Genomic DNA, 288358 nt, shown 5'->3' on the forward strand with positions numbered 1-288358 from the left:
TATACCATATCTAGATAGAGTATTATTCCAAGTAAGAGCATTTCTGTTTATATTTTTAATATCTCCTGACATGAAAAATACTTTGCATATGAATCATAATCATTCAATGTGATATTGCATTTGATTTGGAATAAAATTCTGAAAATTTGGTAAGGAAAACTTGGTATATGACCTTAGATATTGCAAACTTTTACCCCAATACATAGGAACAAAACATGCAGAAGACTATTCATCTTTGAAAAGTACAAAAGTCAGCAAAACTTGCTTATAGATATCTCAAGAAGCTGTTTATTTAACACTGAGATACTATTATAGCCAAACTAGTATTCTGAATTTGACATCAAAGAAGTTAGCACCTGGTCAGCTTCAAAACTCCACACAGGTATACAGAGAAAGAGAAGCACTAAAACAGGTAAAAGTGGTTACAGTGATGGGGCAACTGTAAGGGTCAACCCCATGATGCAAAGTTCATCAGATGATAGACAAAGGAGCTTTCCTCGTTCCCCCAACTCTACATGATGCATATCTAACAGGAATGCTTATTTTTATTTTCCAAATATTCATGTTTTAGCCACTTTCTGTGCTATTCAGTGTATTAAAATACACATTTCCATATTTCTAGATACTTATGCATGTGCCATAAATCTTCAAATTGTATGCTCCCTTTAATACTTGTTAAGGTGGGTAGTTATTCTAAATGTCATACAGCATAACTTCTGCCAATCTTTGTTTCACTCAAGGTTCCCTTTAATTGACTTGGAAATGTGAATTTTGTTTTCTTGCAAAAGAGGAAGTTAAAAAATATATTGAGAACATTTCATTAGGTCTTTATTCCTGCCTTCTTAATTCCATTTATTCTATTCTACTTCATAGTGAATAAGTTCAGTATATTTTCAGTTGCAGCATTTTCTTATTGAGGCATATTCTGCCAAAATCCCATTTTTCTGAATGCATGTGTTTTAATTGGGCTTCTATGTGGTGATAGATGTAGGACTTCCTGCTAGTCCCTTTTTAGCTTCTATAATTCTCAGCACAGATGGTTTTTTACTACACTACTTCTTCCTCCCACCCTTTGCCACCCTGACAATAAATACTGATACAGTCCCCTGAGGTATTCATTCATCTCTCAGGCCTCCAAACAGACCAGACAGCATCTCATGATTAGGAAGAGTGACAGTGCGAGGACAGGGTCATTACAAGACACTCGAGCAGACTGAGTCACCACCCTTGGGAATTTGAAACAGGCAATGCAAGACAAAAATGGACCAGTTCTCACTACAGTCAGATTTCTAACCTAGTGCTCCTTAAGGGTTATTTCAGTGGTTTTTTAATTCCCCAGAGTAAAAAGTGAAATGGAATAAGAATATATAAATTAACTTTGAAAGAATCTCAGGAATTATGTACTTCAGAAGGGTTGATGGAGAATATGGAATAAACCATGGACTGTTAGGGGAATCCGTGCACTTATCTAATGCACCTTGGGAAAAATTGTGAAGCCTGATTTTAGATGCTTTTCGTACCCCTGCTGTGTCTGTCTTTACTTCCATCAAAATGTACCATTTCATTAGGGCCGCACTAGTTAATTGGCTGGCAGATGTAATGATTTTATGAGACATATTGATGTCTGTTTTGTTCATTCAACAGTTATTGAATTATCGCTCATTCTTTGTCAAGTGCTGAGGATATAGGAATACAAAGTGGGCAAAAGCAGTCATCATACTTGTGAACTTTCCATAGCAATTCATCACAATGTATAAATTCATAATTGCAAATCAAGATAAATAGTATGAAAGAAGGGGGCACGTTTCTATGAGAGCATGTGGTTGAGTACTCTAACCTAGAGTGGGAAGGAGTGATTACGTAAGGCTTTCTTTCCTGAAATCTGAAGGGTGAGTGTAATTAAATAGGTGTGTTTGTTTGGAGGTGGGGGATTGGGAAAACATTTTAGAAGGAGGAATCTTTAGAGACAAGGGCTCATGTAAGAGGCAGATAAGGGCACGATGGCTGGCCCAGTGTCAAGGCTGATAGTTTGAGAACCTGAAGATTAAGCAAGGTGAAAGTACTGCTTATGTGTATTTATGCTCCAGGTCAAAATATGATAGATGTGAGATACAAAAGTATGGGGCTGCAAGGGGGGCAACTCTAGTAGCTAAGGGTCCCCTAAAATACACTGTGAAGCATCAAGGAAGGGGGTTGCCCACTTCAACTGATTTCAGTGTGAAAGAAATTGGTCTGTTTGGGGGAAAATATGGGATAATATGTATATCATGAAGACAAGAAGATTTATCTCCATTTTAAAGGTCCCGAAAGTTTGACTTCAACTTTTAACTGATAAGAATGAACCCAGGAATTTAAAAATAAGTTCCTAGTTTTGCAAGGCCTACTATGTGTTCTTTGCGTACATAATCTTTTAAAGGCTAATTTTTAGTAATATTAATTATTTTTTAATGCTGTGTTCCATGCCCTTAGTACTGAGTATGAAAACTATTAACATCAGAATAAGCTGCCTTTAAAACCATCTTTATGCTAGATCACATCCCTGGGTACTTGTCTTTTTTGAATTATCATTTCAATGTCTTTGTTGTTTACAGGGTCTCTAAATCTCCTCTGTTTTTCAACTCATAGGCCATTTAATGTTTTCAGAAGCACTGTTTGAAACCAACCTTGAGAAAGACAGTTAAGATAGTAGGTAAAAGCCAATAGACTGACAATTGAGACAGTGTGGAAAGAACTATTATATCTTCAAAGCCAAAAATATGTGGATGCTTCCTAACATGGGGTTATAAATACAAATATAAGGAAAAATATAAAATATAGGGAATATTTATATCCTCAGCTTGTAAATGAGTTTCATTTACTGAAAAAAAGTAAATTTTGGATTTCTAGTGCAGCCTGTAAGGGCTTAGAAGTTTTCATTCTGTCCTAACAACAAGTAAACATCTGAGGAAACTGAAAAATCAACAACTCTGTTTAGATCTACCAGAAAAATAAGGTCACAAGGCAAACCACTACCTCTGAAACTGGAGAGATGGACAGGCTGGGTACAGAGACTCACACTAAAGTGGAAGCCCATGAGAGGGAAAACTCTGTGGGAACCAATACTGGGGTAGGAAAACCCTAGTAACTGTAATTGATGAATTACTGGGGGCTCAGTGAAGAAAAGTATGAGAGTTAAAGACTCTAGGAGGACCCAGTTAGAGTGGGACCCTCAAACTTTTATGTGTTTTACCTCCAGGGGCTCTACCCGATTCTCATAGGGAAGACTGAGAAGCATGGTGAAGTTCACAGCCCAAGGGCACAAGCTCACTGAAACACTGAGACCTAACCACAGTACTATAAAATGCTTCCCTTCCCTCTACACTTTACGACCACATTATATAAGGCCTATTTATTGCAGTTCATTTTACTTTGTACATCATGTCTGACTATCAAGAAAAAAAAAAAAAAGGAAAGAAAAAGAAAAAAACCGATAAGCCATACTGAAAAGCAAAAACCACATTTTGAAGAAACTGAGCAAGCATCAGAACCAGAGTCAGATATGACAAGAATGTTGGAATTATCAGACCAGGAATTTTTAAAATCTATGATTAATATGCTAAGGGCTTTTTTTCTTTTTTTTTGCCATACTGCAGAGCATATGGGATCTTAGTTCCCTGACCAGGGATCAAACCTGTGCCCCCTGCAGTGGAAGCACAGAGTCTTAACCACTGGATCGCCAGGGAAGTCCCATTAAGGGCTTTAATGGACGGTGTAGACAACATGCAAGAATAGATGGGTAATGTAAACAGAGAGAAGAAAAGTGAAGATAAAATTAAAAACTTTTATTTTTCTTCTTAATTGACCTAACAGGTGACAGATTTTTTTTCAAAATAAATGTAACAAAAATGTATTTGATGACTATAGTTTGTGTATAAGTGAACTGAATGACATAAATGATACAGGGGAGGCATTAGCAATATTTTGTTATTATTAGGTACTTATACTACCTATGAAGTATCATATTTTTTACTTGAAAGTAGACTAGGTCATTTATTAATGTATATTTTAAATTCTAGGGCAACCACTGGGGATAAAACAAAAAGAAGTATAAATGATGTACTAAGAAAGGAAAGAAAATCGAATCATATAAAATGGTCAATACACTTCAATCAGAAATGGACAGATCCATCAGGCAGAAAGTAGTAAGGGCATAATTGAACTCAAAAGCGTCATCATTCAACTAGATATAATTGACATCTATAGACTGCTTCATTCAACAACAGTAGAAAACACGTTTTTCTCAAGCTCATATAGAATACCACCAAGAAAGGTCACATTCTGGGTCATAAAACATAGCTTAACAAATTTAAAAGAATAGGAATCATACAGTGCATCCTCTCAGACCATAGTGGAATTAAATTAGAAATGAATAACAGAAAGACACCTGGGAAATCCCAATATTCATGGAACATAAACAACATACTTCTAGATATTATATGGATCAAAAAGAAATCTCAAGAGAAATTTAAAGATATTTTGAACTAAGTGAAAATGATAATAGAACTTATCAAAATGCAGCAAAAAACAGTGCACTTAGGGAAATTTATAACATTGAATGCATATGTTACAAAAGAAGAAAGATTTAAAATCAATGATCTAAGCTTCCACTTTGGGAAACTAGAAAAAAAAAGAACAAATTAAATCTGAAGTAAGCAAAAGAAAATAAATAATAAAAATTAGAGCATAAATCAATGAAATAGAAAACTAGAAATCAACAGAGAAAATCAACAAATCCAAAAGCCAGTTCTTTGAAAAGGTCAATAAAATTGATAGGCTTTAACTAGGCTAACAACAACAACAACAACAATACAACTTAACAAAACAAAAACAAAAAAACAAAAAAGAGAGAGGATACAAATTACTAATATCAGAAATGAAAGAGGAGACATCATTACAGATCCTATGGATGTTTAAAGGAATTCTTTGAACAACTCTGTGCCCACAGATTTGATAACTTAGATGAAATGGACCTATTACGTAGAAGACTCAATCTGCCAAAAGTCATACAAGAATAAATAAGCAATCTGGATAACCTTGTATCTATTAAGGAAATAAATCAATAGTTAATAACCTTCCAAAAGAAAGGGAAAGGCCCAGATGAGATGGTAAGTTTGGTAAATTCTACCAAGTATTTAAGAAAGGAATTATACCAATTTTCTGTAATCTCATCCAGAAGATAGAGGCAGAAGGAATATTAACCAACTCATTCTATGAATTCAACATCACCCTAATACCAAAACTAGATTAAAGGTTTACAAGGAAAGAAACTTATAGAACAATATCTCTCATAAGCATAGATACAGAATGCTTAACAAAAACACAGTAAATTGAATACAACAATATATAAGAAGGATTATGCCAAATTAGGCAAAAGACCTGTACTCTGAAAACTGTAAGACACTGATGAAAGAAACTGCAGATGACACAAACAGATGGACAGATATAGTGTGTTCTTGGATTGGAAGAATCAATATTGTCAAAATGACTATACTGCCCAAGGCAATTTACATATTCAGTGCAATCCCTATCAAAGTGCCAATGTCATTTTTCACAGAACTAGAACAAAAGTTTTTTAAATTTGTATGGAAACACAAAAGACTTTGAATAGCCAAAGCAATCTTGAGGAAGAAAAATGGAGCTGGAGGAATCAGGCTCCCTCCCTGACTTTAGACTATACTACAAAGCTGCAGTCATCAAAATACTGTGGTACTGGCACAAAAACAGAAATACAGATCAATGGAACAGGATAGAGAGCCCAGAAATAAACCCACACGCCTATGGTCAATTAATCTACAACAGACGAGGCAAGAATATACAATGGAGAAAAGACAGTCTCTTCAATAAGTGGTGCTGGGAAAATTGGACAACTACATGTAAAAGAATAAAATTAGAACATTTTCTAACACCATACACAACAGTAAACTCAAAATGTCTTAAAGACCTAAATGTAAGACTAGATACTATAGAACTCCTAGAGGAAAACATAGGCAGGACACTCTTTGACATAAATCACAGGAATATCTTTTTTGATCCGTCTCCTAGAGTAATGGAAATAAGAACAAAAATAAACAAATGGGATCAAATTAAACTTAAAAGCTTCTTCACAACAAAGGAAACCATAAACAAAACAAAAAGACAAACTACAGAATGGGAGAATATATTTGCAAATGACGTGACCGACAAGGGATTAATCTCCAAAATATACAAACAGCTCATGCAGCTCAATATAAAAAAACAAACAAACAGTCCAATCAAAAAATGGGCAGAAGATTTAAATAGACACTTATCCAAAGAAGATATACAGATGGCCAAAAGCTACATGAAAAGATGCTCAACACTGCTAATTATTAGAGAAATGCAAATCAAAACTACAATGAGGTGTCACATCACACTAGTCATGATGACCATCATCAAAAAAATTCTACAAATTATAAATGGTGGAGAGGGTGTAGAGAAAAAGGAACCCTCCTACACTGTTGGTGGTAATGTAAATTGGTATAGCCACTATGGAGAACAGTATGGAGGTTCCTCAAAAAAACTAACAATAGAGCTATCATATGATTCTGCAATCCCACTCCTGGGCATATATTCAGAGAAAATCATAATTTGAAAAGATACACTCACCCCAATATTCATTGCAGCACTATTTACAATAGCCAAGACATGGGAGCAACCTAAATGTCCATCAAGAGATGAATGGATAAAGAAGATGTGATATATAGATATACACATACACACAATGGAATACTACTCAGCCATAAAAAGGATGAAATAATGCCATTTGCAGCAACATAGATACACGTAGAGATCATCATACTAAGTCAAGTAAACCAAAGACAAATATCATATGATATTACTTATACATGGAATCTAAAAAAATGATACAAATGAACTTATTTACAAAACAGAAGGAGACTCACAGACATAGAAAAAAAATTATGGTTACCAAAGGGGAAGGGAGGGTGGGGGGAGGGATAAATTAGGAGGTTGGGATTAACATATACACGCTACTAAAAAAAAATAGATAACCAACAAGGACCTACTGTATAGCACAGGTAACTATACTCAGGTAACTATATAGGTTATTTTGTAATAACCTATAAGAGAAAAGAATCTTAAAAAATAATATATATATATATATAGATAGATTTGGATTACTGTGCTATACACGTGAAACTAACACAGTGTTGTGAATCACCTATACTTCAATAAAAAAAAAGAAGAAAAAGAAAGAATTATATACTATGACCAAGTGGGATTTATTCCAGGCAACCAAGGATGGTTCAACATTCAAAAATCAACTACCATAATTCATTGTATCAACAGGTTGAAGGAGAAAAATCATATTTTCATATCAATTAATTCAGAAAAATACATTAGACAAAATCCAGCATCCATTTATGATTAAAAACTCTCAGCAAACTGGTAATAGAGGGGAACTTTTCAGCTTGATATACAACATATACATAAAACCTAAAACTATTGTCCTACTGAATGGTGAGAAACTTTAAGCTTTCCCATTAAGATCAGAAAAAAGACAGATTTACTCTCTTATCACTCCTTTTCAACATCATACTTGAAGTCCTGGTTAATGCAATAATACATGAAAAGAAAATAAAAGGTAACCAGGCTGGGAAGGAAAAAATAAAAATGTCTTTGTTTACAGATACTATTATATAAAAATAACTTTCCTGTATACCAGCAAAGAATAAGTGGAATTTGAAATTAAATACTTATTGCCACTTACACTAGCAAAAAATGAAATACTTAGGGACATATTTAACAAAATATGTACAGGATACATATGAGGAAAACTACAAAACTGATGAATGAAATAAAATAACTGAGTAAATGGAGAGATATTCCATGTTCATAGGCAGAAAGACTCAATACTGTCAGTCCTTTCCAGCTTGATTTGTAGATTCAACACAATCCCAATCAAAATCCCAACAAGTTATTTTTGTGCATATTGACAAACTGTTTCTAAGGTTTATATGGAGAGGTATAAGACCCAGAATAGCCAAACATAATATTAAAAGAGAAGAACAAAGTTGGAGGACTGACACTACCTTACTTTAAGACTTACTGTTAAACTACAGTAATTAAGACAGTGTGATACTAGTGAAAGAATATGTAAATAGATTGGTGGAACAGAATAGAGAACCTAGAAATAGACCCATATAAATATAGTCAATTTACCTTTGATGAAGGCTCAAAGACATGCAATGGAGAAAAGATAGTCTGTTCAATAAATGGTGTTAGAGCAACTGAACAGCCACATGCCAATAAATAAATAAATAAATAAATAAAAGGATCTAGACACAGATTTTATATTTTTCACAAAGATGAACTCAAAATGGATCAAAGACCTAAATGTAAAATGTAAAACTATAAAACTCCTGGAAGATAACATAGGAGAAAATCTAGATGCCCATCAGAGGCATGAGCCATGAAAGTAAGAAATGATAAGGCAGACTTCACTAGAATTAAAAACTTCTGCCTGCAAAAATACTGTCAAGAGAGTGAGAAGACTTTGGAAGATAGTTTACTTTCTTACAAAACAAAAACATACTCTTACCCTGCGATCAAGCAGTTGTGGTCCTTGGTATTTACTTAAATGAGTTGAAAACGTATGTCCATAGAAACCTGCACACAGATGTTTATAGCAGCTTTATTGATAATTACCAAAACTTAGAAGCAACCAAGATGTTTCGGTAGGTGAATGGGTAAACAAACTGAGGTACCTCAAGACAATGGAATATTATTCAGCGTTAAAAATAAATGAGGTATCAAGCCATGAAAAGACATGGAGAAACCTTTAATACATTTTAATAAGTGAAAGAAGCTGATCTGAAAAGACTACATACACACTGTGTGGTTAAAACTATATGACATTCTGAAACAGACCAAACTATGGAGACAGTATAAAGCCCAGTGGTTGTCAGGTGTAAAGGGGAGGAGGGATGAATAGGTAGAGCACAGAAGATTTAGGGCTGTGAAACTATACTGTACGATACCAGAGTGGTAAATCCATATCGTTATACATTTGTCAAAACCCATAGTATGTACAACATCAAGAAAAACTTAGTTTGGACATAGAATGATATGTCTATGTAGATTCAATGATTGTAACAATTGTTCCACTATAGTGCAGGGCCTTGATAATGAAGGAGAATGTGTATGGGGTGGGTGAAGAAGTGTATGGGAACTCTGTATTTTCTGCTCAATTTTGTTGTGAATCTAAAATTTCTCTAAAAAATTAAGTGCGTTAAAAAAAAAAAAAGCTATAGTGCCTTGTGGAGTTGGCCAAAGAACTTGATGTAGAGTGTCTCAATATTTTACTAAGTACTCAGACCTAAAACTTAACAAAGCACAACTTCTAAGGACTTGAAATCACAGAGGTTTGGAAAAGATGTTACTGAATTAAGAACAGACTGAATAACATTGAACACTGAACGCTACGTTAGTATTTGGGATCTCCCGTTCCAATGAAAAGGTATGATAACTTTTTGAATAATAGACTCCTAATTAAGAAATATATGGAGGACGTGTGCTAGTGGCTTATTATTATATGTGTGGCTCACTACCAATGTATTTATAATGAAAATAAAATAGCCACAATGCAAATATCATGGGGCAAATTTTAATGCATGTAGGAAAAATATGAAAAGCCAGGACTCATGTCATTGACATCCTAGATTTCCATAAAGTTTAACTCTCACAAATGTGTATACATTGGTCGTTTATGTATTATCTTTTTGGCAGTGTAGGTCGTTAGTTTATGAGGTGCCTTTCTGAGTCTGAGTTGTTCATAAATAGGGCCACTTTTATATGCAATTTTCAGTAGTGATTCAATCAATAAAGCTTTAACTGATGTTTACACAATTTTTTGCCCAAGTTTCTTGTGTGTTTTTTAAGCTTAAGCTGTTAAAGCCAAGCTATGAAATGGTCTAGACAAAAAGTTGTATGCTTCTATATAAGAAAGAATATTGTATTTTACCTAAAGGCAGGGAGATCTTATAAAGTTTTAAAGCAATAATAAGTACCCTGGGCTTTTTTTGAACTGATTATTTTTTCCAGTTCACTTGATGATGCAGATTCCACTTAGCAAAAAGCACGTCAGGAGTTGCAATGAGGATGAAACGTGACTCCTTATCACATATTAGATGTGCTGCCTTGGTTTTCCTTAATGGCATTTCTACTTCAGTTAAATGTGGGTAAATGTGTTTCACAGCAGTTTATTCCAAGATAGTAACTTTGATTTTTTTTCTTTTGTAAACAAAGACTTGTACTTTTGGCAATAAAATGAGCTATGGTTTGGAAACAAGTATTACCAATTTTTAATAACTTAAAACTCTAGAATTCTTCATATTTTGGAAAAAAATTATTCTAAGCAGTTAGGTAAATGATCTTTTTTCAAAATAGGTCTTACTGTGTAAAGTTAAATTCCATTTTCAGAAGTCATACTCAGTACCCTACCTGTGAAAAAATACCTAACCCATTTGAAGAAGATATGCTGACCAGAAATGCTGAGGTATGGTGACAGAGTCCAAAGGAGGCAGGTCTAGATAGAACACCAGGAAGAAGAAATGAGGGAAGAACTGGGGATCATTATATATATTTTTAAAATTTATTTATTATATATTTATTTATTTTTGGCTGCATTGAGTCTTTGTTGCTGCACGCGGGCTTTCTCCAGTTGCGGTGAGAGGGGGCTGCTCTTTGTTGCTGTGCGCGGGCTTCTCATTGCGGTGGCTTCTCTTGTTGCGGAGCATGGGCTCTAGGCGCATGGGCTTCAGTAGCTGTGGCTCAGGCTCTAGAGTGCAGGCTCAGTAGTTGTGGCACACGGGCTTAGTTACTACACGGAATGTGGGATCTTCCCGGACCAGGGCTCAGACCCGTGTCCCCTGCACTGACAGGTGGATTCTTAACCACTGCACCACCAGGGAAGCCCCTAGAACTGGGGATCATTATCTTATATCAAGGTCTCTGGTTTTAAATTGAATTTCCACTCTAGTCGCCTTGTGAGTTCACAAGGAGTTCTAATCAGTCCAGGAATAAAAGGTGACTTGAATAGAAAGAAACAATATATTTTTTATAAAATTTTGAAAGAACATGAACCCCACTTCTGAATCGCAGAAGATTAAGTTTGGAGATTATGTGGATCACTTTTTATATTCCCTTGAGAATAAAGTAAAAATAATAATAATAAACTCTGGGTTATTCCAGCTGAGAGAATAAAAGAAGCAAACTCACCATGACAAGGGATAAAAATTTATATCATGTCACTTTTATAATGCAAAGCTTATACTGTTTCTGACAAGACAAAATCCAGCCTCCTTAGCTCATCTCGGTTTCTTTTCAATGAAGCTAGACGTTTAATTAATTAAACAGCTTTTTGGCTTGGCTTTAATGATGTCTAGCTTCTAGCATATATGAATCCCACTTGCATGCAATAATCATTCCCTAGTATGAACTTCCAGTAATACCTCATCTCTGCCCATATATGGACTCTTAATCCTCCTATCCTAGTATTATAAGCCTTTATTAATTTGACTTATTTTCTATTAAAGTGTGAACTCACTGAACACAGGCTGTATTCATTGCATTATTACCCATTATTTCCTGATTCCTATTAGAAGCTCAGAAAGGAATTCTTATATTCATTGATGAGTAAACAAAACAGTAAATCCATTTGAGGCTGTTTTGGAGACTTTTAATTTGAGAAATTAACATCAGGTTTGGAATGCCTGTAAAAGGCCGTTCCACATTTAGTAAACATGCTTTTCCTTTTGCAAATCTTATTCATGTGTGACTTTAGATAAGCCCATTTTGGCATAATGGAAATACAGCTTGATTACCTGTTGTTGCCATGCTGCCATTTTCTGCAAGCCATGTAAAGAAGGCTTTCTCTAAACTGTGGACTCAAACCTGGAGAATGAGTAATGGAGAATCTTGGTTTGTGTATTTGTTACAAAGGATTTGGTGGCTAAGTACTGTTTTTATAGCCAATTGAGAGCAGAGTAGATAAGGATTCTGGTAGCTTAGAATCGCCTTGAAAAGAACTAACAACTGAAGATAAAGAAGCTGTTATCTGAAGGAAGAGGGTGGCTTCTGTTATGCAAAGAAAAAAGATTGATAGGATTACAATTAAGGAAGAAAAATAAAATTTTCTCCCTATTATGTTTTTTATCAAGTAGTTTTTAGGAAATCACAACATGCATAACATAAAGAAAAAAATAATGGAAAGAAAATAGATCCCAGTATTGCTTCAATAATACTTTTTTTAACAGAAATTATTTTATGCTCCACATATTATTCTGTAATTTGCTGTGTTTGTCCAACATTACTGAAGACTTTCTAATTTTTTGTTGTATGGAAGTATTGTACTATAATCTATTTAACTGCCCACTTATTGACAGACATGTAGGCTATTTCCCCAAAATCACTACTATAAACCATTGAAAAATATTTATAGCTGTCATTTGATTGTTTGTCTGCTATTGGAATGAATGTAATAATTATTTTTGGGAACTCAGTGACATCTATTTTAATAGGATTTGTCCTAAGTTAAGCTGCCAATTGTAAATAGCTCTGTCTGTTCACTATCAATGCAATCATGATAACTTTGAAATGTCTTCTTGTTCTATACTTTTATAAGAATGCTTGATTTTCTGCATCAGGATTTGGAGGGCATAAAGTGTGCTGACAGTTCAGTGGGTACAGTTCACACAGTAAATTTCATAAGCTGCATAAAGAAGAACAGGCAGGATAAAATCATGAAAACACATTTAAAGGGACAATGTTGTCTCATTTAATAGGAAATTGTGGTTTTAAAAGTGTCTACAAAAGTGACTCATTTACTTAGTTTCTGGCAGATGAGAATCCAACTCATACATGACTCAGGTGAGGCCTTGGCTACACTAACCCTTCTATCCCTCATCTCTAGAGCCCCCAAAACCATCAGTATAGTGAAAAGATGGTCAAAACATGGTCTCTAGAGCTAAACTGCCCACATCTGAATTTTAGTTCTGTCTGCCCTCATCAACTGTGTCATTGTGGGCAAGTTATTTGATGTCTTGTGCCTTGGATTCCTAACTTGAAGAAAAACAAAAACGGGATAATAATACCCACCTAAGGTTGCTGTGAGGATTATAGGAGTTGGTACATATGTAAAGAGTTGAGGTAGTGTAAATAAGCATCATATGATTGTTACAGGCATTATTTTATATGTTTATTTATTTAAAAAAATTTTTAATCATTGTGTTCTGAATTCACAGCATTTTTTTAAAATTTATGTTTTATTTTATTTATTTTTGGCTGCATTGGGTCTTCGTTGCTGCATGTGGGCTTTCTCTAGATGCAGCAAGTGGGAGCTACACTTCGTGGCGGTGCTCAGGCTTCTCATTGCGGTGGCTTCTCTTGTTGCTGAGCATGGGCTCTAGGCGCGCGGGCTTCAGTAGTTGTGGCACGCGGGCTCGATAGCTGCGGCTCGTGGGCTCTAGAGCACAAGCTCAATTGTTGTGGCGCACAGGCTTAGTTGCTTCGCAGCATGGGCATGCGGGATCTTCCCAGACCAGGGCTCGGAGCCATGTCCCCTGCATTGGCAAGCGAATTCTTAACCCCTGCACAACCAGGGAAGTCCCACAGGCATTATTTTAATCAAGAAGTCATTTGGAAGATAGGAAAGGCCGCTTGAGGTACAGCAATTAATTTATTTACTGAAAATATATAGATACGGAAATGAAATATGAGATGCTAAAAGAATAAGTCATATTCACAAATTTGCTCATAGGAATTAAAAAGGGTATTCTTCCTTATCCTTCTTCCTCCTGAATTGTATCGGACGCAAGAGACAGAATGCAGACTTTTACTGTTAATACTCGTCTACTATATTGGTGTTAATAGATTAGGTTAGAAGACTGGCCTGGGAATATAATCCCTACTTGCAATCTTTAATGAAAAAAAAAAAGGGTTCCATATACAAACAACTGATTTGCAAAAGATCTTTTGGAAAATCACATACTCAATTAAATATTACCTTGTGTAAGAGTTTTTAACTAGGTCACAGAAGTTATAGCTAGAAATCATAATAATCTAAGGTTTTTTACTAATTATCATCTAGTAATATACTCAAAATATTCATAGGCACATGGATACTTATGTGGTTAGTGTATAATACTTTTTGGTAAAATTAAATTGGGTGGGCTTCCCTGGTAGCGCAGTGGTTGAGAGTCCGCCTGCCAATGCAGGGGGCACGGGTTCGTGCCCCAGTCCGGGAAGATCCCACATGCCGTGGAGCGGCTGGGCCCGTGAGCCATGGCCACTGAGCCTGTGTGTCCGGAGCCTGTGCTCCGCAATGGGAGAGGCCACAACAGTGACAGGCCTGCATACCGAAAAAAAAAAAAAAAAAAAAAAAATTAAATTGGGTAAGTACCTCTTTGTAATATGATATATACATATATACACACAATATTTTCCCAGGTGGAAGTGCCATCACCAATATAATAGGAAAGAAGCTTATCAAAACATTGATTCAGAGAAATAAAAAGCATGTTAAAATTTTTAAGAAATAAACTTGTAAAGAAGAAGTACATAAATACATTCTACCCACAATCCAACTAGCCTTTTCAAGCCACAGTATTTATTTTTCCAAGTTTTAAAAAGGCTATTTTTTTAGACTGACCTGACATTTTGGAGCCATGCTTTAAATAAGAGATTACTTAACTCCTAGATAGAATTCATAGTAAGCTTGATTAGAAGAATCTCATCAGAATCTGAGGTTAACCCTGGAATGAGACTAGATCTTACCAGGCTGACTTAAGGATGACTTCCTTTGTGCTTCCATTTAGCCTGTAGATGTCTCTAGTAGAATAATTATTATATTTTCCCATCCTATTGCTAAATTTGGGTCACTACCGTGATGTTCTTTTAAAATCCCTCTGTCTCAAGTACAGTAAGTCCCCTACATACGAACAAGTTCAGTTCCAAGGGCACGTTCATAAGTCCAATTTGTTCTTAAGTGAAACAAAGTTGGCCTAGGTACCCAAACTAACACAATCGGCTATATAGTACTGTACTGTAATAGGTTTATAATACTTTTCTCACACATAATACATAAAAAACAAACACAAAAAATAAAGAAAACATTTTAATCTCACAGGACAGTACCTTGAAAAGTACAGTAGTGTACAGCACAACAGCTGGCATCCAGGGGCTGGCATCGAGTGAACAGGTAAGAAGAGTTACCGACTGGAGGAGGGAGAGGAGGTGGGAGATGGTAGAGATGAAGGATCATCAGCAATAGGAGATGGAGGGCAAACTGCAGTTTCACTCACGCCTGACATTGACGGCACAGGTTCTAGTTCCTTGCTGGATTCAATTCTGTCTACCCTCTTGCTTCTGGACATCCTGGGCTTGAAATAAAGATACTGTACTGCTGTACTCTATACATTACTGTAAGTAAAGTACAGAAAAGCACTTGTAGACGATGCACGCATGTGACAGTGTACACAAGACATGCGAACTAACTTACGTGATTGGACATGCGAACGCACGTTCACATCTTTGAAAGTTCGCAACTTGAAGGTTGGTATGTAGGGGACTTACTATTCCCAGTGAAGTGCTTAATCGATGGTAGGAATGCAATAAATACTTAATGAATAAATTATTAAATGAATGAACTGTCAGTTACAGAGGTAAAAGTGAGAATTGGTCCCAAATTTTGCATGTCCAAACATATTGGCTTTAAACATTTTATGTCCTTGAGATATAGTTAAGGTTGGGATGATCTTAGCTGTAAGAGAGAGCTATATAATAATTTAGAAATGTTTTCCTGCTAACATTAATAGTATTATTAAGACTATTGATGCTGGTACATAGGAACTGATATGAGGGTCATAGTGCAAATATCAATTACTATAATCATCGTTCATTTAACATTTTTATACCTTACTCCATTCCATCCCAGAATTAAGCCGGTGACACAGAAGACAGGCTTGGAAGATAATGAGAGCTGAAATCAGACTCTATCTTTAGGACTTACTAGATACCTCTGCTTTGAAGTTTCTTCACACATTTTAGACTCCGTTTTTTAATTTGTTAGAAGGGGTTAATAACAACTTATATGTTTTCTTGATAAATTGCATTATCTATAATTTTTAGCTATGCTCTGGCATACAGTTAGAATTCAATAAATTCGAGCTGTTGGTGATACTAGTGTCATTATTTAACAACAATCTTACAGTGGTGGTAGCCAGTTGCATCCATATTATTATGCAAGCTTTTAAAATCCTTTTTGCTAAAACTCCAACTGGTGATGACATAATTTGCACACTCATTATATAAATATCAGATACAATTTAGCCAAGATTCCCAGGATTACTAAGATATAAGATGGATATTCTTTTAAATTTTTTAGTATATAGATGTGCTACTTCTTTTTAAAAAACATTTTTTTTCCTTCAGTTCCTTGAGGGTATAGTAAAGAGGTTAAGGAATACATTCTATCAGTGATTAAGACATAAGGTTTTGCTTGCACATGGAGGAAAGAGGCCATAGGGCGGAAAAAAAGTCGGTTTTTGATCCCATGCAGTAAAGGTCAGTGATGGCCTCAAGTGCATTTCTTGTGATGTGGGAAAGAATGAAAAAAACCTACATTCCATGAATACCTTTGTTTCCATAAATCAACATTACTGAAGGGTCGGCTATCATGAAAATATTTAAAGTTGGTGAAATTAGTATAGTAACATTGTATGTGATTTGAGAATGTAAAGAATTTGTGGGTGAACTGGCATCTTGTGACTTAAATTTTGGCAAAGTGACTTGATTCCATCAAGAATGTCCACCAGCCTCTCTTTTTAAAATTTAATTAATCAATTAATTAATTTATTTATTTATGGCTGCATTGGGTCTTCGTTGCTGTGCACGGGCTTTCTCTAGTTGTAGCCAGTGGGGGCTACTCTTTGTTGCAGTTCGCGGGCTTCTCATTGCGGTGGCATCTCTTGTTGTGGGGCATGGACTCTAGGCACGTGGGCTTCAATAATTGTGGTACATGGCTCAGTAGTTGTGGCTCACAGGCTCTAGAGTGCAGGGTCAGTAGTTGTGGCGCATGGACTTAGTTGCTCGGTGGCATGTGGGATCTTCCCGGACCAGGGCTCGAACCCATGTCCCCTGCATTGGCAGGCGGATTCTTAACTACAGCGCCACCAGGGAAGCCCCCACCAGTCTCTCTTAACAATCACTGAAATATACCTTTATCAGAGAATAGTTCTTTTGGTTTAAAGAAGTCATTTACAAACTGTCTCACTTAGAACTGTATGGTTCCTCTGCTGCTGGGCTGACATTGCGTGTGTTAAGTGGTAAAGTAGATGTTGAGCCAGCGTTGCACTGGGTTTTCTACAAACCCCACCTACATGTTCCTCCACAACACCATCTATATTCAACCCTGCTTTTATCCGTTCAGTACATTTATAATACATTTCTTTGTTCACCTTTATTTACAGTAGTGGTTCCACTAGAAAGATATGTTTGAAAAACATCATGTGGTGGCAGTTGTCAATATGAGTCTCTATTAAAATGAAAAGAGAATTAAGCTGTTATGGTCTTTTCACCCTAGGTAGTGAGGTGGCAAGATAGAATGCAAAGGATTGTGAGCTATCTAGAGGTTCATTCAGGAGGAAAGAAGGAGGAAGGATGCATCAGATGACTGAGGAATTTGCCAGAGTAAGCGGCCACAGGATGGGGTGATATGGGGAGAGCAAGTGGAAGAGATGGAAATTCCAAAGACCAAGTATATCTATCTTCCTTTTTTTTTATGGTTTTGATAAAATCTCCCCTAGAAACAACTTTGAAAAATATTTGCAAAATTCTTCATGAAGGAAAAATAAAATGCTGTAGAAACAGGCTCCCACAAATTTTCCTGGTGGGAAATGATGAAGGCCTGCCCCGGGGCAATGGCAGTGGCAGTAGATAGAGATGAAAGGATAAAAATGAACAAGTGGCATGTCAGAGAATTGGGTTTGATGACTAATTGACTGAAGGAGGAGGGCTGGAAAAACAAAGTCCTGCTTGAGCAATGAGTAGATGGCACTAGCCATGAGTGATACTATCTTATCTTGATATACATTGTATTAGTTTTCTGTTGCTACATAACAAAGTACCACAAATTTAGCAGTTTAAAATGATACAACACATTTTCAATCTCACAGTTTCTGAGTCAGGAGTCTAGGCTCAGTTTAGGTGGGTCCTCTGCTCAGGGTCACCTAAGGCTGCAGCAAAAGTGTTGGCTGGCTTGAGTTTTTATCTGGCAGCTGAACTGGGGTGGATTTATGTCCAGACTCACTCTGTTGGTTAACAGATTCATCATCTTCTAGTTGTAGGACTGATGGCCCTGGCTTTTTGCTGGCTCTAACTAGAGACCATCCTAAGCCCCTGTTGACTGCCTTCAGCTCCTAAAGTCTGTTCATATTTCCTAAACACTACCCACGGTTCCTTGCCATGTGGCTTTCCTAATAGGACTGCTTACTTGTCAAGGCAGCAAGGACTAGAACAGATTAGAGGAAGTCTGCTACAAGACCCAGTCTTATATAATCATGCAAGAGACATGACATATTCTGTCAATTTGACTCAAATCACAAGTCTTATCCACAACCGAGAGAACGGGATTTTGCAAGGGCGTGAACACTAGCCGATGAGTATCATGGGAGGGCAGCCTGAAGTCTGTCCTCATACACGTGGAGAAATCAGCATGAGCTAATAGGCTAAAGAAAGGCAGATAAAGCATTATGGGAATGTATGGGCACAGATTTTTGTATAACAATATTAATGAAGCTACAAAACAGAACCTAAAATACTGCTTTAGTGAGTACCTTCACAATACCTTGAAGGTGAATCACAGTACCGTTTCCCTTTTATTCTGCTTGCTTGGTAGTTTACACATATATGCCTGCCTGTACTTAGTTGTGTTGACAATAAATTAATGTGATAATTAGTTCTCATTGTTTAAATGAGTTTATTATTAAATGAGGAACATACCTTTTGGGCTTCTGAGTGGCAGATACACCTGCCTCCTTCCTCGTGCCATTTCCCTTAGTGAAACCATGTCACCTGAAGCAGTGACACTTCTCCATTTAAGGGCGTGTGGTTACAGATAATGTTGACAGCCTGAGATTTTAGGTCTAGAAAAAGCCTAAGGCGACTAGATTATGTTCAGGCACTGAAAAAGCACAGGCGCATTATTCATTTTGTGCCCAAGGAAACTAATTTATGACAAACTTGTGAAGCTTTGTTTTGATAACTTCTGGGCTTGTTCTTGGCTCAGCGCATGTTTGACTGAGAAGTCTTCCCTTCTATGTGCTCCTTTTTGTCACGACAAATGCTATTTAGGGGACTAATGAGCTGAGATTATAAAGTGAATTCTTAAGGGAGTTTAAAAGGGTCATTGTGATACATTCTTCCAGAGGTAATGTATTTCTCGGTGTTTACTGTAGCCTGCAGCAATTGTGTATGTGAAGGTTCAGTTTTTACCATATGCGTCATTGTAGGAATGAGCATTCAACTGTTTTAAGAGACGAGGGTTTAGTTCAGAATTTTGGGAGCATGTTCAAACTTAACTGAATTTTTTGCAAGGTTTTAAACCCTTTAACTTTTTTCCATGCTTTATGCCGCTGATACTTCTTTCACCTTTTTCCCATTCACTGAGTCCATGCTGATAACTGTCAGTTGGCAGCTTTTCAGTTTGTGATTTTTGGCGCCATCATTATATCATATTACAATAAAACTATGTTATTGTATAACGCTGTTTCGGGGAATAAGAAAATAGAATTGGCATCAAAATATTGAATAACAGCCAGACATTGTGCATTTCCACTAAAACAAGCAAACCAAAGCAAGAAAACAAACAAGCATAATTGTTAGATCATTTGCATACAGGGTAGTTTCGTTTGAGCCTGCATTGATTTAGTGAGTGCCCATGGGGAAAGAGCACATAGCGATACATGTGATAGAGTAGATAGAGTAGGCGCAAGCACATCATGGAATAAGACAGAGCTAGAGAGAGAAAGGAAGAGAGACGATGAACGACCTATATATGTTCACTCCAATGAGTAGTGAGGAGGGCTGACTCCCATGAACAATTCTCTTTCTCTCTCTCTCTCTCTTTTTTTTTTTTTCCAGAAGATATACTATAGAAGAGCCTCTGGCATAATATTCACGGTAGCCTCTGTTTCTTATAATTTCTGCCCTTGGCATTTTAAAAATGACCAAGGAATTCCACTTGACATGGCTGTTTAAGTATGTTTTTTGATAATTCAAACATAATACTGAAAATTAACTTGAGGTCAGTCTTAGTTATAGTGAAAATGAAACCCTATTCTTATAAAAGGAAGTGGTATATTCAGGGATATAAAAAAATGCTTCCCTCTCTAGTACAATATCATTCATATTTCTCCCCTATGCTGTGCTCAGCCTCAAATACGAGTTGACATATTGTGTAGGGTATGAATAAATCAGTGTTTCCTCACCTATGTAATTTACCCACTTTTCACAGTTTGTGGGTTATAATGTTTCCTTTTAATCAAATTTTATTTTTCATCGTGGCATAGGTGTATTTTTGTCATCTCCCCTACTTTTTCTTTCCTGAATGTGGTCAATAATGTAAATACCTTGAAAAGAAGTGTAATGACTTATCTCTATTAAGTTGAATATTTATTATAGGTGTGGTAAAGAATTTGATATGGTAGCGTTTTAGAGATATTCTTATATTCAACATGAATTGCACTGTTTTTAAATTGGATCATCAAAAGACTATGGATGTTTAGACATTTGTATCACTGGAGATGATTATTAAAAGCTCTTCTGGTATAATCTGAGCTGAGTAAAACAAAAAGGCTGAAATGAATATTCTAGCAAGCTTATCAGACAAAAATGTTCAAGGGGTTCAGAACTGAACTTAGAGGTTTGTTCCTTCTCTAGAGAATAGTAAAGTATAGGATTAGGTCTAGAAGTTGACTATACATAATAGATAAAACATAGTCCAAGATTAATGGGCAGGTGTTGTGCTTTCTGCTTATACATCTGTGTAGTTTGAAAACAGTCCCAAGATTGTACTCTATGAAATAAAAGCTTACATGAGGATCTTTGAATATTGATACAAATTTTCTACGTGGTGCTTTAACCAAATATTTGTACTACCGGTGTTCAGGCCATTTTGAGGTATTAAAAGCCAAAAAAAAAATTTAGTGAGCTCTTTTGCACTATAGTAATTTTAAAATGTCAGTTTAATCAATAATATGTACAGTACCAGAGCCTTTGGGCATTTAAAATGTCAGTTGTTTAATTTTGAAAACTGGATATTGGCCTTATAAAATCATCTGGTCAAGCATTTGCATTATATTATGCTTAGCACAGAGACTTACATTGTACTTAGAATGTCTTCATCAATTACTTCAAGATGATGTAAGGCTTGGGGATCGTTACGTGTGATATCCGATTACCAGATCTTAGGGCCTGATTAATTTTCCCCATTTCTTTTCTACACAGTGCAACAAAATGGCAGAAGGAAAGAAAATTAAGCTGCTATAAAACTGTCCAATTTATACTGTTAGAACTTTTGGTTATTGATTCTCTCTCTTTCCCCACAGACACATCACATACATGTACGTACAGATAAAACCCTATGCAGCTACACAACGCCCAAGTGGATGTATTCTAGAACGCAGGCATGACTTTTAGTACTGACTCTACAGGTAATGGTGCAAGTGAGTGGTCATAAAAACATATGAGAAATGGTAAAGAGATCAGTATGTGTAGACACACACACACACACACACACACACACACACACACACACACACCATACAAATAAATAGCTGGATTGATCGTTCCCAAATCTGTAAGGCATCTTTGGAATCTCTGACTTAGAATATAAGCAAAGGTAAAAGTACAAAATTCACTTTAAAGAGTTCTAGGGAGAACCTCAAAGACAAGAGGGTCATTCTCCAAAATGGCTAAAATTTAGAAATAAGGAAAGGTCTATGTAAAGATCAATTATGAGAGAGATACAGTATAATACGATTCCAAAAAAACAGGGAAATCTAGTAGATTTGAAATAAAAGCCTTAAGTGGAAAGTCAAAATCAGAGATTTTTCTCATGAGTAAATCTCTGTTGTATAATTCTTATAAAAGCAGAAATTTAGTTAATGACAACTAAATGTTCTCCTGGGAAGGACATCAATTTTTTATATTATTGTAATGGTAATTAATAATAAAGCTGTCATTTGAGCACTTGCTATTTACTAACCACTCTGCTTTGACTTCGCATAAATTAACTCCTGTTTTATAGCATAATTCCTCATTTGAAGATGAAGACTTCATGACTCACTGAGGTTAGGTACATTGCCAAAATTACACAGCCTGTAAATGGTAGATATTCAAACTCAGGTCTGTCTGATTCTAACAATTATTCTCTAAACCACTCTAAAGACTGTCCCTATTACCTCTCCAGACTTGAGAACTTGAGGGAAACGGAGTGGAAACTATAATATTTGAAAAGGATAGCCAGATTTAAAAATAATAATGCAAGAATGTAAAAGATAAACTTTAAAACCTGGTGTAGATTGAAACTAACTATTTACAATTTTTTCTATGCATAAAAGAGGAATACAATAACTTGAGGAGTAGGTACAAAATTGGTTTAAAATTGTAATGGCCAAAAACTTAAGAGAAGCAAAAATGTAATAAATCCTTATGAGAAAGAGTGCACACTGAGTAAGAATACACAATGACAAATGTGCTGTTTGACCTTATGTGAGAAATGGCTGCACAGAGGGAAAAGGAAATCCATTAATATTTAATGAGCATCTACTATGTGCTAAGCACTGAGATTCTCCCATGCTGTCTCTACCGAAAGCAGAGGGGAGTTAGACATGCTTGCCACAAAGCAAATGCTGAATGAGTGAATGATAAAACTTCCCTCATAAAGCTTGATTGCAGTGTGCATCAGACTTTCATTATGGTTGTATAAATACATTATAAATAGGATTATTTCATTAGCAAACAATTACGGAGAGCTGGTTATATGGTAGACACAGGGACAGGAGCATAGTAAGTTATAGCTTGTGATTAGCAGTTCAATAGTATATAAACAATTACAGTGTGACGGGATAAGTGTAACGATAGAGGCATGCACCAAATTGCTGGGGGACATGGAGGAAATGGTCAATATTATTCTTGCTTGAAGTAGGGGGGCTTAGGACCTTGACTTTAAGGATGATACTTATAGCAGTTTGTAAAACAAAACAAAACAAAAAAAAAAGGTAATGACCTTTCCATGAAGAAAGAGTGGAAGGGCATTTTTAATAGAAGGAGCACAGTGCAAAACCAAACACCTGTCACACATGTGCCCATCTAGGTTTCAGTATGTAGTTCACAGGGACATGGCTGGCACAAAATCTGGCTAAAATTTAGGCTCGTTTGTCTTGCTTATGGTGATTGCCTGGAACCTGGAGAGGGATTATAAAACCAGAAATTCCTTTCAGCCCTGAGATTAAATTAATAATTTAATTTAAGAGATTAAATTAATTTTGAGATTAATTTTTAATCAGTGCTAGTGCACGGATTTAAAATGAAATATTGGTAAGACAGTGAACAAAGTTTTGTGTATAACATTAGGAAATATATAAATAATTGCTAGAAATACAGGGGCAAACTAAAGAGACTTTACAGAAGACCTGTTTTAAAACTAAAGCAGGTATTTGGAACCTTTGAATTCAATCCTGCCTATATCTTTTCATTTGAATAACAACTATACTAAGGTCATTTCCAATTTCATGATTTGAAAAAACTAAAATCTACTCATAATTTACAAAAGAAAAATGCCGGAAATAGATTATAGTATGTTTAGCTATCGTGATGGGTTCTTTCTGTTATTATCTCAGGCCAGAGGAGATTACTCAAAATCATTTGCTACTCAAAATCATTCTTTTTAGCTATTCTCCAGTTTTTATTACTTGAACAACTAATTGCATAATTTACATCAGAGAATATGTGTTTTGCTACTGTTAACTCAAAGACATCTCACTGTAGCTTTGGTTAAAATTTGAATATTTTTTCATTTCCTATGTTTTTAAAATACTAAACACTGATCTGCTATATAAATAGAACCAGGTTTCTATAATTAATGTAAAACTCTTCCTATTATTTAACTTTGATGATTCTTATTTTTAAATATATTCAAGATATAAAAACTTATCAATATTTACATTGAATATAGCTCCATAAATCCTTAAAATTATTCAAAATAAATGGCAATGTATCAAATGATCAAAATTTCCCTTATATCTTCTTAACTTCAAATCATATTCCTGGGAACACAAAATATAGACTCATGACTGTAGAATTATGTCTGTAACAGTGAAACTGTCTTATAAAGGTATCTGGCAAAATGAATAATGCTGTAAAGAAGAGTTTCAGGAAAGTAAATTACAACCTCCTCAAGATCCCTAAGCAATATCCTCTATTAATAAGAACTATGTAAAAGCCTAAAAGACGACCTATAAAAATTGAATCTAGATTTTGGTTATGACTCCTTCATTAGTAGATTATTTGCAAGAAGTGAAAATTTATAGCAAAGATTTGACAAGGCCACAGATGTGCAAAGAAGACACAATCCAGAGAATGTGGAACGGGTTCATGAAAGGCCAGTGTCGTTGGCTTTCATGAATCCCTTTCCACCTATCTTCATGTCGTTTCCAGGGCTGTAATTATGTCCTAGTGTTTTGGTAATACAGCAGCATCACTCAGAGAGGCTATCAGGAGTTCCCAGGTCCATTTCTTATAAAAGGTTGTACCTCTCCTTTCCCGGGCAGCACATAGCCTCAGGGATCAGCCATTCCAGGAAAGGGCAGAAAAACCTAACCACCATGCCCAAGCATTGGCAACAGTGTCCTCGGAGGGTGCAATAAGTCAGAGAACACGCACTATAGGATCTGGAAGCCTAGGATCTGCTCTCAGCTCTGCTTGCTGTCAGCAAGTCTTTCAGTCCCTCTGGATCTCTACTTCTTGATTGGTTCAAATATGACTTGAGGTCAGATTATATTATGGGTCCTTCTAGATTTTTCTTTCAAAATTCTTCAGATAGTACTTAAGCTAAACAAATGTAACTTAAAGGAACACATTTTGGAAAGGTACTTTGAATGTGATAATGGTGCTTCTGCAGAGATATGAGTGGTTCAGGAGTTGATTCATCCAGTGTAGGTTTGACCCTCTCAGTGTGGATTGTCAGCTCTGTCAGCCAGATGTGCCTTTCTCTGTGCAAAAGCATTCCACCCATCTCCATATCCCTCTCTCCTTCCTGCTTTCTTTCTTTTTTTTCCTTTTCCCACTTCCCTTTCTTCTCTGTCTGTCTCCTGTAAGAGGGCTGAAGTGGTGGTGGTAAGATACAGAGACTTTGCACAGCTGGTTGAAATGCCTGTCACCACTGGATGGGGTTGAATTCTGCTATGTTGCCCCTTTCCCAGAAGAAGGAACTGTCCCTTACAACCATATGGTTACCAGCCTTTCATCACCTTTGTCAGAAAAGGCAGTGATTGTAGAGAAAGGGAGACTGAATACAAGCTTGGTTTTGGACCAGAAAGCACAAGGTTCAAACCCTGGCTTTGTTACTTATTATCTAAATAAAGTAGGGAGATTTACTGTTGAATTCTGAGCCCAGGTGTCTCCTTTCTGGTAACCTGAGAATCATGACACCTACCTTATAGGTTCATTAATAGACAAGGTGTAAGGTATCTGGTATACAGCTACACATCGGAACAGCTACACATATAGGAGAATAGAAATTCTCCTATATGCAACTTAAGTATGTCAAGCAAGATAAAGAAGACTTTCTAGTGTATCTGAAACAGCAGAGTTGGGGATCTATGAATTTTTCCAATGCAGCAACTTGCCGCATTTTTTCCTTTAGTCTCAGTCCCTTCGCAAGGCATCTGTTCAATAACTGTATAGTGAATAAGTGAATTGTTGAACAATATTGTTCAATATTTTTTCAATATCTTATAAAAGGAACATTTGTATCAGAAGAAACTAAGATTGGTCCATGATTCACATTTTCTCCAAGGGCCCAGTTCTTAAGTAACACACATTAGAGAAGGAAACTGAAGGTTAAACACAAACATTGTCAAAAGAGTGTTTGCCAAGATAAGTCGTTAGACATTAACAGACCAAATGAATATGTCTTAAGAAAACAAAAAAAAGCAACTCAGCAGGACTTGGTATGCATACTTTCCTTTTATACTTTTATCTGCAAATTTATATTTAAATGGAGGTTATAAGGGTTGTGAGCAGTGGGTATCTAATGTCATTTTTGTTTTAAGTCATATTTTCTTTTTCAAGGAAGAGGGTAGCAATAGTTTTCTGAAAAACATCTGTATCCTCATGGATTATTCATTAGAAGGTTTAAAGAAATTCAAGGGGATCAGAACCAAAGTTAGAAGATGACTTATGTGGGAAACTGGGCTTTGAGATTTTCTTGGTGTAAATGCTAGTCCTAAAGAACTGTATTGCAGCTTTGATAATGGTAAAGAGTTTTGGGGTTTTTTTAACTCAAATATTGTATCAGAACTTTTTCCTGAGAGTCATCTAAATTTTTGTATCCACCAATAAGCAACCATGACAGAAATGAAAGGTGATGAAACAACCTCCCAATAATTTTTTTCAGGTATTTTAATCATTCTTCAAATACCTTTGAATTGAAAAAGAGTTGAATGGATATAATACTAAGGTTTCTTTAGATCTAGTCAGCTTTCCAAACAAGTGAAACAGACTGTCACGTATTATCCCCAAGTCTACATTGTATAATTTTATGGACAGCAAAGTCCCACCTGCCCAAAGATGTTTGATCCATATTCTTTTCTCTTTCAAAATTCTTTCTTTTATGCATTTATAGATTCGTGCATTTATTCAACAGATTCATTCAATACGTATCTATTGAGCTTTTTTTAAAGTTAAGCACTGTTAGAGGCACCAAGTTTATGGTGTTAAGAATATAACCATGGTTCCTGATCTCCTCGAGTTTGCATGTTTATGAGAACAGATAAATACAATTTCACTGAACAATAGTAGCTTACATTTATTGGGTACTTAATGTGCCAGGCACTGTTCTGAGTGTTTACATGTATTAACTCAGTCCTCAAAACTATCCCTTTAAGTAGATAATATTTTATCTCATTTTATAAATAAGGAAACCAGAACATAGGAAAAATAAACAGCTTCTCCAATGTCATGCAGACTAGCAAGTGTGCATTCAGGATTCAAAGTCAGTAAGTCTGGGTGTATATCTTGTACTCAAACCCACTACGTTATTCCGAGAAATGACAGGGAAGAAGGCTTGAGGAAGCCATAATAGAATACGAAAGGGTTCTCCCATTTGACATAAGGTATACATTTGGAAGTGACATTTAAGCTGACACCTAAGAAGCAAATGGCTAGGCAGAGTGGGGAGACGACTTCTCTAACAGAGGAATAGGCCATGTGAAGGCTTTGAAATGGGCTGAGCTTTTGGCACAGATGAAGCCTGGTGAATGATGAGGTTAGACTGGAGAGGTCAACAGTGGCCAGAAAGATAAAAAGAAAGAGGGTGGGTGAGGGCAGGGGTGGAGAGACAGAGAGACTGGAAGAAAAAGAAAAATATAAAATCTCCATAGTACAAAGGGAAGTCATTTATGGAGAGACATGATGCAATTGATATTTTAAGATAATTCTGGCTGGAATGTAGAGATTAGATTGGAAGGGCAAGAGGATAAGTAGAAAAACTAATTAGGAGGCCATGAGAGTAATCCAGGAGATGGGCAATAAAGGTGACAGCATGTAGATGAATTCAGGATGCACCTGAGGAGGCAAGAGAGGAGGAAGCCAGGCAACAGCTTCTGGGTTTGCATTTCTGACCTGCATTTCTGATTCTGGTATTATTGCCTGATGTTCTCAACATTAGGATACTATCCCAAATTATAACATTTTCTTTCAATAGCCTCAGTTAAAGTGTACCAGTAGTAACTGGAATCACATTGGATTTTTTCATTAGTTTATTAAATGAATACAACATAGAACGAGAATTTAATAAAAAACTGTTTCTGCCACCTTTTATGTACTTCTGTGGTTTGATATTTTTGATTAAGTGTGGTTAAGATGGTTAAGAAACTTTTTTTGTGCATGCTATTATCAGAATGCCATTACTAATATCTTTTAATCAGAGGTATTATTGCATTATTGTTAATAGCTCAAGCTCTGGAGTCATCTGCCTTGGTTTAAATTCCAGCTCTGTTAGTTGCTTGGTTATTTAATCTCTCCGTGCCTCAATTTTCCATCTTTCAATTGAGATAAAAATAGTATTATTTGTAATACTATTAAAAATTAAGTGAGAATTAAGTGAACAAATAGATGTAAAGTGCCTACCTAGTGTCTGGCATATGGTAAGCCTTAAGTGTATATTAATTATTATTATTATATTAATATATACAAGGCACAAAAATTGTCTTATATGTATGTGTGTGTATTTTAAAGAAATGGATTTTATAAAAATATGTTTTGAGCCAATGAAATATATGGTTCACTTGCAAAAATTTGTAGCTGTAGTAGAATTTCAACTTTTTACAAGTTTAAGCACAATGAAAACTTTTAACTTGATTGACCTAATAAAAAGATAATTTTTCTAGCACACAAGAAATGAGGACTGTATTGCTTTCACTCTTGGGTTTTGAAAGATTAAAGCAAATAAAAATGCCGGTATCTCTACCATGTACACCTCTAAGAAAGTCAAGAACAAAAGGAAATGTAAGCCACCAAAGCAATCCAGAGTGAAGTCCTTGTCATTCTGTTGGAACTCACCAAAGCAGATTTAAACCAGGCAAACTTAAAATAGAAAAGAATCAAAATTCCTTTTTTTATTATTATTTTTCTATATAAAGAACAGGTAATGTGCATTTCATGCTAAAATAGGATTTAGTGTACTCTAAGAGCAGGATTCTCTTTGAATATGGTCTAGGGCAGTGTGTTATAAGTGGGATCTCTATGGAGGGATTCAGTCAAGTAATACTGTCATTATATTTTTTTAATTTGAAAAAAGTGTTACTTTTAGTATTAAAAAGTTCTAGTGAATGCCAGAGTCAAAATTACTCAGTGAATGCATTTCTCCTTTTCCCTTCTCTATACCCTCTGGTGTTCTAGTAAATAGTATAACATATTTACTATGTTAGAATTATGAAATCTATAGCCTATTTCTTAGTTTTAGCATAGCTATTTTGTGATATAAAAAATAAGACTTGGGACTTCTCTGGTGGCGCAGTGGTTAAGAATCCGCCTGCCAATGCAGGGGACATGGCTTGAGCCCTGGTCCAGGAAGATCCCACATGCCGTGGAGCAGCTAAGCCTGTGTGCCACAACTACTAAGTCCGCATGCCTAGAGCCTGTGTTCTGTCTGCAATAAGAGAAGCCACCGCAATGAGAAGCCCACTCACCACAGCGAAGAGTAGACCCTGCTCACGGCAACTAGAGAAAGCACGCTCGCGAGCAGCAACGAAGTCCCAACGCGGCCAAAAATTTAGAAAATAAATAAATAAAATAAATTTTAAAAAAATAGTTAAGACTTACACAGCTACTTTGTTATATTAGAATTAAGACTGAATGAATGGTATATTATCTTTTTTCTATGCTAATGGAAATTAATGTTGAATAAATTTATGTTCCCAGGAAATGTCATTTATATTATCTAATTTGTTAGGAATATCATGTTATTACTTAGGCAAGTTAGCTTTTTATGCAAAAACACCTGTTTAAAGTGTTGCATATTGTACTCTTATAAATCTTAATACAAATTTCAAGTAAGTCCAAAATTTAATATTAATTATAAAACAGACTTATTACATTTTAATAACCATCTTTTGAAACAACAGCCAAAACAATAAACAAAAGAAAGGGAAAGCTTTTATTCAGAGCTTCATTTTTATTTAACAATCCTGAAATGTTGATGATAAAACACTTAACTCAGGCAGTTCTGGTCAACTGCCCTCATTACAGGTTTCAGGTTTTATTAAGCACCATTGCATTCAATTTAACATTTGTTCTAACAAGTCCCATGACCAAAGGTATCCATAGCTGATGCTTTGGAGGGAGTGTTACATAATGGAAAGGTCTGTGATCTTGAAAAAATGATTGTGTCACTTTCTAAGCCTCAATTCTGTAATTCTGTATTTTTAAAGAGACAGTAGTACCTATCTCACATAATTTATTTTATGATGAATAAATTAAATCATGTCTTTAAAGCATCATATCTAGGCACATAGTAGACAGGTTATTTTACTTTTTCCTTCTATGACTAGATAGAAAAAATTAATATGAAAGGGATGGAGATGCCACATAGCAATTCAAAACATTTGGTCTTCTCAGTGTATGAGAGAGTCTGTCTCCCCAATGTATGGCAGAACGGTTCTCTAAGCCAGTTTCTAAGCTCTCCAAAATGTTGGTGGAATTTCATATCAGAGGCTCTAGACTACTTGGATGCTTCTGAGGTGGTGCTGTGTGATTGCCTTAAGGGATCATTCAAGAAATTCAGTGTTCAGAACTTTTCATCATGAGAAGCTCTACAACATCATTTTCTCTGGGTTAATGCCTTAGGAATGGTCTTAGGTGAAAGTTACAGCAGTAACAAATAGGTCATTTTGGTATATATTTAAATGAAGTTTCTTAAATACATCAATTGAGAATTAGGTGCACAGAGTACACAGACTATTGTATACTAAGTATGAATCATAGTGGATAAAAAATTCTGTGAGAGAATTACTTTCCTTTTAGGAGAAGATGCCATATATCTATACATGCTATGTATTTCCTCAGAAAAAAGTCTTCTCCGTTTTTCCCTCACCTTGAAATAAAGTATGAGAATCACTAAAAAATGTTGTGGAAAAAGAGAAGAATGGTAAAATTGTCTACCTTTTCATTTAAAACAGATTTTCAGACTTCCTCTTAAACACTTTTAAGGGTAGAGGTGTAAATTCCTAACTAGATGGTATTTATACCTAGAAATATACACAGTAGAGGAATATATTTTCCCTCTAAAATAGCATTGAAAGTCCAGGAAGACTGTTATTTTTTTCCCCTTGTTTTCAAATACTACTTAAACCTAAAGCATATTCTTACTTCACTTTGAATTTAAACTATTGCTTATCTTTGGTGATCATTATACTCATTGTCTAAAGAAGGAAATAAAACAATGATTCTTTTATCAATTATATTTGCATATCTCTCACCTTGAAGTTCAAGTCATTTTTGTTTGAATAGGGATTAAATCAGTACTGGTTGTATTTTTAAAATATTAATCCATATAAAATTAGTGTTATAGCATGTTCATTGACCTCTTTAACATTTTTCTCTCTTCACCACTATATCCTCCTCTTACTAATATTTTCTCTCATTTTTTAGATAATAACAATAACAGCTATCATTTAGTCACTCACTAAGTGCTGGAGATTGTGCTAAATTCACTGTACTTTAATCCCCACATCAATCAAACGCTGTACTTAGAGTCATTGTCTGCTTTAGTATTGCATACGCACTTGGGATTCACCTATAATATATACTCATCTCATTATAGAAAGAGACTATAATTAAGGCAAACAGTATCACATAGTGAAAAGGGAACTGACATTTCACACTGCTCATGTGATCTTGGAGAAAAAACACATAAGTTTTGTGCACCTAAGGTAAAAATTTCTGTGCATGTTTTCCCAGGTTGACGCTCAGGATTTTGTTAGGTACATTGCCTGTTATAGGTATGATTTGATTGAACATCCTGAGCATGTGGGCAGATTCTTTTTTTATTTTTATACGTGGCTTGGGCTACCTTCTGTCTACTAAATATTTGCAAATACACATTCATCAAGTCCCCATTTCTTGTGTGCTAGACATTATCGCTTATCTCAAATTGTAGTCCTCACTCAAAGCGCTAAAGGCATATTTACCCAGATTCTTTGTTCTGAGCGCTGTTCCAGCTCAGCTTGAGCCACATCCACCAATTCTTATGAAACTGACTTCTCATACTTTTCCTCTCCTTCCTGTGAACAATATTTACTCTATTACTAATATCTTTCTGCTACTTTCCCAAATCATTTTGGTGTAAAGGATTTCCTCAAGTTAAGATGAATGAGCCACATGATTTAGGACCACATATGGACCCGGCTGCTTATCTTATTCATTACCATTTGATCCAGAATGTGACCTGTATCAAAGATCAGATTATTGGCCCCGTTATTATAACCATTGATTTAACTTTTAGGAATTATAGCTTTTTTTCTTTTCCTTCAGTGTTCCATGAAGAACCCAGCAAACTCTGAAGGAATTTCTCTTCAGGCAGTTACGCTCCTTCAACTCCCACCAAAAGAAACACACACAGACACATATACTTTTATGGGTTTTATCAACACTTTTCCCCCACCTTCTTTCTCCACTGCCTTATCTGTCCCAAACTCTGTTTTCTTTTTTTCACTTAGCAAAATAATCTCTCTCTAATCCTTTATAGCTGGTTGCTTCTTTTGCATTTATACCATTTACTTTGCCATTATAGTTTATTTTTCATCTTTCTTAAACAATATTTAGTCTTAATTAAAATTGTCTTCTTCCAGCAACATTAGGAAATTCTGATGTGTGGGTTAGAGATACAATACACATTCCTATTTCATATTTAATCTTTAATGTGATCATAAAAAATGACTTGTGATGTTTCAGGAACATCCCCCTACCCCATGGAAATATTAAAATGTAACTTCAAGTAACTAGATAATAGATTTTATGTGATAATTTTCACATTCCATATATATTTGTAATTATTCAACAAACACTTTAGACATTAAAAAGCATTTTCAGTGAATTAATGACATAAAACTTAAAATTCATAATTAGTTGGAAATAGCACTTTATTTTATGGAACATGCAACTTCCAATTTAGGGTTTTTATGCTGTAACATATAATATATGACAATGGCAACTGTCTGCAAAGTGTGACATTGTATATATCTTATTGATTAAATGAGATAGCCATATGAAAACACCTATTATAGCACTTATCACAGTGAGCCTTCAATAAAAGTTCAGGGTTGTTTATTGTAGAATTATGGATAACAAAATGAGATCAAGGCAAACAATTATGAATACAGAGTTAGAATATGATGAGGTATTGGATTAGCTGATGTATTTTCAGGAAAGCAGGATAGTTCTGCAATACATCCAGAAATTCATAAAATGCTATCCAGCCATTCTTGGCATTTCAGTATTTTTTGCCTAGTGTCCCATTATTGTGAACTTTAGAGTATTCTTTTTCTTGCCAAAAGTGGTTAACATTTTCTTTCAAAGTTTGTTTCTCCATAATGTAAATGTAGCTTCTGATGTCTTTCTGGAATCTAATGGGACACGTTATTCACTGTACAGAATTTATTTGGCTGCAAAGCATCTTTTCTTCAAAGTGAGTTCTAACACTCAAGAATAGAAAAAAGAAACAAAGAAGCACAAAGTGATGGAACTAGTAAAAAAATATTATATATATGTATATATATACTATGTATTATATATAAATACATATATATTTATATAAACATGTAAGTATTTAGTATATATATATATTTAGTATCTTTATATACTAAATAGATACAGTTAGTTCCTGATAGCAGTTTTTAGAAACACTGAGTTGGTAAAGTAATTCAGATGAATCTGGCCTTTAAAACATGAACTTATATGATCCCTCTTGCAATAGGTTAATAAGATGCTCATTTATTTCTGTTCTAATGTGCCACACTTGCCTTGACAAAGTTATACTTCTCAGGAGCACAATTTCCTCACTATCTCTGTTCCTAACCTCATCTTCTTAGCCACTTACTGGATTAAAGATTTTCAGACAGAGGTGGGACATGAGGCACAGATGTCCATGGTGCTGCTTCATTGAGATTTGTGCCTGAATTTTAACAGTATATGCATGAGGCTTGGATTGAGGGAGATGTAGGAGAGGGATGGAATACAGTCCCATTCTATATAAATAGTATTATTAATTTTTTTTACTGTGTATAGTATATATTGTCTAGAAGTAGAAGCCACCTAAATACCTACATATTGCATATCAACTTATCAAATTGATGACTATTATTTTCCACATTTTATGAATCTTCTCCAGGAAAATTATGGGAAATAAAGTAAGAATACTTGCTTAAATCTAGTAAAGAAGTCAATAGTAAAAGAAACAAGGAGCCAACACCCCCTATTACTTATAACTCAGTGTTAAGACGAGAAAAATATTTTTGTTGGTAATGTGTATATAATAAGAAAACATTTCAATTACAAATGTTTTAGTTTTCATAGTACAACTGCCTTTCCTGGTAAAATAACATGGGATTGAATAGTTTGCTTTTTTTGTAGTATTTCATAATCTGGAGCCCATTTGGTGCCTTGTAAGTCCCAGAAATTTTCATTTCTATTTTGTGCATTTGACAAAATCTATAATAACAGCAACATATAGGGAGTTAATTTTTAAATGGCAATGAGGAGTGATAATAAACATTTCATAGCTAATCAGCATCACTCTACAGAGACATAGATTGGTCTAAATGTCCTCTTTCACCTTCCTTTTATTTATAGGAATTGAAGACTGCCACTGGAAAGCTGCATCATGAGCTGCTTGGGCTTCTAAAGTGTCCAGTGGATTTTTAATTACATAAGGTAAATACTGACTTTATTTTCATTGTATTTTCAGGATGTAATGAAATACCATTTTTTGTCTTAAGACATTTTCTTTATATCAAGAAGGAAGTTAATTTTCTTTTATTTGGTCATATATTTAATTAAGTAGTTCCTCTGGTTTGTTAGCTCCAAAGTGACTGGGGGAAGTTATTGGCATATTGACAGCCCACTGCTGGGCTTATGCATTTCCCTCTGTAAAAGTATCTCATATATTATATTGTTTCAGACATATATTAATATGTTTCAGACAGTCTGTACACTGTTCTTGTTTGCTTAAAGTCATTTTGTCCCTTTAAACACCATGTTGGCATGCTCAAATATTACACATAAAGTTTAATGGCTAAAGATATTTTCTTTATTAATACTTACGACTTAGGTAGTTGTGTTGGAGGTAGATTATTATTAATTTGAAGTGGAAGCTGAGTTACATCTGGGCTTTTTTTTTTTTTTTTCATTAGTTCTGGAGGGTAACACATTTGCTCACTCTGTAATTTAAAAAATTACAGCTACAAGAATAGAAATTACTTCAGTGGCTTGAGTATGTATGGTGTGGATGACTTTCTTTTCCTTGGAAGGTATTATTAGTTTTCCTACTTTCTCTTTCTCTACTAGTGGTCCTTTACCAAGCATCACAACAAGGTTTTTATTTTTTATTATTTTTTAAATTTTTTTGTTTTCAGTTGTTAGAGAGTAAATTAAAGCATTTGCAATTACTGTTTTCCTTTTACCACCTAAAATTACAGAGAAAGGAATTAGGATTCCAGGGATGCCTAGGAAGACAAGGCTTGGCTAGTAACTGTTAAGAAATCCTCATCTAATGCAACTAAAGGCAGACATATGGGGCTACTCACTTGTGTCCTCATGAAGACCAAGAAATGAAGCAAAGAACATTTTCTTCTGAAAAATGTGTTTCCTAGAAAGGGATTATGCCAGCTTCCAGCACTGTTTCACATGCCTATCAGACAAACAATAACAGCAAAGAAGGAATGACTTGTATGTAAATAGTCTACCTAGGTACAAGTGGTGGATACACGCACACACCAACACACACACGCACTCATCAGTCTAGGATGGTGTTTTGGGATCCAAAGGAATTCACACTCTCTATGCATAGAAATATAGATTTTAAATGAAAAAAAGAAATATATTTCAAGGCATAATAGGAGAGAAATTAAATATACACAAAATATACTAAATTGGTCAAATTTTAAAAATAAAGGCATCATTGATAAAATTTAAATCATGAACTGCATGATGAAACATATGGCTCACATTTTTCAAGGGTCTCCATTATGTTAACTTGGATGAGATAATAGGGAAATGAGCAGTCATGTGAAGAGAATTAGGGGAAACTGCTCATTTGCACAGCACAAAACTGTCTATCATTCACAGGGCTCTTCCAATCAAAGAGAATATTTAATGGCACTTAAAATATGATAAATTTGACGTGATTTGAAGACACTGTGAAATATAATTGTTTCTTTGAATATTTCATAGTATAGTCTTTCATAGTTCCTTTAGCCAGTTTAAGAAATCCTGGTAAATTAACCTCTTTTTCCTGATTGAATTTATGTGAAATTCTATAGTCTATCCCTGCTTGTGAACTCAAAGAACACTGGCTGTCTTCAGATTTTTTGATAATAGATGGGAGGTGGTTTTATTTTTATCAGCAAAAAATGAAATATACACTATTAATTTATTAAATGACTAGAGGTTATTTTGAAAATTAATTTCATTTAATTTTGATGGGGTTTTTAAAAAATAACAAAACCATATGGAAATTTGTCTGCACTGAGAACTTTCATTTTAACAAAAGTTTAAGGCATATAACATAAGCAGAGCCCCTATCTTCTATTTAGATTCTTGTTCTAACAATTAAGCTTATTTTCACTTCCATTTTCAGCCCCTTCCTCCCAAACACTGGCTCTTTCTCCTTTGCCCACACAGTCAAGTCTTTATCTAAAGTGACAAAGGGAGATTTTAACGGTGTCCCCCTCACTCCCACTGTATGCCTATTTTTTATTGCTAATGTTTATTTCCTCAAAACCTTAGGTGAGGTTTTAAAATTTATGTTCTCCATTCTACATATCAGAATGTGTGTGTGTGTGTGTGTGTGTGTATACATTTAAATCATTATTAGTTGAGTGAGCTAAATTGTGAATATAGCAGGGACATGCTGTACAAAGAAACATATTCAAGTTTAGAAAGTATATGTCTCCAGTGTGTTGGACAGCGTGCAGTTAGAATGTGGATGACATTAACAGGCATATTGAACTGAGAAGGGGCTATAACATAGGCTAGCACTCGGAGTAGAAGACTCCCAAAACTGAGAATTGAATCCACAAGGTGAAGAAGGACAGTGATAAACTCAAAGATAATTACCCAGAACAAACATGATAATGAAGTAATCTGAAGATTTGAAAGAATTATGTATGCCTTGTTTTAAGAAGATAAGACTTACAAGTGCTAGAGATGATAATTCACTAAGTATTTGAATTGATGGCAGATGGAAGGGAGGGTAACAGCTGTATAGCTGTGACTCAGAGAGGTTCTGGGACATTTGTGTGTAAAGTGATCAGATGGGGAAAAGATTTTTAAAATAATACTATCTGGGTTTAGTTTAAGTAAACAAAAAACAAATAAAATATGTAAAAATTAGAATTTCTCCCCAGTCATAATGGGCTGCTGCATAAAGGGCTGAGAGTCCTGACTCTAGAGATGTCACCTGGTGTGGTTGGCTTGCCAGCCGCTTCTCACCAGGAATACATGATTCAGTCAGCATTGCAAGAGATGACACTTTGCATCTTCTACATTACTCTGTCATTCTTTGATGGCCTTTTATGTGGAGAAGTATCCTTTACCTATGTTATTAGACCATGTATTTAATACTAAGTGTAGCTGATTTAAAATACTGTATTAGTTTTAGGTGTACAGCATAGTGATTCAGTATTTTTGCAGATTATATTCCATTATAGCTTACTACAAGACAATGGGTATAATTCCCTGTGCTATACAGTATATAGTTGTTTGTATCTATTAATCCCATATCCCTAATTTGTTCCTCTCTCCTTTCCTCTCCCTTTTGGTAACCACAAGTTGGTTTTCTGTCAGTGAGTCTGTTTCTGTTTTGTATATACATTCACTTGTGTTATTTTTTAGACTCCACATGTAAGTGATGTTGTATAGTATTTGCCTTTCTCTAACTTATTTCACTAAGCATAATATTCTCTGGGTCCACCCATGTTGCTGCAAATGGCAGTATTTCATTCTTTTTATGGCTGAGTAATATTCCATTATATATATATGGTATATGTGTATATGTGTATACACACACACACATATATATATATATATATATATATATATACATATATATGCCATTTCTTCTTAATTCAATCACACTTGGGATGCTTCCATGTCTTTGCTATTATAAATAGTGCTGCTATGAATGTTGGGGTACATGTATCTTTTTGAATTAGTGTTTTCATTTCTTCCTGGTATATACTCAGGAGTGGAATTGCTGGGTCATATGGTAGTTCTATCTTTTAGTTTTTTAAGGAACTCCATACTGTTTTCCTTAGGGCTGCGCCAATTTACATTCCCACCAGCAGTGTATGAATGTTCCCTTTTCTCCACATCCTCTCCAAAATTTATTTGTAGACTTTTAGATAATGGCCATTCTGACAGGTGTGAAATGATACTTCATTGTGGTTTTGATTTGCATCTATCTAATAATTAGCATAGTTGAGCATCTTTTTCATGTGCCTGTTATCCATCTGTGTCTTCTTTGGGAAAATGTGTGTTCAAGTCTGCCCATTTTTTGATTGGATGGTTTGTTTTTTTGATATTGAGTAGTGTGAGCCGTTTGTATATTTTGGATATTAATTCCTTGTCAGTCACATCATTTGCAAATATTTTCTTCCCATCTATATGTTGGCTTTTGATTCTGTTGATGGTTTTCTTTGCTGTGCAAAGCTTTTAAGTTTAATTAGGTCCCATTTGTTTATTTTTGCTATTATTACTTTTGCCTTGGGAGACTGATCCAAGAAAATATTGCTATGATTTATGTCAGAGTGGGTTTTGTTTTTGCCTATGTTCTCTTCTAGGAGTTTTATGGTATTGTGTTTTACATTTACACATTAAACCATTTTAATGGTTTACATTTAAACCATTTTAATTATGTTTTTGTATATGGTGTGAGGGAATGTTCTAATTTCATTGTTTCACATGTGGCTGTCCAGCTTTCCCATCATCACTTGTTGACTGTGTTTTCTTTACTGCATATTCTTGCCTCGTTTGTTATAGATTAATTGACCATAGGTGTGTGGGTTTACTTCTAGACTCTCTATTCTGTTCCATTGATCTATATGTCTGTTTTGGTTTGTTTTTTCTGTTTGTTTGTTTTTGCCAATACCACACTATTTTGATTACTGTAGCTTTGTAGTATAGTCTTACATCTGAGAGGGTTATACCTCCAGCTTTGTTCTCTTTTCTTAGGATTGCTTTGGCAATTCTGGGTCTTTTGTGGTTCCCTGTAAATTTTGGAATTATTTCTCCTATTTCTGTTAAAAATGACCTGGGTATTTTGATAGGGATTGCATTAAATCTGTAGATTGCTTTGGGTAGTATGACCATATTAATAATATTGATTATTCCAATACAAGAGCATAGTATATCTTTTCATTTTTTAAAATCATCTTGTTTCCTTCATTAGTGTTTTATAATTTTCAGCATATAGACCTTTCACTTCCTTCATGAAGTTTAATCCTAGACTTTTTTTGTAGCGATTTTAAACAGGATTTTTTTTTTAGTTTCTCACTCTGATATATCTTTATTAGTGTGTAGAAACACAACAGATTTGTGTTTATTAATCTTGTATCCTGCAACCTTGCTTAATTCATTTATTAGTTCTACTAGTTTTGGGGTGGAGACTGTAGGGTTCTCTATATAGAGTATCATGTCATATAAAAATAGTTATAGTTTTATACCTTCCCCTCCAATTTGGATACCTTTTATTTCTTTTTCTTATTTGATTACTGTGTCTAGGACTTCCAGTACTATGTTAAATAGAAGTGGTAAGAGTAGGCATCTTTTTCTCTTCTTGAATTTATTGGGAAAGCTTTCATCTTTTCCCCACTGAGTATTATGTTGGCTGTGGGCTTGTCATAAATGGCCCTTTTTATGTTGAAATATGCTCCCTCTATACACACTTTGATGAGAGTTTTTATCATGAATGGATGTTGAATTTTGTCAAATGCTTTTTCTGCATCTATTGAGATGATCATGTGGTTTTTATCTTTCCTTTTGTTGATATGGTGTATCACGTTTATTGATTTTTGTGTGTTGAACCATCCTTGTATCCCTGGAATAAATCCAACTTGGTCATGTTTTATGATCCATGTTATATATTGTTGGATTAGGTTGCTAATGTTTTCTTAATTTAGGATTATTTTTATATAAATAAATTTTGTTTGGAAAAAATGTAGACTTTCCTCAGGGATTTTTGCTTGAGGCTTGTCTCCCAATTGTAGTAGCACAGCTTGGAGGGTATAGTCTTGATCTGGAAGTACTTTAATGACTACTTTTTCCCATGAGGAGGGTGGAAGGTTTGGCTGTATCACCTTGAAGAAAGTGAAGTGAACAGACTGTCTTGGATGTAGTCAGAGCTGAATTCGAGAGAGAAATTCAGGGGTATACGGGTTGAAATGCTTAAGCCCTCATTTCCTTTCTGAGCATGTTGGGGTTTAATCTTTCTGGAATGATTCTATTTTAATTCCATCCCTAACTGGGATATTGACTTGAAGTCAACTTTTTACTCTGTTTTTAGTTCATCTGTATAAGAAGGCTAAGCAAATGACCCCCAAGATTCTTTATAGCTACAAAAATCTATGAATTTCATCTATGTGACATGTTTCCAGTAGTGAAGCAGAATGTTTTAGTGGTTACAGTCTCAGGCCCAGTGCAGCATTCCTGGGTTCCCACTTACTGCATCTGTCACCTTGGTAATTTAGGGCAGGTCTCTGGGGCTTTGTTTACTAGTCTGTGAAAAGAGGATGGTGAAACTACTGCTCATGGTATGATATTGTTATTGAGGTTCATGTATTAATGATGGGAAGAAAGAATGACTTAATGTCAACCATTGCTAACTACGTGCTTTGCCATTTCACGGGCCTTGAATTACAGCCCAACAATTATTCAGTTACCTAGGAGTACATTTTATAGTATAGATTAAAGTTAAGTATTTTGTGGGTGCTTTACTTATTATTTTTTAATAATTTAGGATTATGACTAAGATAAGATGTTGGCCTTTCAATAAGAAAGGACGTATTGGATAAGACCAGTTTTTCCTAAGGAAAGTCCAGATGTTGGCTATAGAGATTCCCTTTTGTATTTCTCTGCATGGGTGCAATGGTAGCCTGTTCAAGTAAGTGTTCTGGTTTAGGTATTGAGAAGATGCCAAAATTATGCATGCTTTAAAACCTATGGATATGTCTTAATTTGTAACACCTAATGATTATGGTCTGTTACTCATCATACAGATATATGCATCACAGTTTCTGCCAGCCAGTATTAATCAGCAAAGTAGTGGCAAGAAATAATATTGAGGGAGGACTGCCTGAATGATATGAATATTTTTCATTCATGAATATAGCTTAAATTTTATCAGTGAATTAAATAAGACTATTAAAATCTTTGTGTTTACTCTATAGAAGTACTTTCACTGAACCACGGCTTGAATCAATACAATCGACTTACACTGATATGTGTTACAGATGTTAGAACCCCATGCTTACATTTATTGTAGTAATGTTATTTATGGTACGGTTTTTCTTCATCCTTTATAAAGTTTCTCCATTAAGGGACAAGGGAAGACAATACTTCCCTCCAGTCTCAGCACTCCAAAGGGTAGGGTTTCTCCCGGCAACTTGTTTATTTTTAACATCATTCCAGTAGATCATGTAATAGATTTATTGACAGGTACTTGTAGGGTGCTTGGAAGCTCAGAACCAAATCTGTTGCACGTGTCAGCAAGTAAATAGGATTGAATGATATATATATGGTAATGAAGCATAACTGCTTTGGGAGCAGTCTAGGCATGGATCCCATCTCTTTTATTTGGACCTAGGGTAGATTTGGTCAGGATGCCACCTTCTTTTTTTTTTCAGTGTTTATATTATGGTGCTGTGGTGAAAATTAAGTAAGATAATCACTTAATATATTAATACACATTCTTGCTAAGTGTTAGCTATTGTCAATAGTAAAATAAGAAGTTCCCAAGAAGCATCTCTTTTTCTGCCACCTTTTGTGGCTTACCAACACACACACACACACATTTATGCATGTATTCATTCAGTAAACTTTTACTGAGTGTCTATTATGTTCACTTATTACTCCTATGTCTGAGTAAACAATACAGATAAGATCCTTGTCATAGAGCTTATGTTCTAAATGGGTGTTGTAGGGTATGGAGTTCATTAACAATAAAAATAGGTGAAAGAAAATATTTGGTAATAATAAGTTCTAAGTTGGAAGTAAAACAAGTTAAGAGTCTGAGGAGCTACTTCAAATTGTGTGTCAGAAAAGGCCTCACTGTAGAGGTGACGTTTTCAGCAGGAGCATAAATGATAAGAATGAGCCACCTGTGCAAAATCTGCAGGAAGAGCTTTCAGAAAGAAAGAAGATCTAAGTCCCAAGAAGAGATAGTAGTCTAACTGGAGAGATTCCAAGGTGCTGTGGGATAGCCATCAGTGAACATTTATGCATGTAGGCATGCGACTGCCTTATCTTCCTTTCACTCTGAAAGGCCGAGGTCTTCGTACATGGAGAAGCCCAGTCATCTTTCTTACTAACACACTCTCCTCCTTTCTATCTTACCTCCACATGGTAAACTGACCGAGGGTTTACTCCCTAGGCAGCTAGCTCCCTCTTATCTGTATTTTCCTTTAAGACATCTGATCTGATCAGTGTCAGATATACAATTTGGGCTTGAATTTGGAGTGGAGTAGCAGAAATCTCTCAGGCTTCTAACCAAAGTCCTGGTTCCAACCCAGTTTATCACAGTTCTCCATCTTAGCATTTAGGTCCCAAACACTGTAATAAGAAAGTGGAACTTTGCCCAGTTGCCAGTGTTCCTTGTAGACAGCTCCCTTAGGAATGACACAAAGAGTAGCCCCGTGGTCTGAGAAAGGAGTCCCATAGTCCTGGATTCCCCTAGCCATTAGCTACTTGTTTTCAAGTAGGTCGTAACTTTATTCCTAGCATTATTGAACCAGTTCCGTTTAAAAAATTGTCCTCACTTATTTTTACCTTACACCAAAGACAACTTAACCATCTCAAATCCTTTTAGGAATAAGCAGAACACAACACACTCTCTCAATGTAACTTCTTACTTCTGTTTACTAAATACCTCATATTACCTATCAGTGGCATTTTTGTTCCTTATGAATGTCACAGTCTCATCAATCTTAATAAGGCACTTAAATACCTCAGTCCTCTTTGTGATTATCAGTTCAGATACAATATCAGGTTGATTCTTCCAGGAATATTGGTCCACTTTTTGTGCTTATCTCAACCCTATACTGGTCCTCATGCATCCCGTGGGCCCAATAGTTTGATCCCTTCATGACTCAACAGTTATCTTCAGTGCATAGCATACAGGGGAAGAGAAAGGAACTAAAATTAAAAATGACCTTTTAGGGCTTCCCTGGTGGCGCAGTGGTTGAGAGTCCGCCTGCCGATGCAGGGGACACGGGTTCGTGCCCCGGTCTGGGAAAATCCCACGTGCCGCCGAGCGGCTGGGCCCGTGAGCCATGGCCGCTGAGCCTGCGCGTCCGGAGCCTGTGCTCGGCAACGGGAGAGGCCACAGCAGTGAGAGGCCTGCGTACCGCAAAAAAAAAAAAAAAAAAAAGACCTTTTTACATTTTCTTTCTATACCCATATGTTGTCAATGATCAGTGTTTTATTGGAAGAAGTGAAAGTATTAATAGCTATTTTGGAGACTTGAAGAGGAGGACCTTATTTCAGTGTTTGATTTGCAGCTTCTTCAAGGCCCTTCCCAGTACTTTGCTCAAAGTAAGAGTTGAGGTGCATGGAATCGGCTTTGCATTTGCTGCATGCCTTTCCCACAGGGCATGGGGGATAGCTAATCAAAATACAGCTGCAAGTCACCATGCTTACAGCATCATCATTTTATCACCAGAAAAGAGGCTTGAAATGAATTTAAGTACCTGGATTTTTTTGTCTGACAGATATAATTTCTGCCCTATATTTTCTCCTTATCCTCCCAGTTATGGAAGATAACAGGAAAAATAGTAAGTGTCCTGTGAACCCTTACACTACTACCCTCAATATGTAAAGCTCTATTAGTAATTTTGTATTCCAACTCTGTGAAAACTGTTTTCCGAGGAAAAATGGATTTTCCTTCAGAATGTTGGAAATCAGAATCTTTGTCCACTAAGTGAGCTAAAGTTTAAATGATAATGGATCTCAGTAGAAACAGGAGAATATCATTTTTGTATCAATATTTATACAATTTCTCTAACATTGCCGTGTGCCAAGCATTATTTTAAGCACTTTAAATTTACTTTATTAATCCGTGTAATAGCCTTATGAAAGGAAAATTATCATTATCCCCATTCTGCAGATGAACGAACTGAGGGCTGAAGAAATTAAATAACTTGCCCAAGATTATGCAACTGATAAATACAATATGTGACCTAACAAGATGCACTTACCAACAAAGGCGTACAACAAAAGACTATTTCTTGAGAGACTATAGGCCACAGTGACAATAACGTAGTCATGAAAAATGCTTCTCTTGTGCTCTCTCCTCAAAATTTCCTGTCAATTGATAAGTTACGTGAGGAGGAACGACTTTAGAGATTGATAAAAAAGTTTATAATATGAAGTTAAGTCTGTATCAAGAAAACTTTAGAGAAAGTAGTAGAAAGAAAGGCCTCAATTCCTCATGCTTGCAGACTAAGTAATTTTGCCACCCAAGTCTAAATTTTCCCCTCAGAAAGAAAGTTAAGATTAATCTCAGCAAGTCTCTGGTAAACCTATTTACATTGGGCCTCCCTCTGGATTTTGATTACATTTTGCCCTACTGTTGTGTGACACCTAGCATCCTTGGAATCTTTTTATGACTCTGAGTGCTTGCTCCACATGTAATTTACAATAGTATTTAAAAAATTGCAACACCTGGGCTTCCCTGGTGGCGCAGCGGTTGAGAGTCCACCTGCCAATGCAGGGGACACGGGTTCGTGCCCCGGTCCAGGAAGATCCCACATGCCGCAGAGCGACTGGACCCGTGAGCCATGGCCGCTGAGCCTGCGCGTCCGGAGCCTGTGCTCTGCAATGGGAGAGGCCACAACAGTGAGAGGCCCGCGTACCGCAAAAAAAAAAAAAAATTGCAACACCTAATTAATTCACCAATCAGCTCTCAGAGCCTGTGATCTTTTCCTAGTTCACTGTCGAGTTCCCTGTGGGAGAATCAGTATTCTGAGAGTGCCATTTCCATTATGCTGTGTGGTATTAGAGCAGAGTGCTAAGTTATGCAGCTCATTCATGGAGAATGTGCCATCCTCATGAGTGCCTTGATGACTTTGTTAAAAATACCTTCTGCCACCCTTGTTCTCATGAATACTCTGGCTCTGCAGTACAATGGGTTTTCACAGCGCCTTGAATTAAGAGAAGGGAGATCAGCGTATCTCAACTTCAAACCTGTGCATTTTCCCTTGAGTTTTTCCATTTTATCCTTAAGAAACTTGATCCTGTTTGATTTTTTTTACAGTAATTTATAATCCATCTTCTCAGGTTTGATCATTTTTAAAGACTTTCTTGTCTCAAATATTCCAAAATGGGGAATTTTATACACAGTAGAAATAATCATGGCTCCCATCTCATGGGTTTACAAAATTATAACCGGGTAAATGCATATTATGAGTACTTTCAGAAAAAAAGAAACATAGGAAGGAAATAAATAATGCTTGTAGAATTGTAGAATCAGTCTATTTATGATTAATATCTGCTTTCATGATTGCATAATTGAGAGTTTTGCTGAGTAACAAACTACCCCCAAACTCACTTGCTTAACCCAGTGATCATTTAATTATTTCTCATAGGTCTGTGAGTCAGTGGGCAGTTGGGGGATCCTGGGCTTGACTGATTTCAGTTGAACTTGCTCAGACCCAGGAGGTCAGCTTTGTGTAGGCCAGGGCTGGCTAGTCTAGGATGGCTTCACTCACTTATTTGTACAGTTTTCTGACTGATACAATAGGGTAACTGGGCCACTTGTCTCTCATCACATAGTTGATTAGCTTGGACAAATTCACAGCAGATGACAGGGTTTCAAGACAAAGAATAGAAGCATTCAAGACTTCTCCAGGCCGTATGCTTTTGCTGTTGGCCAAAACAACTCACAAGTCTAGCCCAGATACAAGGGGTGGACAAATGGACTCCACCTCTTGATGACAGTAGCTGAAAAGTAACAATACAAAGGGCGTGGATACAAGCAGGAGTGAAAAACTGAGGCATTTTTGCAGTCTGCCATATTTAACTATCTAGCAGAGCTTAATGGTCATCTAGACGTGACCCAGGTTTATTTTTTTTTAACATCCTTATTGGAGTATAATTGCTTTACAATGTTATGTTAGTTTCTGCTTTATAACAAAGTGAATCAGCTATACATATACATATATCCCCATATCTCCTCCCTCTTGTGTCTCCCTCCCACCCTCCCTATCCCACCCCTCTAGGTGGTCACAGAGCACGGAGCTGATCTCCCTGTGCTATGCAGCTGCTTCCCACTAGCTATCTGTTTTACATTTGGTAGTGTATATATGTCTATGCCACTCTCTCACTTCGTCCCAGCTTACCCTTTCCCCTCCCAGTGTCCTCAAGTCCATTCTCTACGTCTGTGTCTTTATTCCTGTCCTGCCCCTAGGTTCTTCAGAACCATTTTTTTTCTTTTAGATTCCATATATATGTGTTAGCATACGGTATTTGTTTTTCTCTTTCTGACTTACTTCACTCTGTACGACAGACTCTAAGTCCATCCACCTCACTACAAATAAGTCAATTTCGTTTCTTTTTATGGCTGAGTAATATTCCATTGTATATATGTGCCACATCTTCTTCATCCATTCATCTGTCGATGGACACTTAGGTTGCTTCCATGTCCTGGCTATTGTAAATAGAGCCGCAATGAACATTGTAGTACATGACTCTCTTTGAATTATGGTTTTCTCAGGATATATGCCCGGTAGTGGGATTGCTGGCTCGTATGGTAGTTCTATTTTTAGTTTTTTAAGGAACCTCCATACTGTTCTCCACAATGGCTGGATCAATTTACTTTTTGCACTGTTTCTAATCAGGCTGGTTCCCCAATCAAAGATAGCTCTTGTCAACCTGACAGCACAGCCTAGCATCAGAACAGTAATACAAAACATTCTATATCCATCCAGAATCTCTTATTTGTGATGTTGCCTCTTTGTTTATTGGTTTTATTGGATATTTAGAGATATGAAAAACATTAAAAATATGTATGAGGTGTAAACAAAACTATAAAATGCGCAATGTTCTGCTCAGCGTCCTGTGTAAGAAAACGTTAACAGTATCCTGAAGTAAGGCCTATATCTTCCCCAACCGTCTCTTTCCTTGTCCCCTCAGAGATCACTGCTCTTCTGAATTTGTTTTTGTCAGTCTTTTGCTTTTTATTATGGCTTTGGGATAAATTTTTACCAGTGTATATTTGTTGTGGGACACATACCTTAAACATTTTTGATTTTACACAAATGAAATCATACTGCCTACTTGCCAGAGTTAGCCACTGTTTTTTGAATTTTAGCTAAGGTATTAAGACTATTTACACTAATTACAAATGCTAATATATTTTCTTTATATCTTCAACATCATTTTGAGTTTTTTCCCTACTCACCCTTATGTTTCTTTGTCTATTTCTTAATTATTTTGAACTGATTAGCTATTCTCATTTATCTTTCCCTCTATTAATTCAATACTTACATTCTCTTTTCTAGTCTTTAGTAATTACCTTAGAAATGTTATCGGGCATAAAGAAACTCACTAAAGTGTGAAGTTCAATCTTTACTCTGTTTCTCAACAATATAACAGCTTGGAATAACAACTACAATCAGTCTCCTTTCCTTTTATATTCAATTTTCATGGATTTTAGTTCTATTTCAATTTTTAATCCAAATGACAGTTTTATTTTTGTTTCATATAGAGAAGAACATTGCTCACTGTCTTTGCTTACCATTCCTTCTTATATCTGAGATCTTCTATCTGAGATCACTTTCTTCTGTCTGAAGAGCTGCATTTAGAATACCATTTAGCAATTATCTATTGGTAACAAATACTCAGGTTCTGTCTCTAAATGTCAGTATTTCTTCCTCATCATTGAAAGACATCTTGTTGAATATATGATTCTAAGTTGATAGTTATTTTGCTTTAGCACATTCTGACTATTACTCTTCTGGTTTCTGGTATACACTGTTTCTGTTTAGAAGTCGGTTGTCAAGCTAATTGCTTTTGTGAAGATGATCAATCTTTCCTCTCCACTACATTTAACATATTTTTCTGTGTTTTTAGTGCCTTGCAGTTTTACTATGATATGTCCAGGTATTAACTTCTTTGTATTTTTTTTGGAATATTAGGTTACTTAATCTTTATATTGGTGCCTTTCGTTAATTCTGGAAAATTATCAATTATTATCTATCTGTATACTCCCTCTCCTCATTTTCTCTCTTCTTTCATTCAGGAAACCCAGAAAAGTAAAATTTAGCTTTAGTGCTTTATTCACATTTTGGGCTCTAATATATTTTTAATTTCTGGTCTCTGAATTTTGTTTTTAATTTTGTTTAAGTTGTGACATAATGTCAGGCATACAGCAAAGTGGCAGGAATAGTAACAGGGAATTTCATGTACTGTCATCTAAATTCTCCAACTGTTAACATGTTACCGAATTTGCACTGTCATCTCTCTCTCTATTTCTGACACATTTAAGGATAACTTGAGGTAAACGGCCTGTGAATCATGAAGTCCTTCCATATATTTTTCCTAAAAACAAGGACATCTTTTTCCTAACCACAGTATAATTATAAAAATCAGGAAATTAACATAGATATGATACTACTAATTAATCTACAGATACTGTAGTTGTCTGTTGCTGTGATTACTCCAAAATAGTGCTTAAAACAACAAACACATGTGGAGTAAACTCTCCAATCACAAGATATGCATTGGCAAATTGGATTTAAAAAAAGAAAAAACCAAAACAGGATCCAACTATGTTTTCTACAAAAGACTCACTTTAGATCTAAGGATATACATAGCTTGAAAGTGAAATATTCTGTGCAAATAGTAACCAAAAGGGAGGAAGGATGGCTATGCTAATATCAGACAAAATAGACTTTAAGTAAAAATAGTTGAAAGAGAAAAAAGAGGACATTATATAATGATAAAAAGGTCATTTATCAAGAAGATATGTAATAATAATTATAAAGATATATGCATGAAACATCAGAGCACCTCAGTATATGAAGCAAACATGGACAGAATTGAAGGGAGAAAGAGAGAGCTCTGCAAGAATAGCAGGAGACTTCAATACTCCATTTTCAATAATGGAAGAAAACTAAACATAAAATTGCTAACAAAACAGAGGACTTGAACAACACTATAATCCAATTGCAATTAACAGAATTGTACAGAACACTCTATTCAGCAGTGACCGAATACACAATTTCCACATAGCTCATTCTCCAGGATAGACCATATGTTAGGTCACAAAACAAACCTTAATACCTTTTAAAAGATTAAAAATCATATGAAATATCTTTTTCAACCACAGTGGAATGAAACTAGATATGAACAGCAAAGGGAAAACTGGAAAACCCACAAGCATGTGGAAATTAAACAAAAACACTTTTAAATAACCAATGGGTCAAAGAAAAATCACAAGGAAAATTAGAAAATAATCTTGAGACAAATGAAAATAAAAACACAGCAGACCAAAAATGGAATGCAATGAAAGCAGTGCTAAGAGGGAACTTTATAGCTGTAAATAATGGTGTTAAGAAAAAAGAAATATCTCAAATCAATAACCTAACTGTACACCTTAAAGAACTAGAAAAAGAAGAAAAACTAAACCCAAAGCTAGCATAAGGAAGGAAATAAAAATTAGAGCAAAGATAAATGAAACAGAGAATAGAAAAATAGTAGAGAAAATCAAGAAAACCAAAGTTGGTTCTTTGAAAAGACTGAGAAAATTGACAAACTTTTAGCTAGACTAAGAAAAAAAGAGAGAAGAATTAAATAACTAAAACCAGAAATGAATGATGGGACATTAGTACTGATTTTACAGAAATTAAAGGATTATAAAGAGTTCTGTGAACAATTGTATGAGAGCAAATTGGGTAACCTTGATAAAATGGACAAACTCTAAGAAACATATAACTTATAAAGACTGAATCATGAAGAATAGAGAATCTGAATAGATCTAAAGAGACTGAATCAGTAATTAAAAACCTCTCAGCAAAGAAAAGCCCAAGACTAGATGGCTTCCCTGGTGAATTCTTCCAAGCATTTAAAGAAGAATTAACATCAATTCTTCTCAAATTCTTCCAACAAATTAAAGAGGAGGAAACACTTTCAAATTTATTTGGTAAATCCATCTAATATCAAAGTCAGACAAAAACACTACAAAAAAAAGAAAACTATAGATCCATATCCCTAATGGATATTGAAGCAAAAATCCTCAAGAAAATACCAGTAAACTGAATTCAACAACAAGACATCAGGATTATATACCATGACCAAGTGGAATTTACTCCTGGAATGCAAGGATGGTTCAACATAAGAAAATCAAGCACTACATTACATTAACAAAATGAAGAAAAATAAAAGCACCTGATCATCTCAATTGATGCAGAAAAATCATTTGACAAAATTTCACACTCTTTTATGATAAAAGCATCCAGCAAACTATACATAGAAAGAAACTATCTCAACATAATAAAGGCCATATATGAAAATCCCATAGCATCATACTCAGTGGTGAAAGACTGAAAGCTTTTCCTCAAAATCAGGGACAAGACAAGGATGACCACTTTTACCACTTCTATTCAACATAATACTGGAAGTCTTAGCTAGAGCAGTGAGGCAAGATGAATAAATAAAAAGCATGCAAATTGAAAAGGAAGGAGTAAAATTATCTGTTCACAAATAAATAAAAAAATGTAAAGATTATATACATGCACACACACACACACAACTGGTAGAGCTAATAAATGAATTAAGCAAAGTTACAGAATACAATCAACATACAAAAGCCAGCTGCATTTGTATACACCGATAATGAAAATCAGAAAAGGAAATTAGGAAACACTTTCATTTATAATATTATCAAAAAGACCAAAATACTTAGGAGTAAATCTAGTCAAGAGGCAAGGAACTTTTCCATTGAAAGCTATAAGAAGTTGCTGAAAGAAATTAAAGAACACAAAAATAAATGGAAAGACATTCTGTGTTCACGGATTAGAAGACTTATTATTATTCAGATGTAAGTACTATCCACTGAAGGCTACATTTTGTATGCAATCCTTATCAAAATCTCAACAATACTTTTTGAAGAAATAGAAAAATCTATCCTAAAATGCATGTGGTATCTCAAGGGACCCTAAATAGTCAAAATAATCTTGAAAAAGGAGAACAAAGGTGGAAGCCTTATTCTTCCTGACTTCAAAACTTATTGCAAAGCTACAGCAATCAAAACACTGGTACTGGCTTAAAAACAGACATATGGACCAATAGACTAGAATAGAAAGCCCAAAAACAAACCTTCAAATATATGGTGAAATACTTTTTTACAAGAGTACCAAGAACATTCAATGGGGAAAAGACACTCTTTTCAATTAATGGTCTTGGGAAAACTGGAAAATCACATGCAAAAGAATGTAGTGGGAATCTTATTACATAACCATATGCAAAAGTTAATTCAAATGGGCCGAAGACCTAAATGTAAGAGCTGAAACTATATAACTCTTAGACAAACATATAGGACAGGAGTTTCACGACATTGGATTTGACGATAATTTCTTCGCTATGACATCAAAAACATAGTTAAAAAAAAATAGACCAACTGATCACATAAAAATTACAATCTTTTGTGCATGAGAGGACCCTGTTAACAGAATTGAAAGCAGGGACTCAAGCTGATATTTGTACACCCATGTTTATAGCAACATTGTTCATATTTGCAGGAGTCTAAGCAACCTAAATGTTTCGATGGATGAATGTATAAATAAAATGTAGTACGGAATACAATGGAATATTACTCAGTCTTAAAAAGGAAGGAACTTCTTTTTTTTTTCTTTGTGGTACGCGGGCCTCTCACTGTTGTGGCCTCTCCCATTGCGGAGCACAGGCTCCGGACGTGCAGGCTCAGCGGCCATGGCTCACGGGGCCAGCCACTCCGCAGCGTGGGATCTTCCTGGACTGGGGCACAAACCCGTGTCCCCTGCATCGGCAGGTGGACTCTCAACCACTGCGCCACCAGGGAAGCCCAGGAAGGAACTTCTGACATGTTCAACATAGGTAAACCTTAAAGACTTTATGTTAAGTGAAATAAGCCAGACAGAAAAGGACAAATACTGCATGATTCTACTCATAGGAGGTCCCTAGAATAGTCAAAGTCATAGATAACAGAAAGTAGCATGGCTTGGGGGCGGGGTAAATGAGGAATTATTATTTAATGCGTATAGAGTTTCTGTTTTGCAAGATGAAAAGAGTTCTATGGATGGTGGTTATGTCAGCACAAGAATGTGAATGTACCACTGAATGGTATAGTTAAAAATGGCTTAAATGGTAAATTTTATTTTATATCTATATAACTATAATTAAGTAAATTAAAAGCAAACCAACAAAACGAAAATCCTCAATACTTATTATCTCACAGTTTCTGTGGGCCAGGAATCAGGAGTGACTGAGCTGGATGGTTTTGGATCAGAGTGTCATGTGGTTGTTGACAAGCAGCAGTCATATAAAGGATTACCTAGCCTTAATGATCCATTTCCATTAAGACTCACTCACATAGCTGTTGGCTGGAGGACTCAATTCCTCACTATATGGACCTATCCATAGTTTTGCTTGGTGTCTTCATAACATACTGGCTAATATCATTCCTCATAGTGAGTGATCTAAAAGAGAGTACAAGGAGGAAGCCGTGATTCCTTTTAAAATCTTAGAAGTGATATCCTTTTATTTCTACCACATTCTGTTTGTTAGAAGTGAGTCACTAAGTATAGTCAACACTCAAGGAGAGAGGAATTAGGCTAGGAGGAGCATCAAAGATTCGTGAATGTATCTTAAAACCATCGTAGACATTTTTCAAGTTTTGCTCATTGTCCTTTATAACAATAGAAAGTATAGGATCACCCGTCTTTTTTTGTGTTCTTTAATCTCAGTCTTTGTCTTTAAAGGCATTGGCACTTCAGAAGAATGTGGCCAGTTGTTCTATAGATTGTCTCTTAGTTTGAATATCTGATGTTCCCTCGTGATTAGATTCAGCTATGCATTTTGGTAGGAGTATTTCAAAGGTAGTATTCTCATTGCACCATACAAGGAGGCCCATGATGTCAACTTTTCTCATTACTGGTGGCATTAATTTTAATCATCTGGTTGATGGTTAGTGGTGACTGCTGGTTTCTCTATCACATAATTAGTATCTTTTTTTGTGTGATTAATAAGATGCCTTTGAAATCCTGTTTTTTTCCCTTTGTAATCACTAAGGTCCTTTGAGCCTATGTGAATATTGTTATCCAATTAGTCATTGAATTTTAACCCACTTGCTTTAGAATTAATATTTAAATTTTTTTTGTTAGATCATTAAGGCATTTAAAAACATGTTTAATTTTGTGTTTTAATATTTTATCTAACATTTTAGGTTGTCTTCAGCATGAGGGTCAGTCAGGATGTCTTTTTCACCAATTGCTAGAAACCAAAACAGTGTTTCCTATTTTAATACCTATCTGTACAGCCAGTATTAAATTATTTTATTGCTTCTCAAAGCTCTGGCTGTTGTCACAGGGCATTGTGGTTACTACTTACTTGTTAAAATTTGGAGGTACTTCTCTCTAATTATTCATATCAAATTGTTGCCCAAATTATCTTTCTATAAGCACCTTATGGAAAGGGTTTATAGCCTATTCCAAACTTCCTCCTAAGAGTAACTCAGTAAGTTGGAACACCATTAAATAATAACATTTTTACATAGCGATATGTGTCTAATGATAATAATAGCTAATAATCTTTGAGTGCTTGCTATATTTCAACATTCTAGATGCATTTGCAAGAATTAACTCATTTAATCCTTTCAACATTTTATGAATTGGATGTCATTATTATTCCTGTTTTACTTACTGAGAGTAAATAATGGTATAGCTGTGAGTCAAATTCAGGCAGTCTGCCTCCAGAGGTTGTACCTTTAATTGTGCATTACTGCCAGGAAGAGGATTGCCTCCTGAAAAGCTATGAGTTATTTGTAACCCTCAATATGAATGTAAAATTTCCAAGGCATGGGAAGCTGAAATTAGAAGGGAACATAAAAAGCATTCCTTTTTTTCCCAGCTGGAGTAACTGAAGCTTAAAAAAGGTTAGCTTATTTACTATTTAGGGATAAAGTTGTGGCAAAATTTAGGTCTCCTGATGCCCAATTAATCCTGTTCACTTTCCATCATATCATACTGTAAGTGTCTGGTAAAATGAAAATAAATACCCTACACTCAATTATTTCACCAGGGGCAATGATATAACTCGACAATATCAGTTTCAAAGTTGAATTCTAAAATAAATATGCTACATATGCCATACATTAATTAAACATGAACTGCTTTTGCTTGCTTTCTTAGAACATAAAAGGGCTTTGGGGGAATGATTTGGATGACCCATGTATTTTTGCTCAGATAATCTGGTTAGTTCAAACAGTACTTTTTGTCCTAAGGAAATGTATTTGACATAATTTCTCTGCTCATTTGTTTTAAAGTAATCTTTGTAAATACAATTTTTGAACATACTATGGAAAAAGTCTTTTCTGGTTATCAAGTAGATAAAATATGCAACTATAAAGAACCATTGTGTACATAACCCATTTAGCAAAACATCCAAGTTATTTATACTATTTAGTATTGGCATAAGAAACTGATCAACTTATAGAGTATAGTTGGCAGTATTCATTGATTCTTGATTTCCAGGGGTCGAATTGCCATTATTTTTGTCACAGTATTGTTTTATAATGCATTGATAGTTTTAAAATGGTGTTCAAGGCACCTCCATATTTGGTGGCTTCCCTATGATATTTAGCAAAGAATGATGTTCAGAATGGGGTGTGTCATGTGCTCTGATGAATCAGAAGGGGAACCAACCATTCAGAGCACAGATCAGCCAAAAATAATGCCAGGTTGTGTATATTGGATGAATTTGAGCTCTAATGTACATAGTGAAGGTATGGTGATAAAGATGCTCTTGTATCTTACCCTCTTATTTGTATTGTGTTGATATTCTTATATTGATTTTTCTCCTCATTATTACATCTCCTCCTAGTAGCACAAGCTTACTTGAAAGGGAAATGCAGCATACAAACACTGAGTGTAGAAGCAGAATGGTGGTGGTTGTTTATGAGCTGATTGAATTTTTGTATCCTGTGATAGAGATGTCTAGTGCTCTCACTTCGTTTCCCTCTCCTTCTAGGCACACTAAAGGAATATACTTCTCCATCCCCTTACTGTTGGGTTGGGCCATGTGGCTCTTTTGATCAATGGGATCTGAGGAGAAGTGGTTGAATGGGTCATACCAGAGTTTAAGAATTTAATTGCAAGGATTTCTTTCCTTGCCAAGGTGACTGAGGAGGTCTCTTGCTCCCAGATTATGGAGCCTCCATCAATTTGGAAACCTGAGTGATAACTGAAGCCGTCCCATGTAGGACTTTCAATTAGTATAGGTAGCATTAGTGAGAAATAAACTTCTGTTTAGGTGGGCCACTGAGTTTTGGGGTTTGTTTATAACAATACTCTGACTAATGCATGTCCAGCAGAATGCTTAATAAATATTTATGAGTTAAAGAATTAAACTCTCTCTTAAATTATCTAAATAATTTGAGGTTGATTATAAATTATAGATAATACAATATTCTGTCTAGATTTTATCTTGAGTTTCACTATGTCTTTATTATCAATTCAATTAACAGATTTCCCCCCTAAATTTAATATGTATCCTAACCCTGATGCTCCAAACTTCAGATTTGGTGTTCTCCCTTTAATGCTTTTGCCTCTAATCCTAACATGCTATGGCTATTGTCTCTCAAGGATTTTGTAAGTAAAGGATCAAATATTCCCTCCATCTCACTCTCTCCTTTCTTTCTTTCCCCATAAATGGGTGCCTTTAATCTTCCTGAGGAACAGCATCTTTCCTTTTTTTCTGGGATTTTGGGAACATGCCTTACTAGATAAAAAGGAAACGGACAACTCACTGCCTAAAGAACCAGACACACTTTGTGTTCCGTAATTCTATTAGGTCTGTAAAGAGAGACAAGGCACAGTTTTGGAGGGATTCTCCTTTCATCATTTGAGAATAATGTCCATTGTCAAATAGAGAGCATTGGCCTGTATACATTAGAAATTCAGGAATCTGTTTCTCTTCCTGTAGTAGCCCATTCCTTTATGAGTCCCAGGAGCACTGTAAACTTTTAGCTAGACTTGTAGAAGTTGTCAGAAAGAAACAAAACAACTTAGGTAATGTGAGTTTCAGCAGTGTCAAGCTTTATTTTGGTAAGATTTTTGAACTTTTAGAAAATGCCAACTCCATAATTGGTGTTTTATAAATGAAAAAAGAGTCATAAATAGTTGCCTTTGAAAGACGTTGACTTAACACAACTCAGTAAATCATTGTTTAATGTCTGTGTCCTAAATAATATGAGACTATTCTGGGAGGAGGACAGTAGGAGGAAAATGACATAATATGCAAAGATAAAGCATGTCACTGTGTTTATACATTAGTAGAGAAAAAGGACATATGCAGAAATTATTGTCATGTAAGAGAGGATATGATATCTTTGGAATGAAGTTCTATGATAATAAAGTATAAAGAGAGTTAAATTAAAATTTAAAAAAACTGAGGGCTAGGTAACTGTGCACGGTTAAGGTAGCCTTGGAAGATTAGATTTTAATACAAATAAATAAAGGAGTTAAAGGCTATAGACCAGAAGACACTGATGTGGTATGGGGATGGTGAATTGTTACAGGTTGCAGAGGCTGGAGAACTGAATGGATGTGTCTGTGTGGAAATGGATAAATCCAGAGATGGAAGCTTATCAGAAGCAAGTAATACAGGAGTCTGCCTTGAAGGCAGTGGGAGAGGGGCCCATTGTACATTTTAGAATAGAGAAATGAAATGATGTAAAAAGACTGTTAGTTTTTGGAAGATTAAGTTTTACTAAAATATAATATTTAATATGGTCTCACCACCCTCAAATCTGTCTACAAGTTCAATTTTGCATCAGGGAGTGCTGAGTAGGCTCAAGCCTTCAGAGAGCTCTGGTGAACAAGGTAGTGGGTGGTAGATTTACCAGCATCTTCTCTTCTTCATTTTATTGATGGTAAGCATGGTGGAGCAAAGTCGAATTAGTAGAGGTTCTTAGAGAAATTGCATTGTGACTCAGAAGCAGACAGTCTAGAGGCCAGTCTTGTCCTTCTGTTTACTAATCACATGAACCTTGGTGGAGTCAATCTCTAAACCTATTAAACTCCCTGCCCTGCCCTGCTCAAAAAGCACGATAACAATGTACCTTGTGTGAGCAAGTTATGTCCACAGGTGACTCATCAAGACATCATGGTAAAGCTGTTAAAGAATAAGACAGAGTGGTCCTCTTTGGTACTAATCCATGAGCCTTTAAGATGAACTGGTAAGCCAAAAAAAAAAAAAAAAAAAAAGCCATTCTTTGCTTTCCCCATAAGATTAGTATTAAAATAAAAATATAGTAACAGTGACTACCATGGGTAGGGGAAATGTAACTCCTGTCTCCTACTTATAAAATGTATGTTTGTGCCAGTTGGTGTGTTTGTTTGTTTGTTGAGATTATACAGAAGGGACTCATTGAGTAGACAAAAGCAGAGAGAAGGAAACAACCAGGGGAGCAGAAATGTCAATGAAGTAGAAATTTCACCAGAAAGCAGGACCTCAGAGTCACAACAGAAGTGCAAATTTGCAAAATTATTAGAGAACGCATTGAACTTCCTTCAGGGCTTTGGCTAGTGGGGTGGAGACAAGTTTCTTTAAATCTCAAAGGACAGCGTGACCTCATCTAAAGTAGAATTTCAATCAGCCTTGGGAAATAGTCACAGTTAACTAGAGGATGAAAGAGGGAAAAGTCAAGCCCCAGTGCCATGCAACCAGCACTACATTTGAGAATTTGGAGGATTAAATCTTGGCTTTAATCCGCAAATATTGTAACTGAGCTCCCTGAATAATAAGCTAACAAGCAACCCAGTTTAGCCCTTCAGATTAGGAAAGAAAATAGCCTCATCCTACACGTAGCCCACTTGTCTCATTTCTCTAAAAAATGCTCAATTCATTTTCGTAAGGTAGATATTCATTTAAGGAGCATTTATTAAGCACCATATATGGTCCAGAAAACCAATGAGCTTAATAAAAACCTGAAACATACTATTATTTATACATTAAGCTCAATAATGATTAGTTAACTATCCCATCAACGAGGCAAATAAATTCTTCTGACTGGTAGTTTATAACTATACTCTAAAGTGATATGTTGTTTGACTTTAATTTTCATATGCAATCATGCTTTAACAGATTAAAAGAAAACAACTGCCCTCCTTCTTACAGTACAGTAGAGTGATCACATCTCCCAGATCTTCGGTGTCATTAGTCCAATACTATCTACTCCTTAAATCATTCCTCAATTGAAACATATAAAACAAAAACAAAAATACAAGGATATATTTATGCGTGTGTGTGTATACACGCTAGTTATATGCAGAGAATTTACCAAATTCTTTTTTTAGAGAAATGAGACAAGTGGACAATGTGAAGGGTGAGGTTTTAAATTTTATTTCAAAATAATTCTTATGGAAAGAGACTATGCACTGTCATAAAAGATCTGGAGCAATTATTAAGAGGCAGAATTATAAGGTAAATGGATTATATAGTGTGTTTTTTAAAAAGCATCTTCTGGACTGAATTTATGGGATGTTTCTTTGATTTCTCATGGAAACCAGTTTTCTCATCTTTATGTTTGAGAATAACAAATTACTGTCATCCTACAGTGAACTTCCACACATATTGTTTTGTGCTTTACACATAAACTAGGATACTGTTCACTCCAGCTTGTCTTGTGCTCAGGCATTTTACATCTGCAGTCCCACTATTGTGAAGTCTTCTGTTTATAGTACATGTTTCTACATCTTGGTCTCATTTTATTTAAATACTCTGCTGTGGTTGATGAACCACAAGCTATATCAGCAGTAAAAAGACAGAAAAAGAAATAACTTCATACAGAATTATTGTCAGTAGAAGGTGACATAGGCTGAAGTAATAATAAAAGTTAAATGGAGAATATATCAAGTTAATGTATGGCATAAACCCAAACTCCATGGAAGGTTTGGTTTATTGTGATGTTAGGGGAAGCAAGCATAGCTTTAAAAAGCTAGGTATTTTTGAATTCCTGAAGGGCAAAGTAACATTTATATAAATGCAACCTACTGAGAAATTTTAGTAGGTCTGTGTAATTTTCTTGTTAATGATGTTATAACATTCCACATCTTTATAATAAACAGGTACAAGTGTAGATTCAGGAATAAAATGTCGTCTTCTGCTATAGGAAGCTAGTACGAAATAAAGTATGTTATCAAGCATTATTTATAAAGCATGCCCAGAGACAGGAAACAATTCTGTATTATTGACACTGATTATGTCAGTCACTTGCAAAGAAAAAAAAATCACCAAATATTAGAACTGGCAGTGCACCTGTTACAGCTAAAAAGTTAGTTACAGGTAAATTTAAAAATATATTATCTTACTCAGTGGGGAATAAACATAAGAAAACTATCATCCTAATAGAGCAGCCACAACAACTTATTATGGAAAGTGGTAGGTGTTCGGACCCACCCTCTAATATTCTGAGTGTGATAGATGGCAGGGCAACCGAGCGTTTCCATACTATGTCACTATGTATCATTTTTGAGTGGGATTAAAAGTCTGAATGTGCATGGTGTTTGCATACTCTAGGCATCGATAGTGCCGGTAGCAAGTAGCAGGCATCACCAGCATAGGTGGGCTCAGAGACAGACGTACACCTGTGGTGTCTTTTCTGTTTTGGATGTTATAGTGAAGGGATGCTGGAGAGAATCCAGTCAGGACCTTTCTCAGCTGAGTCACCACAGTTTAGAATTATATCCCTTAACTTCCCAGAACCAGAAACTGTGTGTTGTCAGTGAATTCAATGATGAACTCATATTTATTAAACTTGCAAAGGTGTGGTACATAAATTAGAAATACGAATTTATGAATACAAATTCTTTCCAGTGATTAAAAGGCTTAAAACCCTGTCAAGAGCAAACTATTCTCTCCCAGTAACCAGCTATATAGGAAACTAAATCACCAAATAGAAAGCTACTTTGATGGTATTAAAAAATGCATAAGAATGGTTTAAAGGTAATATTTTGTGAGAAATTATTTCTAGTTTACAATAGAGAACTGAACTCATCAAGCCCTCTAAATCCCATTATCTTCTCCCTTGAACAGTACTAAATGCTTGACAAAACAGGGCTTCTCTGGATTTCTTGGATCAACTTCTATCTGATCCTTTCTCTTGGCATATATCACTTTTAGATTGATTTTCATCAAAGTTTGTTAGAGACTGCTCTTGCTTTGCTGGTTTAAGATTCACTGTTTTCTTATACTTTCTGAATTAGCCCAGCTCTCTGAGTTCTCGAAGTGTTTATTGTGCAAATTTCAACTCGCATAGTATTGAAGACTCCAGACTCACCAACCTCACTCCCCTCAATCACAGTGATATACGTGTGTGCTGTAGAATGACTATCCCAACATCTTTGCTTCATTTCTCTAATCTCAAAAGTGGTTCCAGCCAATAAATACTAGGAAAATAGAGTCCTGGATGATATAGATGGAGGAACAGACCTTTCCATGACCTCTCGCTTTGAGGAAAATATGTAAGCATGGGGTTCTAGAGTGCTTCCCTGGGAGCCCATGGAGATTTTTCCTGGCAAAAAGTAAAAATGCTAGTAGCTACTGTTTATGAAGGACCTACTCTGAGCCATTCAATATTACTAAGCAATTTACCTAGATCTTGACAACAGTTGAATGTGATCGATATTATTAAATTCGTTTTAAAATGAATAAACTGAAGCTCAGATAAATTAAGATAAATAGTTAAAGTTACTAAACTTAGTGAGAGATCCAGTATTAAACTCAGGTCTGTCTAGCTCTCAAGCTTGACACTCTAAACAGTCTGCCCACCCCTTCCAAGGTAGTTACTAATGAGGTTAGGAGCATGGATTCATTCTGGACTCTTGTAATTACCCTGAGTCTGCCTCAAGTTTTATCCACCTCATGCTGCACTTTTACATGAGAACTTGATTATGGTCTGATATTAGGCACTATTTTCGCTAGATGAGGCTACCTAAATCTTATAAAATACTTAATATGTCTTCCTACACATCAATTATCATTTCTTATTTTGTCCTTGGAGCCATTCTCCTCACGTAATATGTCTAGAGGGTTGCTGTCTAATGACGTCTTTGGTCTCTAACAATGGACTGTTTACCATACTCTTACGGACCTTGAACTATTTGATAACAGTGCTGCCAGTCACAGTGAAATAACCGGGGCCCTTCCCTCCTATCAAGTTGCTACCATTGGTAGGTCCAGATATTGTACTGGCAGGAAGAAACAGTTGCACAATTGAACTTTGTTTTGGTTTGGAGCTTAATTATTTTTACATGCTGTAGGCTTGACTGTGGGCTAAAGGCACCTCACGTCCTTTCTTTATTCTAATTAAAGTGATGAATTATGTTTACATGAGTGACCTTTATTGTCGATTACCTTGGGCTCACATAGATAAGAAAGGTATTGGGCTATATCCATTTCTCACTGTAGTGACTGTAACTCAGTCCCTTTTTCTCCCATCAACTAACTAACCATAGCTGAAAAATACTAAATTAAAGTGTAGGGTATAAACGTAAATGCTAGATTTTGGAACTACCTAATAAGGGACTATAGGTGTGTTAATTGTTGGCAAGATTAGTATTCGGGTTTTTATTAACACAACAGATACCCACTAAACTTAATTTAACATGTGTTATAAATGCATGCTACCTTCAAGGTGGCCTCTAATTTAAAATCTTAGATGTAAACAAATGCCCATTCTTTTGTAGCATACAGCAATGATTCTTCTTTTTTAAAAAAATCAGGAAACATTTTGAGATGCTGAATACTGCCTCTAAAGATCAGTGATCTTTCAGCAGTTAATTCTTTGTATACATATGTATTAGTAGGTGTAACTTTCAGCAACTTTGGGGCTTCCCTGGTGGCGCAGTGGTTGGGAGTCTGCCTGCCGATTCAGGGGACGCGGGTTCGTGACCCGGTCCGGGAATTTCCCGCATGCCGCGGAGTGGCTGGGCCCGTGAGCTATGGCCGCTGAGCCTGCATGTCCGGAGCCTGTGCTCCGCAACGGGAGAGGCCACAGTGGTGAGAGGCCCGCGTACCGCAAAAAAAACCAAAAAAACAAAAAAAACTTTCAGCAACTTTTGTTTGGGAAAGTACATCAGGACACAAAAGCTGCCATGAATTCAACAAATGGTTTTATATTCTGCTGGTCACACCAGCTATTTTATAAATAGATGAAAGATAATAGACCATATGTATACCAGGTATAATTTTTTATACCACTATAATAAATATATGGAATCACAGACCTCTTGTCATGTTTCGTTGCCCCACCTCTATCTTCTTTAATCATGTCACTTATGCAGTGGGTTTTGTGATCACAGAATTATGATAGTCTTGACTATGTTGTGAGAATAAAGGAGAAATCACTCAAGACCAGTAACAATGCATACCTACATTAAAAGTTACCTGCTTTATTCACTGTGAGCAAAGGAACTTAAAAGTAATCGGAACGCTTATTTCAAATTTAATTTTGTTTGTTTTTGTTGTTCTTATCATTTGACAGTATTGCTATCCTTGATCCTAGAAACATGTGATCAAATCTACCGTGATTGAATTTAGATGACATTAAAGGCCATGGTGAATAGGGCAATAGTTGGGATAAAACATGCCCAACACAATTCTAAAAATCTAGTTCTTCCCAGAAATTCAGCAAAATATATCTGGCAGAATATTTGTTACTGAGATTTGGGGTTTCTTAAGGATGCATTTTTCACTTGTCCTGAAAGGAAGATGTTTTTCTCATTTTTCGTAATGAACTTTATATCATACTGAAGACATTTAATATGTGTTCACATGTCTAAGTAAACGTGTTTATATATTAAAACTTGTTTAAATGTAAGGAAAAAAGATCCACTCCAACTAGCTCAAGAAAACAGGAGTTACTATAAAAGCACAAGTGGGAGAAAGCATTTCATGGGAACTATCAAGGCCTAAACCTGCCAGTAATAGAGACTACATAGTTATTCTGGGATTGAGAGCAGCTCTCAAGATCTCCACAGCCCAGGCAGAAGACATTGATCTTTACTCTTGTGTTTCACTATTAATATAATCCTGTTAAACATCACATTTGCTTTCTTTGTCTCCACTACCAAGTTCGAATCCTTACGTGTAGTTTGCTTTCCCACATGACTTGACCTAACTCATAACTGTGATTTTGACTCTCCATGAAATTTCTTGCCCCAACTCAATCAGATGACATCTTTTATTTTCACCCCCTACTAATGACTGAGAAAGCTCCATTATGTTGCCCACTTTAAATACTTGTGAAACCAGATCAGATTTTCTTTTAGGCAAGGAGCAAAGGTCAACCACTCACTCATGTATTGGGTCACCTTCAGTTAGAGGACCTCTCTTTGTACAATCAGCTACAGCAATGGGAAATTGGGGCATGTGAGGATTTCCTTCCATGATGACTTTCTTGGGGCCAGTTTTCTTTAGACGGTGATGTGAGTGATACACACTCTGTTATACCTCTAATTTAATATATTTTAAGTGCGGAGAAGATGTCAGAAGATACTTCATAGAGCCTCTGAAATCTCTTTGAAAAATAATCATCTGAATAGGATTGCATTAAAGACAATATTTTGGGGAGTTCCCTGGTGCTCTAGTGGTTAGGATTCGGTGCTTTCACTGCCGTGTCCCTGGTTGGGGAACTGAGATCCCACAAGCCATGTGGCATGGCCAAAAGAAAAAGACAATATTTTGGTGGACTTTCTTTGTGGTTCTGTTACTTTTATCCCAATAGAATAGATTTTTGTTGTTGTTGCTGTCAGAATATTTTGTACTTTAACTTATATCATTTTGAAACCAAACTAAGCTTCATTTAGCCAAGGTTTGTGCATTTCATAATATGAGTTCCAGATCTTAAGGGATTCTTTCTTGCTTCAGTTTCCATATTTCTATTCCTCATCTTGCTCTTCCTTTCAAAATACCATATTTAAGATGTTATTTTCCCTCTACATCTACTTATACTCTGCAATTTTCCACTCTAGTTTCTTTAATTTCACTGTGTCTTCTAAGTCAGGTTAACTTCCTCTACCCCCATCATGATACTACCCATCATCAAAAAATATCAAATGCCAATTTTTTGCCAGGACAGCTTCCCAAACTCACAATGAGAGTAGAATTCTACTTTTTTCGTGCTTCTTTACCAATTCACCCTTCCAAATGTAACCACTGCATTTTGAATTTTATTACAGTTGCTTTAACAGAAAAAAATCTTTTTGGTTACAAATGGTAGACAATCCAACAGGTGTAGAATAACAACAACAAAATTCATACATTGGTTATACAACTGAAAAATTCATGGTGGATTAATCTACGTTTTCCAAAGTGGCTCAAGAAGCTGTTTCTTAACATCTATCTTGTTTTGGTTTTCTAGTGCTAGCTTCCTGCTGGGACACACTCTTCCCCCGGGGTGTCCCCTCAGCACCTCCAGGCTTATATCCTCACATTTTAACTTCTCTTCTCTAATAGTTTCAACTAGAGTCACAGAATTAATACTCTCCTTAGCTGGCCTTGCATCTCATATCAAAATCCTATTACTGGGGCAACAGGATGGAAGACAGTGATTTACTATACATAGGTTTCAAGTTTGTCCTTTAAATAAAGAAGAAAGGATTAATTGCACCAATACTACTATGACTGAGAGTGGATAAGGGGGTGGTTTCAAAGGGAAAATCAAGATTATGTTATTAGAAAAAGAGAGTGAGGAGGAAAAAAGTATATTTGTCAATAATAAATGTAGCAGGGACGATGCTATACGTTTGAAGCCCTCCACAGCATCTATCATGCAACCTTGAATAAATTTGAATGCTCATTACATAGATATAGAATATATAGTCAGTTAAACAAAAGTAATTTCTTAGGGGTAGAGTTAGATTTTGATGTTGTTTGTTTTTATTAAGTGAAGGAGCCCTGCAGTCACCACTGCCCCGCTTGTTTAACTGTGTCTCCCTCTTGTTCTTGTCCAGAGTCCCTGGTCCCTCCTTATCAAACCAGTCTCTTAGAAAGGGTAGGAAACTTAATCACGGTAAGTGTGATAGAACCATAGCAGCTTAAAGTACTTCCTCTGTTTGGAGGGTGTGCCTTTTACAAAAACATAAATCAAAATTTTGAGGTAAAAAATTTCAACCATTTATTTGTTCCAGAAATATTTATTGAGCACCATTGTGTTCCTGGCTCTCATCATACACAAAAGTAAACTTAAAATGGCTTAAAGACTTAAGCATAAGACATGACACCATAAAACTCCTAGAAGAGAACATAGGCAAAACATTCTCTGACATAAACCTACTAATGTTTTCTTAGGTCAGTCTCCCAAGGCAATAAAAATAAAAATAAACCAATGGAAGCTAATCAAACTTACAAGCTTTTGCATAGCAAAGGAAACCATAAATAAAACAAAAAGACAGCCTACAGAATAGGAGAAAATACTTGCAAGTGATGTGAGGACCATGGGCTTAATTTCCAAAATATACAAACAGCTCATATGACTCAACAACAAAAAAACTAACAAGTCAATCGAAAAATGGGCAGAAGACCTAGAGAGATATTTCTCCAAAGAAGAAATACAGATGGCCAATAGGCACATGAAAAGATGCTGAACATCGCTAATTATTAGAGAAAAGCAAATCAAAACTACATATGAGGTACCACCTCACACCAGTCAGAATGGCCATCATTAAAAAGTCTACAGATGACAAATGCTAGAAAGGGTGTGAAGAAAAGGGAATCCTCTTACACTGTTGGTGGGAATGTAAGTTGGTTCAGCCACTGTGGAAAACAGTATGGAGGTTCCTCAGAAAACTGAAAATAGAATTACCATATGACCCAGCAATCCCACTCCTGGGCATATATACAGACAAAACTGTAATTCAAAAAGATACATGCACCCCTATGTTCATTGCAGCACTATTCACAATAGTCAAGACATGGAAACAACCTAAATGTCCATCGACAGATGAATGGATAAAGATGTGGTACATGTTTACAATGGAATACTACTCAGGCATAAAAAAAGAATGAAATAATGCCATTTGCAGCAACATGGATGCAACTGGAGATTATCATACTAAGTGAAGTAGTCAGAAAGAGAAGACAAATACCATATGATATCACTTATATGTGGAATCTAAAATATGACACAAATGAACCTATCTATGAAACAGAAACAGAATCATGGACATAGAGAACAGAATGGTGTTTGCCAAGAAGGAGGGGTTTGGGGGAGGGATGGAGTGTGAGTATGGGGTTAGCAGATGTAAGCTTTTCTACATAGACTGGATAAACAACAAGGTCCTCCTGTATAGCACAGAGAGCTATATTCAATATCCTATGATAAACCATAATGGAAAAGAATATATATAAAATATATACATATATATCTGAATCACTTTGCTGTACAGCAGTAATTAATAAAACATTGTAAATCAAAAATACTTCAATAAAAAAAATTTGTGGCAAAAAATTCAACCATTTATTTATTCCAGAAATATTCATTGAGCACCAGTGTGTTCCTGGCTTTGAGGTATCTGTTTTCCTGCAACTACACTCAAGAGAAATTACATTCCACAATGATACATTAGGCTAAGCCAACATGGGAAAAGTATATTTTTAGTTTATTGTTGGAAGGAGTCTTCTGGCCTTGAGTTCCTGGTCTCAGTGCAATTTGTGCAGAAGAGGGATTGAGGCAGGGCTGTTACTCACATCCCCATCTTTTCAAAAGGATAGTTTTCTTTTTAGAAATACACATTTTACAGGAGAGACATATAAGTTTTTTAAGTGCAGTTTGAAAGTTGCTGCCTCAAAATCACCTCATATCTCAAATCATTAATGTCTTTTTTATGCAAAATTTTTTCCTAGAATGTGGGAATTTATCAATTTGATTTGTTTTTTGTGGAGCTTCATGCAGCAAACCACATATATTTGGGCTCCACTACACTTGCATCTCCATTTCACCTTTCATGCCTGGAAACTGTGTTCTTTTGAATAAAGGCAGCTTCTATTGCCCTTTTTGAAGCCCCTCTTTTTTTTCTTCTCATTCTGTGAGCATTTTCTTACTCATCCTGAAGTCTGGATAGAGTACGATTGAGCAGGCAGAACCCAGGAACACTCTCTCAGACACCACCAGCCAATAGTTGTAGTTTCCCTGTGCACAGAATGTGTGTGTCTGTGCGACGATTGAGTCAGGACCTTTCCTTTCCACCCTTATATTTCACTGCTCTCTCCCACTTAGCTTATTCTGTTCTTTCCCCATTGTAAATTCTTAACACTTCCTTGAACTTGCTACGTGATTAAATAAGTCAATGCATTGTATGTGTTTTGCTCCTGTGTCTTCTTGTCTGCTTGATTAGTTCTCATTCATCCTCTAAGGCGCCACTCACAGGTCACTCTTTCCGTGACACCTTTTTCCTATCTCCAAATACAGCCATTTCCTTTACTCTCTCCTGCAACACTGCACGTCAACCAATATTTGCCACTCTGTGCTCTGATTGCCCTACATGTCTGTTTCATAAACTTGTGATCTCTAGGAGTTCGTGAACTCTGTCTTATTATCTCATCATCTTCAACAATAAGAAATATTCCTGACACATAGTTGTTCAACACATTTGTTGAATGGATTAATTCCTGAGACCAAAGTTTCCATTTCATGAGGCGCCCTCAGTTTATATTAGTAGCTGCCTAGAGAAATGTCTCAAGAAAAATCATGGAACTGAGTCTGAATGAAGCCCCAAATTCTGTTGTCATCCAGAAGCGAGGTCTGCTGTGAGTACAGGTGGATTTGGGGAGATGGCAACATATGTGCTTCTGTTTAGCATCCTTACCTGAAGTCTACTCAAAAAATAAATATATCCGTTTCCTCCCTTCCTATTATAGTTTCAAGCATTTCTTCCAATAATATAGTCATTATTTTTTAAGCATAAGGTAAATTTCCTTCCCATGTGTTTACTCATTTCATATTTCCCATAAATATAGCAATCATCAGTGTCCTGTGATTCTCTCTCAGAACATATATACATATACATAAAATTATATATATATGCATATATCCGTATATATCCATATTTTCTTTTAGCTGTGATGTTTTGCTGTTCCAAAAGGCTGTATTTTGTACATCGATGTTTCTCAATATCCTAGAAAATTTCCAGGCATATTGTAGTAAGTGTAAGTTACTCAATAAATGTTTATTGGGTTTAGAATTGGCTTAAATTAAGGGCAAGAAAGAAATAATAGCCTCATATGGAAAGAGGCGTCCTAGATAGCTCGTATGTTTACATGTGTCAGGGGGACAGTAGATGCAGAGTGAATAAGTAAGAATAATTGCATAGAGTATACAAAAATTCTTTCTGTAGTTTTATTTGAACCTCAGTTTTCTTGCTAATAAAATGAGGATGTTGGTTTTATAATTTCTGAGATAATTCCTGGTGTCTCTGGTGCTACTCTGATCCCTCAAAATATAACCCGTATCTCAGTAGTTCTATATTTTCAGTTTCATTGTTTAACCCGTCAAAATAAATGTGTGCACTTCATAGCAAAAGAAAAAGAAAGGCACATAATAGGTGCTGAATAAATTATAATTGTTTGTGTATTCACCTCCCATTTATCGTTCAATAGCATTACTCTAATAGCCTGCTTCAATTGGTAATGGATTGAAATAGCCAGAAAATGAGAATGCTGGAAGGATTTCTTTCTAAGCCCTTTCTTAAGGGTCCTGTTTCTCATATAATGGAGCATCCTTTACAGCAGATTGAAATAAAGTTTCAAACTGACTTCATTATAGCCATAATGTAAAATGTAAGTACATCTATTCTGAATGTAGTAAAATGACTGCATTTTTTTGACTGGAGAGCCTAAATGTTTTCTATAATTTAAAATGTTGTGATTAATATTAGTTAATTAAATATTATTAATTAATTAACATAAAATTAATTAAACTATTATAAAATACTATAATTTTATATGAACATTATAAAGTAAAATTTTTTTATGTAGATACATATACACATACATATATGCACATTATATATATATATATATGCACATTTCTATATAATCAACTGAGGTTGAATAAGTTTTTTTGAAGTTTGAGAAACACTGCCAAGACAGTAACTAAGAAATACACCTAGTGTTGGTGGGACATATTGAAGGTGATCACCAGCAAGAGCGCAGGGAATAAAATAGTTATGTGATGATAAGATAACAAACACTCTTGCATGTGTACACACACGCGCGCGCATGATTGAAGAACAGAAATGTGGTAGTAACATTAGTTTCAAGGAGTGTCAGTATCCCTGTCTTGGTCTTTACCAGATAATTAAAAATTTTCTTAATTGTATTAGTAGAAATCATGATTTAATGGCCTCCAGTGCTTAAAAACTATGTCATTAAGAGCTTATGAGGCCTTTGGTGTACCATTTGCAACTTGGGGCTGTGAATTCCAGTTAACCGTGCATCTTTCTTTCTACCTTCTTATCTGGTTTTTCCAGTCACTAGGGGTGAATTGTGCCCAGTCTGTTAATCAGAAAGTGTACAAAGATTGTGGAATGGTGGATATTAATATGTTCTATTGTACAAGCATGCATAATTCATTTATCCATGCATCTATTTATTAAGTGCAACTGTGGTCTGAGCTAATGGCAGACACCAAGAAGAAATTAGAGGGCAGAAGGAAAGAAGAAGCTAGAGTATTTGCCCCTCAACCTCTCCTCACCTGAGGTGGCATCTCCAGAAATGACTGTATGTCTTGGTCACAAAGAAGTTGAAGTAAAGGAATGGGTAGATACTGTGCCATTTGTGAAAACACAATTTGACTGGTATAATTTAATATTATTTTTCACTTACCAAAGCATCATATTAAATGGCTATACACTTTTTTAGAATGGTGACATGCATTGATAACTAGCTCCTAACTACCTGAAGCTTGATGTAACTCCCAGAAATACTCAAGAGAAAGAAGTAGGAAAAGCCAGCTTGAAAGACCGTTGCTACAAAACTGCCCAACTTGATAGGGCTCCAAAGTGTCTGCCAATTCCATTGTCTCCATAATTCCTGGCTACAGAAGCGAATCAAGAGCTAAGGCCCAGAATGCAATACGTGCATAATCGCATCTTTGAGATCTGAGTGAGATATAAATCAGTACACTCCAGGAGGTACACTGGCAACTTCACTGAACATGATAAACCCTGGAATTTTGAAGCTGAAAATGAAGAGCGCTAAGGTCATGGAAGTGACCTACCCATTTTTAGGAAGTTACATTGTTTTTCCATTCCAGCTCTGCAGTCCGGCCATAAGCCTAGCCTTTGCCAATCACTTTGTCCTTGACGTTGAGGTTAAGCCCTTCAAAGAATAGACAGAGTGCTCTCGTGACGGAGAAAAGTAAGCAGTGTTCTTAAGATGCTGCCAGAGGAATAAAGCTAACAAGAAATAACTCTCCCCTGGGCTGTTCAGTAAGCAGTTCAAATAATATACTTAACCACAGAAAATGAAAAGAGTCAGTATTCTGTCCCCTATCACAAGCGGATCCTGCTTTCAGAACCTACTATTTCTTATAGACAAAAAGGTGAGGGAAGAAGCACATTGTAGGTTTTATTTCTTTCTTTAAGCACAGTTTCTTTCCTTCAGTTAAATTTAGCATTGATCCTTGGAGGATTGGTAATGCATATTTTTAACTTTTAGTTTGAAATAATTATAGCTTTACAAATTGTTGCAAAATAATACAGAGAGGTCCCTTGTACACTTCATCCTGTTTTCCCCAATGGTAATATCTTTTCTAAGTGTAATATATTATCAAAACCAGCAATGCTCTCTAAAGTGGCGGGTATTTTACATGTTTATATATTTTATATACCTTACATATCTATCTATCTATCTATCTTTTCCCTTTATGTGCTCCAAAATCTTAGGAGTAGAGGCTGTTTTGGTTCTGAAAATTACTAAAAATAATCTGTACACTCTCGGTCTTTGTAGATCTAAACATGATATTTTAAAGTGCATTTTTGGTGATTACAGCCATTTGATTAACATCTTTCAAATATCTTTGCAAGCTTCATTGGCATAACTAGCCATTGTTTAGTGCTTCAGGGTTAGTTTTGAGTGCATTAGAAGCCTCACCATGTATGAGAATAGAACAAAAAAACGTGGGTTGATGGTTTGATAGATATTGATTGTGTTTAGTTGGATTTTCCTGTTCAGGGGCTTTTGTTGTATCATGTCTGTCATTTCCATAAATATAGCAAATCTAGGGCCTTGCATACAGAATACTCTGAACAAAAATTCGACAATGACAAAGAGTTGAAATTATTCTCAATCTGGTCAAGTTGTTGAGTGTATCTGCCAAGTTAAGACTAAGTATTAGGACTAATAAGAAGGATTAATAATAGAAAACAAGATGAACCAATCAGAATAAAGTTAAAACATACTAATATAAATCTAAAAAGCTTCTGACTGCTGATGTGTTCATTTGAATACTGAACTCTTAGAAAGCTTTCTAAGTTAGTGACTGTTTTCCAATGCCCTGTTTCTCTGTATTGGTTCATACCATTCTCTCCATCTGACACTCTCCTCTATGTGCTCCATTGGTTAACTTACTATGTTCACTGTGAGATTCATTCAGACGCAATTCTGAAGAGCTTCCAAATTCACCAACAGGAAGGTTCTTATATTTTTATTTCTCTTTTTTGAGCCCATAGATATAGTTTTCTCACATTAAAAACATAGTTTTATATTGTACCCTACTGTCTTCATCTGCCAAACTGGATGCTTCCTGAAGACGAAACCTGCATTGTATTTACTTTTATGGTCTAAACCAACAAAGTGCATTTTTTAGATTTGGGCTCCTTGCTGGATGCATGTCATTGGATTTAACTTCTTATTTTTTAATTAGCTATTTGGCTCTCAGTGGACATAATATAAAATGGGTCAAATGCACACTCTAACATGGAGCAACCCATGTGTACTGCCAAGAGAACTCACCTTCTTTCTCCTAAAGGTAGAAGAATATCTAACTATGCAAAGATTAAGCTTTTGGTGCCAAGAAGAGGGAAGAGGAAAGGAATTTGTTTGTTTTTCTACTCCAGTGACATAAGTAAACTTACCAGAGAATATTGTCAAGTACCTCAGCACCATATTTCATTCATTCTCCTTAGCTGAGAAACTGTCAGGCAGCTCCATTGATTTTCAAGATGGCTGCAAAATTGATTGGGGTTTAAGCCAATGCTGAAACCACTGCCCTGTTCCCATGTTAGCTTGATTATAAGTCCCGTGATACCATCAGGCTACTCACACTCCCACCCCAAATGAGCACACACTAGCCTCTCATAATCTCATACTACTTTAGTTTTGTGAGTTTAGCTTAAAAGGTTTTTGTGACAGTAAGATAGAGTGTACCTTAAACATTTGTATAATGCCTGCCACCTAGTAAATTTCAATAAATGCTACTCATTGTATAAAATAATGTAATAGATCTATGCTTCTATGAGTGGTAAATGTTTTGGGGCTCTGGAATCTGCAGAGATGGATCCACTAACCTGATGAGCTAGTTCAGGGTCTACACACAGTAGCACCTTTTCAAGAGGCATTAGCTGATACTACACTTTCAGCTATTAGTCCAAAATCCCCACATTACTGCTGGCTCATCACTGCTGAGAAAGCTAATTGCAGGCACTAATTTTATTGAAGCAAATTTCATTGTGCAGAAATAAAATACTGAGCTAGGTTTATGAAGGTAGAAATCAGAAGACGTTGCGCCAGGGGGATAAGGTACATAACATTAAGCCCTGGTGCATTCATTTGTCATCAGTCTTTCATTAAATGCCAATCACGCTTCAAATGAATATGTGTTTTACACCCCCTATCCCCCCCAAAAAAATAACCTCACCCTTGGTGGATCAGCTGCACTGCAGGACAGGAAACATGAGTTCACAAAGTGTAAGGTACTGAGAAACCATCTTTTAAAATCAGCACGCTGTAGTGCACTGCACTGAAATACACAGTGCCAATGTTTTTTCTCTACAAGCAGCATTTTTTTTTTACCATTGTGTGAATTTATTGCCTGCTAACTATGCCACAGCCTCAGAAAGTGAACTCTTATATTTATCCATAGAAGAACATGGTGATAATCTCAACCCTGTCTTCAGAGATATATTATATGCAGCTTTCTACAAAAGGAGAGAATATATTACTTTTTCTATGCTGGTTAAGCTTGGATCTTCCTGGTCTATAAAATGTCAGTAGCTATGAATTGTATTGAAACCTGCTGCATGGTTTTGAGACGATTCCTCTACACTGGGGATTTGGCTTCGAACACAACTTTCTTTTTCTGCTTGGGTGCCCAGCCTGCATTTTTCATAAATCCGCAAATGAAAACTAGTATTACAGCCATGAAGAATGGAATTATTGAGATAGGAACAGGAAGCAGACAATAATGATTTTAACCACACTAGTAAGCATGTCTAAAAAACTCTTTTTTCTTGCATGTCATACTTGTGTAAAATTTAAAAACATATCTCTCCAAGGTCCAAATTTCTAATGGCTAACAATAGGAGAGAGAAATGTATGACATTTTACCTCAAAATCAGCTTTTAGTATCATCTTCACTTTGGCTTAACATGTAGAATGACCAATAGTTCGTTGTGTATATTTTTTTAATTATAAAATTATTTCATGTACCTAGCAGACAATTTTGAAAAATGACACATATATAACAATATAATTAGGGACTCCCAATTCTGGTCATGTTAGTGTAAATGAAACTAGAGTTGCCTTCCCTACCTTAAAGGTAGAAAACTGGGCAAAATATGTGAAACATTTGATTGCAGACATTAGACAATAGGCAACAATAGACTAGTTCAGAAGAGAAAGGAAACAAACAAGATGAGAACTAAAATCACCGTGGATTTCTGCCTAGAGGTGTTTTCCAGATTACAGTGCAGGAAGGGATAACATAAGGGAAGAACTGATCATTTAAAAAGACAAAGATTAAAATATATATAGAGAAGGCAGGTGGTATTTTCAGAGCAAGAAGTAAATAAAGTTCCATAAATCTATATAGGGGTCCCATTGAGCCTGTTGTTCAAAACTAAACTATGTGTATGTATGATGAAATTCTGCAAGACTAAGCAAATATATGTTGGAGAGCTTTTGGGTAAATGATACTTGAGTTTGCTCTGGACTGGAAAATATTGGAGTTCTGTCCAACCAGATTAGAGAGACCATCATAGACACCTGGGGGATTCCGTAGACTATAGAAAAGTCTCACCTTAGTAGAAGTGCTAAACTATAACTAAAGTAAAGGCTACTTTACACCAGCCCTGAAAGGATAAAATTAATCCAAAAATTACTTAATTGCTTGTTGAAACAAAGCTCATTCTTTAAAGAAAGACAGGAAAACCCAGAATTCAAAAGCACCCAGCCAAAATTTACAAGAAATGAAAAGCAGGAAAATGTGACCTATAATCAGGAGAACAATTATCATTTAATAGAAACAGATTCATAGATGACAGGTATGATGGGATTAGCAGACAAAGACTTTAAAACAACTACCGTAGGACTTCCCTGGTGGTGCACTGGTTAAGAATCCACCTGCCAATGCAGGAGACACTGGTTCAAACCCTGGTCCAGGAAGATCCCACATGCTGCGGAGCAACTAAGCCCACCCCGCTTGCTGCAACTAGAGAAAGCCCGCATGCAGCAACGAAGACCCAACACAGCCAAAAAAAATATTAAAAAAAACAAAACAAAAAAACAACTGTAGAGGAGCTTCAAGATGGTGGAAGAGTAAGATGCGGAGATCACCTTCCTCCCCACAAATACATCAGAAGTACATCTACATGTGGAACAGCTCCTACAGAACACCTACTGAACGCTGGCAGAAGACCTCAGACCTCCCAAAAGGTAAGAAACTCTCCACGAACCTGGGTAGGGTAAAAGAAAAAAGAAAATAAAGAGACAAAGAATAGGGACAGGACCTACACCAGTGGGACGGAGCTGTGAAGGAGGAAAGGTTTCCACACACTAGAAGCCCCTTCGCGGGCGGAGACTGCGGGTGGAGGCGGAAGCTTCGGAGCCACGGAGGAGAGCGCAGCAACAGGGGTGCGGAGGGCAAAGCAGAGAGATTCCTGCACAGAGGATCGGTGCCGAGCGGCACTCACCAGCCGGAGAGGCTTGCCTACTCACCCACCGGGGCGGGCGGGGCTGGGAGCTGAGGCTCAGGCTTCGGTCGGAGAGCAGGGAGAGGACTGGTGTTGGCGGCGTGAACACAGCGCGAAAGGAGCTAGTGCACCACAGCTAGCCCGGAGGGAGTCCGGGAAAAGGTCTGGACCTGCCAAAGAGGCAACAGACTTTTTCTTGCCTCTTTGTTTCCTGGTGTGCGAGGAGAGGGGATTAAGAGCGCCGTTTAAAGGCGCTCCAGAGACGGGCGTGAGCCGCAGCTCTCAGCGCAGACCCCAGAGACGGGCGTGAGACGCTAAGGCTGCTGCTGCTGCCACCAAGAAGCCTGTGCAAGCACAGGTCACTATCCACACCCACCTTCCGGGGAGCCTGTGCAGCCCACCACTGCCAGGGTCCCGAGATCCAGGGACAACTTCCTGGGAGAACGCATGGCGCGCCACAGGCCGCTGCAATGTCACGGTGGCCTCTGCTGCCGCAGGCTCACCCCGTACCCCTCCCTCCCCCCAGCCTGAGGGAGCCAGAGCCCCCGAAGCAGCTGCTCCTTTAACCCCGTCCTGACTGAGTGATGAACAGACATGCTCGGGCGACCTAGACGCAGAGGCGGGGCCAAATCCAAAGCTGAACCCCGGGAGCTGTGCGAACAAAGAAGAGAAAGGGAAATCTCTCCCAGCAGCCTCAGGAGCAGCGGATTAAATCTCCACAATCAACTTGATGTACTCTGCATCTGTGGAATACATGAATAGACAACGAATCATCCCAAATTGAGGAGGTGGACTTTGGGAGCAATGATATATATATATGGTTTTTTTTTCCCTTTTGCTCTTTTTGTGAGTGTGTATGTGTATGCGTCTGTGTGTGATTTTGTCTGTATAGCTTTGCTTTTACCATTTGTCCTAGGGTTCTGTCTGTGGGGTTTTTTTTTAATTAAAATTTTTTTCTTAATAATTATTTTAATTACTTTATTTTATTTTACTTAATTTTATTTTATTTTATCTTCTTCTTTCTTTCTTTTTTTTCTCCCTTTTATTCTGAGCCGTGGGGAGGACAGGCTCTTGCTTCTCCAGCCAGGCATCAGGGCTGTGCCTCTGAGGTGGGAGGGCCAAGTTCAGGACACTGGTCCACAAGAGACCACCCAGCTCCACGTAATATCAAACAGTGAAAATCTCCCAGAGATCTCCATCTCAACGCCAAGACCCAACTCCACTCAAAGACCAGCAAGCTACAGTGCTGGACACCCTATGCCAAACAACTAGGAAGACAGGAACACAGCCCCATCCATTAGCACAGAGGCTGCCTAAAATCATAATAAGGCCACAGACACCCCAAAACACACCACCAGACGTGGACCTGCCCAACAGAAACACAAGATCCAGCCTCATCCACCAGAACACAGGCACTAGTCCCCTCCCCCAGGAAGCCTACAAAACCCACTGAACCAACCTTAGCCACTGGGGATAGACACCAAAAACAATGGAAACTACGAACCTGCAGCCTGTGAAAAGGAGGCCCCAAACACAGTAAGTTAAGTAAAATGAGAAGACAGAGAAACACACAGCAGATGAAGGAGCAAGGTAAAAACCCACGAGACCTAACAAATGAAGAGGAAATAGGCAGTCTACCTGGAAAAGAATTCAGAATAATGATAGTAAAGATGATCCAAACTCTTGGCAATAGAATGGAGAAAATACAAGAAACGTTTAACAAGGACTTAGAAGAACTAAAGAGCAAACAAACAGAGATGAACAACACAATAAATGAAATTAAAAATTCTCTAGAAGGAATCAATACCAGAAAAACTGAGGCAGAAGAAGGGATAAGTGACCTGGAAGATAAAATAGTGGAAATAACTACTGCAGAGCAGAATAAAGAAAATAGAATGAAAAGAATTGAGGACAGTCTCAGAGAAATCTGGGCCAACATTAAACGCACCATCATTCAAATTTTAGGGGTCCCAGAAGAAGAAGAGAAAAAGAAAGGGCCTGAGAGAATATTTGAAGAGATTATAGTTGAAAACTTCCCTAATATGGGAAAGGAAATAGTTTTTCAAGTCGAGGAAACACAGAGAGTCCCATACAGGATAATTCCAAGGAGAAACACGCCAAGACACAGATTAATCAAACTACCAAAAATTAAATACAAAGAAAAAATATTAAAAGCAGCAAGGGAAAACCAACAAATAACACAGAAGGGAATCCTAATAAGGTTAACAGCTGATCTTTCAGCAGAAACTCTGCAAGCCACAAGGAAGTGGCAGGACATATTTAAAGGGATGAAGGGAGCAAACCTACAACCAAGATTACTCTACCCAACAAGTATCTCATTCAGATTTGACGGAGAAATTAAAAGCTTTACAGACAAGCAAAAACTAACAGAATTCAGCACCACCAAACCAGATTTACAACAAATGCTACAGGAACTTTTATAGGTAGGAAACACAAGAGAAGGAAAAGACCTACAATAATAAACCCAAAACAATTAAGAAAATGGTGATAAGAACATACATATTGATAATTACCTTAAATGTAAATGGATTAAATGCTCTAACCAAAAGACATAGACTGGCTGAATGGATACAAAAACAAGACTGGTATATATGCTGTCTACAAGAGACCCACTTCAGACCGAGGGATACATACAGACTGAAAGTGAGGGAATGGAAAAAGAAATTCTGTGTCAATGGAAATCAAAAGAAAGCTGGAGTAGCAATTCTCATATCAGACAAAATAGACTTTAAAACAAAGACTATTACAAGAGACAATGAAGGACACTACATAATGATCAAAGAATCAATCCAAAAAGAAGATATAACAATTGTAAATATTTATGCACCCAACATAGGAGCACCTCAATACATAAGACAAATACTAACAGCCATAAAAGGGGAAATGGACAGTAACACAGTCATAGAAGGGGACTTTAACACCCCACTTGCACCAATGGACAGATCATCCAAAATTAAAATAAATAAGGAAACACAAGCTTTAAATGATACATTAAACAAGATGGACTTAATTGATATTTATAGAAAATTCCACCCAAAAATGACATGATACACATTCTTCTCAAGTGCTCATGGAACATTCTCCAGGATAGATCTTATCTTGGGTCACAAATCAAGCCTTGGAAAATTTAAGAAAATTTAAATCATATCAAGTATCTTTTCTGACCAGAGCACTATGAGACTAGATATCAATTACAGGAAAATATCTGTAAGAAATACAAACACATGGAGGCTAAACAACACACTACTTAATAACCAAGACATCACTGAAGAAATCAAATAGGAAATCAAAAAATATCTAGAAACAAGTGACAATGAAAGCACAATGACCCAAAACCTATGTGATGCAGCAAAAGCAGTATTAAGAGGGAAGTTTATAGCTATACAAGCCTACCTTAAGAAAGAAGAAACATCTCAAGTAAACAACCTAACCTTCCACCTAAAGCAATTAGAGAAAGAAGTGCAAAAAGACCCCAGTTCGCAGAAGGAAAGAAGTCATAATAATCAGATTAGAAATTTTAAAAAATGAAGGCAACGATAGCAAAGATCAATAAAACTAAAAGTTGATTCTTTGAGAAGATAAACAAAATCGATAAACCATTAGCCAGACTTATCATGAAAAAAAGGGTGAAGACTCAAATCAATAGAATTTGAAATGAAAGAGAAGTAACAACTGACACTGCAGAAATACAAAGGATCTTGAGAGATTACTACAAGCAACTGTATGCCAATAAAATGGACAACCTGGAAGAAATGCACAAATTTTTAGAAATGCACAACATTCTGAGACTGAACCAGGAAGAAATAGAAAACATGAACAGAACAATTACAAGCACTGAAATTGAAACGTTGATTAAAAATCTTCCAACAAACAAAAGCCCAGGACCAGATGGCTTCACAGGACAATTCTATCAAACATTTAGAGAGGAGCTAACACCTATCCTTCTCAAACTCTTCCAAAATATAGGAATGGGAGGAACACTCTGAAACTCATTCTATGAGTCCACCATCACCCTGATACCAAAACCAGACAAAGATATCACAAAGAAAAAAGTTCAGGGCAATATCACTGATGAACATAGATGCAAAATTCCTCAACAAAATACTAGCAAACAGAATCCAACAGCACATTAAAAAGATCATACACTACGATCAAGTGGGGTTTATCCCAGGACTGTAAGGATTCTTCAATATACGCAAAACAGTCAATGTGATACACCACATTAACAAATTGAAGGAGAAAAACCATATGATCATCTCAATAGATGCAGCGAATGCTTTTGAGAAAATTCAAAACCATTTATGATAAAAACCCTCCAGAAAGTAAGCATAGAGGGAACTTACCTCAACATAATAAAGACCATATATGACAAGCCCACAGCCAACACCGTCCTCAGTGGTGAAAATCTGAAACCATTTCCACTAAGATCAGGAACAAGACAAGGTTGCCCACTCTCACCACTATTATTCAACATAGTTTTGGAAATTTTAGCCACAGCCATCAGAGAAGAAAAAGAAATAAATGAAATCCAAATTGGAAAAGGACGTAAAGCTGTCACTGTTTGCAGATGACATGATACTATACATAGAGAATCCTAAAGATGCTACCAGAAAACTACTAGAGCTAATCAATGAATCTGGTAAAGTAGCAGGATACAAAATTAATGCACAGAAATCTCTTGCATTCCTATACACTAATGATGAAAAATCTGAACGTGAAATTAAGAAAACACTCCCATTTACCATTGCAACAAAAAGAATAAAATATCGAGGAGTAAACCTACCTAGGGAGACAAAAGACCTGTATGCAGAAAATTATGAGACACTGATGAAAGAAATTAAAGTAGGTACAAACAGATGGAGAGATATACCATGTTCTTGGATTGGAAGAATCAACATTGTGAAAAAGACTCTACTACCCAAAGCAATCTACAGAGTCAATGCAATTCCTATGAAACTACCACTGGAATTTTTCACAGAACTAGAACAAAAAATTTCACAATTTGTATGGAAACACAAAAGACCCCGAATAGCCAAAGCAGTCTTGACAAAGAAAAACGGAGCTGGAGGAGTCAGGCTCCCTGACTTCAGACTATACTACAAAGCTACAGTAATCAAGACAGTATGGTACTGGCACAAAAACAGAAATATAGATCAATGGAACAGGATTGAAAGCCCAGAGATAAACCCACACACATATGGTTACCTTATCTCTGATAAAGGAGGCAAGAATATACAGTGGAGAAAGGACAGCCTCTTCCATAAGTGGTGCTGGGAGAACTGGACTACATGTAAAAGAATGAAATTAGAACACTTCCAAACACCATACACAAAAATAAACTCAAAATGGATTAAAGACCTAAATGTAAGGCCAGACACCATCAAACTCGTAGAGGAAAACATAGGCAGAACACTCTATGACATAAATCACAGCAAGATCCTTTTAGACCCACCTCCTAGAGAAATGGAAATAAAAATAAACAAATGGGACCTAATGAAACTTAAAAGCTTTTGCACAGCAAGGGAAACCATAAAGAAGGCAAAAAGACAATCCTCAGAATGGGAGAAAATATTTTCAAATGAAGCAACTGACAAAGGATTAATCTCCAAAACATACAAGCAATGCATGCAGCTCTATATCAAAAAAACAAACAACCCAATCCAAAAATGGGCCCAAAACCTAAATAGACATTTCTCCAAAGAAGATATGCAGATTGCCAAGAAACACATAAAAGAATGCTCAAGATCATTAATCATTAGAGAAATGCAAATGAAAACTACAGTGAGATATCATCTCACACCATTCAGAATGGCCATCAGAAAGAAATCTACAAACAGTAAATGCTGGAGAGGGTGTGGAGAAAAGGGAACCTTCTTACACTGTTGGTGGGAATGTGAATTGATACAGCCACTATGGAGAACAGTATGGAGGTTCCTTAAAAAACTAAAAATAGAGCTACTATATGACCCAGCAATCCTCCTACTGGGCATATACCCTGAGAAAACCATAATGCAAAAAGAGTCATGTACGAAAATGTTCATTGCAGCACTATTTACAATAGCCAGGACATGAAAGCAACCTAAGTGTCCATCGACAGATGAATGGATAAAGAAGATGTGACACATACATACAATGGAATATTACTCAGCCATAAAACGGAACGAAATTGAGTTATTTGTCGTGAGGTGGATGGACCTAGAGTCTGTCATACAGAGTGAAGTAAGTCAGAAAGAAAAAAACAAATACTGTATGCTAACACATATATATGGAATCTAAGAAGAAGAAGAAAAAAAAGGGTCATGAAATACTTAAGGTTAAGATGGGAATAAAGACACAGACCTACGAGAGAATGGACTTGAGGCTACAGGGAGGGGGAAGGGTAAGCTGGAACAAAGTGAGAGAGTGGCATGGACATATATACACTACCAAATGTAAAATAGATAGCTATTGGGAAATAGCTGCATAGCACAGGGAGATGAGCTCGGTGCTTTGTGACCACCTAGAGAGGTGGGATAGGGAGGGTGGGAGGGAGGGAGATGCAAGAGGGAAGAGATATGGGGACATATGTATATGTATAACTGATTCACTTTGTTATAAAGCAGAAACTGACACACCATTGGAAAGCAATTATACTAAAAAGAAAAAAAAAACTACTGTAAATATGCTCAAGAATCAAAAAACAAAAACGTGAAAATAAGAGGAGACAGAGGAAATATATAAAAGAAGAGCCAAATAGAACTTCTAGAGCTGAAAAATACAACACATCAAGTTAAAAATAATAAACTGTGTGGGATTAAAACCGGAGAGGATATTACAAACAAACAAACAAAAACCATGTTCTTTGAGTACATACAGTTAGAAACTATGTTGGATCACCGAGAGAGAAAAAAATACTGAAAAGACAGTGTGATAGTGACATGAGACCAATACATAAATGATCATTGATTATTGACAAAAGTGCCAAAATAATTCAATAGAATAGGAGGAAAATTTTTCAACAAATGAAACTGAAAGTAGATATCCATATAAAAGAATGAAGCTTAAACTTAGCTTATACTATTTACAGAAACTAAAGTGTATTATAAGAGAATATTATCATGACCTTGAGGAGGTAGGCAGACTTTTTTTTTAGATTGGACAACCTAAAAAACCATAAATCATAAAGGAAACAAATCAGTGTATTGGACTTCATCCAAATGGAAAACTTCTACTCTTCAAAATACCTCATTAAGCAAATGAAAATGCAAGCCACAAATTGAAAAAAATTACAATACTTATATCTTGCATCCAGAATATATAAAGGGCAGTTAACGACTTAACAATAAGACAAATAGCCCAATTTATAAGAAAATATGCAAAATATTTGAACAGATACTTCATACAAAAATGATAATAATGGCTAATAAGCATATGGAAAGGTTCTCAATATCACTAGTCATCAGGGAAATGAGAAATGAAAGCCCAATGAGATACCACTTCACAACAACTAAAATGGTTAATATTAAAAGCTGTGGCAATACCAAATGTTGGCATTTGTAGAACACGTGGGATTCTCAAATGTTGCTACCACTATGAAGATAGTTGGCATTTGTTTTTATAAAGTCAAATGTCCACATATAAAATTTTCCTCCTTGGTATTTACACAAGAAAAATGAAAACATGTTCCGCACAAAGATTTGTACATAAATGTTCCTAATCAGCCTTCTTTATAATTAAAATAACCCAGAAACAACCCAAATGTTCATCAACAGATGAATAGATAAATTGTAGTATAACCACACAATAGAATATTACTCAGCCATAAAAAGGAACAGACTACTAATATATGAAAAACTTTGATAAATCTCAGAGATTAGTTAAATGAAAAGAAGCCATGCAGAAAAGAAAACTAGTAATATTGATGCATCCCAGAAATATGCTGGGTGAAAGAATCCATATATGAAAGTGTTTATACTATTTATATAAAATTCTATATAGTAATTATTTTAATAATAATCATATACACATAATAATTGTATATTTATACATAATTCTATAATAACAGTATTATATACTTGAAAGTTGGTGAAGTAGATCTTAAGCATTCTCACCACAGAAACAAAAAAATGTGAGGTGATGGATGTGTTAGTTATCTTGATCTTGGTAATCATCCCACAACGTATATGTATATTAAATTATCATGTTGTACACTTAAAAATATATACAATTATATTTGTCAATTATTCCTCAATAAACTTGGGGGGAAAAAGGAAAAAAAGAAAAAGAAAACTCTGGCCCCTTACTTAAAAAGTTGATTGATGCTATGTTACAAACTGCAGCTGCTTCCTTAGGTCCTCTCCAGGGACAGTGTTGTTATGCATATCATTTTCAATATAAATTCCTGTGTCTTATGTGTTAGATCTGAGTGATGATACGCTGAAGAAGATCTGAAGCATAAAAGTGCTTCGAAATGAAAGGAGGAAAGGAGATAATGGAACCAGATGCTGAACAGGAGTAGCTGGGAAAACTGAGTGCTTTTTCAAATTATTGTTTGGACTATTAAATCTGCTTCTGATGAATACATTTTGACTAAGACTTAGAGAAATGACACAGTTTACTTTCCTGTATTATCCAGCATTTGAGTCCTAGTCATCTGCTTTGCAACTTGAATCAACTGTGAAGCAAACAATGCAGAGAGAGCATTTACCTTTCTTAGGAGAATGCTGCACTAAGAGCTGTTGAAAACCATACAGACTTTCTCAGTGGAAAGACCACTGCTGCAGCTGAGTCAAGCAATTTGTTCTTTGGGCATTATAATAGTGTGGTTATATGCCTGTACATGGACAACCCTCTGAAGCAGAAACATATTAAAGTTTTTAGAGTGAGTTTAATGGACCATAGAATAATTCAAGTTTGTTCTATAGGCAGTGTTCTATTTTCTGGTTTCCTTTGCAAGTGTATGGAAATAAGTGCATTTTTGATCCAAGAAGCTAAAATACCAACGAGACCGTTTTTCTTTTCATTCATGATTGGCTTGCCCCTTTCAACCATCATTATTTATTTTATTATTCATTTTGGCTTTGTGTTTCAAATTAAATGCTGCCAGTTACCAAGACTGTGTATTTGCAAGCATCATCAATAATGTGGATCTATGAGAAAAAGCCTAGTAGATAGCCACATTGGGTGGGACAGGGACAGGGCAAAGAAATAAAAGAAAGCATAAACAACAGTAAAATTAGCCTAAGCACATATATTAACTCAGAAATGGAAGTCCAAATGCTGTTTGCAGAGCTATTTCTCAGTGACATATATGGAGAGAAAGTATTATTAATTGGACATCCGCCACATACCAAACCATTGCGCTAGGTGAATTGTATTTAGTACCTTGTTTATCCTTCCCAATCAGTCTTCGAAGAAGTGGCATGAGGAAGTTGGGGCTCGGTCCATACAAGTAATTGTCAAAGACTCATCAGTAACCAAGTATGAATCTTGATCTATTTGAGTTCCAATTTGCTTATACATACAAATCCTCCTAATTTACAGTTAGGATAGGTAGTATCGCTTGGCTGCAAGTCCTCTCCAAGTCCCCATTGTAATCCCTATTTTAACAAAAACGCTACCAATAGCTATCATTTATGAAGTCTTATTTTGCTCCAAGCTTTGTGCTGAACACGGAATATATCTTGTCCCATTTAATTTCTGTTTCAACCCTGACAGGTGGGTAGAATTATCTGTGCTTTACAAAGTCGCTTTTCTTAAGTTCTTTCATTTATTCAACAGATATTTAAGGAACACGTTTTATGTGTCAAGTAGAGAAGTATAGAAGTAGAAAAAAAACAGAAAAAAATAATATAGGGTGATATGGTTTTCAGTAACTCAGTGTCCCCTTGGAGTGGTCAAAGGAAAGGTTACATTTATGCTGAGATCTGAGCGACAAAAAGGAAGAAGAGCATTATAGACAGAACTAAAGAGGCTGGATCATAATAGGCAAGGAGGAGACTGTTGTAGGTAGAAATTGAAGATATAAGTAGGATGAGATCAGGTAGAGCTTTGTAAGCCTAGTTAAGGGATTTGGATATTCGACTTGTGATAGGGAATCATTAGATGGTTATGAGCAAGGGAGTAAAATGGCTTGATTTAATTTTTAAAAAGAACACTGGATGCTGTGTGAAGAATGAATTGTATGGAGAAAATTAGGAGGTATTTGAAATGATCCAAACAATATATGATGGTAGTTTGAGTGTGGATAATAATGGTAGAAGGGTTATTTACAAGGACACAGTATGTTTAATAAATTACAGTTCATTAGGCAATCCTAGATTTAGTTGATTAAAATGTATTATGTATCTTGATTTACTATTTGGAGTGCATTCTGATAATGGTAAACCCTTAATTAAAAAATATTCACATATAAAAAATGGTAAAAAGGGGAGAGAGGAAGACATATTTGAGGATGTTAGTGATTGTGTGAGGAGGGATAGAAAAAAATCAAGGGTAACCCTTAGATTTTTGGCTTGATTACTGGGGGTGGCTGTGCCCCCCAGAACACACACCTGATTGACATGGGGAAGACTAGAGAAGGACCAGATTGGGAATGAGGGAAGAAGAGTTCTGTTTTAGCCCTGTCAACTTGGGAATGACTGACTTGTTCAAAGTCACTCATATGACTTCTCTAGGATTTAAAGCCTTTTTTATCTGACACCAAAATCTGAGTTCCTATACTATTAGATCGCCACTAACATCCATCTCCTGAAGGTTCCCAGTTCTGGAAGCTTTATTAACTCAATGATCATCCCATTTTACTTGGGAAAGACTTCAACTTCAATGATATCTTTATTTCATTATTAGAGAAATCTTCATAAATGAATATGTTATACCATATTTTTTTTCACTTGTGAAGACCACAATCCAAGAAACAATTATAAGAGTATAAGTGGAAAAAAGGGCAAATAGATTTTTCATCTTATCCAACCTTAGTTAATATGAAATACAATTGTCCCATTAAATTACAATCCTTGTTCTAATCAAAGTTTTATGTAAGGCTGTAATTATGGAAATGAAAAAAAATATAAAGATGAAAACAGAAATGAGTTTCTCCTTTCAGGGTCAAAATAGAGGAAGGAACTTTATTGGTGAGAACATATATGCATAGCTTATGGATTATAAATAACTTCAGGAATAATTACTTAGAAATATGCTTTAGAATAAACTAGTGGGAAAAGTAGAAAGGCAGATTGGTAAACAGGGCTTTTGGATGCTGTTATCATTTTGTAGTTTTGTATATTTGTATGCTGTTATTTGAAACTAACCACTTTATTTCTGTCTTTAACAGAATTGTAAAAGGACATTTAATATGTTATTAGTGAAATTCTGTATTTCTGTCTTTCATAATTACAGGGACTTACTTTTCACTTAATATTCATGCCATGACCAATTTACTACTAACACAGAAAATAGGAGGCTCATAGATATCAAGTTCCCATACTGTAATTAATGGAAAGTGTCCCTTAAGTGGAAAATTGTCACAATTGTAGAAAAAAATCAATATATGGCAAGACAGGCCTGGTTTGTGTTCCTAGTTAAGTGGTGAAAGTGGCTTTTGGATCTGATTCTGAAAAAGAAAACTAAGAATATAAGAAGTTCAAGATGTGTACAGTTAATAAAACTCCAGAAATTCCACTAAGTGGGAAAAAATAATGTAAGCAGAAGTGATTTGATCCTTAGTTTTATTCTTTATTTCTGGACTAGATGACAGACTGTTGGACTGTCCAGTCTAGATGATTGACAACGTCCACACAGCTAGAAGCAATGCATGTGTTTCCAGTTCTGTTTGTTTTCATTTAGGGCCAATAATCAGGGCAGAGAGGTACATTTCTATACGTGCAAAGGGTGTTTATGACCAGAGGGACTTCATTACTATGCACTCTCATACACATGGCTCTGACTTGCAGGGATACCTTGCAATTTCAGTAATGCGTTGTGGCTGTTCTGGTGGCTGATGACTCAAGGGTCTCTGTAAAGTGATGATCTCAACCATCTTCTGTCACCTTGAGACACGTCACTTCAATCTGTCTTCATAATAGCCGATGTGGGTCAGATATAGCTCAAGGCCAAAGGTACTGACATTGAGTGGGGATCTACTGCGAATATGTTGCATGTGCGTGTGTTTATACACACATGCACAAGTACACAACCTCTGCTTATTATCCACTTTTTAGAAACCATATACTATTTCAGTGATTACAAGACTATAATTTTATGTGCACTGTTTGTTTTAACCAGTTGGGGAGAAATCTTTATAAGCATTTTTTTTTGAAGAGAAAGTTTTTTGAGGTGTAACATACACATAGAAAAGTAAAAGATCATGAGTATACAGCTTTGACAAATTGGCCACACCATATAAGCACAACCTAATCAAGAAATAAAACATTATTAGCACCCCAGTAGCCCTTCTCATACCCCTTCTCAATTATTAATCCCCTCTCCCCAAATGGAACTTCTAGCCTGACTCCTAACACCATACATTAGTTTTACCTGTTTTTGAACTTTATATGAATGGAGTCATACAATATGTGTTCTTTTCTGTTTGCCTTTTTTGTTGTTGTTCAACATGTTTCCAAGTCCATCCTTGTCGGTTAGTGAAATGGTCATTTTTTTTTCATTTTCATTTACATTTTGGTGTCGTGGTAAAAATGCCCTCCAGAAAAGTTTTAGCGATTTATTCTTCCAAAAATTACACAATGAATGTGTTTTCTTATCTCGTCACCAATACTGGGCAATTGTCAGTATTTTAAGGATACCAATCCTGTAGGCAAAGCACGTTGGCATTAATTGATTTGTTTTTGTTAGCCATTTTTGTGTCTTTTGTAAATCAGTTGCTAGTATACTTTGGTTTTTTTTATATGGGATTTTGTTAATAATTGACAATAGTTTTTGTATACTATAGATTCAATGATTTATCATTTATTCAGAAAACGTTGAGTACCTACTTCATGTCAGGCAATGGGCAGACCACTCGGGGGAAAATAATTATGAAGGAAAATAGGGTTGCTGCCCTCATGGAACTTACATTTCAGCCTTTTTATGCTATGATATAATGATCAGGTACTTTGAATTATGAACCTGAGATCTGTTTATTGCACTTGCATAGAGATAAGGGGTCTTGGTTTAGTTCTTTAGGTCCTGGTTTCTCATGATGCTGAGATGCAGCATTTAAATCATCTCTAACATACCAAGTGAATACACACAGTGTACATAGCATTAAATATCCATGGCAATTCTAAAAAATAGCCAAATCAAATTACTGAGATGTTCTCAGATGAGCACCCCTAAATTCCTCTCACACTTCCATCTTTCCTCTTTTCTGCCTTCTATCAGCTGGCAAATTGGTTCCCCCAAGCAGGGTACATAAAAAATTAAAATTTGCTTCCTTAATTTCTCCCTTCCTGCACAAAGAAGATGAAAGGCAAACTCCTGATTGATAGCACTTAGAGTCATGTTTATTCAGTATTGAATGAACTGTGTGAGGAGCCTATAGGGTTGGAGGTTGCTAGAAGCCTCTGTAACCTTGAACACAGGAAGCAAGTTAGCCCAGTCCTTTTGTGTCTACAATTTTTGCAGGTGAAGGTAGGGTTGACCCCAACTGAGTTAAATCCCTGGCTTCACTCTTAAAATCTGTGCCCAGCAAATTAACTAGGTTAGCATCATAATTTGAGAAGTAAATCACTCCCAATGGCCAAGTCTTTACTATGCCCTGTGTATCTCTATCATATCCTGATTTCCACCAGCCTAACAGACTTGAGGTACAAATTAATTTACATTAACAGTGATAGCCCGAATTCCCTGGTACATGCCTCTGCCTGCATACCAAATGGGATCTAGCTGCATCTTTAAAGCTTACACGTTTAATTCTGGAAGTAACCTTTCATGGGCACATCTGAATTCATGGATATTCATTAGATTTTCATTCACTCGTGACCTCCTCTTTGGCAAATACTGGAGGAGGGGGTGTTATTGGAATAAGGTGAAAAGTTCTTACCTACTTCTCTTGTTCAGAAGCACCATAGGCAGATTTTGTGTTCATTTATGCTTTTCCATAATGAGGAAATTTTCTTTAAAAGGACATTATAGTTTCAATAAATGTATGACTTTTGACCTTTGATGTTAACCGTAATTTTCACTAAAGAAAGCCTTCCTGATTTAGACATACATAATCAGTCCATATTTATTTTGCCAAGAAAACATGGATATTGGCTTTAATTTCTATAATCTGTGATAAAAAATGATTTCGTTATTGACATTCTTGTACTTGTTTCCATCCAAAAGGTAAATAACTTCTGATACAATGTTTTGAAGAATATAATAATTATCAGGACATTCAGGCTTTCAAGACATCATGTAGTCTCTTTGACCATACCTTAGAAATCTGAAATAATGGCTAAGAAAAGCACTTCTATTCACTGTAAGTAATCTAGCCCAGCATGAGCGAACTACAGCCTATAGACCAAAACTGACCCACTGCCCTTTTTGAATAGCCCATGAGCTAAGAATGAATTTTATATTTATAAATCATGAAAAAATCAAAAGGATAATAATATTTTGGCATGTAGACATGATGTGGAATTCAAATTTGAGTGTCCCTGAGTGTCCACTGTGTCCATTGGAACTCCACCATGACCTTTCATCTACTTATTGTCTATGGCTGCATGCAGGTTTAACTGACAGTGCTAAGCAGCTGGGACAGAGACTATCTGGCCCAGAAGCCTAAAATATTTACTATCTGGTCCTTTACAGAACAAGTGTACAGATCCTGATCTCGATAAATAATTTACTTCATTGAAGTAGTCTTCTTTATGCCATGTGGACTAACAAACAGTACCTGTCCTCGGCAGTACTGTGGATTTTATAAAGTTGACTTTCTATACCCCTCCCAGCCTTACCCCTTTATATGGGTCAATTACTCTCTATCTTCCCATCAATCATCAACTCAATAACCCCTCATCCCACTAGAGATGGGCTAAGGCTTGACATACCTTTCCTGGTTGCAGTCAGAGGAAAATGTGAGGCTTGAAGAAGAGGCATAGGAATTATGATATGGTTGGCTTTGAAGGAAGAAGAAAGGGGCCACAAGCCAAGGAATGTTGGTGGCCTCTAGGAGCTCAAAAGGCATGGAAACAGATTATCCTCTAGAGCTACCAGAAAGGAATACAGCACTGTTGCCACTTTAAGTTTATCCCAGTGAGACCTGTGTCAGACTTCTGACCTACAGAACTGTATAGTAAATTTGCATTGTTTAAGCCACTAAATTTGTGGCAATTTATTATAGCAATAGAAAACTAATTAGGTAGTGTGATAGATATATAATATTATAAAATATACATGTATATAATATATATTATATAATATTTATCTAGATAGGCATAGCTATAAATATAGATAGATGTCAATATGGATATTGATATCTCAATAGATTGCATTTTAATGGAAATTTAATATCGCCTCTACCATAAGTATTTGTGTATAGTCTCTTAGCTCTAATTTAAAGTAAATAGCCTAGTTCCTTTTAAAGATACTTTGACTTTCATCTGGTAATTTATTTGAGAGCGAAAGGAATAGAATTTTCCCTCAAAGAACCCTTGATCACACCTAATAGTGTTAGAATTTATTCCTGTTATGTCAGGCAGCTCTGTAGTTGGCATCATAGCAGATACCTAAGATAGTTTTGCTAGCCCATTTTTTCTCAAATATTTACTCTGTATCTGGCTTTTGATGTGTAATTGGGCCATGTATGTTTATCTTAATATTATTTTATGATACTAGAACATGGTTGAGAAAGGATGTTAGAGATCTACCATCTATAAAAAAGATTAAAAGTTATTCAAGATTTGGGGAAACGATTAATAGACCAACCCATTTAAGAGTTCATACATATAGCTTTATCACTCTCTACTATCTTCTACAATTTTATTTGTGCCTATGATAATTAGAGAAAGGGAAATAAGTTTCTGTCAGTGTTTCAAGACAAAGGGAACTAGTTCTGCATTGAGATACTCACCTGAGAAAGCAGTATTCCTTCCTTCATTTATGACTTCAATTCTTGACTATTCATATTTTAAAAGCACGTGTGATTATAATTAGCAATGAATTACACCATTATTTTATAAAAACTTTGCAAATACTCTTCTATTTCAAAAGTAAAACATGTTTATTGTTTAAAATTCAAGCTATTGGAGAATCATGTAACATAAATGAAAGTTTCTTCTCGACCTCAGCCTCTCCCTCCCCAGGTGTAGCCATTATTGTTACTTCTGTGCATATCCTTTCAGGCCTTTAGAAAAAAAATCTAAAAATAGTTATAGGAGTGGTGGTTGTTTTATTTGGCTAATTTCAAGAACACTATTTTATAATATATTGTTCTACATTTTGCTGTTTTCATGTAACGATACATCAAAATACATCTTTCTATGTTGAGTTAGACAATATTAATCATTCATAGCTGCTATATGTTCTCCAGTGTGGACATACCATACTTATCTAAAGTCATTCTAGATAAAGTATGGTATGGCTTATAAATAACTTTAAAATTACTTATAGCATTTTCCCAGGTTTTTGTGGGGTTTTTTGGTTTGCTAATTTTAAACTGTGTCATGAGAAACACATGTATGCAAGTATTTTTTAAGATAAATCTCTGCAAGGAAAAAATAATTGGTTGAAAACATGTACATCTGATATTCTGACAGATCGTGTTGCTCCTCAAAGGCTGTCCCAATATAAACTTACACAATCAGTGTATGAGATTGTTCATTATCTTATGCCCTCTCCAGCACTATGTACCATCTGTCTTATCATTTCAATCTAGTGTGAAAATGGTATGTCATTGCTTTTGTTAAAATTTTTCTGACTTAAAAGGTGATGCAATAACTTTTCAGATGTTTATTGGCTATTTGTATTTCTGCTTTGATGAATTGCCTACCTATATACTTTTTTTCAACTGAGGAGTCTTAAGGATGTTTACTTTTTTATTATTGATTCATATGAACTCTTTATATATTATTTGACACATTTGCTGAACTGAAAAACTTCTCCAGTTGTCACACATCTTGGAACATCGTTTAAGGTGTATTTTTCCTCAATCATATTATCAAATGTTTCAGACCTTTATAATTCTGTGTTTTGCATCTCCCTAGAAAGGACATTCCCAACATAAGCTCCTAAAATAAGCATTATCTTTTATTTTCACCTAATATTTTTTATAATTTTGTAAAAAATAGCTCTTTAATCAGTCTGGATTTTCAAATTTGTCTTTGGCTGGCTATTTTACATGTTTTACATTTCATAAAAGTGAAAAATAATATTTTGGGTTTAAAGACATATGTGATTGTCTTGAATTTTGAAATAGCATCAAAGCTAATTATAGCTATTTTAATAATATATTCCTGGCCAAATGCTTTAGTAAAATCCACCCCCCCCAAAAAAAGAAAATATGGTACAAAAAAATATTACATTTCCCACTTTTTTAAAGAAAGGAATGTGCATGTGAATTAAATTAAATGGCATACTTTATAAACTGAATATGCCTAATACCTAAGTTTTTATAGCTTCTTCCATTTTTAAAAGCAAGCAATGATTCAAATAAATATTGATTTCACCCATGGTTTGGAAGAAAAGCTGTCTACAAAATGTGCTTCTCACCAGTTAAAATGATACAATTTTTTTAATTTTAGCTTAGAGAATCCTAACCAAAGTTGAAAGTTGTTTCATTTTTAGAAAGGCCTGTCCCACAATAATACTAGATCTTTTTGTTCCAGTTTTATTGGGATATAGTTGACATTAATCATTGCATAAGCTTAAGGTGTACAGCACAATTGTTTGACTTACATATATTGTGAAATGATTACCATTATAAGTTTAGTTATTAGCATTCATAATCTCAAACAATAAAAATAAAGCAAAAAAACTACCCACACAACAGCAACAACAAAAAATAAATAAATAAAGCAAAAAAAAAAGAAAGAAAAAAATTTTTCCTTGAGGTAAGAACTGATAGGATATACTCTCTTAATGCTTTTCATGTATAGGAAGCAGCTTAACAAAGTATTAGATATTCACATGGACCAAAAGGAGCTATTAAATTTCAAAAATCCTGGTTCTCAATTCAGATATTTTAAAAAGTGGGATCTTCTGCTGTTTACTCACATAATACCTGTGTAAATGCATGCAGTGTAGACTCTCCAGGGGATTTTAGAAAGATAGAACGTGATTTATATTTACTGGTTTAAAATTTTAACCTGGGGAGTTATTTCCTTACTCTACATTAGAAGAATGATCTTAGGAATGCAACTAGTCTGAAACACTAAATCTTTAAAGCATCACCAGGATTATGGGAGAAAGAAGAGAGGAAAAGTATAGAATCCTGGAGTGTTAATAATTGGAAGGGACTACAGAAATTTTCTAAAATATATTTTAAATTCCAACTCTTCATTTTTTTCCAGAAAACAATATCCATTCCAGAAAGAAAAAAAATTTAATGAAAGATTCATAATTAGAAAGAAACATATAGAAAATCCATGTCAGTATATTCTAAATAAATCATCTTAAAAAATAATTTCGTGAAAACAGTTCCTGTGTTGGAATATCCCCAATCAATCCATAGAACTCATGAGAATATCTGAAAGATAGTGCTACATTTTTCTTTCTTTCTATAGAATGCCATTAAAAAGTGTAATTAATGAAAACAATATCACTTCAGTAGTTTGCGCATGTAAATCCCCATTACCAAATTCCTAATTTTGTGTGTGTACAGCTTAGATTATTGACTGAATAAATATATGCAAAACTTTTTCATTTGGATTTTTTTCTCTTTTTACATCATGATTTTTGACATACATGCTGAAATGCTACTGGGGTGTTTTATTTTCATATATTCTGAGATTCGTGGGCAGCACCATTTATTTTAACCAAATTAAAGTCAGTAAGTGTCTTCCATTAGATTTGACACATGGAAGGTGGGAACTTGTTGATCTCTTTCTCTTTAAAATTGGTAGCTATAAGGTACACGGTTGGTTGGCCAGTGGGCATCTTTCTGATTGTGTGAAGAAAGTTTGTCTATAGCACAAGAGAATAAGGGTGATTTAAAGAGACTAATACTGACATGCAGAGCATGAAAATGTAGAGACAGAGATTGAGAGTCTTATGGCATACATTGGAGTCAAGCCAGTATCATCCTTAAATTTCCCAGTTACTGAGCAAATGAAGTTTGCCATTTTACTCAGGGTAGTTTGAGTTTTATTTTTATCATTTGCAATTGAGAAATACGCTGTGGCCTCTGGAAACACTCAGACTAAGAAAACAAATTTATGAATTGCATATAAACTCCTATTGCAATATGATAAGGCAAATGTATGAATGAGGGCACCACTGGTAACATCTCTACATTGTACAAGTCTCACTTTTTCTTCGTGATAACCTCTTCTGGTAAGTGACCTGTAGGAATGAAGCAAAGTGTCCGTATCAATTAATGCGTCAATATTAGTAAAGCTTAATAATGTTCTTGCTTTTAAATAAAAGTTTAATATTTTTCTTTTTACACAAATTGGTCATTTTGTGCTTAGCTAAATTTGAGAACCATTGTTTAAATAATATAGTTCCTTAGATTCTCAGAATAAAAAAATATATTTTTTATTTACCAAGACAGGTATTTCACTAGACATTTCCTTCAACTATTTCAGTGCCTTCATTGGATTTTAAAATTGATATCCCCTAAGTGGGTTCTAGTTCTCCTTTGGAGCAAATAAGCAGCCTCTAATAATGGAGTGCAAATATGTTTGTAGAAAATACCTCAATTCATATTTTGTTCATTTGTAAAAATGCTTCTCAGAAAAAAATAGTTCACTGCACAGTTTTATAAAAATCTTTGAAAGTTTCTATAATCCTCCTATCCTGTTTCCTTGTTTTATGGCTCACTTTTACATAAGTGTATGCATAGTACTTGTCACAGTGGTGTTCACTCAAAAGATGATATTTGAAACATTGATGATAGCTAGTTGTGGAAGCATCAGTAAGGAGTAAATGTTTCTTTATCCTTTCTCGCTAGCCTTGGTGCAAAGTATGCCTTGTTTAAGAATAGCTTTAATTTTACCTGGTCTGCCACATCTAGGAAAATTGAGGTCAATTGATTATATCAACACAAACAAATGTGCTTAAATAAAATGAGAATTTCCCTCATTAACTATGACCTTCAAATGACCCAGTTGGTGCAAAATAAAATAAAAAATGCAAAAAGCCTTGTATTGACAGGTCACATTAGTAATGATATTATATCTCTGTTGATTTCCTTACCCTTTATTCTATAACAAAGTGGCTTTAAAGAGCTCACTGTCCAGAACATAAGCATACTTCATTTTCTCCAGAGTGAATTCTCTATTCTTGGAAGTATTATAGCAGCTATTTTGGACATGCCCATTTTAAGTCTTGAAATCCTGAACTTTCTAGGCCTCAGCTGGTGTCAGGATAGAGGACATAACAAAATTTCTTCTCAGCCCCAATATCTTAACGGAGAGATAATCACAAAGTCTTGTAAGGATTCCAGGGTTCTTATTCTAGAAGTGCTTATTAAAATGTAAGCATCCTTGAAACACAATGTGAAACAAATTGGAGTTTCAAATAGCTTTAAAAGGGTTTGTTATTTCATCAGATTGTAATGTAATTCTAGTGGGTTTGTTCCCTAAGATGTAAATTGCCGAAGGAAGGGATCAGCTCTAAATGGTGGCATCAGCTACTTCAGGACTGGCAAGTGTTTTCTATAAAGGTCCAGGTAGTGAATATTTTAGGATTTGAGGGTCAAAGGTCTCTGGAAGAACTACTCAACAGTACCTAAATAAATATGTGTGACTGTTTAGATAAAAAATAATTTGCAAAAAGAGATGGTGGGTTGGATTTGGCCACAAGCTGTAGTTTGTCCACCCCGGAGCAATCCTGATGAGGGCATTCCTGGTTCCATTCTAAGTGATGTGAGAACAGCCTATGGGGAGGGGAGGCTGACAGGGCTATCAAGCCTAAAAGATTGTTATTCACATTAAAGCTCCTTTCCCTTTTCCTTCGTATTGTAGGATGAAAACTCAGAGCCTGACTTCTAGGACCTTTGATTTATATTATACAATATAAATAACTACATTAAAGTGAAGAAATAAATTCTGCCATGATAGAGATGCAAACATGAGTAAGAGGTAAAGGCCCACTAAGCAGGATGTTAACAGTTCTGAGTCTTTCCCTAATTTGTCAAAGAAAAATGGAGCCTATATATTGTAGTTTAGTGCAACGTGATCCAGTAGAAATATAGTGAAGCCACAAATGAGAATTCCATATGTAATTTATTTATTTTTTAATTAATTAATTTTTTTACAGTAGGTTCTTGTTGGTTATCTATTTTAAACATAGCACTGTGTACATGTCAATCAATTTATAATGGCTAGTAACCCCACTGAAAAGAAAAAAGAAGCAGGTGAAAGTAATTTAAATAATATATTTTCTTTAAACCAGTATAGACAAAATATCATTTCAACATCTAATCTGTAAAAAAAAATGTATTATATATTTCTTATTCTCATACTAATGCTTGAAATCCAGTGTGCATTTTATACTCACAGCTCATGTCAATACATACTAGTCACATTTCAATTCCTCAACAGCCTTGTGTGATGGGTAGCTATCATATTGTACAGTGCAAGTTTAGTGACTTAAAAATATGTTTTTGGATTCAGGCATCCCTCAATTTGAATCCCTAATTCCACCACATAGCATATCCACATCTCAGTTCCCTCATATATAAAATGGGGATAAAAGCTGTGATTACCTACGTGTGTGTAAAAATACTTAGCACAGTATCTGGCACATATAAAGTGTTCAAGTGATAGCTAACATTACTTATACCTGACAAATAATAAATTTCTCTCATTCTTGCATATTATGTCTCTTTGTATATACATACACCAGTTGGTTCATTAGAATTGTGAATGACAGACATGTATATAAATACAGTATTATCAAACTAGATGTATTTGAGGATTTCAGAGATGCTTGTTTCAAAGAAATAATTCTCCATGAATGCTCACTGCAGATTAATGTTTTAGCAAAAATTACAACAGTGATACTAGATTTCAGATAAAATTCTTTGTCTCTAAGTGCTACCATTGTTAAATAAAAATGCTTCCTACCCTTTTTAGTCTTCTGAAAATAAGCTAAATGTTAAAACCATGGTGTCCTTTATAATTATCTATTGAAAAACACATGATTAGGAGTATAAAATGTCATTGTTTCTAATCTTAATTTAAAATAAAATGTCATTTGGACCTTCCTCAGGAGATTTATCTCCCTGAAAGATAATCCAAGTTGAACTGGAGCTCCTATGAAGAACAAAGGTTAGGTTTCCTTAACTCATAAGAAACACAGTTGTTGGGGCACAGTTAATTTAGAAGGTGCTTTTGAATTTCAGGATTACGGGGGTACTGTGTCTTTCAGTGCCTCCTTTATGTATTTGGTCCCCCCCCCTCCACCTAACATTGTAGTGCCTAAGCATTCATTTGGAACAGTTGAGCTTTGCAGTGACCAGAATGAATATGTGTCACTTTGTTAAGCAGTCTGTCCTGCCACTTGGAATTTAGTTAGTTACATATAGAAAGTCATATTGGAAAAGACATACAGAACTTGCATGGTTTAATATTCAGAAATGGAAATCTTCAGGATGAAAACTCCAAGGATGAAATTCAAGAAAAAAAAAAAGATTAAATAGAGTAAAAGGAAGAGGTGGAGAAAAATAGAAAGAAGAAAGAATTCAAACCCAGAGCCTTAGTAGGTGCAGGTGATTGTAACCAACCGGTCTCTATTATATTCAACATCTCAATAAAAATACAGACAGCAGGACTTTTCAGCTTTGCTGTTGGGGACATTGCTGGGATACATCAAAATTACCAGGAGGGCTTCCCTGGTGGCGCAGTGGTTGGGGGTCCGCCTGCCGATGCGAGAGCCGCGGGTTCATGCCCCGGTCTGGGAGGATCCCACGTGCCACGGAGCAGCTGGGACCGTGAGCCATGGCCGCTGGGCCTGCGCGTCTGGAGCCTGTGCTCCGCAAAGGGAGAGGCCACAGCGGTGAGAGGCCCGCGTACCGCAGAAAAACCCAAAAAACAAAAAACCAGGAGCTGTGCCAAAGAACAAATTCAAATAACAGTATCCTGTGTGGTCTGAGCCTGATCCAAAGTCGCTGCCATATCTGCAGCAAGTAAGAAAATATCTGGGTTAGTGAAGTCAATCTTACGACATCAGAATTCCATCCTTGGTGTATTTTGCTTTTTCAGAGGAGACAGTTGTGGAAGGGAATGCAAGATTTATAATCAGGCATATATGACAATATACTATATGAATTGTATCTTTAAAAAATAATTGCCATGCTAAAATAGATTTCCTCCTTGGTCCAGTGGAATATTTATATTAATGTGGTTGCAACTTCTAGTATTCTGTAGACGTTAGGCCAGAAGTTGCTATGATTCCTAGAATTATTTTCTTGACAATCATTTCATGTTTGTGAATTTCTTTACCCATTCAAACGACATTCATCCATTCAACTAAAAACCTTGAATGAATGCTAATTGTGGGCCAGGGACTAGGGCTAGATACTATAGAGACAAGGACAAAGACAGTATTACTTTCTGGAAAATATATACAAGCAGGCAAATATCTTTACATCATCAGTATTATTATTGAATGGTTACTTAAAATACTAGTCATCATTTTTTTTCTAATTTCATGTAGACTTTCATTATTAATTTGATGTAGAGGATAACGGTGTTTAAAGTATTTTTCCAGGTTATGTAAAACATGACATCCTGTGTTTTCATTTTGAGCACATATTTATAAAATCGGAAACTTTGGCTTAATGGTGTGTGCCTGAAAACTTGAATTTTCAAAGAAATTATTGCTACTGGACGTTTTCTTCAACCAAAATTGTATGGACCTAAATTGTGTAAGAACAACTTTTTTCTCTGGTCTGTGTGCCAGTCTTTATTTGCATTTGTGAAGGAGAAAACTAGATCATACTTTGCTGTATTTGGCTCTCAGCTGTAGAGCTCTGATCAGCAAACCTTTTAATCATGCCAGATTATGTGATTGTTTCGTGACACAGATGTACAGTCACTAGGGATTAGGGTTTGTTGTTTTAAAATTGTCATTTCAGCTGTCTGTATGCAGATACAGGATTGCCTTCAAAAATCTAAATATGGATCTTTCTAAAAATGCTGACAAATACATTAGAAAAGGAAGGTTTTTTTCTACACAACTCCCTAGAACCCACCCCCCAATTTTTAAATGAAAAAAGAAACCCTAAAACTAAAACATTTATAAAGTATACCTTAACTGGATTTATTTACTCTTCTCTGGAAAATTATAAACTCTAAGTACTGACACATTTTAAGTATACAGACAATCGAAATAACAATCACTCATGTTAATTGTATACATAGTTAAACTATTAGAAAAAAATGACTACATTATAAGCTCGCAACTTGATATGTTTATGGATAATCTCAGAAATTTAAGAAAACATATAATATTGTGTCTGAAAATACATTAGGCTCTTGATAAATGGCCCTTTACCACATCAGGGTCTTTGTCATTAACAGCCAAATGTAATATTGGCTGAATCTATTTATGTTTTTGTTTTTAGTTGATATTTATTTAGTATTTTCTGTTTGTCAGCAGGACTTTTCAACTGCTCTCTCACTTTGACACTTGATTGTGGGTTTTCTTTTTTTTTAGAGGGATGTATGGGATTTGTTGAATTGGGGTATAAAGAAGCCATTCATATCAACAAAGTAAACTAAGGACAGACATTAAGATCATATAGGTATCCAATGGCAGTAGAGAAGGACTTGAACCTGTAATTCCTGAATCCTATGATCTTTCTACTGTACGTCCTTTGTTATTTTGACCCCAGAAGTAGGGGTGAGCATTTATTGAGTTAAATTAACTCAGCCTCCTCATTATGAAACTAAATGATTTTTATTGCACATAGACCTCTGTTTTTGATATTGAACAAGGAACAATTCTTGACCTCAATGATTGGTAGAGACATTAAATGCCTCAGGCACATGGAGATGGATGTAATTGATGACCTAACCAGACCCCCTTTTACTGGTGCTGTGAGCCCATCCTGCTGCTTCTGCTGGAACACCGGATAATTCCCCCTTATGCCAACCAGCCCTCATGGCCCTAGACCAGTAAATGACTAATAAGAAACAAAAAATCCAAGGTTTTTGGCCTCGAGATAGGACAGACTCTGAGGTGCAATGTATTCTACGTAGCTTCTCGTGGGGTGAGGCCGAGGCTGGAATTTTAGGTGCAATTACACCTTTTCTTGGTTTTTTACCCTTTCTGTTTTGCTTCCTCTTTTCTTTGCTCTTTTCTTCATAATTTCTTGCACTTGAATCATTATTTAAGGATCCGTTTCTTAAGAATGCAACCTGAGAAAATGTTTGCCTATAAAGCTTTGCTACCCAAGTTGTATAGCTTATTTATCTCTTCCTACCCTGTTAGCTGTTATTATTTGCTACTCTTAATATGCCTTTTCCACTCGCCTTATGTAACACATTATGGGTTCTTCCGTTTTGCTGCTTCTAACCTGGTACAGACAGACAAAGCAGACTTGATAGATTTTTGCGTAAAGTTAGAATGTGAGTAGCTATGAATGAGGACTTGGGTTTTCCATAGATAACTTCCTCTTCTCGGCTAGAGTTTTCTTTTCCAGTTTTTCTGAGAAGTGACTTCCAAATGAATGCTACATGAAGCAGCTAAAGAACATGAGGTGATATAATAAAGTACCAAATTATGCAGTACGAAAAGAGAAGAAAGCAAACACCCTAGTAAGATGCTAATTGTTATGCACACTGATTGAGTGACACTGATTGGAGAGCAAACACATCAAGCCCTATTCACCCCGATGCTCTCCCCTCCTCCAGTCCCCCATCATCATGCCACGAATGTGAATCAACACAATTTTCAGCAGGAGACCACAGAATTAAATCAACTTGGCCAGAATTTTTAGGATCTCAGGGTTTGTGGGCACCTGGCTACTTATTGTGTTGAGAAATCTATGTCTTCTGGGAGTAAGCTTAACTATGAAGGGTTTGATCATGTAGCACACACTTGGCAATGTCAACACAGATGTCTTTTCACACTGTGTTGTTGTCACAAAAAGGATTGTACAACCAACCTTGGCTTTCCGCTCTGCCAGCTCTCTGAGGTCTGCTACAAAGCACATAGTTCAATACATTAGGAGAAAATATGAAAATGCGTGCCCCCCTAGGTACTGCCATGCCCAAGTAAATAAAACGTACTGCATGTAATTTCCTTACCCACAAAGCTCAACAAGCTCCAAGGGATCTGTTTGCAGAGGACAGCCATATTCTACTTTGGAGTCCAAATTATTCAGCTTTATTTTTCATTCTTTTAAATTTTCCTGTTTCCATTATGGTAATCCATGGATTTAGGATCCACTCTGTGAAATGTGTGGCCTAAAATCATGTTATCTTTATATCTGAAATTCTTCCTTTTTCCATATAGAGTATAAATTAGTGGTACAAACAAGGCTTTGGGAGGGAATCTTTAAACTAGTTAAGTGAACAGGCTGCTCTAGTGCCCTTAAGCACTTCAAAAGCATGTATTTATCCACAGATGGCTAGTATGCTAATTACCATTTGTTATTATTTAGGTCATTAAACCCACTTCCCTAGAGAACTGCGTTAGACAGCTCCTTGTTTTGTAGCCCACGCTGACCTACTGTATATTCTTAAATGGAATCAAATTTTGTTTCTCAGGAAACACTATTTGCATGACTCTATTTAGTAAATCAGACTGGCTTTCCTCCTAAATGATTTTATCATGCTTCAGTGACATCCACGTGGCTGAAGAGATGGTGGCTACTGGTGCTTATTATAATAATGCTTATGACATTCTCCATATCATAAACACATTGCTTTCTTTAGTTTCAAAGGAAGACAGTATTGTTATGTTCACTAGATGTTGTGGATTCATTGATATAAATATATAACAATGAAATGATGTAAATGATAACTTGTCTCGAATGCAGTATTACCATGTCAAAATGGTGGAATCAAATATAATCTACCAGAAGCTGATTCATTACGTGGAGTTTCCTTGGCAAACCAAACACCAGTGTCATTCTTCTCACTGAATGATCATTTTTTTTAGCAGCAATGGTTTAGTGGAATTGGGGTCTCTCTCTATAATAGAATCTAATGCTACTTCATAGTTGCAAACATTTTGCCATCTCAAAACATTTTGCATTAATTTAATTTACATGTGTATAATTCACTACAACAGGAAATAAATTTACTCCAACCAATACTGGTATGCTTCAATTCACCACCTTGCAAAAATTATGTAATACATATTGTTTCTCTTGTTTCTTTGGCTCTCAGGAACCTCAGAGCTAATCCTGTGCTTAATTGCTGAAATCATCCTTATTTAACATAGAAAGAAGCATTTCTTTAAATCACGTGGTCTTGTTTTAATGGTCCAGTTAAATATGCTTTTTATAATTATATATAATTAATTATATAAAATTATATTTTATATAATTAAAGCAAATCCTTTGGGGACTAATCATAGAATAAACAATAAACATATTCATCTAATTGTGGCCTGTCAGATAAAGAGGGGAAAGATTGCTATAGTTCTTTACAGAAGAGATAACAGCTTAAACAATAAGCTTCCTTTATTACTTAAATCTAATTTACTTCTGAAAACGTGTCAGATATTTCGTTATTTAAAATAGTGTGAAATAAAAAAAGTCTGTTCTCCATTCATACAAAAACACCAACCAACTTTTTTCTGGTGTTATTAAAGCATTTTAAACATGCATTTAACAAGTCACCAAGGATTTTTACATGACACAAAGCATCTAAAACACCAGTTACCTAGTTATTTAAGACTAATGAACTCATCGATGGATTTGTTTTTTCACAGTTTGCAAAAATACTATTCACTATTAGATATAGATTATACTTTGACACTAAAAGAAATATGTTCTATAATGCAAATAAACAATGCAGGAGTCACTTAGGTAAGATACTCAACTGCCTTTATGATGCGGCAGTCTCATTGCCTGAGAGCCACGAGGAAATGGAGAAGCTGTTGACAGAGGCCAAGGTTCAGGGCCTCACAGACAAGTGCCAGGCAGGCCTATGAAATAAAACGAGCCTCGCTGCAAAGATTCTGATATCACCGCTTCCAAAGAAGAAGGAAAACTTACAGCAACTTCAAATAAGCTAGTTGTATAATTTCTGTATAACAGAAGTAGCAACAACTATTCACATACCAGCATATCTGACAACACTTTGTTGAAAAACTCAATTGTTTTGACAACCTGTCCCTGAGCTTTGGTGGAAGGTCCTATTCATAAAAGATGTTACTGAGGACAAACTTTGCTCTTAATCCTTTTAGGATCAAGGCTACAAGATGCTGGTTTTGTTATATGTTCATCCTCTACACCACTGTGAAGAAACAGACCAAAGTAGAATTCCCTTAAGCCTGGACTTATGAAGAGAGACTGAATACTTTGCCCATTGAAGTCTAGGATAGCCAGGAATTTAATTATGCAATCCTAGAGTCCACAGGTGGGGCAGCCAAAGACTCCACCATCTGGAGGAGGATGAGAACGGGGGTAGCTTGTATTTACATCACGCACCTGGCTGCCGGGCTAAACACCACCACTGAACTGGCAGCAGAACTGAGCTGTACTCCCTACTGCCCAGCCACCCTGCTGTGCTCCTGGCAGGCTCCTGGGCACCTTTCCTTTCCACTGAGTCTAGAAATCATCTTTTAAAATGAGCCATATTACTAGTTTCCTTGTTTGCTTGACAAAACTTTTCTTTTAGTTCTGTCTTTACCCAAGGTGAATACATCTCCCCATTGATGTATAAGTCCATCTGAGTTCTCTTTTTTCAAGTGAGAATACTTGGAGCCAGGGTATTCCAGTTTTCAGAGGAAGAAGTGTGAATGGATGTAGGCTGTATATAAGACCTTTTCTGTGCAGTATTTTGTTGATGGTGTTTACTACCTTTTGGAACTATCTGTTCGTTCTTAACTAAGGAGCTATTAAAAAATCCAAAATAGTTTTACAGTTTTCAAGCCCCAACAAACTAGCTTTTGGAACCTATGCTTCTACGACTATGCAATACCTTATTGTTTTGGCAAAAGTTCTTCCACTGTGTGGTTTTGAATTTGGGCTTCTTGGTAAATAGCTGCATCTCATATCAGTGATGTGTACGCAGAAGAGCCCTGTGCTCCTAAAGCTCTGTGCTCCTAAAAACTCTGCTTTTGATGCATAGCATTGTTTAAGGTGAAAGCCATTTGTGGCCTTGATTAATTCTTGGTCTGAGTTTTGCAGACTCCCACATGTCCAGTTGGGAGTTTGGCTTTTATGACGGCATTAGGGTTCCTAAGATGTAAGGTTTGAGTGACTGTTCAGCTCTGCTAATGGTTCCTTTCGTGACTCTTGCATTTTCTGATTGCTTTCCCATTCCAGGAACAAAATCCATTCCAGGAATTAAATCTGAGTTTGAGACTCTCAAACTGCTGTATCACAGGATTTATATTCTTATTTTTCAGCCTTTTTCTCCATTAAGCTGTACTTACCAAAAGCCAGTTGCTTACAAATGAAATTTGTCCCCAGGCATGGCCTTCCACACCTCCAAGGGGTACGGTTCACAATAATACTGGGGAATCTTGCCTATCTTATATCAGCCTTTGGTAATTCAGTAAATTCAGCCTCTGGGTCCTTGAAATAGAGTTTACAGATTAGATTATTGTAGTACATCTTCTCTTCATACTACATGAAGTATTGCTTATTTCCCTGAAGATAAATCTTGCTTGTTTTATTTATCATAACTAACAAGTAATTACTGAATGCCCACTGTTGGTATTTAGTGTGACAAGTGCTGCAAACACCATCAAGTAGAAGATTATAGAGCGAAGAATACAGACTGGAACTGATTCTTTAAACCCTGAGACATTAACTACATTTTACATATTAATAGAATGGCCAGGCTGGAAAAAGGATTCTTGGTGTCCAGACACAAACATTTGCAATGTTGGGAAGAGGAAAACATCATCTTAGTAAAGCAATTTCCTAAGTAAAGCTATCCAGAAAGCTATCCAGATAAACACCCACAATATGGAGGTGGGATGAGGGAAAGATGGGCATTAGATTGAAAAGGCTGAGTTCAACATATACTCTAGGAGAACAGTGAAGAGTGATATTCTGTATTTCTTTCTCAAAATTGGCACATCTCCTTAATATTGGGTGATATTCACTTAATATCCACTTTTCCATAACATTGGGAATTTTCCTCGCCTGTTCTAATTGATAAATATGAAACCTGAGACCAAGTGAGTATTGGCAGACTAACAGTGGGGTGATTGATTTCTGAGAACCAATAGTGACTGAATGCTTACAAATATGCATTCTAATCTTGATGGGGTTAAGCAAGTTTTCAGGCAATGGCTCTGTGACTTTACCCTTAGAATTTCTTAATAGGGACTCTTCACATGAAACCATACATTTTCAAGAAAATAACTGGCTCAAATGTCATTTCAGATTCATAAGCCACGTCTCCAGTGCCATTTCACACATGAAAAATCAGTAATAGAATCATTTGGGGGATTATTTGTTCATACACATTTTAACTTGGAATCTTTTTCTTGGACAGTTTTTGAAAATAGGGTGTAAAACTATCTTTCTGGAATAGTTGAGATGGAGCTCTGATGGACTAGATAATCTCCATCCCTTTCAAACCATGCTTTTCATACTGTGATCTCTTTTCCTAAGCCATTTAGGAAACTCATTAACTTAAGCTTTGGTTGGTGTAATTACACAGTTGTGAAATGGTGTATCTTGTACACTGTTCTTCTGTACTTTGTAAACAAGTCCTCTCTGTATCAGATAACTGAGAATGTATAACCATTACTTCAAAATAGCAGTTACAGAACAAGGCAAGCTTAAGCACAAATGAAAAGTACAAGTTGTCATTCCTTTAGTATGGATTTCTTGTAAAATGTATTTGTAAGCAGTTTGACTTAGTGGAGGATTAAAGAAAGAAAGAAACTTTGAACCAAATGTGAAGATTTAAAGGTAATGAACCGTGATTGATGATAATTTTGGAGAAATAAAATCTAAGCTACATACTTAGGTTAAATATGAGTTGGTTAATTACAAGTAGTTGATTATTTAGCAAGAGAACAGAAATTCTCTAGAGATCACCTTAAATGTCTTTTCAATATATGTTTCCTTTAAATAACCTGTAGTTTAGACTATGAAATTGATTTTACTTTTTTTACACACATCCACAAACACAATTTCATTTCTACCTACAGGTGTTATCAGTGTAAAACTGTAACATGGGTATTTTTGTGCTTTCTAATTCAATACATCTACCATGTTGATTTTACTACCTATTTTTTTAACATTAAAATTTTAGAGTTCATTGTTAACATCAACCATGCTAGTAGGCGTTTAAACAGGCTATCTGTGGTGATTCATATTCTCCGAAAATTTAAATTTCCTTCTAGAAATTTGAAAGTTATGTTAGCAGCTGGTTAACTTTTTTAATATACTTAAAAAAATGTAGCTTTCATTGGGATCAAATATGTGAATTTTAGGAATTTGAGCTGCAGCACCTTGAAGTGAATATATATTACAATGGTACAACACTGGCTTTGGAGTCACAGAGAACTGGGCTTAAATCCTGACCCTGTTACTTCCTGGTCATATGATCCTGAGCAATTTAATATTAGTTTTTGATTAAAAGGTATACATTCCTTTCAAGGCATAGCTTGTAAGAGAAGTTGTCAAGATTCAGGGTATCTTATGGAACCCCACAGCAGTAGTGAGACCTCTTACCAGAAAATGAAAAGACACTAGAAATTTAGAAATTCAGGCAACTATGGTGGTATATCTGTTTTATCCTTCTATGTCTCCAGAACAATTTGGTCTATTTTGTAAAACATATTTGGAGGACAAAAGAGGACCACCCAAAGGGAGTGCGAGGTCAGTTAAAAATATCATCATGACCTGGGAAGAAACATAAGGAAATGACCACTACACATAACCAGAGCATCCTCATTTACCAAACAAGCATAAAGTACCTTCTCTGTAAGGCTGTTGTGCGTGGGGATTAGTAGTGATATTTATAAAGCATTTCTGAGCTGAGCACATAGTAGGTGCTTAATAAACAAGCTTTACTATCATTCTTCTTCTTGACTAGGAAGTAGAAGACCATGTAATTATTGCATAATCTGGCCTCAAAATTAACTGAATTCTTGATCTGCTGAGGAAACATGCAGTCTAATAGAAGTAATAGAGATTGTGCCTGAAGCAGAGAATATAATTAGTAGTTGTTAATAATTATGGATACCCATCCCTCCAAGCAAGTCAAACTCTACAAAAGATAGGAAAGATGCTAATGTAAGTGGAAGATCCAATTCTCACCTTAATGGAGCACAGTTCTGTTGGATCACGTGGTATATTATGAATAAATGAATGGCACAGGGCCAATAGAAAGGGTAAAATGTTTGTTTCCGTGAGGCAGGGCATGTGGAAGAAAGGATGTGCAGTTAAGAGATGGCTCTTTTTAAGACTTATAGAACTTATTGACTCCTTAACACGACTTCTAAAAGAATGTTCATGCCTTACTCTGAGAAATATTAAAATCAGTTTTAAAATTACAAGAAATCCCCAAAAGTGTTTCACAGGAGATGTGTTTTAAAATTTACTAGGAAGCTCAATTTTAATTCAGTGTTTAGAAATGGACTTTATAAAATGTCAATGGCTGCAGTTTAACAAGATCAGATATTCTGAAATTCAAACCCTCTCCTACCACAAAACACCTAAATGCTGGGTAAATTAGAGCCAACAAACTTTGAAAAGCATTACTGAGTTCACAAGAATGTAAAGGAAGTCCTCCAGAACCACCACCACAACAAAAATCCTCACAAAAGATAAATAATATAATAAAAGTAGAAAATCTACTCAGAAGCCAAAGCTGCCTTGGAAGTGTGTCTAACCCAGAAACTTCCAAGCTTCACTAGTATCAACTCCACTACGGAATAGGACTTGAACTTGACAAGTGTATGATCTGAAGCTGAGACCCCTCCCGTCCCCACACACACACATTAAGTCAGGTACTCAAAAAATGACAATCTTCAACTGATAGGAATGCTTACCAAATGAACAAACCAAAAAAGCTGTCTATCCCTCTTGGAACTTGGTGGAAAAAATTAATATTCTTAAAATGAATAATCTTCCTTAATAATTAGTATCAATAGCTCTTCTCTCATGGAGTCCTGAGATTTGAATTATACCATGCTCTCAATCTGTGAAACCCAATCCAAGAAACAACATTAAAATGTTTCCTAGTTGGTCACACTCCCCAGCTGGGGTTGCCAGATTTAGCAAATAGGATACAGGATACCCAGTTAAATTAGAATTATTTCTAATTTGCCTGTGTATATATACACAGAGATTTAAAAATCTTGTGTGGGATGCATTTCTATTAAAAACACCATTTGTTGTTTAGCTGTGTATCTAAATTGCATACCTTTTTGTAATACCATTTCCCTGAGACCTGGCTCTTCTTAACAGTTCCATATTTTGCACAATTTGCTTAAAAAAATTCTTGCAGTTACAGTCAACCTTCTATTTACATTGTAACGTAGCTCTATACTGGTCACATGCAACTTATTTATTTTGTCCATTGAACATTCATTCATGAGAAAACATTAATATTATGAGCCAGTAGACTGAATATCTGTTTGCATAAAGTTAACAACTCTGAGAATTGTTCTTCAGATTTGATGTTTTGAAACACGAAATACCATCTTCAAGACATAGCTTGCTTTTCCAGTGTTCCTCCGTATGTAGTGATCAATGGCTTTTAAAAATGTGCTCCAGTAACAAAAAACAGCATTGTCATGAGTTTTCATTTCCTTCCTCTTCATTTCATGAGTCCACATGTTCTCATACTGGTGATTATTTAATAACACACATGTAAAAAATTAAATTCTTCAGAGGATGAAATCTAATCCAAACAAAAATCATGGCAAGGGCCATGATAATTATTCATTATGAGTTGAATCTTTCCTGTTCATAAGTAATAGTGTCCATTTTAATAACAGCCCTGATACTTTAAGGAATACATTTTTATTAGTTCTTTCTTTAACGCATTCAACAAGTTCTTTTAAGCAACAATACATTGATAACAGTGATTTTCTTTCAATTTACTAAAGAGATATTGAGAACTATGAACAAGAAATAAGTAGGCTTCACTCAATGGATTATTAAAAATCTTAACAAGAATTTGGGAGGCCCTTTTCTTCAGAATTAAAGTATGATTTTAGTGCTTCAAATAAATTGAGATGTCCCCAACTGCATCTGTTAAAGAGACCCAACAGGTTTTTGAATGTGGGAATTGAAGAATACTGAATATAAACAAAATCACAAAAATCCTTTAATTGCTCCCTTTGAGCAACTGAACAGAATAAATGATGAAGAGAAAAATATCATCACAATTAGTTCAATGTCAATAGGAAGAACATCAATACTGTTTCAGCAGTATAACACAGAACATGAGAAGGACAGCCAACATCTTCCACAAAATTATTCATATTTTGTTTCACCTTTGAATAAACATTGTCCGCACCTTTACATAAATACCCAGCAAATTTCAATTTGGATTATATCCACCAAAAGGTGTACTTTTTTTCTTATTAACTTCTAATTCAATAAAAGAGTCTCTGCAAAAAATTTACTATTGTTCCTGAAGTCTTATGTGGAAGGTTTTTCCTTGGAATAGCCTTATAAGCAAGGCTTTTTCAGGAGAAAAATATTGCATAAGCAAAGGGGAATTTTTTTTTCTACCTTATGATAACTTGTATCCATGGCTATAACATAAAAAGGTGAGGCATTTATATCTTTGATAATTTCTGTAAAGGTGAATGGAACTGTTGCATTTTTTATTTTTGTAGATTTCCTTTTGACACTTGAAAATTTGCTTGCAGTTTCGGAATCAGAAAATGCTTCTGGTAGAAGTATGTGCAGCCGTTTTAGCTGTAAAACTGGTGGTATACATAGCAGACAGCCATTACAACTTCTGCTGTTATTACGTTATCTTCTGAATTTTATTAATTGCTTTTCTTCAGTACTAGTTGAGGAAATCATCTCTTCTGCTTAGCTGTATTGTATGCTGACTTATATCTCACTTTCCATCTTTTGTTTATATTGACTAAACAGTTGTATCCTGCACAAATTTAAATTCTTTTTCTTCATTTAAATAATTGTCCAGTGTTTAAAATATTCATCACAAAATTTATGCTTGAATGTTGACAAGGTTTGTGTTGTGTTTATATATACACAAATAAAAATTTGATGATAGCAACAACTACCAGAATTGAAGAATTGAATATGATAATCTCATGTCAGTGTGTCATTTTGCCTGTAACTCACGTCCAATTCAAAACTAACCATAAACATAGGTGAATCATTGAAAGAGCTGTGAACTAATAATAATTGAACTTGATAGCTGTTGCAGACTCCTCATTGACTGCAAAGGAGACCTATCGTCATAAGGCACGGTCTCCTGTAATGATGCCCGATTGATTTTATGTAAATATTTTGGAAACCTGGTGCTCAGGGGCTGGGAGTCTGTCAGAAGCTGGAATGCTTAGGGTGTGGTAGATCTTAGCTGCCTTGCTGTGATCACTGGAGTAAAGTCCTATTGACGGCTGGCTTTTAGAAGCATGAGCGACAGGAGGCTCGCCTGATTGGCTGAGTTTCTCAGCACGTGAGAGCTGACCAGGAGTTATCTCTGACTGGACACTTTGGGCAAACAGTGGTGTTTTTATTCTTCAATATGAAAAATATGTACTTGTTGTTTGCAAGCTTCTCTTTTGATCTTCTCTCAAACTATAGGAGTTGTTCAGATCTTCAGTTGTGGAGATATAATTCTCAGGCAGTGTTGTCATTTGTCATTTAAACACCACTAAAGATATTTTGAAATACCTTTTATATTTTAAAATTATTTAATGAAAAGCTGAATGTAGGCCATTTCGGGTACCCTGACAAACTCCCTAAAGAGCACAGGAAAAAATCATTAAATACAGAACATGTTGGGTATATATATAGGGGTTGAGGAAGAGAGAGGATAGGATATCTGGCAACCCACATAGCAGGGACAACATGAAGATAAGGTTCAGTGTATTTACAATTGTGTAACTGAAAGATTATAGAGCAAAATTAGCATAACGTAGTGAAAAGTAGCACAGTGATGAGGACACACTTATAATGAGTACTTGTTAAAAATTAAATAAACATGGATTATGAAAACTGACTTTCAGAAATAACATTAAATAAGTGAATACTTTTAAAGTGTTACCACCAGAAGGAAAACTGCCCTTGAAGTTATAGGAAACCTCTGTGTCTTAGCTGGCAGAATAGACATACATATTTTTAATTTTATGTTTGTGTTTACATTATTAGCATCTATTATTATTAGCATCTATTCACAGAAATCCCTGTGACATACAATGCAACGGTATGAGAATTGACATAACTAATAATTGACATACATTAGAATGATCATAGATAAACTTTCCTTTGAAGTCCAGCTGTATGTTGCTTTCAGTATGTGTATGATTTCATTTACTGTGCTATTGGCATGAATCTTCGGCTGAGGCTTTTTGGATTTTCCTTTTTACATTGTGAGTCATTTGATCTTTAAAATTTTTTAAAGAAAAAAGGCAAAAACGCTGCAATCAGATGTTGTGTACCCACAGGCATTCAAGTTTCTCCTTTAAAATTTTTACCTTTAGGAGGTGGGTTTGACTCCCATGTGAAATTAAGTGGTGAGAGAGTCAGTCCTTGGTGAACAAACACACACACACACATACACAGAGAATATTTCTTCACTCAAGGAAACTTCAGGAATATATCTGTTGGGTAGAAGGTTCCAAGTGGCAAAACAACTAACATTCATTGTAAGAACTTATCCGCAAATGCTAGCTGTCCAAGTTCCCTCCCTCTTCTTACTGCCTTACTAGTTACATGGCACAGCCTTCAATACTTAAGCACAGAGGAGCTATGTTGCTGCCATTTCTGTCTCCCAATCCAGCAACTGAATTGACTTCTTCATCTATTTAGGGTGTCTAAGGGGCAGCAGAAATTTATTTTGTTTAAGAGGAAAAGAATGTTTACCTTATAAAAGGTTAAAATGTCACTCCAGGAGCATCCTTAAGCACTGCTGCTGAGAGAAAAATACCAGTATTTGGAGGGTCAAAGTGAGTCATCGCTCAGCTTGCTTCTTGAATTCCCAAATTGTTTTCCTTTCTCACTGCCCAGAGCTTGCTGAATGTTGATCATCAAAATAGAATAGAGATATCTTTTCCTGTATCCTCCCATAAAGGACTGTTTGAATGTCAAAGTGCTGGGCATTCTTGACCTTAAACACGCTGGGCACCTCCATGGTTTCAGCCGGCAGTAGAACCACACAACATTCTCTTTCTTCAGTGAACGTGTCACTATTTTCCCATGATAGCAGAGATTTTATACCAAAAGCAGCAAGTGGTCAAGATCTAAAATAGACTTACCAGCATGGTCTTTCTATAGAGATCTCTGATGTGTAGGGTATCTATTCCGTGTGTGTGTGGCAGGGGGGAGGTTGTCGTGGCCAATGGCAATTGGTATAAAAGGATTGCGTACATTTTTAAAAAATGGAGACATTACTGAAGTAACTTTTAAGGCTTTGCCAAAATTGTAGTAAGGGTTTATTTCATGGCTTTTTTATTTGTGACTTGGAGGATAATTATAAAGAGAGTGGCTGTTCCTCACAGATGGTAACACTAAAAGTAATGTTCAGAAACATTACTTGTTGGATTTAACCCTTTGCTGTCCTAACATATTTTGAAGAATTGAATTCTCAGCTAGTACACAATGTTCCACCCGCTCTGAAACCCCTCTCCCTAATTACTAGGTTCATGAAAGCAGAGAAACAAGGTTTGATGAATGATTCTGTTCCTTGTGGTTCAAAGACATACCCCCATTCTGTACTGCTTCTTTTGCGATGGCTACCAGACCATGGATTTTCATGTGTTTATCTATCTTATGAAAGCCAAGACCAGCTCTACAAACCTCAAGTGAACCTGAGTAGTGTTGACTGCCTGCCCAGCTTCACAGAAGTGACTTTTGGGTGATGCGTGATCATATTTATAATGTGCTCTGGCACTTCCCTCTCCGGCTTAGAAGACTGAGTGATATCTAGTATGCTTGGAATTTTTTGACTCTTCATCTCCTGCCATACCATTCTCCTCTTCTCCCCTAAACCAATTCACCATTATTTTTGGAAAAAAGAATATTGGGGAATCCAATACAGTTCAGCAAAATCTTCACATTGAAATGGGCCTAGAGGATAGTCAACAGTGAAGAACTAGGCCCACTAATGTTCTTGAAATATATTGCCTCTCACTTCGGCAGCCTTTGTGTTTTTTGTTATTGCTTGATTTATTAAAATATATTAACCCAGTGACTTGGGGAGATTATATAATAGCTTGGGCAAAATAACACAGTTGTTAAAAATCTCCAGACTGTTTTCCAAACTTTGTTTCCAATCGTACCTCGCAAGTGTGACTCGTAGATGTTATTTACTACTTATTCTCACAAATTTCCTTTCATAGGTTCACAGCTTAGTATAGTAGACAACCAACACCAGAGTGTTGTTTTTTCAGTGATTAATGGCCAATATGGTTTCATTAACACTAACAGAAAATGGGTATAGTTTTACGTCATTACTCTTCACTCAAAAATATGTCTTCTTAAACCCCTCCAGTGAAACACCTATTTTTCTCAGGGGCTAAGGGAGTAGGGCCAATGATAAAAGCATCAAGTAGAGGCCAGGAGTCAGGAATAAGAAGACTCACAATAGATGATGCTAATTCTCAGGGCTCTCACCTTGTCCAGGCCCTTGACTTAATGTGTATCCATAAAGGATGGATAATCAAATTGAAGCCCCTAAATACTGTGGGAACTGTTGAGAGGAGCTTTTATTATTTAAACATTGACTTACCAATAAATGCACTGTAATAAAATAAATCCCACTAACTTTGTTCCCTCTTTTCTTAAATGTATTCTTTTTACTGTACAGTTATGTGATGTCATTTTCAGATGGTATTATTTAGAAGTAATACCATAGCTGGGAAACAAACAACTTCTTAATCTCCAAGCCACACTGGAGATCTCAACTTAACCTATTATACTCACTTTTTAAACATAGGCTATGTCTGCATTTAAGCAAAGTATGGATTTGTACATATTTTTCCTAAAATAGCTTGTTGACCTTCAGGGAGAACCGGCAAGTCAGAGTTAAGGTTATACTGAGGAGTGTTAATTAGCATTCACCAAGAAGCCTAAGGAAGACAAAGATTGATCTTTGCACTTCGAGTGGAGTAGTTGGTTTTCACGGAATTTATAACTATAATGTCCGATAACAAAAGGACATTCTTCTAATTTAAGTTAAAATGGTTTCTTTTTCAGTTAGGAACATGCACTCATTTAAAAGCAAGGAAATTGTTTTTCCTAGTCACCAATACTGCTTATAAATTGGGCTTTGGGAGGAAAGTCTTATTTGTGACCAATAATTATGCAGTACAAAATCAACAGAAAAAGATAGTATAAAAGAAGTTTCTATAATAACATTAAGTGATGTTTAATCTCTAAATATAAAGGCAGTGTACAATACTCATACTCTGAAATTAAAGAATCACCTACAGGCAAAGATTAATTAGATAAATTTAATCCCATTCCTAAGCCAGACTCTGGAATGTATGAGAGCTGCTGAGATGCTTTTGCGCAAAAGCAGAATCTGAATTCGCTACCACCCTGACCGCCCCCAACCCCCAGCTCTGTGCACCAACCGAGAGCCATTTGAGAATCAGTCCGTATGCTTTGGACACACTTCTTTTAGGATGTGGTTCAAAACCCGTAGCTTGGAACCAATTTCTCCTCAATTGTGTCTAGATTAACTTTATAAGCCCCCTCTTGCATCATTACTTTCCACTAAGAGTCAAAGTTCTTACCATCTCCTGGATGTAGAGCAGACCGTAAGGTACTTTTATGCCCCTTTGCCTGCTGTTTCTAATGCCAGGAATTCCTTTCCCTCCTCTTCACCAGAAGAAAACCTTTGTTTCTTCCATAGGCTATTGTCACCTTCTCTGTAAAGCCTTAATCAGGTTCTCCATTCAAAATTAGCTGCCATTTTCTTTGTGTTCCCATAGCAGCTGGGTGAAAATCTGTTCACAAGTTTGTCACTCCAATTAGACAATGAATTCCTCAAAAGGAAAAATTGATAATCATTGTCTCCATATTGCCCTGTGTTACTTGGCATTTATTGGTTCTATTTTACTTTGAGGAATAAATGAATATTACACCTAGTTTATCTTGTTTTTTAAATGATGCTCTTTATGTGCAAGATTTAATTATGAAAATATTTTACAGTCCAAAAATATTGGAAAAGTTTTGGGACTCAACTTCTTTGTTATATTGGGTGGTCTTGAAATATCATTTAAAAAGACTTTGTGCTTCATTTTTATTGTATTTTTCTCTAGCTTATTGAGATGTAATTGATATATAATATTGTGTAAGTTTAAGGCATACAAAGTGATGAGTTAATACATGCATATATTGTGAAAAGATTACCAAAATAAGGTAGTCATCACTTCCCATAGTTACCATTTTGTGTGTGCGTGGTGGGGATGAGAAGCCCAGGATGTTAAACACATTGCCTTATGTTCCTCAGATACATAGAGATCAAGCTGGGATTTGAATTCAGGTGTTATGACTCCTAGTTCGGAGCTATTTCAGACCTTTCTTAGGGAATGTTTGTAGAATTCATGTTACCATCTCCTAAAAACTCATTATCTGCCTGTGTAGGGTTGCAGTGAATAGGTCTGGGATAGTCAACTGAGTAGGAAAAAAATAATGGATAAAAGGTTGGGTTCTCTTCATGGTGATTTCCCAAGAATGTGTACTTTCATCCAGTTTTTCACTGCACCATTAGCTTTGATAAAATGTACACATTCATTGGTTCAATAACTAGGAATCAAAAACCACACACAAGCAACAGCCACTGTTGAAGACAAAACACGCCATAGTCAGCATTAGATTTGAGTCTGCGAAGAGCAGTGACTCCCTTAGGGCATGTGCTGACACCCTGTAACTTATGTATAGAAACTTGTTTCTCAATGTATAGAAACAAAAGACTGAGATGTAAAGTGGTTTCTAGCCATTTGGGTAAGTCACAAGTTCCATTTAGAATCTGATGAAAATTATGTACCTTTTCTCAGACCTAAAGTTGTTTTTGGAATTCACATTATTGTGCAAGTTAAATTTAGCATATAATTACTGGGGGTAGGTCTGTCCCATAAAGCTTACCCATAGTGAGCCTCAGTCTCTCTCTCTCTCTTCTCTCCCTGTCTCTCTTTCTCTTTCTCTCTCACACACACACATACCACACTCACTCACAAGCACGTATTCATTTTTCACTTTGTGACCATAGTTCAGGCTTAAAAGTCTGTAGTGAAAGTTACATTACATTCTATCTGCCTGTGATTTTTATATAAGGATCAGATTTTCATTATCTGTCAGTCAATCAAAGGGGCTTTTAGTCTGTGAAGATAATCTTTTTAATTTTTATGTCAATAGTGATTTTAAGAAATTAGCAATTTGGGGGAAATAGCTGACTACTTCTCTTCTAAATTGAATCTTCATTTTTAAAAATTCTTCTATTATGTGCATTTCTCATTTTGTTCTGTTCATGAAAAATCGTTGGCTGTTGATGTAATACTTTAACATCAAAAAGTGGATATTTATAAAGGTTTGCAGTCTATTCTTTATTTTCATATTTTATTTGTCAAGTAAGTGGTTCATCTATTTTCTCATTCCCAGAATATAGGTAGGAATTGCTTATTATACTTGAGAAAAACAAATAATAAAATATCCAAAAAATATACCTCTGCCGTAATTATTCCTGGCTGTAAAACTAGCTTATACATCATGTTAGCTCCTAACAGAAAACAATAATGTGAGAAAAAGTTTCAAGTGCATAGGGCCTATGACCTTTCACATTATAGTGTTCAGGGAAATAGACATGTTTCTGCAGTATATTTGGGGATGAATGTTGGCAAATTCTTGTGAAATTCAAGTCTTGTGTAATTAGAAACTTAATGGTAGTGTTTGGAGTGTGTTTGAATCAAATTTTGAGGTAGCACAGCTGTACTATAAAGTTCCCTTAGTGGACTTCTAGAATCTTGGTGTAAAGGTCCTTCTTATGCATTTCAATTGATTTCCGAGATGGGGTAGAATTAGCGTATACATGTAAAGAATTTCATTTGGTGGATAATAAAGAGTAAATCTGAAGGAAATTCCATTTATAGGTCAAAAATCTGGATTTTTTCCTGAGTTGCCTTGATTTCATTAAGCTTAATTAAGATTGTTCAGCCTTTACTGTGTCATTATTCTTTAGTTGAAACATAATCTATTCAGTTAGTTCTTCGGAACAGGAAAATAAATTCCTGCAACTATTTTACCAGCAAATATTGAAAAAAATTGATATGGAATACACTTTTAGGATATGAAAGCTGAGGAATATGCAGAATAAGATCAAATACAGTGACTTTGTCCTGAATCATTGACAAGGAGGTTTAGTTACTTAGTCAGTAAAATAGCATCTTTATCAAGTAATCTTACTTTCAAGGACATCTCAAATCATAAACTCCAAAGGACAGTGTTATATTGAGTGTCTTGGGTTCCTTGAATAAAGGTAATGTATTTTTCTTGTAGAGGTTATTAGAATTCAATTATTGCACTAAGTATTAGGAATAAGTTATGCAGAGCAGTTCTCAGGAAGCTGTTGGATGGAAGTTACTATCAGAGAGCCCTCCACAGAGAAGGATGAATCACAGAACGTTTTGCTCTTCAAGAACACTGGTAGAAAGAAACCTTCATTCTCCCTTAAAGCCTTCAATTTTGAATTTGGCTGAAGGTCAGCTGATATATAATCATAACCATTTGAGGTTATCGTACCTCTTGCTTTGTGCCTTAGGACGCTAGACTTAAAAAAAAATAATGGCAGGTTGTATGACACTGCCTTTGATGACTTTCGACTATATTGCAAAGCTATATACTACATATATATTGCAAAGTTATAGCAATCAAAGCAGTATGGTATTGGCATAAAAATAGACTCATAGTTAATGGAACAGGATATAGAGTCCAGAAATAAACCCATGCATATGTGGTCAATTAATTTGCAGCAAAGGAGCCAAGACTATGCAGTGGGGAAATGAAAGGACTGCCTCTTCAATAAACGGTGTTGGGAAAACTGAACAGCCATGTGTAAAGAATGAAACTATACTACTATCTTATATCATACACAAAAAAATTATCTCAAAATGGATTAAAGACTTGAATGTTAGACCTGAAACCATAAAACTCCTAGAAGAAAGCATAAGTAGTAAGCTCCTTCATAGTGGTTTTGGCGATGATTTTTTGGATCTGACTGCAAAAGCAAAGGCAACAAAAGCAAAAATAAATAAGTGGGGCTACATCAAACTAAAAAGCTTCTGCACAGTGAAGGAAAGCATCAACAAAATGAAAAGACAACCTATGGAATGGGAGAAAATATTTGCCAATAATATAATAAGGGGTTAATAACCAAAATATATAGATAACTCATACAACTTAATAGCAAAAACAAAAATCAAACAAACAAAAAAACAATCTGCTTAATAAATGGACAGAAGATCTGAACAGACAGACTTTTTCTAAAGAAGACATATGTATGACCAAAAGATACATAGAAAGATGCTCAACATCACTTATCACCTGGAAATGCAAATCAAAACCACAGTGATAGCACCTCACACCTATCAGAATAGCCATTATCAAAAAGACAAGAAATAAATTTTGGAGAGGATATGGAGAAAAGGGAACAGTTTTGTAATGTTGGTGGGGATGTAAATTGGTCCAGCCACTATGGAAAATAGTTTGGAGATTCCTCAAAAAATTTAAAATAGAAATATCATGTGATCCAGCAATTCTACTTCTGAATATTTATTCCAAGAAAATGAAAACACTAATTCCTAACGATATATGCACCCCCATGTACATTGTGACATTATTTACAATAGCCAAGGCATGGAGATAACCTACGTGTCCATCAATGGATGACTGGATGATGAAAATGCAATATACACACACACACACACAAACACACACACACAATGAAATGTTTAGCCATAAAAAAGAATGAAATCTTGCCATTTGCAACAATATGGATGAACCTCGAGGGTATTATGTTTCGTGAAATAAGTCCGACAGAGAATGACAAATTTCGTATGATCTCACTTAAATGTGGAATCTAAAACAAACAAACAAAAACCAAGCTCACAGACACAAAGAACAGATGGGTGGTTACCAGAGGCAGAGGTTGGGAGGTGAGAGAAATGGGTGAAGGTGAATAAAAGGTAGAAACTTCGAGTTAAAAAACCATTCATTTACAGCATGATGACTGTAATTAATAGTACTGCATTACATACTTGAAAGTTGCTAAGAAAGAGAGTACAGTCACCCTTGGTAAGCACAAGGGATTTGTCCCAGGACCTCCTGCAGGTACCAAAATTCACAAATGCTCAAGTCCTTTTTACATATAAAATGGCATAGTACAATTGGCCCTCTGTATTTGTAGATGTGGAACCTGTGGATATGGAGGGCTATCTGTACATCTTAAAGGTCCTTAGCATAAGAAAAAAAATTGTAACTATGTATGGGAAAGGATGTTCACTAGACATTGTTGTTATCATTTTGCAATATATACAAGTATCGAATTATTAGTTGTACACCTGAAACAAATATAACATTATATGTCAGTTATACCTCAAAAGTATTAATGACAGGTTATATGATTCTGCCTTTGATGACTTTTGACTGTGGAAGAGTGACTGTGCACATGCAAGTTGAATCTAGGTAGAATAAAGGAGACAGTAGAGCTTTATGCATCCAAAGATTGTCCCTAAATTTGACCCTTTATAAATCAATTCCTTTTGATGAAATAAATATTGCCTTGAGAGATATAATCCAAGGATAGTGGCAAGCTATTTGTGTTTTATATAAAATATGACTTAATTAGATGTTTTCCTTGTGGAATTAAGATCTATGAAGAGAGAACACTGTGTATCATAAGTCTGGAGAGGAAATAATCTTGGAAAATGATGACTGAAGGAGGGGCCTACATGCAAAGAATAGAGTTTACCCAGGTGACAGATGATGCAGAGTCAGTCTAGCTTACATAGCCTTCCTGTAATTTTCAAGTCGCACGTGAGGGACAACTGCAATTATAGCACTCTCGCATGCCAAGCTCTCACACCACGAACTATCTTATAGTTCACTGTACAAAGCAAAAATCTGAAAATAAAATTCAAAGTGGGGGTAAATTAGCTGACCATGGCCAGTACACTGACCTCGTCCTTTATCAGTAATGACTCCATTCCTAATCCATGATGTTAGTGACATTGTCTCGATTACAGCTGTGTTCTCGACACATAGAACAATGTCACATAACAGGGAGTTTTAAATAGTCCATGAATGATGAGACAAACCCACAATAAATAAAATAATGACTTTTCTAATCTGTGCCTATACAAAGTGTTAATCTATATAGAGCCAATAACTGAAAGCCATAGGTGGTATGTGGCTTAAATCTTGAATCCACCACTGAACTGGCGTCATGAATTTACACAATTTATTTAACTTCTTTGAGTCTCAGTTTCTTAGTTTATATAATGTGACTGGTGATCATTCCCATTTTACAGGATCATTTTATGAATTAGAGATTATGAGTGTCTGGTGTAAGAGGGCTCTCAGCATGTGGCAGTGATTATAGTTATGTGTGTGAGTTTATGAAGTGTTTCTTATTAGCAAATCTCGGTATGAGGAATGTTTTGCTCTGTATGAACAACCAAGCCGGTGTATGGAAGATGAGTAATTAAAACCATCTGTGTTACTAGATTTTCAACCTGTTCATTCTGGAAAAGAGAACCTTGAAAGGAGCACTTTTGCTTTCATTTCTGTCAGCAGCTATTAGGAAACTAACTGATCGGTGAACTTACAAAGTTTTGAAAAGATGTTTATTTCCCTCGCCCCTCCTGTCCAAAAGGAAAATATTTGAACACATAAGCGGTTGTGAGAGTATTTCTTTATGATACCTTGAATCGATACAGCTTCTTTCTTCCAAGTTGCTCAGATGACTCCACCCATCTCATCTCATTTATTCCTCTCATAGTCTTCTAACCTTCCAATGATACATTCTGGCTTATCTGGATTTATGAATCTAATATACTCAATTTGTATATTTTCCATTTACTTTATCGTTTTGAATTTATTTATTTTTCTTATTCTCTTTTTTCAATTGTATATCACTAGAACTTTTTCTTCAGCTGGCTAGATGCTACAACTTAAAATTAAGGATCTTGTTAAGCACACTGTAGTCTACATGCTAGTGAATATCATTCACGTTCTTGTCTACCTAGAAACAAACTAGGCATCCTTTCTAAAAAATGGCACCACGATGGAAGAAAACCTGGCTTTATGACATGAAAAACAATTGAGAAATATTTTTAAATGTTTGTCCTAATGTTTAGCCAAATCCAATGTAAAGCATACTGATTGTTAATGCTAAACCATAAAAAACCTGACTAGTAGATGCAGTTTTGTTTTTGTGGTAGATATGCTAAGGCAGAGGGCAACAAAAGCCCCCACTGCTAATCCTCAAGTATAAATTCAGTCTCTTATCGCATGGGGAGTTTTGTGTAAACTGCTTCAGTGGCCTTGGCTGATTCGAAGAAGTTGTATGTGCTATAGGCTGAATGTTTGTGTCCCTCTCAAATTCATGTTGAAACCTAATCCCCAGTGTGTTGGTAAATGGCAGCGGGGCCTTTAGGAGGCCTTTAGAACAGGATTGGGGCCTTTATAAAGGAGACCTCAGATAGCTCCCTCACCCCTTCCACCATGTGAGGACACATTGGGACAACCACCATCTATGAAACAGGAAGAAGGTCCTCACCAGGCATCAGATCTGCTAGTGACATGATCTTGGACTTCCCAGCCTCCAGAACTGTTGAGATATAAATGCTGGTTGTTTAAGTCACCCAGTCTGTGGTATTTTTGTGATAGCAGCTTAAACACTAAGACACATGCTTCTTTATTTATTTATTATTTTATCTTTGTACCCGAGCACTTTACTCCTTCTTTACCACGTAATTCAAGAAATGTTAAGTATGTCTCATACCATAGGTCTATTTAATACTAATGTTCAGGTTGCAATGCCAACGGCTTTAATAACATATCTGAGGAAAAAGTAACGTTAGCATCTCAAATAAACAGAGTTCCATAATAAATGTGATATGGTGGAAATTATCTAAACCATAATCTGTTTGTACAGTTGTGAGAAATAGTAGGTGATAGTAAAGTCAATTACTAAGATTTTGTGTCTATCATTATGTTGTCCTATAAGTCAGTGATGCCCACAGGAGCTATCAAAATGTTTATGATTCTTTGTTCCTACACTAAATGGCCTTGGATATCAGTTTTTTGAGTATTTATTTTCCCTGCTTGCTATAGTCTCCCTTTGTTCAGTTTTCTCCATCATCATTGGTTTATTGACTAATCCCACTACCCACTTTCACTGGCTGGTCTGTAGGAGTCCTCCACTCTCTTGTGATTTTCTGAATCAACTATTTTGTGAGATGAAAAAACAGCTTTACTTGTTAAAGTAGATTATAAGATAGGAGGAGGTTCAGTGTTAGAACTAGGTGACTAGGGAAAAGTAAAGCCCAGATACCTCCCGTGTTTCTAATCTACAAACACTTAATGGCTCTTTTTAAATGGCAAAGAATATTGAATATAGAATTACCACTGGAATATAGACAACTTTACAGATCAGTTATGTTTATTGTTTTCTATGTGGGGTTGCTTCAGATCATTTATAAAGAAGAATCAATACAGAAGTAATGCATTTACTTACAAAAGGAACATTATTTAAAACTGGAGGATTAGAGCCAAAAATGATATTATCAGCTATTGGTTTTGCACAACTAAGGTTTAAAGTCGTAACTTTTTAAGTGTTGGCAGCAAGGAACTATCAAAAAATTTTTGTACGAAACGTGCCATTTCTGTATAAACATCAAGCATTTTATTTTAGGTGCAAGATGTTTTTATTGAAAGAAATGAAGTGATTTCACCCATTTATGTTAAAAGCTATGCCAAGCATGCTGTATCCTTTACTTGTTTATTTGTTACAAACTACTTTCATTATATTAGCCAATCAGCCAGGTTGGAACGTAATTTTTTAGAATTGCACTCCTTGCAGGCACTTCTGAAAATAAAAGTGTCAGCTTATTAAGATTTTTAGGCCTAAAGCATCAACTACCCCAAATACAACATCTGAGGGAGCAGTTTTCTAGAATGTTGTCATCTGCACGCAAATGCATATGACATTATACCAATGGTATAAGATCACACGCTTATTTAGCAGTTGAAAGGCTTTTGCTTCCATGTCCCAGAAGGTGGGTGTCTTATGTGACACAGTAGATATGTTCCTGAAAAGTTGTATTAAAATTGATTTATGGCAAATTCTACTAACTGTGTGACCCTGGGACAATTGCATCACCAGAACTGTTCAGTAAGCAGCTGAAGGTATAAGCCATGCTCACTGATAAAATCTTAAAACACTGCTGTCCTATAGTCTTAAGCCTCGAAAAGCCTCTCCCCCAATAATTTCCTGGCTATCTCATTTCTTCATAGAACCCCTTGAATCTTCCCAAGCTTTAGGAAATAAGGATCAGGGGACCTTTAGGACCCAGTTCTCTTGCTAAGACCAGTTCCATTCTGATAGGTTGATGCCAGAGTACTTGTTAAGTAGTTTGATGATCACCTCAGCTTGCACCTTCTCTGGTTCTCAGTTTCCTTCTTGTAAATGAAAAAGCTGGACAAGATGGTGTTTTCTTGCAGTTGCAAAATAAATAAATAAATAATGTGAACTATATTTTGTTATTTAGAAATACATATCGAGTGCCTATAATGCACTGGCTTTCTGAGAAGAGAACAAAGTTATACAGCTGTCCTGGCACCCTCTCCTTTTCTTCCTCCCCCTCCTTCTTCTTCTCTCCTCTCTCTCTCTCTCTCTCTCTCTCTCTCTCTCTCTTTCTCTCTGTTTCTCCTCCTCCCTCCTTCTAAATTAGTAAGAAAATAATCATTTTACCTAGATTTCTTTAAAACAGCGGTGTCAGAATTAGCCTGTGACTATTATAAACAAAATTCAAAAGAGTTCAAATGAGGTAGAGATCATTTCTGACTGGAATATATAAGAGAAGGGGTGGAGAAAGTGAAATGTAATCTGAACCTTGAAGATGTATGAGACTTGGGAATGTAAATTTGGAAGGCAGACAAAAAGTCAGAGCTTTTCCACTTGGACAGAGTGGTTTATCCCGGAACTTGCAGGCAGATCTGTACATTGGGATTTAGGGGTAGATATACAGCAGTGCTAGGTAATAGGACTGTGTACTGATGGACACTCTGCTATGTCCAATACAATAGCCCCTAGCCACAAGTGGCTGTTGAGGACTTGAAATATGGCTAGTGCAGCAGAGGAACTGGATTTTTAATTTAAACTTAGACTTGAAACATGGCTAGTGACAACTGTATTAGGCAGTGCAGGTTTATTAGTGGGAGCTTGTGTTAGGAAGGATGGAAGAAAATTCCCAGAAAAAGCATATTAGAGCAATAACATTTGGGTTAAAAAATCTAGACATACATTTTATGTGATAGCAGTGGCGGGAGCACAAGGGTCATAAAGTATTTTAAAGCAAATAGTGCTTTTTAGGAGATTCCTCTGGTTGTGGTGTGAGTGGGAAATTGAAGGAAGAGGAGAAGATAGGAACCCAGTTAGGAATTGGTAGTTATAGTCTAGGATAGAAGTAGAAGGGGTAGTGGCAGTAAACCTGGGGAGGTGCCACGTGTAAAATGGATGATTTATTTTAAGAAAGTTAATGAGTTTATCAAGGATTGTCTCCTCCCTGGTTCATTGATTTTGCAAATCTAGATTCCCTAGTATTTTCTGTGTACAGCTCTAATCTTGGGAAACTGCCTATAAGTGACTTTAAAATTTTTCATAGTACAGGGTGCTTCAATAATATAATTGTATTTTCCCTACGTGTGTAAGACCGTTGCTCTATAAACCCACAAAAGAGAACTATTTTATTGTTTTACTCCTTCCCCCCAATTCTTCTTCATCGTTTCTATGATGAAGTGTTAAGCACCTAAAATAAAGTTCTGAATAGTCATGGCCTCTCATAAAACAGCTGTTTGTCATTGTAATTGATTTAAACATGCATGTGCAGACAATGGTTCTGCTCATCACTGCCTCTGTTTGTCTTGTCGGCAGTGTATGTCACTGCATTCATAAATGCTCAGGCATTAGTGTACGTTCTGGGCTGTCATGCTCACGGTACAGGGGTTCTAGCCATCTAGTAAACTTGTTGAGAGCTACCACTAATTGGGCAGGAAACAGCTCAGCGGGTGGCTTGCTTGGCTCAGCACAAGCGATTCTGGGCGCTGAATGTCAGATCAGCAGCCTAATATGTTAGCCAGACTGTCTGACTGAGTATCATCGTCCCCACAAAGATATTATTTAGGTGGGATTTCAGGAGGACTAATGCCAGCAAATCTGAGCAGTCTGAAGAATTCCAGCAGGGAAAACGCTCATCAATTAAGAGAAACGTGAGGACAGCCAGTTGTCAACATGTACGTTTTTTTCTCTTCCAAGGATTTGTTCTTTTGCGTATTTGCATTTGCACAGAACTGCAGAAGACAAAGACAGTTAATTTGAGATTACATGTGTGTCTATTTTCGTAGCGCAAACAAATTGGATGGCATTTTTCCTTGCCAAAATTCGTCTTTAGAGAGGATTATTCTTTTATTATCCAGAATAGCTTTCAGATTTAGGCATAAATAGAAAGCTTTATAATTTCTGGTCACTAAGTATAGAAACCCTCATATTCTAGATTTGTTGTTCCAGTTGAATTGCTTTAAGCACCCTGTTTTAAATTACTGATAATCCCAGAGAGGAGATAGTATAGAAAAGTAAACAGTAATAGATCTGGGTTTCATTGCCAGCTCTCACCCTTACTAGTTATGGGATCTTGGTCAAAATATTTAATCTCACTGAACCTTACTTTCCTCATCTCTAAAATGAGGTGAAGAAGTTTTAGACATACAGCCACTGTATTGCAATGATTAAATGTGGTAACTATGTGTAAAATATAGTAAAAGCTAGTTTACTTCTGTCATACCTTAAGAATTCACAAACCATTCTTAAAATGGCTGATCTTTCAGCAAGATGGGAGGGTGAGGAGTGATAAAGCACATTTACAACATCAAAAAGATACCTCATTTTAAAGACCTATTCCTTTGCAACCCTAACATTGTAAACCTTATAACCTCATTGATAACCCTTTTAGCATGATACTGAAAAGCTTTGAGGCAAGTTATCTTTCCATATCTCTGTGAAAGAAAGATACATTTTCTTGGTAAAATTTGATTAATGGGAACCAATTTCCTTCTTTTCTGAAAGTAAATGCATATTGCTCATTTCCTCTTGGAGATTACTGAATTCTTGGAGAGCATTCCTTTTGACTTTATATATTATGAGGGTTTAGAGATGGTTAGGTGGGAGTATCGTAAAACTTTGGGGATCAGGAAAGCTTTAGCTGACTAAGAATAATTCACCGGAAGAGGAAATAAGAATGATGTCTTCTGATCTTTGATTACTCTTGTTTCACTACTTATAGTTCTTCCCAAAAGAATTGTCTAAATTACTGAAAATCAACTAAAAAACTGAAAATCTATACCAGTAAGAAGACCAGTCCACCTGTCTTGGTTCCTTATTAGAGCATTAGAGTTCACTGTTTAACACACTGTTTGATGTGTATCCTTTTTGTATTTCCCTTGCAATCTGTATAGACTACCCACTATATGGGGTCATTTGCTTATGTACCAGAAAAGTTCGAAGTAGCTATTGCAGATGCCGCAAGGAAAGAGGATGGGGCTGTTTTAATTAGTTTGCAGTAAAAAAAAAAAAAAAAAAGCTGCTCTAGATAAATTCAGTGAGTGCAAATTGAAAAGTAGACAGCTGGAAGTCTCATTAAGTGCATATTAGCTGGTATTAGCACACTGCAAAGCTGTCTGCGGTGCTTCACTCTCACTGTGTGAAGGTATGTCTGCAGAAGTAGAAAGCCTGAATCCTTCAGCCTCCTCCTTTATTTTCTGTTACACCTCTATTAGCCATATATATATTATTCTAAATTTATAAAACTGATTACTGATGTATACCATGTATTTTTCTGTAAACCAATTATAGAAACATGGACAGATCTCCTTGGGTAAATTAAGAAATTGATTATTAGAGGCTCCCCAGCACTTTATTTTGTTTTCTGCTGTAAATGTTTATTCCATGGACTCCCTGTGTTACTCAGGTCCATATCTTGTAATAGACAGATCTATTTCTTTTTGAATGACTCTGAATAGCACTGAGTGATTTTCTTAAATGATAATTCTACCCAACTTTTAGACCAGGTTGATGTCATCAGAATTTGTATGTATTTTCTACAGGTGGTTGGGAAGTAAGGAGAGCAACAGAGTCCCCGTGGTAAGAGATAATTATGTAGAAGGAGTTAGGAAACTAGGAGTGTATTTATAGGTATCATATCATGTATTTCTCCTTCTTTGTTTCCTCACTCTTTATTTTCATTTTAACCAAAGAGCTTGCAATTTCTTTTGGAAAGACACTATACTGAAGACTCTATAAGGAAGAGTTGGAACTTCTTTTTGTTTGTTTGTTTGTTTGTTTGTTTTGCTGTACGCGGGCCTCTCACTGTTGTGGCCTCTCCCGTTGCGGAGCACAGGCTCGGGACGCGCAGGCTCAGCAGCCATGGCTCACGGGCCCAGCCGCTCCGTGGCATGTGGGATCTTCCCGGACCGGGGCACGAACCTGTGTCCGCTGCATCGGCAGGCGGACTCTCAACCACTGCGCCACCAGGGAAGCCACACACACAGTGTTTAAATGACTTCACTTAAATTTTTTATTATCACGTTCAAAAGATACCTGTTAGACCCTTTAATAGTCAGGGGTCTCATATATATATATAAATAAATATATATATATATATATATTTTTTTTTTAAAGAGAGAGAGATATTGATTTATTTTAAGGAATCAGCTTTCATGATTATGGAATATGGAAAGTCCAAAATCTGCAGTGTGGGCCAGCAGGCAGGAGACCCGAGAAGGATCTCATGCTGTAGTTCAGGCCTAAAGGCTGTCAGGCTGGAGAATTTCCTCTTGCTCAGGGGAGGTCAGTCTTTAGTTCTAGTCAGGCTTACAACTGATTGGATGCGGCCCACCCATATAATGGAGGGTGATCTGCTTTATCCAAAGTCCACCAATTTAAGTGTCAATCTCACCCAAAAACATCCTCACAGATACATTCAGAATAATATTTGGCCAAATATCTGGGCACCGTGGCCCAGCCAAGTTGACTCATAGAATTAACCATAACATGCCTCAAAAGTTGAGGAAAAGGGAGAAAAGGTAAAGGTAACTTCACCAGTAGTTGTGAGAATTTTTTTGCTCCAACTACACCTGGATCACCTTTTTTTTTTTTTTTTTTTTTTTTTTTTGTCTAATTGTGGTTGGTCAAGTTGGGAGATACAGGCAGAAAGACCAAAGGCAGCTTTGAGTAGGAAGGTACATGAGGCTGGATACGACTTTTCTTGTTCTCATTTCTATTCTTACTGTATGTACAGGCATTGGAGAGTAGAGGGAATGATTTCATACTTCGGTTTTTAACTGGTGAAAATAATTCCTTGGATTATTCACAGTTTCTCCCAGATGCCAGCCTTGGAATCAATTGAGGGGCCTTAACCTTTTCTGGAAATTAAAAACATCCTGGAGATGTAAATACTTTCCCCCAAAAAACTTAGAAACGCTTACAAACAGAAAAAGATAATGTTGTGCACAACAAAAATAATTTAACAGAAAAATGGAGAAAAGGGCGCAGTACTGACATAAAATTTTTGTGACTAACAAAAGAAGGACAGTTTTGTTTTTATTTCTTATGTAAATTACATTCATTGGAAGGAGGTAGTAAAAGTTATTATAGAGTGTTTAGTCAAGAAGATAAGTTCCATTATTACACAGTATACACCAAAAACTATGAGGTACTTTAGTGGTCATGTTCTATAGGATTCTGGAACCTGAGGTTGGAAGAAATTACTACAAGTTATACAACCTACAGACAACAAAAAACATGGGCAATAGCCTATTATGCATGGAATTCTACACGTGATACCACTGGATTATAGACAAAACAAAATGTATGGTTCCTACCTGGAAGGAACATTCTCTGGGCAAAATGGAACATATATTCATAGGCTGCATTTGAGGACATTTCTGAGTAAACATCTGAATCTTCAGATTGAGACTTTGAGCCATGATTGTGGATTTAAAAACTAAAAAAACAGAATGTCTTTTCCAGAGCATGTTAGTAAACGGCCACACCAAATACTGGCAACTTCTCTTATAAAGTGCTGACAGTGTCTGAGTGTTTACTTGATGACAGTTGTTAGAATTGGTCTCATTGCAAAGTGAATATACATGTATCCTAAGGAAATAAACAACTTAGTGAATATTACCAACTCACACACTTAAGAGTAGTTAACCTGAATTATTCTTTCAAAAAATAAGAAATCAATGCATTATTTTCTTGAGAGTTGGCAAATACCTTACTTACCTATTTCTTTATCTCTCTTTATTTTAAGGCATTGTTTACAATTCAAATCATAATCAAATGGGTTTTATTTGATTTATGTGGGTCCTTCTTGGGGTATACCATTTTTTAGTGATGCAATAAAAAGGTAAAGACATATGGACCCATAATGAAAGAGAGAAAGGAGGAGGTCCGAATTGCAACATTTTTGAGGTTAGAAAGAAGATAACTGATTCAGCTTTTTGTTTGTTTTGCTAAAGTGACAGTGTAGAAAGGCAAGAACACCCCAATTTTCATCACAATACTCAAAATTTAGGATTGGTCCCAGGTACTTCTGGTAGTACAGATAAAACTATGGCTAAAAACCCAGGATTGGTTCAAAGTCTCTTTTGAAGAGTTAGGCAGCTGCATCGCTTTCCCTGTACTTCAAAGTAAGGCCACTGCTCCTCAATCCTCTGGTAGGTCAGAAGAGGTTCATTCCCCAGAGAGCATAAAACCAAGGATCTCTGGCCTGGAAGAAACCAGGACACAGCATGAAACTGCAAGCCAGGGATCAGCACACTAAATGTTGAAACACCTCCGCCTGCCTGACTCTCTCCTCCCACTTAGATTCTTGGCAGAACCCTGGCAGACAAATAACATCTAGACAGGAGAATGGAAGAGTCTTCTCCAGGGAATCTGTCCCACCCAAGAGAAAAAAAAGTTGACAAAAATGACGGCAGGAATTCCTCAACTAGAACCAAATCAACTAGACCATAGTGAAGACTGGGCTTAAGAAGACCCACTCAATATATTAGCACAAACCCAAGACTTATTCAATATTTGAAGAAAGTATCTTATATCAGAGACTAAAAAAAAGGAGAAAAAATAACTTAGAGAAAAAGAAAAGTTTATGCACAAAAATAAAACTTTAACAAAACTGTGATTAATATCCTCAAAGATATGAGAAGAGGTTTTGTATTCTTGAAATAAGAACAAATATTGTTTTTAATGTTGAAAATTGAAATATAAGTGAAAATATTCAATAAAAAGTTTAGGGGAGAAAGTTCAGAAACTATTGCAGAATAAAAAGCAAAACGTCAAAGATGGAAATGAGGAAAAGAAAAAAAAGAGAAAAAAAGAGAGAGCCAAGAACAAGTAGAATATGTCCAATATCTTTAAAATATAGTATGCCAGAAGTTAAAAAAAAATAGAATATATAGGATAGAAAATCATGAAAGAAAAGAAAAATCATGAAATGTTCCCAGAATGGAAGAACATAAGTTTTCATATTGAATAGACCCACCACATTCCCAGTGCTATGGATGGAAATAGACTCATATTAAAGCACACCAAAAAAAAGGCAGTACTCTGGAAACAAAGGAGAGATCTTCAGCCTTTCATAGGAAACATTAATGTGAAGTAAAATAATAAAACTATCAATAACAGAAGCTAGAAAACAATAGGACCGAGTCTTTATGTGCCTGATGAGACAATACGAGTTACGACCTAGATTATGTGTAAGAGTACACGAAAGACTTTTATCTCCCCTGCACTAATTTTCAGAAAGCTACTGGAAGATGTTCCCTACTAAAATTAGGGAGTAAACCAGGAAATAAGATCCAGAGAACAAGAGACCCTACATAGAAGGAAGGTGGAGAGAATGACCAATCACAAGACGATAGCTGTGGAGCAGGTTTGCAGGTATAAGAGCACACCCAGAGCAGTTTGGAGCAGGATATGTTTTATGGATAGAGATATCTTTAACAAGATAAATTTACTGTGTGTTGCATATTTAACTGTATCAAGAAGGGTTATATGCTTTATTGTATTCATCTACTTAATGTTTAAAATATTAACATAGGGAATTCCCTGGCGGTCCAGTGGTTAGGACTCCACGATTCCACTGCATGGGGCACGGGTTCATTCCCTGGTCGAGGAACTAAGACCCTGCAAACAACGTGGCACAGCCAAAAAAATAAAAAAAATAAAAATCACTTTAATGATTCTCTTTATACCCGGTTATATTTGGAAAAGAGCCTATTCAGTCAATGACTCTATTGCTTTTCTGTTAATGTGAAACATTTCTAACATACAGAAATGTATGGAGAATACTATATTGAACAGTAATATACTCTGAAGATTTTGAATAATTGCAAACTACTTTTAGATTCCAGTGCATTCCTCCTGGATCTCATTTCACTTCCTCTCCCTCAGAGCTAACTACTGATTTGGGTACTTATCACTTTCATGTATGTGCTTTACATTTTATTACATGAACATGTAATCCTAAATAATAGCATTAGTTCGCATTTAATGTGCATTAGTTATTCACATAATTTAAATATCTATGGTTGATATCATACGGTATGGTTTTTTTTTTTTTTTTTTTTTTTGCGGTACGCGGGCCTCTCACTGTTGTGGCCTCTCCCGCTGCGGAGCACGGGCTCCAGACGTGCAGCCTCAGTGGCCATGGCTCACGGGCCCAGCCGCTCTATGGCATGTGGGATCTTCCCAGACCGGGGCATGAACCCGTGTCCCCTGCATCGGCAGGCGGACTCTCAACCACTGTGCCACCAGGGAAGCCCGCTGTATGTATTTTTGAACCAAGCATCTAAAACTGCTTTATATAGATCTCTCTATGTTGATACATGTAACTTTAGTTCACCTATTTTTCATTGGTGTTTACTACTCCATTTTATGAAAACAACCCAAAATTACCACTTTTCTATTGATAGACATTTTGCCTCTGATTTTATGTGTTACGATGATCATTCTTATAAATGTTTCTCATACATAATATAAGAAATTAAATATAACTTCCAGGTGTGGGAAGCTTTCATAGATATTGCCAGTTTATGTGTAGAGAGATTTTTCCAGTTTAAATTCCAACCAGCACTGCATGACCCCTGTTCCTACATATATCAGCCGGCCATTTGTTGGTACCGTACCTTAATATTTTTCTCTGATGATGTGGAATAGAATATCACTTGTTTTAATTTTACTTTTATGATTACTAGTAATGTTTTACATTTTTCACAGAATAATTGTCTGTTATTAACTTATTTAATAACACACTAACACATTTTTATTCTGAATTGTGGGTCTTAGTCTATTTTTTAAGAGTTCTTCACATATTTTGAATATTAATATATAAAAGTATATTGCATATTTTGTCAATGCCTTCTCATTCTTTTTTCCCATTTTATTATGCATTTTAAAGAATACAGGTATGAATTTTTAATCAGATCCAATTTATTAATCTTTTCCTTTATTACTTATCCTTTCTGTATGTTTTTAAAGAAATTTTACTCTACCCCAAATCCATAAACATTATCTAAAATTATATAGTTTTCTGTGTTATTGTAATCTTGATACTGATTTTAGGCAGTGTATTAGGCAAATGTAAATCAAATTTTATATTTTTTTCTTACCCGGTCTCAGAATCATTGAACAGTCCATCATATCCCCAAGAATCTTCTGTAATTTGTTTTCATTTATGCATGGGTCTATTTCTAGGCACTCTTGTTTTCTTGCGTTCAGTTTGAACTATCTATGCATGAATACCTTCTGTATTGATTAGTATAATTCTATAATAAGTCTTGCTGCATCATTCCTTTAGGGAGGCAGGCAGGCAGGAAGTAGGGAAGTAAACAGCTTCAATATCTGTCAATATAGATGTTAAAAGTCATACAACGGAATTCTGTTTAGCATTTAAGATGAATGAACCATAACTACATGTGTTAACATGACTCAATCTCAGAAGTATGCTATTGCATGATAAAAACTAGTTGGTGACAGACACTGTATGATAACATTTATGTAAATTTTAAACACACAACAGTGATATATGCTATTTATAGATACCTGGATATATGTGACATATTAAAAATAATGCATGGGAATAGTAAACACTTCAGGAAAATGGTTACCTCTGGAGAGGAAGGGGGAAGGAATGGTTTACTTATATCTGAAACTTTTTTAGTTCTTCAAAAATAAAATCTAAAAGGACTATAGCAAAAGGTTAATATTTTACATTGTCAAATATGAGTTATATCTGGACAGTAGAAACAGCTGTTTATTATCTTCTAAACTTCTCTACACTTTTGGAATATTACCTAATTTATACAAAATAAACATATTTATTTTAAATTGTAGTCAGTATTCCTTGGGTGAAGATATTAAAAGAAGTGGTAACAACCCTTTGTCTACATTTTTACAGTGATTTCCTCAGGTCTGTAGTTTGCAATAATACACGATCACATTTTTTTTCTCTATCTTAGCATTGCAAATAATTAGATTATTCTTGAATGAGAAATCCAATGTAATGTCCAGATACCTATTTTTTAATTGCAACTACATTTACTGTAAGAATTACCAGCTCAAATTCTTCTCTTAGGAATTTCTCCTCAAACAGTAGACACTAGTTCCCTTGCCTGTCCCATATGACAGCCCTCTGCCCAAAGCTGGCTGGTCAAAAGATGCACAACTAACTCAAATGTAAAATTCAGATTTGAGGGATAAAGAGAGGTGGAATTTTTGAAACTCTAACAAGCTTATCATGATTCTTTAAAGGAAAGTTTCAATTAACATCTCTAGTGAGAACCTGTGAGGTCCCCATGTACCTGCTTTTCTGAAGGCTTGCTTGGGTGGCTTTTCCTTGTCTTCTGCAATATAGCCTACCTTCTTCTAATAAATTTCTTGTTTGGCTTGGGTTGGCTAGAGTCTGATTAAGTTTCTGGTAACCAAAAGAACTGTACATAACATACTAATGTAGAACATTTTACAAATTTATGTATGTGCTTAGAAATTTATTGTCTCTCTTCCCCCAATTTTCTTCAAAGGCAATGAAGATAAATCCATTGATTTGGGCTTATTTTACTCATCATTCACTCTCTATATATTGGCATTTTGTTCTTATCAGTTTTTTTTTTTCTAACTTTCTTTTCTGTGCACTAAAGCCCAGTTTCCTCCCCCTTCCCTGTTTGTTATGAGTACTATTCCATATTCTAATTTTGAAACTGACTCTGTGTAAATTCTTGTTGGTATTATATTTCATTTCTTGCAATCATTTGTCTATTTAATGGAGGCTCTTCTTAATTTCCATGTGTCATTTAAGGCAAGTGAAAATAACATATATTTCTTTTAAAAATAAAAGGCTTCTCATCCTTTCTTAAAGAAACTAAAGTTGTTTATATGGTTTAGTTTTGAAAGCAGTAATTTAGTGTTTCCATTAAGAGTAAAGTTGCTGTCTCTAGTTGATGGCAGTTTCTCTTTTTTCTCCTGTCGATGGAACTCTGATTTTGAAATTTACATCAGATGAATGGAAATGCAAAATTCTACAGGGCCTCTTCCCATAGTAAATGTTTTCATTAAATGAATTACTAAACTTCTTCACATATAAATATTTCTGTATCTTTACCAAAACTTGTGAAAGAGGAAGAAAGAAAAGGAAGGTTATAGAACAGATATATGCCTCATTTGTCCCATATTCACATAGTGATTAGATAGAGAAAACGCTTGATTTTGTACATAAACTAGTTGGAAACCAGCTTACCGCTTCATGCCAGATCCTAGCAACAAGCAGTGGAATGTGTAAAGAAAACGGAGGCATGTTTAGTATCGAAGAATCACACTATTCATCTTTCTTTTTCTAACAAGGCTTTGCTCAAAGTTATTTGATGGATTCAATTCTGCTCCACCACCTTTTCCTAATCAATTTACTTGCAGTTTTGAGATACTTGATGAAGATTCAAGGGTAAGATTCTAAATGCAATTTAGGATGAAGATAAAACTCCTTGAGAGTTTGAATGTAGAGATTTGACCTCGTTATTATTCTGCTTACCTAAATTGAATTGATCTACTGAAGCCGTATTCATGTTAAATGAAAACTAATGGGTCTGAAGGTTTTTTACCTTTTTACATTTCCCTTAAAGTATCAAGGTATTTTACTCTTGGTTAAGAGCAAATTGGTTTAATTTGACGGATTAAAATTACATATTTCACCCTTTCTATCTGCTTAACCTTAAACGTGTTGTATGGACTTCAGTGCCTGTTTTCTTATCTGTAAAATGGGAATGATGTTAGTTATAGTACTTATCACGTGGGTTTCTTATGAGAATAAAACTAGCTAATACGTGAAAAGTACTTATAGTAATGGTGATTTCTAATAAATATGTAGCACTATGTTGGTTATTGTAATTAATATTTTAATCAAATACACCTTCTTTTTTGGTCTCATAATCACTACCTTAACTGAGAATTTCTCCCCACAATCCTTGACCAATTGCAGAAGTCCCCTATACCGCAGTCTGGATCTTGTATTTCCTATAGAAAACCTTGTGGGTTATGTGGATTATTTTTCAAATCAGACAGATGCAACTGAATTTTGGCTCCCACATTTTCTACCTCGTGACACTGGGAAAGTTATTTCTCTTCAATAAATCCCAGATTTATTCAATACAGATTCAACAAATCTATAAAGTATAAGGGTTCTTAAGAAGACTTAATATACAGTAGGCATACCTACACAGAGTAGGGGAATATTAGGCAAATCTGTGTGTTTCTTTCTCACTCTGGCTGGCATTTAAGGACTACTACCAAAACTTTTCTTTCCTTTTCCACTTTCCCTCTACTTTCACTGCCCACTCTGCCCTCCCTATGTATAATAAATAAAAAGTTCTTTGATATGGTCAAACCAGCCAATCCCCTGATTTTTTAAAATCTCGTTTATCTTTTTACTGTGCCTTCCCACATATTATAGTGCCTCCATCTCAAGCCCAGAATGTTTTCCAGACTTATTTTTGCAGACCTACTGCCTTTCCTCCTTTCAGAAGTTACAAATTGGTAACCCTCTGGCAGATATGTTTTATTGGGGCAGTCCAATTTTTTTTAATTGAATGGGAATGCCTTTAGGTAGGGTAAGAAATCCACAGTGCACCGCAATAACCGTTATTCTGTCACATATTTAGGTCTCCTGCCTGGCCCCTGAAGTCATTGTGTTTATCACTGGAACTCCTCTTGTTTAAAGCTAATATAAATGAATCACTACCGTGTCTGCCTCCCCTCAGTTCAATTAAAATCTTTTTTGGCCCCTTTATACAATCTGACATAAGACAGAAAAAGGGATTTTGGGAGTAAGACAGAATTGATTTTAATCTCTGCAGCTAATAATTGAATAACTTTTAGCAAGACTTCCTTACTCATCTATAAAATGAAGAAAGTAATTCTCACAGGCAAATCAAAATTCTCTTAGGGTTGTTTTAAGAATGACATAAAAGGATATATATAAGATAGCCAACACACTGCCTGGTCCCAAATAAGTTATCTGTAGATATTAATAGCTCCTCTGAATCTGTTTTCTAATTTGGCACATGTGGGCGTTGAGATTAAGTAATTATCCATGTCCTGTTTCCAGCTCAAAAAATAGTAGGAAACCCATGGAATTCTCAATGTTATATTTTAAGTATTCTATCTCCTGTGTTTTCTTCTCACTATACTATAATAAATATATGCTATTTGTTCCTGTGTATTATGATGTTTCTATATTCAATGTGCATCTGAATACTACCTTGACATATCTAATGCCATACTGATAATGCAGTTTACAATTCTTCTTGCTCTTACAGTTTCTGGCTTTTTTATGGAGAGAAGGAGAGAAGGACACTAAAATGGTGACAGTGCCCACTATAGGCTCCCTGCTAGGTCCTTGCAAACACAACTAACTCTTGTTGATGGAATGACTTGCTGATGGAGCAGAAGTACGTGAATAGACAAGTGGGTGGTCTACTTCACAGAGGGTTTGGTGTACCTGGAACATCAGGTAGTGAAGTTTACAGAGATCAGTGCAGAGATTCTGTTAACCCAACACCCACTAAGTGCAAGTCACTCAACAGAGCTGTCACTGCTTTAGATCTAAGATTCCCAGGTACAGCCTTTTTTCTTTTTTTTTTTTTTTTTTTTTTTTGCGGTACGTGGGCCTCTCACTGTTGTGGCCTCTCCCGTTGCGGAGCACAGGCTCCGGACACGCAGGCTCAGCGGCCATGGCTCACGGGCCCAGCCGCTCCGCGGCATGTGGGATCCTCGCAGACCAGGGCACGAACCCGCATCCCCTGCATTGGCAGGCGTACTCTCAACCACTGTGCCACCAGGGAAGACCGGTAAAGCCATTTTTAATTGTGGAGTTGCTTGATAACAGAGCAGGCGACCGTATTTGATAAAAATGAGCTCATCAAACTTATGCCATTATCACCAGTTATTCAAGTTTCTTTTTGCTAGGATCATAATTGTTTGTTTCATGATTTAACAAAGGAATCAAGATCATGTCAAAATTAAGTACGTCACTACGTGCCTTCTAACCCCCTCCTCCCATGTTCTAATGTGTGAATGACTAGTTTGAGATTGGTGAAGCAACACTGAGTTTTACATTATTGATTGAAAGCAAGAAAATATATTTTATTCAAAATGACTGTTCTGCCTTCTCTCAAGCCTTTTTAATGCTTTTTGTGCAATGTTATATAAAAAGCATGTAGGCTTATGCTAAATATGGAAAAATTAAGTAGGAGATTTTATATATTCATACATCTACATTTTTTGTTGTAATACATTTTTGTCACTGTTTCTGCGTTTAAACTAAAATATCCATAACAATTCTGAAGCATTCCAAATATGAGCGTTGCTCAGTCCCAAGTGGCCTCTGCTCACCAAATTATTCAGTGCTCTACGTAAATGTGTCAAATTTAGTCACAGGGCATAAATGAAGAGATCTAGTGCTTGATAATCCAAACTGCCTTTTTAATAATGAATAAAATCATTTAAAGACATTGAAAGAAGGATCACAAGTAGCCTTTAAAACTTTCTCTTGGTTCCAGAACTGAGCTGCTCTACATCTATATATAAAGGAGATTTATAAGAACTTTGTCATAAGCTAAATAAAGCATAGGTTTAAATAGACATTTATTAGACTGATCAAGTTGTAAGTGGGAAATTCAGAGGCTTGTTAAATCTGTTAAAGACGCTTGGGTAACTTTGATACTTTGAAGTCTCACATTCCCCTTCTGCCTTTATATGCAACTTCCATTTCCTGATGTAATACCTATATCATTTGGCACGTTATTTGCATTTTAGAAGTGTCTGCTCTCCTCTCCCCAAAATTATCTACCCCGGAACATTTGGCAAAGGACGTATTTTCTCGTATTTGAAGCCTGCTTTTTCCCTGGTACTTGCCTCCTAACAGCTGTTTTTTGTGCTCTACACTTGGCTTCTTCTTCTGTTCCTTTCTGCCCTTTCCTAGAATGCCCTCTGCTTTTAGACTCTGAAGCACGGGATTGTTGTATGTAGCAGAGTTTACTGAAGTTTTAGGGCTGTTTTTCTCCAAGCGTGTGGTATTAGCACCATATCACCCACACCAGTACTGCTGAAATGCAAAAATACTAACCCTTGAACTCAGGGCTGCTTCCATGAATTAATCCTTGGGGATCCTAGGTAATAATCTGTATTTGCCACAAGTGCCTTAAATGATTCTTAATCACACTAAAGAGAACTCTTTGGGTTAATCAGAGGTAACGGGAGAAAGGATCATCCATCTAAATGAGCATAAAATGTAAAATATTTAAATTTGATCCTTAGGCATCCTTGTCCTGATGTTTTCTGGGTATCCAGGGCGCAAGAAAGTCTCAGAGGGTCACTTTCTCTCTAGGGCTCTCTGGTAGACGTGGGGACGTGCTGCCCAGGTTCTGGTTCAAGGAAGGCCTTGCTGTCCTGCTGCGAGGAGAGCTATCAGCAGACAGCTTGCAGCTGCGGGTCCTTCAGGCTCTTCCTTAGCTGTAGAGGACGACTTGCTCTACCGCTTACCCTTCCAGCACCTGGTTTCTGAGTGAGGAAGGAAAGGCCATTTCAGCCTGTTGCAAGTTAACTTCCTCAGGATCTTTCCCCTCTAGAGTTGCCTGCCTGAGGCCTTGTTGCCAGCAATACCGTTTGACTTCTCCCCTTGCTTTACCCTGCTTCTTACCTTTCTTTTCATAGGTGTTGATCCCCAATGAACATCTTGCATTGCAAACTCTGTCTTGGCATCTGCTAGAGAACCCAGTGTGTAATAGCCTCCGCCCACAGTAATATGTAAAAGCTTTCTCCCTCCTCTGAAAATAGCCTGTCTCAGGTCCCTGGGCCTCTCTCAAACCATGGAGATATGTTTCTAATATTTTTTTACTTTAGAATATACAGTTATTTTAAATTTTAATTTGAAAAATTCAGCACTGGGACTGATTTTCCATATTCAAGAACCCAATAGGTGGGTTCTATTTTTCTAATCCCAACTTGGCCATCTACTTCCTGCAGTGATTTATGCTGTACACCCAGGAAAGGCAGTCAGTTGGGTTTTAATGAGCATATCTGGGCATTTCGTTTCAAAGAAATGAGAACATGTTTGTTGCTTCACCAGCTCTGATACTTTGCTTTTTGTGTAATTAATAAACATGGCTTCCCAGACCTCTTAATGATTCTGAAAACTAGCTAACCAAACATATGAAACTTTCTTCCCTATCTGGAAAGTCGACTCAATTATAAAAAATTCTCCTTGTTTTTCTATCCATGATGTTTTGAGAATCTATTCTTCTGCCAGTGGATGTTATTCTGAAAATGGAGTTTCTGATTAATTAAGCCATCCTCATAAGGACCAGTTAATTTCACCAAGGCACATAAACATGTGATAGAAACTGCGCCCCTCCTTCTTAGGAGAAGCACTTGTTTGTAATTTCACTGGTAAGACAATGGTATTCTCGGTCTGGAAAAGATCACAGAGTTCCTTCGTTTCAGTATTCTAAGGTAAGTTAACCACTAAATTCCTTTGCTGACTTCCGGACATTATCTTGGATAATGGGATGAAATGGTTTTCTGTTCGGAAATATTGCATAGTTTGAGTTGCTTTTATCTTTCTATAGCATTGCGTCGGTGTTAGCAACTACATTTTTATTACTCACTGTTTCTCATTTTGGCATTATCTAGAGGTCCTTTCTATTTAACCTGTCTCTATGCTATCAGAAATATGTTCAAATAATTTACTCTAACAAGTATATTGGTATGGACTTGGCTCTTAGGTAGGAAAATAAAGCCATTAAAGAAATAAAACACTCTTTTTTAACTGAAACATGAAAAAAAAAACAACCCAAAAGTTAATGAGGATTCAGGGCTCTGAGCAATAGGTTAAGTAAGTAACTACCTGGGCAAGACTCCAGCCTACAACGCTGCAGTGACAAGGTGCAGACTGGAAAGCCCTGTGATGGCAAAACAGATCTCATCTTGCCCAGATATGGATTTAACCTAATATTTAAACTGTAAACTTGGTGGGGTGATGATGGCACCTACACATTTTTATTACCTGAATCCTAGTGACTAAGATCATTCCTTGATTAAACAGACAGGTATAAAATTGTTACTGAGAGTGATAATGGCATTGGTATTGTTTTTCTATATTATGTGGGAGATACAGGCAGAGAATACTGAAAAATGCTATAAAAGGTGAATTCATCATGGCTGTAGCCACATGTGATAGTTATGGAAAAGGTAATAAGGTAAGGGTTCTGTGCTTCCAGTTTCTTATCAAACTTTTTTCAGTGTTGTGTTATTTCTTTTGGATTTGGAATCACTCCCCACCCACACCATAATCTAAGCTTTCTGTCTAGAAACACTTGTCAAATTTTGCAGCATCACTGGATAAGAGAAAGGGGTGAAGGAAAAAATGGGTCAGGCATCCTGTTGAAGTATATCCAGCTAGCGAAGCCTGTGGGATCTCGCATTTATCAGCTCCTCCTACACTCTTTGCTGAACCTGGACTCATTTTGCAATTAGAGTTGAATGAACAATTCACATTGCATGCCCACCAGATGCTGTTGAGGAATGTGAAGGAGATAGCCACATAACCACACTGAAAACAGAATTTGAAGGTCACCTTGTCCTGTTAGCATCAGGGACTCGGTGAAACAAGATGACTGATTTATCTGTGCACCTCATGCCTTTATTAAATAAGCAAAGATGAGAACACGAGCATGATATTACACAACAGTGTTATCGGTATGAGTCCCAGTACCTGTAATTTGGTAGTCACATTGTCTAGCTCAAACAGGTGGCACAGACTGGCAGATGGTGTGAGGATTTCTTTATAAGGTTAACTGTTTCTTGCAAACTGCTTGCCTTTTTTTTTCTTTTTCTAACATGTTATGTGTATGTGTGTGTATTTATATGCATATACCCAGTTGTGTTCGTATAATATAAGGAGTGCTCGTTTATGTTTGGAGGCTGTTAAATCCATATAGACTCAGAATTGTACTAACTCTCTGATCATTTTTTTTCTGTTACTATTCATTCAACAGTCACTCAACAAACGTTTCTGAGCACCTATGTGCCAGGTACTATTTATTCTAGATTTGAACTTAGGATATATTGATTAATACAGTAGAAAAAATCCCATCATTATGTCGCCTACATTCTGATAATAAACCACTGTATAAATAGATATTACTTAAAATCAGTGCTGTCTCAGTGTTGTTCCATAACCTTTTTCAAGTTGGTATTACCTGATGTGTTCTCTTTTGAGATCTTTCATTTCAAACTTACTGAAGGAAACTTTATGTTTAGGTGTGTCTCCTGTAAGCACAGCATAGCTTTAAAAAATACAATTGGGGCTTCCCTGGTGGCGCAGTGGTTGAGAGTCTGCCTGCCAATGCAGGGGACACGGGTTCGTGCCCCGGTCCAGGAAGATCTCAAGTGCTGCGGAGCGGCTAGGCCCGTGAGCCATGGCCACTGAGCCTGCGCGTCTGGAGCCTGTGCTCCGCAACGGGAGAGGCCACAACAGTGAGAGGCCCGTGTACCGCAAAAAAAAAAAAAAAAAAAAAATACAATTGAAAAATCTCCTACTTAAAACTGGGAAGTTAATAGGTTATTAACTGAGAGTAATAACCTATTTGGATATATTCCCTTATTGTGTGTGTATTTTTTCTCTGCTATGCTTTCTTTGAATTTTTTATAAAGTATTTTCCCATTCTTTTTTATGAGTCAAGTTTTCTTTATACTCCTTTATTCCCTCTTTAATTTGAAGTTATGCATTCTGTTTTTATTCTTTTAGTGAGAGTCTTAAGTTTAATGGCTTAATACTTGTCTTAACAAATACTTGTCTTAACCATGTCTAATGTTAACGAGTATTTCTTTTGTCCTCCTCCAAATACAAAGACTTTAGCAATTTTTTTCATCCAATCACCCCTCCCATCTTTCATGTCTATGTTTTGAATATAAGCCTTCAAACGTGGTCATTATTATCGATGCTTTTTATAGCCAGTACATTCATTAATTTATTTGCTTGCTGTTATATTTTATACTCAGCATTTTCTCCTGAGTTAAATTTCATTCTGCCTCAAGGCTTTCTCCTAGCTTCTGGTGGTTTTCTGGCAATCTTTGGCGTTCCTCGGCTTCTGCTACATCACCTTGATTTTTGCCTCCAACTTCATATGCCATTCTTCCTGTGTGCATGCCTGTGTCCATATTTTCCCTTTTTGTAAGGATGTTATTCATGTTGGACTAGGGGCCCATCCTTATCCGGTATGACCTCATCTTAATGAATTACATCTGCAATTACCTTGTTTCCAGATAAGCTCACATACTTGGGGTTAGGACTTTAACATACGAATCTGGGGGGACACAAGTCTGCCTATAACAGAGAGACTTTTGGAAGTAGGTGTCTTGAATTTAGAGTGTGAGAGATTTCAGTCTGAAGTCTGTCTGTGCTAGTTACTAGCTTCAATAATTTCTTCTTTTTCATTATCTGTAAAGGGGAAAACAATGATTATATTATGAGTTAATTAATCAAATGTGTATAATGCACAATATTGTCTACCATAAATCACTTCCTCAGTGAATGGTATATATTATTGTCTTTCCTTGGTGAGAGACATGTGCCATAGTGGCCTAGTATCTGTTGAAGTTCTGCCTGCTCACATCAGACATGCTGGAAATTTATGTAGTTACACATGAAAGGAATGAGGAACATGCTAGCAGTGACTAGGAACAGACTGATGTGGTACAGTAAGAGAAGTTCCGAGACCTCACTTGAAGAGAGCTCACATTATTGAGTAATTATTGTAGCCAACCCTACACTAAGCCCTTTTGTGCGTTGTCTTTTTCAATTATCAGCACTTCCCTAAGACAAAGAGGATGGTTACTTCTATTTTACAAATGAGGAAACTGAGTCTCCAATAAGTTAAGTAACTTGTCCAAAGTTCCACTGCCACTAAGAGTTGGAGAATGGATTTAAACCTCAGTCAGCTTGACTCCAGAACCCATGATGTTATAATGCCTATGAAGAGAGGAGACTGATTCTAAGCCACATAGAAGAACCAGCCTTGTAACCTCAGAAGATATCTCTGTTACTTCTCACATTTCCATAGCTTCCTAAGGTTTCTGAATCACAGTGCTAGCACATCTGTAACAGTCATTCATCACTTTGCCCTAAAAGTTACATAGTACCAAACACCATGTTTTATAACCCAGCCTGGTTACTATGCTACGTGGTCTATTCAAATTCTGTCAAGCTGATATCTTGGTGCAATCTTGAGTAGATTCTTGACTTGGAGTTACGTTTATCACAGGTTTTCATGGAATGAGAGCACACTGAATATAATCAGCATTTAAGGCACTTTCGGTGACCCATGCGACCCCCCTCTGTCCACCTCTGTTGCTTGTGCATGACTGTCTTATTCAAGGTTCTCCCATATGACTGGCTTTGGGTGAGGGGAGATATTCACTCGTGCGTTATTGTTCAGCTGTGCTAGATGCACAGTAGCAGCTATGTTTCTGCAGTGACCTTACTTTTGCTTTTAACTTAACTGGAAAATATTGAAAATTGCCTGGAGAAAACTATGACTACATTTTAAATAGTTCCTTGAGGAAACACAGTATTTGTTTTTGTAGCCAGTGAATATTTGTATGCCTGTGAGTTATTTGAGGGAAGGAATGAGTGAAAGGATTTCTAGTAAAAAATAAGAATTATGTAAAATTGGATATCATATCTGTAGAGTCTCTGTACCACACTTAGACACAGAGAGTTAAAAATCTGTATTGGCAATGTGTATCTTCAGCCTCTGGTATCTGTTCTTTCAGAACAGGGTCCACGCCCTTACCTAAATTTTGTCTCTAGTCAAGAACACCCAAACTTCTGATTCCTGAGTGACCAGACGCCCCCCAAAATCAATATTATCTTATTATTATAAACAAAAATAATAAAATAAATACCATCATAGTCCTTGGCCAAGGAAGTCCTCCCTTGTGCTGGGGTCTCAGGTCCAGCTCTCTTGCTTAGCTGAGGCCAGAGGGCACATCTTCTATCCCCAAGACCATTAAAAGCCCAGCACTAGAGTTTAGATCTTCCTTGGAAAGTTCAACCAACTATCATGATATCAGTGACCTTTCTTTTTCTGGACTTGGCTTATCCCTTTGTTTCCACACCTGCAGACAATGGAAGAGCAGCTCTCTGGCTTAGCTCAATGAGCACATGTATGCATGTGTGCATTATGGAATCGGCATTACTCAGCATCCCTCTGTATTTGTGGCAAAACCTTTCCCCACCTTGCTGTTGAAGTTCCTGAATATTTTCTAAGTGTGTGTACATTTTTTAATAAGTAAAGAAATAGGTCTTGTTTGTATGTTTTTTGTTTTTTTAAATCATGGTAATACAGATCAGGGTTGCTTTACCCAACATCTCAAAACTGGTTGCTGGAAATTCACACACCCCCAGCCCCACTCCCAATTGCTTGCCATTTTGTTGTTTGTGTACATGAGTGCATTTTTCTAGGTGGAGCTAGAAATATATAGCTTTTATCAGAATATCAGTATAATCCATGACCCCTGCAAAAATCTAAGACATATTGAATATAATTTTGAAAATATGTTATCTTCATGCACGTTAGATTATGCCCATTGCCCACTTAATATTCTCATAAGGCATGCCTATCAAAGGGACCTGGTATTCCATTATATGAATATGATGAAATTTACATTAAATTCCTGAATTGTTGGATTTCAGATTTTTTTCTGTATAGATTACTGTAATGAAAAAATGCAGTGAACATTCTTGAAAGCAAATACATGAACTCGTATCTAACCATTTCCCTGTGGTAATTTCTTTGGAGCGGAGTTTTGAGGTCAAATAGAAAAGTCATTGTTAAAATTATAGATATATACTGTCCTTTTCTGTTACATTTATGCTTTTAAATAGTGTGTGTGTATACAATTTTAAAAATTTTACTTAACCCATATAAAATAATGGAACAGCTTTTTAAGTTTTTTGACAAAACACCAGAATAATGTGCCATGAATACTAAGTAAAGCTTTAAATTCAGCTGCATTGATGCTGTCATACAGGCGAGATTTAAGTATACAGATATTTTTTCTGTGATTGTACAATGTTAATTTCTATTCCTTTGCTCTAAGTTTCCATATTAAATTCAGTAGAATAACTTAATGGCTTTTTAGTTTGCTGATTTTTCAGTATGTAAGGGCTTTTTAAGGGAAGCAAACATTTTAATAGTAAGCAGTGTTGTATGAAAAATAAGACAGGAAATTAAGTCAATTTTCTTAGAAAGAACATAAGAATGACAAGATTATGGAGTGTTAGTGAGAAATGCGAAAATCAAGGGAGAATTGCTATAGTACAAGGCATTGTCTAGTTGTCAAAGGCATTGTCAAATAGAAGAAAGAAAAATTCCAGAGGGTCCAGAAAACACTCCAGGGCAGACCTTACATGTTTTTGATAAGGTCGATGAGCTCTAGTATCAAGTATCAAAGTAAGGAACTGTGTAGTAGGTTGAATGCTTGGATCCAAGCCTTTTTCCCTCCCTGCAACCACACTCTCGTCATGACCTATCATGGGAATAGTGAAGTCTCCACTCCTTGACTTTGGGCTTAGCTATGTGATTTGTTTGGCCAGTGGTATGTAGACAGAAACAATAGTTTACCAGACTCAAATCTAGCCTTTAAGAAACCTTGCTCATTTCCACTTCTCTTGGGCCTCAGCCATCACATGAAGCAAGCATGCCCTGGCTAGCCTACTGGTTCTTGGGGGATGATGATAAACAGGTGGAGGAGAGGCAACCAGCCAACAGGCAACATGAAGCAGAGCTGCCTCAAATACTGCAGCCTGAAACTTAGGTGCCCCAGGTGACCTACAAACTCATGAGCAAGAAATACATGCTTATTTGTTGTGTAACACTGATATTTTGTAGTTGTTTGTTTTGTAGCATTATTGTAACAATATTTAATTAATACAGAGACTCAGATTTTCTTTACAGAGCTAATGTTTCAAGTACCAACTTCCTATGGGTTCACCTAAGTCAGAGGGAAGTACATAGAGAGCAAAGAAACTAATCATCAAGGAAAGGAAGCCATAGATTCAGCACGGCATTCTGGAAAGCAAAATAGTACAGCAGTAACAAGCTGGAATGCTGTCAACTGGATAGGGGCCTTCAGCTGTGTTAGCCTCAGCTATTCAATGTTCGTAATGATTTTTTGTTGTTGTTCAATAGCATTCGTTGACAACATTAGAAAATTTGGAAGGAATCAAAAATCCAGTTCCTGGCTTTCCTGGAAAGGTCAAAAGCAATAGCAAGACTAGGAATGTTGTCCCTCAATGCAAAAATTGGCTGAGGTTGAGTAGAAGCCACCTTCTCAAGATGGCCTGAGCTCTCCTGTTTACCCAGCACTCACCTACACATCTTTCTCAGTTAGCCATGTGCATATAATAATGTCTACTTATGTGGTTTTGTAAGAATGAAAATAGAATTCTTATCAAATATGCCTGGTGCAAAGAAGGTGCTCATTAATAGTATGCTTTATTTTTGAGTATTCAGTAAATAGTAAGTCACTTAATAGTAGCAATTTATGTAGTATATTTCCTGTGACATAAATTTTAATCAGTGAAAATGCATCCTTTAAATCCTCTCTGAATCTCTGAATTGTATTTAGGTATCCACTGGTCTAAAAGAACAGAATGAGATTTCATGAAACCTAGGTGATATTGAATTGTGTACCCACCTAAGGTGTCTTCTTAATTGATTTGATAAGAAAATAAATTGCTAATCATATTTTCACTTATATCAATTGGTTCACACCCCTCCGCTAAGTTGAAAGAGCTTAACTCCAGTAATACATTAGATTTGTTGAGTGGTTACACGTCACAGAGGAGCTTCGTGTTTATTATGTAACTTCATCTTTAACGTGGAATTCCAATATCCAATAGATACTTAAAGTTGAAAGAAATAATACAACTCCTCAAACAGAAAAAAACTACCATCACATTTAAGCTAATTTACTTTGACCAATTTATCAAATACTTCATGAACATCTCCTAATTCAGGTACTTTTCTAGGTACTGGAAATATTGAAGTAAATATTAGCTACCATTTACTAAACTCTCATTGTATGACAGTCTTCCTTTTTCTAAAGAAAAAAATAACAATCCTTGTTATCAACATAGTATTTTTCAAAGGTACAACCTAGTGAAGAAAAGGGTATATACAGTCTGCAATCACTTTCAGACCTCAGCCCTTGGCAGATAATTCAGGTAACTCATTCATTACCTGTTGTAATTCATCAACCTAAGTTTGAGATTCTCAACTCAATCAGATTCCAATGCCATATTTATGCCCTAAATCCTCCCTTGTATGATGACAAGTATCATGAACAGGGTCCAAGGTATTGCCTTGCCAAGACTGATAAAGGACAGACTGGGGCTTCCCTGGTGGCGCAGTGGTTGAGAGTCCGCCTGCCGATGCAGGGGACGCGGGTTCCTGCCCCGGTCCGGGAAAATCCCACATGCCGCGGAGCGGCTGGGCCCATGAGCCATGGCCGCTGAGCCTGCGCGTCCGGAGCCTGTGCTCCGCAACGGGAGAGGCCACAACAGTGAGAGGCCCGCGTACCGGGAAAAAGAAAAAAAAAAAGGGCAGACGGGATTTCAGTCCATTAGAGGCACTAAACATCATTAGAAATGTATGATGGAGAAGGAAATTATATTTATAAGAACTCTCAGGGAGAGAGTCTATATATTTGGGAGGAGTTTTCTGATGCCCAATCCCCCATCCTCTACAGTCAGCCTTTCAGCATGGGCTGGTGGTTAACGTTCCTTTTTTTTTTTTTTACTTTCCTTTCTTGAGCCGAGTTCAGAGCTGAACTGTTTGGAGGGGGAATCAAACTTTGATTGTAATTAGAGATCCTGCTTTTTCTTTCTTGTTAGTTTCACGTCTCCACCAAACGTTGAATAAATATACAATAAATGTGTAAGGAATGTTAACTTGAAGATGTATCCTCAATCCCAATGCAGGTTCAAAGACTTTGTTTTGTTTCCTAATGTAACAAATGGAAGTGGGTAAGGCCTCCTTTTTCCTGGGGAAAAATGCATTCAGGAAGAAAAATCTGAGAACTCTTGAGGAAAAAAAAAAAAAAAATCAGCAACAAGAAGATTGTTTTGGCACTTTTAAGTCTCATGATCTCCTTTAGCTGCATATGAGAAAATAACTAAAGCAGGATCTGATTCTGGTTTGCTGAGCTCAAACCTCTCTTCCTCTTTTTCCTTTCCCTGATTTCCCTCACCTTTCCACTCAGCCTGCATTCATTCCTCCAACCTCACTTCTGGAAAATTGGTAATGTAAAATCTTCTGCCATGGGTGAAATTTGGACAAAGAGAGAAAGAGATTCAATAGGGAAAGTCTATTCCACTTTCTTTTCCTCAGCCCAAGCTCTCTGAAAAGATATTGTCCTTACTTTTCAGATGAGAAAACAGAGGTAGAAAACGTCTGTTAAAAATCGTCTGACTTCTGCTTTTATTAGAAATGAGAATGAGAGTTTCTGCTCTAGGTTCAGTATCTTGCCACTTATGCTTGCCTCATTTTTGTAAATCTGAATGACTCTTATTGGAACATTACCAGTTTGTAAAATAAGAAAGCTCTCATAACAGTTTAAAAACCATTTTCATGCCTTTAGATACCAATAACTACAATTTTAACATGCTATTTTATTTGTTCAGCTGTTAGCCCATAATATTTTCCAAATAAAAATGAATAATTCAGTGCTTCTTAAAGTTTTGTATTGGAAATGCTCCAGGATTTTCACACACAAAAGCTGTTTTTTTCACCCTTGAAGACTTAAACTAAGTTTCCTTAATACCACTCTGTAAATTTCAAGAGCTGGCCCTTAGTGTATGGCAAAATCATAGTTGTTTATTCAGAAACATTAGTGTAAATAAAGTGAATAGCATTTGGAAATTAAATATATATCCTAATGATAATTAGCTGATAATAGTTTTATATAAATAGTTCTGATTTTATCTTTTGTATTTGTGGTGTTTAGCAAAGGGGAAAAAGTAGATAAAGCATAATGGAGCAGTGTAGTCTTAAAACTCTGGCAAACAAAGGACAGTGTAGCAAATACAACCACTGCTTTCGAACTTCTAGGATTGTGTGTGATGGAAGGGGCAAAGGTTATGTAAAAGAGGCAGTGGGTATCCACTTTGATGATGCATTACTGTGTGAGGAGCTAATAATATATTATTTTGGATTTTGTGGAGAAGGCTTAAGAAATATGTGCTCAGAAATGATTTTTTTCTCAGTCATTTCAGTCACTGTTAGGGTTGCCAGGTCAAATATATGATGTTGAGTTATATCCATTTCAGATAAACAGTATGTAAGTATAATAAAATAATTTTATTTTACAATAAAATTACTTTACAATAAAAGCATTTTTAGATAAGTATGCCCCATATAATATTTAGGGGGCATACTTATATGTAAAAATTATATGGGGCATACTTATCTAAATATACTTTTATTGTTTATCTGAAATTTAATTTGACATTCTGTGTTTTTATTTGCTAAATCTGGCAAGCCTCGTCACTGAATCTCTGAGAATATGGCAGGACTTAGCATATGAGAATTATGAAGCATGGTATGAGACATTAGGAAAAAGGACCAGGTGCAAAAAAAAAAAAGGTGCTTTTTAATATGCACTTAATATGCAATAAAATAGACATATGTGTAAAAATTGAAATTTTGGAGAACGGAAATCCTGAGAAGTTTATCATGATTAGAAGATGACAGAGGAAAATCAGTAGTCAAAATTTCAATATTAATGATTTAAAATATGTCATTTATCTTTTTAGGTAATATGTTACTGATTTTTATTTAGTGATTAAAAACATCCCTTCCATAGGTCTGTTCTTTCAATCCTATTTCCCCATGAAATCTCAAATCACTACAGGTTTCAGTTTTTTCACACAGTAGTTTTGGGGAAGATGCTCTCTAAAGTTCAAAGGAAACAATGGTATAGTGTTAATTGGGTCAGCCTATGCATAGGGCCTTTATGTTTACTCTGGTAAGAAATGAGGAAATCAACATATTAATGAAGATATCACATTCTTTTGTTGTTGTTGTTGGGGCAAAGGCATCCCAGTTTTAGATGGTTTTTATTTGAGCAAAACTGTATTGTACATTTTGTGTAAAATCTAGCAAGTGCAGTTATTGCCTGAGGGGTGATTTGCTCAAAATGGAATGGCAGATGGTACATGGTCATGTATTGCTATAATCTAAAATATTTTGCATTATCCTCATCACCATTATCGTGCTTTAAACTTGTCTAGAATTGTCTGATCAAGAGCCATTGCTCACAATATTTTCTCATCTGGGATACCATCTTTACCCGCTTTTACCAGCCTGAACTCAGCTCATCTTTTAATGGTCATTTCAAAGCCTTTGTGAACCCTCTTTTACTCCCCAAATCTCCAGGATCATTTTCTACTGATTCCTCTAGCCCTAATCACAGAGTGTTAGAGGTGGAAAATACCATGTCAGGTTTAATCCCCTTATTTTAAAGAGGAAGATGCCCAGAAAGGTTAACAAATGGAGTCAAGATTGAACAACCATTTCGAGGTTGGATTTTTTTGAAAATAATGTTTTTTAAATTTAGAGCCCTTTCCACTCTCTCATGCTCTTTCACTTCATCATATAAACTACTCCTTTGGATTTATATTTATAGACTTATCAACCCAGAAAGAAACTGGTATTCAGTATTACACTATTCATTATTTTATAGTTATGTTATTTCTCTAACCAACCAGATTCAAGATTTTTATGACAGACATGTGTTTCAAACTCTTTTATAGCTAGAACAGAGGTGGCAAATAAAATTTTTTGCAATTTATCCTAATAGTTGCCTGAAGGAATAGTTTAGGTTGGATTTTGAAGCCTCAAAAGCCTGCCATTTTGAATTAGAGATGGCTACCTTAATTGTTCACTATGACATTGTACATTGTTGGTAATGAAGAATGAATGAAGGACTAAGGTATGTGTGAAAAAACACTGTCTTAGACTCTTGGCATGTATCATATTTAAAATGCAAAATTGCTTATGTGTAAACTGAGCCTTAAGTAGTACAACTAATATGTGGAAAAATAGGGATTTAATCCTAGTCTTTCTAATGCTAAATTCCATTCTAGATAAACAATTTTTTTTAATTTAATTTTTATTTTATATTGGAGTATAGTTGATTAACAATGTTGAGTTAGGAGTTTGGGATTAACATATACACACTACTATATATAAAATAGATAATCAACAAGGATCTACAGTAGCACAGGGAACTCTACCTAATATTTTGTAATAACCTATATGGGAAAAGAATCTGACAAAGAATAGATAAATGTATATGTATAACTGAATCACTTTTCTGTACACCTGAAACTAACACAACATTGTAAATCAACTACATTCCAATATAAAGTAAAAATTATATTAAAAAATAAACGTTTGTTAATAATCAAAATAGGCTTACATTAATTATACCTTGTATATATACTCTTTCCCACAATTCCACTTGTAATATTGAAAGGAGAATGGTCATTACAATGTTTAAAGTGGCTTTAAACATCTCCTTAGTGACCAGATGGGAGCCCAGTGGGTTCAACCTGCAGTTCCTGAAGGAAAGGAAGAAACAAGGTTAACTTTCAAAAACTATTCCCCTGATTTAGAATTACTGTGAATGATACTCAGGCTAACCTCAGAAAGAACACCAGGGGACTGTTCCTGCCAATGATTGGAACAACACCTAATCCTTAATGATTGAGAAAAATGAAGGAAGTGTGTTGTATTTTAAATAAGGCATTGATTTGTTGAGAAAATAATGATTTTTTCGCGGCAAGACCAAATAATATCATTACCTCAAATAATAGATGGAGTGTTGACATTCTTTTTCTTAGTATTTAGTAGATAGTAGACCGATTTTAGTGTCTCCTGTGGAGTTGTTTGTAATACAATTCAAAGACAATTATGTAGTACAACCCCTGTAGCTTTCTTTAATGCAGAGACATCCTGGAGTGTTTTCCCATTCCCAACATAAAGTGTAAGCACTTTTCAATTAGAGAGCATGCCCCAGTGAAAAGATAAAAGTTTAGATCTGAATGAATCTATCGACTCTACCATATCAGATTCCAGCTGAGAAAGAATTATAAATTGGCCTGTGTGATGACTAAACTGGAATGTGTGGATTTTTATTTCGGTATTGAGGGTTTTGTTGTTATTGTTTTCTGCTTCTGAAAGTAGACCCATAGACCTTCATCCCTCAGTCACAGACAAGAGCTCAACTCTGAAAGATAGCTTCTGACAAGCATCCAAGTTCTAAATCACGGATTCCTTTGCAAGTCATTATGTGGCAATTATTAAATCAATGTGGCATTTAACAGAAAACCAAAGTAATTTTATCAGAAGTCCAACAGAGCCTATCTCTGGTGTGTTAAAATCCCAGCATCAGCATTTTATCCTAGGTTGAACATTGGAGAGGGTTGTATAGATATGAGCTGTCCATTGCAGAGAGATGGTGTGGAGAATACATGACATCAGTGTGGAGAAGGAAGTGCAGCTGACCCTTGAACAACATGGGTTTTATGGGCACCCACGCTTTGAGCAGTAGAAAATCCTAGTATAACTTATAATCAGCCTTCTATGAATAGGTGGTTCATCTGTAACCATGGTTCCTCCCTATTTGCAGTTCCTCCCTATTTGTGGTCCAGCATCCATGGATTCAAACAACCACCTACAGAGTAGTAACTGTAGTGCTTACTATTGCAAAAAATCCCATGTAAGTGAACTCACTACAGTTCAAACTTGTGTTGTTCAAGGGTCAACTGTAGTCCTAGAAGTATGTTGGGTATTTTTTTACATTATTTACTAATGACTAGTTTGGAGCTATTAAGGTACAAGTAACCCTAGCAGGAAGAATTAATTTCTTTAAACTCATTTACAGTGAGATGTAAATGGTTCATATAAGACCTTATGTTTATGCAGACATTCTCAATTTAGTCAACAACAAATATTTAGTGAGCATTCATTCTATTCCAGGTACTATGCAGATACTAGAGATACTGGAACAAACAGGACACAAGTCCCTGCCCTCTAGGAGGTCACAGTTTAAGAGGAAGGAATGACAAGTAGATAAATACCTTCAAGTAGTGATGCTCTGACAGAGACAAGCACACAGTGCTAAGGGAGCACAAAGCAAGGGCATGTAGCTTGGGGCAGTGAGGGGAGCAGAGAAGGCTTCCTGGAGAATCTGCCTCAGGCTTATAGCTCAGTGTCACTTAGAATAGGAATGCCCTGCATCTCTGAAGAAAGTGGAGCTTGGGAAGAAAATGGTAAAGCAAAGAGGAGTGGGAGGTTATTTCAATGAATCTTTGCAGAAGACATGTGTGATCAAGAAATAATGGCTCCCTGAGGACATGTACCTTGTCTGTCTTCTTTATCTCTGCATTTCCTGAATTTCAAAGACTAGCTAACACAGAGTGGATAGTGAATACATATCTGTGCAATGAATACAAAAATGGAATGTTTACAAGTACAGATCTAAACAGAAGAAGAGAGGAGGTTATGGTAAAGTGTAAGGAGTATTAATTAGGCAAACTATCAAAGCCCTAGAGTCTGGTCCCAGCCTACAGTGATTTAATTGTCATCAGTTCTCCAAGGGCCAAATTTGCTCACCTCTACAATGAGTTTAGATTACATAATCTAAGGTCCCTTGACATCTGGAATGTATAACATGATTCTATTGATACTTCTGTGACAAAAAGCATAGACTCTTATTATGCTTCTAGAAAATTATTTCTAATTGATTTTACAGAGTGATTGAGTTGGTTTTTCAATAGTACATGATCTTAATATAATAATATAATATTTAACATGATAAAAAGAAGGTGGTTTGGGCTTCCCTGGTGGCGCAGTGGTTGAGAGTCCTCCTGCTGATGCAGGGGACACGGGTTCGTGCCTCGGTCCGGGAAGATCCCACATGCCGTGGAGCGGCTGGGCCCATGAGCCGTGGCCACTGAGCCTGCGCGTCCGGAGCCTGTGCTCCACAACGGGAGAGGCCACAACAGTGAGAGGCCCACGTACCGCAAAAAAAAAAAAAAAGGAACGTGGTTTGTTCTTAAAACTGTATTGTAGTGGACATATATTTTGATTGCTTCCAGGAGACAAACATTAATTTTAATTTTTAGGAAAGTTGCTATAGTTTTTTAAAGAAATAAGTAATTCATTTAGAAAATATAATAACAAGCTCAGAGGTATTATATTGTAAAATAAATAGTAAGCTTAATTGGAAAGGTTGGGCAGGACACCCCAGATACTATCAGATGTGGCATTCAGCAAATGAAGAATCCAGGGAATATCTGTCCACAGTGGTAGGAGGCCATTTGGCCATTGGGTCTGCTCTTAGAAACACAGGTATCCTCTGACTCTATTACCTTAATATTATAGGAAGGCCCTAGAATTCATTGAGATTTATCTAGAACATCAGTTTTGATAGAAGTGGATTCAGAAAGGATAATAAATATTCTAACATTTGGTAAAGGGAAGATGGACACTACTTTGAGTACCTTGTAGATGCTGCTTTTCTCTTTCATGGATGTTGCTATTAAGAAACCTGAGATGGAGAGATATATTATGTTTTTGAATTGGAAGAATCAACATTGTGAAAATGACTATACTACCCAAAGTAATCTACAGATTCAGTGCAATGCCTACCAAACTACCAATGGCATTTTCCACAGAACTAGAACAAAAAATTGCACAATTTGCATGGAAACACAAAAGACCCTGAATAGCCAAAACAATCTTGAGAAAGAAAAACAGAGCTGGAAGAATCAGGCTCCTGGACTTCTGGCTATACCACAAAACTACAGTAATCAAGACAGTTTATGGTAATAGCACAAGAACAGAAATATAGATCAATGGAACAGGATAGAAAGCCCAGAGATAAACCCATATACCTGTGGTCACCTTATCTTTGATAAAGGAGGCAAGAATATACAATGGAGAAAAGACAGCCTCTTCAATAAGTGGTCCTGGGAAAATGGACTGCTACATGTAAAAGAATGAAATTAGAACACTCTCTAACACCATACACAAAAATAAACTCAAAATGGATTAAACCCTAAATGTAGGGCCAGACACTATAAAACTCTTAGAGGAAAACACAGGGAGAACACTCTATGACATAAATCACAGCAAGATCCTTTTTGACCCACCTCCTAGAGAAGTGGAAATAAAAACAAAACTAAACAAATGGGACCTAATGAAACTTAAAAGCTTTTGCACAGCAAAGGAAACCATAAACAAGATGAAAAGACAACCCTCCGAATGAGAGAAAATATTTGCAAACAAAGCAGCTGACAAAGGATTAATCTCCAAAATATACAAGCAGCTCATGCTGCTCAATATAAAAAAAAACAAACAGTCCAATCCAAAAATGGGCAGAAGACCTAAATAGACATTTCTCCAAAGACGATATACAGATTGCCAACAAACACATGAAAAGATGCTCAACATCACTAATCATTAGAGAAATGCAAATCAAAACTACAGTGAGGTATCATCTCACACCCGTTAGAGTGGCCATCATCAAAAAATCTACAAACAATAAATGCTGGGGAGGGTGTGGAGAAAAGGGAACCCTCTTGCACTGTTGGTGGGAATGTAAATTGATACAGCCACTATGGAGAACAGTATGGAGGTTCCTTAGAAAACTAAAAATAGAACCACCATACGACCCAACAATCCCACTACTGGACATGTACCCTGAGAAAACCATAATTCAAAAAGAGTCATGTACCACAGTGTTCATTGCAGCACTACTTACAATAGCCAGGACATGGAAGCAACCTAAGTATCCATCGACAGATGAATGGATAAAGAAGATGTGGCACATATATACAAGGGAATATTACTTGGCCATAAAAAGAAATGAAATTGAGTTGTTTGTAGTGAGGTGGATGGACCTAGAGTCTGTCATACAGAGTGAAGTAAGTCAGAAAGAGAAAAACAAATACTGTATGCTAACACATATATATGGAATCCAAGAAAAAAATTGGTTCTGATGAACATAGGGGCAGGACAGGAATAAAGACACAGATGTAGAGAATGGACTTGAGGACAAGGGGAGGGGGGAGGGTAAGCTGGGACGACATAAGAGAGTAGCACTGACATATATACACTACCAAATGTAAAATAGCTAGGTAGTTGGAAGCAGCTGCATGGCACAGGGAGATCAGCTCAGTGCTTGGTGACCACCTAAAGGGGTGGGATAAGGAGGGTGGGAGGGAGATGCAAGAGGGAGGGGATATGGTGACATACGTATGCATATAGCGGATTCACTTAGTTATACAGCAGAAACTAATACAACACTGTAAAGCAATTATACTCCAATAAAGATGTTAAAAAAAAAAAAAGAACCTGATGCCACCCTGACATTTGATTCATTGTAAATCAGTTATTTTTTCTGGTTGGGTGCTCAAAGAATTATTTCTTGTTTTTAATGTCTAATAATTTTATTAGTGTATATCTTGATGTTTTGAGTCTCTTTTCTCCATAATATGGTTTGCTTTTCCGATATCAAATTTTAAATTTCATCATTGTATTATTCACTCTATTATTTTAACAGCTTTATTGAGATGTAATTTACATACCGTGATGTTCACCAGTTTAAAGTGGACATTTCCATTGCTTTTTAAAAAATATATTAACAGAGTTCTGTAACCATTACCAAAGTCTGCTTTTAGGACACTTCATTATCCCCCAAAGAAACCTCGTACCCATTAGCAGCCACTCCCGTTTCCCCTCACATGTACGACTAATCTATTCTCTGTCTCTATAAATTTGCTATTCTGGACGTTTCATATAAATAGGACTGAACAATATGTGGTCTTTTGTGACGTTGTAGCAAGAGGAAATTTTTGAATTCTGTTGCTTTTGGTTTCCCTTAGCCATTTCCTGTGATTTCTTTCTGTGATGACCTATAATCATAGCTTTCTATTTGATCTCAGTACTTTTCAAGGGGTTCCCACTTCTGGAAGTTCACCTCTTCCTGAAACTAAACATTAACTGTTCATTTCTGAGAACTGCCACTACTAGATTCCCCCCACACATACTCCTCATCTGAACTTGTCTGTTGTCACGGAGGTTTGGTTTGTCTTAGCTGCTCTATTAGTTTCCTAGGGCTGCTATTACAAATTACCACAAAGTGGATAGCTTAGAAAATGGAAATTTATTATCTCACAAATTTGGAGACCAGAAGTTCAAAACCAAGCTGTTGGCATGGCCATGCTCCCTCCATGAACCTAGAGCAGGACCCTTCCTTGCCACTTCTAGCCTCTGCTGGCTGCCAGCAATCCTTGGCATTCCTTGGCTTGTGGCTGCATAATTTAATCTCTGCCTCTGTCTCCACATGGCTGTTTTCCCTCTCTAAGGTCTGTATCTAAACTTTCCTTTTCTTATTTGAATATCAGTCATTATACTAGGGCCTACTCTAATCTGGTATGCCCTCATCTTAACTTGATTACATCTACAAAGACCTTATTTCCAAATAAGGTCTCATTCATGGGTTCTGGGTAAACGTGAATTTTTCAGGGACACTATTCAACCCAGTAGCGTTGGATTTGTCCCTGCTTGCATGAAATTTGAGGATTCTCCTCTCTTTTTATTACAATCTCAGTATTTGTAATTTACAGGGATTATTTTCCCCAACTTTATTAGTCATGCTACAGTTTTCAGAAGGATAAATGGTAAAATGCATAAATGGTAACTGGCTGCCAGAGACCTACCGTATTCTTTCCTCAGATTTTGACACACAATGTTCTATATTGCTGAGCAGTTTTCACATAACATCTATAGTACCTTGTGGATATATTTATAGGTTTGGCATTCTAAATAGGAACCCTCTTTATACACAGTGAAGTTGGCCCTAGGGAGCTTTCAGCTAAAGGAGAATCCTTCATACCCTGATTACAATTTTGAACAGTATGGAAGAAAAGCTAGCTTTTATAGATTGTCTACTGGATATAAGAGCTCATGTTTCTAATGCCTTCTCAGTTATCAAGAATTAGGGTATTTATTTGTCTCTTGCTTTTAACATCCCAAGTAGTTTTTAATTTAGATTATATTAAGACATGTCAGAAGAGTCTACAATGGAATATTTATATCACAACAAATAATTCAGAGGATTAATATACCCTTAACTTTTAGGCTTTACTAGGCATAACTATAAAAGAAGAGGCCAAGATCATTTATTTAGAAGGAATTTAAATGTAGGGGTGTAAACACTTTTACACACATCCAGCCACTGAGAATAGAGACGCTGGAAATCCAAAATGGACAGGTCAAAAGGAATCAAAGGGTGACTCATGTACTATTGTGTGAAATGCCTTCAAAACGAACATTTCCTATATTATTGTTTGTTGTGTTCTTACTTTAGAGTACAAGTAAAGGAGATTTAATGAAAAAAGTTGAAAAATGTTTATTCCTCTATGCTTCTGGTTACTAGATATAAAAATATACTGTATACCATTTCCTTGGTATAGGAGCTGTGTTAGCTGACCTGTCTAATTAGTTTCCTGATCATTGGTGGAATGCTGTAATTTATTAATTCCACAAATATTTATTGAATGCCATTTGGGTACTAGGCGCTATTCTAGATGCTGGGGAAACAGTGGTGAATAAGAGAAATCAACTGCCTGCCCTCAGGAAACTTGCATTCTAGTGGGTAAGAAACATAAGTAACAAGTCAAAAATAAATGTTAAAATATCAGGTAATAATTGAGGCTTTATAAAGAATAGCAAAATGAATAAGGTCTGAAAATCTAATGTATAACATGATATATAACATGATGGATATAGTTGATAACACTATTGTATAATTGAAATTTTCCAAGACAGAGTAGAATTTAAACATTAACATACACATACACATATATATATAAGTAAATATATATTTATATATCTCTCACATATATATATATATATATTACCTAGTTTAACTAGATGGAAGGAATCCTTTTACAATATATATGTTATCAAATCATCACGATGTATACGTAAAATGTCTTATAATTTTATTTGTCAGTTATACTTCAATAAAGCTGGAAAAAAAAGAATTTCAAAGAAGCTGCAAAAAAAGAAAAAATTAAGGACATCAAGAGTGACAGGAGATTATTTTAACTCCTGGGTGGTTATAGAAGGTCTTTTTAAAGGGGTAAAAATTAAACAGTAACTGGATGATGTGAAGAAATGAACTTGGCAAAGATTTGTGAAAAGAGCATTCTGAATCCATAGTAATATTTCAAAGGATAATAAGAATGCAAAGGCCGCTGGAATGAATTGAGTAAAGGAAACAATAGTGTCTGATGTTAGTTGTGAGATCTGTTAAGGCTTCTATAGCCATGGTAAGCGTGGATTTATTTTAAGTGTGATGGAAAGCTATCGGATAGTTTTGAACAGGAGTATGGTATAATCTGATTTCTTTCACTGCTAGATAAGAGATAAAGTGTAGGGGACAATGGTGGAATAAGGGAGGCCAGTTAGGATGCTATTGTAGGAACCTAGACAACAGAAGATACTGGTGTGGACTAGAATGTTAGGTCAAAATTTATGTTTTGACCAAATTAGATTTAAATGACTGTTAGATTTTCTTTTTATTTAACTAGAGTTGATTTATGATATTGTGTTAGTTTCAGGTGTACAGCTTCAGACTCTTTTCCATTATAGGTTATTACAAGATATTGAATATAGTTCCCTGTGCTATACAATAAATCCTTGTTGTTTATTTTATATATAGTAGTGTGTATCTGTTAGTCCCATACTCCTAATTTATCCTTCCCCACCCCTTTCGCTTTGGTAACCATAAGTGTGTGTTCTATGTCTGAGTCTGTTTCTGTTTTGTAAATAAGTTGATTTGTATTATTATTTTAGATTCCATATATAAGTGATCTATAATATTTGTCTTTTTCTGCCTGACTTACTTCACTTAGTATGGTAATCTCTAGGTCCATCTATGTTGCTGCAAATGGCAATATTTCATTCTTTCTTATGGCTGAGTAATATCCCATTTAGATAGATAGATAGATAGATACACACACACATATATACATACATACATGCCACATCTTCTTTATCAGTTCATCTCTTGATGGACACTTATATTGCTTCCACGGCTTGGCTATTGTAAATGGTGCTGCTATGAACATTGGGTTGCATGTATCTTTTCAAATCAGAGCTTTTGTTTTTTCTGGATATATACCCAGGAGTGGGATTGCTGGATCATATGGTAACTCTATTTTTAGTTTTTTAAGGATTCTCCATACTGTTTTCCATAGTGACTGTACCAATTTACATTTCCACCAACAGTGTAGGAAGTTTCCATTTTCTCCACACCCTCTCCAGCAAATTTGTAGACTTTTTGATGATGGCCATTCTGACTGGTGTGAGGTGATACATCACTGTAGTTTTGATTTGTATTTCTCTAATAATTAGCAGTGTGGGATATCTTTTCATGTGCCTGTTAGCCATCTCTGTGTCTTCCTTGGAGAAATGTCTATTTAAGTCTTCTGCCCATTTTTTGATGGGGTTGTTTGTTTTTTAGTTATTGAGCTGTATGAGCTGTCTGTATATTTTGGAAGTTAAGCCTTTGTCAGTCACATCATTTGCAAATATTTTTTCCCATTCTGTAGGTTTTGTTTTCATTTTGTTGAGGGTTTCCTTTACTGTGCAAAGCTTCTAAGTTTGATTAGGCCCCATTTGCTTATTTTTGCTTTTATTTCTTTTTCCTTGGGAGACTGATCTCAGAAAATCTTACTACAATTTATATTTGACAAAGTTTTGCCTATGTTCTCTTCTAGGAGTTTTATGGTGTTGTGTCTTATATTCAAGTCCTTAAGCCATTTTGAATTTATTTTTATGTATAGTGTGAGGGAGTATTCCCACTTCATCAATTTACATGAGGCTGTTGAGGTTTCCCAACACCTCTTGTTGAAGAGACTGTCTCTTCTCCATCGTGTAGTCTTGACTTCTTTGTCGAAGATTAACTAACCATAGGTGTATGGGTTTATTTCTGGGTTCTCTATTCTATTGCATTGATCCACATGCCTATTTTTGTGCCAGTACCACACTGTTTTGATTATTGTAGCTTTGTAGTGTTCTCTGCAATCTGGAAGGTTTATGCCTCCAGCTTTGTTCTTTTTCCTCAGAATCACTTTGGCAATTCTGGATCTTTTGTGGTTTATATAAATTTTAGTATTATTTCTTCTAGCTGGAGAAATAAATGTCATGGGTAATTTGATAGGCATCACATTCAGTCTGTAGATTGCTTTGCATATTATGGCCATTTTAACCATATTAATTCTTCCAATCCAAGAGCATGTAGTATCTTTCCATTTCTTTGTATCATCTTTAGTTTCCTTTATCAATGTTTCATAGTTCTTAGCATATAGGTCTTTTACCTCCTTGATTAGGTTGATTCTTCGGTATTTTTTTAATGTGATTTTAAACAGGATTACTTTTTACTTTCTCTTTCTGATATTTCATTGTTAGTGTAAAGAAATGCCACAGGTTTCTGTATATCAATCTTGTATCCTGCTACCTTGCTGAATTCATTTATTAGTTCTAATAGCTTTGTGTGGGATGACTGTTAGATATTAAAGTGGATATGCAGAAACAGTGTATGGATGACTCTAGAGGTAAGAGGAGAAAAAATAGGGAAGTAATAGTAATAGACTATATTTTATATATATGTGTGTATGTGTATGTACACACAATATATTATATAATTTATATTTTGAATTCTATATTATATTATAATGTATATGTTATACATTATAATGTATATTGTATTTGTATATTATATAATATGTATATATATTATATCCATGGCACTACATGAGATCACATAAGATGTAATTACAGAGAAAGAGGAAAAATATCTGAGGAGCACTGAGACACTCCAATAATGAAAATTCAAGAGAAAGGTGAGCCAGCCAAGGACATTTCATCCATGTCATTTACTAAGAGAGAAATAAGGGTAGACTGTTCTAAAAAACAAGAAAGGAAAATACATCAGAAAGAAGAAAATGATCACTTGTGTCAGCCACTGCTAAGGTGAAAACTGGCCGTTAGGTTTGGTGGGATGGGTGTTTTACTGGTGACTCAGCCAGGAAGTTTCCTAGGAAGATGAAAGCCTGCTTAGAGTGGGCTAAAGACAGAATGGGAGTATTAAGGACAAGATGACGAGTATGCTTTGATACACTCTCTCAGATCTAATATGTAGCAAAGTTTGATAAAATCTGAAAAGAGAAAACAAAGACATAGTTGGATTGTAAAAACAAACAGACCAAAACAAAACAAGACAGAAAACCTCCATGGATTAGAAAGGCACAAAGTGGTGACTGAGGAGCTGCCTCGATACCTGGCCTGGAAGCTGGCAGTAGCAGATCGTGGTTCACCTCCTGTGGAGTCAAAGGGAATTAAAACATTCCAATTGGGGAGCTTTCTTGGCAAGCATGAAGTTAGGGAGGTTGGGAAGAGAGTGACAGCTTGGTCCCCAGACCAGTTAGCTGGGTTCCAGAGGGCTGGGTGAATGTAGTGATACACCTGTTAAGGAGGAAGGGTCAAGAAAAGAGGAACAGAGAGAGAAAATAAACAAAATGCCTCACTTAAAAATCAAACCTGCAAATTTCATAAAAATGAATACATATTCAAAGAATGGTACCAACAAAATCAATATTTTGAATATGGATTTCCAATGAATTTAATTATGTGAAACAATCTAACAAAGACTTAAAATTAAGGATGCCTAGTATGCTCAAAATGAAAATAAATTTTTATTTAAAATATAAGAATAAGAAAATATTAAACAAACAACTACAAAAACAAAATGGACAGGTGAATGTAGAAAAAGACCAATCCGAAATTTTGTAAATAGAATCTTAATAGCTGCCAGAAAGAAGGAACAGATCACCTTCATTTTAATGGCAGTAGGCTTACTGTGACTGCAGATCTTTCACCAGTAGCATTACATAACAGAAAATAAAGGATCAATATCTTCAGTGGGCTTAGGGAAAGGAAAATAAGTTAGATAAAATTATATACCCAGCTAAACACTTTCATGAAATTAGGCCAAAAAAGATACTTTCAAATATATGATATTTAAGAGTTTGCCACTCAGAACTTTATTAAACAGGCTTTAACAGTATCCTAAAAATTATAATTCAGCACAGAAATAGAAAATAAAACAATAGCAAGTGAGATTTGTTCTTGAGCAGCAAAAATGAATCATCATAGAAAATCTCTGAACAGATTAAAGGAATAGAACCATATCTTTTTAATATGTACAGACATAATATTTGATAAAACCCAGTAAATGCTCAAAACAGATTTTTGATAAACCTGTAGAAGAGAATTGCTTTACCTTATCCATAAAGACCTACCTTATGATGATTAATAATAAAACTTGAGAAAAATTCTTAAAGTCAGGACCTAAACAGACATCTGCCATTTCTGCTTCTATTCAGTATTCTGCTGAAACTTCTAGCAAATGCAATAGGAAAACAAAAGAGGTAGAAGAATTAAGGGGTTGGGGGAAAACTACGTTGTTTTTTTTTTTCTTATGATGTGGTATGTATATTGAAAATCCAAAAGACTTTACACACAAACTCTTAGGTCTAATAGTAATAAAAATATTATGGATACAAACCAAAATATTAAAATCAATAGCATTCTTATATATAGTTTAAAAACAACAACTGGCATATGAAGCTTGACCTAAACCTCACACTTTAAACAAAAATAAATTTATAAACATAAAACCATACGTCATCACAAAAGGAAAAAAAAAACATAGGAGAACATCTTCAGGATCTAGTGCTAGGCAAAAAGTTCTCTGACTTGACACCAAAAGCATGTTCCATCAAACTTGATAAATTTGAACCCATTGAAATTAAAAACTACTGCTCTGCAAAAAAGCCCAAGTGAAAGGGATGAAAAGACAACCTACAGACTTGGCTTTTAAATAGTTTTTCCTTCATGAAAATCTTAGGTGCAGTGAAGGATGTATAGTACAAGCAACATTTCTTATCTGGAAATTCTATCATTCTACAACTTCATTTATGGGGCTGTAACTTTGTAGCATCCTGAATTTCCATAAACATGATTCGAAAGTTTGACGGTAGTAACCACAGTACAGGAGAAAGGAGTGATTTGTTAAGTAGAGCACAGACTGTTCTATAAATGCTTTAACATCTTAGAAGTTATACACAGCTCAGCATTTCCAAAAAAGAAAGTCCTAACTGAATAACAATACATCAGTGACACTAGCTCTTTATTTACTTCAACAGCTTATTGAAGAGATGAGGAAGATAAAAGCAAAAAATAAAAAATCTTGTGACAATATTCTTCAAACAGGCAAAATGTTTATAGGATTCAATAGTATAAGAAAAGTAGAAAGCGCAACATAAATTAAGCCAATATGTGTGGTTCATAAGTTAGTGGTGGAAAAAAAAGTGTACACATGCACAATGATCTTCATAATTTTTTGAATGGTGAAGAGGAAGAGAAGCTACTGGGAATCAGGAAATCTGTGTTTTCTTCTTGGTTTGTTTGAACTGTTGGGAAGCCAGAATTAATTAACTTCAACTCTCAAATTCATTTTCGCTTTTTTAAAAGAGGGTGGCAGTTTTGAGGGTCCCTCTGAGATCCTTCTGAGTCTGATTCTCTCTGAGGCCCTCCTGCTGGCTGTAGAGGTGAAATGACTCTGCCCCATTGGTTATGCCAGTGACTCACTGCCAAGGGTAATACGGAGTGACAAACAAGATCCCAGAATCCAATTGGCTCTGCTTTCTCATTTCCAGAGTGCTATGTTCTAACAAATTTAAAAGTTCTTCAATTTATAAATTCCACCCTTGAAGCAAAGTGAATCAAAGCACTTGTGGCATTTGAATCCCAGTACCTTGGGAATGATTTATTGTGTTTGAATTTTCATTGTGTTTCTACTGGGGGAAACAGGCTGCTGGGTAGAGTAAACATTTCCTCAGTGTGAAAATATGCTCCAAGAAGCCCTGAGTATGTGCCAAGAAGTTATAATGTTGTTTGACAATTATTATTGCTCCATTAAGGATCCCTGAATTTCTGAATATTCATTGTAACCCCGTGATTCATTTATACCTCCTTAACTCTAGATGACTGCTTTCCAAATGCTCTTATTTTTTTTTTCAAATGCTCTTTAATTTCAGTACATTTACAAAAATAATTAAAATGCAATTTACCAGGCTTTAAGAGTGTTTGCAATAGATGTTCATAAATGTTTCAGGTAACGCTACTTTCTGGGTTTTTTCCTAATGTTGTCTTCCTCCCCTCCAGTCCCTTTAATTCAACACTTAACAGGTAGAGCACTTCTCATAAATAAACATGTGAATTGATTGAAAGAAGTGATTAAATGACATTCAGAGGTTAGTGTTCTAGCATTTATTTCCTAGAAGGTCTGTTAAATGTTTTCAATTAAAAAGAGAGGAGGGGAACCTCACAACTCGGAAATGAGGGGCTTTGAATTAGTGCTCTATTAACAGCCTGGCTCTCTTAGAAGGGGTCCTGGCTGTACTGGGGGTGGAGGGGAAAGAAAATGAATAGAAGGATTAAATTACAACACTTAAATTCCTTTGTCCGTGGAAAAGACCTTTCCATCTGATTAAGTGAAGATAAATGAATGAAGAATCACGGTGTTCTTACTTAATCAGCTTCATCACCTTGAAAAATTGAGGTAGTTATTCTGCCTACCAGGCATGAAGGGCCTAAGTGATATTTGCCAAGTTGTTTCAACACGGTGATGATCAAGTTGTACACATCACCATAGATCTGGACTGACAATGCATGCCCCTAACGTGCTTACATTACTTTGAAATTGCTCTGAATTGGCATTGTTAATAAAACTTAAGAAAGGAAAAATGACCTAGGAACAGGTCTTACTGGTTTTAATGTTTTCAAATATCTTCTAGAATCACAGAGAAAGAGGATACTGATGTGTGATCTGATCCAGGTTCTAAACTAACTGAGGAGACATTTAAAACTGAGCTCTTACTGGTTGGGATAGAATTTTTATTTTTCTTTTTTAACAGTAACAGCAGAATTGGTGTCAATAACAAGTTAATGGTGAGGGTGTCAGATATTCCTCAGTGGTTTTTACTCATTGACACTTTTAAAATATTCTTATTCATTTTTATGCAATAAATACTATTATTACACCATTCTAGATTTGACGATGCAGCTTGCAGAATTTAAGTATCTTCCCCAGGGTCCACAGCTAGGAAGAAGTGGAGCCATGAAGAATGCACATCCAGGACCCATGTTTTCTGAACCAGCTGTGGCTCCATCACAACCCAAGACATAGCTTAGTCAATAGGACATTGTATCCCTTCTCTCTTATTTCCAAAACCATCCATTGAAACTCAAATCTAGTTTCTATTCTCTATGAAGGCAGTAAAGTATCCCCAAATCATTTTGAAATGATCTACCTATATTGGAAGCTCCCCTCAACACTATGCGGGTGAGGAAGTAAATGTGAATTTTACTATACCTGCATTTTCAAAGTTGTTATGTCCTTTTATAAGCATATTATATTTGGTCAACCTCTAGTTTTTCCCCAAAATAATTTATGTTATCCCTTCCGAAAATATTTGAAACATGAGAATAATATACACATAAAGGAAGAAAAATAGACCATTTTCATGTAAATTTTATAGGAAGATTTTCAGAGTTGTTTACAAAACAATGTTACAAAAGTAGAATCATCCAGTGATTTTGTTTAACAATGTCCAAATATTATAAGAAACTAAATTTAACAAAATATCCCATTGTAGAACTCGTGACAATAAAACTTAAATGAAAATATTTACTCAAATGTTTCTTTATATTTAATTAAAAACACACAAATTATCTATAGTGAAAATGCATTTTCTATAATTGTGTATTTTGCATACACTTAGATATAAACAGGGAGATCATAGACATATCCAGAAACTAAGAATATATGGGGGCACCCTGAAAAATCATGTCCTTTGCCATTCTTATAGGAAACACTGTGAATTTGAAGCACGGTACTAAGTACATTTTAATTTTAAAAATATTTGTTTTGAGACATTATAACAATTTAAGCTAGGGTTAACTCACAGTAGTTATTACACAAATACAAATTGACGATTGATTGGCAAACCAGATGGGAGTACCTACATATGCCAACTTTCATTTGCCTATGTGCAAAAAAAAAAAAAGTTTGCATATGGGGATTAAAAGCTTCATATGCAAACTTTTATGTACCCTTGTGCATAACAAGAGTTATGCACATTAATAACTATGTTTAAGAAATTATTTTAGTGAATTCAATCAATAACATGTCTCAATTTCCACCAATGTATTTAACTTTTTCAGGTTTCCAAGCCATAATAAATAGTTGAGCTCTTTAAAGTATAGGGCTATCAGCTGCCTGAGGACAAGAGTCTTCTCTCTATCACAGCAGGAAGTGAGCAAGTGTCACTATGTTAATATCAGTTTATGAAATGTTGCAATTATTGTGAACTGACTGAAGTGCTACTTGTTTTATTTCTCTGCGAAAGTATTTAGGTTGTGTTGAAATAACAGAGTAACCAAAATCTAGACCATGTGTATATTAGTCTGCCAGGGCTGTCATAACAAAATACCACAGACTAGGTGGCTTAAACCACAGACATTTATTTCTTTCAGTTCTGGAGGCTAGAAGTCCAAGGTAAAGGTGCTGTCAGTGTTGGCTTCTGGTAAGGTCTCTCTTCCTGGCTTGTAGATATGTCCTCAGATGGCTTCTCCTCTGTGCCCATGAGGACGTCTCTTCCTCTTCTTATAAGGACACCAGTACTACCACACTAAGGCTCACTGCTATGACCTCACTTAACATTTATTACCTCCTTATAGGCTCTGTCTCTAAATACAGTCTTATCAGGGATGAAGCCTTCAACATTTGAAATTGGGGGGAACACAGTTCAGTTCCTAACAATACACAGGAAGCCACGTTTTCTCTTAAGCATCTTCAGTGGAGACCATGGTTGTAAAACAACAACCTGAAGAATGTCCAGCCAGGAAAATATTTCAGGCAGAGATAGTTTTAAGCCATAAAGATTGTAGTAGAATGGCTGCATTTCATTATGTAAAATGCTTTGTGTGTAAGAGGGAATGGAAAACCTCATTTCCAGAGATAGTAGATTAATGGAAGTGCAACCAGGGGAAATTAAGCTAGACTCAGCTTTTAGGAGTGGTGTGCAAAGTGGAATCTCACTCAGAGTGAGATTAGGCAAGCAAAAGCCTAAGGTAAAATTAGAGCCAGTGAGGCTGATTTAGACCAGAGCACATGAGTTCTAGGTTGGGGGAAGTACAAGTACAATATCAGAGCCTCCCTGCTAGATTCTTGGCACATTATTTCATGTAGTCACACAACCACATAACCACAGATGTAGTTATCATCTACATGCTACATATGATGACGCCTATGTTAGTTTGGTTAAGAAACTAACCCAAAGGGCATACATGTAGTAAGTCAGCAAAGATAGGGAGCAAACTTTGTTTTCTGTCTGTTATATCTCATGATCTTTCTACTCTACAAATAGGGTTTTCTATATTAAATACAAAAAGAAAGACATAGAATGTTTTGCAAATATTGCCTCCCCTGACCCCCAAGAAAAGTACTCAAACAACCAACCTTCTACATACTAGTCAAGTAAAGGAGAGGAAATATTCTGGGACCCAAGACAAAATGTAAGGGTTAATAGAAGCCCAGATCCAGTAGTTAGATAAATATAAGTGCAAAAAGGCAGACAAATCATTCCACACAAAAGCTAGACTTAAAAATAATCAATTAACAAAGAAAGAGAGTACAGAGGGAGAGAAAGATGGAGGGTGAGCAAAATAAAGAAGATAGGAAAGTAGAGATTTAGTTCTCCAGTTTCCTTCAGTACTTCGTACATGCCTGAAGGTGACATCTTAAAGTATTGCTACAAGTCACCTGAGTAAAAGATCGTTCAACTATTGAGCCCTGGAGAATAACACACGCAGATGGACACTTAACAAATATTCCTTTCTGATGTTGATAATGATATATTAAAGCTATATTCTGTGGCATACAAATGTATGTAACAAAACTCTTGGAACTGTTAACAAATGGACAAAGCAAGAACTAAAATAACAAGAGGGGAAATATGTGTACTGATAGTTTTGTGTCAGTACTATTTAGATTCATAAATTAGTGCTTTAAGAAAGCCAAGTATATTTTTGTAAATTCTAAATCATTTACAAGAATTGGAACAAGCCTATGATACCCCACATACATTTAAACTGCCCACTAAGAGAAAACAGATTTTGAATTCCTATTATTTTTCTTGTCAAATATGACAAAATGTATTAATGGAAAGGGTGGCTTACAATGAACCCTTCACTGTCATCCTAGCTTTGCTCTAAGGCACAAAGTAAAATACTTGGATAAATTTTTTAGGAAAACAATCAAAATCTACTTGTGCTATCATTTTTAATTAGTTTTTTTCCTGATTTTAACAGTAACAGAGGCTCATTATAAGCATTTTTAATAGTTCAGTCTCTATAGTACATGAAAGCCTTTTGAATTTGTTTATTCAAGTATAGCCACTGTCATCACATGAACGCATATTCTTTCAGATGTTTTCCAAACAGCTATCAATATGCGTTCATGTATATGAATATGTGTATGCATTGTTTAAACAAAGCTTGAATCATAACTTATACATGGTCCTGAAACTTGAATTTTTTTACTAAGATGTCTTAGCCATGCTTTGCTGTCAATATATCTAGTTAAACTTCATTACTGAAGAAGAAGGGGAAGATGAGGAATTCACTTTTTCCCAGGAAAGTCTGAGATGTCGTTTAGATATCCAAGTGGGATGCTGAGTAGGATACTATAATCCTGGAGCTCCAGGGAGAGAACCACTGAGTATAAATGCTTAGGGAATAGAAAGGTGGAGTTCTTGACTACTCTAGTTCCCATTACTGTGGGGCTTTCTTACATTAGGTTGGGAAATAAATCCTGCCCTCCAAAAGGACTTGGCACACATAAAGAAGACTCTTGGGTAGGAAAGGGTTATTCTTTATTGCAAAGAGTCAAACGTATTTTGAAAAATAACTTCTCACTGTCCTCCAAAATGCAATAACATTTATTCCTGATTCCAATTGAGCATCCAGGACAAAAGGTCTCAGTCAGCCAGAGGTACCATCCATGGGGCATCTCCTTTGCAATATCTCTTAAAGGTATAAGTCCTTGCTTCCTTCTTGTAGACCTTGATGCTCAAGATTATTCAACTAATAAATACAGAAATAAGATTCAACCCAAGTTTTCTTGTTTGTTTTTTTAAATTCTGAATCCTATGCACTTTCCATTACACAGAGCTTTCTCTTTTCTTTGTAGCTCTTTTGAATATTACAATGGCATAGGAAGAAAAATGAATCAGAGAAATTTCCTAATGGCTCTAGAGAAGATGATTTAGTGAATCTACTAGAGTTAGTTATTCCTGGGAGGAATACCTTTGTAAGTGATCAACAAGACAATTTTTCTTATACTATGAACTTTCCAAATGGCATAAACAATCAGACTACAATTATGGTGCCTGGGAATAAACCTTTTTACAGCTAGTAGTATAAGTAAAGACATTTTTTGTATGTGCTATAAATAAGTGTAGAGTTATTTAAAATTAGTGAAGAAAGACACCCAGAATATGTATTTTTTTTGGTCTAAAAGTCCTCAATTAAATCTGGAGGAAGGTCATTTTTGTGATTTTAAGATGTTGCTCCACTAATAATACATTAGAACTTAACCTTACAATTGAACATGTTGAATACAGGGTAATATTCACATCTAACAAAAGAAGAAACTAAGCCTCCAAGTTCTGACTTTGCCTAAAGTAGCTTTGTTAGTAAAGTATGGAGCAGTTCAAAGTGAGCCTCAGTTTTCTTGAATGGAAAATGGAAAATTAAAATTACTTGGGATGGAATATTGCTGATGACCCCATATAACTATACCATATAGTATAGTTATAACTATATATATATAACTATACCATATAGATAAAGCATCTTGAATTCTGTATGTTGTTATTCATTTTATTGTTACCGCTAATGGAGAGAAGAATTCACCCACTGGTCAGCACAGCCACTGAAGTTACATTGCCTAGAGATACAACAGAAAAAGAAATATCCTTGTGTAAGAATAATTCCTTTTCAGTTAGAAAGTAGGAAGAAAACTATTAAGTTGATGTCATCAGTAATTTTGGATAGTGGTTTGCTGCAACAAATAACTGTTTTTTCCTCCAAGAAACTATGCCTTTTCCCTGTTTACTAACCTGAAGAGATAAGAATGGAAAATATATAGACCATTAACAAATATGATACCTAATGCAAGAGTAAATTAAATGGAAATCACAGTGAGTTAATATATAAAGAATCTGAAAATTATCTTAGATTGATCTTCCCTAACATTAGGTTCAGAATTAAGGCTTACTAAAGTAGAGTGCATATTAGTTGCTAAACCTAGCAATCGTTAGCCTAAGGTCAAAAAATGAAACATAAATGTCCCCTGGGGAACAAAAAGCTCATTTCTATTGAATATTCATTTATAATGATAACTTGTCCTATTTCTAAAAAAAAATGAATTGACTTATAGTAAAAGTGTAAGACCTTCCAATTCAGTGTGTCATTGGTTACTAATTAAGACCTTAACTAAGCAGACGTTAGCTTACCAAAACCTCAAAAAATGTTATAATGTTATAAATTATATCTAGCAAATCTACCCACAGATTTCTTAACTCCTGCTTGTCTAAACTCTTAAATTTTGTCCATGGAGATTAAATCAAAGATGCAGAAGAGCATTTTGTTTACTTTTTGCCTTTAGCCCCACCTGAAAGTCACTTCTGAGTGTTGAGAGTCTCCTTTGTTGCATAAAAAATGCCTCATATTTCCCCTTCAGCTTATCCTTTCGAGACTCTTTCCAGTGATACTGCTTTTTAAACATCAAATAATTTGCTCAAATTATTACAGCTGTTTTAACCAGTAATGTTTTAACCAGTAAAGTGATTTCCTTTTGCTTTTTCTATCTCTAGGCTGGTCTTATTTTTTCATTATGGTATTTTAAGTCCACCTTAAATTGGCTCACATCTAGTTAAAGAATTTGGTTTCCCATCTTTTCCTAACTTGAATCCTTCACTCCAGTTATTTTGGTCTTCTTGGTATCCTTTTATGCTCATGAGCTTTCCTCTACTTATAAGGGCTCCCTGCACCTTCTTTCAAGCCATACTTCCTGCATCTTCTTTCAAGCCATACTTCCTGCATCTTCTTTCAAGCCATACTTCCTGCATCTTCTCTATGAAGCCTTCCTAATTTCACTTGAGTTTATACCACTTAATTTTTTCATCAAGTACACCCTACCTCTTCACTTCTCTTATTTCTGAATCTTGTTTCCCAGCTAAGTGATAAGCTGATTTAGGATACTGACAATGGCATTATTTTTTTTTCCCCTACAGTAACTGTTTTTAGTATCTGGCACATACTATGTGCATAAGAAATATGTGAAAAATTATTTATACTTTATCCATTTTCATGATGGAACTAAATGCATTTTCTTTAGGAAAAATATAGTGAAAAAAAAAATCTAGCAGCAAAAGAACAGTGAGACTAGAAACGGATGAAAGAACACTTTTCCAAACAACCACATTAGAACCGTGCCAGTGTAAGCATGGCACAGTAGGGGCTTATTTTTCTCTTCCCAGTTTAGAAGCCTTATGTGTGTACTGGTAACTTCTACACTTCTTTTGAAATTGGCCTCTTGTGAAACATTATGCCACGCTATGTCTCATATACCATGAAAAGTTGTGTTTTTCTACTGATGTTACTATATTTTTGGACATTGCAATATAAGTATATCTGAATTAAAAATGCTAGTGGAAATGGGAAAGTCAAATGGAAATCCAGCACAGTGTTTTAAATGTTAAAAAAATACTACACAGACTAAATACATAAATATATAGGAAAATATAAATAAGAGATGGAGGAAAGAATTTTTTTCACTATTCTATTCAGAACATTTTCTTAGCCTTGTAAAGTTGAGTAAGAAAATAAAATTTTCCCTAAAAATATGGTTTGAAGTATAATTGTTAAAATCAGAAGAAACTACTGGACTGTATGCACTGTTGATCTGACCTTGATGATATTTTTTCTGTTGCATGGAGTCTTATCCTGCTCTTCACTTTTGGAGTTTGAAATCCAGAGGCAGTAAGACAGCTCTCCAGTAAATTTCAGGAGAACCCCCAAAGTTACTTTCACACCCAAGCCACCTTCTCTTGTTCTGCCTTTTCTATTGTCTTATCTATTGGTCTGCCTCTCTGATTTTCATTTTTATTTTTCCCTTTGTTTTTTCTTTTCCCTTCTATAGCCAGTTCAAAGCATAATGTCTAACATTCAATTATCTTCTATAATAGCAAATATTAATCCATTTTATATGGTATTTAAGTTTTAGTGTCTTTATGGAAAACAGATTTTTTTAAAAATCACAAATTTATTTACCAAAGATTTTTCTCCCATTAAAGTCTGTTCCCATAAATATGACAGAAATAATGAAATAAACCTTTTGACTTTAAGTAGACATAGATCATATTTCAATATGCCATCACCTAGACGTGATACTAGGTGGATCATTACACATAATACCTAAAGGTGTGCTTCACATGGAAACATCATCCATAGACTTTTTAAAAATATGCTGATTTTAGGATTGCCTTCATCAGTTATTGTGACATCTTCTAAATTAGGTATTTTATGGACCTCTTAATTTTTTATGTACCCTTAATGTATTTTTATAAAGTATTTATGAACTTTTGTATTGATTGGCTCATTTTGGAGACATACTAAATTCATCATCCAGCTTAGAAGTGACTTTAATGGACCCAAAGGTAACACAAAAGGTGTTCCTTTCCATACTGGTTAACAATAACAGCCTATTGTTTGAGTCACATTTGTAAAAATTGTACCTTAATCTGCAAATCCATTTTTTCATTACTGATGCAGAGCAAGGAAAGCCAACAGAATAGCAAACACTAACATTTTGCCTCTAAGTTCCCACGGACATAAAATAAATGAGGCATGGCTATTGATTGGCCTACATTATCTACACAGGAACTATTAAAGAGGCTTTTCCATCTTCCTTTCATGGCTCATTTTCTCATACTATCTAATGAAGAGCTTCACTTAAACTATAATGTGCTACTCTCCCGAAAGTACATTTTTATGGCACTAAAAAGCAATACTTGTGTATCAAAGACTGTTTTTACTGCTACATTTATTGGCTTGTTGCACTGTATAAAATTATAAAATAATCCAGAGCAGGGTGACATTATTAGTTCTTTTAATTAATTTCTGATTTTAAAGTTTATTTTGCCAATCCAAACCTGCTGAATAACAGATATCACTATAGTATTCACATCATTGTGACACACTTTTTTAAGCTCTCTAAAAATACTTATTTTATAGTTTATCATTATATATATCTTTAAGAAGGGTTTGTTGTGAGGTTCAAGTGATAAATATGTGTAAAATACATTTTAATATTTGGACATTCTGAGTTAAATTAGGGTTCCTCTCAAATATTAATGAGTGAGCGTTTGGATGGAAAAATTAGAATTGCATTAGGAAGATCTGGGCTGGAAATAATAATATGTGAGTCTTCCATTGTTGAAACCAGAGGAAAGAATGAGACCATTTGGGAAGATGGTGTGGCAGGAAAGCAGTCAAAGGTGGAATTTTGAAAATGTTGGTATTTAAGGAGTGGAGAATAAACAAGTACCTGTGAGATCAGATAGGTAAAGAAGGACACATACAGACCAGCAGAGGGTGGTATCATGGAAATCTAAGGAGGAAAATCCAGGGAAAGGGAGTGTCAGATGCCACAGAAAATGATTTTTTTGTTGTTGTTGCTTCTCTCCTCTTGAGACCTGGAAATCAAAGATAGGAAGGTGTATTACCTTCCTTTCCCTTCCCTTCCCTTCCCTTCCCTTCCCTTCCCTTGTCTTTCCTTCATTTTTTCTCTTTCTCTCTTTCTTTCTCTTTCTCTCTTCCTTTCTATTTTACCCAATTAATCAGAAAAAAAAAGTGTATCTCACTTTAATTTGCATTTCCGTGCTACCCACAAGGTGGTATATTTATTGGCAATTTGCTTTTCTTCTGTGAATTTTCATGCATTCTAAGTCCATTACATTCTAAATATATAGGAAAATGGACAAAAGATATGGGTTATAAAACAGAATATTTGCTATAAATTTCTAGTAAATAAGTTTATCAAGTATCAGTAAGATTATCAACTGTATGTAGGGTTTGGGTATGTATGTCTCTCAGGTATACCTCTTGCAAACAGGTTATAGGTAGACAGTTGGATTTTCTTTTTTCTGCCTTTCCTCCCCCACATTATTAGTCTCTGGCTTTTAATATGGAAATTTAAGAAATTGACAATGACAGTATAGTGGTCGCTGATATTTTTTGACTTACTTTTGGCACCTTAGCTTAGTTTTGTTTATTTGCTTTTTATTGTTGTTGTTTGTTTTGCTTGCTATGCTTTTTAAAAATTTCTCTTTTCACCCTTGGCCTTGTTGGATTAATGGAGTGTCCTTTGCTTCGTTTCATTATTTTTATTGGTTCACAGTTTATTCATCCTATTTCCACTCTTCAGTAGTTATGATTCTTAAGATTTTGCTAAACTTTGAAAAGTTTTATTTTTCTACCAACATCTGGAATTGATTAGTATCTATATCCACATTCAAACAGATCAAAAACTCAAAATGCTTTCTCTTTTACCTGCCCCTGCCTTATCCTTAGTCTAAGTAAATAGTTCCTGATTGCTAACAAGTTGTGTGTGAGGTTTCAAATATATTTTTATACAAGTATAATGATGAAAAATTTGCTCACCAATGTTGCTTGTATCTTATGTATTTCTACATTCTGTAGTATAATTTTTTTTTCATTTTGATAGGGTATATCCTTAAAACAGTTTTTTTCTGTTGGTAAATAGAATATTATAAAATATCTTTAGTTTGCTGTACTACTTACATGTCATTTTGCTGGTTATGGGATCAAGTTTTTTAATGATATTTTCCTATCTTCTATCCTCCACTGCAACTTCTAAAATGTCATAGAGTAATCTGATTCTCATTACTTTGAATATAACCTGGGTTTTTTGGTGGCTTTATATAATTTGGTTTCTGAAATATGGCCACATTTCTCCTTTTCTTATCTTTCTACATAGTACCCAGTGATCCCCTTTCCATTTGCAGTCATCTTATTTTGTTCAATTTAGGGATCTTTTATTTCTTCTACTTTATTTAAAATTTTTTCCCCTCATCATCTCTATAATATTCCTCTGAAAATTCTATTAAATGAGTGTTGAAACATTCTTGCTGTTAACTCTTCTGTTTTACTTTTTATTTCTTTATTATTTTGTAGTACAGTTCTGAGGAAACATCTTGCCTCAGTCTTTCAACCAATTTAACTTCACTTTGTATCTAATCTTCTATTTGTTCATTTCAAAAATTTTAGCAATTATTTTCTTTCAATTTTCTTCAGAAATTATGTTTAAGAATGGTTTTGATAGGTATGATAGTATCTTTAATCTTTGGGGATTCTAATCAAAACTATTGACGTTGGTTTTCCTCAAATGTCTGGGATTCATCTTTCTCCATCTATAGAGGAATGTGGGTTGTGATTATTGGGGTATCTGCTCAGTAATTAGAAAGGAGGACAGGATGTTTAATAAGGTGAGATATGTTGATAGTGGATTTTTGTGGTGTGGAGGCACCAAAATTTACTTGAATCTATGAGTTGCCTGAGGCACAATTCTGCTTCTTCAATCCTAGCTCCAGTTCTAGTCGTCTTCCAAGTCAAACACCCACATGATTGCTCTACTCAGGGCTTCATTCTGGAACTGAAAGACTGAGGCTGACGAAAGAACAAAACAGGAAGAGGAGCAATGGCTCCTGAGTGGTTAGAATTGGAGAGGGTATATGCCACGTAAGGGGAAATGCAATACCAAGAAAAGTCTCTGGTATCACAGTTTACCTTCAAGTTTGCAATTATTTACATTTACTGTCAGTAAATAGAAGTTTCTAGAAGGTGACATACTTTATGTCACCCCTGTGGCTATGCAACTAAAGCACCCAGTAGGGACAAACAGGAAGTTATGCACTACTCTCTGACCAGTCTAGAAAGGTTGCAGGAAAGAGATAGGATTGTAGGGGAGAGATCTTTTACAAGCCTCTGTGGAAATGCCCTGACCATAAAGTGATGGCTCCTCAGGTGAGAAGGAGGTGAGAGAATGCCATTTGTCTAACAACTAATATGGCCATGTATCGGTACTATGCTAGGTGCTTGTATGTATGTCACACCATTTAATTTTCAGAAATGTACACTCATCACTTTACATTTGAAGAAAATCGGGCTTAATAAACTTAAGTAATTTACCCAAAGCCATTCATCTGGTAAGTGACAAGCCTTTGTTTAAACCTGTTAATGTCAAAATAAAATAGAGATCATTGTTCCCAGGCATGTGAATTGAACTCATTGCAATAGAAGAAATTTGCCTCTTACTTTTACGAGCAAAAGCTAAGGGAAACATATTGATCATTGACTGCTGGCTTTCCCAAGAACTATTATCATCCAGGACTTTATCAGGTACATCCATATATACATATTGAAGGATAAGAAGTGAAAATGATGTTCAAAATCCCCAGGTAAGACTGATTGAGATCTTTCTACTTCTCGATTCTGCATGTTCTACACTGAGTGCTTTCGAAAACAGGCAAACCATCTGTCTTTGACACCAAGGCTAGGGAATGGCATTCTCACTTCCTCCTCTGCATTTCCGGCTGACCTCCCATTTTTTCCCTATGACTTAGAAAAAAGGTGACAATTATAGCAGCTGTGAAATGTTGGAGATGAACAGCTTCTCTTTAGGATATGGATAAATGAGCCAAAGGTTACTTTCTTGTGAAAGGTACATGCAAACGTTGTGGATATAGGTTAAGTTAATGTAGGTTGGTCTTCTTTCTGAAATTTAAAGATCAAAAACCCCCACAAAACTCCATAAGTCTTTGAGTAAAAAAATGAGTCCTGGGGTCCTTGAGTATTTCCCAATGTTTACCTTAATCTTTACCCCACAGATAGTATTCTTTTTATCCTGTCATTGTCATATACACGTATACTTTTATATCTCCCATGTACTAGACACCTACTGAAAAGGTTAGCCTAAATATCTATTAATATTCATTCTAAATTGAATGCTCTATGAATTTATAATTTTAGGATTTAATAGATTTGTGGTATATATGTTGAGTGATTTTTCAAATAAGTCACATATAAACTATTTATATTAATAACTTTACTTTGAAATAGCTAGGGAATTCTTAGAGAGGGGGTAGAGAGTAGATACTACATTTACCAATATAGCCCCAAAAATTTATTATTGTGTCTTCATTAGATGACTTTGGAATGCTTAGCTGGATGCTTACCCAATATCCACCCTCACTTGACTCCAATATTGATTTTGGAAGCAGCTTGTCAGCTATAATATTTTTCCCTGGGTCCCTGACATTGAAAGGTGACCATGTGTTGCATTATGTTGAAAGAAATGTAGTTGGAAATACTAACAGAGGGATCCTCTTCATGACCAAAAAGGCAATGCCTCATTAAATAGAAGCCCTTTGCCCTTCTTCCTCTGATAATTCCCTTTCTGGCTATCTGGCTATCTGGAAGTATGGATCGTTGCCTGGAAATATGATAGGATAAAGACTACAAACTAAGGACTATGGATCATTAGAAAAGGGAACTCTTGTGTCCTTAAAGACATACTTTTTTTTTAAAAGACATACATTTTATTTTTTCATAAATTTATAAATTTATTTATGTCTGCATTGGGTCTATTGCTCTGAGCGGGCTTTCTCTAGTTGCGGCAAGCAGGGGCTACTCTTTGTTGCGGTGCGTGGGCTTCTCATTGTGGTGACTTCTCTTTTTGCGGAGCACAGGCTTCAGTAGTTGTGGCACATGGGCTCAGTAGTTGTGGTGCATGGGCTTAATTGCTCTGCAGCGTGTGGGATCTTCCTGGACCAGGCCTCAGATCCATGTCCTCTGCATTGGCAGGTGGATTCTTAACCACTGCACCACCAGGGAAGTCCCACCTGGGAAGCTTTTAAAACACACATTTCTAATTCACCCACCTTTAATTAATCAGAATTTCTTGGAGTGTAGAATGGAAAATTTGCTTTCTAATAAGCTCTTAAGCTGATTCTTGTACCACCAGTTAAAAGCAGCTTATGGTCTATATTTGAGAATAGTTGCCTCAATATTTCTAAGCCTGAGTATTGTTTTCTTTTCTTAAATTCCTGCAATATCAGCTTGTCTTACCCTCATGTTATAATGGGACATGAGTGTTACTTGTTCCCTTGGGTCTGCTTTCTATGTGGAATCTTTTACCATCTAACTGGGATGGGATTTGAAAATAGCATACCTCTTTCACCATTGTACCAATCTGGAACTTTGCTGACTACTTTGATGGTGTTAGAAGACTAAATTCAGTACTCCCTTGCTTGTTGATTTTATTAATGTTCATTATCTTGCCTTATTTGTGAATATTAGTGGTATGGGAGGAATTCGGTCAATCCAAAAATGGCCAAACATAGTGGCCCAGTTACCCTGTTTCTCTATGGGATTCTTGAGAGAGCTGAACAGACAAAGGACAGAAAAGTATATTCCACTTTATTACCAACTTTAAAGAGAAAAGTGTACTCCACTTCATTACCAGCTTTGGGTCCAGACACAAGAGGAACTCTCAACAGATGACCTAGTAACCCTCTAACATGCTCTCTAGAATAGTTTAATTGTCCATTTCCTCTGTAAAACACACTTGCTAATGCCCTGAGCACAGCCAGACCTCACTCTCTAACACACACAAGCATTTCTGCTGCCACCAAGTGTCTGTTATGTCTGCTTTGTTTGTTCAAAAACCTTAGATGTTAGCTGTTCTTATTACCGATGTTGCATAATTTACATAAACTTTCTATAAATTAGTGAAATGTATATGGGGCAAAACTCTGATTATTAAAACTAAGTTGAATGCTTTGAAAAACCACATAAATGCAACTTATTTTTTATTTCCTTGTCCTTTCACTGAAGACACGCCTTTGTTCAATATACTTTGCTAGGAGTGCCATCAAAGGATGAATTAAGGCAGAATGAGGAGTATAATATGTGCTCAAAATAGTTCTAAATTTTTGTTCATAGTCCATCCCTTAAACTAAAATTTTTAAATATTCTTCAATTTACTTATCCTTTTAGTCCATGAACAGGCACTAGTGTAAGTAGAACATTTAACTCAGATATTCCCTATCTTTACATTGAACTTGATCACCAAGGCTTAGAGAGGGAGAGTTCTTTTACCAGAACCCCTCCCCAGAAATTCTGGATATCACTACATATCTTTAAATTCTCTTCTTGATGATTTCTCAAGATTCTAGAGGCACTCCCAAATATTTGTCAAATTTAAAAAAAACACAAGAACCTTAAGAATCCATACTGGCTGTAATTCTCATCCTCACATCCCATGCAGCTTTTCACTACTCAAAACCATCCCCTTGGAAAAGGTAGGAAAAAGTTTTATCCTAGTAAACTGACTCTCATTTGGTTTGATAGAAAAGAATATGTACACGTACAAATTCGATATCTGCAGGGCCGTACTTAAGAGTATACTTTGGAGCCGTTAAGTAGGAGTAATGGGGTTTTGGGGTTTTTTTCTCTGCTTTACGTTGTTTTTTAATCTATACACTATGGGTCATATTAATAACTGAGAACCCTCATCAAATAGCTAACCTTTATTGACTGAGAGCATCTTGGTAAATTAAGCTGAAAAAATATTCCATCATTCCCCTCCATAATTAATGAGTTTGCGTTAATGGCTGCAGCAGCAGTATTTAACATTTATGCCACATTAGCAATAAATTAGGATCAAGCCTGAATGCAGCTCACTGCACTCCCTGACTTGAGTTGTCACAGGACAGAGAAGATTAGGACTTACGCTGCAGCTTGTATTAATCTTTCTTGTGGGTATATTATGGATGTTTGTATACACTTTACTCAATCTTCCACTGGGCAGTTTGGTTTTTCCCACACGTTTTATGTGGGTTGAGAGGAGCAGAGGGTGTTTCATGGGAGTATTGATTATATTGAATTAGGTCTCATAAGTTTGGCTTTCAAATACGTTTAGACAAATTTCCTTAAAAATTTCAGTTTAAGGATTATCATGCATATGACCCAAACTCTATTTAGTGACTTCTAAAATAATCATATAAGGCTTGTTGAAATAGGATCAACTTATGCTAAAACACATTACCTGTATTCCAGAAATACTATAATGTATTCGCCCAAATTACAGTGGTGGAAGGAGCATACAAAAAAATATATTTATGAAAAGATTCCAATGTTCTATGCACTCTTAGAAGATAGCCTGCTTCTGGAAAGGCACAGAGGATGAAACAAAGCTAGTTCCCTGCAACAAAGGGACCAGTGTCTGTCTCCACAATAATGTCTGCGGGATTAGTGAGCAACTTTAACTTTGTCTGGGCTTTCTTCCAATAGGAAGGTATGGGTTTCCAGCGTATACCTTCCTATTACACTGACTTGATGTCACCTTCCTCTGGAACCGCTCCTGCCTCCTCTGCTTGGCACTGAGCATGTTGAATAGTTTCTCTATATGTCTCAACTAAGTCTGTACCCTCAGTACCCAGAATATTAGCACCTTCCAAAAGGGAGTCTGGCTTTATATTTCAACTCCTCAGGGAATGACTATAAAGTCTGTCTCCAGCCCACTGATTATGATTTTATATTATTATTTTTATTCTTTTAAAAATTCCACTAAGCGTTTTGTTCCTTGGAACTTGGGGTTGGTTTCATGAGTTAAAGGAGAGTCAGCACAAGATATCTTTGTGAGGTTAAAGGAGTATTTGGTTGGAGGCCTTGTATCACCAGCACACTGTTCAGTATAAAAGGAGAAAATCTTTCCTTGCATGAGGGAATACCCTTTGAAAACAGAAATCTAGGTAACACGAAACAATACAACACACACACATGTGTACACACGAGAAGGCACATGCATGCCTATGTATCTATATGTATTTTCTTTGGGGGAGAGAAAGGGTTGGAGGAAGTTTCCAGGGATAATTTCTTGATTGTGATAAATGTATCTTTTCTCCAAGTGACACAAAGCAATCCTAGTTTTTATGAAACTCAATTACTTGGTAAGTAATTACTGAGCACCTATTACTTTGCATCAGCCAGTTGTGACACAATAATTTCCAGACACTCTCATTCTGATAATGGGTCTACATATACCTGAGTGTAAGAAATTGGTGCACAGAATCTTTTACTTGTCTCCATTGTGCCTGTTTTCATCAAGAAAATGATTGGGCTGAGGAACAACTAGTGCTACCTTCAAGGAGATTATTGGAAGAAGTTAGCAACAAGACCCAACAGTTCAATTCTGCTGGATCCCTAATCAGGCATCAGAAGGGTATCCTTAAATTGATGTCCGTCCAGACACACTGGAATTGATTCTGAAGGCTAGTGCCTTTGCTCCTATCACAAAATTGATCATTAAGAGCTGTGTCACTTGGCCCCATGATTAAAGTCATGAAATGTCTGTTTCACCAGTTGGAGAGGGTGCCAAAAACAAAAAGCAGTAGCCGAGTTTTTAGAATCACCCCCTCCAAAGCCAGTTGACAACAAGTTCATTTATTTTTAAATATATATCTCCTGAGTACACACACACACGCACATGTATATATGTATGTCAAACCCCAAAAGTAGACATCAGGTCCCCTCTTGTTTTCACGTCTTCTGATATTTTTACTTATGACACTGCACAGACCCCATAAGAATTGTAAAACCTCACGGTTGATTGTTATATCTTGTTAACTAAGCAGGGTGGGATGTTGTGTGCACCAGGAGCTGCTAAAATCCTCTATTTATATTTGGATCCTTATCCAGTGATTCTGTGTTTCAGAGTTATTGTGTGCAGTTGCTGCATAATTTCTAGATCAATGGAGGGCTCTTTAAAAGCTTGATCACTCTGACTAGTTTGTAGATACTCCTTTCTCCCAGCTCATCAACTGCCCTGTCTCCTTCCATCTCCTTCATGAAGGCCTTTCCATCTTATTAGGCCTGGTTTATCTTTCTCTCCTCTGAATTCCATTATTGTTTATTGTCATCAACATTTGACACTCATATTTTTACTGCTTTAAATGTAGTATCTTTTTTTTTGTTTGTTTTGGTTTTGGGTTTTTTTTTTTTTTTGCGGTACGCGGTCCTCTCACTGTTGTGGCCTCTCCCGTTGCGGAGCACAGGCTCCAGACGCGCAGGCTCAGCGGCCATGGCTCACGGGCCCAGCCGCTCCGCGGCATGTGGGATCTTCCAGGACCGGGGCACCAACCCGTGTCCCCTGCATCGGCAGGCGAACTCTCAACCACTGCGCCACCAGGGAAGCCCTAAATGTAGTATCTTTAAATGTAGTAACTAACCTGTAAGTTCTTCAAGGGAAAGAGCTGCAATTATATTCCTTTGTATCATCCATATCGTCAAGCACTGTGATATGCTCACGTATGCACAAAGGTAAGTTGCTAGGTGAAACAACAAATGAATATGTAAATAGGAATACGGTGGAACTGGCAAAACATTTTCTCAGATCTTATGGAAGATGAAACTATTTACAACTGGGCTAAATTATAAACAAAGACATGACTTCTGACAAACAAGAAGTTTTGAAACATTGAAATCTCTCGCCAGGACAAATTATAGTTTACATAGAATCTTAGCGATATCTAGTTCATTTGATGATTGTATTAGGGTTCTCTAGAGAAACAGAACCAATAAAAAAAAAAAATATATATATATATATATATATATATATATAGACAGAGAGAGAGAGAGAGAGAGAGAGAGATTTATTACAAGGAATTGTTTCATACAATTATGGCAGCTAGAAGTCTCAAGAGCTTGTTTCTGCAAGCTGGGAGACCAAAGAAAACCAGTGGTGTAATTCAGTCTGGGTCTGAAGGCCTGAAAGCCAGGAGTATCCGGGTAGGAAAAGATCTATGTCCCATCTCAAGCAATTAGGCAGAAAGGGCTGAATTCTTTCTCCAACTTTTTTTTTCCTATTCAGGCCCTCAACAGATATGGTGATGTCCACTTGCATCAAAGAAGGCAAACCACTTTACTAGGTCCACCAATTCAAATGCTAATTTCACCAGAAATACCCTCACAGACACACCTAAAAATAATGGTTAGCCAAACATCTGGGCACCTCGTGATCTAGTCAAATTGACAGACAAAAATCACTATTACAGTACTGAAGAAACTGAAAACCATGTATGTTAGTGACTTGCCTGAGGTTACTTAGCTGGCTAAGGAGAGGGTCATGACCCAGGTCCTTTCTCTGACAAAGAGTCCAAAATTTTGGAGGTTTAGCAGAAAATATAGACAACTGAGTGAGTGTTGCCTCTGGGTTGCAAACAACACACTATAGACAACATTCTCTCAGATACTACTCTGCAACGCCACTAAGCTTAGAGTTGAATTTTTGATCCATTAATATTCTAACGGTTAGTTCTTTGTCTACTTTTGTGAAGTGGAAATTTTCTTTAAGTTTAGGTCTATCACTCTTCACAGATGAGAGAAATTTACCTGTATTCTCTGGGTGTTCCGTTTCTGCTAGAAGCTTCAGAAAAGTCATAGGATGTTCAAGATATTTTAAAAGGAGACATTGACAAATGGAAGTGCATCCAAAACAAAGTGACCAGACTGGTGAAATGTCTGGAAACATGTCATGTGAGGAATGTGTCTGTCATTTTATGTTCAGGAAAGTGATGATGTTGAGTCGGAAAGATGCTCCATGTCCCTGCAGGGCAATGATAACTTCCTTCAATTATTTGAAGAGCTGCCATGTGGAACTAGGATTCTATATTTTCTGAATATCTAGAGGGCAAAATTTGGACCAATGTGTGACAGATACAAGGAGGCTGGTTTCCACGGCATGTAAACATTCTTATCCAATAGTTTGAGTTGTTGTTTCAGCTCCTTTTTCATACCATTGGAGCTGCACTGGGGACCCTTGTCAACAAAAGCCAGTATCCCCATATTGAATGGGAGATAGCCTGGATGGCCCGAGTTACTTATGACTTCAAGATGGTGTGATTATCTGTCACTAAGCTGTAACCAAATGATGACAACCAAACCTCATTCAGCAATTCTCGCTCACCTGACACAGGTGAAGAGCATTTTAGGAAAGATGATGCAGTTAGAAGCCACTGCTGACACCAGAGCCCCTGATTAATTGTCAGGCTGTAGATAGAACGTAGCCTGTTATCCTGAGGTGTTCGCTTCAATTCTACCTAACTCACCAGTGTGTGAAGCTTTTCCTACGATGGTGAAACAATATACCTCTTTAGGGGGCTGTCTGTATTGATCTACATGAAGGAAGTAGAATGTACTTAAAATAAATCTTTGTCCCCCTAATCTTTGTAGATCAACAGTAGATATTGAGTGGCTTATATAAAACAAGTGTAATTTAATGAACTACAGCTTTGAAAGTGTTAGAAAATGAATCAAACTGTAAAATGTGCCAGAGGTTTTAAAATAAAGTCATGTTTCATTGTAGCTGAAATAATGTTCGCTGTGAGGCAACATGTACGATAGGAATGTTCTTTCACTTCTCACCTTCATTAGAATAGAAAGTACATATTTAACAGTTATTTTGAGGTTTGAATGTGACTCAAACTACCATTCTAGTTATAGTTTGTCTTTTATCTTTTTTTTTTTAACTTTCACTAAAGCAGCATTCAAAGCTTATATTTAGGTTTAACACAGATTTCATTGACCACACAAGTTCATGTTGGGACTCATTTTATTAGACCCTGCACTCAATACAAAACATCAGTTACAGAGGGTCACGCTGCATCTTTCTAGCTGTCACACCAATATCTTGCTGAGTGCCACCTGCAATGTCTCAGGTTCTTTATTTATACTGGAACTCATTTAGTTTGATCTGAGAGCTATTTCCAAAATGCCTTCAGTACACATAAAAACACTTTATCAACAGTTAGTCCATTGCTTTGGAAATAGGAATAGCAGTAAGGTTCTCTATGGTAGTGGGTATCTAGATAAATGATGATGATAGGTTTAAGGAGAAACAATATTAATTCTAAGAAACGTTGTTTTATATTAAATGAATCTACCTGTCCTAAACTTGTGTAGCTCAAAGGAGATTTGGATACTTGGCAACTCTTGGGTTTTGAAACGCAAAGCCAATATTGGAAGCTGGTTAATTCTTCTTATATAATGTATCTGTAATTTAGGAAGCTACCACCAGATGAGAGAATTATCTTGGCAGAGCACCATAAGCTAGGTAAAAATCTTTCTTAAACTGTGCTTAAATGATCTTTATAACCTCTGATGGGCCTGCACTCTCAGTCCACACTTCATTATCTTTTCAGGTTAAAAAAGACACAAGTCTGTATTTAGAGAAAGGAAAAGAAAGTATTCCAAAAAGTGGTTAATGATGCAGTTTGGATGACAGAGAAGTTGTTTGTGGCTGTGGACTCAAGGTAGAAGATTCAACCCTGGTTTCCACTATTTTTTAGCTTAACTAAAGACTTAGGGTAGTTACTACAACATCTCTGTGTTTCAGTAGTCTCACTTCACAGATTTACTTTAAGAATGAAATTACTCACAGTGATGAAGATCTTTGCAGTTTGCAATGCACACCTGCATTATGCATTTGCAGAAATGAGCTGAAAAGGTGAATTAAAGACAGTTGAAGTCTTCAGGCCCAGACTAAGGAGTTACAAATTGGCTTCATTCTCCCCCCTTTATTCTGTAGAGAAAGGGGAGCCTTAGAAATGTTTTGAAAAAGGATTGATAAGTTTCTAGCTTTGATTTAGAGAATTTAATCTGGTGAAATTGGTGAAGGACTTGGTTTAGGAAAAGGGACCAAAACCATTGTCCAGGCAGTTCACTCAGCTAAGAATCGGGTGCAGTAATAGAGGCGAGGAGGTGGGAGTTGTACCTCGTTATAACTAAGAGGTAGCAATATCCTTTCTTTCTTCAGGAAAGTCCATCTACCCTCTTTCAAATTTTAGATTATAGAAGAACATCAAGGCCTGACATAAGAGTTTGGATATTAAAAAAATAAATAAATAAAATTAAACTAATGTAAGAATACTGGATGGAAAGCATGGAAGCATTTTAGGAGCAGTGAATAGAAAAGAGGCTGAAATCTAAGAAGCTGGTTAGGAAGTGGTCAAATACCTTAGTATTAACCCAGGGGTATTAAAATTCTCAGATTCTTCCTCCTAGCAATACTTTCTCCTTCACTTTTGACCCACCCCACCCCAAGTATACACTTCTATATACAATGTATTTTTCTTCTTTGTTCCTGTCTGAAATTTATCTAAACTATTGTCATTTTTACCCCTGTACTTGGGTCTTGCACCAGGAATTTCCTGAACAATTCCACAACTACTTTCAAAAAGAATAACTTCTGAATGATTGATTTGGGAACATAATAAGAAACGAGATTCTTTATATTATGGAGGCATTTACACGCTTCTTTACAAAGAAGTTGAAGAAAGCATTTGAAGATGCAGGCAAAGAAGATGAGAGTTTGGCTCTCAGAAGTAATGAAGAAAATGAAAACTGGCCAGTTCTTGTTAAACTTCTTTTAGAAAGGAGCCATATTAATGTATTGGACAGAAACTATGCCTTTTCTGTGTTGTTAGAAGTTTTTGATTTGGTATTGAATCTAAGTGCAACCATTATAACCTACAATGATTATAATATCAACTCTTTGGAAATTTAAGTGAACCTCCCATGAAATCATAGCAGTACATAATCTATCAAACTAGATGAGAATAATTTATTATTAGGGTTGAAATTCTGTTTTGGAAGTGCTCCTATTAAAGTTTTCCCAAAATGCAATAGTCATAATCCCCCCAAAATTCCCTTATATGGATATATGTGTGTGTGCGTGTGCCTGTGTGTGTGTAGGTATATGATTCCAATAGGTAAGACATGCTTCAGTAATGGCACCCATAATGGGAGAAATGGTGATTGTAGGTATAACCAATGGTGTCTGTTTCTTTAATGGAATTTGGAGACATGCTTATGAAATATATTGCTATTTGGAAATTAGCTAAAAAGGTCAAAAATAAGCATATCCTTATTATATGGGTGCACAACTGTTAAAATTTTATTTCTTTCAATATCTAGTTATTTTTATTCCATCCTTTCAACAGTGATAAAACTCATGCTTTCAGAAAGGTCATCATAGGTAATAAAGTAATATTTAGCAATGAAATAATCTTTTGCTAAGTTTTGGAAATAAGGACTAGAATCAGTATTCTGTAAAGTTTATAATGACTTTTCCTGTGCTCTTGCACATAGTTCTTATTTTAACATATATTCTTTTAGTAAAGCATGTAATATAAAGGTTGAGTCCTACGTTTTCTCTTGCAATATTATTGGCTGCCTGAAATATTTTCCATTAAGGAAGGTATTTAATTGATTCTTCAAAAAATATTAATTTTCACCTTATTATAAAAATAAGGTATAACATACTTAAATTTGAATCTCAGTTTTGCCACTTTTAGGCCATATAATCTTGAATTAATTTATCTGCCTCAAAGACTCAACATATTAATAGCTTATTTTTTAATGAGGATTATATGAATTAATACATGCAAAACATTAATATAGTACGTGACCATTAGTAAATACCTAAAAACTATAACTATTACTATTAACATTAATGGATAAATTTATTAATTAAATGAGATATCACATTTTTATATGAAATTACATAAACACACATACTTAGCATGGTGTTGTAGGACTTAACAAATGGTAGTTAAAATCTGTAAGGTAAAAGTCATTGGAAATATAGAAAAAAGTGAGGAAGAAAGCAAAAGTTACCTAAAATCCTATTTACCAGTGACAAAAAGTCACTGTTTTATTTATTTTGTTATGTATTATTAAATTCAAGGGAGCCTACACTAGATGACATCAAGATAAACACTTATTTTCAAAGCAAGGGAAATCTTTATTCATAATTATTGATAAATTACAAAAAAAATAAGAGTAGAAGTATGTAAGGTTTGCTAAATGCTTATTTAGTATTGTTGATCTCACAGTAATGGCACTTTTTTGAAAAAGGGAAATGTAAGTTTAAAACCCTTTATTAGTTATAATATTTTTGCACATGGAAAGCACACACACACACGCACACAATATGAATTTTCAATCATCTGGAACTATAATCTGAATTCTTGATACCCAATATGTGGTCAGTAGATCAGCACCATCAGCATAACCTAAGCCTGTGATAAATACAGACTCGTGAGCTTCCCTGGTGGCGCAGTGGTTGAGAGTCCGCCTGCCGATGCAGGCGACACTGGTTCGTGCCCTGGTCCGGGAGAATATCACATGCCGCGGAGCGGCTGGGTCCGTGAGCCATGGCCGCTGAGCCTGCGCGTCCGGAGCCTGTGCTCCGCAACAGGAGAGGCCCCAACAGTGAGAGGCCCGCGTACCGCAACAACAAAAAAAAACAGACTCGTGAGTCTTGCCCTAGACCCACCAAATCAAAAATCTGAGGTTTGATTAATGTGCATATGGATACCATGTAACTCATATTCACTTTAAATTTGGAAAGCAATGTTTTAAAACATAATAATAATATTGATAATGATAATAGTAATAATAATACAGAAACAAAGATTATTGGGTTTACCTATTTTAGCAGAATGATTCAGATAGAAAAATACTCTGCTAGTGAAACCAATAAAATCTTTATATGTCATCGTTTTGTGTGAATAAAACCAAAGTGTATGCCCTGTAATAATATTAGTGCCTCATTGTGTACATGCTTACTTCAGTGCTGTTTGAGAGTTACTGGTTTCTCTTTTTGGCTTGTTTTTGATCAGAGCTACAGATAGGACACAAATAATTTAGAAGTCTCTAAATATTTAACCCTGGCCTGTGCATACTTAGAAAATTTATGCTCAAATCCAAAATTACTAGTATATGTAATATCAGTATTCCCCCCAGAACGCCACACTGAGAGAGTTACAGTTGGGAACCTTTCAGAAAATAACTAATGGATACATTTGTGGTCTTCAGTGTGATTCTTTTTAAGAAAAAATATATAAATAAATCTATTTTTCATAATGGAAATTGTTTTACTATCTCAAAAGAGCAGGCATATATACATGAATGAGTATGAGGAAAATCATTTTTTCTATGGTTTTGTATTTACTGTTTCTTTAAATGCAAGATTTCTTCCTTTTGGGAATGGATAAATATAAGGAAGAATAATTAAGTTTGAATATACTTTAACAGTATTATTCATTCATCCATACATTTATTAATCAGAAATATTTAGGAGCTACTTATTAGTAGCTAGATTCCTGTTCACATGGATCCCACATCCAGTGAAGAAGAGAGATAATAGACAAATAAATTTAAATTATGTTTATAGGTTGTGATGGGAATGAAGACACTTTGTGATATCAAGTGTCACTTGATATCCCAAACCCACTTTGGGGTTTATCATCAAAACTACTTTGGGGGGGCTTCCCTGGTGGCGCAGTGGGTGAGAGTCTGCCTGCCGATGCAGGGGACACGGGTTCGTGCCCCACAGTGAGAGGCCCGCGTACCGCAAAAAAAAAAAAAAAAAAAAAAAAAAAAAAACTACTTTGGGGTTTATCAAGCGGGATAAACCTCTTTGAGAAAGTGGCTTTTGAACTTGAGGCATGAAAAGGATCCAGTTGCAGAGCATTCTATGCTTGATTTCCTGAAAAGTAATGTCCCTAGGTGCTGAAGACCATGGCTTATTAGTGGAAGAGTATGTGAGAGACCAATAAAAAATGAAGGAGAGCTGTGTAAGGTAATATTTGAGAGGTAGGCTGTAGTCAGTTCGTGTCAGAGCTTGTAGGTAACAATAAGAAAATTGGATTTCAATCAGTGCAATAGAAAGCCAATGAAGAATTTTAAGCAGAGTAGTAAAATGATGAATAATGCTATCAAAAGTCTACCCTGGCCAGAGTATAAACAATGGATTATAGAATGGGTCAAGAGGAGGATCAGTGAGAATAGGTAGAAAACTTCTGCTGTCCTCTAGGTAACAGATGATGGTGGCTTCAGCTGATGAAAGAAGAGAGCTGTATGGATTTAGCTGTATTTAGGGTGCCTAATTATCATGGGAAAGGAATTTATTAAGGAGGATCCCCATGTTTCTGGCTTGAGTTCAAAGCAGATGTCTCAATTTCCTAAGCAGTGGGGGAAGACCTAGGAAGGTACATCAGGAAAAATCAAGAGTTCCAGTTTGGATTAAGTTTGGAAGGTAGTAGATACCTTGGCAATTAACAGAATAGGTTCTGGGAAAGGTTCAAATCCTACTTTATTGGTTATTAGTAGTGGTGGTTTAATAATTTACTAAAACTGAGCCTCGGTTTTTTCATCTTTAAAAAAGAGGGAGGTTAATAATACCTACCTTATAGGGCTATTGTAAATATTAAGTTAGATATTTCCTCTAAAATGATAAGAACAGTTCCTGATACATGGTAAGCAACAAAATAATAATCACTATTATGATATGATATGACTATTATTATTGGTCACACAAGTGGCAATGTCAAAGAGGCAATCTGGTATAAAAGTATGATGTGTGAAGGAAAGCGATTGACATTAATTATTTTAAGAGAGCATTTCACCTCATTACACCTTTTTGAGTTAATAAAAACTATCCTAGAATAGTATCTACTGTTTTTTGTCAACTTATCTTTCTCTCCTTTATCCTTCTCTCTTTTTGTGGATTGCAGAGGGTTGAGTAGAGTTGGGAAGTAGCATAAGAAGAGTCGTTAGGACAATGGTAAACACATTCTAATTCTAAAAAGAGTATTTTATTTCCCTTTTTCAACTTTACATTTACTCCAAAAGTAAATTCAAACTTTGAATTCATCGAATTTAAATTTTCCTGTATAAATAGATAATAATTATTTTTGATAATGGATTTTCAGGTTCATCCAATAATTTTTAAATACTGAAGCTACAAGGAATAATCTGTGTCTTGCATGTTGACTTCATTGTCAATTTTAACCTTTAAATGTCAGGTTTATTGGCACGGCAAAAATATTTTCTCCTTCAGATTTATTTTCTTCTTCTCTGCAAACAGCTACATTATAACAAAATACCATTTTGCCTTCCGGAGTGGAAGACTGAAAATCTTCAAATATATGAATGTATTTGAACATGAGTTTCATTCTTTCATCTATTTAACAACAAAAAAGAAAGAATTTAATGAGTACCTAGGTGATAGATACTTTGTCATGTTCTGAGAATTCCAAGATAAAACATGACAATATACTTGCTTTCAAGATGCAAAACCCCAAACATGTGAAGAAGTTTAATCCCTATTTTGTTTCTTTTAAAGCTTTATAAATCATGCTACGTAAATTTGAATTATTATTGTTCTGGTCATTAATATATGGAAATCCTTCTAGAAGCAAATATCATTTTTCTTTTTACATTTTTTTGGCAGCAGTCAAATAGGGTTATGAGAAGAGGTTCAGAGCAGGACACTGAAAGTGGCCACCACCAGCATGAGGAGACCAACAAGTCAAACTGGTAAGTGAAAAGATGATTCATGGGTATCTCTTTTATGCGTTATTAAGTCTGTTGATGCTGTTTCTCACACAAAAAATCTTCATAGCTTATAAATAAAAATGAGAATGTTTCTAAAATGTAACCTATGAAATGTATTCTCATTACTTAGAATACCTTAGGGAGGTGGTATTAGGTGGAAAAAGTCACCAATTCTGCTATAGACAGACAGGGATTTAAAGTAGCTATGTGACTTTGTGAAAGTTGCTTAATTCTTTCATTCATACTTTCCTAATTTAAAAATGGAAATTATGGCAGTTGCCTAGTTATATTTTCCTAAGAATTAAGTAAGAAATTGCATATGAACAACCGCACATTTCCTTAGCAAAGAAAAAGCTAAACGCTAAAAGTTATGACTAATATTTATTGAATACATTCCACGTGCCAAGTACTAAATACTTTACCGCATTATTTTATTGAATACTCACAACAACCTTTAAAGATAGAAGCTATTATTGTTTTCATTTTACAGATGGAAAACAGTGCTATTAAAAGATACGTGGCCTGCCTTAAGTCACAAATTGCTCCCTGAGACAATTGTTAGAATGCAGTTCTGTCTGATGCCAGACAGATGCCAGAGTTTCTGTTCTTGTATTTACTCATAAAGCCAACAAACATTTATTGGGTATCTAATAAATGCCAACCTTCTTTTAGCTGAGCTGCCATGCTATTTCCCAAATGATTTTTACTTAGACTGTAACAACCATATACTTACATGAACTCTTATAGCTTACAAACAATTTATGAATAAGTAATTTTGTTTAGTATTCACATAATCTCTATGAAAGACAAAGACAAAGTAGGGACCATTGCTCATATCTTTACAGATGGAGAAATTGAGGTCCCAACAGGCTAACTGATCTACTGGATATAGCTCAGTGCTTCTCAGACCCTGTGGTTAAGGGTCAGTTTACTGTTAATTCATTTTAATCCATTGCAGACTGAATGCTTTTATAAAATTGCTAAAAGTTAATTGCTAGAGAAATGAAACGATTAAAAGGTAGACACAAAATATACAAGTCCACATATTTATTATTGTCATTATCTTACAGATATATAATCACCCTAATAAATGTCTATAAAAGTTTCTAATGCTTATTCTCCATTTCCATACTCCTCATGGTGCAGACTGACACTAGCCTGTAAACCAGACAGTAAATCATAGCGTCAGCAGAGCTAACATGAGGCAAATCAATCCTAGACCTTCCATCTTCTAGCCCAGGTCTTTTTATATTGCTCCATACTGCCTCAACATACAGCCAGAAGCCTGTTTTATAATCTAAGGGACAAAAAGATCAAATTCCAAATTGTTCACATGCAACCGTTGCAAGAAAACTGACAATGATAAAACATCTTAAAAGAGCTATATGAAAGAATTGACATGAAAAAAGTGAAAAAAAAAGTTGAAAGTTTATAGGAATGATTTATTTTAAATTTATTTATAAGAAACCAAGACTTTAGGGCTTCCCTGGTGGCGCAGTGGTTGAGAGTCCGCCTGCCGATGCAGGGGACGTGGGTTCGTGCCCTGGTCCGGGAGGATCCCACGTGCTGCGGAGCGGCTGGGCCTGTGGGCCATGACCGCTGGGCCTGCACGTCTGGAGCCTGTGCTTTGCGGCGGGAGGGCCCCCGGCGGTGAGAGGCCCACGTACCGCAAAAAACAAAAAAACAAAAAACGAAACCAAGAGTTTAAAATTTTGCTATGTGATATATTGCTGATTTTCTCATGATACGTTTTTTCTCCCTCTTCTTTTTTAATTATGTTTATTCTTTGAAAAGAGAAGTTAAATTGTATTTAGAAGGCTGGGCTTTGTCATTTCCTGAGCAGTGCATAGGCCTTGTATAATTCTAAGAGATAAAAGTGGGTCTTGACCAGATATGAAATGAAAATGAACTCATCTCCCCACTATACTGAAAAAGCCTGAAAATAAATGTAACTCGTTTATTTCAAAAAATACCAAAGAAAATTACAGCACTTTTGGGGCAAAGTAAAATGAACACTGAGTCAGCAATGAAAATTCATTTTGTAAGACAGTTTTGTGGCTTTCTCAGTTCTACTGAAATGGATCCAAATATTTACATGTGCTATGTTATTAATGACTATTTTGCCATCAGTGTCAAAGTCATATTGCACAGATGTTCAGGAGTGACTTTTGGTTGTGAGTAAATATTAGAGGAAGATTGAATTTTCCTCCAAATGAGGCTGGTGGGATGGTTTTTTAATCCTAGTTTACGATGTCAGAAATAGTTGTTTTTTGGAAGTTCTACCAGCTTAACTGTGCTTGATGCAGCTTAAAATGACTATAAGGGCATAGAGAAAGATGAAAATTTATGACAAAATTCAAAACTGAGACTTTCAGCCAATCTATTATTAGCTTCTGGGAAGACTCCACATTGCTAAATTGAAATTCACAGTCTGGAGTAGAACAAACCCATGGCCTTAAATAATATAGAGAGACTCTGTGTTCCTCACTTACTTTCTGCCCGCTGATTCAGAGATTCAAGATTTGTATGACTCAGAAAGCTAAGCAGCCATATCTTGGTACCTTCCTTCAATCAATACCTTTATATCAATATCCATTTGAGGATTATCTTTCCTGCTCCCTCTGAAAAGGAGAAAGAAAGGAAGGTCTTAGAGAAATACATTGTAACCAAGGAGAAAGATAGTCCCTATAGGTGACGATAGTACTGTGTGTGCGTGTGTGTGTGTGTGTGTGTGTGTGTGTGTGTGTGTGTGTTAAACTCTATCATATCATCAGAGAACCACAGAGTGTGGAGAGAAGGTGGTCCACCAACATTCTAGCAGAGGTCTTTTATTTGAATGTCCAATACCAATTGGAATTTAGGCCTGAGATTGTTCACAGTTTACTCTTCAACTGTGAAGCTTAGAGTCTTTCTACTAAAAACCATGTTATCAGTAGGACCAAGGGCTAAGGGTCAGTCTTATGACTTGTCTGTTGAGAAATACCACCCTTCATTAGATTTTATCACATTCTCAAATCTAGAAGCAAACAATAGCAACAACACAAAGTCAAACAGGATCTGGATAATGATTACTTTGACATGGGAAAGGAAAGTCTCAGAGGTACATCATATGTAGATCAATGAGTTAATACAAAACACAGAAAAATATCTTAGAAAGTTGCTTTTTAGCCTTAACACATTCATCGATTAACTTAGAAATATAAGCCATTAAGACTGAAAAAGTTGAAATGCAAAGGATCGAAAGGAAACAGAAAATGTAATAGAAGAATTAAATCTGCCTTTGAAGGCAACAACTAATATAATCAGATTTGTGGAAAGCAGATTGAAGGCGCCTTCTTATTGTAGAATGCAGCAGGCAAGGACAATGATGAAAATTATGAGAGAAAAAAATGACCAATAAGGCAAACAAATCAAATATATAGGTAATTATTCATGAAAAAAGAGAAAAAGAATAAATAAAAAAGAAGCCCTAATCAAAGAATCACAAGGGAAAAAAGTCTTGCTCAAGAAAAAAAATGAAAAGCACTTTTTATCACTCTAGAATTTACTCGCTAAGATCTGAGATTCTTTTTTTGTATTGTGTGGGAATTTCCTACTTTTTTAAAGTTAGGAAAATTTAGTGGTAAATCAATATGAAAGATTATTTTGGCTCTGGTAGTTTTTTTTTTTTCTTTCTTTTTTTAATGCTTCATGCTTCTACACTATAGAAGCTTGGTTTACTCAGATTTTCTTATTTTCCTTAAACAATTTTGATAATTTCTATTAACAGAAAAATTATCAGGGCTAAGTAAATGTCCATGTATGAATATACATATAGAAAAAAAGACTTGAAGTATATGCACTAGTGGAATAATTAACTAGTTTTTATTTTTCTATTTTAATCTCATCTATGTTGTCTGACATAATATATATATATCATATATAATATATAATTGATTCATTAAACATTTTTGTTGAAATATGCTTAATAACAGTGCACAAATAATAAGTGAACAACTCAATAAATTATCGCAAAATCCACAAACATGTGTATTAACCATTCAAATTAGGAAACAGAGCATAACGAATATAATTGAAGGTGCTCTTTTTCTTCCTAAGTCACAAATCCCAACCCTCCATAAGGTAACAAGTTTCCTAAATTCAAATACTGTTAATTATTTTACCTTTTTCTGAGTAATATATAAATGGAATAATAGAATATGTATTAATACTTGTTTTTTTTGTGTGGCCTCCTGTTCTCAATATTACTTATGTGAGACTTCTATGTGTAATAGTAACTTACCTTTCAATGTGATATACTATTTTATCATGGCTACTTTGTGGCTCTTACTTTCTTATACTTGTCTTTTGGGGCATGTATGTACACATTTCTGTTGGATATGCAATTAATTATATGTTTCTTATATGTTCACTTTTAGTAGGTACTGCTACTTTCCCAAACTGGTTGTGCTAATTTACATTCCCACTGGCAGAGTGTAAGAGTTGTAGATGCTTCACATCTTAACCAACACTTGGCAATTATCAGGGATTTTAATTTTAGCAGTCTGGTGGGTGTGTTATAGTATCTCATTATGGTTTTAATTAACATTTCCACGATGTCTGAGAGCGGTGGTATTGCTATCTCAGATCAACAATTCCCTAGGTACCCCAAAATTAAAAGGCAAGTAGAAATTTAGAGGAAGTATTAAGAAAGGTGGTAAGTTTATTAAGCTACAATGAATGAACATTCAGTCTAAAGGATTCTAAAATTCCGCTTTACATTAGAAAATGAAAAATTGTATAAAAGCATGTCATTAAATATATGCAAGCCTGGCAATCTCATCCAAATTAAAAATTCAGCTTATCAAGAGATTGACCAAGATGGCAGAGTAGAAAGACCCTGAGCTCACTTTTTCTCATGAGCACACCAAAACCGCAACTATTTTCAGAACAACCATCAATAAAAAAAGGCCAGGTCTTCCCTGGTGGTGCAGTGGTTGAGAGTCCGCCTGCCGATGCAGGGGACACGGGTTCGTGCCCCGGTCTGGGAAGATCCCACATGCCACGGAGCAGCTGGGCCCGTGAGTCATGGCCGCTGAGCCTGTGCGTCCAGAGCCTGTGCTCCGCAACAGGAGAGGCCACAACAGTGAGAGGCCCGCGTACCACAAAAAAAAATAATAATAAAAATAAAAAAATTTAAAAAAAACTAAAAAGGCCAGAACCTACCAGAAAAGGTCTACTTTTTTTTTTTTAACATCTTTATTGGAGTAAAATTGCTTTACAATGCTGTGTTACTTTCTGCTTTATAACAAAGTGAATCAGCTATACATATACATATATCCCTATCTCCTCTCTCTTGCGTCTCCCTCCCAACCTCCCTATCCCAGCCTTCTAGGTGGTCACAAAGCACCGAGCTGATCTCCCTGTGCTATGTGACTGCTTCCCACTAGCCATCTTTTTTACATTTGGTAGTATTTATAAGTCCATGCCACTCTCTCACGTCGTCCCAGCTTACCCTTCCCCCTCCTCGTGTCCTCAAGTCCATTCTCTACGTCTGCGTCTTTATTCCTGTCCTGACCCTAGGTTTTTCGGAACCAATTTTTTTTTGGATTCCATATATATGGGTTAGCATACAGTATTTGTTTTTCTCTTTCTGACTTACTTCACTCTGTATAACAGACTCTAGGTCCATCCACCTCACTGCAAATAACTCAATTTCGTTTCTTTTTATGGCTGAGTAATATTCCATTGTATATATGTGCCACATCTTCTTTATCCATTCATCTGTCCATGGACATTTAGGTTGCTTCCATGTCCTGTCTATTGTAAATAGTGCAGCAATGAACATTGTGGTACATGACTCTTTTGGAATTATGGTTTTCTCAGGGTATATGCCCAGTAGTGGGATTGTTGGGTCGTATGGTCGTTCTATTTTTAGGTTTTTAAGGAACATCCATACTGTTCTCCATAGTGGCTGTATCAATTCACACTCCCACCAACAGTGCAAGAAGGTTCCCTTTTCTCCACACCCTCTCCTGCATTTATTGGTTGTACATTTTTTGATGATGGCCATTCTGACCAGTGTGAGGTGGTACCTCATTGTAGTTTTGATTTACATTTCTCTGTTGATTAGTGACGTTGAGCATCCTTTCATGTGTTTGTCGTCAATCTGTATATCTTCTTTGGAGAAATGTCTGTTTAGGATTTCTGCCCATTTTTGGATTGGGTTGTTTGTTTTTTTGATATAGAGTTGCATGAGCTGCTTGTAAATTTTGAAGGTAAATCCTGTGTCAGTTGCTTCATTTGCAAATATTTTCTCCCAGGCTGAGGGTTGTCTTTTCGTCTTGTTTATGGTTTCCTTTGCTGTGCAAAAGCTTTGAAGTTTCATTAGGTCCCATTTGTTTATTTTTGCTTTTATTTCCCTTTCTCTAGGAGTTGGGTCAAAAAGGATCTTGCTGTGATTTATGTCATAGAGTGTTCTGCCTATGTTTTCCTCTAAGAGTTTTATAGTGTCTGGCCTTACATTTAGATCTTTAATCCATTTTGAGTTTATTTTTGTGTATGGTGTTCGGGAGTGTTCTAATTTCATTCTTTAACATGTAGCTGTCCAGTTTTCCCAGCACCACTTACTGAAGAGGCTGTCTTTTCTCCACTGTATATTCTTTCTTCATTTATCAAAAAGGGTGACCATATGTGCATGGGTTTATCTCTGTTCTTGTGCGATTACCATACTGTCTTGATTACTGTAGCTTTGTAAGCATTGAAGTCAGGGAGCTTGATTCCTCCAGCTCCGTTTTCTTCCTCAAGATTGCTTTGGCGATTTGGAGGCTTTTGTGTTTGCATACAAATTGTGAAATTTTTTGTTCTAGTTCTGTGAAAAATGCCATTGGTAGTGTGATAGGGATTGCACTGAATCTGTATATTGCTTTGGGTAGTAGAGTCATTTTCACAGTGTTGATTCTTCCAATCCAAGAACATGGTATATCTCTCCATCTGTTTGTATGATCTTTAATTTCTTTCATCAGTGCCTTATATTTTTTTGACTACAGGTCTATTACCTATTTGGTAGGTTTATTCCTAAGCATTTTATTCTTTTTCTTGCAATGGTAAATGGGAGTGTTTCTTTAATTTCACTTTCAGACTTTCTATCATTAGTGTATAGGAATGCAGGAGATTTCTGTGCATTAATTTTGTATCCTTTTACTTTACCAAATTCATTGATTATCTCTAGTAGTTTTCTGGTAGCATCTTTAGGATTCTATAGTATCTTTAGGATCTATAGTATCATGTCATCTGCAAACAGTGACAGCTTTACTTCTTCTTTTCCAATTTGGATTCCTTTTATTTCTTTTTCTTCTCTGACTGCTATGGTGAAAACTTCCAAATCTCCATTGAATAAGAGTGGTGAGAGTGGACAACCTTGTATTGTTCCTGATCTTAGAGGAAATGGTTTCAGTTTTTCACCACTGAGAACAATGTTGGCTATGGGTTGGTCATATATGACCTTTATTATGTTGAGGTAAGATCTCTCTATGCCTACTTTCTGGAGGGTTTTTATCATAAATGGGTGTTGAATTTTGTCAAAAGCTTTTTCTGCATCTATTGAAATGATCATATGCTTTTTCTTCTTCAGTTTATTAATATGGTGTATCACATTGATTGATTTGCATATATTGAAGAATCCTTACAGTCCTGGGATAAACCCCACTTGATCATGGTGTATGATCCTTTTCATATGCCGTTGGATTCTGTTAGCTAGTATTTTGTTGAGGATTTTTGCATCTATGTTCATCAGTGATATTGGCCTGTAGTTTTCTTTCTTTGTGACATCTTTGTCTGGTTTTGGTGTCAGGGTGATGGTGGCCTCGTAGAATGAGTTTGGGAGTGTTTCTCCCTCTGCTGTATCTTGGAAGAATTTGAGAAGGATAGGTGTTTGCTCCTCTCTAAATGTTTGATAGAATTTGCCTGTGAAGCCAACTGGTACTGGGGTTTTGTTTGTTGGAAGGTTTTTAATTACAGTCCCAATTTCAGTGCTTGTGATTGGTCTGTTTATATTTTCTATTTCTTCGTGGTTCAGTCTCGGAAGGTTGTGCTTTTCTAAGAATTTGTCCATTTCTTCCAGGTTGCCCATTTTATTGGCATAGGGTTGCTTGTAGTAATCTCTCATGATCCTTTGTATTTCTGCAGTGTCAGTTGTTACTTCTCCTTTTTCATTTCTAATTCTCTTGAGTTGGGTCTTCTTTTATTTCCTGATGAGTCTGGCTAATGGTTTATCCATTTTGTTTACCTTCTCAAAGAACTGCTTTTTAGTTTTCTTGATCTTTGCTATCATTTCCTTCATTTCTTTTTCATTTATTTCTGATCGGATCTTTATGATTTCTTTCCTTCTGCTAACTTTGGGGTTTTTTTGTTCTTCTTTCTCTAATTGCTTTAGGTGTAAGGTTAGGTTGTTTATTTGAGATGTTTCTTGTTTCTTGAGGTAGGATTGTATTGCTATAATCTTCTGTCTTAGAACTGCTTTTGCTGCATCCCTTAGGTTTTGGGTTGTCATGTTTTCATTGTCATTTATTTCTAGGTATTTTTTGATTTCCTCTTTGATTTCTTCAGTGATCTCTTGGTTATTAAGTAGTGTATTGTTTAGCCTCCATGTGTTTGTATTTTTTACAGATTTTTTCCTGTAATTGGTATCTAGTCTCATAGCATTGTGGTCAAAAAAGATAATTGATACAATTTCAATTTTCTTAAATTTACCAAGGCTTGATTTGTGACCCAAGATATGATCTATCCTGGAGAGTGTTCCATGAGCACTTGTGAAGAAAGTGTATTCTGTTGTTTTTGGATGGAATGTCCTATAAATATCAATTAAGTCCATCTTGTTTAATGTATCTTTTACAGCTGTGTTTCCTTATTTATTTTCCTTTTGTATGATCTGTCCATTGGTGAAAGTGGGGCGTTAAAGTCCCCTACTATGATTGTGTTACTGTTGATTTCCCCTTTTATGGCTGTTAGCATTTGCCCTATGTATTGAGATGCTCCTATGTCTGGTGCATAAGTATTTACAATTGTTATATCTTCTTCATGGACTGATCCCTTGATCATTATGTAGTGTCCTTCTTTGTCTTTAATAGTCTTTATTTTAATGTCTATTTTGTCTGATATGAGGATTGCTGCTCTAGCTTTCTTTTTTTTTTTTTTTTTGCGGTATGCGGGCCTCTCACTGTTGCGGCCTCTCCCATTGTGGAGCACAGGCTCCGGACGTGCAGGCTCAGCAGCCATGGCTCAAGAGCCCAACCGCTCCACAGCATGTGGGATCCTCCCAGACCGGGGCACGAACCCTTGTCCCCTGCATCCTCAGGCGGACTCCCAACCACTGCGCCACCAGGGAAGCCCCTCCAGCTTTCTTTTGATTTCCATTTTCATGGAATATCTTTTTCCATCCCCTCACTTTCAGTCTGTATGTGTGTCTAGGTCTGAAGTGGGTCTCTTGTAGACAGTATATATACATGTCCTGTTTTTGTAACGATTCAGCCAGTCTGTGTCTTTTAGTGGGAGCATTTAATCCATTTACATTTAAAGTAATTATCAATATGTATGTTCCTATTCCCATTTTCTTAATTATTTTGGGTTTGTTGTTGCAGGTCTTTTCCTTCTCTTGTGTTTCCTGCCTAGAGAAGTTCCTTTAGCATTTGTTGTAAAGCTGGTTTGGTGGTGCTGATTTCTCTTAGCTTTTGCTTTTCTGTAAAGATTTTAATTTCTCAGTTGAATGTGAATGAGATCCTTCCTGGGTAGAGTAGTCTTGGTTGTAGCTTCCTCCCTTTCATCACTTTAAATATGCCTTGCTACTCCCTTCTGGCTTGTAGAGTTTCTGCTGAAAGATCAGCTGTTAAACTTATGGGGATTCCATTTTATGTTATTTGTTGTTTTTCCCTTGCTGCTTTTAATATTTTTTCTTTGTATTTAATTTTTGATAGTTTGATGAATATGTGTCTTGATGTGTTTCTCCTTGGATTTATCCTGTATTGGACTCTGTGTGCTTCCTGGACTTGATTGACTATTTCCTTTCCCATATTAGGGAAGTTTTCAACTACAATCTCTTCAAATATTTTCTCAGTCCCTTTCTTTTCCTCTTCTTCTTCTGGGACCCCTATAATTCAAATGTTGGTGTGTTTAATGTTGTCCCAGGGGTCTCTGAGACTGTCCTCAATTCTCTTTCTGCTTTTTTTTTTTTTTTTGCGGTATGCGGGCCTCTCACTGTTGTGGCCCTCTTCCGTTGCGGAGCACAGGCTCCAGATGCACAGGCTTCGTTTGCGGACATGCAGGCTGCGTTTGCGGACACGCAGGCTCAGCAGCCATGGCTCCCGGGCCCAGCTGCTCCGTGGCGTGTGGGATCTTCCCAGACCGGGGCACGAGCCTGTGTCCCCTGCATTGGCAGGCGGACTCTCAACCACTGCGCCACCAGGGAAGCCCTATTCTTTTTCTTTTTCTTCTCTGCAGTAGTTATTTCCACTATTTTATCTTCCAGGTAACTTATCTGTTATTCTGCCTCAGTTATTCTGCTATTGATTCCTTCTAGAGAATTTTTAATTTCATTTATTATGTTGTTCATCATTGTTTTTTTGCCCTTTAGTTCTTCTAGGTCCTTGTTAAACATTTTTTGTATTTTCTCCATTCTATTTCCAAGATTTTGGATCATCTTTACTATCATTACTCTGAATTCTTTTTCAGGTAGACTGCCTATTTCCTCTTCATTTGTTTAGTCTGGTAGGTTTTTACCTTGCTCCTTCATCTTCTGTGTATTTCTCTGTGTTCTCATTTTGCTTAACTTATTATGTTTGAGTCTCCTTTTCACAGCGTGCAGGTTTGTAGTTCCTGTTTTTTCTGGTGTCTTCCCCCAGTATGTAAGGTTGGTTCAGTGGGTTCTGTAGGCTTCCTGGTGGCGGGTACTAGTACCTGTGTTCTGATGGATGAGGCTGGATCTTGTCTTGTTGGTGGGCAGGACCATGTCTGGTGGTGTGTTTTGGGGTGTCTGTGAACTCATTATAATTCCAGGCAGCCTCTCTGCTAATGGGTCGTGTTGTGTCTCTGTCTTGCTAGTTGCTTGGCATAGGATGTCCAGCGCTGTAGCTTGCTGTTTGTTGAGTGGAGCTGGGTCTTAGCATTGAGATGGAAATCTCTTGGATAGCTTTTGCTGTTTGATATTATGTGGAACTGGGCTGTGTCTGGTGGACCAATGTCCTGAACTCTACTCTCTCACCTCAGAGGCAGAGGTCTGACATCTGGCTGGAGCACCAAGACGCTGTCAGCCACACGGTAGTTCTGTGATCTTGGACCAGGCAGTTAACATCTCTGTTCCTCAGATTTCCTTTCATGCAGCACCTCCTTGCCCCAGAGGCCCAGTCAGGTGCAAGAGAAGGGCTGTCACTCACATGCTGTGCAGGGAGGAAGCCCACAAGGCTGAACAATCCAGACGTTTTAAAGCCTCGCTCTACTGAAAGGCTGAGTTTTCAGTATTGGCAATCATGTTTTAGTTGGTATTGGCTGTATTTTTCTACTAGTTCTCGGGTAGTTTTGCAGATATACCAATCTTTCACTTACCTGTAGGTGATTGATTTTTGGACCTGACTAAGATTCTAAAAGGATTATGAAATTTAAGAACAGATATAACATCTATGTGGGTTTTACTCTTATATTAAGCATAATTCCAACTGATTCTATTGTCTGTTTTTCTAGACTACAGAAAATTAGAAAGAGGCAGAGAGTCCATTTAAATCAGGTATACTGGCAGTGTCCAAAAGGGACAGCTGACAGAATAACAATAGATAAAATCAAAGACACACTCAAATGTACAGATTAGAAAACTTAGAAAAATGAAATTATTGTTATATTGAAGTAAATTCCTTAGACACAGGAAAATACATTTATGTCCAGTTTATTATGTTTAAGAAAGGTAAGAATGTGTGATAAATCTTAAAAATGAACTTTTGCAAGTCACTTGCTGGTTTCTATTGGATATATTCCTTCATGTTTAGAAGTTCTCTTATATGACTTCAGCAGTTATTTTCTTTGGTAACAACAATATGCAAACATATTTTCTTCACTGAAAATTACAAAGCACATAAAATAGTATTATGATAATAGTAAAGACACTTGTAAATCCTCTAAATATTTCCAGGTAACCCTCTTTTAAGAATGTCAGATGATAGTTTTTCCTTTGGTAAATGCAGTATTTCCTGAGCATCTTCTATGGACCAGGAACATTGTCTGATACTAAGAGTGCAGCTGTGAACAAGACATGAATCCTAACCTGGAGGAACAAAAGGCTACATATGACCTGGGTCCATACTAATATTCTTACCGAATGTCCCTTTACCCACTTAAAACTATTAAATGAAATAACAAAGATGGAACTTTGTGACAACTGAGAAAGACTCAATCAGTATTTGTTGATATTGGTTCAACTCACAGTTCCATCTATTCTCAACAGCCCAGTGAGGCTAAAATTACCACCATCCTTGTTGACCTTCAACATGTTGCTAAATCTCTTGAGCTCAGATTCATTAACTGTAAGGTAGGTATACAAACACCTAACATTTGGGGTTATTGTGGAGACTCAATAAAAAAATTTATATGTGAAATACACAGTACATAGTTTGTATTGAGTATTCTCCTTCTTATCATTTTAAATGCATATTTTCAGAGCATCAGATGAAAGAGGCAGAACATCATGGTGGAATATGTTTTGTTTGCTTTTTGGATTTTAGTTATGCCATTCTCATAATTTAAGCACCATTTACTTTTTTGCAAATTAATGCAAAATAATTTTGTAGTGTCCTGTTGGGAGTGTTGGAATAGAGCGTACACTCAGTGGTGCTAGGATTTTATTTTATGGGTGATTATTAAACAAATCCATGCTATCACATTGGACTCCTGTAATGCAGAATCATAATTCACATTTGGGCTCCATGTCTTGTTAGCAGCTTGCCTCTGTATCCAAAGTCCCCTAAAATAGGCATGTACCGCTTTAGACACTTCATAGTTTCTTTTGGCTTTTGCTCTTTTCCAGTTTTTAGAGTATCTAATTTGGGGGCAGCATTCAAGATAAACAATGTGATTAGTGTGTATAACCAAGGCAGACTTTCAAGGGCGGGTAGTTGATCAAGGAAGTTTCAAGAGTAGGATAGGGGAATCTAAAAAAATGGTACAATGAATTTATTTACAAAACAGAAATAGAGTCACAGATGTCAAAAACAGCCTTATGGTTCCCAAGGGAGAAAAGGTGGGAGGGATAAACTGGGAGATTGGGATTAACATATACACACTACTATATATAAAATAGGTAACTAATGAGAACCTACTGTATAGCACAAGGAACTCTACTCAGTACTCTGTAATGACCTATATGGGTAAAGAATCTTAAAAAGAGTGGATATATGTATATGTATAACTAATTCACTTTGCTGTATACCTGAAACTAACACAACATTGTAAATCAGCTATACTCCAATAAAAATCAATTTAAAAATAAAATAATCAAAAAACAATCAAAAGGCAAACCACAATCAGGAAAAGCATTTGCAATATGGAAAGGATATCCTAATATATGAAGAGATCTAGGAAAAATAGAATTGGCAATGGGCATAAGCAATTAACTGAAGAAACAATACAAATGGCAAAAAAAATTTTGAACTTTTCTATTAATCAAAGAAATAAAACAATTTCCCATTAAAAATAAAGGGTAGGATGGAGGAGAATGTGAGGGTTTGTCTATGAAGAATTAGGTGAGCCTGGCAGTGGTCATCACACAGGTACCAGAAGCAACAGATCAGAAAGCAAGTGACAAGGACCCACTTAATGGCAAATGGATTTTGGAGAGGGAACTTCAGGTTCTAAGAGGATCAGTGGGAGTAAGATAGAGTTTTAGTTACAAAGCCTCTCAAATTCTTGAAAATATTTCCAGATATGAAAAAAGATTCAGATAGGGCTTCCCTGGTGGCGCAGTGGTTGGGAGTCCGCCTGCCGTTGCAGGAGGCGCGGGTTCGTGCCCCGGTCTGGGAAGAGCCCACATGCTGCGGAGCGGCTGGGCCCGTGAGCCATGGCCACTGAGCCTGCGCGTCTGGAGCCTGTGCTCCGCAACGGGAGAGGCCACAGCAGTGAGAGGCCCGCGTACCGCAAAAAAAAAAAAAAAAAAAAAAAAAGATTCAGATGTATTAACAGTGATTCAGTTAACATAACTGAACTGCAAGGCATTACTCATGATGAATAAGATAAGAGTTTGTCACGGGAAAAATAACAAAGCTGAAATGAGAACAATAGGACATTTAGTTAATCAGCAAGTGGTTTTTGAGTTCTAAACACACGTCTCACACTATATTAGGCCCAGAGAGGTACAAAAGTGTAGTAGAACATTGACCACACCTTCAAGAAATTTATAATAAAGTTGCAGAAGTATCATTCTTCATTATAGAGGAATAAAACATTAAAAAAATTCAGGGAATTATTTGTGACAAATTGTTTGCTCCTGAGGTTATGACATCTGGTGCATTATGTGAACTAAAGCTAAAAGAGCAATTTGTTGTTCATCTCTTCAAAGTAATCTTGCCAATTCATAAATTCACGTCAAGTAAATTTTCCCAATAGTTTTCTCCTTACGTACTATAAACCTGAACCTAAACCACATTGAGAGAAATTGATAATTATAGTCTCTGTCGTTTACCTTGTAAAATATTCTCATGAAGATTCACTTTGTGGTACCCTGCCTGGATTGCTAATTTTTTTCAGTGAGAATGTTTGGGCTGAGTTGTTATTAATCAAAACATATGCCTCCCAGCAACTTTTTCTTTGAGGGACAAAGAAAGTAGTGATGACTCAAGAGGAAAAAAAAATTAATTTGAAACCTGTATGCAATGTTTTTCTTTTGTTTTTGTTTGTTTGTTTGTTTTTTCCTAGTGGGAAAGGTAGTTTTATATTCCTGGAACTAGTGTTTACATAATAATTTTCTTCATGACTTGGTGACAATATTGAGGATTTAAGATTTGGCTACATAATTTAGTCTCATTAATATATCTTAAGACTTCACTGTGTGCCTTGCCAGCATTTCAGTCCTCTTTGAAAAGGCTTTTATTTTGCTATGTGATGAGATTTGTAACTGGTCCTGGTCGAGATAAAAGTTTCTATTTTCATGAAAGAGAACTATCATACACGGAGACCATGAGAACTTTTTTTTTAACCATTGTGACAGGTCAGGATTTCCTCCTCATCTCTCCAGTTTTTGTGTTTCCATGATACACTGCTTGACTGTTTTGCATCTGGAATTAGCTCTGCAATAGATCCTGTTCACTTATGGTTTTAAGTGGCTACTTAACAGCACTTCAGCAATTTCAGGGAAGTGCCCTCTCTTCATAGATTGTGGAAAATGATTCTTACTCCCATAGTTCTGGAAGCTCCCAAACTCAGGAAGTGATGAAAACGCTTTTAGAGTAGAGACAGTTCAACATTATTTTAAATAAATGCCTATGAGGAATGGATACAAGATGATGCATAACATGTGTGTGTGGTAAGACCGCTGATCCTTCATAATGGAAGAACTAGTTTGCCCCAAAAGAATCTTGTTCCAGGTCACTTCTTTTATTTTTCACAGACATTCCTTGAATTAGAAGCTTTAGATTAACAAATATTACATATGTCTGTGTGTCCAGTTTGTGTCATGCATATCAGAGAAAAGAATCTTCACGGGTCTCCAGAGTGATACTTTGGGATGGAGAGAGAAAGATGACCCTGGTTCCAATGGGTGTTTCACTGGACAGTTTCTCACAGAACTTCTAAAGCACTCACTTGTCTGTACTCTGGAAAGGGAGCAGTCAGAATTGAGCAAACATCTGACATCAAAGGAGACTTCAGAAAGTGCAAATTTCTCTTTTGGTGTTCTCCAGATTTTTTATTTATTTCTCTTCCTCCTCATTTTATGCATGTGGAAGAAATGTACTGTCATGCCTCTGAGGTAGAAGACATAGAGAGGATGGAGACTCACAGAAGAGTCTTGCAAGGCTATAAGTGAGGCAACCTACTATACATGTAACTCTTGGGTTAGGGGTAGAAGTAAATAAATAGGCTGAGGAGTGGGGCCAGCCTCTGTAACCACACGTGTGTTGAATATTGGTCTTAGCACAAATCAGCATGTGACTTCAGTAAGTTATTTTTGTTTGCTTATCTGTAAACTGGCAATAATAATAGTACTTACTTTAATAAACTTGAAGTAGTGATTGAAAAGCATAATGCTTGTAAAGCACTTAACATAGTACCCAGCATCAGAGAAACACTCAAAAATTACTAACCATTGTCACATGAATGAAATGTACTAACAAATGCTTGTTATTATTTGAGAAACAAAGAATCAGAAGAGAAAAATGAAAGGGAAGAAAATGCATGGGGAATATGGGATGTGGAAGTACTAATATGTTGAGGTGAGTCCCTCAGGATGAATGTGTCCATCTGGCACATAAGGATACAGGGCCGTGCAGATACAGGGGTCAGCATATGCAGAGAGAATATAGCACATGGGTAAAAGATTCCAAGGTGTGGGTAGGGAACTACAAAATCGTTAGTACTGCAAGAGTGTACTGTGGAAGGCAGGGGGAGGTGGGAGATAGAATTTCAGCACTAGGTAGAGACTGTCTCATGAATAATGTTTTATGTAAGTAGTCTCTACCTGTCCCTATGTACAGTAGAATGCCATTGATGGATTGTAATCAAGAGAGTAACATGGCTTTTTCTCCTAGGCTGTTATGAGACCAAAAATTTAAATAATAAATAAGTTATTCTTGGTGTAGTCCCTTCCTGAAATGCTTTAACTGTGCTATTATTATTATTTTTATCCACTTTGGTATTTACACCCATCTTTTTCCCTCTTAGGCTCCTGACTTTACTTGATCCTGTACTTGTGCATTGATTTTGATTATATGTCTTCATTGTTTGTCATTTAACAGCAAACATGTTTGGGTTGCTTATTATATGATTATAATTTTCCTGGAAGCATATTAGAGAAAAGATAGGTTTGTCTTCACACAAGCATTTAGATAGGAAATGATGCTCATGTTCAGATGACTTTGTGAATCAAATTTTTCTTATGAAAATATTCGAATTGATATTAAGAATGTATTCACTCTTTTTTTTGGCACTCAAGATTTTATTTCTTTCTAAATAGAATGCACTAGAAAATCTTCAATCAGATAAGATTTTATGAGAGTACAGCAATTATGCTGGATATAGAATCAATGTATGAAAATCAATGTATTACTTTATATCAGGAACAAACAGTAATCTAAATTTGCAAAAAATATTATTTACAAAACAAGTTAAATGAAAGCTTATCTAACAAAATCACCTTTATGGGAAAATAATATTTTATTTAAAAACCTCTAAATAAGATCTAAACAGTTGGAAAGATATGCTATATACGAAAGAAAAGACTTTTCTTCTGTCAAGATATCTATTCTCCATTAATTGAACTATGAACTAACTACAGTTTGAATAAAAATCCCGACAAGATTTTTCATGGAACTTGAAAGGCAATTCTAAAATTTTCTTGGGAGAGCAAAAGACCAAGCCTGTCTAAAACTTTTTTTTTTTTTTATTGCATGGCATTCATGTTTAATCCAGTGTGTTTCCATAGACTGAACTGTACACAAATCCAGGGTCAGCCACTATTAGATGTATGGCATTGTACTAATTATTGATACTTAACATCTTATGTGATATAGCCTTAGTTCCTTGCATAAAAGATATATACAAGGTGCCATGGCACCTTGTATATGCCTGGCATATACTAGGTACTAAGTGAAACACACATGCATACATATACAATCTTTAGAATGTACATTCAATGAATAGTTTTGCATTGATTTTTTTTTTCAATGCTTTGGGGGTATTTATTTTTATTTTTTTTAACATCTTTACTGGTGTATAATTGATTTAATGTTGTGTTATTTTCTGCTGTATAACAAAGTGAATCAGCTATACATATACATATATCCCCATAGCTCCTCCCTCTTGCGTCTCCCTCTCCCAACCCTCTAGTGGTCATAAAGCACCGAGCTGATCTCCCGGTGCTATGCAGCTGCTTCCCACTAGCTATCTATTTTACATTCGGTACTGTATGCTACTCTCTCACTTTATCCCAGCTTACCCTTCCCCCTCCTTGTGTCCTCAAGTCCATTCTCTAGTAGGTCTGTGTCTTTATTCCCGTCTTGCCCCTAGGTCCTTCATGACCCTTTTTTTTTTTTTTTTAGATTCCATATATATGTGTTAGCATATGGTATTTGTTTTTCTCTTTCTGACTTACTTCACTCTGTATGACAGACTCTAAGTCCACCTACCTCACTTCAAATAACTCAATTTTTTTATGACAGAGTAATATTCCTTTGTAAATATGTGCCACATCTTCTTTATCCATTCTTCTGTCGATGGACACTTAGGTAGTTTCCATGTCCTGGCTATTGTAAATAGAGCTGCAATGAACGTTGTGGTACATGACTCTTTTTGAATTATGGTTTCCTTAGGGTATATGCCCTCTAGTGGGATTGCTGGGTCATATGGTAGTTTTACTTTTAGTTTTTAAGGAACCTCCATGCTGTTCTCCATAGTGGCTGTATCAATTTACATTCCCACCAACAGTGCAAGATGGTTCTCTTTTCTCCACACCCTCTCCAATGTTTACTGTTTGTAGCTTCTTTGATGATGCCCATTCTGACCGGAGTGAGGTGATACCTCATTGTAGTTTTTTTTTTTTTTTTTGCCGTATGTGTGCCTCTCACTGTTGTGGCCTCTCCAGTTGCGGAGCACAGGCTCCGATGTGCAGGCTCAGCGGCCATGGCTCACGGACCTAGCTGCTCCGCGGCATGTGGGATCTTCCCGGACAGGGGCACAAACCCATGTCCCCTGCATCAGCCGGCGGACTCTCAACCACTGCGCCACCAGGGAAGCCCTCCTCATTGTAGTATTGATATGCATTTCTCTGATGATTAGTGATGTTGAGCATCCTTTCATGTGTTTGTTGGCAATTTGGAGAAATGTCTGTTTCTTCTTTGGAGAAATGTCTGTTTAGGTCTTCTGCCCATTTGGGGATTGGGTTGTTTGTTTTTTTGATATTGAGTTTCATGAGCTACTTGTATATTTTGGAGATTAATCCTTTGTCACTTGCTTCGTTTGCAAATACTTTCTACCATGCTGAGGGTTGTCTTTTCGTCTTGCTTATGGTTTCCTTTGCTGTGCAAAAGCTTTTAAGTTTCATTACGTCCCATTTGGTTAGTTTTGTTTTTATTTCCATTTGTCTAGGAGGTGGGTCAAAAACTACCTTGCTGTGGGCTTTCCTGGTGGCACAGTGGTTGAGAGTCCACCTGCCGATGCAGGGGACACGGGTACCTTGCTGTGATTTATGTCATAGAGTGTTCTTCCTATGTTTTCCTCTAAGAGTTTGATGGTGTCTGGCCTTACATTTAGGTCTTTAATCCATTTTGAGTTTATTTTTGTGTATGGTGTTAGGGAGTGTTCTAATTTCATTCTTTACATATAGGTCTCCAGTTTTCCCAGCACTACTTATTAAAGAGACTGTCTTTTCTCCATGTGTATTCTTGCCTCCTTTGTCAAAGATAAGGTGACCATATGTGCATGAGTTTATCTCTGGGTTTTCTATCCTGTACCATTGATCTATATTTCTGTTTTTGTGCCAGTACCATACTGTCTTGATTACTGTAGCTTTGTAGTATAGTCTTAAGTCAGGGAGCCTGATTCCTCCAGCTCTGTGTTCTTTCTCAAGATTGCTTTGGCTATGCGGGGTCTTTTGGTTTTCCAAACAAACTGTAAAATTCTCTGTTCTAGTTCTGTAAAAAATGCCATGGGGATTACATGGAATCAGTATATTGCTTTGGCTAGTGTAGTCATTTTCACAATATTGATTCTTCCAATCCAAGATCATGGTAAACCTCTGCATCTGTTTGTATCTTCTTTAATTTATTTTACCAGTGCCTTACAGTTTTCTGAGTACAGGTCTTTTACCTCCTTAGGTAGGTTTATTCCTAGGTATTTTATTCTTTTTGTTGCAATGGTAAATAGGATGGTTTCCTTAATTTCTCTTTCGGATTTTTCACCATTAGTGTCTAGGAATGCAAGACATTGCATTAGTTTTGTATCCTGCTACTTTACCAGATTCATTGCTTAGCTCTAGTCGCTTTCTGGTAGCATCATTAGCATTCTCTCTATATAGTATCATATCATGTACAAACAGAAGAGTTTTAATTCTTCATTTCCAATTTGGATTCCTTTTATTTCTTTTCTTCTCTGATTGCTGTGGCTAAAACTTACAAAACTGTGTTGAATAATAGCAGTGAGAGTGAGCAAGCTTGTCTTGTTCCTAATCTTAGTGGAAACGGTTTCAGTTTTTCACCATTGAGAACAATGTTGGCTGTTGGTTTGTCATATATGGCCTTTATTATGCTGAGGTAGGTTCCCTCTATACCCACTTTCTGAAGAGTTTTTATCATAAATGGGTGTTGAATTTTGTCATAGTCTCTTTCTGCATCTATTGAGATTATGATATGGTTTTACCCTTCAGTTTGTTAATATGCTGTATCACATTGATTGATTTGTGCATATTGAAAAATCCTAGCATTCCTGGGATAAACCCCACTTCATCATGGTGTGTGATCCTTTTAATGTGCTGTTGGATTCTGTTTGCTAGTATTTTGTTGAGGATTTTTGAATCTAAGTTCATCAATGATATTGGTCTGTAATTTTCTTTTTTTGTGACATCTTTGTCTGGTTTTGGTATCAGAGTGATGGTGGGCTCGTAGAATGAGTTTGAGAGTGTTCCTCCCTCTGCTATATTTTGGAAGAGTTTGAGAAGGATAGGTGTTAGTGCTTCTCTAAATGTTTGATAGAATTCACCTGTGAATCCATCTGGTACTGGGCTTTTGTTTGTTGGAAGTTTTTTAATCACAGTTTCAATTTCAGTGCTTATTTTGGTCTGTTTATTTTTTCTATTTCTCCTGGTTCGGTATTGGAAGGTTGTACTTTTCTAAGAATTTGTCCATTTCTTCCAGGTTGTCCATTTTGTTGACATATAGTTGCTTGTAGTAATCTCTCATGATCCTTTGTATTTCTGCAGTGTCAATTGTTACTTCTCCTTTTTCATTTCTGATTCTGTTGATTTGATCTTCTCCCTTTTTTTCTTGATGAGTCTGGCTAATGGTTTTTCAATTTTGTTTATCTTCTCAGAGAACTAGCTTTTAGTTTTTTTGATCTTTGTTATTGTTTCCTTCATTTCTTTTTCATTTATTTCTGATCTGATCTTTATGATTTCTTTCCTTCTGCTAACTTTGGGGATTTTTGTTCTTTCTCTAATTGCTTTAGGTGTAATGTTAGGTTGTTTATTTGAGTTGCTTCTTGTTTCTTGATATAGGATTGCATTGCTATAAACTTCCCTCTTAGAACTGCTTTTGCTGCATCCCATAGGTTTTGGGTCATCCTGTTTTCATTGTCATTTGTTTCTAGGTATTTTTTGATTTCTCCTTTGATTTCTTCAGTGACCTGTTGATTATTTAGCAGCATATTGTTTAGCCTCCATATGTTTGTATTTTTTACAGTTTTTTTCCTGTAATTTTTATCTAGTCTCATAGCATTGTTGTCGGAAAAGGTACTTGGTATGATTTCAATTTTCTTAAATTTACCAAGGCTAGATTTGTGACCCAAGAAATGATCTATCCTGCAGAATGTTCCATGAGCACTAGAGAGGAAAGTGTACTCTGTTGTTTTTGGATGGAATGTCCTATAAATATCAATTAAGTCTATCTGGTCTAATATGTCTTTTAAAGCTTGTGTTTCCATATTTATTTTATTTTGGATGATCTGTCCATTGGTGAAAGTGGGGTGTTAAAGTCCCCTACTATGATTGTGTTACTGTCAGTTTCCCCTTTTATGGCTGTTAGCATTTGCCTTACATATTGAAGTGCTCCTATGTTGGGTGCATAAATATTTACAATTGTTATATCTTCTTCTTGGATTGATCCCTTGATCATTATGTAGTGTCCTTCTTTGTCTCTTATAATAGTCTTTATTTTAGAGTCTATTTTGTCTGATATGAGAATTGCTACTCCAGCTTTCTTTGATTTCCATTTGCATGGAATATCTTTTTCCATCCCTTCCCTTTCAGTCTGTATGTGTCCCTAGGTCTGAAGTGGGTCTCTTGTAGACAGCATATATATGGGTCTTGTTTTTGTATCCATTCAACCAATCTGTTTCTTTTGGTTGGAGCATTTAATCCATTTACATTTAAGGTAATTATCGATATGTATGTTCCTATTATCATTTTCTTAATTGTTTTGTGTTTGTTATTGTAGGTCTTTTGCTCCTCTTGTGTTTCCTGCCTAGAGAAGTTCCTTTAGTATTTGTTGTAAAGCTGGTTTGGTGGTGCTGAATTCTCTTAACTCTTGCTTGTGTGTAAAGTTTTAATTTCTCAGTTGAAGTGAATGAGATCCTTGCTGGATAGAGTAATCTTGGTTGTAGGTTTTTGCCTTTCATCACTTTAAATATGTCCTGCCACTCCCTTCTGGCTTTCAGAGTTTCTGCTGACAGATCAGCTATTAACGTATGGGGTTTCCCTTGTATGTTATTTGATGGTTTTCCCTTTCTATTTTTAATATTTTTTCTCTGAAATTAATTTTTGATAGTTTGATTAATATGTGTCTTGGCATGTTTCTCCTTGGATTTATCCTGTATGGGACTCTCTGCGCTTCCTGGGCTTGATTGACTATTTTGTTTCCCATATTAGGGAAGTTTTCTTCTATAATCTGTTCAAATATTTTCTCAGTCTCTTTCTTTTTTTCTTCTTCTTCTGGGACCCTATAATTCAAATGTTGTTGTCCCAGAGGTCTTTGAGAGTGTCCTCAATTCTCTTCATTTTTTTTTTCTTTATTCTGCTCTGTGTCAGTTATTTCCACGATTTTATCTTCCAGGTTAGTTATCCATTCTCCTGCCTCAGTTATTCTGCTATTGATTCCTTCTAGAGTATTTTTAATTTCATTTATTATTTTGTTCATCATTGTTTGTTTGCTCTTTAGTTCTTCTAGGTACTTGTTAAGTGTTTCTTGTATTTTTTCCATTATGTTTCTGAGATTTTGGATCATCTTTACTGTCATTATTCTGATTTCTTTATTAGGTAGACTGCTTATTTCTCTTCATTTGTTTGGTCTCGTAGGTTTTTACCTTGCTCTTTCATTAGCTGCATATTTCTCTATTTTCTCATTTTGTTTAACTTACTGTGTTTGGGGTCTCCTTTCACAGGCTGCAGGTTCATCGTTCCCATTATTTTTGCTGTTTGCCCCCAGTGGGTGAGGTTGGTTCAGTGGCTTGTGTAGTCTTCCTGGTGAAGGGGACTGGTGCCTGTATTCTGTTGGGTGGGGCTGTATCTTATCCTTCTTGTAGGCAGGGCCACGGCCAGTGGTGTGTTTTGGAGTGTCTGTGAACTTACTATGACTTTGGGCAGCCTCTCTGCTAATGGGTGGGATTGTGTTCCTGTCTTGCTAGATGTTTGGCGTGGGGCATCCAACACTGAAGCTTTCTGTCCGTTGGGTGGAGCTGGGTCTTAGCATTGAGATGATGATCTCTGGGAGAGTTCTTGCCGAATGATATTACATGGGGCCGAGAGGTTTCTGGTGGTCCAGTGTCCTGGACTTGGCACTCCCACCTCAAAGACTCAGGCCAACACCCGGCCCGAACACCAAGACTCTGCTAGCCGCACAGCTCTGAAGAAAAAGAAGAGAGAAAAAAAAATACAAAAAGAGAAAAATGAACAGAGAGAACCCTAGGACAAATGGTAAAAGCAAACCTATACAGACAAAATCACACAAAGAAGCTTACACATACACACTCACAAAAAGAGAAAAATGAAAAAATATATATATATATTTAAAAAAAAGAGAGCAAACAAACCAATAAACAAATCCACCAATGATAATAATGCACTAAATACTACACTAAGATAAACATGAGACCAGAAACAAATTAGATGCCGAAGGCAAACCCCATGTCTACATTTGCTCCAAAATTCTACTGCCTGAATTTTGGGAACATTTGTTGTCTATTCAGGTATTCTTCTGATGCAGTGTTTATCAAGTTGATTGTGGGGATTTAATCTGCTGCTCCTGAGGCTGCACAGAGAAATTTCCCTTTCTGTTTGTTTGCACAGCTCCTGGGGTTCAGCTATGGATTTGGCCCCGCCTCTGAATGTAGGTCGCCCTCAGGTGTCTGTTCCCTGCCCAGACAGGACGGGGTTAAAGTAGCTGCTGATTAGGGCTCTCTTGCTCTCTCAGTCTGGGAAGAGGGAAGGATAAGGTAGTCATAATTGGAATGTGGGGCGAGCCTGAGGCGGCAGACACCAGCGTGGTGTTGCAACAGCCTGAGGTGCGCCGTGTGTTCTTCCGGGGAAGCTGTCCCTGGATCTCGGGATCCTGGCAGTGGCGGGCTGCACGGGCTCCTGGGGGTTGGGGTGGGGCGGGTGTGGATCCTGCGCTTGCACACATGATTCTTGGTGGCAGTGGCAGCAGCCTTAGTGTTTCACGCCTATCTCTGGGGTCCGAGCTGATAGCCACGGCTTGAGCCCGTCTCTGCAGCTCGTTTCGGCAGTGCTCTGCCTTCTGTGGGCACATTGGGAAGGAATCCCCTCTCCTTGTGCACCCCGAAACAAAGGTCTCTTGCCTCTCTGGCAGGTCCAGACTTTTTCCCGGACTCCCTCCCGGCTACTTGTGGTGCACTAGCCTCCTTTAGGCTGTCTTCATGCAGCCAACCCCAGTCCTCTCCCTGGGGTCTGACCTCCAAAGCCCAAGCCTCAGCTCCCAGCCCCTGCCCACTCCGGCGCGTGAGCAGACAGGCCTCTCAGGCTGGTGAGTGTTGGTCGGAACGGATCCTCTGTGTGGGAATCTCTCTGCTTTGCCCTCTGCACCCTGTTGCTGTGCTCTCCTTTGTGACTCTGAAGCTTCCCCCCTCCCCCCTCCACTGCCCTGTCTCTGCCAGTGAAGGGGCTCTCTAGTGTGTGGGAACTTTTCGTCCTTCATGGCTCCCAGAGGTGCAGGTCCCATCACTATTCTTTTGTTTTTTCTTTTTTCTTTTGTCCTACCTAGGTACATGGGGATTTTCTTGCCTTTTGGGAAGCCTGAGGTCTTCTGCCAGCGTTCAGTAGGTGTTCTGTAGGAATTGTTCCACATGTAGGTGTATGTTTGATGTATTTGTGGGAAGGAAGGTGATCTCCATGTCTTACTCCTCTGCCATCTTGAAGGTCCCCCTCAAAAAGAATGTATTCACTCTTACCTATAGTGTCGAGCAGTTAAGACAAAGATAGAACTACTTTGATAGTCCAGTACACAATAGCAGACACGCAATCCTCATATTCAGGAAAAACTGTAAACTCAGAACCACTTCAAATGTTAACGTCTTTTGTTCCTAAACCAATGTCCCCACCATAACTCTCCTATAACTCATATTATCTCCATGTGGCAAGCATGATAATTTCATATAAGCCAAACAAAAGGAAATTTAAACTTCAGGAAATGGAAAAACAATATAGAAAGTTAGTGAAGGGCTTGAAAAGTATACTAGGAACATCAAGGATAAGAACAAAATGATTTGGGGAAATCCTTAGTTTTTATTATTAATACTAATGGTTGCATTCTGAAATTGAACTAAGGAAGATGAGAGGTATTGAAAACGTTCCACATTGTGTTCTAGCAGATGGTTAAGTAGTGTTTTTTTGTTAACTCATTCATCTAAAGCTCCTTTATCTGTATTAAAATTGTCCCAAAGGGAAAAAGTAGTTTCAGAAATGTTCGTGATCCTTTATTATGGGGGAAGAATCCATTTTCTATGATTTCTGTCAAGTGCAAAAAACCTATTTAAAGGAATTAACTGTGATAATTCACTGCTTTGAATTCATTCCTTTTGCAGTATTGCTTCCCACACTTTCATTTTATGTCATTTAATTCAAGTATCTCTATCTTGAAGTTTCATGATCAAAAATCTATACAAAGTGTGTGTGTGTGTGTGTGTATGTGTATCTCATGTGTGCATTCTAAATAACAAAAATCTGTTTAAAATGCAACATTTGAGCACCTACTTTTGTTATAGGCTCCCTCATCTCTGCTCTGCCAGCTAATGCCCATTGTTTGCCTGCTCATTGATTGTCAATACATTTTTCTGCAGGGATTTTATCAGTCCTTGTCAAAATTCTGAGTTCACTTTTGAAGGTGGTCTTTATGTCTGTGTTTTTTTTTTTCTAGGGGGAGGGGTAACAGACCCTGCTTAAAATTAAATACAAGTGCTGAAAAGCAGTTTTAGCAAAGTATCACAAAAGGAAACTGACAAATACAAGGAAAAGAAAATTGGCTTGTATTTTTATATACTGAAATTTATTATTTGTGAATTTGTGGATCTGAGAGTTAATAAAGGGAAATAATAAGACTAATGTCTTAACTGGAAATTGTGCATCCCACCATGTTTGTTTTTCTAAGTAACATCTTTAAAAGGCTGTTCTTTACTTCCAGTGACTCTCTTATTACTCAAGAATGATTTTCACATGTGTTGTTAACAGCCTAGTCCCAAGCCATTAGTCCACCTTAGTCTTTTCAGTCCTCTAATTTTACCCATCCTGCCGTGAATGCAGACAGACTGCATAATAGCTGGAGCAAAAATGGAAAGGCATGGGTCGATATTCAGTATCTACCTGGTTCAGAAGAGCCATCTGAAGGATAAAACAAAATGGTACTAACAGCACTGATGCTCAACACAGAATTAGGGAGCTATATAAATAATGTGCCATGGGCTCTGAAGGTAGTTGCCAAAGAGGAGTTCCAAAAATATCTTGAGTAACAGGAGCATCAGTAAAATAGAGCACTCAGCACACATTTGAATGAGTATATTCTAGTGTTAGCAAGAAATCCAGTATGATTTTCTAGAAATGTGGATTGGACTTTTTTATTTAAAAACAAAAAACATTCAGAGTTTCCCCTGTAACCTATATAGTGATTTAAAACTTTTTAAAAGTAAATATCTCTAAAATCAAAGAGGAAACAAAAATGAAATTTCTTTGTATTGGAATTAAAATTGCATCTGAATGTTTCATTCATTCATAATTTAATAGACTGTATTCACATTTTTACTTTCAAGCAGAACAGATAGACCGAAAATTCACACCATATTTCTCCTCTATATTTTAATAACAGATTGATATTACCACCAACATTCATAGACCCACCCATTTCACACACCCAGGAAATATTAATTGAATACCTGCTATAAGTACAGAGAATTAAATGATGAAACTGTACCTCACTATTTTTTATCCTCTTATGTGACTACCTCTCCCAATAAGTTTAATTTCTTGAGAGCAAGGACTCTTTATTATTCACTCTCATATCCTTAATGGCTAAGCAGACTGCTCAGAACATAGAAAATACTGAGAGAATGTTGAATAAATAAAAATGTTTTTTAACAGCAATTTATAAAAGTTTATCGTACATTACTTATTGCCTTTTGAGTTCTTATTCCAGTATCATCTTCCTCAGATCTACTATGTATATTTTATGAGTCATTGATCTTGAATGCAAATCCCAACCTCTCCCCCGTTTTCTATATTTGGCAGATATCTGGTTTTCTGCATTTTGCACAATAAAGTGCATGTCTTAATGGAGACATGTAAGGCCTATGATTGTCTTATGCCTGTTATTTTAGTTTGATCTCCTACTGCTCCCCCTCACCCCACTACATTCCATTTTGTTTCACAACTCTGGGAATTTACACATGCTCTTATATTTTGCCCAGACTCTTCTTCTCTCTTTTGGGTGTAGCAGACTTCTACTCATTCTTTAAGACCCACCCCAGTCATTTCCATGTTTATGAAAGTTTATTGATACCCAGATGTAACCACTTCACCTTGTATGTCGTCACTTTGCCTAATTTATACTTCTATTGAAATACTCCTCAAACCAAGTTCCAAGGAAACTGCTTCTGTAGGATACAATCACATGTGTTATTGCAGGAGTAAAGGGAGCAGGGACTATCCTCTGGTCCAAAAAAAATTGAGAAATTGTATATTATATAAAATTAAACAGGTGTTTTTATTCCAGGAATCATCAGAGCCTTTTCAGTTCTCATGTTCATTGTGAATATAAGAGTAGACTCTATAATATACAGTGTTTCCATATATATTTCTCTGTGAAACCCATTTTTCACACAATACAGAGAATCCCATGGGACTCATGTATTCTACTAATTGTAGTTTGTGAAAACTTTGTTCTATTATTTTATTTTTTATAATTATTTCCTTAGAGCCTGTGGCTCCTTGAGATCAGGGTCTGTGTACTATGTATTATGATTTACTCTTTACTTAGTTAAATGTGGATGATTGTTTGAAAATAGACTTAGTTTATAAGTGAAATATCCTAAATCACATGTCAATATAAAGATAAGAATAGTAATTTTTTCATCTACCTTATTTGTTGTGATTGTGTTTGACATAGTACATATAAGCACTGGATAAATTAGTAATTAGGTGAAGCATGTAAGTAAGATGAAAATACAGATAAAATAGAGGGCTCAACACACATTTGGATGATTATATTCCAGTGTTAGCAAGAAATCTGGTATGATTTTCTAGAAATGTGAATTTGACCTTTTACCCATTTGAAAAAAAATTCAGACCTTCCCCTATAATCTATGTAGTGATTTTAAACTTTTATTTTTCTTATACTCTACCTTTTAGAAGTTAGGGTTTTTCATCTGTTGAATTTAGTCATTGCAGTATATGTTTATCATTACAAAAATTTAAAGTTAATATACACAAAAATTACATGTTTTGTAAATATATAAAGTATTTAATGTTGGTAATTACTTAATGATGTTCATTACTTTGGACATTTTCAGTTGGAATTCTATAGAAAATGGCTAAATCATTTAAGCTATATTTAAACCTATATTTATAATATTTAAAAGGCATAGATATCTCTACTTTGAACTCTAAAAGAAATCTCTTTATAGTATAAGATAATAACAGCAAAATATTCATACAGATGAACAGCAAAATTCTGCCCAGGTGCAAACATAGACATATACATTTATATTTAGCTCTCTTCCATCCTGAGACACCATTCATATTGCTGATGAAGGTTTGTTCTCATATGTATTTAATGAGCATCTGGTTTAAAATGAGACTGAGACCCTTGCTACTCAAAATCAGCACACTTGGTGGCAAGATAAAGATTTTAATATTAAAAAAAACTTGAGTTTGGTGAATATTAAGTGATTTGAAGGACTTTGATGGTTTTATAGAATTCACTCTTTAATTCAATTAAAAGAAATAAAAATTTGGCAAAATTGTTTGTGTAGACATTCTATCCCTCCTTTTAAACATTATTTTGCAGTAGTTAGGCCACAGCCTGAGAGGACAGATAAGCATTCCATTATCATTTCTCTTCTTTATTCCCCTCTATAATATAATTGTTTTTCTTGAGTTATTACTTTAAAATACTGAGAGAAAATAATTTTGACAGCAGTGTCCTTAAGGAACATTATCAAGTGGATCATTGAAACACCATTCCAAAATAGAGTAGCTATGAAACATAGAGGAGCATTAAAGGCCTGGAACTAATGATTGATCCTTATTGGTTAGGTACATGGATCTATGTTTTTATTAAACAATTTGACACAATTCCACGTGTCCATTAAAAATTTGTGTCTCTTTTCACTTTGAAGTTATACTCATCTCCTAAACTACTCTCCAGATGCCCTATTCAACACATGAAAATTTCATAAGACCATTTCTACTCAAAACAAAGGATAGGACTCAGAATTATTCATACTATTCACCTCAATTAAGTGACAAAATCAATGAGGAGAATGGGCCATTCAAATACAAGTATTAATCATTCATTTTTACACGGCTTAACGTTTTTTTTAATAAAAAAGAGTATAAAATAAAATCATCCAGAATATCTTCTAGCAGAGTTAATATACATATTTAAACATTCATGAAAACATAAAAGGTGTGTTTGTTTAATAATAGCACTTCAACTGACAGTCCTCACTATGCTATCCACATCATATATGGATTTATGATAGCAGAAAAATAATGTTCTTGAAAGAAGACAATCAAATAGGCAACAGGTACATGAAAAAGTGCTCAACATCACTAATCATCACAAATTAAAACCACAATGAGATATCATCTTACACCTGTTAGAATGGCTATTATAAAAAAGACAAGAGGTAACAAGTACTGGTGAGCATGTGGAGAAAAGGGAACCCTCATGCACTGCTGGTGGAAATGTAAATTGGTGCAGCCTCCATAGAAAATAGTATACAGATGATGGTGTAATGCATGAGTGATGTGGAATGGTGGTCGCTGTGTATCTAGGGATTCAAAAACAGTCCCAACCCTCCCTCCTTCAACCCAGTGACCAGAGGAGTAAGGAAAAGAGATTCAGCCACAGCCAGTTTTCTAAGACAGGCAGAAACTGCTAGATATTTCAGCTGGTTATATAACTTAATTTACTTCTCTGTAATCAATATCAGAATTGAGACTTCTCCCAGTCAAGATTGTAGCTCTTAAATATGTAGCAAGACTTTGACTCTTCAAACATATGTACATTTATATATATGATCACCATTGCCCACAAAATAAGTTCTATCTCCTTGACATGCCATCGATGGTTTTTACTACTAGCGGAATTGCTTTTCTCTGTTCCCTTGTCACTTCCTTTGACTTGCCCTACATTTTAGTTGAACTGGATAACTCACCATTCTCAAACTCACCATATTTACTGCTGCGGCCATACTTTTCTCACACTCTTTCTTCTATCTGGCATACTGTTCCCTTCGTGTCTAAGCCTACCAGTCACTCAAAGTGTAGGTTAAATGTCACCTCCACCTGGGAGTCATCTATTCTTCATAATCAGAAGGAACTAAATCTTCTTTTCAATATCAGCCTGTTTAGCTTCCCCTTCTTTTCTGATTCTCTTTTCTCATTTATGTTATGGTTATCTGCATTTGGATCCTCTCCTTTTTGAAGCTGTAAATTCCTTGGAATCAAGAACTCTGTTTTTCCCCTCTTGAAGTTCACCTTGGCATCTAAGTTTGTATGTGCGGTAAGTATGAGATACATTTTTTAATGGATGTCCTTCCCCTTCTGCATGCATTTTAACAAAAAGACTTTTAAATGTGAAACTTGAAATTTTGTAGGCAAAATGCTTTCCCACTCTGTACATGCTTATATGTCTATTAATAAATCTAACATTGCGTTATGGTAGTTTTAAACTGATTTTTTTTTATGGCTGCTATTGTTTAAATTTTACCACGAGTCACATCATTAACCATTAAAAGCTGTAGGTTTTTTCTAATTCCAGCTTCTATTTACCCAGGCAAGTCCTTCCAACTTTGTATTTGTACAACTTTCAAACCCATGCAGCATTTTAATGCTATTTTTAATTGTTGTCCTTTAGTCTATCCTTTCAAGTTATTTTTAGATCTTAATCAATTCTGCCAATAAATAGACTAGCTATCTCCCTCCCTGCCCCCACACCCTCATCCTCAGCTCCAAGCAGTATCCTCACAGGAGAAGCTTCCTTTCTCTGTCTTTGAGGAATTTATTAATAAAAATGAACAGGACAGGGACTGGAATAGAGAACTCTCTTCTAATCGGCATCAGTTGAAATCGCCACATTATGAATCCACCAGTATGACCATAATCCTCTATCTTACCCACAAAAATGTCATGAGAGACACTTCACTGTCTTACTGTAATCAACATGTATTCTTTTTATTTTTCTCAATGTGATATCGCAATAAAAAGAAGTGATTTCCTAGACCAATCAAGTAACTTAAAGCATTGTGTTATAAACCAGTTTACATTTTTTGGTAATTTATCTAGTTCTCCAGTGTTAGCTATACATTTATATTTTAATCAATACTAATATAGAAGGCCCTATTAATTCTTTCAAAAATAGTAAAAACTGATAGTTTTGATCTACTATGCTAGGTATATACCAAAAAGGTGACTTGCTTCTAAGTATTTATTTATTTATTTTAAATTTTTTTGGGGGTATATTTGATTTACAATGTTGTGTTAATTTCAGGTCTCCAGCAAAGTGCATCAATTGTGCATATACATATATCCACTTTTTTAGATTCTTTTCTCATATAGGCCATTACAAAGTATTGAGTAGAGTTCCCTGTGCTATAATAGGTGCTTATAATAGGCTCTTATTACTTGTCTACTTTACATAGTGTGTATACGTCAATCCCAATCTCCCAATTTATCCCTCCACCATATCGCCTGGTAACCATAGGGTTTCTACATCTGTGACTCTACTACTGTCTTGTAACTAAGTTCATTTGTACCCTTTTTTTAGTTTCCATGTGTAAGTGACATCATATGATATTTGTCTTTCTGTGTCTGACTTACCTCACCCAGTATGCCAATCTCTAGGTCCATCCATGTTCCTGCAAGTGGCATTATTTTGTTCTTTTTTATGGCTGAGTAATATTCCATTGTATATATGTGCCACATCTTCTTTATACATTCCTCTGTTGATGGACATTTAGGTTGCTTCCATATCTTGGCTATTGTAAATAGTACTGCAATGAATATTGGGGTGCATGTATCTTTTTGAATTATGTTTTTCTCTGGGTATATGCCTAGCAGTGGGATTGCTGGGTCATATGGTAGTTCTATTTTTAGTTTTTTAAAAACCTCCATACTGTTCTCCATAGTGGCTGTATCAATTTATATTCCTACCAACAGTGTAGGAGGGTTCCCTTTTCTCCACACCCTCTCCAGCATATAATGTTTGTAGATATTTGATGACGGCCATTCTAACCAGTGTGAGGTGATACCTTATTATAGTTTTAATTTTCATTTCTCTAATAATTAGTGATGTTGAACATCTTTTTATGTGCTTTTTGGCCATCTGTATGTCTTCTTTGGAGAAATGTCTATTTAGATCTTCTGCCCATTTTTGGATTGGGTTATTTGATTTTTTGATATTGAGCTGCATGAGCTGCTTGTAAATTTTGGAGATTAATCCTTTGTCAGTTGTGTCGTTTGCAAATATTTTCTCCCATTCTGAGGGTTATCTTTTGGTCTTGTTTATGGTTTCCTTTGCTGTGCAAAAGCTTTTAAGTTTTATTAGGTCCCATTTGTTTAGTTTTGTTTTTATTTCCATTTCTCTAGGAGGTGGGTCAAAAAGGTCCTTGCTGTGATTTATGTCTTAGAGTGTTCTGCCTATGTTTTCCTCTAAGAGATTTATAGTATCTGGCCTTACATTTAGGTCTTTAATCCATTTTGAGTTTATTTTCGTGTATGGTGTTCAGGAGTGTTCTAACTTCATTCTTTTACATGTAGCTGTTCAGTTTTCCCAGCACCACTTATTGAAGAGACTGTCCTTTCCTCATTGTATATTCTTGCCTCCTTTGTCATAGATTAGGTGACCATAGGTGCATGGGTTTATATCTGGACTTTCTATCCTGTCCCATTGATCTATATTACTGTTTTTGTGCCAGTACCATACTGTTTTGATGATTGTAGCTTTCTAGTATAGTCTGAACTCAGGGAGCCTGATTCCTCCATCTCTGTTTTTCTTTCTCAAGATTGCTTTTGTTTTTCAGGGTCTTTTACGTTTCCATACAAATTGTAAAATTTTTTGTTCTAATTCTGTGAAAAATGTCATTGGTAATTTTACAGGGATTGCATTGAATCTGTAAACTGCTTTGGGTAGTATAGTCATTTTCACATTATTGATTCTTCCAATCCAAGAATATGGTATATCTCTCCATCTCTTTGTGTCATCTTTGATTTCTTTCATCAGTATCTTATAGTTTTCTGCATACAGGTCTTTTGCCTCCTTAGGTAGGTTTATTCCTAGGTATTTTATTCTTTTTGTTGCAATGGTAAATGGGATTCTTTTCTTAATTTCTCTTTCTGACCTTTCATTGTTATTGTATGCTTCTAAGTATTTAAAGTAATTCATTTTGTCTTTTCTTCCATACTTTTAATTATTATTACCTAAAAAAGTAAAAATAAATAAATAATGTAAGTTGTACCATCACAGGAACTGACAGATATTTAAAATTCTATTAGGTAAAAGAGCAACAAATTTAGAGTGTTTACTTTGTGAAAGGCACTATGCTCCATACCTTAGGCATGGTATCTCATCAATCTTCATTAAAATCCTACAAAATAAACATAATTATTATTATTATTCAATTCACAGAAGGGAACCTGAGGTTCAGAGTTCAACTCATTTATTCAACAGTTATTGAAGAACTGCCTGTTATTTCCTTTGCAGAGTCCTTTAATGTCACTGAATTTACATTTTGATGGGGTGTGGAGTTTCCATTAATTCACTGGTGAAATCCTATGAAGCTAATTAGAGAACAGATCAGTTGGTTGCAATTATGACAAGTGCTACAGAGAAATCCAGAGCAGTATGAGATTATGTAACAGACAAACCTGATCTAGTCTGGAATTTCAGTGAAGGTTTCTGAGTCCTGCAGAATAAGAGACAGTCAAGGAGAGGTTGGCAGTGGTTCGGGGAGGGTGAGGATAAGCTATTTGTAGGAGAGAGAGGAGCATCTGCAAAGGTACTAAGATGGGAAAGGAGTCTGGCACATTTTAGAAAAATCAAAGGCAGCTAGTATGAGTGCAGTACAGGTAGAAGGAATAGAGAAAGGAGACTGTGGATCATGCTTGGCCTTCCTGCAAACCACCTATTAATTTTAGATTTTAGCCTAAAGGAAAAGGGGAGACAGAAGGGTTATTTACTTATTTGTATTTTGTTTGTTTCTTTTAATTGGGTGTAAACTGGAATCAGATTTGCACTGTAAAAATATCACCTTGGTTGCTGTTTAGGGAATGGACTAGAAAACAACACCAGAGGATGGAGAGGCATCAGTTAGGAGGCTTTTGCAGGAGTGAAGGAGAAAGATCACAATGCCTTGGAGCATATAATGACAAAAATGACAGAGACAAGTGAATGGAGTTGGGAAGTTTAGGAAATAGAATTGGCAAGACTTAGTAGTTGAGTGAGTGAGATAATGAGAAAAAAAGAAAAAGCCAAGGCTTGTCTGACTGGGTGGATGTTAATTAAACAGTTGCCTAAAGACAAACAGCTAATGAGTGTTAGGGATTTGGACCTTGTTCAAAATTTGTGTTTTTAACATTATGACCTCTGCAACACAGCTTACAATGGTCAAGAGTTCCATTATTTGAAATTCTACAGTATACCTTTTACAATATAAATACTTGGATATGTGTGACAACATACTGGAGAAACAGTGCAAAAAGGACTGCAGAGCAGATTCAGTTTCTGCGGTCCAAAATTTTCTATTCTGACTCTTCAGAGTAGCTGCAAGATATGGGTTTCTTTCACTTGTGTTTCATTCTGTAACCTGGTGCTAGCAATAATAATCATAATGAGTTTATTCAAGATAAAATGAAAAGTATGCATTCCCTAGGATCCTTGGATGAAAGAAAAACTTTTTTCCCAAATCATAAAATCATGTATTTTCCATATTACTTTATATCTTACTCTGTCTTATTGAATGATACTAAATTTTCAACATGTCTTGTCAAGTACTATGTATTTGTACAGATCACAAATACAGAATTAATCACATTTGAGATCAAGTAGAATATCTCCTTTTTTGAATGCAAATACCTTTAGAAATGTGAGGTAGTAAGTCATAACCCTTAATCATGGCCTTTCTCCTTCTGGGTTAAAAGATAATCAAGAAAAGAATTGTAGCCATAGGATTTCATCTTAAAAAATGTTGCCACCAAGAGGTAACTTTGTCATTAGGCAGAAGCTGGTGCATTTTTTTCCCCTTCACAGCCTTAAATTTTTGTTTGAGATTTGCCTCCAAATTGTGAATTTCAAGTTTCTTGGACAGCTCAGAATACTGTTTCCTATACAGCGTATTATATTTTTTAGATGTAATTGCATGTGGATACTACACATTTTATTGAGATGAAACTAGTGAGCAATAAAATATTTAATTATTTTAAATGTTTCTAGAGCACCACAGATGGTGACATAGTTTCGTCTCCTTCACAAGCCTACTACTGTGTACATAGTTATTTCTCCAATTTATTCCTTTTCCAGCAGAGCCAAATCCAAACTATGCCAGATTATGCTGTGTCTGTGTCTGTGGAGCTCAATCTCTGGCTTTAACTGCAATCCTCAGCGTGGTCAGGATGAGGTGCAGGGACCGTGAATCTCTGTCCCTGGGGGACATTGGAAGGAACACGGTAGATATCAATTGAGAAATAGTAAGTTGTTTTGCATAAAAGAAACTGCATCACCTGTGGACAAGGGGCTCAGAATTGAGTGAATCAAGAACTAATGATAGTTTCTGAAAGTAGAGGCTAAGAAGCAACATTTTTAGAACATAGATTATTATTGATAACATTATCACAGTGGGGTGGTTTAGAGCACAGGCTCTGGATCCTGACTGCCAGGGCCATCACTTACTACCTCTGTAACCTTGGCTAAGTTACTTAACTTCAATGAAGTAATCGCGGGGTTGTTGGGAGGCTTAATGACATGACTCCTAAAGTTCTCAGTACAGTGCCTGGTACATGCTTAGCACTGGAGAAATGTTAGCTGTTATTATTATTATTGTTACTGTAATTCACTTACCCAGCCAGACCCTTTAATAAGCAGTGATAGAGGCTTGGTAGGAGAAACAGGGCTATAGGTATAGGAGCATACCTTCTTGTTTTGTCTCTTCTCTTTTGACATTTTGTCTCTTCTCTTTCATATGCACATCCAATGTCTATTTGACTTATTAACATGCTCTTCTTTCCTACATGTGCACATGCCATGATCCATCTAAAATTATAACTGGGATAGTTCTTACTTTAAAACTTATCAGTACATACATGTTGGGATCACCTCTTTAGAAATCCTCAGCTCATTAAAAACAAGATTGTTCAGGCTCATAATCAAGTACATTGAAAATATATACCATGTAATGAAGCTCCGCCAAAGGAAACAAATCCTCTACCACAAGATTCATGTGCCTTTAAAACCATGGGATTGTGATCTCAACTAATGAAAGACTATGAGTTGTAATGAGAATATATATCACTGACAGAAGAATGTACATAAGAGTGACAGTGATCAGACTCTAAAGAACTGTAGACGAGCCTCATTACTCAACAGAGGACCCTGGCTCCCTGAACAAAATCTCTTGGTTGCCTTTTTGAGAAGAGTCTATGTTTAAAAAAAAGGAAAGAATGTAAATGCATCTAACTGAAACATTTGCTCCTTTGGCTCTAAAAACAGGGAGCTGGCAAGGATATGGAGAAAGGGGGGCCCTAGTGCACTGTTGGTAGGAATGTAAATTGGTGTAGCCGCTGTGACAAACAGTGTGGATGGAGGTTCCTCAAAAACTTAAAATTAGAACTACCTTATGATCTAGCAATCCCGCTTCTGGCATATATCCAAAAGAAATGAAATAACTATCTGGAAGAGATAGCTACACTTCTGTGTTTATTGCAACATTACTCATAATTGCCAAGACGTGAAAACAACCTATGTGTCCATCAATAGATAAAGAGATGATGAAAATGTGAGGGGGGTGTGTGTGTGTGTATGATGAAATATTATTCAGTCATATAAAAGGAAGAAATCCTGCCATTTGTACAGCATAGATGGACTTTGAGGTAGCATTATGCTAAGTGAAATGTCAGACAGAGAAAGACAAACTTTGTGTGATCTCACTTACATGTGGAATCTAAAAACATCAGACTCATAGAAACAGAGAATAGGTTGCCAGAGGCTGGGGGTTGGGTGGGAGAAATGGGGACATGTTTGTCAGTGGGGACAAATGTACAGTTATAAGAAGAATAAGGTCCAGGGATCTAATGTAGACTATAGCATGATGACTAGAGCTAACAATACTGTATTGTATACTTGAAAGGTTCTGTAAGAGTTGATTTTAACTATCCTCACCATAACAATAACATCAAAAAATAAGGTAATTATTTGAGGAGAAGGATGTATTAACTAACCTTGTTGTGGTAAACATTTTGTAATCTATACACGTATCAAATCATCACAGATGTCCACCTTAAACTTATGCAGTGTTATAGGTCAGTTATATCTCAATAAGCCTGGAAGCACCAACAACAACAAAAGAGGGAGGATAACACAGAGGAATATGTGGTAGGCATTGAAGGAGGAAACAGGTAAAAAAGGAAAAAAGCATGTTACAGAGCAGATGTAGAACATTGATCTGTTTGTTTTTGTTATTTTTCTTCTAGTTTTATTGAGATATAACTGGCATACAACACTGTATAAGTAAGTTTAAGGTGTACAGCATAATGATCTGGCTTGCATACATAATGAAATGCTTATCACAATAAATTTAGTGAACATCCACCCATCATCTCATATAGATACAACATTAAAGAAATAGAAAAAAATTGTTTTTCCTTGTGATGAGAACTCTTAGGATTTACTCTCTTACCTTTCATATATAGCATACAGCAGTGTTAATTATACTTATCATGCTTTTTTATTTTAAAAAATTATATGTACACAGGATAAACATTCTAAAAGTATATAATAGAGGCCAAAATTTAACATGGTTATATCTTTGTGGAAGGATTTGGGGGTGGTCATTCATTTATTCATTTTTTCGCTATTTTTCAATTTCTATACTGTGTATTTCTTATGTTTTTAAAGAAGAAACAAACAGAAATGCAAAGGAAGCTGACCAAATGGCAGTAAGTAAGGTCCATTTATTTTTATAATCTGTAAAACTGAACAATGTTTTTATTATGTTCAGGAAATGTCTCAGAGGTTCCCAGGGAAAATAAGAGAGCTCATAGAATTCAAGTCAAATAGAAAGAGATACACTTACAAAGGCATTGCCAGTGGCAGGAAAGTTTTTATAAAACATTAACAAAATGGTCTAATCAGTGTAAAGTTTGAAGATTATTCTCAGTAGGAAACAATGGATGAAGTAAGGGGTGTCTGAGTTCAAAGAAGTCAGAGGCAATTAACACATTCCTAAATACAGTAAGTTATAACAGTCTAATTTTCACAATCACAGAATTTCTAAGGAGTTATTTGCTTGCCAGAAATGTCAAATAATATGTGACTTGAATAATAAATGTTTACTCATCTAATAAAAAATGAATAGTTTACTCTTCATCAAGGAAAATAAATCAATAGGATATGTTCTTTTCTTCTTTGTTGTTAGAGAAGAGGATTTTATAGGAAGCATGTTCACTAAAAATGCATGATGAAAATGGACAAAATCAATGTCCAATACCTTTGTAAGGGCTCTGTCTTGGGTATGTTTCTCAATGGGTAATGAGTAGACTTGCATTAGAAATAACCTGAGAAGTTTGACCTCTGACCACCAAATCAAGCTCTTTGGAGTCACGGAGGAGGTTGCATTTTCAGTAAGCACCCAAGGTAAATTTGATGTTCACTGAAATTTGAGAACACTGAATATAAACTGTGGGCTAAAATCCATCAAAGATTAGCAAAGATTTCACTCTTCTTTAAAAGCAAAGGGCTTCTTTATTTAGCTGAAAACTGTTTTAATGGTAAACTTTCTGATGAGAATGGGCTAATATAGCACAAAAGGATCAATGAGTTTATAATGCTGTGCATGTACACAGACTTTTTGAGATATAGCTCTAGATCATTTTCATTTAAATTGTTTCATATATTCTGAATTAATATGTGAACTGGGAAAACCTTAAAATACCTTGTTCTCATTTGCATAACTGATAGAAATAAAATATTCTTGTTAATCACTGAGGCATATGTAATATGTTTCAGCTGATTAATTTTGTTTTAATGTGATCCGTGTTTTTTTCTCCACTCCATAGAACAGTCATGGTTGAAACAGAAAATCATTCTCTGAGATATTTATGTCCCTTTAGTTATTATATTCAAAGCTAAATTACTTTTATTTTCAGAGTTTTTTGTTTTCTTGTTTCCCTCCTATGGTATTTCTGAAAGACTTAACTTCAACTTTAAAAAGCCCTAGAAGGTTTAAGAAGCAAAAAAAAAAAAAAAAAAAAAAAATAGGAAGAACTCATGAGACCAATAATATAGGAATATCAGAGGTAACCTTCCAACCTCATAATTTAGGGATTTGATTTTCCAGAGCGGGAATATTTCCAAATTCCTCTGAGGAACTATAAGACATTTTTCTAGAAACACACTTTTAGAAATGTCCTTGTGTGTTCTGCTGATAGCATGCCTGTTACTTTATGTAATGACACTATTCACACCATTTTTTGTATCTTTGACTTGTGAAATATGAAATAATCACTTAAGTGTGAATGTTTAATATTCCAGAAATTTCTTGAGCCTTCCACATCCCAGATATATCAGTTCACAAAATGCACATGCTCCTGAGTATATTTTTGGTCTTTAAAAACAAGATAGTAAAAATCAGGGTTTGGAGGAAATCAAGGTGTCATTGTATAGAAACAAGATATTAGTGGTGTAAATTAGTCCCCTGAGGATTGGTATTAGTTCGTATGGGCTATGTAATGCCATGGTAACAAATAACACCAAATTTCAGAGTCTTGGAAACAATTGAGATGCATTGCTTGCTGATGGCATATTTGCATCAAGTTATACTCAGTTCAGGATCCTGGCTATCAGAGAAGTCACTATCTGGAACATTGCTTAGTACCATGACGGGGAGAAGGAGATAACAATATGAATCATGCATTGGACTTTAAAGTTTCCTCCCATAATTGACACGCATTGTTGGACAAAGCAAACCTAACCATAACCTAACGACAATGGGCAAGGAAATACAATGACACCACATGTCTAGGAGAGCCACAAATGTTTGATGAATAGCACTATGACTATCCCAAGGATCCTGGCTTACTGGGCATTGACTACCTCAAGGATCATGGCTTACTGGGCATGGCTTCCTGGGCATTTGTTTGATAGTTTTCTTTCTTCTTTTCCAGACATCAAAATTATCTTCCATACTTGGCTTTCTGAAATGTAAGGGAAAGGTATTGGGCTTTGATAAACTTCAAGGCATTAGTGAAGATTTATAAGCTTAAATCATCATCACTATTCACTGATAGCTGGTTTGGGAGAGAAAAAGACTAGATAGGCGATCTCATTTCTCAATAGCTCTATGACGAGAGAGAGGACCATCTTGAAAGCCCTAGACTTTGGTGAACAAGGAAAGGAGAAAACTAGATTAATGGAACCAAAGCCGATATTTCCAACTTTATAATGTTGCCCATATCCCTATATTAATTCTCATAATTCTTTTATGAAAAAAACCCTTTTTATTGTATTAAATATATTTGAGAGAGGGGGAAATAGCTCTACAGTGTTAGCAATGAAAATTTAAACTGTTAAAAATGAATTTACAGTGCCAGCCAGAGTTTACTATGCTGCCTTAACAAATTATGAAAGGATCTTCTGTGCCAAATATGTTTGTCCTCTAGAACCCCTCTTTATTCTTCCCTACCTTTCTATAAACCCTAGAAGGCTGACATGTGTGATTCCCTTTCCCTTTGGCTTTCTAAGTTTAGACAATGAAGAAACCATCAAGATATGAAAAGGGAGGAGAAGAGTGAGGTTGGGATATTTAATCCCCAGTTCGCTTTCTGCCAGGGGATTTATCTCTTTACTAACGGCTACAGCTCCTATCAAGTGGCCCTGTTCATAGAGGCACCTATGCTTTCAACATCTCAATAACCATTTCTTAACCTTTTCCTTTGGGAAAAGTCTTGTGTAGTAAGGAATTCCTGCTCTTGCTAGCCTTCAAGTGCTGCACTATCCCTTGTTTGTTCCTCACACCTTGTCACACATCTATAAATATTCTTTCTTATTTATTTCTCCCATCAGACCATCATGCCTGTTTCTTGCCAGGGGCCTGACTAATCCAGTCACTATCCAGGTGTTATGACAAATGTTTAGATCCAAAGCTAATAATCAAAACTACTAGGTTACAAAGGTCTTGGCAGAAATGAATCTCCATTAAAATTTCATACTCTTAGGCTCCCAAAAGTTCCTATAGAGATCAAGATGATGAGAGAGGGGGTCATCATGAATAGGGACCATCACTATTACTTGAAGACTGAATTTAAGTCCTGACTTTACAAAGTTAAAAAAGAAATATTTGAAGTCCTTGCAATTGCAGGTTGTTTATATGGGTAATTCATTCAAAAGTTTCTGAGATACCATAAAGTGGGCTATTTATTGTTAAGAACAGAAAGAGGAACTAAGCATTAATAAAACTCCAAGTTGAGAAACCTGGTAGCTGCTCTCTATGGTGGATCACTGCTGACAGACAGACAGAATCCTTAAGGATAAAATAAGTGGCAAGAATGTTAAACAACCTGTCAGTCAGACACTAAGTATTTACTCCTCTAAAACCTCACATGCTCCCAGTCCACTACTTCTATTGATTTATCCAGAACTTTTCCAAGTTTTATTCCTTCTATTACCTTTAATATTGATTTTTATTACTCTCTATTGACCCTATTGCACATAACAGCTGCAATATTACTGGTCTTTTGTTGTATTTTCTCCTTAGTCATTCTCCAAGGAGTGAGCCATTCCATGCACAAAAGATCATTAGTCTTCTGCAGAAATCTTGAAGTGAGATGGAATGACAACTGGACATAAAACTTCATGACTGAGCTCCTCAGAACATTTGTGGGCAACTCGTGTTGTCTCATTTAGCATTTCGTTAGACTTGGAAGATGAGGCATCACAACTTTTGCTAATTTAGGGATTTTCTTGTCTAGCAAAGCACAATAGCCCTTCTTCTTATGTATAATGGTATCCCTGTCGTAGATGTGATAGATATGATTCTTAGGTTATATAGTTCTAAAAGTTCAAGATCACCAAATTATGACATGGTTAAAGTAATTTATGATAAACAATAGTTGAGTTATTTTACAATAAAAGTAAAAGTTTTTCCTTTAATTCATAGCTTTTAGTGCTTATACCCTGTAGAATTTGGTCTCTAGTGCCTAACTCTTTTCCTTAGTGACTTTGTTTTAATATTTATGTATTGAATGCTCACTCTGTGTTTTTTACTGTAAAAAAATCTCCATGTGATATACTTCTTTTTGCCAAAAGTTAAATCTGCCAAAGGGAAAAAAAAGTGGGCATTTATAAAGGGAAATATTGTTTTAAGTGAGTGGAAGCATGAGAAAAGAAAAATGTAGAGGTCATACTGGCTCAGGAGAGAGCATGGGGTAGGTCTAAGCTATCCACAGGATAGTAAAATATATTCTTGGTAGGTTAGCTCAATGATTTTCCCCCCTTATTTTTCTTTTGTTTCTTTCATGTAAATGTTCTATTCTTTATAGAACATTTGCATACAAAAAAAGGCCATTAAATGTTTCAAAAAGGAAAGAGAAGAATGGATATCAAAGCTATGAATGAAAGTAGAGAATAAAATAGAGATGGGTTCAAATGATGGATTAGAGAAGGAAGAGAAGAGAAACGTTCATATCTGTTTATTTTAGTTTTCTCATTTGAAGAAATTATGATGATAATTTTGGACCAAAGAGCAGAAGAGAATAAGACATTTATGGAGAATGTTGAAACCGAAGACCTCCAGCTTGAAGAAGCCCAACGCAGGAAGGAAAAAATGGCACTTCTCAGGTCTCTATTTGAGATTTTCCTATCCCCTTTAGAAGTATGTCTCAAATCTCTTCCCTCCTTTTCATCAGCATCATTCTAGACTTAATGAGATCTGTCTACTCATACTGGATCATAAGACCTTAGGTAAAAGGGCCATTTTTTACTCATCTGCTTTTCTGACATATAGAAACTTTGCAAATGGTATCTGTGGAATGATTAAGAAAGGAAGTGACTTTAGAGACTAGTCTCTATCCTGTGGTCTGGATCTCCCCATTTATATAGGTGTGGAGGATGGTAGCTGGGAGGGGAGGAGAGGGATTCCGAGCTTGGATTTTTTAATTGAGGAAGTCTGTCTTCTAGATCATATATTATATGCTTTCCCAACTCTAAATTGTATGTAGTGATGTCTTTTCACCACACCATCCCTCCTCTTACTTATTCCACCTTTTTTATAATCCACCTCTTTTCAGAGAGATGATAGTCATTTTGAATGCTAAAAAGTTATGTCTAAGAATGCTAAATTATGTCTAGTCTTTCTGACACCAGATTATTTCAAGAAAACCCAGGATTGGAATTTTTAAAAATGCATATTTTAATTGGGTTATATAATGTCATTTCACACTCATTCCGATTCTCCCTAGAAATTAAAATAAGGATTCGTACAACATTTGTTTTCTATGGATGGAATTATGATTAATTTTCAGTATATTTGGTTGCTAATAAATTGAAAATATAGTTAAGCTGAAGTTAACGTTTTTTTAACTGCAATGTTCTATTATGGAAATTAATCAGAATTAAATACAAACGTCAGAACCTTTTATCTTAAAAGTGCAATTAATACAGTCAAAGTGTATCATATAACAACATTTTTTCTATTCTAAGTTCATGATTAATGTGACCATAAATGCAAAGAAAATGGAAACAGAATTCAGGTCTGAAAGCATTCAAACTGTCCTTTATTAGTTCTGAAGCTGCAATCAAATTAACTCATGTGAATAGATTTATTGTTTGTACATTTCAATTGCCACAAAATCACAGTTAAGCTGAACTAGAAACTATTGAATATTACAGTTGCCTCTCTGAGCAGTGACAGGGAAACTTTTGCTTTGTGATTCTTCCATTACTGCTTCCTTTTCTTTTTCTTGAAATTGCAGTTGAAATGCTCCTAATTTATTTTGTTATTTTAAAAATTAAATTGGTGCTCATTAGGACAGAATAATTTATTGAAATCCTATACAACTTCAGGTCAAATGATGTCTTTTAATGTCAAAGTGGGCTGTTAGTAAGATTAAATAAATAAGTTTCAAGAAGTCTGACCCGTAACTAAATTATCTTCCTCCTATGACTTGTTTCTTTTAAGAAATACGGCAAACCATTGCATACTTTCTATCTCATCATTAAAAGTCTATATCATATCTCATCTGTTACCTTCTGACCTCTTCCAGACAGAGCTGATCACTCCTTTCCTATGATCCTACAGTATTTTGAATATTACATTCACATTATAGTATATTCACATTAAATAATGGTTATTTCACACTGTATTATGGTTATTTGATTGCATGCCAAACTGTATGTACATACACTGGATTCTGAGAGCAGGAACCAGATTTTAATCACTTGTGTTTTCACCTACATGTTTAAGGAGAGAGCGAAGGCTATATTTCAAAGGGAAAAAATATCATATCAAGTATTTTAAAGCAAGAGACTTGGCACTTCTCCATTTTACATTTGAGGAGAAATCAGCCTAAATTAGAGTTTGCTTTGGATACAGCATTTAAGAGAGCCCATTTAAGATAATTGAACTTCTGTTTATGACATAAAACTGCATGTCAGTGTTGCAGCTATAGGGCCTTTTGGTCACAAAATGTACCACAAGGAGCCTCCATGAACTAGGAGAATGAATAAAATTGGTCTTTATATTTCTAACTTCAGAACTTCTTTTCCAGACCTATATAACAGTGTTAAGCTACAAATTCTTTTTTTGTTAAATGTCATAATCAAAGACCACATTGCTAGAAATTCCATGTAATTTCAGTCTTGGCTAAGATATTAAAATTGTGTTTATTTTTTCCAAACAGTAGTTTTATAGATTGGTCATTTCCAGTTGTTTAAGGGATTTAATTTATAATTTGACTTTGATGGCTCTTACCTTTTCTTTCTCCTCCCTCTCTTCTTCCTTTCTTCAGTGTTTACTGTGCCAGATACTAGGCAGATGATAGGGAAACACAGAGCAATTAATTGTGGTTTCAACCCAGTTAGGGAAGATACTGAATGTGATAGGCTGACTGTTAGATGATTTACAGTGATTCCTGACTCAGTATTCATGCCCTTGTGGTATCTCTTCCCCATAAGTATGGGCTGAACTTACTGACTTGCTTCTAGTAAATAGAATCTGACAGATATGATGAGATGTCACTTCTGAGACTGGGTTATTAAAAAGACTGTGGCTTCTGCCTTGGGGTTTCTCTCTTTCTCTTGCATCACTTGTACTGAGGTAATCATGTTGCCAGTTGTAAGAAGCCCAATGGAGAGGCTCACTGCTATGGTGGAGAACCAGGGTCCTCAGTCCAATGACCTTCAAGAAACTGAGGCCTGACAACAACCATATGAGTGTACTTGGGAGTGGAACTTTCAGCTCCCATCAAGTCTGACAATGACTGCTGTCCCACTTGACACTTTGACCACAACGTAATGAGTCACCTTGAGCCAGAACGATCAACTGAGCCAGTCCTAGGTTCCTGACATAAAGAACATTTGTTGTTTTAAACTATTTAGGGCAATGTGTTGCCCAGAAATAGATGACTAATATGATATTGAATGTAAACAACCCCCTTTATTATACCAGTTTGCTGTGAAGTCCTCTATGGGATACTATGGGGAAACAAAAGAAGTCAGATCTATTTAGGATGTAGAGATATCAGAAGTCTTTTGAGTTCAAACTTGAAAGATAAAGAGATTTTCTCTAGGAGAAAGATCTTAGAATGAAAGGTAAATTATTCCAGGAAAAGGGAGTTGTGTGAATAGAGGCTTCAAGATGTGAAACAGTACGGCACATAAACTGTAGTACTTTGTCGTTCTTGTGTGCTATGCCAGAACATATGATGCAATATGGAGTATTTTATGCCATACTAGTAAGCTTGAATTTTATCCTGTGGGCCCTGGGATGATACACTGAAAACACAGTTGGTGCTTTTCACCCACCTTGTTTATATGGCTGACCCTCTGACCAGAGCCCTCTTCTGTCAATCCTACAAACAACCTCAGGGGCTTATTTTACCCTGTGCTCCAGGCAGCTGTTATCAATCGACCAGCACTGGAATAAAACACATGCATATGAGTCTTTGAGAATTGCAACAAACTACCTAAAATCTCTCTCACACACACACACAGAGGCACTGGAGGAAACCACCTTCCCTCCTCTCCCACCTTGGAGACCATTTATTCAAGGTCCTTTCTGGTGGTTTTTGGAAATCAGTCATATATATCTAACTCAGTGTGAACAATTTGAAGATATATTTACCTCATCTTTGTAGGTACCTCAGGGGGTTGAAAAAACAGTGATTCGATACATATTTGTTGAACTACAAATCTTGTTCAGCCCCATCCAGGCTATCCTCAGTTTTTTGCTTCTCTCCCTCTTTATTTCACTTCTCAACTTAAAAAGCATGAACTCAGGGACAGCTGAACACCATAAGCAGCATCTTTGGTAAGCTTAAGAAGCCACCAAAGAACAGAGAGAGAAATGAAAAAACAGAAAGCCTTTAGTGATGGTGGGAATAGTCATTACCAAGTTTTGTGTAAGAACTTGAAGACTATTTTTACCATCAATTTCTACTCTAAAGCTAAAGGATTCCTTGGGTTATAGCAAATTTCTAGCATTTCAAAGCTCCTAATTGAAAAAGGTAGGGAACATTGGCCTAGTGAGGCATCTCCAAATAATGTTATCTGTTATGCAGTGCTCCATATTATTAGTTTGCCACTGCATATTACAGAACGGTTAAGGGGAGGTGTATCTCATCCACCCAAGTGAGAATGTTGTTTCTTGATGCAACTTTTTCATCTGATTCATAACTCAAGGTCATATCTTTGGAACTAATACATTGCCCTTAGGCCACAGTGGGAAGAAACGGCTTTATTATTACTCTGTCACATTTTTGGTCTAACATTTAAATCTTCTGTAAGGTTTTGGGAAGAAAAAATCCAGGGTACACAATAGATTCTTAATTCACAGTGCCTTTGCAGTACGTTCTGCAAGCTTGCAGAGGCAGGATAATAGCAAAGTACTCGCTATTTCTATCTCATTTTTCTTTAAACAGATAAAAGTGCTAACCCAACATTAAAAACTTACTGAGCTGTTAAGATGATTTATTAGAATAGTACTGTTTCCATTTTCCACTGCTGTGATACAATTGTCAGTAAAGTATGTAAGTAAACAGTGTGCTTTATTTCAACCAAAGTTATTTAACAACTTAGACAGAAAGTTACGGGAAGATAAAGAGTCATGTTCTCTCCAGCTACCTGTTCATATTGCCTTTATATCGCAAGGATAATAGAGCAGAACTAGGATGTACTAATAGTTTACTACTTAATACTACTTTACGTTCTCCCTATATGCAGTAGATATTAATTTCATTACTATGCAGATGAGGGAACACATCCTTGAAAAATTCAAGTAAGTTGTCAAAAGTCATTCATAGGGCTTCCCTGGTGGCGCAGTGGTTGAGAGTCCGCCTGCCGATGCAGGGGACAGGGGTTCGTGCCCCAGTCTGGGAGGATCCCATATGCCGCGGAGCGGCTGGGCCCGTGAGCCATGGCCGCTGAGCCTGCGCGTCTGGAGCCTGTGCTCCGCAACGGGAGAGGCCACAACAGTTAGAGGTCCGCGTACCGCAAAAAAAAAAAAAAAAAAAAAAAAAAAAGTCATTCATAGACGACAGAGGTGGTTTCAAATCCACATCTGATTCCAAAGATTGTGTTCCTTCTGCTATAACCAATGGCAACTACATTTGAGTCCATTGTGACCCCGATGAAAAGCAGAGTCAAGCTTTGTAATAGCCTCACTGCTCTGATTAAAGCTGAATAAATCACCCATTTTTGAGTCAATTGAGGTTGATAACTGAAAACCCTTCTGCACTGCCAAGTAGTTGGTGAGGTCCAGTCATTTTGATCAGATGACTTTCTCAGCAATTAACCATTCGGATGAAACAGAGAATTGATTAGACACCTACTTTTGGAAAATGAAAACACTAAAACAACCTCATAGTTTCCTGCTTCTACAGAGAAGCAGGAGTTCTGCTTTATCAACCAGAGGGTGAAGGCAGACAAGATCCCATTCCTCCCTCGGTTATTATTCACATTGTGATTTTCTTAAACACTTTTCTCAAAGATTACCCAAAGAATCCTCTCAAATATCAGAAACCCTTGTTCCTGATCCAGAGATGAAATATAAAAACAAAATGGATGGCTGTTTTGTTTATTGTTCTGTGAAATTACATTATTAGGAGAGGCATCATTTTAAATTAGGAAGTGATGCATGGCTATAACTGGTTTCAACCCGTTACCTCTTTATGATTAAGGAATATTTTGCCATGTTAAAAAATCCTGGGGAAACGATAGTATATGTTTCTTGCTGCTCCTGTCCTGGGTGTACCTGATTATATTATACACACACAGTCAGTGCAAAGGAAGCACACATGTAACATTGTTTGGGGGAATGTAGAATAAGGTCTAGAATGTATTATTATGATACTTATCTTGGACTGACTTTGCATTCACGTAAAAAAAAAATCTGTGGAATAGGATCATGATATGCTTGGCAAGAAAGCAACTTTAGGGTAGAAACTCATAGCGGAGGCTTTAAGAATGAAACAAACCTTTGCAAAATCCATCTCTGTCACTTATTAGTTGTATGAATTTAAGCAAATGACTTCATAAATAAGCAGTCTCAGTTTCCTAATATGCAAAATGAAGATTATTACCTCATAGGGTTATGGTGAGGATTAAGAAGAGAGTCTGTATCAAGTGCAAAGTACATAATGGACGTTCCATAAATACTAGTAGCTCTGTGCCTGAGTGGTGAAGAGATATTCACTCACATCAGCCTACGTATCTCCTAAGAAGGAACATGTATGATAGCAGCTGGGCTACCTGACTTGCAAGAAACCCACCCAAGGTTCCTGCTATTCACCAATAGCAGAGCCCTGAGAAGAAAGGAGCTCTTAGTGAGTTTGTCTTCTCCTCTGGATTACATACGTCTTTTGGTATCTTTGTGTCCCTTGAGAATCTAGCATAGTGTCTGGCATATAGGAAGGATTCTTTTGTAGTTTTTTAAATGAAAGAGAAATAAATACAAAAGTGAAAGAAGATTCCTTTGAAACCCAGAGCATCTGAGAGATAAGGAATCACAGAGCAGTTTTTCTAAAGTGCCTCTTGTGTGCCGTGTCCCAGTCTTTGGTTACTTATTGCAATATGTGAGAGCTCAAAAGACTGCTGATAGGCTGCTCTGGACCCCACTCCCCTGCAGACAGAGCATACTTTGCCGTGTCACTGAAAGTCTTTGCTAGTTAACATTGTTGGGCTGGATGATGGCAAGAGGCAGACTCTAAACTCACTTGCTGATATTCTTTGTCTCCAACTCCTAGGATCACGTGAACTGATGCCCCATTTTGTAGATCCGTCAACCATGCAGCATTGTCCTCAGAGTTTTCCTCAGTCTTTATTCAGCATTTACTGAGGTCCTACTACACAAAACATTCTGTGTTAAAATAATAGGCATGACATTCACTCAGCACTTCAGTCATGGTGATTTTTTTTTCCTATTTTCTGATTATGCTCTATCTCACCAGCAAGCCTTTAAACACACTTTTTTCCTCCCATTCATCCTATAAACCTCACATGAAGTGTCCCTTCTTCCACGAAACCTTTCTTGAACCCTCTAATTTCATATTAAGGGTTCTCCCTTATATGACCTCTTAGCACTTTACTCTTCATAGCATATGTAAGGTAATACAGTAATCATATATGTACTAGTCAGTGTTCCCAACTAGATACAATGGCTCTTTATAGTAGAAGTTGTGCTTTTTTAAATTTTTGCATCATTAGTCACTGGTATATTATCTGGTTTATAGTAGGTGCTCAACAAATATTTGTTGAATAAATGGATGAATCAATGAGGTGAAAATCTGATGACCTTTCCCTTTGAAAGGATACTAATATTGAAGAGAGAGTGAGAGTGAAAGAGCAAGAGCTAGGATACCTTTTAAAAGACAATTATAGCAAGACATAATAAGAGTTCCAATAAAAATCTGGACCTCATGCTCTTAGGTCATAGAGGAGAGAGGGGACAAAGTAACACTGAGCTGGATCCTGATTGTTAAAGAGGAATTTGGCAGGTCAGTGATGGTCTGTGTGCTTCTTGTTGCAATTAACAGAAACAGTCCAGGAATGAAAGCAAGGAAAAAATGCTTGGTACATTTTCCCTTCATTCAAACACCTTCAGACTTCATCTTTGAGCCTCATCCTTTTGGATGGACCTGAAACCTCCATTTAAGCCCCATGCCTCTCAGGAGCAGCTTCTCTGCTCTCATCTTTTATGAATATGTCAAAGGATATACAAACATCATTACAATATACTACATATTTTAAAACTTCTATTGATAGCACTCCTTCAAAACTAACACACAACAAAAACAAAGCTAAATATTATCTGGAATTATTTTTCTAGCAATGGTGGAAGAATTGTGCTATTCCATACAAAATATTTGCCATCTTTTCCACTTTCCGAATTAATGTGGTTGTAAATGCAACCTTTGATTCACTGAACTTACTATTTTATTTAAAAACATCAATTAAAAAGTTACTTATTTTTCAGATATATGAGATCAGTCCTGGTATTATAAATCCCATGTATATTTCAAATGATGGTTGTTGTTTTTTTTTTTTAATAAACTAGGCAGTTACTTATCCACCAGAAATATAGAGTAAATAGACTTTATTCTTAGATTTCAAAACTGTCACTTATCTGATTTTTAATAGCCCTCACACACCACTGTAATTGACCGTCTGAATTTAAGAACAACTGTGGTTGCAAAGTTCAGTTTTAAAAATTAGGAGGAGGTGCTTTGAATCCCTGAGTACAGCCAGCTTTTCAGGTATATTTTCTATCTAGCTAGCTAGTTACCTATCCACTATTTGATAATAAATATTCACATGTATCACATGTTTTAAGATGCATTATGTGTTCATATATAGTCATATAAGTATAGACACTTTCGGGGGAATGTTTTATTTAGTTTTTAAAATGTTTACTGATAGGATAAATTTTTATTATTGTATTACAGTGTTTGTGTATTAATCTTCCGTTTGACCTTAATAATGGCAAAAAGAATAATTTTGTTTGAAGTAGTTGATTCAGTGATACAGTTCAAGGTACCTTAAATGTGTTCAACTTCAAAACAAATGATTTTATCTCCTCTAAAGTAAAGTAAATTATACTTATAGGTGAATTTAATCTTGAAATGAAAATACAGCTAAAGTGTATCTCAAAATAAAACAGGCTGAATAGTCATTTCAAAAAGAAAGTAATTTATCTGCATTTAACAATAAGAAAAAAACATAGTCAGACTCTAAAGAAATTGCTCTTTGAAGGAGTTCCTGTTTTGACTTCTCTGTCCAGCCCTCATGTTGTGAAAATACATTTGATTAACACAGGTTGTAAACAGCTGGTACACTGGGTATTAAAACATCACTACTACCACCCCCATTCCAAAAAATAAAAAAACAAATAAAAAGGCTATAATGTTGTATTACACCCATATCAATATGATCACATGATGGGAATGTTCCAGATCATGATAAAAGGAAAAAGACCTGTAGTCTCACACAGTATTGAGAGCATCTACAATAGTTTCTTCCACATAGTGGGCTATATGAGGGTTTTTTTTTTTTTCATTATAAAGATACAGAATATAAAGACATTTTAAAAAAAAGCTATGGGAATTAAAGGGGTTGGAATAATATATTAATTATACATTAATCAAAAAACATCAAGGTCACTTCAGTGTGCTAGAAAATTTTAAAATAAATATCCATTAAATACCTACTACTCGTGAAACATTAAATATGCTATTTTCTTCTCACTACAGCTTTATAAGGTAAATGTTATTATCCTTATTTTATAAGAAAAGATGGAGAAATTTATTTATTCATCTAAAATCAAAGAATCAGTATGTGGTGGGAAGGGCTCAGAAGAAAGTGCTAGGACCTGAACACTTAACTACTGTATTCTGCCTCTTGTGTAACCCCGGTCTTTACATGTGGAACACATTAACATGAGTATAGGTATACTTAGTGCCTGATTTTACAAAGCATGTAAAAGAGAAATCTAGCCTGGTTGTAATAACTGGGATACTAGTTGAAATTATCGTACAAAAATATAGTAATTAGTTTGGTAACACACAGATGTGCTAAAATGACATGGAGTTCAGGGTCCGTTATTTATTGTTCCATAAAATAGTACTCCAAAATGTTGTGGCTTAAAAGCAGCCACCATTGTAGTTCACAATTCTTCTGAATAGTTCTGTCGATCTTGGCTGGGCTCTGCTGATCTTAGTGGGATTGATCATATGTGTACAGTCAGTTTGTATGTTAAATGGGGGCTTACTAGTCTCAGATGATTATCATTCTCATGTATGACAGTTGGCTGGCTGATGGCTGGGGGGGCCTTGGTTCTCTTACACTTGGTCTCTTTTCCAGCAGTCTAACCTGGGCTTATTCACCAGGTGGCAGCAATCCAAGAAAGGGCTGTTGAGGTCCAAGGTCAGGATTCATACAACTTCAGTTCCTTCACCTTCTTTTAGATAAAGTAAGTTACAAAGCCAGCCCAGTTTCAATGGTGAGGCAAGACATGCCTCTTCTTGATGAGAGGAGCTGTATAAAATATTGTCATTCTTTTTGCCATCTCACCACGGCTTATATGGAGGTGACAGTACAAAGTGGCTTAATTTCCTTAGAAGTTAGCATTGTAGACAATGTGGAAAAGAGGAAAGCAATCGATGAAAATTAGTGGCATGAGTCCATGGTACCAACCTTAACACTACTGCCAGAGATGTAGAAAAGAGAGTCCCCCTCTGACTGACCAAGGTTCTCTATATTTCCATTGAAACCTAACCTGGGAAATAGGGCAGTTGATAAACCTGCTTTTGAAAATAAAACTTGGAAGACAAGAGGAGAAAAAGAGTACATTATGCTATTTCTTTGAATTATATCCTGAAAAGGAACAAATAAGTAACTATTCTACACCTTCTTTGCCCAACCCAAGAAGAACAACTATTAAGCACTTAAATTTTAGTCGTGAGATTAGTCCTCTAAAACAGATACCCTATGTTTGTAAAAAACAATAGAAAAAAATGAAATATTGCCTAATTCAGCTTTCTTCACATGTGACTTTTTTACGAATATGCATTATTATCACAAGATTTATCTCCTCTCAGAATTATCTCTGGGAATTTTAAACCATGCCACTAGTCATCCTAGAAATTTTATTCTAAACAGTGTGTCGATTAATTTAGTGACAGACAATTTAATTGTCAAAATGCATATGGAATTATTTAAACATAGCTGAAAAACAACAAAAAAAGTATTCACTGATAGTTCAGTTTCATGAAATTATTTTCCTTTAAAAATTTTTTTAGATTGTCAATGATTAACTTAATATTTTATTTCTTTTCCATTGTCTCAGGACAATTTGGAAAATATGGAATCTGTTCTGACATTCAGAATCTTAGGATATTTTATTAATATTGCAGGATATACTTTATTTCAAGCTGTACTCAGAAAGGTAAGCTTTTACAAAGATTTTATTGGTTGCTAAGCATCTCCAAATTTTCTCAAAATTCTGCACTTTTCTATATCCATAATTACCTTTACTCTGTAGTGATCAGGAAAATTGGAACAGAAGAAAAGACATTTGACATTTGCCCTGAGAAATCTTAAATTTTAATTTGTTGAGGTATACTACCACCAACTGTATCATCTTCAACCATTATAGAACCTTTGAGACATGCTTAGTGTTTTTAGTCTTTTTCTAGCATTCATATCACAGCATCTTGTGATGCAGTTCACAGCATCACAAGAATGATAAACAATCTGAGGGTGAGGATGTGGATTTGGTTATTTTTTTAATTTCTTATAGTAGGTCCTTTTTGGTTATCTATATTAAATATAGCAGTATTTTTAAGAAAGTCTTGAAGTTGACATTTGAGTAGGGTTTTTGGAGGTCAGTTAGAGTTCACCATGAAGAATGAAATAGCTTAGCAATTTTTTCAGGGAACTATAAACCATTGGTTACATAATTAAGAGAATTTTTTCTTACCTTACAGAATATCATCCCTTAATAATCTTGTAATATGTACATTTCTACATTATGAGATCATTTTTCAGGCCAATACCACATTACAGATATAATTAATTATCACTGATAGAAAACACAAATAAAATGCATTACAGTGACCTGCTTTTATTTTATTCATTGTGACATTTAACTATAGCACCACATTTAAAATAAAACATGTTCTACAATATTAAATATAAATAACTAGATCACTAATATGTCTTCAGTTGCCATTGAATATAATTATTGAATTTAAGATTTGTAAGGGATATAGAAAGATGTCATTGATTTCCTTGATTATGGGTAGATAACAAGTTGCTAAAAGTCATTCAATCAAGAAATAAGCAGAGGAACTTGAACTCAAATCCTTTTGTTCCCTTTTATCTCTTCTTTTTCTTTGGCAATACCTAACCCTAGCTCTTATATTTAATAAAATTTAGGATTATAATATACAGGAATATTATAAAAACATAATCCAAGAAGAAAATAATGGAGAATGCTTTTAAAATATGTAATTAATGCTTCAGCACGTTATCATTTTATGTTAAAGAGAGAAGATTTAGCAAGCTGCAAGTGCAATAGACACAACTCTGTAATAGTAGAGATGACTTTCCCCTTACAAATGTTTGCCACTAAACTGGTATACTTAGAAAAGCTAAGTGAGGGAAGAGAGCAGTGTTTAAGTGTGATCTGTGGACCATTACATCAGAATCACCTGAGCTGATGCCTGTCCTACCCAAGGTCCACTTAATAATTTCTGAGAATGGAACTGAAGATTTTAATGTCTATAGAACCATTGGGATGGATCTTTCCTTTGAAATCTTCATTTACTTTGTGTCAACTGTATGTAAATGTGTCCACTTTCTGGGTATGTACTGTATCACTTGGTGATGTCTCCATAAGCTCAACTGGAAGTTACTCCGAGCCATGCAGGTGGACCTTGGCAAAACCATCTCTATCTTTTCAAGTATATTCATTCTTTTTTCAAGTACCTTACTCTTCTCTTTATATCAAATTCCCTATTGTACATTTCCATTTGAAGGCATTGAGCCATTTACTATACATAATAAATAGTCATTAAAAGGATGGTGATGAGGACTATGGTTCTCTAGAGCCTTCCATTTCATTTCTTTTCGTCTTGTCCACAAATGAACTGGTCCACTATCAAATCATTACTCGTGCTTTCTTCCATGTAGAACTTAAACGAAGTATTCGTTTCTTTTTCAGTTTCTCTTGTGGCTAATCTTCAAGTTAATCTCACTATTTACTCTCCTCCATTTATTTGGATCTCTTTTTATCAATTTACCCCCTCTTCTACTTGGGAAGGAAAAAAGAGGGTGGAGAGGGGAAGGACAATACATGAAAAATATGAATGCCAGAAATCTCTGCATATTGGTGATTTAGCTACTTCTTAGATCAGTCTGGGAGTTTTACATCTGAAATCTGTATTATACAGTCAAAGCCTTAGGATACCAGCTATATTTTATTTATTATCTTATATGGTACCAAACTCCAAAATAGCTGAGTCGAGTGTTGGCTCACTGGCATTTGTAAACCACCACCAAGTCTTGAAGATGTCAGTGAGGATGCTGTGACATCTCTGTGAGCTCCGTGACAATGAGAGTTAGCTATTTTAAAAATTATAAATTTCTTTACTAATGGCAAAATCCAAAGAAGAGGAAAGATATGAGAGTATCATATCAGAAATTTTATTTTTTCCTCTATCATTCTTGGAATCACTGAAAAGGGATTGCATCCCAGTCCTTGGCAGTCCTCCTTCTCTAACTTTCTTTCTTGCTTGGGATGAATACTGAGAAAGTGGAAGTGTTTCTTCACCAAGTGTGTAATTGCATGGATACATCTTTGCTATCAGCTCAACTAATACTGTTTGCCCCTTTAAGGACCTTGCATAAATGACTTTATGGAGAGCAACCCTATGGGAACATTTTAACTCTTTTCTCCCTCCATTGCTGATAACTTACTTCTTAGTTCTAAGTTTATACCTGAAATTCATCTTTCCAGACTAATTCCAGATTCCAATTCACTACCTCATTATGTGGTACCCTGATCTATAATTATCTTTTTATATTTACATCTCTTCCTGTGAGACTGGAAACTCCTACAGACCAGAGTTGGAGACTTATTTGTCTCTATAGACCAAAGCCTAGGACTATGTGACATTCGTGGTTTGTCTTTTAAAGGAGTGGGGTCAAACTCCACTGAGCTACAGCCATTCCTAATAGAGCTTAGTTTAACCTACCCCACTGACCTGAAATTTCCTTCCCTAACCATTCCATGCCCTGTAAAATCAAGGACAATTTGGCCTTGCCAGAATCTTTCACAGACTGATCATTTTCCCAACTGCCTCTTTTCTATAAATCTTACATCAGTACATAATTGAAACACTCTGTTTATCTGAACCTTTTACTATATTGCAAAAGAAAATCTCGTTCAGCAATGATTACTTTCCCTGCTAGGTCAGAGTTACAGTTGCAACCTACCCACTTATATACTTGATACTTGTAATGAATTGTGTGCTCATAAAGGGCTATTGGGGTATATAAATACATATGTGTATGTCCATGTATTTCTTTTATCAGTACAACTGATTGAGTATGTGCATATAATCCCAATCTCTGAAGGGATAGTAGGAAAATGTGTGCATTAAATTTAAAATACAAAGAACTTTATGGTATACTACCTGCCTTTATCTTAACATTCACAGCTTAAATATACTCTAATAAAAGCAACTTCATAGACTGTACAGGTCTCTGAGCAAAACCATTCCACTGTTCATTGCTTTCCAGACAGGTTCTGACCTTTTCTAAGATACTTACAGTAAAGAGATAACATGTCAAATTTTTTTTCTTGATACACATGTTGAGGGTCTCTCATATGGGATATGGAGCTGCATATGCTGGGATAGGAAGCATCCGCTCATTATAATTCATCTGGGACACTTTGTAATCTTGAGTTTCCCTATCTCTCTTTAAAAATAATTAATACTTCACAAAAGGTAATATCTCTTGAAGCAGATTTAATTTAAAAATCTGTTTTAAGTGATAGTGAGGTGATAACACACTTTAGTAAATGGTGGATGTTCAAAATGTTCTGAGAAACAGGGTGTGTGTGTGTGTGTGTGTGTGTGTGTGTGTGTGTGTGTGTTTGTGTGTGAATGTTTTAAATTCAAGAACAACCACAAAGGAAAGAAACCATAGCAACTCTATTCTTTTTCAGGAATGCTGTTGATTATAATGAAAACTCCTGTCCAAGCTTATTAATCTAGAATCTTTAATTAAAGTGGATAATGGTGAAGTATATTTATTTAACAGGAAATGTTTAATATTACGAAAAAGAATATAATTTTATGGCTTTACTTTTGCAAACAGAGAAGGCAGATTTTTTATATATTTGCTGTAGTTCCTGAGAGCATTGTGATAAGCATTTTGCCTATGATTTTGATAAACTCATTGAACAACATGAAAAATCCTCAATATTTAAAATCACTTTTTTGGATAAAGTAAAAGTAAAAGCTATACAGATAAAAGGAGCTAATTTTGTTTAAGCCTTTGATTTAATAGGGTGTATTGTATTCTACAAATATTAAAACCTCAACAGTGTTTTAAACTGTTGTTGATCTTTCTGATTGTAATAGAAGTCACAACCATAGTTCATGTGACTATACCAAAAATGATAAGATTTTTCTTCATGAATTCATGTAACAGTTGTTTTTATTTTTTTATAGCCCCACCCCAGGGGCAATGTTTATTCTCCTTTGTGAAATAGGCACAATTAGTTTACTCCTTTTTTCTTTTTCCAATGCAATCCGTTCTGTGTTTTTTTTTTAACACCTTTATTGGACTATAATTGCTTTACAATGGTGTGTTAGTTTCTGCTTTATAACAAAGTGAATCAGTTATACATATACATATGTCCCCATATCTATTCCCTCTTGCATCTCCCTCCCTCCCACCCTCCCTATCCCACCCCTCCAGGAGGTCACAAAGCACCAAGCTGATCTCCCTGTGACAGCCTTCTGCCTCCCCGTGTCCTCAAGTCCATTCTCTACGTATGTGTCTTTATTCCTGTCCTGCCCCTAAGTTCTTCAGAACCATTTGTTGGTTTGTTTGTTTTTTTTTAGATTTCATATATATGTGTTAGTATGCGGTATTTGTTTTTCTCATTCTGACTTACTTCACTCTGTATCACAGATTCTAGGTCCATCCACCTCACTAAAAATAACTCAGTTTCGTTCCTTTTTATGGCTGAGTAATATTCCATTGTATATATGTGCCACATCTTTATCCATTCATCTGTTGATGGACACTTCAGTTGCTTCCATGTCGTGGCTATTGTAAATAGAGCTACAATGAACATTTTGGTACATGACTCTTCTTGAATTATGGTTTTCTCAGGGTATATGCCCAGTAGTGGGATTGCTGGGTCGAATGGTAGTTCTATTTTTAGTTTTTTAAGGAACATCCGTACTGTTCTCCATAGTGGCTGTATCAATTTACACTCCCACCAACAGTGCAAGAGGGTACCCTTTTCTCCACACTCTCTCCAGCATTTATTGTTTGCACGTTTTTGCTGATGACCATTCTGACCAGTGTGAGATGATATCTCATTGTAGTTTTGATTTGCATTTCTCTAATGATTAATGATCTTGAGCATTCTTTCATGTGTCTGTTGGCAATGTGTATATCTTTTTTGCAGAAATGTCTATTTAGGTCTTCTGCCCCTTTTTGGATTGGGTTGTTTGTTTTTTTAATATTGAGCTGCATGAGCTGCTTGTAAGTTTTGGAGATTAATCCTTTGACAGTTGTTCCATTTGCAAATATTTTCTCCCATGCTGAGGGTTTTCTTTTCGTCTCGATTATGGTTTCCTTTGCTGTGCAAAAGCTTTTAAGTTTCATTAGGTCCCATTTGTTTAGTTTTGTTTTTATTTCCATTTCTGTAGGAGGTGGGTCAAAAAGGATCTTGCTGTGATTTATGTCATAGAGTGTTCTGCCTACGTTTTCCTCTATGAGTTTGATGGTGTCTGGACTTACACTTAGGTCTTTAATCCATTTTGAGTTTATTTTTGTGTATGGTATTAGGGAGTGTTCTAATTTCATTCTTTTACATGTAGCTGTCCAGTTTTCCCAGCACCACTTATTGAAGAGGCTGTCTTTTCTCCACTGTATATTCTTGCCTCCTTTATCAAAGATAAGGTGACCATATGTGTGTGGGTTTATCTCTGGGCTTTCTATCCTGTTCCAGTGATCTATATTTCTGTTTCTATGCCAGTACCATACTGCCTTGATTACTATAGCTTTGTAGTATAGTCTGAAGTCAGGGAGCCTGACTCCTCCAGCTCCATTTTTCTTTCTCAAGGTTGCTTTGGCTATTCGGGGTCTTTTGTGTTTCCATATAAATTGTGAAATTTTTTGTTGTAGTTCTGTGAAAAATTCCAGTGGTAGTTTCATAGGGATTGCATTGACTCTGTAGATTGCTTTGGGTAGAAGAGTCATTTTCACAATGTTGATTCTTCCAATCCAAAAACATGGTATATCTCTCCATCTATTTGTATCATCCTTAATTTCTTTCAGCAGTGTCTTATAATTTTCTGCATACAGGTCTTTTGTCTCCTTAGGTAGGTTTATTCCTAGATATTTTATTCTTTTTGTTGCAATGGTAAATGGGAGTGTTTTCTTAATTTCAGTTTCAGATTTTTCATCATTAGTGTATAGGAATGCAAGAGATTTCTGTGCATTAATTTTGTATCCTGCTACTTTACCAAATTCATTGATTAGCCCTAGTGGTTTTCTGGTAGCCTCTTTAGGATTCTCTATGTAGAGTATCATGTCATCTGCAAACAGCGGCAGCTTTACTTCTTTTCCAATTTGGATTCCTTCTATTTCTTTTTCTTCTCTGCTGTGGCTAAAAGTTCCAAATCTATGTTGAATAATAGTGGTGAGAGTGGGCAACCTTGTCTTGTTCCTCATCTTAATGGAAATGGTTTCAGTTTTTTACCATTGAGGATGATGTTGGCTGTTGGTCTGTCATATATGGCCTTTATTATGCTGAGGAAAGTTCCCTCTATGCCTACTTTCAGGAGAATTTATATCATAAATGGGTGTTGAATTTTGTCGAAAGCTTTCTATGCATCTATTGAGATGATCATATGGTTTTTCTCCTTCAATTCCTTAATATGGTGTATCACGTTGATTGATTTGCGTGTATTGAAGAATCCTTGCATTCCTGGGATAAAACCCACTTGATCATAGTGTATGATCCTTTTAATGTGCTGTTGGATTCTGGTTGCTAGCATTTTGTTGAGGATTTTTGCATCTATGCTCATCAGTGATATTGGCCTGTAGTTTTCTTTCTTTGTGACATCTTTGTCTGGTTTTGGTATCAGAGTGATGGTGGCCTCGTAGAATGAGTTTGGGAGTGTTCCTCCCTCTGTTATATTTTGGAAGAGTTTGAGAAGGATACGTGTTAGCGCTTCTCTAAATTTTTGATAGAATTTGCCTGTGAAGCCATCTGGTCCTGGGCTTTTGTTTGTTGGAAGATTTTTAATCACAGTTTCCATTTCAGCACTTGTGATTGGTCTGTTCATATTTTCTATTTCTTCCTGGTTCAGTCTTGGAAGGTTGTGCATTTCTAAGAATTTGTCCATTTCTTCCAGGTTGCCCATTTTACTGGCATATAGTTGCTTGTAGTAATCTCTCATGATCCTTTGTATTTCTGCAGTGTCAGTTGTTATTTCTCCTTTTTCATTTCTAATTCTATTGATTTGAGTCTTCTCCCTTTTTTTCTGGATGAGTCTGGCTAATGGTTTTTCAATTTTGTTTATCTTCTCAAAGAACCAGCTTTTAGTTTTATTGATCTTTGCTATCGTTCCCTTCATTTCTTCTTCACTTATTTCTGATCTGATATTTATGATTTCTTTCCTTCTGCTAACTTTGGGGTTTTTTTGTTCTTCCTTCTCTAATTGCTTTAGGTGTAAGTTTAGGTTGTTTGAGATGTTTCTTGTTTCTTAAGGTAGATTGTATTGCTATAAACTTCCCTCTTAAAACTGCTTTTCCTGCATCCCATAGGTTTTGGGTCGTTGTGTTTTCATTATCATTTGTTTCTAGGTGTTTTTTGATTTCCTGTTTGATTTCTTCAGTGATCTCTTGGTTATTAAGTAGTGTGTTGTTTAGCCTCCATGTGTTTTTATTTCTTACAGATTTTTTCCTGTAATTGATATCTAGTCTCATAGCGTTGTGGTCGGAAAAGATATTTGATACAATTTCAATTTTCTTAAATTTACCAAGGCTTGATTTGTGACCCAAGATATAATCTATCCCGGAGAATGTTCCATGAGCACTTGAGAAGAATGCGTATTCTGTTGTTTTTGGATGGAATGTCGTATAAATATCAATTAAGTCCATCTTGTTTAATGTATCATTTAAAGCTTGTGTTTCCTTATTTATTTTCATTTTGGATGATCTGTCCATTGGTGAAAGTGGGGTGTTAAAGTCCCCTACTATGATTGTGTTACTGTCGATTTCCCCTTTTATGGCTGTTAGTATTTGCCTTATGTATTAAGGTGCTCCTATGTTGGGTGCATAAATATTTACAATCGTTATATCTTCTTCTTGGATTGATCCCTTGATCATTAGGTAGTGTCCTACTTTGTCTCTTGTAGTAGTCTTTGTTTTAAAGACTATTTTGTCTGATATTAGAATTGCTACTCCAGCTTTCTTTTGATTTCCATTTTCAGGGAATATCTTTTTCCATCCTCCCAGTTTCAGTCTGTATGTGTCCCTAGGTCTGAAGTGGGTCTCTTGTAGACAGCATATATATGGGTCTTGTTTTTGTATCCATTCAGCCAATCTATGTCTTTTGGTTGGAGCATTTAATCCATTTACATTTAAGGTAATTATCGATATTTATGTTCATATTACCATTTTCTTAATTGTTTTTGGTTTGTTATTGTAGGTCTTTTCCTTCTCTTGTGTTTCCTGCCTAGAGAAGTTCCTTTAGAATTTGTTGTAAAGCTGGTTTGGTGGTGCTGAATTCTCTTAGCTTTTGCTTGTCTGTAAAGGTTTTAATTTTTCCATCAAATCTCAATGAGATCCTTGCTGGGTAGAGTAATCTTGGTTGTAGGTTTGCTCCCTTTATCACTTTAAATATGTCCTGCCACTCCCTTCTGGGTTGCAGAGTTTCTGCTGAAAAATCAGCTGTTAACCTTATTAGGATTCCCTTATGTGTCATTTGTTGTTTTTCCCTTGCTGCTTTTAATATTTGTTCTTTGTATTTAATTTTTGATATTTTGATTAATATGTTCTTGGTGTGTTTCTCCTTGGATTTATCCTGTATGGGACTCTCTGTGCTTCCTGGACTTGATTAACTATTGCCTTTCCCATATTAGGGAAGTTTTCAACTATAATCTCTTCAAATATCTTCTCAGTCCCTTTCTTTTTCTCTTCTTTTTCTGGGACCCCTATAATTCGAATGTTGGTGCATTTAATGTTGTCCCAGAGGTCTCTGAGACTGTCCTCAATTGTTTTCATTCTTTTTCTTTATTCAGCTCTATGTTAGTTATTTCCACTATTTTATCTTCCAGGTCACTTATGCGTTCTTCTGCCTCAGTTATTCTGCTATTGATCCCTTCTAGCAAATTTTTAATTTCATTTATTGTGTTGTTCATCACTGTTTGTTTGCTCTTTATGTCTTCTAGGTCCTTGTTAAACGTTTCTTGTATTTTCTCCATTCTATTTTCAAGATTTTGGATCATCTTTACTATCATTATTCTGAATTCTTTTTCAGGTAGACTGCCTATTTCCTCTTCATTTGTTAGGTCTGGTGGGTTTTTGCCTTGCTCCTTCATCTGCTGTGTATTTCTCTGTCTTCTCATTTTGCTTAACTTACTGTGTTTAGGGTCTCCTTTTCGCAGCCTGCAGTTTCGTAGTTCCCCTTGTTTTTGGTGTCTGTCCCCAGTGGCTAAGGTTGGTTCCGCGGGTTGTGTAGGCTTCCTGGTGGAGGGGACTAGTGCCTGTGTTCTGGTGTATGAGGCTGGATCTTGTTTTCTGTTGGGTAGGTCCATGTCTGGTGGTGTGTTTTGCGGTGTCTGTGGCCTTATTATGATTTTAGGCAGCCTCTCTGCTAATGGATGGGGTTGTGTTCCTGTCTTGCTAGTTGTTTGGCATAGGGTGTCCAGCACTGTAGCTTGCTGGTCATTGAGTGAAGCTGGGTCTTGGTGTTGAGATGGAGTTCTCTGGGAGATTTTCGCTGTTTGATATTACATGGAGCTGGGAGGTCTCTTGTGGACCAGTGTCCTGAACTTGGCTCTCCCACCTCAGTGGCACAGCCCTGATACCTGGCTGGAGCACCAAGAGCCTGTCTTCCACACGGCTCAGAATAAAAGGGAGGAAAAAAAGAAAGAAGAAGATAAAATAAAATAAAGTAAAATAAAATAAAGTTATTAAAATAAAAAATAATTATTAAGGGAAAAAAATTTTAAGTGATTAAAAAACATACAAGAAAAAACGGACAGGGCTTCCCTGGTGGCACAGTGGTTGAGAGTCCATCTGCCCATGCAGGGGACGTGGGTTCGTGCCCCGGTCCAGGAAGATCCCGCATGCCATGGAGCGGCTGGGCCTGTGAGCCATGGCCGCTGAGCCTGCGCGTCCGGAGCCTGTGCTCCGCTGAGGAAGAGGCCACAATAGTGAGAGGCCCGTGTACCGCAAAACAAACAAAAAACGGACAAATAGAACCCTAGGACAAATAGTAAAAGCAAAGCTATACAGACAAAATCACACACAGAAGTATACACATACACACTCACAAAAACAGAAAAAGGGAAAAAAATATATATCATTGCTTCCAAAGTCCACCTCCTCAATATGGGATGATTCGTTGTCTTTTTCAGGTATTCCACAGATGCAGGGTACATCAAGTTGATTTTGGAGATTTAATCTGCTGCTCCTGAGGCTGCTGGGAGAGATTTCCCTTTCTCTTCTTTGTTCGCACAGCTCCTGGGGTTCATCTTCGGATTTGGACCCGCCTCTTTGTGTAGGTCGCCTGAGGGCGTCTGTTCTTCGCTCAGACAGGACAGGGTTAAAGGAGCAGCTGATCACTCAGGCCGGGGAGGGGGGGGGAGGGGTAAGGAGGGCGGAGTGCGCCTGCGGCAGCAGAGGCCGGCATGATGTTGCACCAGCCTGAGGCACGCCGTGCGTTTTCCCGGGGAAGTTGTCCGTGGTTCACGGGACCCTGGCAGTGGCGGGTTGCAGAAGCTCCCGGGAGGGGAGGTTTGAACAGTGACCTGTGCTCGCCCACAGGCATCTTGGTGGCTGAGGCAGCGGCCATAGCGTCTCATGCCCGTCTCTGGGGTCCGTGCTGATAGCCGCGGCTCGCGCCCGTCTCTGGAGCTCCTTTAAGCGGAGCTCTTTATCCCCTCTCCTCGCGCACCAGGAAACAAAGAGGCAAGAAAAAGTCTCTTGCCTCTTCGGCAGCTCCAGACTTTTCCCGGACTCCCTCCCGGCCAGCTGTGGCGCACTAGCCCCCTTCAGGCTGTGTTCTCGCCGCCAGTCCTCTCCCGGCGCTCCAAACGAAGCCCGAGCCTCCGCTCCCAGCCCCCGCCCGCCCCGACGGATGAGCAGACAAGCCCCTCGGGCTGGTGAGTACTGGTCAGCACCAATCCTCTGTCGCTTTGGCCCCCGCACCCCTGTTGCTGTGCTCTCCTCCGTGGCCCCGAAGCTTCCCCCTCCGCCACCCACAGTCTCCGCCCGCGAAGGGGCTTCCTAGTGTGTGGAACCCTTTCCTCCTTCACAGCTCCCTCCCACTGGTGCGGGTCCCGTCCCTATTCTTTTGTCTCTGTTTTTTCTTTTTTCTTTTGCCCTACCCAGGTATGTGGGGAGTTTCTTGCCTTTTGGGAGGTCTGAGATCTTCTGCCAGCGTTCAGTGGGTGTTCTGTAGGAGTTGTTCCACATGTAGATGTATTGCTGATGTATTTTGGGGGAGGAAGGTGATCGCCTTACTCTTCCGCCATCTTGAAGCTCTCCTCATGTAACAGTTATTTTTAGCACCTAGTATGTGCCCGCCACCGTATCATAATGAGTAAAAGAGGCATGATTACGACTCACATGGAACTTACTGTCTAATACTTTTTCTCCAAAGGCTAGACAGACAAATAAAATTAAAACCGATTAAGGTGTTGTTATAGAAAATGATATAGGCTATAGCATGGCCTGCTTTCGCTGAGATTGTATGTCTGAGGAAATGTCATTTAAGCTGGAACTGGAAGAAAGAGAAACTAGAGAATATTTCAGGGAAATGGACAGCATATTCAGAGACTCTGAGTTGGGGAAAACTTGGACAAATGTTAGTGTGACAGGAGCTGAGTGAGCTCCAGGGAGAGCATCATGAAATGAAAGAGCAGACAGGTGCAATGGCGTTTCATGCAAGGCCTTGCAGTCCATGATAAATTGATGGGATTTACCATCAATGTAATGGGATGCCATTTTGCTAAGTGTTAACATCCAAATTTCATTTTAAATGCATCATCCTGGCTGCTGTCTTCAGTAAAGTTTTTAGTATGTTGAAGTGGAAACAGGCTGGAGGCTAAAAACAGAAAGAATTAGCATGTGAATTGATGTATATCCTAAATGCATTTTGAAGAACTTGCTATTATGAGGGATTTTGGTGCATATTTAGATTTTCTTCTGTTCTCTGTTTATCACTATCTCCTGTTATCTGTATTGTGCTGTTGACACTTTACAGTAAAATTAATGCCTAACCTCCATGTCATTAAATGGCATCCTACAATGTCATATTTAAAACACAAATTTTCAGAGTTTAGACATACTATACATTTATTTAAATAGCTCCTTATTCTGGGACTCTGGAGTTGTTTCCAAAGCCATGCTATAGTAAATAACTTTTCAATAATCCTCTACTCACAAAGTCTTAATGCATATTTTTAATGACCTTCTAAGGATATATTATTGGTGTAAACGCATCACTTTCTCAGAGATAAGCATTCATCATTTCTGTGCCAAACCCCACAAAACAGTGAGGCTGAGCAGAGATGAGGCTGTAGTACAGTCACCTTGGTTCACTCATTAATAAATGGTTCACTGCCATGCATCAGGGATGCCCCCACCCTCTTCTCCCTCCACCTCCATCAAAAGATGATTCCAGTTCAGCAGTCTAATAGATTGTTACATGTCAGGGACCATCAGGGTTTTTAGCGAATAGTTAGAACTGCAAATATCAAATCCACAATTGTTAAGGTGCACTTTCTCTAATCTCCTTGTTCTAAACCAGCTCATGGTTTGGAAAAACATTACCAAACACCAGTCCCTTCGTTGCTGCAATGTACTGAATATTTGTGTCCCCCCCTCCAAATGCATATGTTGAAACCCTAATCCTAACATGATGCTGTTTGGACGTGGGATTTGGGGGTGGTGGTGGTAATTAGATCATGAAGGTGGAGCCTTCATTTATAGGATTAGTGCCTTTATAAGAAGAGGTCAGGTCAGAGAGCTAGCTAGCACTCTTTCCACCATGTGAAGACACAGCAAGAAGACAGCCCTCTATAAACCAGAAATTGGTCATTAACTAAGAACCTGACCAAGCTGGCATCCTGATCTTGGACTTCTACCTTCCAGAACTGTGAGAAATAAATGTTTGTTTTTAAACCACCCAAACTCTGGTAAATTGTTATAGCAACCCAAACTGCCTAAGGCAGTTGCAGCAGATTTTAAAAGCTAGGAAGAATATGGCAAGGGAAATAATTTTGAAACATCTCTATATATTTATCTATAAATGTGTGTGTTTAAACGCACACTCATGCACACACACACATAAATATATATATAAAAGATGTTTCAGCTCATCAGTTTTATGAGTTTCTATCTGCTTCAAGGGCTAGATCAGAATAAATAGGGGTTAACTAAACAGTCTTGTGGACCTTAGACATAAATAAAATTCTAAAAAATCAGGGACTGTCCCCCACCCCAAAATATAAACAAAACATAGTTTTTAAAGTCATTAATTTTGATAGCTGGAAGTCTAGAATGGGAAACTGTGGGGTAAAAGTTTATGGAGTCTGTTCCCCTCACTTGGAAAAATATATTGTGTAAGAAAAGACAAGATGCTCCTTTGCTTGTGTGTAACTCTGATTCAGTACTAATATATGTCTTGGAGGAGGTAGTTTTGTGATTCACTTTATTAAGAGACACGTTTAATATTGGGATCAAATAATTATTATTAAGTTAATGCTGATTAAATTATAATATTAATACTTCTTACATTTTTAAAAGCCTCTGTTCAAAGCACTAGTCCTTTTGATCATCATAATAACCAACAGTGGCAGAATCCTGACTTCAAATGAATCTTATAATTGAGTATCAATTTATAACCCAGACATAAGCTTAGCCTCTGCAATGAAGTATATGGGAATAAGAAGGGGCAGTCCAAGCTCTACCTGCATAGTAATTGCCACCCCAAACCTACCCACATCTGAGCCCCCAGTTCTCAATTATTGTCCCTGAAGTAATCTTCTGAACTATTCAGCATAGTGGGGCATAGCGAGAGAAATACTGTGGCAACCTGTGCAGGCCAGATGAAACTAATAGAGTCCCCTCTATGATTTTTCTCTGGATAAGGAAAATCAAGCCCAGTGAGAGCAACGATTTGTCCATTACCACAGAACTACTGAGAAGGAGGGCTAAAGCGAAAAGGGGTTTATGCCTAATAGAGTTCTCTTTTCACTATTCCTCAATTATATTTATATGCAGTTGTATGTATGAATTTCATGGGGAGGGAAGCAGGTAGCATAGAATATGAATAAAGACCTAGCTGTGAAGACTTGGGCAAGTCACTTTCCAATCATAAATTGGAGGCTCAAATTGCAGAGAAACCATAACATATCTAAAATTAAATTATTATATTTATCATTTTAAGAAAAAGACAAAAATGAATTAAAAGTTTATTATGAAAGTTATATTTTAAATGACAAATCAAAATTTCTAATGCATATTTTGATGTTATTTCCTCATTTTTGCCTCCAAATATATTTTTGACATAAATTATTAAAAAGCCAAGAAGCTGTTTTCTTAATTTCCTTTTTGGATTGTTCATTGTTAGAATGTACAAATGTAACTGATTTTTTTGTATGTTGACATTGTATCCTTCTACTTTGAATTCACTTCAAGCTGAATTCACTTATTAGTTCTAAAAGGTTTTTTGTGGAATCTTTAGGGTTTTCTACATATAAAATATCAACATAAAATCATGAGCAGACACAATTTTACTTCTTCCTTTCCAGTGTGTATGTTTATTTTTTCTTTTCTTTTTTTGTCTAATTGCTCTAGCTGAGAATTCAATACTATGTTGAAAGGAAGGCAAAATAGAGCATCCTTGACTTTTTCCTGATCTTAGAGGAAAAGCTTTCAGTCTGTCATCTTTGAGTATGATATTTGTGGTGGTTTTCTTGTATATAGCCTTTATTATATTGAGGTAGTTTCTTCTATTACTACTGTGTTGAGTTTTTTTTTATCATGAAAGGGTATTAAATTTGTCAAATGTTTTTTCTGCAACAGTTGAAATTATCATAAATCTGTTTTTCATTCATTCTGTCAATGTGGATTATTTTACTGATTTTTTTCATATGTTGAACCATTCTTGAATTCCAGGAATACAGCCCATTTGGTCATGGTGCGTAATCCTTTTAATATGCTCCTGAATTCAGTTTTCTTGAGGATTTTGCATTGATGTTCATAAAGGATATTAGGCTATAGTTTCTTATAGTGTCTTTATCTGGCTCTGGTATTGGGGAAAGGCTGGACTCATGCAATGTGTTAGGAAGTGTTCCCTTCTTTTCATTTTTTTGGAAGATTGTTGTTAGTTGTTCTTTAAATGTTTGGAAAATTCACCAGTTAAGCCATCGGGTGCAGGGCTTTCCTTTGTTGGGAGATTTCTGTTTACCAATTAAGAAAAGCTTCAAAAAAAAAAAAAAAGGAAAGAAAAGCTTCATTTATAAAAGCATCAAAAAATAATAAAATACTTAGGAATTAACTTAACCAAGGAAGAAAGACTTATACAATTAAAACTACAAGGCATTCCTAAAAGGAATTAAAGAAGACAAAAATGAAGACATTCCATGTTCATGTATTGTTAGAATTAAAATTGTTAAAATGCCAATACTATTCAAAGTAATCAGCAGATTCAGTACAATCCCTATCAAAATCCTAATGGCACATTTTGCAGAAATTTAAAAATTCATACTAAAATTCAAGGGACTTCAAATAGCCAAAACAATGTTGAAAAACATGAACAAAGTTGGAGGACTCACTCACACTTCCTCATTTCAAAACTTACTACAAACTGTGGTAACCAAAACAGTGTGGTACTGGCATAAAAACAGACATATATACGGATGGAATAGAATAGAGACCCCAGAAACAACCCCTTGCATATATGGCCAAATGATTTTTGACAAAGATGCTAAGACCAACCAGTAGGGAAAGAACAGTTTTTTCCACAAATGGCACCGGTAAAACTGTATATCCATATGTAGAAGAATGAAGTTGGACCCTTACCAAACACCATATATAAAAATTAACTCAAGTTGGATCAAGAACCTAAATGTAAGACCTAAAACAAAATTCTTAGAAGAAAACATAGGACAAAAGCTTCACAACGTTGGATTTGGCAATGATTTCTTGGATATGACAAAAAAGCACAGGTAACAAAAGAAGAAATATACAAATTGGACTTCATGAGAACTAAAAAATTTTGTGTATCAAAGGCTACTATCAATAGAGTAAAAGGCAAGCCACAGAATGGGAGAAAATATTGCAAATCACATATCTGATAAGGGATTATTATCCAGAATATATAGAGTACTCCTAAAACTCAACAACAAAAAGTCAACCTGATTCAAAAATGGGCAAAGGACTCAATAGACATTTCTCCAAAGAAGATATACAAATGGCCAGTGAGCAAATGAAAAGATGCTCAGCATCACTAATCATTAGATAAATGCAAATCAAATCCACAATGAGATACCATCTCACACCCATTAAGATGGGTACTATCAGAGAAACAAAATAACAGGTGTTTGTGAGGACATGGAGACATTAGAACTAGACATTGTGCACTATTGTTGGTGATGTAAAAGGTACAGCCATTGTGGAGAACAGTATGGCAGTTTCTCAAAAAATTGAAAATAGATTTACCATATAATCCAGCAATTCCACTTCTGGGTATATACCCAAAAGTATTGAAAGTAGGGTCTCAAAGAGACCTACCCAACACTCGTGATCACACCATTATTCACAATAGCTAAAATATGGAGGCAACCCATGTGTCCACGGATAGATGACTGGATAAGCAAAATTTGGTTTATACATACAATGGAGTATTATTCAGCTTTAAAAATGAAGGAAATTCTGACAACTGTTACAGTATGGATGAACTTTTAGGACATTATGCTTAAGTGAATTAATCCAATCATAAAAGATAAACACTGTGTAATTCCATTTAAATGAAGTACTTAGAGGAATAAAAATCATAGAAACAAAAAGTAGGATGGTGGTTGCTGTGGCTGTGGAGTAGGGAAAATGGGAAGTTGTTTAATGTGTAGAGTTTCACTTTTGCAAGATGACACAAATTCTGGAGATGGTAGGTAGGGTTGCTTGCACAACAATACGAATTAATTGGTATCACTGAACTGTACACTTAAAAATAGTAATATGTAATTAAAATTTACTGAGGGTAGCTCTTATGTTAAATCTTAACACACATGTACAGACACAGACACACACATACACACACACACACACACACACACAAAGAGTAATAAAGGGAGCAGGAGAAAACTTTGGGAGGTGATGGATAAGTTATGGTCTCGATGATGGTGATGGTTTCACAGGTATATACTTATCCCCACACTCACTGAGTTGTTGTATACGTTAAATATGTACAGCATTTTACATATCAATAATATTTCAATAAAGTGGTTTAAAAAATACCTAAGATGGTCAACTTTACATTATATGTATTTTATCACAATAAAAAATTTGGGGAAAAGAAGCCAAGGAGAAAATTCTTTTGCCCCTTTGGGTCCCTGTTAGATTTTGAAATAAAACCTAAAAAGGAGCATGTAGTTCATTAAGGAAAGTCTGGTCTTTAAATAACTGATTTTCGCATGTTTCTACATAGCCAGTTATAAAATTCATACATTGTTTTAGAACGCTCTCCTCAAACACCTGATTTATAATGATGTGTTGGCATATTTAAATAAAAAAAAGAAAATTCCTAGAAATAAGCAGCTTGCATTGAGAATTTGTTTTCTCAGCTAGCAGCCTTCAGAGGGGTGTGTCTGTGAACTCTCTCTTGGCAACTTCTTGAATCACAGCCAGTTTTGGTTGTCTTGCATGTGACACTGAGGGGAAAGCTATTTGTAAGAGAACCAGACCTGTTTCATCAATTAATTACTTGTGAAGCAGTGCACATTTACCTCATTTTCAAAAGTGTTCTATGACAAATGTTGAAATTGTTGCCCAACAACTGACTTTTCAGGTTTGTATCAGAAGAAAAAATAATTGGAATTTCAAGATAACCTGAGTAAATTGTCAGAGCTTATGCTGCAAGAAAAAGCAAGTAAAACATACACCATGCATTTTCCACTTATTGTGTTTGTTGTTCAGAATTTTCAAGTATAGATTCTAGTCAAGAACAAACTTTCCATTACTATATTTTGTTGGTCTTCGTCTTGGAAATAATGAGCCACTGACAGTCACGAAGCAGCAGCCTCATGCTCTCATTAATGCTAGGGCTTAAGTCATAGGAAATCTCATGGGACTCTTAGCTCTGGCACTCCTTTTTGTTTTTTATTGTATGTTTGTTTTCTTAGTTGAGCAAAAAATCTAAATAGCCTTTTAGCTGGTTTGGGGGAATATTCTTATCTTTAGGCCTGTGCAGTCCTTCTAATGACTCTCAGCATTTTTATTTTAATATGAGAAGTGTCTTATTATTTTTTTATCAGGAACCCCCATAAAACAAACAGCTGTTCAACTCTGAGTAGTTCTTATGACTCCTAGCTTGCCTGGTTAGTAATTTAAATTATATACATATTATAAAATAAAATGAAGGATAAATTTTGAAGACAGCTGAATCAAATTCTAACCCCTTTTCTGTTCTATGTTTTCTTCCTTCCTCCCTTCTTTCCTCCCCCTTCTCCTCCCCCTCTTCTTCTTCTCCTTCTGTCTGTCTCTCTTTCTCCCTCTCTCCCTCTCTCCCTCCCTCCCTCTCTCAATAGCCAAATGTATGATTTTCATCTCCCTGGACCTCAGTTTCACCATTAGTACAATAAAATTCATGGCCCAGATGAAGTCTGATGTCCCTTCCACTCTAGCATGTGATGACTCTGATTCTAGTGGCCAGTTAGGAGGAGGGTAACAACTGTACCAGCATGCTCTATTGTTCATGGTATCCTGGGCTCTCTTACTGTGTGATCATCAGTGCCGTTTCCCTTTACAACGGCTTTAAAATATAACACACACACACTTGCACATCTGTTGAGTCAGGTTTGAAATAAGAAATCTGAATTTTAAGCTTTCTTAATAATCTGAATTTTATATATCAGAATATCATCTAGGAAATATGGTTAACCATTTGACACTATTCAAGAAAACCACATCAGGTTCAATTCAAATGACTCAGGAACACCACTCTCAACAGCAAAGTTCAATATGAACTGTAACATTGTGCACATGTGCATGCTGTCACAAGAAATGAGTGGGATAGGTCTGATTTCTTCTTTCTGAAAGGAAAGCTGATATGGGTATTAAAATTATGTTGGCTTGCTTTTCTGAAAGATGAAATGGCTGAACTCTGTGTAAAAGTCATTTGAGTGAAAACTTGGGCAAGGAAATTATCTCATAATGGAAGCACAGAAAATAAATACCATCAGTAACTGGGCACACAACATGGAATTTTCCTGCTTGTTCTCAGAAAGTTTTAATTTGAACACATGAACCATGATTTCTATAAAAATGCCTACATGAAAAGAATTTTGCTGACAGGTGCCTAGTGGGAGTTAAGGTGGCATGAAGGAGGGGCTGATTAATGGAAACCTGCCCTGTGTTCCTGATGTCATTCATTCAGTAATGAGGCAGATATGACATTAAAGAAGATGAAATTAACTTCTAATAATGTTTACAGAATCTTTTGGAGGAAATGTTAGAAATTCAGTCACCATCCATGAAGCAAATGCTCTAAATTCTTTATGAGTCTCAAAGCAGGCTGTTCTCTTTTGTCGTATACAAGGGCTGTGGACTGTGGAACGAAAGACCATCTTCCTATTTGGGTGACTTGCAGAAAGTTGGAAAACATCTCTGAGCCCAAGTCCCCGCATCTATAAAGAAGGCTTTTCCAAACCTACCAGTCCATGTTCCAAATAACAAGAATGGTAATACTCAAGATGTTTTGAGTATTTCTTTGTACAGGCACTGTACAAAGTGCTTGATAAAATGATCTCAGCAACCATATAGAGGTAAGTATTTATAATATTCCTGTGCTGTACATATGAAGAAACTAAAAAGTAAAGGGAATGAACGATGTATCCAAGGTCTCCCTATGCGTTACTGACCAGATCTGAACCCAGGCTGTCTGCTTCCAAAGACAAATGCTGGTCTTACCCAACAGTCACTCAGCACTTCTTCCCTTCATAGACCACAAGACTGTTGAATTTTAAGCAAGCTAGTGAAGTAATCAGATTGCCTCTCTTTCCTGTCTTTCTTCCCTACTTCTGTGTCTTACACTACTCCATCATGATTTATTTTGCCCAGTCAGGGTTTGGGCTGTCTGTACACTATTCCAAATGCAAGTTGTTTTACAAGTTGTTGTTCTGTTAGGATGCCTTGGCCAGCTAAGAGGGCTTCATTAGAGTGAATATTATGGTCTTCTTGCTTCCACAGGGGTTTATGGGTGAAACTCAAACACCCACTTATTTTACTTTTTTTTAATTTATAAATTTATTTATTTAGTTAGTTTTGGCTGTGTTGGGTCTTCGTTGCTGTGTGCGGACTTTCTCTAGTTGCGGTGAGCGGGGGCTACTCTTACTTGCGGTGTGTGGGCTTCTCATTGCGGTGGCTTCTCTTGTTGCGGTGCACGGGCTCTAGGTGCGCGGGCTTCAGTAGTTGTGGCACGTGGGCTCAGTAGTTGTGGCTCGCAGGCTCTAGAGTGCAGGCTCAGTAGTTGTGGTGCACGGACTTAGCTGCTCCGCGGCATGTGGGATCTTCCCGGACCAGGGATTGAACCAGTGTCCCCTGCATTGGCAGGCAGATTCTTATCCACTGCGCCACCAGGGAAGCCCAAACACCCACTTATTCAATACACAATAATGTAAGGAAAAGGCTAATAGTTAATTATAAAGAAATTAAGCATCCTCTTAAAATAGAACCATTCTCCACTTCCCCTCTCCCAGCTTCCACCCTTCCCTCTAGCATGTGTCCTTTCACACTTGTACACTTGTTTAGCTATCTGCTGCAAATTAGCAGGAACCCTTAAGAAAATTTGCAAGTGTCGGCACCAAATCCAAGTTTCATTTCTCAAGTTGTTTGCTGTGCTGTGGCCCTAGAAACCTCTTCTCTCTGATGAGCATGTCTTTGCACAGGGAACTAGGTGAGCTGCAAAACCTGAGCCCTTGCCTTTAATTCTGTTTAATCATCTGTCCCCAAATAGAGTCATTCATTAAGGAGTAATCATAACTTTTGAATGGCACCTTTATGCATGGGTGCTTCCCCTTTCTGCCACAACTTGCTGAGTTACAAAGAAATGGATTTTCTATATCAGAAGTGATTTGTTTTACAACCTCACTTTGGCTGTGATTCTTAACTTTTCTATCTTTTATTTTATCTTTGCCTCAATTTTCATTCCTTCTATCCCTCCTTCTTTTTCTTTTCTTTCTGTTTTCCTTCTCTCCTTATTTTTTCCTTCTTTCTTTACTATCTTGATAGTTTATAAATCTTATCTTGATAAGATTATAAATCATTTATCTTATCTTGATAGTTTATAAATCATTACAAACCATAATAAATACATTTTAGAATATATATATATATATCCCTAGAAACAAAAAATGTGGTAAGTACCATATCCTCTTACTTATAATACTTAACCCCTGTAACTGGGGATTAATTGAGTAACCTGCACTCAGTGCAGAGATGAAGAGATTAATTGAGGTTGTTGCTAGTGGTAATCCTGATTGGCTGGACTGTAGAGCCATCATGAACTCCACGAGCCAAGTTTCAGTAGAACAGTGCAGTTGGAAAGTCATTATTTAACAGAGTTCTGGCCAATCGGGTATCTTTCACCTAGACTGATGTTGTTAGGAAGAAAGGATTAAAATAGCTCCTTCTCAATGCCTTTTTATTTGCAAGCATGTTTATCCCGGTTGTATAGTTAATTTAAACTTAAAGAATAAATAGGACATAACAAGAAGAAAAATTTGCTTGGGGTATGCTGCAGATAGCCTCATGTTTGTTGAGAAATGCTAAATCAAATTTTCTTAAAGAATAGAAGAGTAAGAACCTGGGTGAAGACAGAATAGGTAGTGTTGTTTTCACCTGTTGTTTTAATTGATTTGAAAATATGGCTTTATTGTTCAGAGGTGAGGAAATAGAGAGTGCACACAGAGAATAGCAAGCTAATATACCTGGCTAGAAAAGATCATAGATTAAGTATATTTGGCAATTATGGAAGGCAGAGTTGGACAGGTAGGTAGTAGAAGTCTAATTTACATACTAGAAATCTTAAATGTAAATCAGAACTGATGGGCGATGGTACATCACTGAAATTCTGGAAACAGAGATAAAAAAGATAAGACATTTTAATGCGCTGCAAGTGCAGGAGGAACTAGAGCCACAAAGAATAATTAGAAAGCTGTTGGCATATTAGAAATTAAAGTACCACGATGCTTTGCCAATAGCAGTCATTTAATAAATTCTTTTAGGTTAAATGAGTAAAGGAATGAGCTGACCTTTAATCTCCACATGGTTGGTGAAATAAAAAGTGAAATGGAAAGATGAAAGAGAGATCATATAACAAAATGAGAGTGACTTAAATATTGATAGGGATGTAGGAAGGGACAGGAGGAGTCTGAAACATCCTGAAGCCAGTGGCTGAAAACTTGATAGAAAGAGAAGTATCTTGTATTCTAAAAATAATTTTCTCTAAAACAGTTTTCCATGGATATTTAAAACAAGCATAATGATGCAGTAGTTATACTTTATTTTTACCCTTTTCTTTCTTGAATGGGAGAGAGAGTTTGTGTTTCTACTATGCGGTCAGCGCTACAAAGCTAATTGTGATAGAGATAAATCTGATAGATTTTTAATTCATTTTTTTAACGTCTTTATTGGAATATAATTGCTTTTTGATGGTGTGTTAGTTTCTGCTTTATAACAAAGTGAATCAGCTGTACATATACATATATCCCCTTATCTCCTCCCTCTTGCGTCTCCCTCCCACCCTCCCTATCCCACCCCTCTAGGTGGTCATGAAGCACCGAGTTGATCTCCCTGTGCCATGAGGCTGTTTCCCACTAGCTACCTATTTTACATTTGGTAGTGTATATATGTCTATGCCACTCTCTCACTTCATCCCAGGTTACCCTTCCGCCTCCCTGTGTCCTCAAGTCCATTTTCTACGTCCACGTCTTTATTCCTGTCCTGCCCCTAGGTTCTTCAGAACCTTTTTTTTTTAGATTCCATATACATGTGTTAGCATGTGGTATTTGTTTTTCTCTTTCTGACTTACTTCACTCTGTATGACAGACTCTAGGTCCATCCACCTCACTACAAATAACTCAATTTCATTTCTTGTTATGGCTGAGTAATATTCCATTGTATGTATGTGCCACATCTTCTTTATCCATTCATCTGTCGATGGACACTTAGGTTGCTTCCATGTCCTGGTTATTGTAAATAGAGCTGCAATGAACATTGTGGTACATGACTCTTTTTGAATTATGGTTTTCTCAGGATATATGCCCAGTAGTGGGATTGCTGGGTCATATGGTAGTTCTATTTTTAGTTTTTTGAGGAACCTCCATACTGTTCTCCATAGTGGCTGTATCAATTTACATTCCCACCAACAGTGCAGGAGGGTTCCCTTTAGTCCACACCCTCTCCAACATTTATTGTTTGTAGATTTTCTGATGATAGCCATTCTAATTGGTGTGAGGTGATACCTCATTGTAGTTTGCATTTGCATTTCTCTAATGCATAGTGATGTTGAGCATCCTTTCATGTGTTTGTTGGCACTCTGTATATCTTCTTTGAAGAAATGTCTATTTACATCTTCTGCCCATTTTTGGATTGGGTTGTTTGTTCTATTGCTACTGAGCTGCATGAGCTGCTTGTAAATTTTGGAGATTAATCCTTTGTCAGTTGCTTCATTTTAAAATATTTTCTCCCATTCTGAGGGTTGTCTTTTTGTCTTGTTTAGAGTTTACTTTTCTGTGCAAAAGCTTTTAAGTTTCATTAGGTCCCATATGTTTATTTTTGTTTTTATTTCCATTTCTGTAGGAGGTGGGTCAAAAAGGATCTTGCTGTGATTTATGTCATAGAGTGTTCTGCCTGTGCTTTCCTCTAAGAGTTTTATAGTGCCTGGCCTTACATTTTTAATCCATTTTGAGTTAATTTTTGTGTATGGTGTTAGGGAGTGTTCTGATTTCATTCTTTTACATGTAGCTATCCAATTTTCCCAGCACCACTTACTGAAGAGGCTGTCTTTTCTCCATTGTATATTCTTGCCTGCTTTATCAAAAATTTGGTGACCATATTTGCATGGGTTTATCTCTTTCTATCCTGTTCCATTGATCTATATTTCTGTTTTTCTGGCAGTACCATTACTGACTGTTTACTGTAGCTTTGTAGTATAGTCTGAAATCCAGGAGCCTGATTCCTCCAGCTCCTTTATTCTTTCTCAAGATTGCATTGGCTATTCGGGGTCTTTTAGTTTCCGTACAGATTGCGAAATTTTTTGTTCTAGTTCTGTGAAAAATGCCATTGGTAGTTTGATAGGGATTGCATTGAATCTGTGGATTGCTTAAGGTAGTATAGTCATTTTGACAAGGTTGATTCTTCCAGTCCAAGAATATGGTATATCTCTCCATCTGTTTGTATCATCTTTAATTTCTTTCATCAGTGTCGTAGTTTTCTGCATACCTGTCTTCTGTCTCCTTAGGTAGGTTTATTCCTAGGTATTTTATTCTTTTTGTTGCAATGGTAAATGGGAGTGTTTCCTAATTTCTCTTTCAGATTTTTCATCATTAGTGTATAGGAATGCCAGAGATTTCTGTGCATTAATTTTGTATCCTGCTACTTTACCAAATTCATTGATTAGCTCTAGTAGTTTTCTGGTAGCCTCTTTAGGCTTCTGTGTGTATAGTATCATGTCATCTGCAAACAGTGACAGCTTTACTTCCTATTTTCCAATTTGGATTCCTTCTATTTCTTTTTCTTCTCTGATTGCTGTGGCTAAAACTTCCAAAACTATGTTGAATAATAGTGGTGAGAGCAGACCACCTTGTCTTGTTCCTGATCTTAGAGGAAATGGTTTCTGTTTTTCACCATTGAGAACGATGTTGGCTCTGGGTTTGTCATATACGGCCTTTATTTTCTTGGGGTATGTTCCCTGTATGCCTACTTTCTGGAGGTTTTTTATCATCAGTGGGTGTTGAATTTTGTCGAAAGCTTTTTCTGCATCTATTGAGATTATCATAGGTTTTTCTCTTTCAATATGTTAATATGATTTTTCACATTGATTGCTTTGCATATATTGAAGAATCCTTGCATTCCTGGGATAAACCCCACTTGATCATGGTGTATGACCCTGCTGTTGGATTCTGTTTGCTAGTATTTTGTTGAGGATTTTTTCATCTATGTTCATCAGTGATATTGGTCTGTAATTTTTTTTGTAGTATCTTTGTCTGGTTTTGGTATCAGGGTGATGGTGGCCTCGTAGAATGAGTTTGGGAGTGTTCCTCCCTCTGCTATATCTTGGAAGAGTTTGAGAAGGATAGATGTTAGCTCTTCTCTAAATGTTTGATAGAATTTGCCTGTGAAGCCATCTGGTCCTGGGCTTTTGTTTGTTGGAAGATTTTTAATCACAGTCTAAATTTCAGTGCTTGTGATTGGTCTGTTTATATTTTCTATTTCTTCCTGATTCAGTCTTGGAAGGTTGTGCTTTTCTAGGAATTTGTCCATTTTTTCCAGGTTGTCCATTTTATTGGCATAGAGTTGCTTGTAGTAATCTCTCATGATCCTTTGTATTTCCGCAGTGTCAGTTGTTACTTCTCCTTTTTCATTTCTAATTCTATTGATTTGAGTCTTCTCCCTTCTTTTCTTGATGAGTCTGGCTAATGGTTTTTCAATTTTGTTTATCTTCTCAAAGAAGCCGCTTTTAGTTTTATTGATCTTTGCTATTGTTTTCTTCATTGCTTTTTCATTTATTTCTGATCTGATCTTTATGATTTCTTTCCTTGTGCTAACTTTGGGGGTTTTTGTTCTTCCTTCTCCAATTGCTTTAGGTGTAAGGTTAGGTTGTTTATTTGAGATGTTTCTTGTTTGTTGGGTTAGGATTGTACTGCTATAAACTTCCCTCTTAGAACTGCTTTTGTTGCATCTAGATTTTCGACTCTTAAGAGGAAAATCTAGTACGGTGAAGGAGTTCGTGAGTGTAGTACTAGAAATAATGTGTTAAATTGAGTTAGAAGTGAGAGTGAGACCTGCAGGTGGAGGTGATAGCCCTAAATTCCCCAGAGAAAACAAGAAAGGACACATAGCTTTAGAGTTAAATACAATAGATGTTTCAGAAGGATCCCTCTTTTTGAAGGGCTAACTTGTATTTCAATTAAGGGGACACCTATTAATATGACAGTGTTGAAAAATAATGCAGTTTTGCTAAAGCCCACGGGAGAATAAAAAATAAAATAGCTTAAATGAAAATGCAAGTTACTTTAATATACATTGGTGTCTTTAGAAAGGTTTAAGCTTGTACAGTATTAAAATACCGACGAACCTAATCAAGAGCTTCTGTATAATATTCTTAGGCAGGGATTTGTTCTGAAGGACCTTTGTATGCCTCCTGAAGAGAAAGGCACATTCCTCCTCTTGGAGTTAATCTCTTAATCTAATTGGAAATTCAGTGTCCTCTGCCTGGCTCCATATGAAGTTCCCCAATTCAAGGGTTCCTATGCCAAAGTGAAAGGTGTGGTCCTCCTGGAATTTTGCAGTGAAAACAAGGGCAGCTCAGCTGCTTGTATTAACAGTTATGTTCCTGCATACATTTCAACAGCTATAACTTTGTAGTCCAGATGTCACTGCAAGCCACTGTGGATGAAATGATTCAGCCTTGTCATATTTACAGTGGCAAAATGTCAGTACACAAAGTGAGATTATGATAAAGACCTGATTGTCAAAGTTTAACCTGAATACAGGCACTCAGATGAAAAATATACCTCTGGAGTATTTGTCAAAAGAATCAGGTCCTTTCTAATTATGCATCCCGAGATGGCAACATTTAGCTTCTCAAGCCAAGTTTGAAATAACTCAACAAGGTAGTGGTATCGGTCCTCATACTTAATATCCCTTTTCTTTTCATTTACATATAGTTGCATTCATTTTGCTGTGACAGACAAATGTAAAATAACCCATTGTGGGAATTTGTTCTTGACACTTTGGATAGTCTTTTTCAGTAACACAATTTAGAGGAAATAAAATCTATGAGATTTCTAGTTTTGAAATATTTGAAATAGAGTACCTGTTAGGCTTGATAATTTAAAAAAATAGGTGTATGTAAGTTAATAAATAAGTGAGCTGATTTGTCCTTTAAATTCCTACCACAGATTGTTTGGAGAATATATGTATTCCTTTGTGATACAAAATAGGATGAATAATCAAGCAATGAAAGAAAGTTCAGTTATTATCATGGGCTGAAAGAGAAAAAAGATACTATGAGAAAAGTTTATTGAGTAATATGAGCACTTCTTTAGAGATGTGGTGGTCAAAAATTATGAATGTTTATCAGCAAGAAAAAAGTTATTCCTACATGACTGTCACACATATTCACTTGTTCATTAAGGAGGAAAGATGTTGGCCCTAGGTCAGCTTCTGGACTCTCCTTTGTCTGTCTGTCTGTCTATCTATATATACAAATCTAGGTAAAAATATTATCAGAGAGATAACTAGAGAAAGCAGGAAGAGTAAATTAATCTCTACTATAAATAGCTAGGGGAAGAAAAGCCCCTAGCTTTTCTCATGCCCAGAAAAATGTTCGATTTAATTTAAAAAGTCTTACCTCCACATTCTATGTATAAATCACTGTGCCAAGTGCTTAGAGGGTGTAAAATTGAGTAATACCCAGTCCCTGATCTCCAACAGGCTCACAGTTTTATAGGCAAGAACCAGATCACTATTATGCAAACTCTGCTACTTGCCAAATAGATTAAAATACAAGCATATTGCTTTGGGATTCCAGGAGAAGAAGACTTATGATCACTGTTTTTTCTTTTTATAAAGGAGGGGCACTTTGGGAATAATTCTTCAAAATAAGGCATTTTTGTTATTCTTTAAAGATGAGATAGGACATCAGTTTGTTTAGAAGAGGTTTAATAATGGCATTTTAGGCCAAAACAACACCATCATCATTATGTATCAGTCAGAATCCTGGTAGGACAGGAGGTGCTCAGATGATGTGAGGTACTACTCTTAGCCAGAAGCAAATCACAGAGGGGGCTGTCAGATGTTGGAGAGGATAGCTGTAGCCATGAAAGTGGGCTGCTTCATAGGAACTGTAGGTTTGGGTGGAGTAATGTTACCCTTTAGGGTAGCAGGGAGGGAGCACTGGGGATAAATACTCCCAGGTCCCTCTCCTCCCTCTAGTCCATCTCCTGCAGGAACTTCCATTTGGCCTCATCCAACAGGAAGCCAGAAGGAAAGGAGACCATTGATTAAGTCCATGAATGTCAGCCTCCTGGGTTATAGATCCAATAGGGAAAGGAAGGAGCAGATCTGGAGAGGCAAAGGGGGTGATCGTTTTTATCATCACTAAATTTAACAAAATATCAAAGATATCTTAATAGACAGTTCACATATGCCATCTCATTTATTTCTCACAATAATCTTAGGGAGGGTAACATCTCTATTTTATACATTAACAATTTGAGGCATTAAAAAATTTTCCCCTTCATACTGCAACTGCTAAGTGCTAGAGACCAGATACGAATTTTTGCCAAGGCCATGCTCTTTCTACTACATGTCCTGCCTCCTTTTCACTGGAGGCTGGAAGTGTAAGACATGTGGAGCTGTCTTGCCCATTTGTTGCTGAAGCTTAGTGGATACTGAGAAAGAAGAGGGGAGAGATGTGGCAGGAAACATAGCTTGGGATATAGTTGGGAGAGTATTGGCTCTTACTGTGTATGTAATATAACATTTTCAATGAAGAGTGTTATAATAACATCTGTGCCTTAAAGGAACTCTTATAAAGGTGATTCTGAACTAAACATAGATGATGGGTTGGAGGTGAGAGTGGAGGAGAGCAAGGACCTAAGGGGAAAAGAAAGAAAGAAGGAGGGAATGGAGGAACAGAGACAGCAGGGAGGATGAGAGGAAGGAAGTCGAGGGATTTACTGGTAAGGTTGTTCATAACAAAAATTTGTAAAATCAGCAATGATGATGATTTTTGTTGCACTTATCATTTACTATTTTTTGATACCTTGATGATTTCAATACTTTCTAATCTACTTTTTAAAAAATGTTTTATCTTCTGCACTGCATTATATTTATATATAATGTGAAGTTTTCCTGTAACTATCCCTCTTTTCACATACTTTTTTTTTAATAAATGGAGAGGGGGGCGAAAGAATTATAAATAAATGAAATAGAATTTGGTCGGCATTTTATAATGCTGATATCAAGGTTTTTTTTCTTTTATTGTGCAGTTATAAGTGCTCATAAAATGAGAAAATAGACGAGGTGGTGGTCCCAGGCTGCATTATGACACTGACTCCATCCACGTGGGTGGGGTTTATTTTATTTTATTTTTAACATCTTTATTGGAGTGTAATTGCTTTACAATGGTGTGTTAGTTTCTGCTGTATAACAAAGTGAATCAGCTATACATATACATATATCCCCATATCTCCTCCCTCTTGCATCTCCCTCCGGGTGGGGTTTTAGACTTACTTATGCTGCTCTAGTGGGGCCCTTGGTCCCTGAAGTGCCAAAAAATTTGTCTTCCCCTTTGAACGTCACCATGTTTTATCTGTTTAAAGAACACTTTACAGTCTTAATTTGTCACTACATGCCCTTTACATGCAGAATTATTTATAAAATTGCACAATATTACATTTTATCTTTTCATGTATAAATAGTGTATATGATTGTTCATAATGCAAACACATTTCTATGCATTTATTTTATTGGTAAGAGCAGTCATTTTGATTCAATATCAATGAAAGTAATAGAAAGGGAAAAATGATTTCAAAAGATCTCATCTGACCTTTCTAGAACATTAAACAAAAGATATCTTTTATATTATTTGCAGTTCTGCCTAAAATTTAATTGCTATCATATTATGGCCTAATTTATTTTTCAGAATGCTTTTACGTTCCCTTTACCTAATTCAGATTGTTCTTTTACCTTCCACCCTTTGTTCGTGTTTTCCTGCACCCTCACAAAGTTTTAAGTTCTAGAAAGCCTTTTTCAGTGTCATTAATTACCCTCGTCTCTCAACTATATTTTTTCCATTAGAAATAAAGGATGCCATTGATATCTCTTTGTTCTAGGTTTGCGCTATCAAACCAGTATGCACAGAAGAATATTATTAACAAAACCTCACAATACATGCTGTTTTACAAGGTGCTTTTAAATCCCTTAGTCATATTATTTGTAATTTTTTAAATTAATTTTTATTATTGAGGTAACATTGGCTTATAGCATTACATTAGTTTCATGTATACAATATTATGTTTCTACATCTGTATCCACTCCAGTGTCAAAAATTTAGTTTCCATCAGTCACCCTAGAGTTGACCTCTTTACCCATTTTGCTCTCCCTGTACCCCTTTCTCTGTGGTAACCACTACTCTTGCCATTTACGACAACATGAATGGACCTTGAGGATATTATGCAAAGTGAAATAAGTAAGACTGAGAAAGACACTGACCATATAAATCATTTGTATGCAGAATATAAAAAACAAATGAATAAACAAACAAAATAAATGAACAGACCACACAAACACATGGATACAAAGAAGAGAGCAGTCATTCATAATTATTCAACAACCCATTGTTTAAACCAGTGGTATACTGGAAATGTTTTACAACTGACTTATCTGGGTGGAAGGAACCCTGGTTTATGATGTTTGCTAGTTTCCTTGATAGAAACACACCCATCATGCTTAATTTCAAGCGACTAATGTAACATCGCTGAGCAGGGGACTGGGAGGAGGTATTCATGTATGAGCCAGTATGAGCCGGTTTCTGCACACCACTGTATCTGAAATTCAGGAAAATTCATGAGTTTTGTAAGCTCTCACTGACGATAAAAGAAAGAGCTAGCATTTGGACCTAGGTCTTCTGACTCCAAATAAATTATCTTCGTAATGTAGACTGTCATTCAAAGATATGATTATATCTAGGTTGGTCTTTCTGCTGCCAGAGGGTTACAGTAGAGCCACTCTGTTTTAGCTGCCCCCATCGCATTCTGCAGTCCAGCTGTTGTGTCCACATAGATGGACCTGCCACTACTACTCACTTCCAACAAAATAAGGCCGCACAATTAAACTTACTGCTTTTTGTTGAGCCATAGACCAATTGTTTCAATTTAATTTAATTTAATTAATTTTTTTAACATCTTTATTGGAGTATAATTGCTTTACAATGGTGTGTTAGTTTCTGCTCTATAACAAAGTGAATCAGCTATACACATACACATGTTCCCATATCGCTTCCCTCTTGTGTCTCCCTCCCTCCCACCCTCCCCATCCCACCCCTCTAGGTGGTCACAAAGCACCGAGCTGATCTCCCTGTGCTATGCAGCTGCTTCCCACTAGCTATCTATTTTACGTTTGGTAGTGTATATATGTCCATGCCACTCTCTCACTTTGTCACAGCTTACCCTTCCCCCTCCCCATATCCTCAAGTCCATTCTGTAGTAGGTCTGTGTCTTTATTCCTGTCTTACCCCTAGGTTCTTCATGACCTTTTTTTTTTCTTAGATTCCATATATATGTGTTAGCATACGGTATTTGTTTTTCTCTTTCTGACTTACTTCACTCTGTTTGACAGACTCTAGGTCCAACCACCTCACTACAAATATCTCAATTTTGTTTCTTTTTATGGCTGAGTAATATTCCATTGTATATATGTGCCACATCTTCTTTATCCATTCATCCGATGCTGGAGACATAGGTTGCTTCCATGTTCTGGCTATTGTAAATAGAGCTGCAACGAACATTTTGGTACATGACAATTTTATAAACTAAGTTCTAATCCAAGTATGGTATTGGTTAAATCATTACTCATATTAATGATTCTTCAATAGATACCATTAGTATGTTCATTACAGAGATTATTTTTAAAACATTCCCACTGCAAATATATCTAAAGAAGTATCTTAGATACTTAGAAAATAGAGTGAATCTTAAGTGCCTTAAGTGCCTTTAGGTGAAATTCCACAATTTAACATGCTAATTAGCATAATTCCCCCCCTCTGCCTTCCTGTGAACTCTATAATGTTCTGGGCCAGCTCCAGTCAGAAACATTTCCTGACCATCACAAGTAACACCAACCCTTTAGTATAACATAGTCAATATTGGAGTGGAAATGATATCATTTATGGTTTCAATGTGCATTTCTTCAGTTACTCTGAAGCTAAATATTTATTAATGTTTTCTGGTCATTGGTATCTTGCGTCTTTAATGAAGTTTTCTAATCATGTTTTCCCCCATATTTCTCTTTGTAATTGTTCTCAACAGTTATGGGAATTTTTCTTTTATTAATTGTATTATATTTCATTATGAAAGTCTATAAGTCAGCCATAATTTATTTAACCAGCCTACCACTGTTGATATTTACATTCTTTCCAGTTTTTCACTTTCATAATTAATGTTGTGATAAAGAATGTGCACACATTTTTAAAATTATTTCTCTAGGATAAATTCCTAGAATTTTACTTTGGTTAAATGTTATGTGAACGTCTAAGACTATTGCTCTGTATTGCCCAAGTTTCCAGCAGAAAGGCTGTCCAGTTTATGTGTCCATCTTCTTGGGCTCCTCACCTTTGCAGAAGAATACATATGTAGTCGCTGTTTGGGGTCCAGTCTTCGGAAATTTGCTTTGACACAGGTTCTTCTTGGGTAGGATATCTGAATGAACTAATCCTGTTGACAGTGAAGGAGGTGAGAAGATGCTACCAAGCTCTCCAAAGTTCAGGCAAATGCCTGTGAACAATAATTATCCTACTTCTTGTACAAGGGCAGGAGTATCTCTATGATTGCTACTTGGGCCCAGCCGCTCCACGGCATGTGGGATCCTCCCAGACCAGGGCACGAACCTGTGTCCCCTGCATCAGCAGGCGGACTGTCAACCACTGCACCACCAGGGAAGCCCTATGATTGCTACTTTGAATGCTGGACCATGACTGAAAGAACTGAGATGGAATTAAGAGTTTTCTTGAATTTTGTGCTTTAGGGAATTTGAATTTGAGAGAGGAGGTTTACAAGTAATATCACCATGATCTAATCATCAGAACATTGGAAGTGATAGTTCTTGAAATACTTAACTTAATCAATCTCCTAGATATAGTTTGCATGCTTCCTTCAAAAAAGGAAATTTCCTAAATGAATAAAAATATTTAAAAAACTCAGGTTGTAGAAGCAGAGAATTATTCAAGGTATGTAGTCTCTCCTTAGGCTTTCTCTCAATCTGGGCCTCACTCATCTTCTTACCTGTTCTAACAAACTGACAGCATGGATTTCTGCTTCTTCTCAGCTTGCTCGGAGATTTATAATAGTCTATTGGCCCCAGGTGCCTATTCAAAACACTACATTTTCTTTCTACCTTTATAGCTTAACTCTTTTCTGAATAGATTTTAATCCCTGTTAGCAAATTACCTTACTTTACCTTTTAGCCAAACTATACCTAAGACAGTTCTTACTCCAAATTATCTAAGCAAGATTTCTGGAAAAAAGAAGAAAAGAAAGGAAATGACTACAGAAAGATTTATTCATAAAAAGGTTAAGAAAAGAATTTCTGCTAAACTTGTACTAGAAAGTAAAATGTCTGGATTTGGATATTAAAGTACCGCTAGCACTTTTCAACTGATAAAACTGACCCATTTATTAAACACCTTCTAAATCCAAGTACTAATGAGCTAGATAACACAGTCCCTGTATATATCACTTATCCTGTAATAAGCTATAGATTCAATAGTCTGACCTCCACATAACATGGGCCATGTAAATAATCCCCTTCCAGCTCCTGTCCAGCCTTTGTGAATAATCATAACACTTGCTGACCTTTTCCTCCTCAGCCCTCAACCTGCATTTACAGCAGCATTCTTTTAACATGCAAATTTAACTCCAACAATAATTTTCTCAATTTATAACTTCTGTCACTCAATTTAAATAGCATTTATTAAAGCCTATTGGAGTGAGCACATGTGTAACAGCACTCCATGCTACGAAGGGGTACAAAGGTTACGGCGTTTGATGAGATGAGAGCTTTTATGCGAACCATGAAGAAAATACACGTAAAATAGACATAGATGATGATGATGTTAATGATGATAATAATAATAGCAACCAGTTATTGAGTGGCCTGCTAGGTGTCAGGCAAAATTTCAGGTAATTTGCATGTCTTTTTTCTATTTTTCATAATAATTTAACAAGGCATATATTCTATTTCCACTTTGTAGCAAGAAGGTCAGAGAAGTTAAGTGACGCCTCCAAGTTCACCAGTGAACAAGTGGTAGAGCCATGTAGAGCTGCTTTAAGATGTAACAGATCTTAACACTCTTCATTTTGAAGGGCCTATCCACATTATAAGTATGTATATTAAAATACATTCACATCTCAGATTAAATATCATTTTTCCTATAAAAATTTTAAAACTTCAAGTTTTATTTTTTAAATTACTTTAAATTACTTAGTTACAAATATTACACTCAATTTATGGTTGTGACTTCTCACAGATATTGGATATACTTCGGAATTATTGCCAAATTTATTTTTGGGTATAATAATTTTTATGGGTGTCAGAGTTAACCCTTATATATAGGTCAGCATAATACATTTTGGAAAAACTGAATTGCGTACATATTACTTTTAATTTTTTACATTGGAGCCGTTTTTTTTCTGGTCTTAAGATACCTTTTGACCTTGGCGTTCACGTTAGTGCCTACCAGAAGAAATGACCTTGGAGCCGGGACTGGAATCCAGTTTTGTCACAAATCAAAATTTATACATTTTATCTGTTCTGTTTCTTAGGGGAAAAAATGGTTAAAGGCAACGTGAGCTAGCACATAGAGTATACTATAGAGCATATCTATAAGGTCTGAAGCTTTTCTAAGTAATGAAGTGTATTATGTTACTGTGGTTTAAGCTAGGTAATATGGTAATGTCTTCTATGTTATACTTATATTCTGTATCACACAGATGTAAAGTTTTTATTTTCATATATTTTACCCTACCAAGAAGATCTTGAAGGAGATGCCTCCTATTCTTCCTTTGCTGCCTCTTCCATCGTAGTTAGTATGAATTATGTACCTTATAAAGACTCACTAGATGCCAACTGGTAGAATTCTTCTTAGAAAATTAAGTCTGGGCTTGTGAAGAAGGATGTACTGAGGTTGCTGGAGAGACACATTCCCAAGAAAAAAATGTGTAAACAAAGATAATAGGCTCAGGGCATTGTTTAAAAATGGAGGGTGTATATTCATATGAAGAAACTAAAAATTAAAGGGGATAAACGATGTGTCCAAGGTCTCCCCGTGCGTTACTGACCAGATCTGAACCCAGGCTGTCTGCTTCCAAAGACAAATGCTGGTCTTACCCAAAAGTCACTCAGCACTGCCTCCCATTATAGACCACAAGGCTGTTGAATTTTAAGCAAGCTAGCGAAGTAATCAGATTGCCTCTCTTTCCTGTCTTTCTTCCCTCTTCTTCCTTACTTCTGTGTCTCGCACTACTCCATCATGATTTATTTTGCCCAGGATTGAGCTGCCTGTACACTATTTCAAATGCATATATGTAAGCATCCAGGAGTAGGCTAGATTAGAAAAGTACTTGCAGAATCAGCTTGGAAGGATCGCAAATCATTTTGCTTCCACCAGCTATAAAGTAAACCCAAACTCTTTTCCTCTCTGATCTCTCCTCCTACTCCTGTAGTCTCTGCTAGCTGGTCTCTCTGCTAGCTCCTCTCTGGGAAGCTGACCAGCTTGCTAGTTCTCTACACCTCAAGCATATTTTCATCTCTGAGCCTCTGCACTTGGTGGTCTTCTGCTTGAAACATTGCTCTTGCAGACAGTTACATGGATGGCCCTTTGATTTAGTCAGAGCTATTCAAATGTCACTTCTTATGTAGTCAACTCCAAATATATCATATAAAATACTAAATAAAATAATAACATATCATGACCACACTTTAGAATAGTCCATTCCCATCTATCTCTCCTTCCTTACTTGGATTTACTTTGCACGTTATTCATGGCACTTATAACTCAAGACCTTTGTGATAAGATTAAATGAGTCAATACATGAAAAGTGCTTAGAGCGGCACTTGGCATGCAGTAATTTCTATGTAAGTGTCTGTTGAATAAATAGTCTACCACATTTTTTCAGAGAGGAAATGGAGTCTCAGAAGTGAAGTGCCATATACCTAGTTGGATGGGATCCTCAGTTTCTGTTATATTACCAAGGGCTCAGTGTGAATTATGGTGGTCAACTGACCCTTTCCTTAGCCTCTTGCTGCCCAATGAACATTCTAATTTTTAATATATTTTTTGACTGAGACAAACTGGTAGGAAAGTGATGCAGGGCACATTTCTGGCTTTACCAAATGAATCTACATATCAAAGACCAAAGGGCCAAATTTAAGGTCTAATATTAATTTTTATGTGCAAAGAGGAAAGGTTTGCTGGAATTCATACAACCACTAATAACCAAGCTTAATAAGTGCTTTTCAGGATTTTCCAAAAAAGCATCCTTAGTGCAGGAGCAGTGAACTTGCCCTACAGAGGTCTGGACCAAATCCAAAATGGACAACCTGCAATCGTAAAACTTATCTGAATGCTAATGTTTTATCTCAAGAAGTCATACAATTTTTGCCTTCAACTTTACCCTGTATCTATGTGGTTATTTTTTGCAGAAAAAATTTTTATCTCATTGAGCTTATTATAACTTCAAGATGTTTGTTTGTTTGTTTGTTTTTACTGTAGCCTAGTTTACTGGCTACAGTAACAATAGAGAAATTAGTATCAGAAGTGGAGTGTGCCATAACATGTCATTTTGTGTTTTTTAATATATATATAAATAATACTCTGAGTCACCTACCACTGAGCCAGAGCCATGTGCCAGTTTTGTCCATTGTCTTGGTCTGAACCCTGCCATACTGATGTACATGAAGGGGACCAGGCTCCCCACTCTGAGCAGCGAGAACCCAAATATTGTTTCACTTCTGTTATTGTAGAGATGCCTTTATTTCCATATCTTTGGCTTTTACTTTAATATCACAGTGGAAGTGCTTTTGAAATATACTTTACACAACAATATCCACGTTCCTGGCAATGAGTACCTAGTCTTTCTTGTAAACATCTAATATATTGACATTGAAAAGAGAAATAATGCCAATTTGGAGTAATATCACAATTAAGAAAGTGACATTTTCCAATACACCTCACATTGAACTTCTTGAATAAAGTTTGCCATTCATAAATTATTTACATATTTTACTTTTGTTATCGCCTTTATTTCTTATGAGCACATAATTGACCTAGTTTAGTTTGTGATGATAGAGCTTACTTTAGGGGGTAGAATGAAAGGGCTCTCATCTGTTTGCTTCAAGTGTGGACAGTTATCCGTTGTGATGACAGGCTGGGACTGACTTGCCAGCAGAACCTTTATGAAGTACATGTTAATATTGTTTCCCGTGTCAATGATTCTACGTGTTTTAATAAAATAAGAAAGTCTGTCTGTTCCCAAGTGCCAAGATAGGTGGTGGTTTGAGTTCTGATAATTTAATGAATGAGATAGCAATAGCCTCATGCCAAATGGGAGTTAAATACAAAAAGATGGGATGAGTTTAGTTCTTCTACCTTGTAATGAAATTAATACATTCTCAACCTGTGTTCATTTTACTAAAGGAAATGACAAGGGGTTTGGGCTGAGAATTCTATTGTTAATTCTGTTCTTTCTTTTAGCTATGCCGTGCTCATTTGGAAAATGAACTGGATTATTTCCTTCACAGAGGCTTTTCTTTCTTAATAAGAATCTATGTGTATTGTATTGGGTAATAAAAAGAGCTTTAGGTACAGCTCAGGATCTAGAAATAATTTTTTTTTCTTACTTAGTACCTCTACCTACCTCCATAAATCTTCTGAGAGGTTTAGAAAACAAAAGATATCAAGGGAGGAAAGGTGATATTAGTCAGTTACCTTGTATCTGCCTGCCTTCTTAACTAAAGAAATGTCTCTTTTCAAAAAGGCTATGATTTAGGTAAGATTATACGGATTATATGCTGTATGATGAAAGGAAGGAGGGAATAAGATGAGAGAGGAGGTCATGGATGGAGGCAGGAAGGTGGGAAGGAAGAGGTGGAGGAGAGAGAGAAAACATTGGCGGTAAGGTCAGTGGGGAAAAAAGAAAGGGCAGGAATCTTCCCTGTGGTCTGTTTTGGTGATGGAGGAATCGATCGCTATTTGATTTGTAAGCAGGAACTACATTTCATATCCCTGACAGCATTCAGAATTAGAGAATATTGCAGTGAATTCCTCAAAGGGAAAATTCATCAACTCTATGCAGAGTGAAACACTCCAAGAGATTTTTGGATTTGTCAATATGGCTTTGATACTCCATTGATTCTAAGGTTACTGGCTGGGTGCCCTCACTTTGGTGAATCAATTGATATCTTAGTCTTGGTTCCCCCAGAGAGAGACTCTGGTGCAAAGGTAATATATTCGGGAGTTAACCCTAAGAACCACTGGTGAGGAGTGACACAAGGAATAGAAAGGCAGTAAAGGATGTAACCTCAACCAACTTAGCCTTCCTGGTAACTGGAGCTGAATTCTGGTGAGCTGAACCCTGGCAGCCAGCATGGGAAGACTTCTCTCAGAGTTAAACACCTAAGGGGCAAAGAATGTG

At 36.1% G+C, this 288358-nt stretch overlaps 1 pseudogene; it reads left to right on the forward strand.

Moving 5' to 3' along the window:
* Positions 1-103249: 103249 nt before the first annotated feature.
* Positions 103250-104510, forward strand: LOC111163166 (BTB/POZ domain-containing adapter for CUL3-mediated RhoA degradation protein 3 pseudogene; annotated as a pseudogene).
* Positions 104511-288358: the final 183848 nt, after the last annotated feature.

The sequence above is a fragment of the Delphinapterus leucas genome, chromosome 6 (assembly GCF_059928025.1).
Source record: "Delphinapterus leucas isolate spDelLeu-1000000601 "Yukka" chromosome 6, BTC_Dleu_Yukka2, whole genome shotgun sequence".
Classification (NCBI taxonomy): domain Eukaryota; kingdom Metazoa; phylum Chordata; class Mammalia; order Artiodactyla; family Monodontidae; genus Delphinapterus; species Delphinapterus leucas.